At 39.7% G+C, this 234,550-nt stretch overlaps 8 protein-coding genes and 1 non-coding gene across 13 annotated transcripts; 8 read left to right on the top strand and 1 right to left on the bottom strand.

Annotated features, from left to right (window-relative positions):
- The first annotated feature begins 11,392 nt into the window (after positions 1–11,392).
- Positions 11,393–30,277, top strand: IPPK (inositol-pentakisphosphate 2-kinase). 3 transcript variants are annotated; one of them, XM_072347428.1, is made up of 13 exons: positions 11,393–11,580; positions 18,011–18,058; positions 20,095–20,190; positions 20,753–20,819; positions 21,161–21,282; positions 21,696–21,785; positions 22,411–22,469; positions 22,808–22,880; positions 23,912–24,191; positions 24,813–24,963; positions 26,070–26,172; positions 26,661–26,740; positions 27,202–30,277. In XM_072347428.1, the coding sequence occupies exons 1-13, from the start codon at positions 11,500–11,502 to the stop codon at positions 27,425–27,427; spliced, it is 1,476 nt and encodes a 491-aa protein (XP_072203529.1). In that variant the 5' UTR covers positions 11,393–11,499; the 3' UTR covers positions 27,428–30,277. The 3 variants fall into 3 exon arrangements, with proteins under 3 accessions (XP_072203529.1, XP_072203530.1, XP_072203531.1); XM_072347429.1 differs by lacking the exon at positions 11,393–11,580 and adding an exon at positions 11,661–12,149; XM_072347430.1 differs by lacking the exon at positions 11,393–11,580 and adding an exon at positions 11,673–12,247.
- A 216-nt stretch (positions 30,278–30,493) lies between these two features.
- On the bottom strand, positions 30,494–119,447 carry CENPP (centromere protein P). Its single transcript, XM_072347431.1, has 9 exons — positions 119,279–119,447; positions 118,126–118,270; positions 117,883–118,040; positions 117,424–117,512; positions 115,018–115,106; positions 109,466–109,562; positions 31,684–31,763; positions 30,975–31,066; positions 30,494–30,646 (listed from the first exon to the last, which is right to left on the bottom strand). The coding sequence occupies exons 2-9, from the start codon at positions 118,260–118,262 to the stop codon at positions 30,525–30,527; spliced, it is 864 nt and encodes a 287-aa protein (XP_072203532.1). The 5' UTR covers positions 118,263–118,270; positions 119,279–119,447; the 3' UTR covers positions 30,494–30,524.
- ECM2 (extracellular matrix protein 2) lies at positions 43,509–59,549 on the top strand. 2 transcript variants are annotated; one of them, XM_072347264.1, is made up of 11 exons: positions 43,509–43,747; positions 44,593–44,672; positions 47,648–47,961; positions 51,888–52,076; positions 52,413–52,964; positions 53,286–53,401; positions 53,735–53,870; positions 55,042–55,199; positions 55,781–55,920; positions 56,765–57,091; positions 57,830–59,549. In XM_072347264.1, the coding sequence occupies exons 3-11, from the start codon at positions 47,673–47,675 to the stop codon at positions 58,035–58,037; spliced, it is 2,115 nt and encodes a 704-aa protein (XP_072203365.1). In that variant the 5' UTR covers positions 43,509–43,747; positions 44,593–44,672; positions 47,648–47,672; the 3' UTR covers positions 58,038–59,549. The 2 variants fall into 2 exon arrangements, with proteins under 2 accessions (XP_072203365.1, XP_072203364.1); XM_072347263.1 differs by lacking the exon at positions 43,509–43,747 and adding an exon at positions 43,779–43,864 and having other exon boundaries at positions 57,830–58,227.
- On the top strand, positions 69,576–80,007 carry ASPN (asporin). The gene is made up of 8 exons (XM_072347403.1): positions 69,576–69,791; positions 73,945–74,217; positions 75,273–75,385; positions 77,095–77,308; positions 77,645–77,755; positions 78,647–78,740; positions 78,914–79,052; positions 79,515–80,007. The coding sequence occupies exons 2-8, from the start codon at positions 73,971–73,973 to the stop codon at positions 79,710–79,712; spliced, it is 1,116 nt and encodes a 371-aa protein (XP_072203504.1). The 5' UTR covers positions 69,576–69,791; positions 73,945–73,970; the 3' UTR covers positions 79,713–80,007.
- OMD (osteomodulin) lies at positions 90,562–93,337 on the top strand. Its single transcript, XM_072347472.1, has 3 exons — positions 90,562–90,697; positions 91,077–92,037; positions 92,875–93,337. The coding sequence occupies exons 2-3, from the start codon at positions 91,098–91,100 to the stop codon at positions 93,195–93,197; spliced, it is 1,263 nt and encodes a 420-aa protein (XP_072203573.1). The 5' UTR covers positions 90,562–90,697; positions 91,077–91,097; the 3' UTR covers positions 93,198–93,337.
- Positions 97,852–107,044, top strand: OGN (osteoglycin). The gene is made up of 7 exons (XM_072347768.1): positions 97,852–98,039; positions 98,670–98,922; positions 102,006–102,090; positions 102,518–102,676; positions 103,265–103,467; positions 103,962–104,057; positions 104,604–107,044. The coding sequence occupies exons 2-7, from the start codon at positions 98,755–98,757 to the stop codon at positions 104,772–104,774; spliced, it is 882 nt and encodes a 293-aa protein (XP_072203869.1). The 5' UTR covers positions 97,852–98,039; positions 98,670–98,754; the 3' UTR covers positions 104,775–107,044.
- Positions 119,448–119,665: 218 nt separating the features above from the next.
- On the top strand, positions 119,666–131,281 carry NOL8 (nucleolar protein 8). 2 transcript variants are annotated; one of them, XM_072347469.1, is made up of 17 exons: positions 119,666–119,741; positions 120,487–120,657; positions 120,828–120,890; positions 122,022–122,100; positions 122,394–122,541; positions 122,789–122,857; positions 123,144–125,057; positions 125,340–125,456; positions 126,189–126,308; positions 126,659–126,743; positions 126,974–127,118; positions 127,676–127,759; positions 128,396–128,673; positions 129,036–129,162; positions 129,575–129,645; positions 130,251–130,333; positions 130,653–131,281. In XM_072347469.1, exons 2-17 carry the CDS (start codon positions 120,519–120,521, stop codon positions 130,710–130,712), a joined length of 3,582 nt encoding a protein of 1,193 aa, XP_072203570.1. In that variant the 5' UTR covers positions 119,666–119,741; positions 120,487–120,518; the 3' UTR covers positions 130,713–131,281. The 2 variants fall into 2 exon arrangements, with proteins under 2 accessions (XP_072203570.1, XP_072203572.1); XM_072347471.1 differs by lacking the exon at positions 119,666–119,741 and adding an exon at positions 119,884–119,973.
- Positions 131,282–154,675: 23,394 nt separating this feature from the next.
- On the top strand, positions 154,676–230,206 carry IARS1 (isoleucyl-tRNA synthetase 1). Its single transcript, XM_072347088.1, has 35 exons — positions 154,676–154,799; positions 156,154–156,247; positions 157,816–157,935; positions 158,458–158,614; positions 159,067–159,186; positions 159,749–159,831; positions 163,719–163,836; positions 166,432–166,579; positions 168,457–168,544; positions 171,975–172,035; positions 173,491–173,586; positions 177,998–178,120; positions 179,496–179,587; positions 182,960–183,058; positions 191,160–191,286; positions 194,161–194,234; positions 194,521–194,715; positions 195,649–195,735; positions 196,333–196,416; positions 200,175–200,322; positions 202,607–202,727; positions 204,641–204,732; positions 205,095–205,172; positions 205,618–205,739; positions 208,596–208,698; positions 208,918–209,001; positions 214,633–214,807; positions 215,510–215,622; positions 215,881–215,976; positions 217,337–217,513; positions 219,142–219,253; positions 220,054–220,179; positions 223,161–223,304; positions 224,259–224,411; positions 227,786–230,206. Exons 3-35 carry the CDS (start codon positions 157,817–157,819, stop codon positions 227,866–227,868), a joined length of 3,798 nt encoding a protein of 1,265 aa, XP_072203189.1. The 5' UTR covers positions 154,676–154,799; positions 156,154–156,247; position 157,816; the 3' UTR covers positions 227,869–230,206.
- Positions 157,159–157,293, top strand: LOC140258005 (small nucleolar RNA SNORA84). The gene has a single exon (XR_011905161.1). It is a non-coding gene; the product is annotated as a small nucleolar RNA SNORA84 (small nucleolar RNA).
- Positions 230,207–234,550: the final 4,344 nt, after the last annotated feature.

Raw genomic sequence — 234,550 nt, 5'->3', positions numbered from 1 at the left:
GGGTGTCATTTACCCGTCCCTGGTTTACTGGGAGGTAAGGAACTGCCATTCCTGGTGGCAGCACTTACAACAACAAAAGCGTGTTTCTGGTTTGTGTGATGACTTGATAGTCCAGTGAAGGATCCCATTCTACAGCTGAGCCGTGGTTTGTAAGGTAGCAGTGGCAGACTGCACTTCTGGCAGCCTGCTGTCTGAGCAGAGCTGGTACTTGATGAAAGGGAGCTTTGTCTCATGTTCATCTGTCAGCAAAAAACAACTTGTGCTATGTCAATAACGTGGTAAAGCATACAGTGAGGGGGCAAGTCTGGGCAGACTGGGAAGGGTAGAATGCCAGCTTGCATAAAGAGGTTTTCTCTTTGCATTAGTGAAAGCTGTGGCTTATTGGCTGCTGTTTGCCTCAATTGCTGCTTGCCATGTTGCTTTGGAGGCAGGCTTGGCTTGTAGGCTCCGTTTAATCTGAACAAAATGCATAGCACCATGTTCTTACTAAGTAAAACTTCATGAGGATCAATTTTGTTCCTAGCCTGTCACTCCAAGAAATGAGATTCTGGGTTATTTTAACTAAGAAATGAATGTTTAAGGTCTTGCAGCAAACTGCCTTAAGTAATAGGATATTGAAGAATCATGTCTTATAACATTGTTTGATTTTCTTACTAACCTTCACCTTTGTCTCTGATAGATTTGCCTGCACTGAATATTTATTTCCTCAGGACCCCTAGGGGTCAAATTTGATGCATTTGTTGCTAATTGAACAGAGTAACTTTAAGTCTAGCATGGAGAGCTGCCCTCTGTGGGTGTCATTTGGAGGACAACGCTCTGTGCTCCCCACTCAGTCAACAGCGGCTGTTACATAGCAGGAAGTGTTTAAGGCAGTTGTCAGAGGTGAACTGGGAGCTGGGTATGGTTTGCATGTGCTGGACATGGCTGGGTAGCCACAAAGTAGGATACAGAAGCTTTTTTGGATGCTCTTTTCTTTCCAGCTGTGTAAGACTAATCCAGCCATGTGCATTCTGTTGCTTTGCGTTTGTTAATCCTACTATGTTCTGTGGGATATTTCACACATCCTGAGTATATCTTGTCTCTGGTGTCCCTGCACTTGAACCTGCTCTGCAGGTTTGGTGCTAGTCATTAAAAAAGACATTTTTGTCAACGTAATTCAAGTTCAGTTGCATAAACTTCACCTGCTCTGTAGTCCATTGGGTGGAAGGGACTGGGAGGTTCAGAGCAAACACACCAAAGCAAGAGCTGCAAGTAAATACGTTGTAAAGAGCTTGTGACATCTAGAACTACATTCCACTGCTTTAAAATCACGTCAGAGAGCTCCCAGCAGTACAAACAAAGGCTTTCCTGGTGGAATGGAGCTCTTGTTAGAAAGCTGAAGGGGCTGCTTGGATGAACAGAGTAACCTCAAACTGTGCAGCTTCCTTAGAAAGTGAGAGGTTTGGCTTGTTGCAAGAGCACAAAACAAAATACTTAATATGGTAACAGTTCTTGCACAAGGCTGACCACATCTGCTCAGATGTGGTTTAGAACAGAAAGTTTTGGGCTGAGTAGGAAAAATTAATGTATGCCAGCCTTCTTGGAGCAGTAGATGTGTATGGAGAGTCATATCTGTTGTCAAGCCTGCTTGTAGGAGGATGAGTTACCTGTTGGGTAAGTAAAGCTTAAGGAAGGAACATTTACACATGACCAAGGATGCATTTGCCTGTTTCTCCAAAAGATTGCCTTGCTGCAAATATAGTTAAATAATCTTTGTCCTTGTGAACTACACTGCAAAACTCAGACAGAAGGTCCTGTTAGATGATGTCACCTTACCACTCGCTTGCCGTAGGCCTGATACACCACATGTCTGGCTCCCCATCTGCAGCACAGGAACAGCAGTGCAGAGCTGTGAGCTGGAGAGGCTGAGCAATAAGTGTCTCTTTGCTTTCTGCAAGCTCCTTCATTTTTCCATATGTGCATAAGCGCTGTCCCAAGAACCGGATGCCGTGGATCTGGATCCCACTGCTCCCCCCATCCTCTGCCACTCCATCAGCACTGACCGCACTGTGGTTTTTCACTTCACTGAGAACAAAAACTGATTTATTCGGACGCAGTGCTGATATCGTCACTAACTACGACATCTTCTGCTTAACCCAGCTGAATTCACACAGTGTGTTCTTCGCTGTGCGTCTTTGTTTGGCTTGGATTGCTGTTTGTTCGGTGGAGCGCCTTAGAGAGCCTCAGCAGCACATCCTGATGTGGTCACACAACACAGAACGGAATCTGAACAGGAATAGCTCTTTTGTAAAACACTGCTCACTGCTATTGATGACGCTGCTTTACTCCTAATAAAGATCTGTATCATGAAGTGAATTGGTACTGCATGAAACCAACCCAACTCTCCTGCAATTACTAGTTACTGTTTTCTTGTATCTGAGGACACCTACTCATGCGAAATTACCTGGTTATCCCAAAACTCATCAGGAATTTCCATCAGGGTCCCACTGCTCTCCTACATTCAGTGTTTGTCTGGTTCTCGTGGTTGTGTTTTTCCTCACCAAATTCTGAACATTATCTCAGTATTACTTGCTTTGTAATCCTGGAAGCATCTCGTCATCCCCGCATAGCAGGAAGTTACCTGCGTCATCAAATACAGATAGGCAATATTTATTTGCCTCATTTCAATGACCTTACTCTCCTTATCTCAGCACTGGAATTATTTTAGTTGATGGCATACATTGAGAGGTCATTGCTTTTTGCACAGCTATTTATTCTCCCTTATTTTAACACTGGATTTCTCCTGCCATGCTACTGGCTCTCTTCAGGTTTTGTTACTTGAGAACCCATGTCTGCTGGCATCATGTTTCACACCTTCTATTGGCGTAATTGCTTCTTACATTATTTTCTCTTGTTTCACCAGAACTGTTCTTGATAGCCTTGATGCTGTATCAGGCCCATCTATTTTCCCTGTGGTCTTGCTGGGGGTTTAATTTATCCCAGTAATAACCGCTGCTATTTTGCTTTCTAGTACATAGCTATGACAAGCCTTCACTGAGAAAGAAGCAAACTGCCAATACGAGCTTGTAAATTTGATAGCTTCTTGGGAGAGCAATATTTCATATTCACATGGAGATTTTTATATATTTGTGTATGTAAATGTCTTACGACCGTATCTGTAGCTCCATCTACTTGCAGGTGTGGCTTGGCACCGTGGCTAACCCTGTTTGCGGTCAGTATGACTGCATAGCCTTCTGAAGGCAGCCAGCCCGCATTGCTCTGAGTTCCAGCTGGCTGGAGAGTGATGTGGGGAAGCGTGCCTGTTGTGTCCTCAAACAGCTGAATATCATTGCTCACTGTGTGCCAGCATGGGCTACTCGCTGGGCTCTGGGGAAAGGGACTTGCCTGTTACTGTGCATAGATACAGTGCATAGTCGGTGCATGGAGGGCACGGGTAGAAATGGACTGGGAGAGCATCATCTTGTCCTTTTTGCCCCAGAACAGGATGGGCTGATACTGAAACAGAAAGCATTGAATGCTGCCACGTCAGTTGTGAGCTATTTGTTCAAGAGGTTGAAGCATACAAGGAAAAGCCTCGGTCAATAGTAATTAAACATGTTCAACAATAATTAAATGCACACTTGAACTTAGTAGCAGTGCTGAACATTTGATGGGGAATGAAGTATTTTGATGGATGGAGGTTTTGCTAAACCCTGGGCTTTGGGGATATTCTTCTGGACTTTTATTTCCCAGCCAGGTTGGGGAGCATGGCTCCATAACTCCGTGTTGCTTTTGTGTTCTCTTCTTAATTGCACTTGTACTGTTAAATGACCTGGAAGTTGCACTTAGAAGCAGAGCGATCTGTTCCATCTGTTCCACTATCCTTTCACAAGGATTCCTGCTTGAGAACACTGAGCTCTGCATCAGCTTTGTCAAATTAGTGGGGAGAAACAGTCATGGATTTTGAAGGAAGCTCCGTGATGCACTTGGTTACTGTGTCTGCTGCTGAGGAGCTTCAGGATACTTGATTTTATTGATGTATTTGGAGTAGATATCATGGTTTTGTAACACAGACCTGGTGCGGTCTGCTGCCTAAATGAATTGCTCAATGCACAGTTCATCACAGCCACGTGTTACTCGCACTGCTTCACACCTCAACGAATTAAAGGTGGGATTCCCTTCCCACCAACAGCAACTAAGCATCATGCCTACATCTGCAGCAATACTTCCCTGCAGCCTCCAGTGAACGAATGGCCCCCAAATACATTTGCTGATCTTTTTCTCCATCTGAAAAATGTTTTAACGTAATTGACTTCTGTGTTGAGCTTTGTGCTCAATTTCCCATTGTTTTACTCTTGACAGAAGTATGTGCTTAGGTTGCTAACTGCCTTTAACCTGACAGACTTGCTTTAATTTCTCCAACCTGAATCCAGGTGCTGTTTTCATGTTGGAATTCAGCTGGCTGTAAGCAGAATGGGGTTTCGTGGTATTTCCTTCCTGTCTGTGTCACATCAGTGATGGCTTTTGCCTTGTCCCACTGACATTTTTCATCAACCGCTGTCTGTTTTCCTGTGGTCTGTCATTTGGAGAGGTTACCTGTTACCCAGAATGTGGCAGTTCCCATTTGCAGGCTGCAGTTATTTGTTCTGACAAACACCTTTAACTATTAACTGCTGGAGAAATGCTCTGTTCAACCTTGGTGCTTTGCTGTTGTCTGCATATACTTTTTGGAAGAGGGTCCAAAAGGGTAATCCTGTGATATTTGCATGTAATCCAAGCAGTGCCTTTGTGGACACCTCCATATAGCAGAATAAAGCAGTATGTGAGCGTTCTTTCCCTTGCATAATTACACAGTATTCCCCTTCAGCTAAGAGGGGCCCAATGTATTTGTTTTTACTGAAGGATCTATCAGTAATGCTGCTATGATAGGCATTGTGCCAGAAATGATTGCTTTGGGAAAGCAGCAGACAGGGCGCTGTTACCAAAGTAAATACTTGTCAGGATCAAAGATTCTCCTTCTGCATCTGCACTGGTGCTGAAATGTCTGTGAAATCAAACAGGTGTTGCACATTGGCAGTAACACGGGAGTGTGACTGATAGGCTGAGAGCAAGAAAGGGGGATTCCATTCTAGCATACACTGAGGCCTGAAAGAGCAGAACAGAGCTTGCAGTGCTTGCTGGCACTTAGCTCCCTGCTGACACACCTGTGGATGTGCCCATCTTTGGGAAGCACTGTGAATACCTTGGATATGGATCAGCTTACGGATATGGGTCTGTCTGTAGGAATGGCCATTGAACAACCTTTTTTTTCCCCTTCAGTTCCATTTCTGGTTCCGATTTCTGCATTGTGTTAGACTGGTCCATGCTGAATTGTGAAGAAAATGCTCAGTGGAATAAGTGAGTGGCAGAAGTGACCGAGGGAAGGGTGGATGCTGCCACAGAACTCTTCATTCTCACTCAGAGCAAAGTGTCACTTTGCCATGCACACAGTTTACTGTAACTTATTTGCATTGTTACTTATGAAATGTGTGCAGATTCATATATATACATACAGGAAGCATAACAAAAACATAACAAAAACCCTCACTGTCTTTGTCCAAACCAATATAGCAAGTAGAGTACACCAGCAGAAAGCTGTTAGATCTCACTAATGTCAGATAAGACATCTTTGAGTACGAACCAAAGACTCATATCAAAAATCCATTGTTAGGTTTGTTCAGTTCCTGCTAAGCCTTTATGGACGTTGGGTTTGTTTGTTGGTTTGTTTTTCTGTTGTTCTTTTTCTTTCTTTCTAATAGCTCTCTGTCACTGTGTTCAATGGTCCCTTGTTTCTGGAAATAACAACGGACAAGCAGAATGACTTGGCCTGCAGACTGCTGGTGTCAATCCGGCAAAGGACGCCCCACAGGAAGAGCCAAGGAGGCAAAATGGGTGGGGGGAATGAAATCAACCAGGACATTCAGACCTCTCAAAGCTCAGCAGAGCCCTTGGGAAGTGGTCAGGAACTGCAGGGAGTAAATGGAGTTTCTTCCTGAAAGTGCACTTCTCCCATCAGATCAGCATGAACCTCATGTCCTAGAAATCCTCCTGTAAAGCTTCCTTGCACAGCTGTGTTCAGTAGTGCAGTGTTTGTGATGAAGCAGCACGATTTTCACACCATTATAAATGGAGGGGTTGTTAAATAGGACTGACCTCCAAAGTGCAACTTGTGTGTGAAAATAAGAGCTCGGTGTCGTAGCGTTTGATGTTTTGCACATTCCTCCTTCTCTTTTATTTGCTTCTATTTCCCCTTCTTGTGCTTTATGCGTCTCTTTATAACTGCCGTCTGCTTGCTCATTTCTATCGAAGTTTCAGTTTGTTTCCATCTACTTTTAGCCTCTTCTTGCACATCTCTAAATCCGAGCTCTCCCATCTGAGCATGGCCACTGAAATAGCACAGCCTGACGTCTGGAAGTGAGTGCAGAGCCTTCTGTTTCACGTGGGAACTGGAAGCCATCAGTCCTCTGAAAGTCAGATCAGTCCTATTTAAAGGAAGTGTGCAGTTATGAAGCTGGGGGGGGGCGGGGGAGGGAGGGATGTAAATAACATTTTGTGACTCCTGCTTTGTAAAATGTTTTCTGCAATCAAGATGATGAACTAATGACAGTCATTAAGGCCTTAACTGGCAAAATGAAATGATTCATTTGGAAATTCTGTTAGCTTTGGACCAGCATGCAGAAGGAATGTGCTCCTGCACAGCATCCCGCAGCCCTGGGAAGTGAGCACACCTGTGCATGGGCACGTCCTGGCAATAAGGGTGGGCAGGAGCTGCTTGCAAAGGCAGAAGAAAAACAGTCTGCAGGAGGGGAAATGCAGTGGGTTTATGGACATGCCCCAGCAGGAGCTTAGATCTCAATGTAATTGAGGCAGAAAAGGCAGCAAAAGATATGTGAGTAGCTTTGTGGTGACCTGACGTCCCATTCTGTTTTCCACTCTTCTGTGATTGTTTCAATACACAGACAAAATGGCACTTCTTAATAAAAAGTCCTACCTTTAATGAGATAAGGCAGCCTAGTTTTCTGTTTTTATTTCTTCTTTGTTTTTGAAAACAAACTTAACAAAACAGCAGCAAAGATCTCTCTGTCAAATACTTTGGCAGCTGCTATATTGTACAGCACAGCAGCAAAGAAGAAAGGTGGTTTTCCTTTGGGGTGCTGGAGGATTACTGAGCTGTGTGGGCACCTGGCTGTGTCTCCTCAATCCAGCAGGTGAGGCTGTTTCCCATCACATCTACTTTACAACGCTGTACAACACCGGGAAAGATGGACAAAATATCAGCATTAATGGAGAGGTTTTTAGAGAAGAGCAGTTTAATACTGCTATTTTTGTCAGTGCTGCTTTGCTTTTCATTCATCCAAGAAGTAATGTAGGTAAAGCAGATATGTGATATATTGGGCTTTCACTTCCTTTCTGCAGAGGTAGAAAAGGGAAATACAGCAGATACAGGAGCTTGCTTTGTTTCTCAGATAGTCACCTTGCAATCGATAGCCTTGAGATCTGTCAGTTTCTCTGACAATGACGGATTTACTTTGTAAAATCACTTCTTTCCAGGTGATCATTTCTAGCTGAGGAGCAACTATCTGAATTATTTTGGTTCTCTACTGTTTTTTGGTTGTTTCTTTTTTGCTTTTTGTTTTTCGTGGTTTTTTTTTGGAGCTTTTCCCAATTTACTTTCCAGTACCTGTCAGTGTGCCTTTATCACTCTTCTCCCTTCTCCCTACCTTCAGCATTAGCCCACCTTCAAATACAATTTTGTAAATGCCTTCTCTGCACTCGTAGTGGCTCATTCATAATGAAATAGGTTCAAGAACAACCAGGAATTAGGATGTCAAGATATATTTTTGGGATCTGTACATCCACTCCACATTGCTGTGTATCTCCCCACATGCCAAGCCTTGCATGAGGAGAGGCATCACTGTTCTTGGGCCCATTTCTGTTTAACAGGTGTAGGACTTGCTCAGCAATCCATGCTTGCCTTCATTCCTCAAAGGTCTTCACAGGTGAGATTTGGAACATCATTCAGTACTGTGGTGTACTTGTTTTCCTGTTGCTGTTAGCAATAGTTCTTCTCTAAGCAATTTGGGTTTCTTCTTCTTCTAGAAACAGAAGATGCGAGTTGCAAATCACTATTCACGTAAATACTTTTCTTCCAAATGAAATATTTTCATTAAAAAAAAAGAAAGAAAAAGCGGTGGATATTGCTTTACACTTGCCTTTGCCAGGCATTCCATCAGAAGCATCTCACAGCCACTCAATAAATATTCACCTCGTTGCACTTTAAAAGAACCGTGGATTGTAGCCTTTGAAATGGCTGCGTTAAATCAATAAAGCAATTGAGTAGATTGTGTTATCGCTGACATCCTGATAGTGCGGATCATGAACTCAGACAGACCTGGCACTGCAGCGATGGCAGAAAGCTAACTTGTTGTTTCTTCAAGGGAAAAGAGAAACCACGGTCTGCCCGATGAAGGGTACGGTTTGTTCTTCTGAGATGTTTCTTTCCTTCACGTGCTCTCTGCTGGTTTTCAGAGCACACCCAGAAACATTCAGTCCTTCTTTTAGCTCTTCCTCAGGAGGGCCTCCCACCTTCACCTTGCTGCTCATGCAGTGCTGCTGGAAGTTCCATTTCCCATCCAGCTCCCCCAGCTCTGCAGCTGAGCTGCAGCAAAGTGCCTGATGCTGCACTCCCCTCTGCTTTTGGTGGTGCTCCCATTACTGTACCAACAGCTGGAGAGCTGACATGGCTCTGCAATGCCGTGCTGCTGTGCTGAGCTACCTAATGAGTAATTATTAGAAACAAAATGAAAGAAAATCTAAGGAAACCTGGCCGTTAATTGATAAGTTGCTGCAGCTTGCCACATGGGCTAAGAGCAATGCAAAGAGGGGGCAGGAGCACTGGGAGGTTTGGAAAGAAGAACCTTTTGAGATTAGCACAGTGTTTCTTAGCTGCTGTGCTGAAACCGCATTATATTTCTGTTTGCATATCAGAGATAACAGAAACTGAGTTATAAAGTGCGGAGAAGATCTCTCTTGACATTACAGCTTCTAGTTATTGATTTCAATCATAGCAGGTCCAGTAACTGTGCCCTTAAAAGGAGTTGGTTTGGGAAGGATGAAAAAAGCTCTCATCTTACATGCCACGCTTTGAATACAGCCGATACTCCACTACAGCCAATAAAAATGTGATATCTGTGAACTTGAGGCATTTTATCTGTTCAGGTATTTCACAGCTGTGTCGGGAATCGTCACGTTTATCAGTAAGCACACAAATGTAACTGCTCTGCAGTCCTGCTGTGCCATCTCCTGATATTGCTCCACAGTTTGCTGTGCAGGGGTACGGGCTGAAACATGACGTGTGATGGGCTTACGTCAGTTTGTCATCAGTGTTCCACAGTTTGTGCTCAGTGAGCTCCACGTCTTAACTGAGAAGGTCCCAAGGACTTGTGCAGTGTGGCATTACAGTCCCCTCCTTTAACCATTAACAGGTCCAAGGGCTGCACACAGATGAGGCTGTGCTCGAGGTATGGACAACCCAAGGGCAAGTGTGTTGCAAGAGAGTGTTTGGTCACAGCTGACGGTAGAACAGGAACACAAAGTAGCTGCTGTGAGAAGTGGTGCTCTGTTGCAAAAGCAGCAAAACTACCACTGATGTGACTTCAGGCTGCAAACTCTGCTTGGGTGGTTGGCTTTCCCCACTGCCTGTAAAGAGCATTTGTTTCCCAGCTGCTGGTGTGTCACTTAATACAAAGCAAGACTAAAAGCTCCTTATCCCTTCATCTCTCCTTCCTCACCTGCAGGATTAAATGCTATAAGAACAGACTTTAGGGAGGTGCTTAGCTGGGATCGGTCCTTTTCCATTCCGTTTTAATATTGTACCACAGGGTTTCACCTCAGTGCTCTGCTTTAAGGACCTCCTGCAGTTCCTGAGATCTCTTTTTCCATCCCAAGAATTCACCACGATGTGCCCCCAGCTAATTTGCCCCCTCCCCACCCGCTCATTGAGCATTCAGGATTCCTATCCACACAATCCATGGTGTTTAATGATCTCACTTCTGTATAAAAATACTCCATCTCGACAAGTTGTTGGTGTTTTACCTATTATACGGAGAAGTTATTTATGCCCTGAGTCTTCTTTTCCTCCCTTGTCAGCCCAAGTAGCAATTAAACCTCCTAGCAGCTATAAAGTCTGTCCATTGGCACCTGCTGTTCCTGATGACTGGGTGTGATTGTGGGAGCTCTTCTGGTTAACAAGTATGCTGCTTTACCTTTGTTCACCTTATGCAACCTTTTTCTTTCTACTGTCTTACTGCCATTGACTTAGCTACTAAATTATTTTACTATGGTTTCAAGTACCATGTACAGCTTCTAAATGAGCTATCAAACAATAGATCACAGTCACACTGCATTGTTTTTTCCAGCACCGTTCTGTTTGAGAGAGGGTGCAATGATCACTGAAGCGTGCGGCTCCCTGCATCTCTGCTGCATGCATGAAATTACATAGAGAAACAGAGGATCTGAGGGAAAAAAAGCAAGGCATGGAAACTGTACAGCACTGGAATCCTGATAACACTGAAATCCTGATAACAGAGGAATGGCAAAGCTTTAAGATCACGATGAGGTGTGAGTTACGTAAGTTTGCTCCATTTCTGATGGCTTGAGAGTAGCAGAAAAACTGTTGTGCGATCTGAACTGAACATAATGGCACCTTTTGAAAGCTCAGAACAGCGCGGGAGCTTAAAGCAAGAAGAATTGCTGTGATTGTATCACGGCTTTGTTTTGGTCTTATCGTATCCATTCGATATTCTTGGCCTCGTTGGCTGGAACGTTTGATTTTTAAACGTGATTTCTGCAGGCAGATGCCAGGAAAGGATCTTCTGTGTCTTCTTTGTTCTATGTCACCAATAACAAACCCTTTATTTTATTATTTACTTTTACAGAAGCCTTTCATTGCAGTGACCTGGAAAGCTCCGATGTGACCATTACTGCAAGGCACTTCATCTCGCACTGAGGCTCTCCGCACAGTGAAGTGCAGCGTAGCACCGCTTTAAAGGCTATAGATACACATAGTGGGGTTTGTCCGCTCTTGTTTTTCATCCCAGAACGGGATTTGTGACACAGAGCCCCACATAACCACCCGGCCGCAGCTCTAGGGCCCAGACAAGTGGAGATGCATCTTAGACTGCTGTCCTGCGGCCTTCAGACTGCATCCCAAATCCTGCGCTCCAACGGATGGAAGGCCGCCCACTCAAAGATGGCAGCGGGGAGCGCTGCCCGGCACAAAGATGGAGACAGGGGAGCGCTGCCCGGCACAAAGATGGTGGCTGGCGGCGCGCGGCGCGGCGGGCTCGGCCCGGCCCCCGGCGGAAGGCGGGACTTCCTGGGGCGGAGAGGCGGCGCGGGGCCGCGATGGTGGCGGCGTGAGCGCGGCGGGCCGGCGGCAGGCACCGTCCCCGCACGGAGCGGCGGGAGCCCGGGCCGGGCATGGAAGTGGAGAAGATGGACGAGAACGAATGGAAGTACCACGGGGAAGGCAACCAGAGCCTCGTCGTTTCCCACCGCCAGGTGAGGCGGGTAATGGCCGGCGCCGCGCGGGCGCCCCTCCCCCCAGCCGGGCCCCGCGTGAGGGGGCGTCGCCTCGGGGCGGTGGGGGGGGCGGAGAGCGGCTCCTCTGCGGGGTCCGTGCGGGGAGAGCGGCCTGGGGCCGAGCCGCGCTTTGCTACGATAGCCTGATGGTTGTGTAAGGGATGGCCGATCGCGGCGCGTTCCTTACCGGTATCTTGTCTGATCGCCGCCGTGAGCGGGCACCGGCTGTGGGAAAATGCTGGAAACTGGCTGGGCTCCGTCACGGCGCTCCCGTGGCTCTCCTTCCCTCCATCAAATGTCATTAAACGCTCATTATTCCCACAAGAACGCAACGCTTCATTTTTCTTGTTTCTCGCCTAAGCGTTGGCTCTGGAAAAAAGCAACTTAAAAACACAGACAGCGAACAATAAGAGTCGGCGTGTGCGTCACGGGCGGCCGGCGGTGCGGAGTGATGGGAGGCAGGAGGCTGGCAGGGACGCGGGGCAGGGCCGGCGCTTCTCCTTTCAACCACAGCCTGGAAGTTCGGGACGAGCAGGAGGAAACCAGCTGTGAGTGTTCCTGCGTTCTGACCCAGCACGGCTCGCCTCTCGCTGTGAGCTGTGCCTGCTGGCCGTGAGCCCCTGTCAGCTGGGAGCTGAGATGGAGGGTAGGGTACAAGTGTTGGTGTGCTTGTCATTTCTGTGTTCTCCCTTCTCGTGCACAGTTGTATTGTGGAATGTGGGAAAGAAAGCAGTCCCTGCCTGTCTGGATCTGAACCTCCGAGTTCTGGAATGACAACAGGAGCAAATTAAAACATCCCCCGTCCTTCTGGAGAAGAGGGCTCAAGCTTCTTCGCCCCTTGTGAATACTGATCCAAGGAGCTTTGCTTCAGCTTTGATACTGTGGCTGTCTGACTGCTTGAGGTGCTCAGGGCAGGTTGGATGGGGCCCTGACAGCCTGAGCTGGTGCCTGATTTAGTGGGTGGCAAACCTGCTTGCAGCAGGGAATTGGGACTGGGGAACATCTGTGAAGTCCCTCCCAGCCCAACCACTGCGTGATTCTATGAGCTCCTGCCCTCCTTTGAAGCCCTCAGTGTTCAGGTTGGGGGAGAAGGCAGCCTGGATGTGCGGCTCTCATTACAGGTTGCATGGAGTGCAGGTGAAGGCTAAGAATGAGGCGTGCTCCAGTTCATGCTGCTCTGCTGTCTTTAAGCCTTTGTTTGTTTATTGGGCTTCTCCCATTTGCTGCATCTTTAAGACGTGAATGTAACGCACTGTTAATCCGGGGTTACTGCAGTGCCAAAATTAAACACTGGCAATCTAACGCTTCCTTTTAAAATAAGTTTGTGTTTCAGGGGGACTACATGGAGGTGCTACAGGAGAAGGATTTTTCCCAGTGTGGTTTTGATTCAGTAGGATAGTCCAGAGGAACCTTGATGTGCATTTACAAATTGTTGTGGTGTGTGTCTTCAGGTGCCTTGATTATTAATACCCGTCTCCTTCTGGTCTTGGAGTGCTCGCAGCTCTAACAGACAGAGAGTACACGAGCTATCTGCACAGCACATGTGAGCTTACTAGATAGACAGAGGAGATGGCAGATGGAGAAGGTACATGAAGCAGAGCTGAGGAGGCAGAGGGAGGCAGTCAGACCTGCAGAAGATTCCTATAGTTGGTGACTGTCAAAGGTGGATGATATCTGGCTCATCTTTGAGATTCTTAAATGTTGTGGGTTTCTTAAAGCCTTCAAGGTATGTGGATAAGAATGAAGTATCAATGTTGCACTGCTCTCAGTGCTTCTGTCACAGATGTCCTTCCCAGCCCCTTGCTCAGCTTCACAGCTACCCTGCACTTCGGTGCCGGTCTTTGGTGTCCCTCACAGTGTCCTAGCAGCTGCATTATGATGCCTGCACAGTGTGTGCAGGAAGACGCTTCCTGCATACAGGGGATTGATTTGGTTTTGCTCCCCATAAAATAAGATTTATTCTGTGTCTGAGGCAGTGTTTGCATCAGAGGTTGCGTAGCTGTTCCTGGAGCTGCTTCTTGTGTATCAAGTAGTCTTTGTGATTTGTGGTCGTTGGTTGGTTGGTGTTAAAGGATAATGAAAAGAAGCCATCTTACTGAAACATTTTGTTGCAGTAAAGTTACTTGGAGGGAGCCATTAACAAGGCTGTGTGTTTAGACTCAGAGGTTTTGGCTGCAAGAGTGAAAACTTCATGGGCAGAATCAGCAACTAGCTGCAGCTTTCCTGCTTGCACCTCTGGCAAAGGGAGAAGAGATGCTGATTGTTCATGGCCATTTCATTGAGCAAATCACCAAAACTACGGAATGCAGCGTAGGGAAGTTTTGTATCTGGCTCTGTCGGGTTTTCTGAGGAAAGCAGGACTTTGATGTCAGTGAGTTGGAACAGGATTCCAGTGTGAACTTCCAGCAGTAAAACAGGTTGATGACTAAACGTGATAGACTGCTTTGATTTTAGCTTCCTAGTTGTAATTACTTTTATCTTATTTATTGTGAGTAGAGGAGCTTCTCTTGGAGTCTGCTGAAGCAAGCAGCTCTGTGAAATCCAGTTGGAGAACCATGGATGGGATCAAGGTGTGGCACCAGCGAAGACAGGAAGAGATGCAGGCCTTGCTGTAAACACCAATTAGGTTTTTGGGAATAGGAGGCAATGACTAGCTTGATTGGAATTCAGGATCCATTGTACAACTGTAGCCTCTATGAAACCGTACATTTCCCTGTGTTAGCTTTGGTTAGCTAATGTTTAAATAGACGTCAATAATCAGTGCAAAAAAGGCAGATATTTTTGTACTTGTGCTTGATTCCTTGGCTAAATAGGTATGCAGCTGTGACTGTCAGTGCTGTAACTGATTGGACCAGCTCTGCTGGAGTGCAGCCTACAGAACTGACATAATGGATGAATCAAAATTCGGAAGCACTTCCAATTGTGGGGATTACCTGCAAAGCTTTTATTTTTGTCCCAGAGCAGCCACTCGAGTCAATGTCTGTATAGCATTTTGATGTCGTGTTGTAGTTAGATTTAATTTTTCTTTGACAGGTTTCTGTGCTGAAGGGGTGCGCTGACCACAGTGCAGTTCAGTGGTAGCTTTCCTAAAGCAAAAGGGAAGGTGATGCCAGGTAGGAGAAGTCAATGAAGACAGAAGAAAGAACATGATGTCTGTTCTGTTTGCTGCTTCAGCTCTGTCCTCCCCTCCAGCCTCTCTGTGCAGTGTTTTCTTTGTGCCAACGTATGATTTTGGAGGTGCTCAGTAACCACGTTCACACCTCGTGGGTCTGCTCAGGAAGGAACTGAGACACTGCGTGCGATTGAAGGGTTGCTCAAGGCTTGTTTAGACTTCTTGTAGCCGAGGTACGGAGGTGTCAGGATGCTTGTGGCATCCTAGTTTGTGGCAGTCAGGTGTCAAGGATGTTAGTGCCTTAGCAGAGTACAGCAGTGTGATGAGCTGGGCTCCTGGTGGGCTTGTGCCATTCACTCCCAGTGCGAGTTTCCAGTGGGTAGATCACTTGATAGCACTTCAGGTACTGTGATGAGGTGGAGTAGCTGAAGGGCAAATATTTCCTTCTCACTCATGGCTAGCACCAATCCATGGAATTCTTGAGGAATCGGTGCCATCTGCTTATTGCCAGACTATGGAAAGCTCAGTTATGCAGTGAAACCTGAGTTGGTGCTTCTCTGTAGTGGGAATCTGGATCTTAACCAAAAGGAAACAAAAGAATAATGAGTACCTGAAGCCCGGTGCAACTTGTGAGCCCTGTGCTGCAGGCAGCACGTATCATGGCTGGTTTGTTTCCAAATAATGGCTTGAAATACTGAATGGTCAAGCCAAGTGCTATGCCAGAGATTCTGTGTTCGTATAAAGAAATCATGGGATTGTTCTTAAAGAGCTCCTGTGCCAAATAGAACAGTATTGTTGGGTTTCTAAATGCTTCCTTGCACTTTGTGTAAGCAGTTGCTAAACTTCCTCCATACTGGCAGGAAATGGAGCTTTCCTCACTTTGTTCTGTGTCAGCTTATCCACGTTCTTACACAGAACGAAACTGAGTTGGGAAATGTCATGTTTTGTACAATGTCACCACGTGTTCTGCATTCCAAAGCTGGGGAATTTCCCAGTGTTGAGTTGGCCTTCATCTCCCATGACTCCCATTGCTCAGCCTGTTGGCACCTTGGGTGCAGGAGCTTGGTCTTATGAGAATGAACTAAGTCCTATAGCTTGGGTCTCACACCACTGTGGCCTGTTACAGTGCTCTTGTACTGCGTGGGCTCCGGGCTGCCTCTGCAGACACAGCTTTCTGTGTCTGTGCTGTTACTGCTTGTTCTGAGTTTCCTATCACAACTGGACACGGTTTTTGTTGTAGTCTGGTTAAGCAGTGTTGAGGGCTTACAGGAATGCATAAAGGGAATGGAATGCATGGAGCTGTAGGGTTTGGCTGCTGTGACCCTGCTAAGGAGTAGTGACAAGCTCCTAAGAAACCTGTTCTCTTCTGCATTTGGCCATTCATTTGCATGCAGAAAAGCACATTGGCTTTGATGTTCAATGTGTAAATATAAATCTAAAGCATTGAAGATAACAGACAAAAAGCCTCTCGACAACAGCCGCCCACTGTGTTTCCAGGAACTGGTTGACTGAATCAGCCATGCAGTAGCATAAGAAGCACGGGGTGGTGTTTTCAGTGGTCACAATTCTCACCCAGCTTCTGGTGTCTCCTGGACCGATCTGAGCACTGCCCTGCTGTGTTCGTGTGACCTTGCTGTAAGGAGTGTGCACGAAGGGATGGGTCTAGAGGGCAACTTGTGACAGTTTACCCAACAAAAAGATGATGATTTTTGTAGGTCTGGATCAGTTACTCAGGTGGCTTATAGCCTTACTAAGGGGCAGTGCAGGGTGAAATTGATGGTGACTGGTTACAATGGATCTGTGTATTATTGGAACTCTGTGCTGCCTCCTTTGACATCTACGCCCAGCCTTCAGGAAAGCAGCGTGTTCTTTTGCCATAAGTACCTTTTGCCCTAATGTGCATCTTCACAGAAGATTCCTTAATGAACAGGTGCCGTGTTGTTATAGAAGCTGAGATTTCCCGGAGCATTGGCTGCAGGAAGTTCCTTGGCTGGGAACTGATGAGTAAAGCAGTGCCTACAGCACCCTTGAAATACTCCGGGATCAAGTGACTGAATTGATTAAGAAGTGAAGATCAGATCTCTCCATCACTGATCCACTTGTTCATTAATATTTAAAGCAGGAGACCAAACCGGGTGATCCTGTTGAGCCATCACACTGTGAAAGCCATGCAGCAGCCCTGTGGGCACAGCAGCAGGTCCAGCTGATGGGCAGGGGTCTCAGTTGTCATTTCTGTTGGTGCAACAGCAGTTGAACTGCTTAGATCTTGCAGCACAAGGTCAATCAGAATGCAGAATACCTTCACCTGAGTGTGTTTTCTGACCTGGTCATTTGCTGGGGAAGAAGCTTAGATTCTAGAAACCCAAAGTGTAACTTGGACTTTCAGTCTGCAGGACTGTTGCTGGGTGATTTGTGTGTTATTACACCGCCCTTGTTGGTGTGTGGAGAAGTGCAAATGGAACGCTGAGAGGCTGAGCAGTAACTCAGAAAGCAGCTGTCACTCTTTACCTACTGTGGTGCCCAACTGGTTTTATCCACATCTTGTTTGAACAGGCATCAGTGCATCCCTGCAGGTAAATACTGGCAGGTCAGATGGTGATGCTGCCTCAACCAAGCTCTGTGTGACCAAGTCTGGGAGGGTCTCGGCCTCCTTAAAACTGTGTCAAAATTTGCTTTTCATACAAAAAGTGGCAGTATTTATTCAGTATAAATTCACCAAGACTTTGATGAAGGAAAGATGCTTTAGATGACTTGTCTAGTGCGATAGGCTTAAGGAAAAAGGCACTTAATACATCTCTAGAATATTTTCATCTGGACCCTTAACAACAAAAGCTGAGGGATTTGAGGAAGGGATTTTAATTGTTGTTGCAAAATCTGATTTACGGTGCCCCAAGTGAAGTTTTGTTTGTTTCATCAAGTCAAAACCTGCTGCATTTGTCCTAGTGTGGCATCTATTTGCTTGTTGGAAGTTGCTGCCAGCTGTTAGGGATCCCCTTGACGTCAGCACAGCGTTACAAAACATCACCAGCAGGGCTTGCTTAAGTGAGTTGTACAGCCCTGCCAAAGACAGCTGGAGTACAAAGGATAGTGTGGAATAGGAGCACAGACTGGGTGTTAGAGGCAGCTGCAGCAGAATGCTGTCCTGGTGCTGCTGGGGGCATGGAGTGGTGCCAGGGTAAGGCAGCAGGGGAGGAGAAGGCAGGTCTGGGAACAGAAGGTTACACTGGTGAGATGAAATTTGACATTGTGGTGTGCATAAATACTAATGAAATCTTATTGTTTTCCATCTCTCCTCAGCGCTGTGTGGTGCTGCGGTTTCTGAAGTCCCCCCCCAACCAGAACAAGGTAAGATTCAGGGAGTGCTGGTGATGAAAGCCCACAGATAAGCTGAGGAAAACCTGTCGGAGGAGAAATAGGAAACCCAAAGAAGAACTGTGACCGATGGCAGCAATAATAAGGGTTGCTTTGAAATGTCCCTGTGCCCTGTGAGCTTTGGCAGCAGGGGGAAATCTGAGATGATGTGACGTTTATCAGGGGATGTGACTGATGTGCCACAGCCTTTGTGTGGGGCAGACTGGAAGGCTGCAGCGCACAGAGAAGAGGTTGGGATTTCTGTGAGGAGAGTTGTGGTGGAGGAAGCGTTAGTGTTGTGCATCAACATATGTGAATGTATCATGGTACAGCTCTGCTGCTGCCTGCAGGGATGGTAGCTGAAAAGACACTGTACTATGGACAAAGATAGGAAATACTGAAAGAAAGGCCTCTGGTGAGGACTCCCCTGTCTCATCTGCTGCCGGCCATTTTTTGGGGCTGTGGCAAAACATTTCTTTGCTTGAGAAGGAACTGAAGAGACTTATCTTAGATTTGCTTTAAAAGGAATAAAAGCCGATCGGGAGACAAAGGTGGTGGGTAGAAATGAAGTGTCAGCGCTGTGTTCCCATGGTAAAAAAAGGAAAGCAAAGGAGGCAGGGGGTTCAACTTGTGCCATCTGCTGAAGCGGGTGAGTGCTCTTTAGGGCAGAGGAGGTGAGAGACAGAGAATGGCTTCAGTTCTGTGCTCTGTCCCTCTGCAGGAGAAGTATAAAAAGTGATATGGCTGTATTGAGAGGGAGGGGTTGTTTTAGGGGAAAAAAATAAAAGGAAGCAAGCAAAGTCAATGTATAGGGAGAATTTTGTTTTTGCATTAAATCAGAAAGATAGATGCAGAGTTTCCAGTTTAACAAGGGACAAAGAGAAGTTCTTGCAAGTGGAGGGGGCAAGTAGATATGTGAACATAGAGCTGCAAGCTGTAGATATGTGAACACAGAGATGCAAGCCATCTGCTTTCTGCTACTCTTTCACATGAAAGAAACTTTTAGTTAAAACTGAAGTGTGGCTAAAGGAAGCTTTTGATCTGCTTCTAGTAGCAGGATTTAAGTATACCTGCCCTGCAAAAAGCACCGAAAGCAAGGTATTTTCTAGTAAGAGATGTACTGAAATGCAGACGTGCATCTCATTCTTCTGCTCCCCTTCTCTGAGAGAAGTCCTTTCCAAAGAGTGCTTTGCGTTTCTACTGCTTGTTTGTGGGTCAGGGCTGAGGGATGTCAGTGTTGAAACAAGGCGACGTTATCGCAAACCGTGATGCTAATTTCACACTTAGCTGCTTTAACAAAAAGTCCTGATAATAAATAACGTGACTGTGGGTTACGTTCCAGTCAGAACTCATGGAACAAAAATAACAATAAAACGAATGAAAATGGTTAACCAAAAAAGATGGTATGTCAGCAAAGCAGGTGGGAGCAGCCTGTGAGCACCAGCGAGCTTCCCCTTATTGCAGGAGGTGCTTGTTCAGTTTGGAAAATGAGTCCTGCTAAAGGGAGCGTGCTGAGCTTGGTGTGTGCTCTCAGCAGACCTGGGTTTCAGTAATACAATAATCTTTCTTAATTTTGCAGTTTATGTACGTTTGTTGGGTAGTGCTGCCTGGGGGGAAAAAGAAATCTACCTATTGTAATGGTATTATGGAATAGAAGCTCCAGGTGCAGTGTTTGCAGCCCACTGAATCTCCTGCATGTGAGTGTTGGTGTGAGGGCACACTGCATCTAGTTTGACATACAGCTCTGGGAGCTGCTTCAGAACAACAACAGAGTTTGAGCAACCCCCACTTCCACTTTTTTTTTTTTTTTTTTTCATTATTTCTGTCCTTTTTTCCTCAGAAAAGATGCAAAATCATTTGTTTTGTTTCCATGATCACCTTGAACTGCTGCAAGGAAACGGCAGTTGTGTGCCCATTTATTTCTAGCACCTACTGACCATCGCTTTGCTAGATGAACAACTAGTGTATGTTTGTACTGAGCAATGGTGACCATCATTTCATAACTTAATTAATGCATTTCTTTCTTCCAGACTTCAGAGGAAATCCTGCACCATCTGCAAAACATCGTAGACTTTGGAAAACATGTTATGAAGCAGTTCTTTGGGGAGAATTACGTTCACCATGGGGTAAGCATTTCCTTCTTCAAATAAATGGCTGTTGCATTGTGAACTTCCAGGTCTTGGGGAATGCTGAATGCCATTGGAAACAACAGATAGGGTTTGCAGATGATCCTTAGTGAGCTGCACACACAAGAACAAAGCACAAAGAGCCCCCTGTGCTGATGAGCTGACGGGATCCTGCTCTGTGCCTTGATCTGTTTCAAGCTGCTAATGAAAAAAGTGATCATGTCTTTGCGTAGGGTGAGATATAAGAGAGAATTGAGACTGGTTTTACAAAACAAGGAGAGGAATCTGGTTTATGCGAACTGCAGAGACTTCTGTGCAGTCAGTTCTTCCTTGCCACGAACTGTTCCTCAGGGTGGGTTATGCATTGTGTGTGAGTTCAGGTACAGGCATCCGCACAGGTTAACGTGAGGGGAGAAGCAGCTCCTTGTATAGGTTGGCCTGCTGGTGGTTGTGAACACCCACTGACCTTTGGTATTCTGTTTTAGGACTCCCAAACTGGGCTGTAATCTTTGTGCTGAAATATACATATTTACCTTTCTTCTTTCTTTTTTTTCTTAATTAGGAAATTATCCAGCTGCCTTTAGACTTCGTAAGACAGCTCTGTTTAAAGATTCAGCCAGAGAGGCCAGGTAAGCGCTGATGACAGAGTTGAAACGGGGGCCTTTCAAGCTATGACACATCGTGCCTTACTAGGAAGTTTAAAAAAGGATGGTGCCTTAGAACACAGCTCTTGAAGTACTCCTTATACTGTGACGCTTTGAGGAAACAGAAAACGTGCGTTGCTTGTGGGAAGGGCAAATTTAAGCAAGTGTGTAATTGACTAAATCCTGCTCAACTGTGTCCTGCCTTTCTAAGCTTTTGCTTTCTTTTCTTTCTTCCCCCAGCTGGAGAACAACACAACTGCGGAGTAAAATAAATATCTGCACATTGAATTTTCTTGTGTTTTTCTTCTTTCTTCCCCTCTCTGCAGAGTCTCGCTGTGATAAAGATATGGACACACTTAGTGGTTATGCAATGTGCCTTCCTAATCTTACCAGGCTGCAGACCTATCGCTTTGTGGAACCTCGGCCAATCCTCTGCATAGAGATTAAGGTATCAAATAGGAGAAAACACTTCTGTTTTCTTTCCCTTTGCATTCTTTAAGCTTGCACTGACCAGAGTGGTTTCAAAGAAGTGCAGCAGTGGGATATGGCAGAGATCAGACCCGTGGGATGAAGTATTTCTTCTCCCTCCCAAATCACCCATCTTTCAAAGCTTAGAAAATTCCCAGATCTTAGTAGGTATCATTTGCGGGCAACAGCAATTTTGTGTCTCCTTAATTCTTGAATGAAGACTTGAAAAGAATCAGGAATAGCGTACAGTGACACATACAGAGCTTTTAAGGGTTGGATGGTGACTGATAGATTATTTCTATGTCCTTATGCTTGAAAGACTGTCACGCTGAGTGCCTTTTATAAAAATGAATCCATTTGTATTTCTGACCTCTTTTTTTGTTTTCCTTTTAGCCAAAGTGTGGCTTCATTCCTTTCTCCAGCCATGTTTCACAGGAGATAAAGCACAAGGTGTGCCGTTACTGTATGCATCAGCATCTCAAGGTAATTTCTTGTGCTTGTCATCCCGCTTTCCTTTGACTAAACCATGTTGCTTATTCACCGTTACAGTCTTGCTTTCATGCTGAAACTTGCATATTGTTGCTTAAGTCTCTGATATGACTAAAGATAGTGGGAGGATGCGCATCTGAGTTGCTGGGTTTGAATGTGTTTAGTGAGAGATGGAAGAAGTTCTGTGGGAAGCTGAAAGCAAACAGTCCCTGAGGACTATTAAAGCTGTTGATGAGGTAAACTCCTGTGTCAAATCTCCTTTCCAACACAACTCAGAACATACATGGTGACATGCCATAACTTAAAATGGCATGTAACACACATGGAATTTATTTGACCAATGACCTTTGTATGTATACAAAGTACATGTATGTATAACTGTGCCTTATTGAAATGTAACGTGAACTTTCTTCCTGCTTTCCATTTGTGAATGCACTTTGAGTGATTTGAGCTTTATATGAAGACAAAGACCCTTATCAGGCATGAGCTGTAACTTCGTAGGGGTTTAAATGTGATGGGACCTCTGAGGACAGCAAATTCATGCCATGTGCCTGACTTAAAATCACTGACAACAATTACTCCCAAAGGTGATTAACAGGGTGATGTTGGTTTTCAACAGGTAGCGAATGGAAAGTGGAAGCGACCAAGTAAATATTGCCCAGTGGATCTCTTCTCAGGGTAAGGACGTGTGTGCCTTGATTGTGCTTTTGCCAGGAAAACCTCTTGTAGATTTATTTCCCAGGTTACTGTTACTTTCCCTGTAGTACTAAGGATAATTAATGCCTGCTTGCCTGACTCATACATTGAATACCTGTGGTGCTGGACACCTCTTCACACCTTTTCCAGGAATCAGAGTTGCTTATTAATGTACCGGGATCTTCTGCTCCATAACGTGAAATCTCAGAAGTGTTTCCATTTACTCAGATCTGACGTAATTTCCAGCAGTCACTTCGTGGTGAATTTAGGATGAGTAAAGGTGGTGGTAAAACATGCTTGGATTTGTTTTTTCTTCCTAGAAATAAACAAAGAATGCACTTTGCTTTGAAGAGCTTATTGCAGGAGGCACAGAACAACTTGAAAATATTTAAGGTAACCAGTCCCATTTGTCTGCTGGATTGATTGTGGGTCTTTTAAAATCTTTAATGTTTTATGCCTTGGCTTTTAAACAAATTGATTTCAGCACTTGGACAGTCAAGATCCTGCTTCAATCTGCCTAATTGGCACCGTCAGTGTTGGACTGTGAAGTGGAAGAAAATGGGAAAATGGAAAAATTCTTAGTTAGATTTCAAGTTAGGGCAGGTAAGTAATAATTTCCCAGACCTAATTAGTGAATGAATCAGCAAGAAGCGACTAATAGAGAAAGGCTTTCACGTGATTTCAAACCGTGTGTTCTTCAAGAGGAAGAAAATAAGAGAACTTTGCATGTTGCTACAAATATTATTGGAGTAAGATCACAGCATTCCAACATTAAGACCAACGTGCAGCACACCTCACTGGGAAAGCAGACAGTCACTTTTTTCTATGTGGAAGTGAAGTAGGAAAGTATAAGGCAGTAACTGATGGATTCTGCAGATTTTCAGATTAATTCTAAATAATTAAATTATTTTCAGTTCATTCCATTATTAAACCAATTATTTCAATTACTTGAACTTGTGCTCATTGTCCCAGTGGTTCTATCAGTACAGGATGCTGCTGTGCTTTTTCTGTCCCATTTTATTACAGCCTGCCACTTTCCAGTGTGGCTTTAATGGGAGTTTGATGTGGCACTTTTTCACTTTGACGTTATTCAGAAAGGACAGATAGGGAAATTAGCTGGGGATCACTTTTGCTGTTTGAATTGCTTACAGTGGATTCAGTGCAGTGAGTAGCATGTGAGTTAAATGGGGTTTTTCTTTTTGGTCCTAATTCAAAGGTCATTACCTGGGATATCTGATTAAACAAACAGGGTAAATCTGTACGAGATTGGGAACGTGTGTGTTTGTATGCAGACTGTTAGATCAATTCACTTACTTCTGCACTACGTGTCATTTTAAGCTATGCAATCTGGTACTCTGGTTAACTGTGTACAAGTAACTGGATTTCATGATGTCTATCTTTTCATCTGTCTTTTTCTTTTGCAGAATGGGGAACTAATTTATGGCTGTAAGGATGATCAGGAGTGCTCCTCGGACTGGAATGAACTCGCTCGTCACTTAAAACCTTTCTTTTTTCCTTCAAATGGGTTGGTCAGTGGACCACACTGTACAAGGACAATAGTTAAAGAACTAATCCATGTTATAACTCTGACGCTACTAAGTAGTACTGATGCCTGCAGAGCAGGTGATATGAAGACAGTTCCCGTCTCACAAGGAAGAAGCTACTGTGAAGCAAGTGCTTTCAATAAGGAGCTGGTAAGAAATGGTAAGAAATAATTTCTCTGTTCATAACCGACCGTTATCACATAGTGATGTGGATCTTTCATTTGATCTTTACTGGCGTGAGAACTGAAACAGCAGAATTCTATCAATTAAAACAACAACAACAAACAACCACCAAGTTCTGAGCTGCAGTGCTGTTAGGTCATTGTTTTTAGTATGACCTTGTAGTGACACTTCTACCACCTCTATTTGCTGCTTGGGATAAAAATCAGTTCTGAAGGCAGCAGAGGATGAATTAAAGAAAACACCAGCTTGAGCTGACAACAATAACAGGTTATTTGAAATGACTGGGGCATTTCTATGCTGTGTGTGATGAGGTCTGGTTGCTTTTGTTGCTTAGTTACATAACATTCAGTTCTTGCCTTTCCCTGCCCTTTCTGACAGCCCTGGCCAGTTAGGCTATAGTTTGTTTTCTTTCCTACTCCACTTCTGGTAAAGAGGTGTGAATAGTGGAGGTGTGAGAATAGTGGAGGTGGTGGAGAATTGAAGTGTTTTTTTTTTCCTTTGATTGATCTGAAGCATATTTGGATTTGCTTTGTGAACAAGCATTGGCCATAACAAAGTGAAGCAAAACAAAGACATTCATGGCTGCTTTTTCTTCCAGGAAAACACAAATTGGAAAGCTCTGGCTTACCGAGGGGTTGCCTCCTTTATAAAACTCTTCAGGCTCAGATGCTTGACATGCTGGATATTGAAGGACTCTACCCTTTGTACAACAGAGTTGAGCAGTACTTAGAGGAGTTTCCTGAAGAGAGGTAAGACTCGACTTTTCAGTTCTGATCAAGTAGCTTTGCAGACAAGACTCTGTGCAGACACGGCTATTGTTAACTTTTACTGCTGTGTACAGCCTTCCTTAATAGACATTCAGAATACACAATGCTAACTTGAAATCCAAAATAGATGCGGTGAATTGCTTCAAGGTTTGATGTTACTCAATTAGATGTGAATTTTAAGGTAATAATTAAAGGAAGCTCACAGTGGAGTATGAAAGAAAATACCGTTCCTTTGAGGAAAGATACAGTAGAATGGATGGTAGCTTTCCCTGCCTTCAGAAGCTGCAGAACAATGTCTGCAGTAATAATGGCATTCTTACAGTCATTCTCAAGTCTATATTAGTCTACCTCCTACCCACACTTCAAAACCCTTAATTTCATATTCAGATGCAGTCCAAACTGCCTGCAGGTTCTTACAGAATAGATGAATGGATAATGGTTTATTATCTGTCCATCTGCTCTTGACCAGCCTGCCCTTTGTATGTAGGTTGCTCTGAAAGTAATGCCTCCCATTTATTCCCCTGGAAACTACAGCAAAGAGAACGTTGTGCAGGGATGTTATCTAACAGAACAAACTCTCAGCTACAAGGCACTATTTTTCAGCCATCCCACCAATGGAATCAAATAGGAAGCATTACTTTTGGAGCAATTCAGGAGGCTGCATTCATTCTGAAATAAAGCTTATTAGACTTAATTAGATTCTTCCTGCATTGCCTGTACTTCTGCCCGTGCTCACCAGAGGGCACTCTGGCTTCACTTGCAAGACATGGCTGCTTGTGCTCCTTCAGCTCTTCTGGCCTCTGTTGTTGCTGCTGAAGCCTTATCTTCTGGAGGGCTTCAAGTTCTGGTTAAATCACATCCACTGTGTGGCTTACCTATACATTATCTATACATTAGGCAAGTTACTTTAAAATGCATTTCATCCGTGTGGGGTTTTTATGCTGCAAACTCCATTTTTAGGGATTCAGATTTTCAGGGGTTCAGCTGTTCAACGTGGGAAGGAACATTGGGGCTGTTGAGCAGAGATCTCACTGGCAATCAGTGAATCATCTTGGCTGTTGGTAAATCTTCTTTTAACATTTATTTAGAAGTACATTACAGATAGATGGACCTTACAACGAAGCCTTTTATGAGAAGCTGCTTGATCTTTCAACAGAAGACGACGGGACAATAGCGTTTGCATTAACAAAGGTACTTTTCCTGTGTGCACTGTTAATTAGTCCGACAATTGTAATAAACCCCCACCAGAAATCAATGGATGGTGTTAGCATCATGGCTGTCTTGTTAGAGGTAAACGGTAACTTTGCCAGTATGCAAGCCTGTATGTTTATATAGCAGACGTACCTAAAACCAAACGTTTTTTAGCATCTATTCTAAAGGGATTGGGGGGAAGGAAAGTAGAGCTACTTATTTCCTTCCTAGGCTGAGGAGGCATTTATATGACCAGGTGCTTCTTTGGCCTTCAAGGACAGAATCTGCAGGAAATGAACGTGATTCTTACATAGGTTGCTGTAATACCACTTGCTTTTCTGCTAAACATCTGCTATATAGTTTTTAGCCCTTAAAATGATGGCTTACTAAAATACTGTGTATGCTTACTAAGCCTAAAGCAGTGTGCTTTGATATCTAGACAAATATGAACCCTAATGGCAAACTGAAGCTATTTCTTTATTGTGTAGGTGCAACAGTACAGAATAGCAATGACTGCTAAAGACTGCTCCATCATGATTGCCCTTTCTCCTTGTCTACAAGATGAGTGGTAAGAACAACTGAATTCTTAATACTGAACTTACTACTAAATTCTCTATCCTTCAGTATACCTGGACACCAGTTCTGATTCTAAACTGTGTTACCTTGAACTTAAATGGGAGCTGCAGTAATTGCTGCTGCTAGTTAGTAAGGGTTTTGCTTTGTATGCAGTATCCTTTAAAGATGGATTATATTTACTAACTATAAAGACAACAATTGTGAGTAATGTTTTAACATAAGCTGTGTGGAAGCCAAAAGGAAAACAAGTCTAGAAGTGCCAACAGATTTGCTTTAGAACTGTTAAGCTGGAGCTGTAGTTTCTAAATGCTACACTGAATGAAGTTTATTTTCCTTGGCTTTCGTGGAAGGTTTAAAAGAAACACGAGGGTCACTTTTGTGAGGGGACTTGAGATGTATGAATGAAAAATATCCATTTCAGTGACTCAAGTGCAATGTGGTTTTGTTTTCCAGCTCTGAGCAAAGACCTGCAGTAATAGCATCCAAAACAAGATTCACCTTTTCTGTTTCTGTCCTGGACCTTGATCTTAAACCCTATGAAAGCATTCCTCACCAGTACAAACTCGATGGCAAGATAGTAAACTATTATTTGAAGAACATACAGGCCAAAGATGACCCAGTTATGTCCGGTCTCTTCAAGGAGAACGAAGACTGCACATTAGTTCTCCACAAAGTGTAACTCTTTCCTTAAGGTTACTTTTATTAGAACACATTAGAAAGTGAGAGATCAATGGAATACAATTATGGTGATTTTTTTCTATTGTGTTCAGTGCATTCCTCAGCTGTGAATGTTTTTGCTTTAAGAAATGACTTCTAATTGGTATGCCTTTTAAAAGACATGGAGTAGCACTAGAACATGCATTGGCTATGTAACCTTACTGAATGTACTTAATATGACAGAGCAGATAACGTGCCAAACCTGGGAACTGGAGGACAGATCAATTTAATACAAAAAGTCCACTTTAGAATTGAGAGAGCACAGAAGTAAAGGTTTCCTGAAGTATTGCACTAACGTTGAAAACCTAATTACTAACAAGAGAATCGCCTTGGAGCTTGTGCTTTTGAGCCCCACTCATACCTCCTGTAGGGGAAAGGAATGCGCTAACAAAACCTAATAGAAATCTCCAGCATTAAATCCACTGAAAATAGAACTGCAGTGGCTTTCAAATGTTACTGATCTACGGGATTGCCATGTTATTGTGAACACTTAAGTACTAATGCATGAGGTTAAGAAAACCAGACTGCCTCCAGAAATGCTGTGATCACTTTGTGTCTACCTGAAGCTTCTAAAACAGAGTGAAAAGGGTTAAAGGTGAGCACATCTGAACGTTATGTGGTAGCTGAACTCGTCTGACATACTGGTCTTTTATTTTCTACGTTACGTGCTGCTATTGAAGGTGAAGCCACAGCTCGCTCTTTCCTACTATAAACTGAGCGATAGAAATGATGAATTCTACATTTTCCATATTACTTTAGGTCTTTCAGGTCCGGTCAGATGTTGGCATTATCTCAGACATCCCACGTCCTGCATTGCATGAGCAGCTGCTTTCAAGGCTCGTTCTTTTTTAAGTGACAGAAAAGAGGTGACAGTATCCAGTTTTCTTTTCTGAAGCTTAAGGGGTCACTTTCTCACGACGCGAAGTTTGTATCACTACTTCAGCAATTTAACGATGGCTTTACTTTGTAAACATGGGTACATACAGCTGGAAGCCTGTGCCGTCTGCAAAGAAGATCCTGATTTTAACTTGAGGTTAAACCCCAAATTGGGACGGTGTGATAAAATCCACAGACGTGGGGATTACAAGCCCTGAAACGCAGAGAGGTGCTATTGAAGCTACAGTGAGCTGCTGTTATCTGTGATCAATGCCTGCTTACTGTTTTTCAAGATAACGTAGGTTGATATTTAAAACCACACCCATATTTGCATTGAGATCTCAATGTGATGTTTGAACTGGTCCATGTTCCCTGAAATTCAAAAGGCAGAATCAAACGATGCTGTAAAGTTGCCTCAACTCGAGGAAGGAAGAGGATCTGCAGAGTTACCACCACACCGATAGCAGTAGGGCTCCATGTTAGCAATCTCTTACGTTCCACTTCCAGGTGACAGAATGCCTTTGTGGAGCATGGGCTGTTCTCACTTCAGTGTGATACTGAGTGCAGTGGGCTGGTAGGCAACAACAGTAACAACAGCTTCTTCTGTAAGACAGCCCAGGGGAAAAGAGATCCATTTTTAAAAGCAGAGAATCTCCAACTGTTAGACAAGTAGAGGAAGCACAACTGAAAGGTTTTCAAGTTGTTTTTATGCTGTAACTTCAGAGACATTTCATATGCAAACAGAAGTGTATGTGTTGGTAAAACAGCTTCATTTTCATGCCAGAAGAAGCTAAAGATGAAATAAAGATTGCACAAAACTAGCTAAGCCAGTAACACGTCAGTGGATAAAGGAGCAAGGAATTTTGCCTGTCTACTGGATTTCAAACTTGAAATTAGGCTGCCTTATATCTACCAAGATCTTTCATGGAGCTGCTGTTCATCAGAACATGGGCTCTGGCATTTCTCTGCTGGAGGTTCTGACACAAACCAAGCTGTTCTGTCAGTTCTTCCTGATCTTCCAGAACAGTGGGAGACTATTGCAGTGATTAAAACGAAGGTATTACACTGTTGCTTTGAAATCAGTAGGTTCAATTATTGGTTTCTTCACCTGTTTTTCCTATTGCTGTATAATACTTGGACATAAGTAACGTACAGAGCAGGCAGTTGTGCTGTTTCTGCATGGTTACAGCAGCTATGGACTTGAAAAGAAGGCCTCCTAATATTACTTGGGAGTCCACATCATTCTCATCTTTGGCCCTTGATTCCAGGAATAACTCCCTCTGTCTCACAATTACACGACTTCCCGTTGCACACGTTGGTTTGAACAGCACGGCTTGTAGTGACAGCAGCAGCAGGGCAGGAGCTCCTGAAAAATGCTGACAGCTCCCAAGTGAGGTAATGGTACATGGAATGGAAGGGGAAGAAGATTACAGAACGTCTGTCTCATCTGTTTGGTTTCTTCAGGGATGAAGGTATGAAATGTGGTGCTTTTATAATGTGTTACCTACTCCAAGTGTGAGAATTACCTGCTGTTCACAGCAAGCAGTGCTCAACTCACCCATTGGCTTTTACAGAAGCAGAATGGGCCTTTCTGGTTTAATTTAATGCCATCTCTGCCCAACACCGCTATGGAAAAGAGTCAGCAGTTCATATGGTGACATTAAGCATCGTGATTTTAAAAACCTTCCAATTATTTGCCTACTTCCAGCCTAGTGTAATAAGAAAGCTGTTCTACCCTTTGCTCTGGGAGCCTCCTGCTGTTCTGTAGTCATTGAAAATCACTGTACTTTTACAGAGCTGTGAAATGAAACCTCCACTTTGTATGGACTTGATTTGGACAGTGCATGGATCTTTTAACACTTTCCGGGCATCTAGAAAATGTTACAAAGATAAACCACTCTGGTACATGAATGATTCAGAAAAGAGAAATTTATAATGAAATCACTCTGTACATGTAACTATTTTATTTGGCATTTTTGTATTTAAATGGCTGTATTTATTTTCATGTCATGACAATTTATATATAACGTGCCATAATTGTACAGATAGCATGTTTTATGAGTATGGTTTCTAAATGGAAAATAACTTAATGTTTATATTCAATAAAATTATAGACTGCGTAACACAATACCTTAATTAAAACTACTTTTGAAATTGCTACCTGTTGTACGTTATGCTGGGTTTCATTTTTCCAAGCCAACCACGTGGATCAGGTTCTCAATAGCGGTTTCAATCCCAAACAGCAGCAACATGCTGCGGAAGCAGGTAGGTGCGTTGGCAATAACTGCCTTCTTCTGCCCCAAGGCTGCAAGAGAGATGCACAAAAGTGACGTGACTGATCTGTGTGGTTCTCAAAGCAGCTGCCAGCCAGTCCTGCATCTCAGGGTAGGACGGGTTGGTTACCTGCTGCCTAAAACAAGACCTAGTTGTTTTTGCAAGCACTGTGAAATAAAACACATTGGAGGTGAAGCTCAGCAGCTTGCTGCATTGCCATTTGTTTGCCTGGTTGGTGCAAGATGCCATTTCCATTATAGTTAAGGAGATTCTGGTTACAAAAATGGGGGGTGAGAAGGGAGGAGCAGAGGGGGTTCTACTTAAAGCTCAGAAATGGTCTCTGCAAAGAGGGACGTTACCTTGCTCCGGTACTTTGGGCAGGAGGTCCAGGACAGGCGTAGTTTTCCCTTCTTCATTGAAATGCATCTTCCAAACTATCATTAATTCCAACCTGCGCACAACCAGAGGAAGGTTAGTTGCTAATCAGGCAACCGGCTGCGTTTCCCCAAAGCAGGAAGTGTTGAAGGGCACACAGTTCACATCAGGTGATGCAGCTCTCAGAGCTTTGTATTTGGGAATCAGAAATACCCTGATTTTTGAACCAAGGAAAGCTGGTAATTTGCTGCTGAGATGTTACTCATTTCCAGGTACACACAACTTTTCGACACCAGGAGGATGTGAGATGTGGTTCACATCACTAAACTTGGGATTTAGATTCTTCGCTATAATATCAGCTTCCAAAACCTTATTTTTCTCTTAAAGGCAGCAGCAGGTACTCGAGGTGCCCTTGCAGTTTGCCTTACCTACCAGGGCCACCCAGAAACAGCATCTACAGATACACCTTACATTTTCCCCTCTGCCTCCAGTTGTTTTCAGTGTGCCATATTAACACTGAACTGTAACGGGCATCGTTTAATCTCTGTTTAGGGAAGTTATTGCAAAGCAAAGAGCAACCTAATACTGAAGCAGGACAATTGGAAATCATTACTGTGCATTAATCACCCCACTGTCATAAGTAAAATCTGTCCCTCTTGCTTAATACAAACAAAATCCCATTGACTGCCTTACCCGGGCAGCTGAGGGTTCCTTAGCATGATGTGATCTCCATCCTGTCCTTCGGGAAGGGTTACAATGTTGGGGTATTTGGCCTGTAAATAAACACAATGAAACAGGCATAAATTTGGTGACAGAAGAGCATTCAAGAAGTTACGTAGTTAGCCAGGTTCTGGTCATTCTCCTTAGTAATGCATCGTAATGCATCCTCATCTCACAAAGCAATCAACCCAACCTCTGTGAGTTAGTTAACTTCGCTTTGACACAGTTGATGCTCCTGTAGAGAAACAGGGTCAGCAACCTCCACATAGTGCTCTAGAAGCGTCATATGGCAAAGGCAATGAGATCTCAAAGTAGCTGCTTTTCCAAATACAATGGGCCAGTGGAAAGTGGAAAAAACATGAATGACAGCAGCCGTTCCAGCATCCTTTTGTTTCTACACTCAATATCTTTTTTGTCTTTAATAATACCTTGAATTACCCTGAATGTAACTTTGTCTGTAAGCATTCTTAAAGCACGTGAGAGAAGCAGACCAGCAGCTACGTGTGCGTTGTTTGGGTGGTAGGCAGGAAGATGAGTTTAGTCAGAGAGCAAGAGGAGATCCATGTGCATCCAAACACTGAGGAGGAGCACTAAATGACTGCATCCTGCAGGGACACACCATTGCAAAAGGAAAGAATCCAGACACAGCTTGTTATCTTGGAGACTTCAGCACGCTTACTTGCTTGTTCTGCCTTATCTCCCTGTTACCAACCTGCATCCCAAGCACTGCAGTTCGTATGAAGTGTGAACAAACTGCCAGCCTAAGTCGTTCTGCAGAGCTCATAGGGCAAGTGTTATGTCTTAGGAAAAGGAGCAGGAGAGCTCATCTCTGAAAGGCACTGGAGAAAATGAGTTTGGTTTTATAGGATTATGCCTCATCTGGCAAACTGAAATTGCTACCAGATGTGACCTTGCTCTGGTTTAGGAATTTATGACAAACTGAAGGGGTTTGTGCAGAACGCCAAATGACATAAAACACGTGGAATTCGCCAGTTGAAGCTTTTAGATTATCCAGTGCTGTATTTATAATGTGGATAAAGGCCACAGTCTGGAAACAAAGATGTATAAAGGGAAACAAAGCGCATAGCGGCTATAGTACAGAAACGTGCCTGCCCCAAGGACACGAGCCCAGCAGCACAGTGATATTTTCAGCTTGTGGAACTGTGCTCATCTGATGCCAGAGATCGGTCAGAATTTCTTTCTCAATAACGAATACCAAGGAGGTGGTTGTACCCATGGCTCATTTCTCAATGAGTACCTCTGTAGCCACCATAATCGATCCTTTTACTTCTAGCTTGTGGCTGGTATTTTATCATATCATCATGAAATCACAAAGTTGTCCTGTCATAACAGACCCTGCTAAAAAGTCCGTCCCCTTCCTTCTTACAGCCCCTTCAGACAGTGAAATGTCTCCCTGCAGCCTCCCCTTCTCCATGCTGCACAGCCCAGCTCTCAGCCTGTCCTTGCAGGGAGGTGCTCCATCCCTGGGGTCATTTCTGTGGTCCCCCAGACACGCTCCACCAGCTCCACATCTCTCCTATGCTGAGGACTCCCATCTGGACGCAGCACTCCAGCTGGTGTCACAGCACAGAGCAGAGGGACCATTTGATGTTGTACAGAAACCAGAGCACAAAGAATATAATTTTCTGTTGTGTAACAGCTTCCTGGTACATGGGAAAGACTGCTTCGGTGAGTTCTGCACACAGGAAGCAGTTATTTTGTGCCCTTGGCAACCAGTCTGAATGCTGTGAGAATCTGATCTTGTGTGAAGCTCACAGGAGTCAGGATAAGATCCAGCTTCTTAGCAGGATAAATCGTATTTTACCAGTCCTCCAAAGACACAAAAAAAGCCCAGACAGAAACATCCACTTCTGTTTTTAGTCATGTTACATTCTGAACCTGAAGTGACAGCAGACTTTGGAGCAGCGCTTGGCAGCACCTCAGCAGGGCTGTGCAAGGCTGGGTTCCTCTGCTGGGATGGCTGCTCTGGATGACAACGGGCAGAAGTGGGAACTTGAAATGCTCAAATTAAGTGAGCAGCTTTAAACACTGATGGTGTAGGAGACAGGAAACAGCAACACCATCTACTTTTCATATGCCACGTATAAAATGCAGTGCCTGTATCACCCAGATAGAACACTTACCTGGCACGTAAGCGGAGGCATTAGGCATGTAGTATGAAAAGGCTGCGAGTCCTTAAGTCAGTACAGTTCAGAACACACTCTGTAGGTACTGGATTATCAGCTTACACACCCTGCTGTGCAGCTGCCACTTCTCCAGCTGTTCCCCTGGGGACAAGAGGCGAGCAGTGGGCAATGCTGCAGAATAACCCCATCTGCTCACAGGTCTCCTGGGAACGTCACCCCTACATCAGCAGGGAGATGTCACTTCAAGCGATACCAGATGGGAAAGATCAGCTACAACTGCATTAAACGAAGCCTGACTTCAATCAAGAAGCATCTTTCCTCAGATGACTTTTAAATGTCAGTTCATGATCAAAAATAAAAGCCCGTGCTATTATTACACTTCTGAGCAGAAATGGCTTTCCCAGACCCTCCAGGATTCCAGGCAGGGAATCCTATGGGAACTTTGTGTCTAAAACAGAAACAGCCTCTAATCATGAAGGCACGGCCATTCTGATTGAACGCACCATCTCCCCTTTCTCACAAGACAGATGTTACGTGCACACACACATACTCAGAGCCAGCTGGGCAAATAAACTTGTAGTCTGTGTCCTTAAAATATGTTGAAAACTACAATGAAAACTCTTCTAAGAAAACTACTGCAAAGAGTTCAGGTCAGTTTTCATGGCGTCCTTAGGAAGATCGCAGCATGCTTTTTGGATAAGCTTAAATACCATTTTGTAGCAATCAGAATATGTAGCAAATTACAGCTATGAAAGAGAGTTATGACCACTGCTAGAAAAAAACTTGGGCAAAATCTGTTCTTGAAACAGCAAAAAAGGAAAGAGTACCGGAGTCAAGGAGCAAAGTCCAGAGATTGGGAAGTTGAAAGCACAACAGATCTTAAAGTTGTGTTTCATTTTGTGCAATTAAGGGAACTGAAACCCAGAAAAGGCAACACACTCTTCCCCTACAATCAAATTACCCAGCCAGTAAAGTTGCAAATTGCAAATGGACTGGCTAAACTTCACCACTTGCCTTTATGTCTGGGGATAAACACAGCTGCCACCTAATTAAGCATTTCCCATGAGTAAAACAGCCCTGCTGGGTCCTTCCTGTGTGTGACACAGAACCTGCCGCCTGCTCAGAGCAAAGGAACGGCTTCACAGAAATGCACACAAGAGTTCTGTGTAACCACGGCTCAGCAATCCATTTGCCTTCTGTCTGACTAAGCCACCAGTGATACCACTAACATGCACGTTTCCTTTATAGCAGAGGGAAGCAGGGAAAGGGCAATTTGGGGGGAAGGTCAGAGAACAGCATTATGGATTGCACTGCTGACAGGGAAAATCTTTGCAGAAGTTTACCAAGATGTCTGCACAGCAGCACACAGATGCACAGCTCACTGCTTTGAATGGGAACTGCTCTGTGTCCAGTAGTTTCAGAGCTGTATTTTTCCAGCAGGCCGGAGCTGGAGCTGCAGATCCTTGGCTAAGGCTCGCTGTCCGAGCACACAACAACCTTCTGACGTTAGGTCAGTGCTTCAGAATAGTGCCAAACGCCCTGTGCCTGGGAGGAGGTCTCTCTCAACAGCAGCCTTAAGCTTGTGTAGCAACAGCAAATGGACAGGGATGTTTCCTTGCTTTGTTTTTACCCTTCAGTTGATGACAGATTCACTTGTTGGCTGCCACTCCATTTCTGTTGCCATTTATTTTCCTTCTGCCCATTTCCATAACGTTATTTTACATACTTGATTCCACCATGATTTCTGCAGTCAGTGACTCAGTTTGTCACTGTCCTCCTCAAATGAAAAGCAGTTTCCCTTCCAATAATTGTACCATTCCTGTATAATTTTACGTGCACTTCTGTGCTGCTGTTAGCCAGAAGTCTGAGTAACTGAAGTCAGCTGAACTCTTCTGCTTCCTGCCTGCCCAAGAACCACAGAGGCTGGTACATGGTACATGCATAACATGCAGGTCTAAGGTGTCCTGTTGAAATAAAGCTCAGAGAAGGGCTGTTTTGAAAGAGCCCTAAGAGCTGTTCCCTGCTTTGTGGGCAAGTGTTTGTCTCAGCAAGTAAAAAGGTTTCTGTCCCATTTGAAACACCTAAAAGACCATTCTCCATTCCTCTGAGAGGGATATAAACTGCTTAAGAGGGCAATCTCTCATCGCTTATGGCAAAGCTTCCAATAACAGAGAGGATCTGGATCAACTACTAGCCACCACCTCCATTTCTTAAGGTACCTTACGCAGTAGCTGTACTGTATTCTCTCCTGGACAACAGCAATAAAGGTGTATCTGCATTTCCACAAATACTAACAAGAACTTCTTGTGCGATAGCTACTTGAACCAAAACGTGCTCATTGTTCAGTTCCACACAGATGATATCAGTGTCCACAGCATTCCCTAATGTACGGAGAGCAATAGCCCTCATTTGTCCAGCTGTCATAAGGACCAGGTCAGTGCTTAAACACACACAGATATGTAGGGCAAATCTATTCTCATGTAACACTTTACACACTGAATTCTGAATACTCAGCAACTCCGTGGCACTCCATAGACGAAGCCCCTCAGAACAAGGATGATTTGGAGTTAAATATTTTCTATTGTCAACTGCAGAAGAATTTTTTGGGCAGTGATGCTAATTCCTTACCATGCCCACTGCAAGAAAGCACTTGCAGTTGCCAGGCAAAACCGTACCCTTATGCTGCACCTTATTTGGTTTTTCAGTGCCAAAGCTGCAGTCAGCAGGAATGCTCCTTGATGTGTGTGTGTAAATATTTGCACTATTGCTAGGCACTGCTGCAGAACAAAGCAGAGATAGTAACACCAGTACGAGCTGCTGGCGTAACTCATTCACTGTCAGTGCAGCTCTGAGGCAGTTTTATGTGAATATAAACAGCTGGCATTGCAGAAATATTTCAAACAACTGTCCGCAATGATAGAAGCGAAGCAGCCTCCAGCATTTTTATACAACTCATCCATTTTTGACAAAGTAAAAAATAATGCTTTTGCATCCCATAATCATCACACAGCTTGGAACTAACTGATTACAGGGGTCGTGGCTAGGTTGAATGCACACAGGAAAACTGAAAAGCTCTCAAGTCAGTCATGGCTCACAATGTGCATTCAGTAGCAGCGGCCTGATGTCTCTTGGAGCCCATAGCAGAGGATGCTGCACCAGTGGCACAGCATTCAAGGAAAGAAGTGAAGGTAAAGATAATAAAATAGAACTGCTGATTCATTAGAAGCTCCTTAAGAGCACCTCAGATGATTCAAACTGTGGGAGAAGATACCTCACTTCTTGGTTAGGGCCAGCAGAAGTAGCTCGTCTCAGCTGGTGGAACAGATAATTCTCTGTCAGGTTATTTCTGTTTTTCTGTTTTGAAATCCAGTTTCATAAGACAACTATCCAGGGCCACCTAAGCCGGGCCTGTCCTTCCTGCCCCCATTTTCCTTCCAGCAGCTACTGACAGCCCCACATCTGCCAGCAGAGTTGCTTGGGCAGCTGCAGTGTATCTGATCAGAAAGGAGAAGGCATGGAAAAAAGGGATTGTTTCCTCACTGTGACTAATGGCCCAGCCACAAAACCAGTAGCAGCAAAACAGTCTGCAGACAGTGCATCACAGCACTGAAGCAAGAATGAATAATGTTGCCACCAAAGATTTCATCTCTTGACACTGACTATTTCGGGCAAACAGCTGCTGTTAAGCGAGCAAGCGGGATGGAAGAACAGTTGGAGTGCTGCTCAGAGCACTGCAGCATTGGAGCTGGCTAGTGGCAAGTACTATTAGGTCAAAAACTGCGCAGCTTCCGTAGCAAAGTGCTTCCTAACCCACGGTGCCAGAAAATAAAGCACCTTGATGAAGAAATAGCCTGGTATCTAAGGGAGTTAGGAGACAAGTTTTTGGCTAAGACTTCAACAAAACTGCCAAGGTTCCTGCTATTGCAATAAACTGTGTCTCAGTTCCGAAATCACTGGCTGATGAGGTTGCCATTTTCCAAAAGAGGAAACCACTGGTTTTGAACCCAAAAGCCATGAGCTGTGCAAGCACTGACCCAGAGGGTACAGCGAGACCTGCAGCCTTTACAAGAGGGGATGCACTGCCATAAGTGATCGTCTGCTGCAGGGAGAGCATCCCATCAGCCACAAGCTTCTGCCGCTTACCTTATGGCATGGGAAGACATTTCAGAGACAGATTCAGCAGGTATCTCAAAAATAACTGCTTCAGCCATTTCACCAGTCTTCCAGATAACAAAGGAAAGAGAATGCAAAGAGCAGGCAGAAATTACAATAAAACAGGTGAACTGGAAAAGTCTGTCTGAGCTTTGAAAAAGGTCCAACACTAAAGTTCTGCTTCAACAAGGCAAGTTGCTACACAACACAAACATATTCTTCCACAACAGCATATTCTGTAGAAATTGGTGATTCTTTTTAAAATTATCATTATTTTTTTAGCAATTCCCTGACCAACCAGTGCTGTCAGAGAACACGAGGGGAACACTGCTGGAGTTCCAGGAAATAGCAGCTCCCAGTCTGCACAAATGGGGCCATGACTGCTGCTCACATCATAAAGCAAACACAAGTAATTACTTCACAAGGTGTTTTCAGCTTACACTCAGTCCTGAATTATGTTTGTTGTGAAGTTACGGATCTCCAGGAATGCCGCAATCATTACAAAAATCAACGCTATATTAAAAACTAAATTAAAAATGAGCTCTGCACGCACACACAAACATTTATATGCGCTTCCCATTCTTCCCCTCAAACTCTCACTGGTAGCTCGCCACAGAATTGCTGCACAAGTAATTTTTGCCATTTTCCGCTTAATTAACCCAAACAAATCTCTTGGTTTCACTATTTGTAATGGGGAAAACATGAATCAACAGGCAACGACGACTTTTTACATTTAAAAGGAAACCGCAAGCAAACTTCATTATTTTCCTCGGTGTTTTCTGGTACCAGCTGCCAACAAACCCTTTTAACTACAAAGCATCAAAATACTTGTCTCCTCAGTTTACCTCTCCTTGCTGAGGCAGTCACGCAGTGGTGAAGCATCTGTTATTATTTCCTAGTTAATATTCAACCCCACAGATGTGAAAATGCCTCAGGTGACAGACGAGCAGTGCAAGAAGCCAGCAGCAGAAACCCCACTGTCTGTCCATCAGGTGAACGCTGTTTATCTGTAATATGCATATATATGTTTATATATATTTGATGTTATTCCACATTGATACGATTTAAGGTGGCAATAATTCACAAAAGAAGCTTATTAAAGAAATGTGTTACCTTTCAGAATGTTTCTTTTCGGTGTTATCAGCACTTCTCTTGCCATTCTGCCTATACATGGCAAGAGCAACCAAGCTTGATCAAGTAAATGGAAAGTAAATCATTGCAAACAAATAGGGAAAGGTCATTACAATAATTATGTATTCACATTTTTAGTGAATTCTAAGCAATCTATTTAGAGTATTTACACACAGATAAAGTTTCTAATATTCTATATTTGAAAGTCAGACTTCTATATTTTCATTTTAGTACAATCTTTGATTAAGTGGCACAAAAGAAATTCTGGGTAAGATATGGATGGCTGCTGAAAAAAAAAATAAGGGACTGCATTGAAGAAGCAATGGCAGGACATGAATGAAAGCCCCAAAGGCTTATGTCTGTCTGCCAGAAATGTAATGACCATTTCAACTGTTGTGACCTTTCAAATCCTATTTTGAACCCTTCTGAATTCTCCATTCTCAGCTTCCAGTAGAAAAGGAGGCCAACTATTTTATGAAAGAAACAAACAGAAGAGAATCTTTTAAACACAAAGTATTTCTGAGCAACCAGAACTGAAAAGAGAACTTCAGATATATCAGAATTGCACTGACAACGTCATGAAAAAAATGCGACATGCACCTCATATTGCACATTTAGGTTTGTTCCCACCTAACTGCATTTTGTAATGTAGTATTTTTAAATAAGTAAGAAAAATCTGTTCTTAATTTCCCCTAATGTTTCCCAGCGACATTTTTTCCTTCTCTGATGCTTTTTTCCTTAACAATATTGGTCTCCACTGATTATAAAAAGGAATGCAGTAACTACTATAGGTTTTAGAAATGTTGTGTGCTGCCAATCCCAAATTCTCCTTCTCATGTTTTATGCTGACTTTAGCAGTTACCAGTTTGTTTTTTCCCACCGCTTTTCTTTCCAACTATAAAATCATGTGTTTTATTCTAAAAAACCTAAACCAATGCGCTGGTTAAGTCCACAGTTTAGGATTCCATCTTTGTCTCTGACCAAAGAATCCCAACTGCAAAGAACCTTCATGACAACCAAGAGCGAAACAACTTCAAAAATTCATTGTGTTCTTTTATTGAGAGCTTTATAAGCTGCAGTGATTGTCAGTGCTGACTTTGAATTCTTGAACAAAGCAAAAATAGAGTTAAGTTCCCGCATGTGGATGTGTTACGTGACTCACAGGGATAACATTCAAAGCAATGCTTTTGGAATCAATTCAATAATGGATCCTATTTGAACCGAACCCTTCTCTAAATAGTGCAGATCAACAGGAGGCACAATGAAACATTTATTAGCAACAAGAGAGAAAACTACCCAGCACTGAGCAGATGCTTTTGCTTGCAAGACCACTCTGAAGACAGATATATAATACCGAGGCAGTCATAACAATCTTGATTGGACACCTAAAGCTTGGCCAGTGACACAAAGGAGATTCCTCACTGCCCTGGTTGGGACAGCTTACTAAGAATACACAGCAAGATAAACCAGCACTTAACCTACTGCAGGTACTCAATGTCATATGTGCCATATCACTCAGTAGGTTAATAAACAGCCAGAACGTGACTGATGGATGCCTTCTGTAAAAGCACTGAAACCTAGAAAATTTAAAAAAAAAGCATGGATGTAAAAAGAAACACGGAACAGCAAAGCATCCTATAACTTAAGGGGAAAAAATGGAGCTGAAGTGATGGACGGACCCTATCACAACATGACATAGACCTTAGCAAGGAAAAAAAAACAAACAAACAAAAACTCAGCCTCTTTGTAATTTTAGGTATTTTTAAGGAAAAAAAAATAGAATTCTTTCTGATATTGGTTGTCATGTAGAAGATGAATGAACCTTCCAACATTTGTATGCAATATTTCTTACAATAAGTTTATCACTGTAGAACAAAGAAAAATTCTGAACTTGATGTTTTCCAGGAAATGTTACATCATTCATTTCATAATGTTCAACAGAACATCAGTACCTAGAATAAGATCCATTGCTACCTAAACATAATTAAGCATCTCAACACAGACGTAACAACACAGCCCCGGCACTGGGGGCTTTTTGGTACAGATTACAGAAAGCGTTAACAACTTTCTTATTTGTAAAGTTGCAGTGCTATTCACTCACACAGTCTCTATCAATATGGTCATAATTTTCCCTGTGTTTACTCCAACCCTAGAAACAACAAAGCTTGTACTCCATGGCTGCTGTATACATTGTCTGCCTGGTTTTACCTTGGCAACCCCTCACCGGCCAGAGTCTGCACTGTGAGCAATCCTGATGGAGACCTTGTTAAGGAGAGCTCAGAGCCAGCTGCACTCAGACAGCCAACAATGCTGGCATGCAAACATGCTGCCTTTTCTTTAATCTTGTTTAGAATACGTGGAATAAGAGAAACAAGTTACATACATCAGGAAAATGGATCAGATTGAAGCAGACTTTTTTTGTTGTTGTTTTTTGAGAAGCTTATTTTAATGTTGTTTCCAATGACATTTCATAACCAAGAATGTTATATCCCCTCCTGAACCTCTTCCAAATTCCTTGGGGTTTGCTAACTATTAATAGAAAAAAGATGCTGGTTCAGTCTGGAGAAAAGGCAGCTCAGACAATTCCTAAAAGCTGCCCTGTTGTATCTGAGAGAACACAAAGCACAGCTCATCAGGGAGGTGAACATCAGAAGTGTGAGAGACAAACTCACTGGGATGAGAACTGGCAGCCAAGAGAAGCTGGGTAAACTCTGCAAATGCCTTTTGAGACCAGCAGGACAAAAAGCTGGTCTGATCTCCTGAGGTCCCCTCAGACATGAATTGCTCCATAACTTTATGATTTCTACCACATCCAGATGTATGCTCATACAGAAAGTTAATTTAAGCAATATCATGAATTATAGGCAGTTACCTAAAATAAATCATTCTTCCCCTTACTATGGTAAGCTAGGTTACAGCTAGCATTAAATCAGCTCACTGAAGGGTGTTCATTGGGTGGCATTCAAAGGGTGTATTTCCTCTGGCTGTCACACCATACTGAAACCACCGATACATAAAGAATCCAACTTTTGGGTATATAAGCTGTGGTTCTAATTCTTTACCAAATTTCCTTTTAATGAGTTAACAGACTAAAAACCTCACATAATTAAAATTCAGAAAATACTTTATACAAGTACAGTGGTTCAGAAATGTAGCTGCTTTAACTCGTGGGATCCATTATACTCATAGAAGTGGGACCAGTGTTTGAAAAGAATGTCTTCTGAGGCAGAAATAGAAAACAGCCACTTACTTCAACTGTATCAAATATCTTAAAAGCCTACTTCCAGTACTGCTTGTCATCCAATAGGTAATAGAGATGTTATGAAAACCTGCCGTAACCACTATAAACAAGCCTGATGCCAACCTAAGTTCCAACCCTTCTGTTTCACTGATGCTTCCCTTGAAGAATTTCCACTGGCTTGTTTCAGCAAAGGGAGAGGAAAAGCCGTGTTCCCCTACAGATGACAAGCTCTGAGGACAAGGGTCAGCCTACATTTCATGAAGAATCCACACCACAGGCTCCAGACTTCCACAGTCATCTCGTGTATTTTATGGTGTAAGAGCGGAGGCAGTTTGCCATAAGATAGAAGAGTTAATTTACTCATTACTGCTTAATGTTTATCTCTTCACTTTTCAAAGGAGATAAATCTGCATTATAACGTCTTAATGGACAATAGCATGCACGTTGCACAGCTCACTCACATCATGAGTAGCAGTGCATTTGCAGCGGATAGGCAGAACTGTACTTAGAGATGAAGCAGAATGAATAATTCACACAAAGACAGTAAATATTAGATCCCTCAGGATACTACTTTTGAAAGAGAAAAGACTAATTAGCTGCACATGTCTGAAATTTACAGGACCACTGTAGCCAAAAATACATTGGTGACATAACTCTAAAAGCCCAGCTTGGAGGATTTACTGGATAGAAATCAGCCACATCCAAAGCAGATGCATTAAACCAGTTTTGCATGAGCAAAAGTTGGCCAGATCCCCCATACTGGCCACCAGCAGGCAACCTTGTGTCCCAGATCAGCAGGCTTTCAGGAGATGCCTGAGCTCACTATCAGCAGGTGATCCTGAGCCAGTGTTCAGAAGCATAAATAGTAGCATTTAAACATATAAGGAAATGAATGCCACCACTTTGTCATTTGCAAGTACACTGTCATTCATACACATAAAGTCTTTTACCTGGTGCACACAACCTTTTCTGTCATCTGCCGTTCCTCTACTGCTTGACCTGCTCTATATACATATCTATGTTTTTAACACAGGAACTGAGCCCAGCTACCTCATTACAGATTCTAGTCCCATTTGTTAAATATAACCATCTCCATTCTTCTTAAGCAGCTGCAGCTAAACCACCAAAGTTTGTTATTTCTACTTTTGACTTAGCAGAGCAAAGCACAGAGGACACCGAGTAACTACTCCAAGAGACAATGCCTTATCCCAGCATCTTTCCTCCACATGCAGGCTAACAATTATGGTTAACGCAATGGCTGCACCATCCTGTCACTATCTGTCTGAGCATTCCTCAGAGTGTGAATTCAAGCAAGCAACAAATTGTTAACGTCAGAAGGATTCAGACGCCTAACTTCATCCAGCAGGTACGTTTGTCATTGCTGCAGCTAAGCAGATTCATCATCTCCTTGAAGGATGGCACACTGCATCAGCTCTGCCTGAGGATGAAGGAAAGGGCTCTGCTGGCACACAAAGGACGTGTGGTAACGTACCGTTTTCCCCTCCCTTCCCCCACGCTCAGCTCTCATATTTGGATTACTTCTGGATTGCTGTGCCTCAGTATCATGTTTCAGGATGTAATTACCCTCACAAAAAACGAAGGGAAAATGCTTAAGCGACTCTATTTTCCATGCGTAAGCTATAACTTATGGTGAAATCATTGCTGTAAATGGACAAAAGAAAACATCTCCATGCTAAGACTTCAATATAATGCTTCGGTTCTGATAGATTATAGGCTATACATTGCAGGAGAGGATTAAGAAAAAAAGAATTTAGGAAAAACGCCTTAATTTTAATAAACGTGTCTGCATTAAGTTTATGCTTGCCAAAATATATGTTATCTCTGCAAAACGGTAAGTTTGCATTAAAATGGCACCACCTGGAAACTATTTTTCTAAGCACATAAAACAGAACCGAACGCACATTTTTCAGGTCTTTCGAAAACACTCAATTTTCTTGTTCCTTATGCAACTGTAAGTACTAGGAGAGAGTTTCCAGCTGTGCCTTGTCAGCCTACGGACCGAAGACATTGTGCTGCTTTTCATTTTGCTTAACGGAGGTTTTTAGTTCCCCAAGTAACAGTTCTAGCCGATTCTCTGCACACAGAACAGAGCAGCACTTTGTCCCCAGGGACTGAAGCGATTTCAGACTTAACACAGGAATCATCTAACATGTTTCAACAACCCCTACTGTTTCTCTGTTTGTTTTAAAGATATCAGTGTGACTTTATTCCATTTGCAACGGGAGACTAAATGACACCAAGCAGATTCTGCTGTTAGGTTAGATTACAAGGTAAAATGTTTTACATTTTAAATTACTGCTTAAAGCGTGGCGTTGAATGGCTTAAACTACTTGCTAACTTTGCAAATATGTATGAAATATTATTAGCTATATTTGGTAATACTGAACATGAATGCTTTTCTAGATAAACTATGCAATACCCGTTGATCTGCTTTTTGTTTGGTGTGAATGTGTGCCATAGGTTTGGAGCTTAAACTAACTGAAAGTGCAATTAGTTCTGCTGGTACAGCTAAATGTAACTCATTTCTATGCAATCAATTTAAAGAGGAGAGTGTGAAAAGCCTCAGTAAACCAGTTTAACTCCTGTTTATTGTGAGAAACGACCAGGACAAATGAGAAAGGCATTTGAATATAGACTGAGTAGATAAAGGAAGATTATTGAATAAATCCTGATATTCTGGTACTCCTGAAGGATTGCTGCTTCAAAAATTAACTCTTTCCATTACCATGGCAGCAAAATAATGCTACTGGACTTACTGAAGATAAACACTTTGAAAGTTACAAACTATGGAATGTGTTACATGACAAAGGTTTTAAGAATGCTTACACACAGTGTGCATGAACCAAATATTCATGGGTAAAATCAGAAAGGTGTACTCACACTGAGTGTGTCTGGCAACAAAATCACATAGCAAGTTCAATTTATTATCCATCTATGATTCTATTTTGAAGCCTAATCTTTTTATTGTAAAATCCTTATAAATTGAATAGGTGGAATTTCCCCCAACTTAGAAGTTGTCTGGTGCTCAACTAAATGCAGCTTCCTAAAATCTGAGCATTCTACTCCTGGGTGTACAAAGCCCAGCACACTGAAGGCCTTTTTCTTGTATGACATTGAAAATTTGGGCCTGAAAATGTCAGATACCACTTATCAAATAAGTCAGTGTGAGAAACAAAGACGTATTTCAGTATTCTGTGTGTGAGAAAAACCATTTGGCCTTAAGGAGTAGCACTGAGTGCTCAGTATGGAGCAGTTGCTGTGAAAATACAGCATATGGACTCACGTGAACAGGGCTGGCCTGAAAGACATCCCTTGGGTAGAAGGGGGGGGGGAAAAGTATTTCAGTCTTGTTGCTGGTCACAAGAAGAAATGGTTAAACATTAAAACGCACAAATATCATGTATCAGCATTGCAACTATGTAGCTATGTGTTATTATAAAGCGTACTATAAAATGTAACCATAATTGAGATGTCACTAACTCAAGGGAATGAATACAGATGTTCAAGTCTTTGTGTATTCAGTTTTCTCTGAGGGCTCTTTCTGCTTTCTGCTCAAAGACACAGAAGTTTACTGTGTAATTTTATAGTCTGTTATTACCATGCAAGAAAGTCACAAACCAAAGCCATTAGACCATTTGTCCTGCAATACTAGGTGCAAAGAGGCAAGCATTTTCTGAAAAGGAACAGACACCACCAGTGCATCCTGCAGGCTTCTGCACCTGTTTGAAATATTAGCTAACAGTAATTTCTTTAAAGAAAAAGTTGGGATAGAGCCTATCTAGCATTTTGGAATAAAGGACTTCTGATGGGCAGAAAGATCTGAGTAATACACAGCCTGGGTTGTTCCCATTGCAGGGCACATTACAGGAAGTTGTGTGAGACACCACCACACATTTCTCTTAATATGGGAGTATTGGCTTAGCTTAATAGAGAGATGTAAATAAATATATACTTGCTGTAATATTTTAGAGTTAAAATAGTTGAACATAAATCTGTGACACTGGGAAAGAGTAAAACTATGCTGTTTATAAACTTATCTACTGCCAACTTCCCATTTAAAAACAGAATATGAGAGTTATGTAATGGAAAGCATCAAAAGCACAAAATCCCAGTACGCCTTATGTCACAGAAAAAATTAGGAGACTTGTCCCAGGACCTCAACCCAGTCTATAAAGCAGAAAATATCAAAGTGCATAAAAACATGCAACAAAAATAATTCTTATTCAGGCAGAAACCCATTTTCTGCTTGCATTTCTATCTAGCATTTATGCAATATGGGCAACTCCAAGGTGAAAAGCTCCACGTAAAACTAGGCTGAGAAACATTAAGAACAAGCCATTTTGAATCCCCTTTAGACTACCTTAGACTAAAACCATGGACATATGGCAAGCTGTGTCTGAGACTCAATGTCCAGGTGCTCCAAATCTCCAATATCTCATCAGCAGTCGCTAACTCAGCATTACAAGAACACCCATGTCTTTAGTCTCGGTTAAATAGTTCACAGGACAAGAGTTTCCTTCCTGAAAGAATAATGCCATCGTTATGAACTTTGGGCATGCACAGACCAGCTACTGCAGTGCTACAGCCATGCTTCATAGCGTTCCATGCACACTGCTGGGCCCTGACCGCTCTGCCACCTATTGGTGACAGTACGTGGAACGTAAGTAATGCAGTAAGGCTCCGGATATACAGTCACGCTCAATTGCTTAGGAAGTAAATGCAGAACATAACCCCGTAGAGATCATCATTTTTAGACTGCATGCACTTAAGAAAAGCTTTCAGAAGATACAACAACATGGAGGAAATATTAGCAACCAAAACAAAGCAGAAACTTTATAGCTCTCAGGAACTCTCTTGCTGGAAGCTGCAACAATTGTTAAACTAGAAACACCTTCTGGTTCTGCACATCTGAAGTACCTGTACAAATGCCACCCCCAAATGCAAAGCTAATGATTAATTTTGGTGAAAAAGATACACTTTCATGCTCAGTTGGAGCCATTCATCAGTCAGCTGATAAAATATCACTCTGTCCAATTACATGGTTGAATTTGACTGTTGTGCACCTTTGTGTTCAACACAAGGGTTAAACTGCTTAAATGAGGCCTCAGGACAATTTGCTTTCAAGAAGAAACTTGGTTTTAGATGTACCATATGTTGGTTCTCTTGCTTTAAGTAGTCTACCATTTGCCTGACATCTTAATAAAGCTCTCCAGATATCTAACCGTCTACTTTATTCCCATTCCAGGACACTTTCCAAACCATACAAAAACATGCAGGCTTCATCATTCATCTATTATTTCCTGCTTCTTTCACTGTGTATTGATTTGTCTCAAAATGAAACAAGTGCAGCCCTTAGGAGGCAAAGGAGAAGAATGAGACACAGAGGGCTGAGGAAGAGCTCCCACGCAGGGCGACGGGTTCTCAGACAGCCAAGGATGAAGCTTTCATCTCCTGCAACGCACAGCATACCTCTCATAAATATTGATGATGGTGTTATGGGAGTATTTGACTCTCTCATAGGTCTGGGTGGACACGAATCTAGTTACAGTGTCTTACCAGGTAAGAATTATACCTCTACTACTTGGAGTGGGCAATTTTTTCTCTTGTTTTCAGATGAAATGTTTAAACTCCTTAAAGCTTTACTTCAGCTCTATCTGCAACACACAGTGAATTAAGACCTGGTTACCTTGTCTAACTTAATTTTACTGCCAATTATCATAATTTTGTGTTTAGTATATGAAACTTTTTAATCCCCTATGCTTAATCTTTATAGACAATCCCACAAAACAGTAATATTTTCTGCACTCTTGCTCCATCTAAAACCTACCTCAGTAATTGTAGCGTGACATTCTACAGCCTCCTCAAAGAATGCAGGACTAGCCAAGTGTTTGAAAATGGAGAGTTGTTAAATATCTTTTAGATCCTTGATGCAGTAAAAGGAGAACTCTTGCTCTACAATGTTTGAGGCTTCAATGTCCCAAATGGGAAATCAGGATCAACAAAACAGGAAATTAAGATTCAACAAAGGTCTAAAAATCAGATGTATTCTGAAGAAATGAATACTACGTTTCCGTGTTGAAAACCCAGTTTTTAACCAATTGAAAAATCGTGCAGATATTACAGTGTCTCACTTCTTTCCATAGCAAAAAGTTTAACACCAGTACAGGGCCATGTCCATTCAACAGCTCATGAATAATATGAAGGCATAAAAACTTCTATTCCAGCACTGAAAGATCACATATTAAATAAAAATATCACATGCAATTTTATGAACAAAACAAGAAAGCCCCGGTTACTTCTTTTCTCCATTAAATAATAACCTATTTCTATAAGCAAAATGCTTTTTAGTGCAACACAAGAGGCACGAGCTCTAGGTCAATCACAGAACTGTAGAGGTTGGATGGGATCTCTGGAGATCATCCAGTCCAACCCCTCTGCTAAAGCAGAAGCCCTAGAGGAGGTTCCCGTTTCAAACAGAATAGTTTTTAGTAAGAAGTTTTAATTGGGAAACTAGAAAAATCTCTCGACTGTAATAATTCTAATGCATTCTAAAATACCACTCATATAAACTGTTTAATTAAAAATATATTTTAAAATTAAGCAGAGGAAAATACCACATAAATAGCATACTCTTTATGTAAGCTATTCCAGTCTATCAGAGACCATCAGTCATGCTGAAATAATGCATGGTCCCTCCCCCGCCACCTCCTCGTTTGTTTCCCTCTATGTGGACTCCCATCCAAAAGCTGAGCTAAAACCACTGAACTCATTTTATTTGGAACCTCATGCTGGATTTACACCATATTTCCAAAGGTTAAAAGTCTTGTGCTTACACGCCAAAGACTTCAACCACAAGGTATTTTTCAGTCTAGCTTTTAAAGTTCAAAATTTTTGCAAGTTAATGTCAGATTTGGAAAAAACAGAACCTATTAAATAATAGAGCACCACTATTAATCATGTGTCAAAACAGAAAAAAAATGCAATCCATAACTCAGAACCAAATTTTCTCTTTTAGCTACTTAGTCTACTGTTGGTAGCCTGGAAAAAGAAACAATTTACAAATACAGTTTTTGCAGGCTGAAAATTAACAGCTTAAATAGAGGTTTCATGGGAAATGGACAACTCCCTATAAAAATCACACAAACTCAAATCAAACAGTTCACCACAACATAAAATAATTTACAGTTGTTTGCCCCCCATAGACTATGGTTTCCCAATTAAGCAGAGCAGAATCCAAAGGTACACTGTGGCATTATTCCTAACATCTCACAAATCTCACTTCTCCCTATGCATGCTACCATGTTGAAGCTAGTCGATGGATAGGAAGTTTAAGGGGAATCTCAGCCCAGTCTTTACTCCCTCCCATATGTGAATTCCAAAAGCATATGTTTCCTTTGCAGATTATTTCAAACAAAAATAGTGGCTTCTTGGCAAGCACATAAAAAACAGAAGACAGGATGCAGCAGTGACAGGGACTTACAGCCAAGTAACATCTGCCCTGGGCTAACTCATATCCTCCTCCTTCAGTTAACATGGCTTGAGTTATTGAGAGTACAACTTTATGCAGCAGAAACCATATATACACAACTTGGACTAAAAGGCCCTTTGAAAATCATAATATACAAATGTTTAATTTCTCCCCCTTTTTACCAGCCAATCACAGAATTAATCTGATCACTTTTATCCTAGAAGACAAGTTGATATCCAACACAAATGCCTTTGTTATGAAGTTGAGACTTGAAATGCCTTGAAGGATTTCACAAAATGATAGATTCTGAGTTAAATATTAACACCAGAGATATTTCAAGCTTTTATTTGAATCAAATCTATAAGGATCTTTCCAGGATAGTCACAGACTTTCCTGAATGCCCTCCCTTTACAACTGAGCAATGAAACATGGACCTGGGCAGATAGTGGGTAAACTAATCCTGCACACAATCCTTACGGAGACACTGTCCATGTCAAAGGAAAGCCTCCTGCATGACAACTCAGTTGAGATAATTTTTTTCCACTGTATTAGACAATATTTATACTGACTGAAGGAGAAAGTCAAACCATCCCTAGATAAAAATTTTCTCTTTGTACACAGGAAAGTGCAAAGAAACTTCAGCATGAAATGAACCCCTCAGCAATACATTATTTCATTAATTAGGCAGAGAAAAGGCAGACGCGTTAAGTAAAGCTTCTCACTAAGTTCAGAAGCATGCTTGCTAATAGGAAAAGAACTGCATGGGATAAAGAATCTGTCTTGGCCTTTCTTCACTTACAAGGAAAAAAATCCCACAACAAAAACGTCATGCTAAAGCACAATGTTTATCCTGGAGTCTGATGACAGCTGCCTAGGGAAATATTTGCTGAGGTAGATTCCACCACTGGAAGGAAAGAGAGAGACTTGGACTAGTTTCCTTCCTAAGTCTTCACGCTCCCTGAACAATTTGCCTACTGGATATATGAGCGTAGATTGCAGTGCAATCCTTATACATTTTTTTCTGGAGTATCCAAATGGTACCCCAAGGAAATCTCTTTTTCATTAGATACACATTCGGAATCTTTGGAGAAAGTACTTGTTAGTACAAGAAGTTGCACAAACCTGGCTACTTTCTAAGCAAAGGGGTGGGTGCTTTTATTTTTCACACATAGAAAGGTACAAGGAGAGACTATGCTTGCTGTCTTACCAGCTGTCACAGAACAGACTTCACATTAAGGCTGTGAACAGTCACTATACAGTGAATACTGACATCCTCCTGGTTCCACAGAGCCTTAACAAAGCTTTCTCAATCATCAGACAAGACATCAGTAGATATGTCAATCGCACAGGAGAGAAACAAAAGGGGATCTGGAAAAAGATATTCTCAAGATCTTCATGATTCATTTTAATATCACTGAGATGAAGAAAACTTTTGCTTCTTTCTCCACTCAATCTATGCACAGCTTTCACTGAGGTCTGTGATTACTGCTTTCCATTTCTAAGGATGGGAAGGAAAGAGGAGCTGCCATGCACAAGACTCTCAGACATTCACCATTTAGATCTAATTTTCCTATTTTAAGAGTATCTCTGAAGTTGAATTCTAAAGCTTTCCCAGAAGACAAAGCTGGTAGGGGTCTTCAGCTGGGCTAGGAAGAGAAGGAAGTGAACGATTACAGCAACTGCCTGAAAGAGCTGATAGAGGGACAGAAAGCCTGCACTCTGCTGACAGGAAGCTGTAAGCAGGTAACAGCTACACACGTTAATTGTGTTTCTCTCTCTTGGCTGCCTTCACAGCTGAATGGCCAAGAATCAAGGAGAGATTACAGAATACTAATGAGCCAAAGACAGTACAGTCAAGAAAACCAAGGGATACAGTTAAGGTTCTTAGAATAGCGTGTATTTCATGTGTTTTCAAGAAGTGAACAGAATAGCAGTGGTTTTCTGCAAAGTTCTAAATACTGTTATTTTTAATTATGTTTAAGCTATTTAACTCCAGTTTTCTGTCTCTCTTTCTCAGGAAAGAAGGGGCAGTGCACAGCTAATGGGATGATAATGTTCGATAAAGCTGTCTGGTCTCCCAAGCCCTGCATTACGTGTCTCTGTTCAAAAGGAGAAGTGATCTGTGATACAACCATGTGCCACCCCCTGAAATGTCCCCAAACCATCATACCTGCAGGAGAATGCTGCCCAGTTTGTTCTGACACTGGTACAGTACATCATAATATTCTTACTATTTTAAAACTACCTCAAGCAAAACCTTACATAAAATACACACTTAATAACATCAAGGATTACCTGGTACACATAATACTTCTGTAGAGAAAAGAAGCCCATTTTGCATAGCTGACTTAGTTATTCATGACAGACTGACTCCTCTGTCGAGCATTAATATAAGGACATATTTTCATTCTTTCTGAGTCATTATCTGAGGAGAATACAACAGTTCTACAGCTACCATCTTTTCACTTTATGAAAGGAGTAATTACTAAAACATTAACAGTTTGTTTTGTTGTTGTTTTCTAAATTCTCATTACCTGGTCAGCCTCCTCCCTGGATTCAAATACTGTTTCACTGGGTGACATAACTGAATTGTCTGGTGATTCGCCAGAACCCAACGACCTCGGCAACAACCCCAATGTGCTGTCATCAGAACGAACTCACACTGAAAAGGATGAGCTGCTTAGAACAGAAGTGGTAGAGATTGAAGAGAAAGAGGCTCATAAGAAGGGTGAAAAGAGGAGAAAAAAGAAAGGCAAAAAAAATCAACAGAAGCATAAGGCCTATCAGAAAGAAGAGAAGCCCGATGGAAAGGAGGATGAAGAAAGAAGGAGATTATTTGAAGAGGAAGAGCTGCAACTTGAAAAAGACCTAATAAAGAAGAGGCAAGGAGTAAGAACAAGAGAGAGAGATGCAGAGGAACAGTACGAAAGTGATGAAGATGATGATACTTTCCCCATTCCCGTGCCACCAATAGAAGCTCCTCCTTTGCCAGCCGCATGCTCCACCTCCGAATCCACAGTAAGCTGTATTAATGCCAAACTTACACAAATACCTCCTATTTCAGATCCAGATCTAACAAGTCTAGACCTTACAGGTAATTAGTGGGTCTAATTTACATTATTTGTTCTCTTGAATTAATAGTACCTATTTCAAATTCAGTCAGCACTACTAATAATAATTTCCTATCATATAAATGTATTAATTACTTCACAGTTGGGGTTCTTAAAATGGTAAAATATAAATGCCAAGATATGCTAATTTTCTTGCACTAGAATTTAAATACTAATATGAATATACATATATCCACAAATATTGTATGTAATAAAATGGTGTTATATTTTATATGCACATCACTACACAACTCAATACATCCTGTAATTCATAGCCCAAACTACATTCTTGAATTCTTTCCTAGGAAACATTATTACCACCATCTCCAATGAGGCATTCAATGGGATACCTAATTTGGAATGGATTGATTTAAGTAAAAATAATATTTCCTCCTCTGGCATTGGTCCACACGCATTCAAAGTAAGAAAGCCCAACTTTTCTGTTATCCGATGGCTGAATAATACCTGAAGTTTTTCCAGTTTTAATTCTCTGCATCTAAAACATGTAACCATTGTATATTTACAACACAGTTAAAACTTGGCTATTTCAAGGAATTTCTCTTGCAGTCAGGAAGAGATTTTTAAATGAGGTAAACCAAGCATTAAATGTTAAACAGCCATAAGTGAGAAACACTACATATTACTGCACTGCTGCTTAAGAGTTTTCAAATGGTAACTGTGATCATAACATATGTTTACTCGTGTAATTTACACCTTGATGACCTGCATTCTCTTACTCGTCCTTTTAATTGAGACCCTGAAAAAGCTGAAGCGTTTGTATTTGGATGGAAACACGCTGGTACATATTCCTTCTGAACTGCCATCAACTTTGGAAGAAATAAAAATAAATGACAACCAACTCCATGCCATTGATGAAGATGCCTTGAAAGGTATTTAGGAAAATAACACCGATTATACAAAAACATGAAAATACATTTGGAAAGCAAACTATTCAAAATAAACTCATCTGATCAGACATAATAAGTGCCGCATTTCCATCAGGCAAAAACAAACCAACAACCAAACCAAAACCAACCAACCAAAAAGGCTAAAAGCTTTGCAAGTTTTTAAATATTGCATTTCCCCTTCTTATGGAACCACTACCCTCACAACAAAGTGACATTTAAGGTTACAAAGTAGAGGTTTATTTTGAGTATGTTGAAGATACCTCTGCTCCTGAACCATAATCTGACTACTCTGTGTCTCATAACATAATCAGAGCAACTCACAACCAATTTAAGCAAAGCAAAATGTGGGCTGATCCAGGCCATAACTTTAGCTGAACTTTCTGATCCCTTTTCTCTTCTGCCAAAAGGGTCCCCATGGAAACTTGAATAGTTTGGTGACAGAGCTCTCTGTGGAGCAATATAGATACTGGAGCTGAGAAAGGAAACTAGGACAAGGGGCTATGAGAGCCTTTAAGTTTAAAATGATCAAAGCCTCTGTAAAAAAAACAAACAAAACCAAAGACAGCAGTAGGTTTATTTGTGAATGAGGAACTTCTTATGAAATAGTACGTCTCGTTAATATACACCAATCAGAGCTTTCTTCTGTGGCCTGCATTTGCATGTCTGAGATCTACATGATCTGTTCCTTTAGAAGGAACCCTGTAAAGGGTTCTCAACACTTGGTACAGCAAGTGGTTGAAGGGCATCCAGCAGGGAGGGGAAGGTATGAGTAAGCAAGGGTGATGTACCCACTGTCACATAAGTGAGTGGAGACCAAGGGGATCATTGGGCAACTAATTGCACAAAGGTCAGCATCAAGACAGCAATGCAAGCATCTGGTGCATTAAGTAATGAGGCCTAAAGGGTAGCACTACCCAATAGCTCTTGCAGCTACTTCATTTTGCACAAAGCAGCCTCGATTACATTTCAATAATTCCACAAACTAATTAAAAATATAATTCTATGACAATGAGATAATGAATTTAAACCCTTTCAGGAAGGCATTAAGATTTTTCATTACTGTGATTGTTGTAATGCTTAAGATGGGTAAATTTTAAACTTAACTAGATTGAGATGGCAGTCACTAACAGAGCTTCAAACCTTTTCTCCTCAGGTTTAAGGAACCTGGTCACCTTGGAACTGGAAGGAAATAAACTCAGTGAATCAAACGTCAGTCCTTTGGCCTTCCACACCTTGAAAAGTCTCTCTTATTTGCGACTAGGAAGAAATAAGTTTAGAATTATCCCCCAAGGTCTTCCCACCACACTTGAGGTAAAGCAAAAAAGACAAACAAAACAAGCTTTACTTTTTCAGCTATTTTCAGTAACTGTTATTCCTCTCGCTACTTAACTATCATCATACAAATTCAATCCAAATTTTATGATTTTGTTTTGAGATGTACTAAGTCTTATCATAGAAACATTTTTATGCACCAACTCCTCGGTGTCTCTCGGGTCTGAATTTCTCTGGTATACCCTCATAAAATACCATGGCTACAAGAACATCTAAGAAAACCATCAATTCTGCCTCTTCAGTCATGCAACACTCACAACCTGATACAGATTGTTCTTGTGAAAAAACATTCACAAGATAGCAGCAAGAATAACCACCGAACTAGAAAAACCTGTTTCATAGTGAAAAACTGAAGGAAAACCAACTCCTTTGAAAATTACTGCTTACCAAAAGTGATGCTACGTCTACACCCCCTGGTTCAGATTATTTGTTTATTTATCCACAAATTAAAAGATTTACTGTGTAATACCAAGGAACTATAACAACCACATTTTTACTTGGCAATGGGAAATAAGAGCATATTTTGCTTTCACAAATTTTCTTTCCAAATGTACTTGTAGGAGCTTTATCTTGAAAATAATCAAATTGAAGAAGTGTCAGAAATTTGCTTTAACCATACAAGAAAAATAAACGTCATTGTGCTAAAGCATAACAAATTAGAAGAACACAGAATAGCACCTCTGGCTTGGATAAACCAAGAGTGAGTATAAAACATTTAAAATACTTTACGTTTCTCTGTTACCAGCGAGTCAGGTAATGCAATCAATATTTATATGCTGTAACTTCTAACTTTAAATTATCTTTCAATTTGCTAATTGTCTGTTTTTTTTTCTTAATTTCCTTTCCTCAATTTGTATAATCTAGGAAATATTTTGGCAGCTTTAAAACAAAAATTATCTTAACATCGCAAATCTGTACCATATTAACATATAAGTATATACTTATTTCTGATTATTCAATCAAAAATGAATAAGTAGGTCAAATAGCAGAAACAGTGGGATGACTTTGGAGTTCAAAAGAACGACTCTCACCAAAATAAGACTGCAGTCCTAATCACTCCTCTGTCACATAGAAGTTATTAATATTTACAGTTTCACTACTTAAAGTACATGGAACATGCATGCAGTTTCCATGGGAAATTACTTGCTCAGTCACATAGCATACCTTGCCCTGCCCTATAAGCCAGAGTTTATTTCTGGTTTCACACACCACTTCATCTGAAAAGAACCATGCCTTTACCAACAGCTTCTGGAATGATGCTGAAGCAGCCACTCACAAAGCACTATGGTTTCAGATGGGCTTTAGAATAAAATCCAAAAATCCAGGCCAATGAGATGAATGGTAAAATCCCAAGCTTGCTATGGATGTCCTGGTATAATTTGTTATTGCAATTCTCAGTGCTTATAAATCACAAACCAGTTCCTCAGTTTCCTCTGTTCAAGCTGTCTCTACTCATTCCTGTATGTTATTTTGTACAGAATGTAGCATTAACAATGCAGCACATTATGATGTTTCCGTCCCATTTTATTTCTCCTTTCATTCAGGAACCTGGAATCAATTGATCTCTCATACAATAAGCTGTATCATGTTCCCTCCTACCTGCCAAAATCTTTACTCCACCTGATACTTATAGGAAATCAGATTGAAAGGATTCCAGGATATGTCTTTGGTCATATGAAGCCAGGTTTGGAGTATCTCTACCTGTCCTTCAACAAACTTACTGATGATGGAATAGATCCAGTATCATTTTTTGGAGCATACCACTCTCTGAGAGAGTTGTTTTTGGATCACAACGATTTAAAGTCTGTACCATTTGGAATTGAAGAAATGAGGAAATTACGTTTTCTACGACTAAACAACAATAAAATAAGGTAAATGCAAGCTTAACGTCATTAAAATGTTACAAGACATGCTTTCTTTCCAGAGCTTTTCACATTTAGTAAATAATTTCTCTTGTATATTTTGAAGGAGGAGCTAAATCCTGAGTCTTCCACTGCAGAATTTCTTCTGCACATAATGGGAGAAAACTGCAGCTTCACCCTTTATCCTATTTTTGAAAATGCTCGCAGATGCTGAGCAGCAGCTCTCTCCAGAAAAGCAATCTGTAATGTTGCTTGGGCCGCATTCCCACCAAGGCAGCCACAACAGGATGCATGCAGTGAAGTAAAATCTCTTTCTGCTCTTGAATCACAGACCAGTTTACAAATAAAATAAAATAAAATAATCCAGGAACAGCAAGAACTGAAGAGAATCTTCAGCTGAAAAAGTCTTTTGAACATTTTTCAGTCAGTCCCAGCTGTGAAATCAGGCCTTTTCTTAACTTCCTTTCTACTTTCCTTTCACAACAAAGTAATAAGGGGTTTATGTATGTAACGCAGAAAGTTTCACACTTTCATGCAACGTGGCAATACTTCTCTCAGAAAAAGCACATGATGTAACTGAGAAAATCTAAGGAAGAATGACTTCCAAAAGTCTTAAATTACTATTTAAAAAAAAATAATTTATTGACAATCACATTCAAATATTAATACTTTGCATCTCTAAAAATAAGTTAGGAATTATGAGTTGTCTTTAATCAATAAAATACCACTCCTCCCACAATGTCACAGGACGGTCCCTCCAGAACGCATCTGCAGGACTCACCTCCATGATGATGATGTTCATTACAACAGTGAAGAGGATGAGAGTGAAGATTCACGTTTGGAACACGTTCATCTTGAAAACAACTACATCAACACAAGACAGTTATCACCACATTCGTTTTCATGCATAAGGTCCTACTGCAGTGTTGTTCTTAAGCCACAGAAGACCAAATAAATACCCAATTGCAGAAGCATCTTCCTAGAAAAACAGGTTTATTTATTCTCTGCTACTAACAGGCCTGCTTATTTCTATCTAACCCTTCTTACTACTATACATAAGATAGAAGACATTATTTACTGAAGGCAGTATTGTATTTCTTAATATTGTTTCATTATACAAATATTAAATGTAAAAATAGAAGCTCAAGCCTGTCAAATTTTTCTTTCTGCTGACAAGCCTTTTTCTTAAATACAATACACAGAACTATGACCTCAGACACAGCCCCACAACACCAAAGTTCAGAAGAGAAAAGAGCCAAGCAGCCAGCTTGGTCCAGTCTAATCTGATTAATTGAATTTAAACCATTTTTAATGGTATCATTAGTTTTAAAAATGATACCAGTGAAAGACCTTGACCTACGAACATTCTGTATTAAAAATCACATTTCTTAATACTCACATGGTACCAGAGAAAACTGTAGAGTCAATACTAATGAAGCCATGTCAATTTTATATTTGATATTGATGTTTACTTAGGTATACAAGTACTAAGTCAGATGTTTCCCCATAAGTGGGTTCATTCTCTCAAACATTTAAAAAGAGACAAAAATAATATTCTGCTCCAATTTTAATGTTACATTCTTTCTCTAACGTGGTCTAAACTTGTGATAGAAAATAGTTAATATTTTTCTTTTAAAGAATATATTCCACGAAAATTGGAAGTATTTCCAACAGCTTCCATATTCATCACATTCTACAGTATTTCCTTGAAAGAGTAGGCTGCTGACAATAAACAATTAGACATGACTGACAGGCCAGTATTTTTCATGCAATTACTTTCCACTTTCTCTTGGGCTGTTCTGCAAGAAATAACAAAATTCGCTCTTTTTTCCCCAGTACTATATAGGTTTGCTGTCTAATTATATCTTCTTCAGAACGGATGGGAACAAAGGATGAAATGGCTTAACGCTGACATTTTGACCATTTTGAAAGGCACATAAAAGCTGTAAGCAACTGCATACCATAAAAACCCCCTGGGGATACATACCAACTACTGAACTGCAATTTTTTCCCTCACTCTGAAAATGGTTTCATGATGCACTTCCCAAACATCTCAATCTACTGCCAGCAAACACACTGTGTAATCAGCATAAGAATTGTTCATGGCCACTTAACAGCAAAGCCCTCAAAAGAGACATTTCAGCACATTATGGATATTATACAGAAACACCTGAATTCTGTTTTTTCTGAAGCTATACAGTAACCATAAAAACAAAATCACGTGTTCAAAGTCAAAGTTCTCTCATCCAAGTAAATTGTCACCTGCAAGATTCAATGTTACTTCACTGTGCAGGGAGTCAAAACATAATCTCTATGTAAGTAACATTCCTAAGGCACGTGGAGTTTTGTAAACAATTGCTTTGGATATTTTGTTTAGTAAAGTATGCTCAGAAGTCATATTGTAATGATTTGTATCTCCAATATGTGCTTTTTCACTTTTAAGATTTCATAAAAGTGAATTTTATGCAAATCTTTTGTTTAATTTTTTTTCCTCTGGTCACTTAATACAATGCATATCAAGCATATTTAACATCATGCTACCATAAGTTCCTCATACAAGAAGCACTTGATAACAAAACATGATTTTAAAGTTACCATGCTAAGAGTACTGAAACAGAGAGACTAAAGGAAAACAGTTTTGGAGTCAGAACAGAACGGTAGCAGAGGCAAAAGACCAGGAAGGGGAAAGAAGTCAAGGGATAGAAGTTATGCAACAAATGGATGGATACTCACTTAAGAAATACACAGGCAATTAAATTTGGATAACATTTCCATATGTCAAACATAAGCAGTTTTAGTCTGTTCATTCTTCAAAATTAGAAACTAAAGTTAAAGTGAAATAGGCTTTATTATAAAATGAATAAATCTTACTATTTTTCAACAGGGAATCTCGAAGGATTATATAAACAAAGCAAACAGGACAATAGCCATTGCATGTCTTGTGATAGTACGACAGAAGCGACCTGATTATTCTTGGTCAAGAAAAATATGGGAACAAATTCAGAATCTTTTGACCACCAGCACGATAAATACCTGCAAAGGCAGCGAAAAATACAGAAAAACCCAACAACCCCACAGTTACTGTCTATTCCCTACAATATATTTGAGTAAATCGTTTTTGCAGATTTGCATTGTAAGTGAATATACTCCAGAAGACATTTACATTAAGGCTAGAATGTAGTTATGTGGAAATATTATCAGTCTCAGAAGCCATTTATAAAGATACTATGGATTAAACCCTGTCCTACTTTAAAACTACTTTTAAAGCTTTTTCTCCATGCAGGTGACATGTAAAGATTTGGCAGACCAGAACCAGCAGTCAGCTGTGTACCCTGGCCTCATTTGGAGGACAGGCTGCACAACAGCCTTAGTGTCTTCTTGAAAAGTAACAGAACTATAAGCAGCAATCCAAAAAAACTAGTTCATAATAATACGTTTGACTCATTCAAAAGACATACTTCTCTATTTCCTAATGAACAAAGAGAGATCCCTGCTGCTATTCCTTATTTAGTAACATTACCCTTCTATTATAGCTAGTTACCATCAAATCCCAAACTCTCTATTTCAAGGGAAAAGGCTTTAATTTTATTTCCTTTGGTATATTGAAAAGCATTTTAAATGGGGGGAAAAACAGCAGACGTGAAATAAGAGCTCTGGTTTAATGATGTCAACAATTTCTGAACAGTTGCAAGGCTCAAAGTATTGTGGAAAAACGCTGGAACAAATTTTCCATCTAAAAGTAGGAAAGACGTCAAATACCAAACTCTAAGATGTATTAAACAGATCTGCTTTTCCACACAAAGAAGCAATCGTGTAATCAACATGTATTTAGTTGCTGTTATCCTAGAAAATGATCACAGTGCTTTAAAGTTCTACACTGATCCAAGAATCAAGAAGTCGCACTCAAACACTACTCAGAACAATTTTGTTAGAACTCCTATGGTGATTCAATGGGAACACGTTCCCCTGGTGTTACCCATATGCAAACTATAAAGTACAGTAACACATTCTTCATTAACAGACACCCTACCCCACTTTAGGGCAAAACCCATAAATTTTAAAGGGAAAAAAAATGTTTTTCCCTTTTGCTTGAAGAAGCAATGATACAGAAGAAGTAAAAATACCAAAGAGGACATCTCAAAAACTTGTTATAGCTCATAGGAGACGAACAAGTTGTAACAAATGTTACTTCACTAAATTGCCCTTGTGAAAACATTTATATACTGCTGTATGAAAGAACTTACATAGTCAGTACTGTGTGAAACAGTTTTGGTCACACCATAAAACGATCCATGATAAATTAACATTCATTTTATTATACTGAAATACTCCAGTTAGTAAAGGAAGACTAAACTGACATGCCAGCATTACGGCGTCAACTTTTTCACGCAATAAATGAGCAGCCTTCAAGGGTAAGGCATAAAAAAGTCAAATTATCTCAGGATGAATCTCAAAACTGTACAGAAGAGCTGACATAAAAACACAGCTTCACTTTAGGGAAACTAAAAGCAAAGGAACGTAATAAACTGCAGCATCTCTTGTCTGTGAACCATTTTTGGCTATTGCCAAAGACAGGAGAGTGGACTAAATGAGCTCTGATCCAGTACAGCTGTTCTTATGCACTTTGTACAGAGCCTTGTCAAATTGCTGCTGAATAAAACTTCCAGCCTGTGAACAGAGCTTATAAAGTTTCCCAATACACAATCTGGGCACCACAGTGAAGTTTCTTGCAGCAATATTCTACTGCCTCTTCTCTCCATACTAAAAATTCCCCAGCAATGAGTCACGTTTCCAATGACACTACATGATACAAACAAAGGGGAATCTCATTTGAACAAGGAGGTGGGCTAGAGAGCTGTTGACAGCTTTACCTCTCATTACCACCTGGGAACTGTGCTGCCGTAGGTGAGTCCTCACAGCATGCATGAATCCTGCTTCAGTCACATGCCAAATCCCAAAGCACAGGTCCATCTTCCATCAATACCCATTTCTCAGCCTACAGAAGGGTACCCCTAAAACTCTATCCTTGTAGCTAGAAGTAACTTTACTTATTTTCATAGTTTGTGAGGTTTTATGGGTAAATGAGGTTTACTTTGGGCATTGGCTTCAGAAATCTTTATGTTCAGTAATGGCCTTTTTTTTAGCATGTGGCAATGACTGTTGTATGAATGTTTGTCTGGTGTTTGGGATTTGCAGAGCTTTAACTATCTTCTTTTCCTATGAATGCCAAAAGGTAATCATTCTCCAGCCTCCTTTGTCACATCGAGTCCTACAAGCATGCCAACCACAGCGGACACACAATCTGTGTCTTGTCTACAAGAGGAGAACAAACTCCCCAAAGCAATATTCTGGTCTGCTTGAGCCATCCCGACTCCATTCATTAAATGGATTTTTTTTTTCCAAGGATTTATCAATTAAAGTAACTTAAAGCACAAACACTGCCTTCATTTAAAATGCTCATCTTTACAAACACCACATGCCTTCTTTAACCTGCCATTACGCAAGCAGTCTCCTACTGCCACTAGTAAAGGATTACTGTGGTTTGGAAGAACTTTCATTTCATTTTTGTTTATTCTTTGTACAGGATCTGGATCTCTGTATAGTTATTGAAGGTAAATATTTTGGTAATGTGCAGCTTCTGACTTAGATGGCTCTTTGTATTAGCACAGTGCAGACAAACAGATCAGCTAATGGACCATTTTTTATCAAGTATTTTGAGGCAGTTGTGTTAATTCAGAATAAAAGATTGTTCCAAGTGTAGCATTAGGAGTATTTACACAGAAAAACGCCAGGCTTTGCATGGAGTATTAGCAAAATATAACCATGTTTCTCTGTGGGAAATTTTCATATGATAGCCATGCCTAGGGAAAATATATAAAAGTTGACCTATTTTTTTCCACAAGACAGAAATTTTTCTCAAAGGAATAATACTGAACACAGCTGTGGAAATATTAGATATTCAACAACACTATCAAAGACGACAAAAATCTTCTAAGTGATTATGTAATGATATTTTTAAAGGATGAAAACTGTAAAGAAAAGGATTAAAATTGACTTCATTTTTTTTCACAGCAATTTCTCCAAAATCCTGAAGGTCTGTTGTGCCATGAAATTATATACTCCAGCCTAAGGCTTTCCATTCCTTAAGTCTTCTCAGCTAGAGCTTGACTGCCCTTGTGAATATCTCTCTCATGGTTCATATCCACGTTTCAATGAATATTCTTTGTTTAAAACATACACACACATAAATATGGCTTGTTTTCTTCTAACAGAAGGCAGTTCTGAACTTCTTCAATAAAACCCAACTCAATACCGGCCTCCCAGGGAGAACTCTTTTTTATTTCCAGTTTTTTTACCAAAGTTTGGCTCTAATAATGGAGAATTCTGGAAGCAAGATGTTTTCTTTTTCAATTAGACCACTTACATTTTGGGTATAAATAAAACAGTGAAACCTAATACACTTTCTTGCATGTTTCCATAGCTGACCTGTACATGTTGTATGAAGTATTTCTGAGTCTGTCACCCACTCATTTCTTTTGTGCTATCCCATGTGACTTTTATTTTTTATACTTGTACTGGAAAAGGCAAAATTATTACTCTCTTTCTTTTTTGATGACACATGGATTCAAACAGATCTGTGTTATATATGTTTATTTACTTTGAAGATTATTTGGATAGACTCTATTAATGCTATGAATGAAAGAAACACTGACTAACTCTCCATTTTAGCTGAATTAAATCTCACTCCATTCTTCTGAGCAAAGAACAATCCAAAGTTCAAGTGAGGATATGTACACGTTTCGCCTCAACTGTAAGACATCTTATACAGAAATTATAACAAAACCAACAAACAATGGTATACTTGTAGTTCAAATCATATGCAGACAAATTACGTTAGTGACTGGTTTTGGTGTTTTTTTGTATACTAGTAAGTAAGCTTACTTTCCAAAGTCAAAGTTATTTAGTACTGCTGCCAGCAAACCAATGGAAATTACAATTCTGTGTAATATAAGTGTTCATGAAAACAAAAATCATAGCCTCTACTTTACAAATTGTTCTACAAGAAGATCTCATTTTCCACACCACAAATCTATATAAGCGATTACGAGATACTATTTTCTTTCAACTTACATAAGTATTTCCACCAAGTGGTAAAAGTAAGTTCTATCATCAGTGAATTTCTATCTACTTTAAAAAGCAGTGTAAAACCATCCAGGCAACCATCCATCTTTACTGGTACATTCCTGCATTTTCAAGAAAATACCTTTAAAATGAATACATTGGGTTATATGTCAGACAATTCCAATTTCTCTGCAAATTTCTATATGGCCTTTTAGCTTAGCTGTCAAGTTTTTTGTCTGCCTTCTCACCAAATCTGCACACCTATGCCTCATTTTCAGCAGGGATGAGACTGTTTTCTTCAGAGTACCTGGTATGATGTTCCCTACCATATCACGTTTCTACATGTGCAATGGTAAGACTGAGCTTGCACAGATGTGCAACCACCTCATACTGCATAGTTAGCACACCAGCTACAGTATAGCAAATACTGCAAGGTCCCTCTCATTTACACTTAGTTTCTATAATTGTGCCCTTTCTTCTTACCCTTACTTGTGGTTTTCCCCTACAGGTGAAAAAGGAAAAGAGCAAAATGTACGCTAAAATTCAGCAAAACATTGCATGACACACGTATGAATAAATAAAAGCAATGTGAACTCTGTTTTTTAAGTGCCAATTCTAAAAAAAAACAACCCTACAGATTGCTTAATAGTTACAATTTCATAATTACATGATAAAATAATATTAAAACCATAAGAGCTGCAGTTAACTACAATTGAAGAGCAGTCTTTCAGAAGTTTCCCAAAGCATTTAGTGTTAGACCCAGCCCTGCAGAACAGCTATACTGCTACTGTGCCAATGAGACACTCCTACAGAATTCCCAGGAGCAAAACATGCATCTGAGAACAGAGGCGAGATGAAGTAATATGGTAAGGCAACAATTTCTTTAGTGAGATAATAGCCTTATTTTATTAAGAATGTTTCTGAAAGTCTTCAACTATTCCACAGTAACAAAATGCGTTTCAAAACTTGCAAACGAATGGACTTTGGACATCTTCCTAGAAATATGTTACTTTTTTCCAGCTACAGAACAATATATGCTGGAAGAACATGCAATCAATTTACAGAGTAATGTACTTCATTAAACCTAAAGTGCAAACTGTACACAGTAACTATAAATGTCACACATTGTTTCTGCTTTTAATACTTTCTGTCATAAACCGACCACTCACCTTCTTTTAGATCCTTGAATTTCCAGTGCAATTTAAATTGCTTTTGTTGATAAGCAAAGCTTGAAATAAGCACAATACCATATTAAATTATCTTAGCAGGCTGACAAACATACTCAGAACGTTTTATGTTCTTCTGGAATACAAAGAATGAGGTCAGCATGGCTCCTTTTTACCTTTAAGCAACTAAAACTTAATGGAAGCTGATGATAGTTACTAATTTAGATGCGTCTTACATTCTGAACAACATGAATCTAACAAAAGGTTCTAAGAAAACTATCATTTAGACTTTTATATTACACTGTTAGCAAACAAAACAAAACAAAAAAACAAAAATAAAAAACAAAAAACCAGAAAAAAGGAAAAACAGGATGTCTTTACTTTGCAGGTCACCAGTGTTTTGCTTTTACTCAATTGTTAAATGTTCGCAGTGTAAACACTTGGTATTCTATGAGGAAATGTAGTGTTCAGAAACAGAACTTTTTCCCTATTATCTGAGTGATTCAGTAGTTTGGCACTGGTTGCAGAACTTTTCATTTTAACTACTGTTTGATTTTCCATGAAACAATGTCTGCTGTTCCCAATGTCTATAAGCAAGATCAGAATTTGTATTCCATAAAAATGCCATACAATGCTATCAAAACTCAAAAGCTTTTGCAAAAAACTCCAAAGTGATACAAATAATTGACATGTACTGAAACCAAAGCTATTTCAAGACCTTCATTCATCAAGCAAACTATTTCCCAGGTAGAGAAGATTCCCCACCCAGTTCAGTTCTAAATATTTTACAGGATCAAGGAGATGAGAACCAAGATGGGAAGAAGGCAGCGTGGGATTACTTCAGCAGAAATCCCCACATGGAGATGTTTATACCTGTTGCCTAAGCTAGAACCAAGTTAACTTACTCAGCTAAGGCAATACAATCTGCAAGGGTGAAGAACTAGATCTGCCTCTGGGTCACAATTTCCCCTCTCCAGTCAGTCATGATTGCTACGTCAGTGAATGCATGAAACACTAAAAATACAGGGCAAACTCTTAGCAGATGCTGCTGACAATCAATCACTGATAAGTCTGACAATCACATATGTATGTGTAGAATTGGATTCCCAGCTCTTTTAACACCACAAGCCATGACTTATTTCTCAATATATATATATGTATATATATTGCTAATAAAGACCAGACTGCAAAAATGAAACACAGTTATTGCAGTTTCAAAGTTGGCTGTCAAAAATATGCAAAAAATATATACTAACAAGTAAAAACTGATGCACTGCAATAAATAGCAATGATTCCTAAATATGTATTGAAATGTAATTACTGAAGAGTCATGACAAACCAAAAAGTTGAAGAGTGCAGTTTTTCTGCTTTCAGATGGCTTGAATGCCATAGCTCAACTTGAGAAGAGCCAAAAAATAGTTAAAATGTGCAACTGCTCTCAACATGGGCTGGTTCTGAGCATGAAAAGAATAAGTCATGTTATTAAAATGTGATGGGCAGTCTCCAAGACAGATTTTTGCAGTTGATGTTAGATTCATCACTTTATGTAAACCACATTTATAAACAGTGCTAGTAAATGAAAAAGTATTTATTTTTCCTTACAATAACAAACATATACAAGATCAGCCTAAAAAGAAAAAAAAAAGACTGCAGTGTAAGTGTAATCCACATATGGCAGCATATGCTTGACAGCTCAAGCATACCAAGCAATAAAAATATGGTTTTCTTCTGTTAACAAAACTGAGATAACATTTTAAGAATAGAAATCTAGTTTTCTTTCAGTTCTTTCATTGCTGGAAGTAGAAATCACTGTAAACATCTGAACAGTTCTGTCTTCAATAGACTTGCACTTGTTAAACATACAGTATAGAAGAGAATGTACATACTGTTGCTTGCTACAGACTACTTCCTATTTAAGAGCATCTCTTTTCAGTAAAACCCCAATATCCCAGACTACATGACCGTCACGCATCTTTTTTACCAGGCTATTTAAAACCCAAACCTGATATTCATAAGAGAGCAGAAACAGTAGGGTCAATTTTTATAGTATCTTCAAATGTATCACTGCAAATCAATTCCTTTACAACAGACCCAAGATAGCAGCAGTTGATTCTAACCTCAGTAGACTGCAGCTAAACTTTTTGTATGACTGCTACACATTCTGCAGAAGCACACTGCAGACTTACCCTATAAAGTGAGACAAAGAGTACATCAAGTACCTAGCATCAAATCTCTCAGTTGCACACTCCAGCTCTCATTCAAAACTCAGCAACTGCCCTGCTGTGCTGGCTCATGCAGTGCCACTGGGTCCAAAACTTCAAGTAAATTGGAAACAGTGATCTGAGAGGAGTTCTGAAAGAGTAGTTAGTTTTTGTAAATTGGAAGTATGCTTCAAGTGTCTAATAGACACATAAATTAGAATAGGAACCACTGGCTTATTTTAATGCTCAGTACTGCTATTAACAGACAACATCTAAATACCACAATTTTGTACTCTTGTGACCTTGAAGGGTGATTTTTGAGTATTTTGTTTTAGAATGCAACTATATTTGTAATAAAAATACTAAACTTGTGTTTTGAGATACTGAATAGTTTCATGAAAAGAACATAAGCATGTCAATGAGACCAATAGTTACTCCTGTCAAAATTGATATCTATTCTAAGACAGGATGGTGACATCTCTTCCAGATACTACTCTACTTGCCAGAGAAATTGAAAAAAAGAAAGAGAATTTTATCTAAAAGCATCAATCAGAAGGGAGCTGTTGCTAAGCACTGGGAACATGGACGGTTTCAGCTAAGCTACGATCAGCCAAAACTGTCGATTCAGCATTTTTCTGCTGAAAGAAGCAAAAAAGAAGAAACCATTGCATTCATATCACAACCCTCAGAGCACCCTCTCTTCCATTAAAGAGCAAAAAAAACTTCAGAGGTTTAAATAGCAATTTAATACAAATTTGCTCAAGTAAGTGCATCCAAACCAACGTCTTCAAATCACAAGAGTATTCGGTTAGGAAGCTTTGGTTTCTAAATGCAGGCAAGAGTGCAGATACATGCAATTTGAGATTTCAATAGACTTAAAGATCATCTCAGATTTTTGTGTGGGAATGGGATCGCTCTTTAAACTGTAATTTCATTCTTTGGGAACAACGATAGGGAGAAAGTTTATCATCATTCATCTATTCTACTGGAACTGAAAAACAATGCAGAAAGTAACACAACTCTTACCCTGTCTGATAAGATCACATCCATGTTTTAAGCTTTGGTATAGTATCTGTTTCTTCCTAAAGAAACTAATTGTAGACAAATTAACTAGTATGTGACTTAAACTGCCATTTTGCAAACACTAACACATTACACTTAGGTTAAAATCAAAAGCCAAGTTGTACTTCTGTAGCTAGACCAGACTTAGCACAGAAAGATGTCAATTAAAGAAACAGCTGAAGTCAGATGCATGCGGGTGCACGGAACTGGATGCTATGAACTGTACGTTCAAAGACACCAACTGCAAAACTTCTGCTCCTGGTAAACTTTGTCACGCAGTTCTGATGCACACATAAGGCAGTCTACTGAAGGCAAACAGGGAACAACTCTTTTTCTAAGCATTGTGATGTGCGTGGCAGCACAAACAACATAGCTCAGACTCTCAGAGGATTGGTTTAAAGCAGCTCACAGCTTCAATCCTTGTCACGGAGTACTGCAAATACTGCCTCTGTTTTAAAGATAAGCTTAATTTCTTATATTTAGTAGAAATAGATACATTAACTAAAACAATCTGATCTACATTTTGCATACTTGAAACCGTCTCCCCTAGACAGATCATATAGTACTGAAAGCATGAGTAGTACTGATATCTAAGTGCACAACAAAGTACCTTCAGAAGGCTTTGGCAACACATGTATCACCACAGGCTACTGTTTTACTCTGCCACTGGTTAAAATTTCATACTGTTATTAGTGGCACACTTCTAGAGGGAGGACAATGAATGTAACCATAAATAAGTGCAATTCCATAGCAGGAATGACCTGAAATGGACCTCACTGTACTTCCAGTGGCCTGATGTCAACTATTATTAAACTACAGGTTTTACACAGTCGTCCACTAGACGTCTAGAGTTAAGCCAGAAGTTTTGGCTCTAATACAAGCAGTGATGAAAAACATATGAGTGGTAACAAGTCGTCTTAATATCATTCTTCAGTACTAAGATGGGCTAATCTGAAGCAGCAGTTTACTCGGGTGTCACCCAGGGTGCCAGGAGGATCAAGAAGTTCGCAAGGGGAATATTTCTTTATACCTACTTTGCACTTCACAGCTCTCAGTCTAACTTCCTTTCCCTCTCTTTTTTTATAAATGAAATAACTGGACAAAAAGATCTCAGGTGGATTATCAGAGTGCTTCTGGAAGAACTATCAGACTTACAAGGTATGTCCAGTTTGAATACCTATTATATTTGCATAGCAATAAGGAATTGAGCAACAGAGTACTAGCCATTATGTGCAAATTAACACCATTTAATTTAGAATAAGTACCACTTCTTTATGAAACATACGAAAATCTACTTTGCAGCTGCAGTAATCACAGCATTATTTCATCTGAGCTGCAAAGCCAAAAAGAAAAAAAAAAAAAAAATACAGACCTATTTAACTATTAAAGACTATTTAACTATTAAGGACTTCTAACTTTTAACAACTGTTATTAAGCATTTTTCTCCAGTTATTATGATGTCGGAAACTCTATCCCATGTTTATAATAGTTGTAATGTTTACAAGTTACTGTTAACTATCTGAATTCAGGTATTTGAGGAGGGCTGCTGTTTTTTAAGTAAAAAAATCAGAAAAGTGAATGAAATGACATATTAAAGTGATAAGCTTCTCCAAATGAAAATAACTTAAAAACACTCTTAGATAATGTTCAATAACATGAGAGAAGCAGCATTTTCTGTGGGAAGTAAATACTCACCAAATACAACTTACATTCTAATCAAGCTGTTCATTATTGTAAAACAGTTTCAAGACTTGACTATCTCAAGAAAATCATTTTTGCATTAATCTCACTGGCAAAATATTGCCTCCTATCTTTCTAAAGTAAATTACTCAGCAGTGAGTAGACAAAGAGTTAAACAGAAACCCATTTATTTGTGGAATGGGACAATGACTAATAGAACCAGAACTATTTTTAAATAGAGCTTTCAAAACAGCGACGGTCTTGCCTTTCTTTGGACAAAGTCTGTGTGCAGTGCACTGATGTGTGTTATTAATGAACACCGGGATTTCTCCCTGACTCTGTCAAGACCACCAGCGTGCCACTTCAACATTTCCTTTTCAGAAACAGAGCCATAGGAAATGTGCCTTCCTACACTGCTAACAGAAGGGCTATGTAAACAGACTACTTAGAGTTTCATAATATTAAAACCTTACCTATTAACAACTGCAGGGCTGTAAGGGGTAAGGCAGCAGAGGCAACATGTTGCAGTAGTACCAAGGAGCCCAGCCATCTCACATTAACAGCCTTACATCTGTCCCCACAAAAAACTTTTCCTCCCGTTACTCATGTTTACAATTCTCATGTCACAGAATTGTTGCATGCTTATATGGGGATTCCCAGGCAGTCTGTAAATGGTTTTAATCCCATCTGATACTATGACATCACCCGCATTTAATTTGGTATAAATAAACATTATGTTAAATTAACAGTAGAAATGGTTTATAGCTTCCATGTGCTATTTGACAATCTGTGCTGAGCTTTGATCACCAGATTAGTGAGGACAAGTATGTCACAAGCTGTATCACAGTGATTTAAGTTGTTAAATAAAGTCAGTCTTACAGCATCTCTGCATGCCCTACATGTAAACTGTACTCTTTGCATTCCTTTACCTCACTGGGAGGTGGCCATTGTTCCAGTTAAAGGAACAGAAAGCAGGGCTGCTATATAAATATGTAAAGAAGCAGTTGAGCCCACCCTGAATTCACTGCATTCTTGAACTCATCTACAATTCCCCCCTCAGTAAAACTGAGAATGGAGAAGGGCAGACTTTGGCTAAACAACAGTGAGTGTTCAATAGAACACCCGAGCCCACCTAGTAGCTGGCACATGTCAAAAATGTTCAGCTCACTCTTCTTCCCTGTCTCTCTGTTTAACACTCCTTGCCCCTAATCCTGCTGTTCCCATCCATTTCTTTGTGCTGACTTTGACACCTGGACCAATCCCGTTTGTTCATCTGGAAAGAGTGTGTTGGATTTTACTTTTTAAATGACATGAATTTCCTGCTGGTTTAGTGAGCTCAGTCAGCACAGTGAGCAGCCTGAGCATAAGAACTGGTAAGAGAAAACAGCATTTGCCTGAAAGCAGAACAAACCTGAAGTGGCAGCAATATGCCATTAGGAAAGCTGTGTTCATGAACTGCTTTCTGTAAAAAAGATTAAATGTTTCATAAGTTTATTAGAGTAAAATAATTTTTAAGATTTAAAGAAAGATCATTACAGATGTGTATCTCAGGCTTTAGCTTTATTCATTCTCTTACTCTTTAAGCATGCAGAAAGTCTGTACAAGTGCTTTGCAATGTGCATTCCTGCACAGACCTAACAACAGCTACTTACTGGGGAACTCAAAAGCACAGCCAAGGGAAAAAAAACCAACAACACAAAAAAACACATAAAACCTCCATAAAATCCCATGCAGTTCTTCAGCCAGTACTACCCTGCAGTCAAACTTGGTTGCTTCTGCTAGCTACTAAGTCAGAAAGCAATAAGAATCTCCTAATGACAAACTGGGAAGATCACATCAGACAAAAGCCTTTCCTCTTTCCTTAAAAAAATGGATCATGTCACAGGATTTGTTCTGCAAAGGGACTTGTCTTCAAGAGATGCAACTCACAGAACTAATATATTTTGCCAGTGGCATAGTACAACATTACTTTTGTAGGAGTGTTTGTGACTGACAGCTATTTTTCAAGAGCTGAAGAGGGATGTAACTCCACTCACAATCCTCAACCTCTTCATAATTTGAAATCATGGTTTTTTAGTATCTGAAAGGAAAACTGCAATCTGTTTCCTAGAGGTACAAGCACAGAAATTGATTTTTACGTAGTCTCACAGGTTAGCCAGATCCAGATGCCAGATCCAGAGCAGCATGTCACAACAGGCATGAAAGATTAATATTTGAGTTCAATAAATTTATATATACAGTGCCTGTCAGAATTAGAAGTTAACAAAGACCTAGAAAGTAGGTGTCCCAAGATACAATAAACACTCTGAAGCTTGGCATCCTACACACACAGGCTGCACTGAGCACAGCACAGAGACCAGTCACTCAGTACCTGAGCAGCCAGAGGGAGACCAGATTAACTGCCTGTTTTAGAGAACCCAGCCATTAAGGCACTCAGCCAAGAATAAGAACAACTCAGTAGCCTGGAAGACTTGAATCTCCTTCTCTCTTCATCATTTTGTATGACAACAGTATGGAACTTTTGACTGTTTTGATGCAGCAGAAGACTAATAGGACCAGAGAGCCCAAAGGTGCACACCAAAGAAGAACAAAGTTTTCTCCAAACAAAAAAATGCAGGTTCCACATCTTGATCTCCACTCTATTTACATTCAGAGATTCCTTCAAGAGAACAAATTGCACAGGGTTGCAAGTATAACTATAGAATTCTGAGAGCGCTGAAACAGAAGAAAACAAAAAAGAAAATATGGGAAATATATCTATGTGAACCATCTTTTAAGAAGCAGTTAAATGAGTAAAATACACAGTACTCAAATGAGCGCTCCACCACTGTGGTACATTGTACCATAACACAGTCAAATTCTGAAATCATACTGACAACCAAATTCCCATGTACCATTTCTAAGTAGGGTAAAGAAATTATGGAAAAGGAGAATATGACACTCAGATTCCCACCTACGTCATTAGGATTTGCAGTGGAAAGACAGAATTTAAACTGCATTGCTTTCAGCCTCAGTATATTTTTGCAGAAGTGTTGAGAAGCTTATTGTAGATGATCTTCCCTGTAGCACTGGTTGTTCTGCTTGCAATACTTCAGTTTCTTGCTTGTGGAATGTATACAAATTCTATAATTACTGTATTTTCTCTGAAAGTCACAAAACATTCTGTGGCAAAACCTCTCCTTCACAGGTCAATTTGGTCAATAAAATCGTTCTTAGAATAAAAATAGAGCATGCAGAAAACATTCAAAGGCTTTGAACTATGGATTGCCATCATTAGTAACAATATTACGTAGTTAAGGACTGGATAATTGAGACTCCTGCCTTTCTCAGTCAGGTACAGCTAAAAGAAAGCTGGTAAAAATACATCTCAAGAGAAGCAGAAAGAAACTGAACGAGCAACTGGAATCGCAAAACATTTTTCCATATTTTCCTAAAGATAAAATCTGCTTTGAAATCCTCAGTAGCCTGCGCATTCTACTCAAGAACATCAGACTAAAAGTAATTATAGGTATCTGACATGGAGTTTTCTGCTTTGGAGGTGCCTTAAATGACCCAACACCTTCCTATTTTTGTGCCTCAGAGAGTATTTATTCTTGGAATCTGGGATTTTTCTTTTTTTCTTTTCTATTAGAGATCATCTATACTGGTTAAGACAACATGAAAGAATACACACTGCTCCTCTTCTTGGCATTGTGCTCTGCTAAACCTCTCATTGGTCCTTCATATTTTACACTAAAAAATATGATGCTCCAAGATATGGAAGAAGACGATGAAGATGATGATGATGACAATTCTTTGTTTCCAACCACTGAACCAATTATTCCTCTAATGCCTTTTGATCTATTCCCAACGTGTCCCTTTGGATGCCAGTGCTACGTGAGAGTCGTCCATTGCTCTGATCTAGGTAAGAATTAACTTGTGTTCCTGCTGTTCTCCTTTGCTAAAGGAGAATCTTTGGCTAAAGATCTACTCCATTCAAAGCTACAAAGGAAAAGCTCAAACACCAAGAAATGACAGCAAAGGGAAAAGCAAACATAACCCACAGCTAAGTTATAATGCAAATGTATAAGTAGGATACAAATTATTCGCTTAGCTTAACTCCAACTGCATTTCTCTGCTAATAAGATTTTAAACGAAGGCCAATCTGTCACTGTTAATGTTACAGATACATACTCATCCCTAATGATCAAAATTCCTAAGTATGAATTCATTGTTAATTGCTCCAATTGGAATTAGTGCTCACTGAAATTTTCTGCTGATTGGGGTAGTCAAAGGATCAGGACTCCAAACTTAATCCCAGACTCTTCCCATCTTAGAAACATTGAGTCCAACTTCTGTGTTGTTATTTTGTTTGTCTGCATGCTCTTAAATCTGCCACTATTAAGAACACAAATAAGCAAGTTGCTATCCCTTTGCTGGTCTCTTCTGCTGCGTCAGGACCTTGGATGGTATGAACTGGAGCAGTTTTGTAATCCAACTGGACTGGGGAATTTATGTAAGTGATAACTAAGTACTGGAAGCTGAAACACTGTATCTTTGTGGGTTACGCCAAGAACACATTGCTCAGCCCTGACATTAATGCATGGCAACGTGAGCATATGGGCTGCTCCAGCAGATACCAAGGGCAGATGCAGAACAACAGACAGAAGTGGAGCAGGTATCTCGCCAAGCCACAGGAACAACTTTGTTCCTAAATACAAAACAGCCATTGCTTGTCTGAGAACAAACCGCTCTGGGAGCATGTATTGAGCAGCCAACCTCAGCTTTTCATCAACACGAGAATAAATTATTCTGCTCATTTTTGACATCCATCCTTACATAATCAGTTCCAAACATTATCAAAGTGTTCTCCTCTGTCTTGTGCTTTATGGCTGATTTTTCTTTCCCATTTAACAGTTCATTTCCTTGGACATGCACAAAGGCATGCAATGTTTCTGTTTGTCTCACACCCTGATATAGGTTTGACATCAATACCTCGCAACATCCCACCAGATACTCGCATGATTGACCTTCAGAACAACAAAATAAGAGAGGTCAAGGAAAACGATCTCCAAGGACTTGCATTCCTTTATGTAAGTTTGTTATTTTCCAATTTTGAAATGTCATTTAGCAATCTCAAAAATCTTTATACTTATAAAATGTAAGTGGTATCTCTCTTCTCCAACAGCATTCAGAAAAACGCAGCCTAATGTCTGCACAGTTGGCAGCTCAGGCATAGTAAGAAGCAAATTTCTTTGAGCTATAAGTGATACATTTATGTCATAGTTTTGTATGGTTTTGTCCAGTAAGTGCACTATGTATGTATCACCAAAACGATCCTCAGGACTCACCTATTTCTAAGCACATACATGAACACTTTGTACATTTTAAAGGCTGCTTAGCAGTAAAGCAGTAGGAAGAACTCTCTCATGGGAGAACGCAATCTTCGTTTCTGAGTGTAACTCCAAAAGCACACAGCGTACAACCAGTACACAGAGCACTAAAACTGAGGTCACATACCCAATTTTCCTGAACTGAAAATAAAGCAGCACTGAATTACCAGGAAAGTTACATGCTTTTCTACACTTTTAAAAACATGCTCAAATTACGTGCAAGAAAAGATTCAAAAATGAGTAGCAGGAGCAACTGATAAATCAGGAAAGCTACAGTAGGCAATAGAAAGAATAAAACAGGCCCTAAGACACAAAGATGGGTTAAATCTGTTCTGGAGTACAACCACCACAAGATGTCGCTGTACATCCAGCACCAAGGAACACTGACAATGTCATTTCATCGTAAAAATGAAAAATCTGTCCCACAAGACACACCATGAAGATCTATTCCACATGAGAAAGACATGAAGTACACATTAATAACAATTTAAATACCAAATTAATCATTTTTAGTCATATTTGTGTTGAGCAAGAACAGAAAATGGGCTGGGTGTAAGCTTTATCCATGAGCTTTCTAATTGTTAGGAAACCAAAAGTGAGAATCACAGCTGATTCGCTGTTTGGAACAATGAGCTTCTAATCTACCTTAAGAGTATGATGTTTCAATACAGAATGGTCGTACACTTATAACTGGGGTTTATAAAAGCTCTAACAGAAACAAAACTTCCAGTGACAGAGAAAAGCGCTGGAATACATCAGGAATCATCACATTATATATTAGAGTCACCACTTAATTATGTGATAACCAAAAACTCTGAGTTGCTTTGATTTTTTTCTACTGTTAATTTGTGATTACATGGCAAGACCAAAAGCAATTTTTAGCTAAAGCAAAGTTTATTTTGTACTAAATATCTGAGCATTAGTCTCCTTAGCAAAGCACAGATGGCAACACAGATTAGGAAGGAAGCATTTCCTGTTTATTTCCTTCAGCTATTCCCATTTTTGCTGGAAAAAAGATTAATTCTGTTTTGCTCCAGGTTTTTTTTTTCCACAACACCAGAGAGAAGATGAATTCCTAACAGCACAAAGACATGAAAAAAGAAAACCAAACAAAACCAAACAAAAAGAAAAGCCAAACAACTCTCTCCTCCCCTCTCCCCAAGAAAAAAATCCAAACAAAAACCACTCCTGTAGAAATAGAAGCATAGAGATGTGATCTGACATGCAAAATAATTATCAGATGACTTGCCACTCTCTGGCTGTATTATCTCATTACAAGTTCTGGTACAAGTTTGGTATTTTAGAAAACTAAAACATCTCATTGTTAAAATACACATCAGATTTAAGACTTGATCATTGTAACATACCGCTATAAATTTTCTTTGTGTTGCTCTTCCCATGTGTTGTAGGCACTTGCTTTGAACAACAATAAGATAACCAAGATCCATCCAAAAGCCTTTCAGCCAACCAAGAAGTTGCGACGACTGTATTTATCTCATAACCAGCTAACTGAGATCCCAACAAACTTACCAAAAACTTTAGCAGAGCTCAGAATTCATGCTAATAAGGTTAAGAAAATCCCTAAGGATGCGTTTAAAGGAATGAAGTCTTTACATGTTCTGGGTAAGTCTGAGCAGAAAGATAAAGCCTTCATGAAGAAATTACTATATTGTATACAACTTTCATTCAAATATTTCCTTAGTGTGGAAATTAATCTTAAAGAAATATTCACGATCATCTATTTAAATGGATTGTCATCATTTAAATTCTATATGAGGTTGCTACAAGGGTTATGTTCCTGGTAACCCTGCAAGCCAAGTTAGACAGTCTTTATTCATTGAAAAGTTTGCACTGCCAGCCATTAATCAAAGTTAACAACTAGTAGATTTTTAAAGCATTAGCATTCATTAATAAAATGAAATCATGCCATAAGCATTTTCTCTTCCCCTCCTTGGACAGAAATGAGCGCAAATCCTCTCAACAATGATGGAATAGAGCCAGGTGCTTTTGAAGGAGTAAATATCTACCACATAAGAATTGCAGAAGCTAAATTAACTTCAATTCCTAAAGGTATGCTTCGTTTTACCTTACCTACTTTGCCTTTACCAGCATAATTTTAAATACAGTGTCCTCACAGTGATATAATTATTAAAAATTCCATACATTGAGATACATCCTATCTTTCTCGCTTCTCTTGTACTTGGTGTACAGAAATACCCACTGGTACATCCCCAATGCAGCCACATGCAGGCACACACAGAGCAAACCCTTGCTCCAGCAGACAGTCCCTTCCTGCTACTGCCATTTGTCAAAGGAAGCAATGACAAACAATGAAATTGCAGCAGCCACGTCAGGGCTTTCATCACCTTTTCATCAGAGAAGGTATTTCCAGGATCAGAAACTACCTGAGTGCAGCACTATCCCAGCACACAAGACATTTTTCTAGTATTATCATAATACCATTTCTTGTCACTTATCAGATCAAAACATGTATGTAAAATGATTCAGATTCTCTTTGTTATGGAGAAATATCCTATAAGAAAATACAGCATGAGTTGCAGTTCGTGGGCTAGAATAAACAGGGATTTGTCACTAGGGTGTTCTTTACACGTGGAAACTAAGTTTGTTGACAGGCAGCTCTAAACTGTGGCTATTTCATTTCATATGAGAAATCACTCTAAGTACCAGGATGGGAAAGAAGATCCATTTTACTCAGAGCATTCCAAAAGCTTTCCTCACAGACCATTTGCTAAGAGCTACATCACTATTTTAAACCAAACAATGCTGACAAGTCTTGCTATTTGCATCTAACTCTCCTTTGTTTGACATGATCTCATCCAAGACTTCACCCAACCCCACACAAAGGAAACAAGTTATTACAAACATAATAACTACTCCAACAAATACCTGTTAAATCATTTGCTTAATTTTTCTCATGCTGAGCATTTGTTTTTCCATCAGATTTACCCTCCAGTTTACTAGAGCTTCACTTAGATGACAACAAGATCACAGCAGTTGAACTTGAAGACTTTAACCGGTATAAAGATCTTCAAAGGTAAAATTCCCAAGCAGAAAGCTTTCATCTGAGAAGAGGTCAGATCTGATAGGGCCTCCCCTCTTCTTTTTCCTATGCATACTTCTGCAAATTTTAGTCTTTAAAAAAAGCATGTCTTTGATTGCTGTTGTAAATCTCTGTCTTCAATTAAATGTTCCTTATACTGTTTCTAGGCTTGGCCTTGGGAACAATAAAATCAAAGATGTGGAAAATGGAAGTTTTGCCAACATACCAAGCATACGTGAAATCCATCTTGAAAAAAATAAGCTCAAGAAAGTTCCTCCTGGATTACCTGATCTGAAATACCTGCAGGTCATATACTAAGCTTAACAAAAGTCTTTGGGAGTTATGATTTGCTTGATACAAAGCAGTATAGATGGGGACATAATTAAAAACTTAATTATCATAGAGATAATTTGACATGACTCTTATTACAAAAATAAATTCAACTAAAATAAAAGGAAGAATAAGCAGTAAAAAAAGGAAAACACTACATACAGAAAAGATATTTGCCAAAAGTTTCTTACAGTTTCCATGCATGCACTGATGACTGAACATAGGAGCTATTCAGTAAAACATTTTACCTATGAGCATCACTTTTCTACCTCTCATTTCGCTTCAAGTAAATATAGGAATATTTTCTTATTCGTTTGTGCATATAAATATAGATATCTAACATTTGTTTGTATTTTAAATGTAGTTATAACAGAAAAGAATTCTTTAGTCAATGTACAATATTTTCTTCAATTCAGAAGTTTTTTTTTCCTGCTGTAGGTGGTCTTCCTTCATTCGAATCACATTGCAAAACTGGGAGTGAACGATTTCTGCCCAACAGGAAGAAGAAAGAAGAAAGCTTTATACAGCGGCATAAGCCTCTTCAATAACCCTGTGAAGTACTGGGAGGTGCAGCCTTCAACCTTCCGTTGCATTTTAGCCAGAAACAGCGTGCAGCTTGGAAATTTCCTCAAGTGATACCAAAGTCGGCCTTTTCAAAAAGCAACCCGTCCAAACCATTTCTACACTACTTGAAATTTCCTGAAAACGCCTATTTTACAACATTTAACCAGTTTATGAAGTAATTACTATTTCAGAGAAAATTAATCGGAAACAATATTTCAGCAGGCTTTGCTGCCTTATTTGACAATGTTCAAGCCACATTTGAATTACTGAAGCAGCCATATTTATATCTCATGGAAGGACTCTTGGAATTGAAACTGGAAACTGCGCTTGGTGTTTCCTGTAATAGGTGTTGGATTCTTTAATCACATATTTTGCCATATTCTTTCTTCAAAATAAATTCTAAAACTAAAGTAGGAATTACTTATTCCACAGTAAGAACCTTTTCTATACAAAATAGTTTTGTTAAAAAGGATGTAAAAAACCTACCAGACATTGACAAATTCTTGTGCTGTTTCTGATAACCAGTAAACAGGCAAATATGCAAGAAGGTGATACAGCATTTTCATTGCGAGGTCTTTCATCTCTAAACTAGAATATATTTTAGTTTGGGAGATAGAAATTGGTTTTCATATCAAGAATTAGCACAAAGGAGCACTAACAAGTTTGTGGTATTTATTCTTGCAACTTGAACAAGGAAATGTCCGATGTTTTCTATCAATATAATTTGATGCACTCTGAATGATAGAGAGATGACTTATCATATGCTTTAAGCTTGATAGGAATGTTTACTAAACTCCTTAGGCCAGCACAATCATCTTCTCTTATCTATAATAGTTGTAATCATGTTTTTCATTTAATTTTTTTCCTTTATATTCTGACAGCACACGGGTTAAGAATCCCTCATTAATTTTACTAAGTATCCTTAAACTGCAGAACGCAAGCAAATAGCTGGAACTCAACTACCCTGACTTCTTTACACAGGTCAGCACATAGAATTCTCAGTCCCGACAGTACTGTATAAAATGGATATTTTATATATCTATTTAGTGTATATTTGCTATTGGGATTCAAAATAAATTAAATAACTTTAAATAATATTTGCCTTTTTATACTTTATTATGATACGTCACAGCAAAACATTCAGAGATTAGATCCAAGCACCTTTCTTAGCTTCATCTTGTTTTTATCTAATATTCTGCTAGTATCACTATGCTGTTTCAGAACGTTGTCTTCAAATCAGTGTCCACTGAAGTGAGCTATGATGGCAAAAGCCTGTAGGATCAAGCAGCCTAATTACTAAAATCTTTTACACATTCTTCACCCAGCACACTTGAAACCTGTGAGGATCACAATCTGTACTGGAGGAGGAGGGAGAATAGGCCAGGGGAAGCTCTTCTTGAACAGACAGCTTTTGTTTTACAGAATTTCTGTTTGCCCTTCCAAGCAGAACAACAAACAAACACCCAAGATACAACTAAGCCCCATGCCTCCAGAGCACCAAGCAAGAGATTCCTGGCCTTGAAGAGGTTTCTATTATTATTATTCTTCCATCTAGGCTTCCCAAATTCTAATGCATTTCCCTCTTCTGAAAGCCCATCAGGCCCTTAGAAGACTGTTAACAGATTTCACCAGAGGGTGGCAGCCGACTGTTACCAAATGATGGAAAAGTAGTTCTAAAGATAAAATAATGAAGATCAATACTGCATGAAAACAAAGTAGCAAACTTCACAAATAACGATTAAGCTGAATAGTCTATTTAAGTACCGAAGTACTGTTTGAGTACATTTGAAGGCTGAATTCTGTGCCCCGCTCTATCAGTAACTTGTCCAATAATGAAATGTATTCATCTCCATATATATTCCTCCTGCCTCTTTCCCCAGTATCAGCCTACTTTACACTGCAGCGATACAAAGAATAAAACAGAAATTAAAAATTAACAGAAAAGAACACAAAATTTAATAAGACACCAAAATTTCACAAAATACAAGCTATCATCAAATCACAATCCTAATTTGCACCATTAGCTATGGCAAGCACATGCCATGTAAATCACAACTTCCATGTAACAAAACATGACCTCTTTGACATTAAGGTTTGAAAGCTAAACAAGAATGCAAGCAAAATCTACTAGTTTTGAAGCTCCAAATGACAGTTCAGCAGTGAACCCCAGGGGTCAGCATTGAGTCCAATCCTATCCAACATTCTAACCAACGATCAGAATTATGGGGCAGAGTGTATCCTTAGCAAATTCACTGAAGACACAAAACTGGGAGGAGTGGCTGTTAGACCTGAGGGCTGTGCTGCCATCCAGAAGGATGTGGACTGGCTGAGAAAGGAGGAATGGGCTGACAAAAACCTCCTGAAGAAGAAACTTCTCCCTGAAGAGGGAGAATTGCAAAGCTCTGCACTGAGGGAGAAATAACATGAGACACAAATAAACGCTGGGCCAGCTAGAAAGTAACTTTGCAGAAAAGAACCTGGTGGAAAACAAGCTGAATGTGAGCCAGCAATGTGCCCTTACAGCAAAACATGCTAACAGAATCCTTGGCATCACTGGCAGGACAATTTCTTTATTCCCAGTGTTGCTGCCTCTGACTACACGAACAAGGAAGCTACAGAAGCCTGGGTTCCTATGAACTTGAGTCTTACAACCCACAAGGTTCTTCCAGCTTGTTTCCACCTCACTCCAATACCTCAGCATGTTCTCATACAGCTCCGTTCCACAGCTGCCACCTGTTTGGCTGCCAAATGACAGAGCTAAAAGTATGCCAGGGCTTAGTCAACACGTCTGCCATCTGGCTGCTTACTCCAAGAATTTACAACTGTCTTTTTCTCTGCTGAAGGACCTATTTGGAGCACTTTCTGCTACCCAGCTCTTTTTTCAGTGTATATTATATTTTTCAGTATATGTTTGCCTTTATCCTATGTTAGATTTAGTTATAACCAGTGATGAGATCAGAAGTTACAGGTTAACAGGGAAACCCAAGATATAAATCTTGACCTCCAATGGAAAGTAAGAAGCAAAAGTTTGGCTATTGCAATTACACTGAATGCTCCCAAAGTTTCATATTGGCAAGCAAAGCAAATGGTAGAAATTCCTGAACCAGCATTTACCAAAAGCAAGACAGATGCCCAAGACCGGAGCATATATGCAAGCTTTAACCACTCATATGCCTTCACTACAAGCGTTGACATCTCAGCTATATGCAGGTCATGTTTATGGAATCCAATACAAATTAACTATTAAAAAATCTTGAAATGTTTAGCAATTTCCAAAAGCAATTATGTGTGTTCTGAGAAGCAGTTTAAGCTGTCTTTCTGCAGTTAGCAGCATTAAGCCATATACCACAACTGTTCAACTGCAGATGGCCATTTACTAACATGACAATTCTTTACAATTTTAAGTTAAACCTGGGTAATGAAATCATTCAAAGCCTAAGATTTTAGATAATAATTTGATTATTTCCTACTAAAAATGCTACAAATAGTTGGACTGACTCAGTGGAATCAATTGAAGCAACCTCAATTTTCATTAAAAGATTGCCTAGTAAAGCTGAACAAATCCAAGAAGTTTCAACTGAACAAGTCTCAGTTATGTCAATTTGTTCTCCATTCCTCAGAGTTTACAGATATTTTCCTACATAACCCTGATTAGAAAAAGAAACAAGAACTACTTCACTCATTTTCTTAAATGACAAATTAGTAAGAAGTAGAAAATTAGTAACATAAGCATTCATTTTCAGTGAAGATCATGGAAAAGATGAAAATTCAGATGAAAATATTAAGAATGTCCCCAGTCATCACTGCTTCTTACTTTGCAGCCTCAAGAGAAAACTTCTGGTTAAACTATGGCACTGCTGATCCAGAAAAACAAACAGCCACCACAGAAGGCAAACGAAACAATTTTCTCCATCCTATTTTCATTTAATGCAAATATAATGATAAAGTCAGAATCTGAAGCCTGTGTTTTGGAGGGTATTTTTTTCCTCCTTATGTACGTTGAGAACTGAAGATTGTCTCATTTTTTTTCCTTCATTCTGGGAAGACTGGAGGTTTGAGAACAAAGCTGCTAATAGGAAACATGCGGAAAAGCCCTGGAGTAAATGAAAATCTGACTCAAGCTCCAGATGCCACGTATCACATATCAGTGTCCAAAATTATCTGGTGAGATATGCATAAGAATTACTGTACATACTCAGTGGATCACCTGAAATGGAAGACAGTGTGAGGTACAAACAGAAAGGCTTTCTGCTATTAAAGTCATTTCCAAAAGAAATTAATACTTTGAAGCAAGAAGTGAGGATGTTTCTGACAGCTTCCCTTAGCCATCAGAGAGTTAGCTCAACAGAATACGCTGCCAGCAGACAGACTTCTTGCAGTCCTTCACATAAAATATGAACAGTTCTACTTAGCAACACAACACTGAATTTAACCATTACACCGCAGTGACTGAAGAGGGAATAGCATACAACCAGGTTTTTCTGCCCACACACTTTTTCTGTCTTAAAATCATATTCAGGAAAAATTTGAAGACTGCGATACTCCTAGAAGAACAGTGTTGTGGATACAGTTTTGATGAGAATCCCACACAGCAAATTCTTGCTATAACATCCCTGTGCATGAGCTGTACAGCTAACAAGCCAGGACACAATAGGCTAGCTGCATATATACAGATCACTTATGCAGCTTGTGCAATACATCTCATTAGCCAGGTTAATTATGCCTTTATTACTCAGCGCCTTCACAAAGTATGGTGTCAAGGGAAGAAATGGTGAAATGAGCAAGTTCTCTTCACAGTTACATTTGGAGTATCAGTTAAATCATTACATTCCCTCATTATTTTCTGAAGACAGTTAGCAGGAAAAGAAATCTCTAATTGACTGAAAATTCTCTGAGGTGCAGAGAGAACAAGTGACCAGCACAAGCAGGAACTTGCCTCTCAACTATTCAGCCTGTGTTATTTTCAACTTCCAAGTGTGTTTTAGATATGAAGACCAAAGTAAACATTTTCCTTCCAGATACACTCTTCAGAGAATATCTTAACTCCCCTCTTTCCTCCTGGAAAAGGAAAGTGGCCTGCCATTATGAAATATACTGCTGTGTCTACATTTATTTAGGGCCACCAAGAACATTCAGACATCACACTAGCCACCTTCTTACAGTTCTGTTCAAACCTCATCTTTCTATTCTTTAGAATGAAACAAGAAACTCCTGGGTCAGAAACAGGACTAACTTTTCAGCATGAAGAACTGAAGAAATAATTTATGTATTACGTTGGCCAAGAGATGCTCAGATTCAAGAAGAAGTATAATAATCAACTATTCCGCAGGAATAATGTAAGCAATGTCTACTCACTTCTCCACCAGAAATGCTGCCATGCAGTGTTATTACTTGCTCAAAAAAATAAGTTTCATAGCCAGAAATCAGTACTTCCACAAAATCTTTCTTTTATTTTCCAATTACATAATTTTCATTTATATTTGACATTAATAAATACAGTCTCCATTTAGATGTTAACCTCCTGTAAATTATGCTTTCAAACATTTTTATTACCTCAAATACTAAATCTGATTTTGTGAAGAACTTGTTTCTGTTTATAAGACAACATAGAATAGGAAAGATAAACAACAATCAGAAATACAGTAGTGTTAAGTCCATGCCAGTACAGCATAACACCCTGCCCTCAAACTCACTAAATGCATAATACTGTACTTTAAGAAAAGCCAGTGGAATCTTCTCATAACACCAACAATTCTGAGATGAAAGAATACTTACAGAAGCTACACTGCATGCAGACATCTACCTCTACCAGTAAAGGTAATAGTTTTATGTTTCACTTGGCAAACTACGTTTCTACATAGGGGCCTGTAGGACTGGCACTGAACTGAAGACAAAAATCTATTGTGATGCCATGCAGAAGGAAACATGCTTCCAACCTCCGTCAACCACTATCACAGACAGAGCCCACCAAGTATTTTCTTAAACACAGTAAGAGATACCTTATTCATCATAAAACCATCAAGGTTAACTACAAGCACTTACATATACTTTAGAGCAATATACTTTTTAGAATATAAAAGAGTAAGCTAGTAGGTCAATAGGCCACTCTCTCTTTTCCTTGAAACCACTGTCAAGGTAAAATCTGCAGGAAATAATGCAATTAATACAGTAGTTACTGTGCATTTTGCTTCTACTGAAAAATAATTCTTGATGATTATGTCTTTCTATAGCAATTAGAGTTCCTGTTCAAAGCTCAATAAAGTGCATTCAGAATGAATTTCAAGTCAAAATCACAACATTTCTGAACAGCTGAAACCAAGCCTGATTCTTCAGCATTCTGCATTCTTCTTACTGCTTATAGCCAAAGGAGGGAAGAAAAAACCTCACTATTCCTTATTAAAACCTTATATGATTATTTTAGATAAAGCCATTAAAACACTGCATATTAAAAGAAGGTTTCTTACCACACTACCTAAAAATCGTCTAGATGTTTTCCACATGCACATTGCTCCGGAGCAAACAGACATAAAGAAATATTTCATTACTCCTGTTGCCAGGAATGTTTTGCTGTAGCAGTAGCTATGTATTATAGATGCACATTGCTGCTTCTTGTGCTTTGTGCTGAGAACAGAAAGGGTAACAAGTTTCGTGTTAACAGTTCCCTCCCAAAGGCAGAGTGCATAGGAACCTGAGAAGATGAGAGTATGCGATTATGGAAAATACATCTGTTAGAAGTGCAATTGCTTCACGAAGTAACTTTTCTCCCTTTCCGAAGAGTACCCTTCCACTTACACATTCTAAAGGGGGTCAAGTCCATTATCCAGTTCACCCACTTGCAGTTCTAAACAATTAGACAACTCATGTCCCCATGACTGCTTTCACAGCACACAGATTTATAAGTTTCACCAACAAGCCCAGTGCTTGGCAAAGATGCGATGGGAGTTTTGGACAGGTGCTGGAAGCATAACAGTAACAAGAACACTTGGTTTCCATAGAAGATCTGTAACTAACGCCTAAATCACCACATCCTCCCTAATGAAATGGTGGCTACCATGAATATTTCTTTATCTGTTCCAAACAAATAGGTTGCTTTTTTTTCAAGCAGCTGACTGTAAGAATGTGTGAGCTATATTTAAGTCTCACCAGAAGTAGCCAGAAGTCCTCACAAGAATCTCAGAGCGGCTAATGATAGAAGAAAAAGAAGACTTCCTAGCACAGAGTGATGGGATAAAGCAACTATGAGACACTGCCCCAGCTCTGCCAAGAGGAGGCCATCTCTCACAACTTATACAGGTAAAGCAGAATAACGCTCCAGGTTGCTTACTTGCCATAAATAAAACGACAAATGTATTTTCACGTCTGGTCAAACATAGCTGTATGGAAAAGTATCTTCCTTAAAACAGAGCATTAACTGGTTGGAAGGAAGAGTACAGAGATCATATTTTTCCTTATAAGTGAAGATGCCAGGGACATGCACAGATGAATGACAACATGTAATAATACTCAGTGTTTCTATGGAAGTTTCCAAGTCACAGTTTCTGGCTGCAGAGAAAATGTACTGCAGAAACATTACTTGTCACATTCTCATATTCTTTCTTGCAGCTTCTCTGTCAGTCACTATTGAAATCTGGATACAGGTCTACGTACATTAAATCCTATCCAATGCAAGATTCTGTTCTGTCATAGCATACTCATACACCAGCATTACAAGTTCTTGTGCTACACAAGTAGATTTATTCAACAGTTATGGTAAAAAAAATAATTAAAAAATGACCTTGTCATTGAACAAACTCAAAATAACAGAGTAAAGGGGTCTAGTAAACCTTAGGAATTATTTTTTGAGTTCTACTTTTTCTATATCAAACTGTTCTTACTTTCTCAACGCATCCTTCTTTGTAGCTCCTAGAAAGCAGAACAATGTGTGTAAAACAGACTGCAGTAGATTGAGTATCAGTTCTGAAAGACTGTTTAAATAATTCAATGACCCCCTTTTTCTGTAATCTTTATAAATGCATATTTACACAGGGACATGCTCACAGGATGACTTTCCACCAAACAGCATGAAGTCTATAAGGGCTGATATTACCTGGTACTCTGGGTAGGCTCTGGCTGGGCTGAAGGCCCTGCAAGATGGAGCAAGTATCTGATTTTCTAACTAGCTGAGAGCTTTATGCTTCAGTACCCACATTTTCCATCCAGCTCTGGCAGAGGATAGATAGGCTTTTTCTATCCTCTGTTGACAGTCTGTTACTATTGCTGATAGCAAGCACAAACAAGAAGTGCCTTTGCAGATCATATACAACAGTCACACAGGCTGCTAGTGGTCTGCTGACAGCATTTGTGGATAACGAGTTAAGACCAAGGAATTAGGATGCTAAGAGTTTTATATCTATATTTTCTTTCTGTGCCTACAATCTAGCTTTGAAGTGCAGCCCAATGTGGGTAATTCATGTCTGAGGTTGTTTCTTTCTTCAGAAACCCACAGGCTTTACAGGGAACCAAATTACAGCATTCAGATTTCCTCATTGTATTTAATCATGTATCCTCTTTTCTTCTGCACAGACTTTGAAAGCAACAAATGAACATCATCAATTCTTATCTAAGCAGATTGCCTTCAAATCACTAAATAAACATCTTGGGCTTTTGAGCTTGAGGCTTTTCTTCAGAAGTCTGACAGCGGGGCCAGAACTTGGCTGAAGAAATTCCTGGTTCCAGCAAGTTCATGATTCCAGAGAGTTCTCAGTGACACTAAGCTGCATAAGTTTGTGCTACTGGACTTCCTCTGAACTTCTGTGAACAACGTGCAGATCTTTCTGTCCTTCTCTAGTCTTCATATCACTAAATACTAGAACAGTCTTCTTTCTCATGCCTTCAGTACAGAATTGAAGTTGAAAACACTAACAATTTGCATTAATTGAATGAGTTAATAATCACAGTAAAACTTCAGACTTGTTATTAAAAAACATTCATGCAAGAGAAATTACTTAAAAGATTTCCTGTAGCCTTTGAACCAAGATGCCTTATGAGTATGATGTTAAGTTTAATCCTCTCATTATCCTCCTTGTAAGGAAATTCCCACCACAATTCAAACCAAAGCTAGAAGATGATCCAACCACACAGACTTGACCAAGATGACAAAGTGGACTTGTTTACATTCAAGACAGCTCATGCAAGGGAAAAAAAAAAAGAGTCTTAATAGGTACCATGGCTGGCCCTGCACCATCTTCTGCAACTATATATGCTGTCAAGGAAGAGCTTTGCTACAGTTCTCAGATGGACAGGCTCTTTTACTCTGTCATCATGGATTTTTAAATGCACAATGAGACTTAAAGTCTTCTAATAACTACCAAGGATTGAGGACACAACCATAAGTTGAAAACTATAGAAAACTATCAGGTATGAAATTCAAATTTGGTCAAATTTTATTTTTAGAGAAAATAGTTTCAATTCTTACAAATGCTTTACTTTGAACTGCTTATATAACAGATCTTTCAAAGCTGTGCTTTATATTCCTTGACTTCCACTTTAAGAAACAATCCAGTATAAAACCAACTAATTCTGTAGCAGTCAGGAACACTTCACTGGCTGCTGTTCTAAGTTTCTTTTTCTGGTTCATTATTATGAATGCGTTCTAATTTCTTTTAAAACAAAAATCAGTGACATGTTGTTTTGTATTACTTAGGTTTAATTATACCACGGTAGCTATTTAACTTCTTACTATACAGTTCATAAGGTTAATTCCATGTTGCCCGCTCCTACAACATTACCGTTGCTCATGACTTCTGATGCTTTTGTTTATATTCCAAATGTTAAAACCATGCATGATTTTGGTTCCTTAATAATGTTCCAGTCCACAATGCTACAGAAAAAAGCTTGGAAAGGTCAAATAGATCATCAACATCTGGGAGCTCAAAGCCAAAATAAAATTTACTACTGCATTTTTTTCTTTTCTTGACAAAGAATTTTCCTTGTCAATAGCGCTGGAAATAAATTCTTTTAGCAATCCAAAAGTAAAACAAAATGCTTCCCTACAGTTTTCTGATGAATCATACAACTAATCCAGAACAGCATCTCTACTTTAACAACAAACTTGCTCTCTTTCTCCATTTTTGCATATATTTCTTAAGCACTATAAACCGGCAAAATAAGACAATTTCTTATTTATCCCCTTGAAAAGCTAGGAAAAATATACCCATTCATTCCACAAAGCTGGTTTATATCTCATGTCATACTTGTCTTGTTTCATACCAAAGCTCACATTCTTTGTACCCAAGCTGCCACAAACACGATAGAGAATTAATATGAATTTTAAAACACTGCATATTAAGACCACCATATAGGCTGAGTGTTCCGCAGGAAGCAAACAGGAAACAGAGATAGTGAAGTGAAAACAACAGCAAACATTTGAAGATATTCATCAGGACCCTTCCTATAGCACATGCTTTCCCTCCGTTTTTACAAGGGTAGGTTTTTGGCTGCTTGGTGGTGGTTGTTTCTTTTCTTGTTTTACTGTTTCTTAACCTCCTCCTCCCTCTAGAGAACAAACCCTTTGGATAACGGAATGAGTGTAACAGAAACCACTAACTGAACTCATGACCTCTGAAATATTTTTGAAGCCTTACGCTTGCAAGTTTTGTGTTTTTTTTTAAAGTGAACTGATAACACACTGAAAAAGGACTTCACATTTTTTGAAGTGATTTTAACAAAAAAAAAAAATAATGAATCTCTTTGCAGACTTGTGACACTGCATCAACAATAGCTGATGATGTGGCACAACACGTTTTTTTTTTTTTGCTGGCAAATCAGAAGAGGGACTAAGGCTATTATTTTGCTTTGCCTTCCCACAAGGCTCCTCACCACAAACTATGGTTTAGAGACATCTTTTGTCCCTCCAGCTGTGTTAGGCTATTGCTCAGATGATTTCACCAGCACACCAAGCTGCTCCCCTCTACAACTTGAGCTTCCCAGACTTCCAAGGAGTAACTTTAATTGCTAAGCAGGAATAAAAAGAACCAGTTGTGTTATCTTTGCAGTGAGGAGTAACTCATGCATCTTATGTAAGTACCCGATTTCAGCTGGTACACTGCTTACAATACTGTTAGTAAGCTCCTAGTTTTTGGGTTGTCTCTTTTTTTTTCCTTTTTTAAGAGAACCACGCTTGCTTGATTTTTATTTTCTTTCAACTCTCTAAGTACGCAGTGCTCATATTGTGTGCATCTGACTTGCTCCCCTCATTACCAAGCATCAGCTGACATCGTTCTTTGTTTTAAAAGATAGTAGGTTCTTAGACATACTTCACAAAGCAGCACTAGTATCTCAGTGCTTTGAGACATGAACTGCTTATTTACAACAGTTTTATACTGTTTCTTCTTAAAACTGAGAGATCTCTGTGATTTAACTTATGACTACCTGGTAAACTTTCTTTCTCATCAACAGGGTAAAGGTACAAATTTAAATATGGGGATCCTGATTCAGCTATCAGTCATTTCCCTCCTCTGGACCACTACAGTATTTTGCCAATATGAAGACTACGATTTTGGGGACGAATATGATGAGCCAGATCATCAGCATCCATATTATTTTAACTCTAATCCAAGCACACAAGCTGAAGCTCCTCACTTTCCTTTTCCAGTTGAGTGTGCCAGAGAATGCTTTTGTCCACCAGAATTTCCACTATCAATGTATTGTGACCATCGTAAGCTTAAAACAATACCAAACATCCCTGCTCATGTTCAACAACTCTATCTGCAAAACAATGATATTGAAGCTGTACCTGCAGGACCATTCACTAACGTTACCTTTTTAAGAGAAATTAATCTGAGCTACAACAAAATTAAATTTCATCTGATCGATCACGGTGTTTTTGCCAAATTGTCAAACTTAGTGCAGCTTCATTTACAGCATAATGAATTAGATGAATTTCCATTCCCACTTCCCAGCTCTCTGGAGAGACTCCTCCTTGGTTTCAATAAGATTTCTCAGTTACCTGGAATGGCATTGGATGGATTACCAAACATAACCATGCTTGACCTTTGCAATAATTTTCTTGATGATTCAGTACTCAAAGGAAATCACTTTTCGGTCATGAACAACTTAATGCAGCTGAACCTATGCAACAACAAACTACAGACTATGCCTCCTAACCTGCCATCGTCACTTATGTATCTCTCTCTCGAAAACAACTCAATTTCTTATATTCCAGAAAACTACTTCAGCAAACTCCCCAAAATCATCGCCTTAAGAATGTCTCACAATAACCTGCAGAACATTCCACGCAACACCTTTATTAATCTACCAAACCTTCTGGAACTTAACCTTGGACATAACAAATTGAAACAAGTATTCTATATTCCAAGAAGTCTGCAGCATTTGTATATTGAAGACAATGACATTGAAAGTATGTTGATACCTCTTAACTCTTGAAAAGCAGAAAAATATAGAAGTGGAATTTGGAGTTGGTTGTAAGAAGTGAAGGATGGGATGAGCCTACTTGACTATCTAGAGTTGACCACTTAGACTGAATCAAAAACTATCAGAAACACTTACTTTATCACTGATTATGAAGATCTGTCACCTAACAGCTGACAGGTTGTGTAGAATCTAAGCTTAGAACCCAGGAGTCATCCAGATTTACATGCTGTTCAGGAAGCATATATGATCTTTGCAGGCATATGAGATTGAGCTATTAATGTTCTGAACCAACCAGTTAACATGGCATTGACCCAAGTTCATACACAACATATCTCTCAGGAATAAGGGTACCATTCCATCTTGAAGAAGATGGAATGTAAACATATCCATGGTTAGTTGAGAAGAAACAAAGGTAGAAAGGATTTTATTTTCCTACTTTCCCATAGTTTCCAAGTGGATGTTTTGTAAATATTCTGCAACTTTTTTCATGTAACAGCTAAAATCACTTGGAAACTTTCTTCTGATGAAACAATCGATAAAGATCACATGAAGAATTGAAAAATATTCTATTCATATAAATGAGTAATTAAGATTGTAGTTGCAGCCACATGTATATATACATTTGACCCCACAATCTTATATTTTGCAAATTTTACAACTGTTATAATTGTCATTTATGAAACTGATTTAAAACAGAAGAAAGGCAATTTGATGTATCACAAAAAATATACTCCATTTTAAATTCCAAAATTTGTTTCGATTATGAAATACTTAAATATAACTTCATTTTCTGTATTTTAATTAATATTTTTCTCTCTTGCAGTGATAAATGTTACTTTGATGTGTCCCTCAATTGATCCAATGAACATCAACCAGTTAACCTACATACGGGTGGACCAAAACAAGCTAACAGCTCCAATGAGCACATATGCCTTCTTTTGCTTCCCTCTCATTAGAACCATTTACTATGGTGAACAAAACAGTAATGCCAGCAAGTCAACACAAATCAGAACACCGGTGTTACGACGACTTTTGACACCAGAAGAGTATGATGATGAAATAGAAGATGATCATGAAACACATGATCGAGAAACTGAAGAAGAGCACGAAGCAGAAAACAATTATTTTTATCCTCACTTTTGGTGAAATAATCATTGTTAATGAGTATATATAGAAATTTTTCCTTGCCTGTGGAGTATACATGCCCATTTTATTTTAGAACAGTTAACTATTTTGGGATCTTTTCAGTTATAATCTATAAATTGGAGATAGAATTTTAGTATACATAAAAGTGTACTATATCATAGGCAATTTGCAGTCTCGCAAATTTCAGAATCTACCTTTCTTGGTTAAAAAACAAAATCAAATAACATTTATCAACCTCAAGAACCCTCTGGCTTCAAATAGGAACATATAAATATATTCATTATAGTTAAATACTCTTTAAAATTTTATTAGATATTATATATGCAAATATAAATATTAGCATCTGTAACTTTTATAGTTTTATTAACATAAGCCTAGTATATTAACTGTAGATCTTCATCTCTTTCAGTTCTTAAGTGAAGAGTGCACAGTCAAAATTAAGACACTTTTTTGAAGACTTTCAGCCTTAAAAAGAACACTATTCAATTATAGTAGGTGTATTATATACATACACACATATATAAACTATCTGCTTTGCTTTATTTTTCAAAGTTGCATTAAAGACAAAGTTTTAGCAATTAGTTGCATTCTTTTCTTGAAGCTTTAAAGACAAACCAATAAATTAAGGTGAAGCACTAGGAGTGGATCTATACACAAAATACCTGTGATGAGGCCACGAAACCCACCCTGTTTTTGATGGATAGGATGCTTATTCCAGACTAGCCCTAGCAACTAATTAAATCCATTATTAGTACAGCCCATCCGGTACATCCCCAAGTATGCACATCTTTTGGTTTGTCACATCCAAATAGAACTAAGTACTTTTAAGAGATCTGTGATACAAATCAAAATACATTGACTTGGCCTTATCAGAAGATTCACTTGAAAAAATGTATTCCTGATCCTAATTAAAATACCACAGAAACATGACCAGAAAACACAGTAACTGATGTGCATAGAATTTCAACTTTGGACTAACTGTTCAGAAGAACTGTGCTTTCCAAGTCTTATCCACGTAAACAAGGATGGAACTTTCTTGAAATCTAAGCTAAGTACTACTCACAGTCCACAGTAATTAGCAAGGCTTTATCAGAGTGCTGCAGATACCTGCTGAAGATTTTGATACCCACGTAAACCTATAGAGAAAATCTCATGAATTTTTGGAAAACATTCAGTTACAACTTAGCTTTTGATTACAGAACCAAAGCTCTCAGAACTACATGTCTGTCAAACTTTTTTTCCTACTGTCTACACTGTAAAATACAGTTATAATGAAAAAAGCACAATAAAGTAACAACAGTTTCAACCCAACTGTCCACATTTCTTCCCTTAGTCTCAGAACAGCAGGAACTTGCTTTTCCTTTTTCTGTTCTCAATTGTTGAGTTTTAATACTTATGAAGATTACTTTTTAAGATATTTACTTCAGTATTCTAATAATAAATTAGATGGATTAGGACAGAAACTCCTTTATAGACAACAGATGGTTTACATTTCGAGCATTCTGACTTCTTATAAAGTATTCAATTTCCACTCCTATAGCATGAACCAATTTCCTTCTTTGTTTCCTGACTTGATCACTGCAAGCAATAAACATAGGAATTTCCTATATGAAATAAAAGATATACTATTTCTTAAATGAAAAACTTAAGTACCAAAAAAAAAAATTAAGGATTTCATAATCATTTTCCAATACTTTTGCAGTTGTATAAACTTCTCAGAATTACCCAATCAATGCATATAAGACCTGAAGTCATAAAACTCAGCAGATCTACACATTTATCATATGATGCTTTAAATTTTGTCCCAAATTTACATTACCAACAATTTTAGCCCTTTAAAAGAACACTGAATAACTTAATCTTGTAATTCATGTCATAAAAGTAACACCAACAGAAAAAACAACTTAACAATCCTTCCTCTATTAGAATGCACAAGATCACAAAACAGACAAATATGATGATACACTTAAAGCTCAGTAACTGATACAAGGAGTCTGCTTCTTTTCCAGAAGTGCAAAGAATAAATGTAATGTCTTCAGCTTTAAAAAATTCTGATTATAAATCAGAAACATATGGAAGGATGCTCATACAATCACTAGGTCATTTTCCAGCTGTCTGTTTTGCAGCTGGTTGCTCCAACCGTGACCTTAACTTATTCTAAATAACTCAGCCTTGGAAACAGTTGTAACTTTTCATAAAAACAGCGAAGGTATTTATGCATAAATTCTACTTTATCTCCAGTTCTTCAGTCATACTGAATCTCAACTACTCTAAGCCTTCTTTTTAGATGAGATGGCTGTTTATCTTAGATTTAATACCAGTTCAAAACCTTCCCCATCCCCCAAGGATGCTGAATTGGAACATACTTTGATTAACACGTTGTGTACAGCAATTCTAACGTAGTATCAACTTGAAACCGATTTCTGTGCACTGCTCAAGAAGAAACCAGGAGGCTGCTTCCCCCCTTTTAGATGCTCCAGCTTTTTGTTCCCAGAATGAATGCAAACCCAGCATAAGCATGGGTATTACACTGCCTTACAACTAATTGTACACTCCTTCCATTGTGTGATTTCCAGTGTTTGCAAGGAAGCTAAGCATTAAATCCTAATTCATTCCTCTAAGAACATTTAAAACCAATGAAAAATTGAACGTTACAAAACCTGCCAACATTGTCCTTTAGAGACCATAACAGTTGATGAAGGCCAAGGTCTTCAAGCAGCTGTAAAAATGCATCTTCTTCTCTGAAACGTAGAGCTAGTTTAAGTGTTCAAATAGAAAATCAGCTTCCTCATTTCATAAGGAATATCTTGGCATCATCTATAACACATTCTTCCTACTGCTGCCTTATAGCCACCTCTATTAACCCATGCACCTCTGAGATAAGGTCCCTACTTTGTTTCCATTTTAATCCTGACTCTTCCCACCCTCTGTTTGGGGTCTGGTATCTACACAGTGATAGTCTCTGCTGCAGGCAATCTGAAGAAATCATTTATAACCAACAGGTTCAAAGGAATGAAGACTTTTTCCCCTGGAAGCCCAGTCCTGCTTAGCTCAGTCCTTGTGGAGGTTTACAAGCAACAAAACAAGTGTCTCACAGAGAATTATCAGCACCCAGACCTTACTTTCATCTCAGTGAAGGAAGTGGATAGCAAAGCTCTCAGAATTGAATAAAAAAAAATACTAAAATTTTGCTTAAACCCACAGAAAAAGGAGAGAACTGCCATACCATTGCAACTGGCATATTTTCTTTGCCAACATACACTGGATGAGAGCTGTTCATAGCAGCCTCTGCAGAATGCCCTTGAAATTTTTGGTTTTTTAAGGGAAGTTTCATTTATTTATTTTATCTGCCTTCAGGGAAGGGCAAGAGCAGAAGTAAGCAGGTCAGCCTGAAGCTCTGAGCAGGTCTTAAGAGATGACACTTCAAACACAAGATTGAGCTGAAAATCAGCCAGATCAAACATTCCACAAAACCTGCCCTCATTTCTGCCTGCAAAACAAAAGTCTATTTTCAGTTCCTCTGGATTATTTTCAGCTTTATATTTTACTTTACCTGCTTTTGACACCAAACACTCCTAATTGCTGGATTTCTTCCCAGATGGTGAAGAACCTCACTCAGAATCTCATTTCCCCCATTACTGAGATTCTGCCCTTTAGCAAAACCATTATACTAGAGAAAACTCCAAGTCCTAACTGTAACGCTGCTTGCATTTACACGTATACTACCAACATCTGGTTTCTAAACGAGTCAAGACTTACATGAAAATCTAAACATGATCACTGCTTATCTCCAATGTTATTCTAGTTGTCAGCGCTATCATATTAAAAAAGCCCACAAAGGTGAGAGAAAAATTGATCTGAATACATTCTCAATAGGTTTTATTGCCACATACTTCATAAAGATCCAAAAAAATCTATTCTGTAAACTTTCAAGTCTTCATCTGGCTCCCATTTATAGCAATTGCCAGAAGTACATAATAGGGAAAAGGATGGGGGAGGAAGAAATGCACTGAAAATCTAGAAAACCGATGCTTTTAGTTTATATGAATAAATATTGCCCAGGTGTAGAATTTTAAGTAATTTATAAAAGAGAAATAGAACAAAAATACTTATTACAAAACCCAGTTTCTAAACAAATTGTGTAACAACTCATTCAATAAAACATTTAGATGAGAACTACTTGGCTGAAAAAATCTTGAGTAAACTCACTCAAGTCCCGCCCATCAAATTCTAAAAACTAATTTTTGTTTCCAGAATCTTCAGACTGAAAAGCTTTTACTTCTTTCTTAAGTGAAGCTTCTCTAAGCATGTACAAGTTGTAGTGAAACGTTTAACCACTCATAGAAACGTGACTAATATAGTAGATGTATGCTTTGGCTCTGCCTCTGTCTCAGTCAGCAAGCAGCTGCTTTGTTTCTCAGCTAAACCATTAAACAAAATGGATAACACATGCCTTGTTACAGACTTTTAGCCTGCACAATTAATACTCAATTCAGAGAAAAAGCCATAGCAATTAGAAAGGGTAAATCACCACACAGCAGAAAACTGCCACTTTCACCAAGCAGGATGAACCAGACTGGATAACATTTGTAAAGGTTAAAGCTAAGTACAGCCCCCTGCTCCAGGATATTACCTCTTACTCTAGGGACAGAATGCTGGCAAAGCATTTTTTACCCCATGGAAAGCACTTTTAAGACTGTCAATCTTGGAAAACTTATTCATTGCAGCAACCTGGATGTAATTCATAACTTCACTCTTTTATCAGTCTACACTGGTTTAACACATGCATAAGAACTTCTGGTTTTAGCACAGCCACAGAAGGACCTGGACCCTGCTAAAACGGTAGGTGGACTTTTTTTCTGAAAGTACCTTCACCTACAGCACATGAACCTAAAGCTTAAATAAAGCACATAACTACAGCAAGCAGAACAAAACGCTGTGTAAAGGTCGATTGTAAGAAATACTGTGCATGTATTTAAAATGCTTTTAAGCTCTGCTTGTAGCCTCCATCCCAACACCAACTGTGGGCAACCTATAAATATTACTGGGAGGGGGGAAAGAAGGGAGGGAAAATTACCTTCTGCTGTTTGCTTTGAAACAAAGACAAAGGCAGTGAGAGAATGATTTTCAAGCCCGAATGCTTATAGCAACAGGGAAAAATCTCTCATTTTAACTAGATAAGATATATGCCAAATGTTTCATAAAATGCTTTATAAAGTCATCCTGCTATTGGCAGAAATAGCACTCTGGCAAACAGGCAGACAGATAATATTTTCTTTACAAGTTGGAAAAGGCCGTTTATTATTTTCTAGTTTCATTTCCCATCAATAGCATCTTTTAATAAAACTTCAGCCTAATTAAAGAATACCAAGAGTTAAAAGTTGTTCCATGTTCCTTATGCGTTAGAAACTTCTGCCAACTACTTCTCTAGGCTTTAAATATTGTTTTGACGGATTGCATTTTCATCTCCAGTCACAAAGAAAGTGTTCTCCACAGTCAACACACGAGCAGACCTCCATCAGCTCAGTGCAAGCCAAGGACGTTGCTCTGTGAGAAAATGAAGACTTTGCAAGCTACTTTTTTCCTGGTTGCATTTGTACCTTTAGTGAAGCCAGCACCTCCTATACAGCAAGATTCACCCAAGTTTTATGAGTATGATACAGATATTGCCACGGGAAACCTAATTCAGCAGGATTATGAAATGCTGCCCAACGATGCAATAAAGGTACTCTATTTATACAATCGATTTCATATTTTAACTGCTAAGCATTATAGACATGAATAGGATGGTACATGTATATATACAAGTTTTATTGAGAAGCCTTTTAATAATGGCAAAACATAGAATAGATCCAGAAATAAGAAAGCCACTCAAATTAAAACCACAAAACCACTACTCTTGCTATAGCCTGAGAAAGCCAAAAAGGACATGTTTTGCAACTCAGACTAAAGCATTGCTTTTAACTCTGCTGTAGCCATATGCCTACTGCTTTAGGAGTTTTGAGAGGTAACTACTAGCATACTGGGCTAGACAGTTTGAGTAATGCTGTATTAACAAACTAAGTGTGAGCTCAGATTAAGGACAGTGATTTTATTCTGTTGATTTTTTTTTTTTTTACTATTATTTGCCAAAGAAATACTTGAAGCTGTAATTTTATCATTAGCAACCTGTCATTATAAGCCACAGCTTTTCTTTTGACTCAAGATATTGTGTTTGTTGTTTTTTTTTTTACCTTCTTTTTTCCCCAGGGCTTTCTTTGTATTGTTTTTGCAATTCTGAGGTACTGCAAAATGCCCAGTCCCGTGGGTGTCACCTACTGGTGTTAACGCTTTGAGACGCTTAAACGTAGCAATAAAAACACATTGTGGCACTCACCAGCACCCCCAAATGGTCAAACGGACAACTCGGAACCGTTTTATGCTGCTATGCATAGGAGCCTGTTAAATTAAACACTTAAACAGGAGATACAAAAAGGAGTTAAATTAAGTGCAACTGGGCATCCTTAAATCTGACATATGCCAGAGTGATGGAGCATCACTAGCTTCTGAACAAGGCCACTTAAAATGACTTGACTAAAAAGTGATCATCCAATCCATGAGTAAGGTTTTTTAAATTGCCATGTATTTTAACTTTAATGAGCAAAGCTCAGCATCAAATTGCATTCCCTACTAACATTGTTCTAATAAGAGTACACCACTACTCACAGTAGGAATATACCTACAAGGAAGTAATGCCAGCAGATATACCATAGACTAAGCTATGTCTGTGCTGGCAGCACTATAAACTAGAGGTCTACTGAAGGCCAGCAGTTCTGCTCATGATAATCCCAGGAATGCAATCGGTCATTATTTCCACCAGGTCAGTTCTCCAATTACGTGTTTTCATTGCAAAATAATAAAATTAGTTCCATATGTGCAACAAATAGATCTTTACAAATTCCAGTGTCCCCAACTTCAGTCATTGGATACACAGGCAAGTATTCTATTCAACTAAAATACAAATCCCAGATTCCAGAATATTTCAGCTGTAAAAAAGTTAATATTAAAAAAAAAAAATAAATCCTAATCCCAACATTAGAAATCCATCTCCCTATATTTGTGGTAGTGATCAACTACAATGCTTTTATTCAAAACCAGAGCCGCTTGAGTCTAATTGGACACCATCACATGTATGGACTAATTCATTTCATTGAATATAAATGCTCAACTTTATAACACACACTAGTTAGATACCAGGAAGAATCAGTTACTTTGCAGAAGTTCTAAAGATGTTTCAAGCATTCAGATGTCAGTGGAGTAAGGTACAAGTGACAAATTGAACTTAAGTGTGAAAATACATAAATATTCTCTCCAAAGAGCTTGCATATTCATTCTTGGATCACATCTCAAGCAGGACACCATTTTAGAAACCTATACCTGGTACAGATATGCTACATCAGCAAATATTCTTCATTCAAGCGTATTAAAAGTTTCCCTTGTCAGTTGTAAGTCTTTACAGGCTTGGATACCCATCAGGATCAACATTTCACATGCCTAATCAACATAGCTAAGCAAGCTGAAAAGTCTTCAGAAACCTGTAAGACTTGCTGCTTGTTTGAATCTTTTATCTTTTCATCTTACACTCCAGCTTCCCTACACCAAATACTGAAAGTATCTCTCTCTACATAGAAGTTCCATGCAACAACTGCTGGACTGTCACCAGCACTCTGATTTATGTAGAGAAGTCCAACGGTAACGTCACAAAAACAACTCACAAGAAAGATCTACAGCCTGGAAATGGACACAGGACAAGCCAAGTGATGGATGATTCCATGCCAAAAGGGTCACAATGGCAGAGGCTGGCCAAGATATCCGTTTCTTAAGCTCTATGCTTTTACATTCCAAAACACAAAAATTCCCACTAGTAAATGAGACCAAGCTGGTACCCACAGTAAACTGACAGTGTTCTCCCACGTTTCCAATACCAAGCAGACTACAATGCACGCTTCACCCTCTTCTACAACTTCACTCCCATCAAAAAAGACAATAAATGATGCTAGACAGTTGCTACAATCAGTCTAACACCTCCCCCCAAACACTGAAATATGCAAACCACTGTATGATCCACTCCACGTATACTCTAACTCTAGAAATAACATGTAATTCTCTAAAATTTCTGTTTATTGTGAAAATCTATCATTTCAACATCACCCAAGGCTGTGTTTGTTAGCTGCCCAGGTTTTAATATAGACATAGATGCAGTTTAATGAAATTGTATAGCTAAATTTCAGCCAATACCTGAAGGGATCAGTTTTATAAACAACGTCTTCAAGCAATTTAAAAGATATAATTACTATCTCTACAGGTAATTTCAAATACCTTCAAATGCAAGGAGATGTAAAGATAGATATATTTTCAATTCAACCTAACTTACATTCACAAGAATTCTCTCAAATCTTGCATGTTTTCTACAAAATCTTCTACCTTCTGAAGTGTAAGTCTTTGTAGACATTCACTGCTTACATATCCTTTCATCATATCACATGGTGATCTACTCTTTTTCATCATCTACTCCTTTTTCTTTATGGCTACTGGTCTTAGCCAAAGAAGATTAGCAGTTCATTTTCCCTTCTTACCTTCCAAAATGAAGAGCTCACATAGAGAAGGAATAAAATATCATATTAGTCAACCAGCATATAAGAGTAACTTAAAAATTAAACGTCACAAAAAGATAAGATGTAGGAAGTTCATTTTAAAAGATATGCTATTTTAGACCCTCAGAATACTCTGTTCATTGCTTTTTAAAATAACGTTTGTTCTTACACAAAGGATGGCACAAATGTTTCTCTTGACACCGGCCTGAGTCTGCAAGCAGATGACAGCGAGCTGAGTGCCAGACCCACAAAGGATACAAGTAAGTTAACAATGGAGAAATGGATACCGCTCTAGTCAGATCACTAGAGCATAATGCAGGGGATTATACAGAATAGTAGCTAAGAGTAAAACAGAGTCGACTTGACCCTGCCAGAAATGCTCCAGAGCAATAAAAGCATTAACTGCAGGCCCTTCCAGATGTTTCTCCAGCATGGAGTTGCAGTCAAATTCAAACCACTCCAAGCCAACTAGAGAATAAAATACAATTAACCTTAATAGTATTTCAAGACAAGTCCAGATAAAAACAGAGTATATGCATGGCATGAAAATAGAGTACAAAAAAGATTTAAATGCTGCTAGTAGAACAATTAAAATCAGAAGATACAAGAAATAACTGGTTTGAATATTGAAGTTGATGTTAGCCGATGAACTTTTAACTGCTCACTCATGAAATACTTTGCTTTCAGATTTGCCTACTTGTCTGCTCTGTGTGTGTTTAAGCGGATCAGTGTACTGTGAGGAAATAGATATTGAAGCTGTACCCCCACTGCCAAAGGAAACAGCATATCTTTATGCACGGTTTAATAAAATCAAGAGGATAGCTGTCTCAGATTTTGCTGACATTAGTAAGTAACATCCCGATTTTACTTTGTTAACCTGACGGCACATTTTCTGTTACCCTTTTACGCTATGCCAAAGCTACCAAAATAATTATAAATGCAAACTAGCAAAATATAAGTATACATGATGTGCATTACTTATTTACGTCAATGCTTGTATTAGAAATAGAACTCTGAAGGCAATATGGAAGCCCATTTGGCCCACATATCCCTTTTAATATTTCCAAACCATCAAGGAACAGATTGCTAGAAATGAAATTTAATTGTATGCCAGCCAGTCTTACACCATCATGTGTATTTCTTTCAAATGCTCCAGACAGCCTGCCTGCTTGCTTCACTCTACAACATGACAAATTCTACCAATATCTAAAATTATGTTGCCTCCATGCAAACAGGCAATCTCATACATGCATATAATTCATTTACTTCATCAAATTTATGTATGTAAATAAAATTCTTAGTTTGCAATGTACAAATCTAAGTACAAGTAGATGTTACAATGACAACAGCTGTACCATCCTTACGTAAAACCATGTTTTTCATGTTACACAGTTCTAGATTCAATATTTAAATTTTCACTTCTTTTGTGTTAAGCTACTTTGAGAAGAATTGATTTTAGTGGGAATATGATAGAAGAAATAGAAGATGGAGCCTTTTCAAAGCTTTTGTTATTGGAAGAACTTTCTCTTGCTGAAAACCGACTTGTGAAACTGCCGGTTCTACCTCCCAAACTAACAACATTTAATGCAAACCAAAACAGGATCAAGAGCAGGGGAATCAAAAACAATGCTTTCAAGGTAAGTAAGAGAGCATAACCAAGGCAAGCAAGGTAAATAAAACGAGTAACCATAATGTCCAATATAGTCACTTGTTCTGTATTTCTGCAATCCAAGAAATAGAGGTGGAAGAAGCAGCGCTTCAGGTTCTGTTGTGAAGGCACTCTGCAGTAACAGCCCTTTGTGCACTCGCTAAGATGCAATCTTACCTACTTCCTTTCTCTCACACACAGAGAGCTGGTAGCTTCAAAAAGAGGTTTGTGGAACTGCTAACAACGACATCTTTGGAGCGGAGACAAGTTTTATAACCAGTACACTGACATGGAAACTTCCAGAACATAAAGGCATGCACTATGAGTTTCTTGATGAAAAAGAATTCAACATGCAGAACGAAAGAATGTTTCCTGTCAGAGACCCTTAAGGGCTTTATCTAAGATCAGGAAAAAATGCAGATATATAATAACAGATACGAGAGTAAGTAATATCAGCACTGATTCTCTCTTTTGTTCCACTAGAAACTGACAAATCTGGCCTACCTCTACTTAGGACATAACGCACTGGAATCTGTTCCCCTTAATCTACCAGAAAGTCTGCGCATTCTGCACCTTCAGGTACTTTTGAAGCATTGTTGCTTAACATTAGATTATGGAAAGATGGAATAATTGCACAAACCTAGCTTTACTTCCTTCCAAAGCATTTTACACTGCAGTTGTGCTATCACTGTCTAGTGCTCCTCTAAACAAAACAGCTCACTTCTAACCTGTATGGTCACAACCATTCAGGGTTCAAACTGTGTATCTTTATTAACCATACAGGACGAAAAAGCAGCTAAGTAAAATTAAATTATCCTTGCTGTCAGAAGTTGTTGCCTAACTACCACGCAGGAATTCCTCAAATTTTGGTACACAGAGTTTAAAAAATGAAAAAAACAGTAATGACAATAAATTTCAAATATCAGTAACAACCTCAACTGGTTCATTGATAGGTAAGAATCAAGCCTTTCAAACCAATCTGTAACACAAACAAATGCCAGCTTCAATAAATTAAGGGAGTAAGAAGAAGGAAGTTAAGCTTAACAATTCTCAACTTGTAGGTGTGTGAATGCATTCATTTATTTATAAAAAAAATAAAAAAATCCCACTTTGTTTTTCTTGCAGCACAACAATATCACTACAATCACCGATGACACTTTCTGCAAGTCCAATAACACACGGTACATCCGCACGCGTATGGATGAGATAAGGATGGAAGGAAATCCAATCCTCCTGGCGAAGCACGTCAATGCTTTCTCCTGCTTGAGAACACTGCCTGTAGGAACATACTACTAGCTACTACTTACATAATTACATGTACCAAAACTCAAGCATGGTAACAAAAGATCATTCTTATTACTGTTTACATGTTTATATCTTCTCCCCACTAAAGCAATTTTCCCTGTATACCCAGAACCTTTACTAGGCTGAAATGGGATTCTCCTCTGAAATAATTATTTCACAGCAGCCATCCTATTTAGGAGTTACAATGCCACCCAAACTTTCCGAATCTTTTATTATTCAAGGTATAAAATGTACACATTCATATACGTCCAACTTTTAATTAAACAATTACTCATTACACACAGGTGAAATCCTGCAACTGTTATTTCACATTCTTTACCAGTTTCCAGAATAATCGATATAATTAACTCTGATAAAACAAAACATTTCTTGAGGAAGCTAAATTTTAACTCCAGTCAAAATGGCTTTGGCCTAAAATGAATTTTTTTCAGTTAAAATGTGAAGAATTTTTATCAGGCTTAGTGTACCAAGCAACAAAGTAGATGGAACTTTTCAAGTATGTGTCAAATCTTCTTTTAACATTTTTCTTTCAAAATAATCTAAATGCCATTATATATTAAAACTGAATGTATGCATATAAACACATTCAACTGTATATGTTACATAACTATTTTTACATGTTATATTTTTGATTCAAATATATAATATATATATAGACATTTTGTTCAGCTGTGCTCATAGGAGTCATTCTTGACACATCCATTTTAATACAACAGTCAGTATGCAGTAGGGTATGACTCAAGCACTTTTTTTTCTTTATTATGACATGACATAGACTGAGCCTTTTTCCACTGCTTTCTCTTGACAGGAAACACGACAATGAAGTTAACAACAAATTCAGTTAATGCTCTTACCTGTAAAAGAGCAGATGTTCAACTAGAGCCAGTTGAAATACCTTTATACCCAATACTTACACAGTATACAGAAACATATCATTATATCTTTAAAATTACAATTCTAACATAACACTGTTCTGAGTGTTAACCTCAAACAAGTTAAACAAGTATTATTTCATTCAACTCCTTTAAACCACATGGTCTGTTGAAAAGAGTGTGTGCAGACATCAAAGCACATTCATAATTTATTACAGAACACAGTATTTCCAATTACTTCACTACACACTTCTCCTGCCTTGTCAGTTTATCTACTCAAATACCAACCACAAGCTTAAACTCTTCTAACAGACAAATGTGCCAAAAAGTGCTAATTACCACGACTAAGAACATCATACTAACCTTGAAGCTAGTGTAGATTTCTGATTTGTAGAAATAGTTAAGCACAAATGCATGTGTCACTGCCATCAAAACAAATACTGATTTTAGTAGATATTTTGTATTATGTCTATCTTATTTAGCTGCACCTCCATTTGTTAGTCCTTGTGCGCTAGAGAATTATTACTAAATTTAACATACTGATGCTCTGCCATTATGAGTGCCGAGATCTAGGCGACTTTGTCAAGCACCAACTATGGGTTTGTCTTTCTTGATAGAGGATACAATTATGAAAATAAAGACAAAATATTTTCACCCTGAACCTGTTAGTCAAGAAAGGCATAGCAGTCCCCATCTTTTCCATTTAATTGCTTTCGTATAACAAGTAAGAGATTCCACTATTCTCATATATCTGAAAACAAAACCAAGTCCTATGGTGAGAATAATATTTGATGTTCATTTTCACATTTGAATCTTGAAACTTTTATGTCTCCAGGCAATTAGGGAAAGATAAAGCACTGCAGAGCATATCAAAACACATTCTGAATCCAATCCAAATTTATATCAGGAAAGAAATGAAAGCCACAAATTGTCTCATCTCCATGTGGTAAGTAAAACACAGAAAACATAGAGGTACAATAACATTACAGAAATAGTGGTCTCAAATCTGATTCTCATAAGAAATCATTGCTACTGCACAATGCCCTTCCCAATACTAATGGGATCAGTAAATACCAAAAGTGTCCCTATTATTTCCCTTTGAAAATAATCATGCACATAGACAAAGTGTATACACATCTGTAATGCACACGTGCATGCCAGCACACTAAGATCCAACCACTACCACATCACACATTTTATAGCAAGTTGTTGTATATATTTTTGAAAAAGTACTAAATATCAACAGTAATTTAATGCTTTTAATGTTTTGCAAGCAAAACACAAATAGACAACTGATGTATTTTGTAAGCTGCATGCAGGCAATAAATTCTCATGTGTTTTAGTTTCCTTTCCTCATTCACAGCACATTAACTCATTAAAACATTAAGTGAAAGAGCTTCAGTATGTTTTTTTCCACTCTATTTTTGTGATCTTTATTAACGACAAGCTGAATATACACCATTCTGTTTTTTTCCCCCTCTATCATCCATTTCTATTCTGTATTTTCAATAAAACTTGAATTTCTTTCTTGTTAATCAATAGCAGCTTCCTTCATCTGTTCTTCCAACAATGCCCACATACTTCAGGGGCAGCTTCGCAGCAGATTAAGTGTGTGTCCAGACCAGAAAATTATTCATAGACGTAAACCCATTTTACAAATTGAATATTTATTGCTGAAATGCAGCAAGTCCTACAACCCAAATAACCTCAGGTAACCACCACACAAAAGAAAGCAAAAAACCCATGAGCTAGGATTTGTGGGATATTTCACTCATTCCTTCAAAAGCCATTTAAAGCCTTATCTTGGAGGTTTATTCCATGGGAAGAGAGGACTACCAGCAGAAGGTAGCAGCACTATACTGAATTCCTGAGTTGGTGTATGAAGCATGCATGCGGTATCCCAGCTTGTGTCAGGAAAAAGTCACAACTGCTAAAGCATGATGTTAGGGAATATATGATGCAGAGCACATAATGTCTCTAACAGAGTATTGCTCTACTCACACCTACTTAAACTGCTCCTGTGCACAGGAAAGCCAGCTGCCAAATGTAAGTTGCTTTTCTGCTTATTTACAGTTATCCATTCCGTGATTATTTTCTTTAAAGTGCAGAAATTCACTACAAAACTGCAATTTCTGATCATCAGCTTGGTTTCAAACTTGCAATTATCTTCTATCTGAAAAGGCCATTATTACTTCAAGAATCCAAATGGTTATTACAACCATTAGCTGTCTGATCCAAATGCTAAAAGCAACTTCTAGCCACTTTCACAGGTGTTGATATAGGATACAAAGTCTCAACTGTTACTAGGGTTGCAAATACACATACTCTCCTTAGTAAACTAGCTTTGAATACATTTTAAATTGTTAGATTTGATCAGTTGTCCATTTCTGAATTTTCTGATCTCAGGAAGTCTTCTAGTTCGAAATAAAAGAATTAAGAAAGCTGGCAGAAAAAAGAAGGCCTTAAAGAAAACTGTTCCCGGGCCTATAATGAAATTGGATAATTTTGCTCCCACGCTCATCTGCGTCTCAACAGTATCTCTGCCAACAGAAGTAGCTTTAAAATGATACTGTAATATTGACAAAAGCCTACAGTATACAATGACTTCAGTGAACATACCATCACAGATACATTGTGTATGGAATACCTGTCATGGATTTTTCCATCACTATGATGACGCAGAATACCAATGAAAAGCCATAGAGCCACGACAATGTCACTATTGGTTTACACTCAGCCTGGTCAACTTCAAAAACTGTTTCCTTAAGATACACATGACAACTTCAAAGTCATCTCCACACCTACCTCCTGTCTAATGTCTTGCCATTTCTTTTAAATGGAAAATAGTTTCAATTGTTCACTAAACTGCTCTGCCTGGAACAACAGTGGCTACTAGCACAAGCCTAATCTAAGGATTGGTAAAGTTAGGAAAAAGTTTTTAATACATTATCAAAATGAACCAACCAGATGAAAATACATACCTAGCAGAGAGCTTATGAGAGCCTACAAGACACAAGGAGAAAAGTAGGAATCCAAGCAGTTCACACTTCACAGTACAGCCGAAAAGCAATGATTATGCTGAGATTAATTACACTAAATGCTCTAGCTAAATAAAATCGAGCTATAAGACTGAAAAACAATTCAGCAGCTAATCATCCTCCCACAACATCAACCATTCATCATATAAGATGTTCAGTGTTAGCAACACTGCAGTATTATTATTATTTTTTACATTGTGGGAGAGTTTCTTATCATAAAACCAGTCCAGAGGCAAAGTAAACATGCCAAATAATGGTAACTTAAAATTTTCCCAGTTCAGAGGGAGGAACAGTTTATCTCCTGTTCAAGTAAAACATTTCAGAACTGGAAGTGCTGTAGCCCAAACACACTGTCACGCTTTCAAAAGAGACAGATGTAGTCCTTTAGAACTAACACTTAAATGCCAAAGACCACAAGTGTTACTTAAATTTTTCCTTTTGGCATTTTTTTTCTGTTGTTGCTGATCTTCAAAATGAAATGTAATAGTAATAAACAGCTGTCTTGCTCCCCTCCACAGAAAAGGCACTGATATTCCGACTTTCCTCCATGTATAAGGAACCCAACAAGAGCATGGTAAAAACAACGTGAATACCAATCCAGGGCACCGCCCTTTCAACACAAACATCTTGAGCTAATATTCTCTTCTATTAAATGCACAAAATTAAGATTTCTGGACCAAACTGAAGAACGCAACACTCACCTGCATTGCTCTCTTTTAATTAACCACTTAAGAACCAGAGTATTCATATAGAAAGGTTTGACAAACAGTACCTTGAAATGTAAGAAGGTGCATCTACGATGTTCACACCATTCAGCATAAGTTGAAAGGTTTCTGAAAAACATCAGAAGATTTCCATGTTCTTCAGCGCTGCAAAAGAAAAATATATTGTTTATCCCAAACAGCACAAGAGATCTCAATTCTATAGCCTAAAATTTGCACTTTTACCTTAAAAAAAAAAACATATTTAGAAGAAGGAAAAAAAATAAATAAATTTTGAAAAGAAGAGCCAAGCATTTCAAGCTTCTCCGAAATGCAAACAGCAACAGAATTAGGCCTAAATGGAAAACGTGAAAAAAATAGCAAAGCACTTCTCCTGTAAAATCTTAACTTGACTTTAGGCTTGTTCATCAATACTCTTATTCCTGAATAAACTCTCAAGTGCTACATAGTAAAACAGTTATCTGCAAAACTGGTAAAATGAACCAAATTACATTTCAAGGTACTGAATAATCTTCTGACTTTTGTCCTGCTGTAAGGTGGAATGAAACAAAGATGGTAACAGATATTCAAAAGGTTATTTATGAGGAAACACTCACCAGTATGGATGCCTTTGCTGGGAAATGCTGAGACAATCTCCACCAGGGAGCAATCTCTAAGAGATGCTGCCTTAGCGGTGGTCAGCCCTTAAATGAGGTCTAGAGGAGGTGGAGTCCAGCTCCATCCCTTCCAAGAGCACAGCTGAATTACTCTCACCTGTGCTCCCACAGCTGACCAACACTTGCCTCAGCTGATTAATCAGAAGTTCAGCCTGTGATTACCAATATCCCATACACCCGCCCAACCAAATCTTTGAAATCTATTATGTGTCTGCGTATGTGCCAACTAATCTTTTCACAATCAACCTTGAAACTACAGCAAGAAAGTATTCTCATTAGACAATGCCTGGCAAATGTGATCTAAAAAATAACTTTTAAAATACATTTTAATCTTCGTTCATTTCATTAAGAAAAATGGTGATGATCTCAGTAATCAGTAGAATAGGGCTGGAATAGGAAAAAGCGATGCAAACGAATTCACAGCAGAGAAATGGGCTGTGGAGATATTAGCGCCAGGCCCGTCCTATGCAGAAACTAATAACCCAGGATAGAGCTAAACTGATCCTTGGAGGTCTCTCCTCAGTACTCCATAGCTTTGGACTCTCACATGATTTAGCAGTTCATCTACGTATGGATACAATACAGTTTCATTCATTTGAACAATCCTAGACTTGCACTAAATAATTCTCTCAGAACCTAGTGTTCTACAAAGACACCTTTCCTCAGCTTGCACATAGCCAGAATGATCTCTGTTGTGCTTACAGTTAACATCATAAGACCGAAATGTAAATGTTATTTTGGCAAGGAAATATTTCAACAGCAATACACTATAGGAAATATAATTGGCTTTCACCAACAACACCACTGAAAAGAGAGGGGTCAGCAGTGGTCACTTCAAGGCAAGCCTGAGGGATTTTCAGTACAAAAGACAAAATGGAAGACAGTTGAGGAAAAGCTCCTATCATTTGGCTTTGCTATTTTCAGAGTTACTGAACAACGCCAACTGCAAATACTTAAGTCCAATGATTCCACACTCAATATGAGATTTTTCCATTTCTGCTGGCTGCAGCTAAGAAACAGAAGCAGCTTTTCTACTTCAGTGACTGGCACTAAAGTTACTTTTGTTATACACTTACTGCTATGTCCTCCAGCAGAACTACATCAGTTTGTATGGCAACTAAGATGTACACAAGCAAAACATTTTTAGTAAGACACCGTTGCATTCCCTCTGAAATGGTCTGTGAAGGCAGGCAATTGAAGAGCACCAGTCTCAAGGCTAACTCCCACAGGATACTACTCATCACCAGCATCCACCTGGACACAGCCACTGACAGCAACTCTAGATGCAGCCATCCAGCCCATTCCTTATCCAGCAAATAATTCACCCTTCAAATCCCTCTCTATCTAATATATAAGAAAAAGATGTGTAGGACCATATCAAAGGCCTTGCAGAAATCCAGACTTCTAATACTTTGAAAACATTAGTATCTTTCCTATTCGAGATAAGCTATTCTTTTTTGGACTTTCAGGAAAGATGAGAGCCAAACTTTACACCCTTAGCAGGACGGCTGCAAGAGTATTACTGACTCACTTCAGCAGTTCAAGGAAGAACTTTGCCTCAGGTCCAGCTTTACTTAATGTATATGAACAGCAACACATTACACAAACTGGAAAAAAAAATAAATGGGACATTCATTCAGATTCCGAAAATGTAAAAGAAAAGCCAAACAAGTTTTATCCCAGCCTGGAAAGTACAACATCATTAAAGGAAATTACCCAAGTAGTCACTACTGCCAGCAAAACCAGGCCAAGGCAAAAAAAAACCTGCTGGCAGCACAGGCTAAATTGAATCCCTGGAAGAAAGTAGACACGAATTTACAATAACCATCTCTGTGTCCTGGACAGGACTTTTGATTTTTAACCACAACTTCATCATTTATATAAAGGTCTGCGCACAGTATAGTAAAATTCTAGACCTAAATGACTGCCCAAATCTCACTATCCAGCAAATGTGATTCTACACATACAACAACGTGCCTTTTAAGCCTGCATACCTGGAAGGAAGGGATACAAACATTTGTAACAATTTACATACTTTAATTCTGTTTTAAAAAGTGATGAGTAACCAATTTTATGCAACTTAAAAGCCTGCCACTAACCTTATGACATTGTTTCTACCTCATGTAATTTGATATTTTAGGCAAAGCAGTAGATGAAAGTTCTCAAGACTGACACTGTGCAGAAAAAAAACTGCACCCACTGACATTCATCAGTGCTTGCCAGACATTTATGGAGACCAAACAGTGGATGTGAGCTCAGCAAGGCAGTGGATATTTCATGTCAGCAGTGGTGACAGTGGGTCACCTCTGCAGGCGCAAATTTTGACAACCATAGCATGTTCTTGCTCAGTAGTGCTGAAGAAAACACAGAGCTAATGGTGGAGATTGTATTGAAAACTGAGCCCTACTGAGACTTTGCTCTATCAAATAGTGTTGTTGTGCTCTTCATATCTATTACAGATTGTATGGGAATAGGAGCAACCTACATATAACAAGGTAGTAAGATGTTAAAGTTTGAGCCTCTTTTTGGAAAGAAATAAGCAATACAAACTGTCACTAAAAAAAAGTTAGCTATGAACAGAAAACTTCAGTCTCTAAAGCCAACATCACGTAAGAGAGAAGCTATCCAAAAACAGCAAATAGCATTTGCAGGCCTAGTGTTAACTATGCATCAGGTTAAAATCACATGCCCTTTGTCCAATCACCATTTCCTTTTACCATATAACATCAACAAAATACAAAAGCATCTAAGAAGTTCTAAATTTGTAACACTATTTAAGGGTTCAGTACACAAAACTTCTTGCACTGGGATATAAAACCAAGGAATTTCTCTTGTAGCTGTAGGAATAATTTACGCTTCACCTCACTTCCAAGATAGCAAGTCCATGCAGTGCTTGACATAATGCAGACCTTGTACAAATCCTTCACAATGACTGTTAAATTCTATTAATCACTAAAACATACCAGCAGTTTCCCAACTGTCTGTAAACTTCTCCTAAGCAGTCTATGCAACCATTTGTTTCCCATTACCTGTTAGATTAGTTAAGTAATAAAACGAAGAAATGGGTAAGAGGATTTTTCATGGATATTGTAGTCCTCAGTACTACAATAAAGTTTAACATGGGTTATAACTCTTGTAAGGGCACTTGGGCAAAACTCACAAATAGAAGTGTTGTGATTCTATCTGTAGACATTTTAGTGTTACAGCATGTATAAGGAAGAGCACACCTTTCAAAATAAGTGTTGTATTCCAACACTACCTAGTTGAAAATCAACTTCAGTTTTCCTTCTTTTAAAAACACATTGCTCAAGTGCTTCATTATTCTTGTTTTCTTCCAAAGCAGGATGGGCTTGGGAATTAGGACTGACTGCCAAGTTTTTAACTCCAGTGCTATTAAAGATTATGCATTATGACAAATGTAACAAAAAAAAAAATTAGAATGATGAAGAGGAAAAAATTCAGACCACCAGAGAAAATGCATTTGGCAAGGCTGGGCCATGGAAGTGAAAGAAAAATGAAGAAAGAGATGAGGAGACTGAAAAGAACAATACCAGATTCAGGTGGACAGGAAATGGAGGGAGAGGGAGGGAAGGAAGATTTAGGAATCAAGATTTTAAGAGTAACTGGGACACTGAAGAATACTATCTGGGGAAATAAAGTCTGAAATTAGGCATGAAAAGAAGGGATTGGGAATTGGTCAGAACCTAGAAAGGGGACTGAGAAAACAAACCCTAAGGAAACATCCACATAATCAGATTAAGCCAGTACAATGATGCATTGCTATCTAAACAGACATTGCCAATATGAACTCCACTCTGGCAACTTATTTCCTGCCTTAAATGAGTAATAAATGTAACTTATAAAAGAAGTTATACATTACAATTTCTCTTTCAGCCAGTTGAGTATATTGGCATAACTTACTTTGTAGCATAATTTATACACTGGCATAACTTATATTTACTATGAATACGTGTGTAATGTGGAAAAGGACAAGGATAGTGAAAAAACAGGCAAAACAGAAGTGCTCAAGTCAGGATGAAATGAAGTCTGAAGCTATTATTTCAATACATTAGTTTCTGGTATAACCATCAAATCCCACGACAACTATACTGTCAGAAAATACACATGAAAAAATAGTAATTTCCTTTTCTAAATCCAGCTTCTTGAGAGAATTCAACCACTACTCCTCCTCCTACCGCTAGCTGTAGTAGATGTGAATGGAAATTCCAGTCTTCTAAACAAAACATTCAGCTGTGTCTATGAACTAATTAAGCCTGAGGTAATTTAATGGACCTTTCTTCTTTCTCAACCACTTGCCTTCCCTCTCCATGCTCAAGTCTAAGAAGTAACACATTAAGGGACAGGATTAAGTTAGCTACCCAGTAATAATTATTAATTTAATTATAACAGGGAGACAGTGGGATCGAGTGTGCCCTCAGCAAGTTTAAAGCTGATGCTTCAGAGGGAAATAATATCATTCAGAAAATCCTTAGCAAGCATCTTGGAAGGTGGGTCCATGCAAATCTCATGAAGTTCAATAGGGCCAAGAGCAAGGTGTCAGAGCAATCTCAAATATCATCCTGTGTACCAAAAGCTGGCAAGTACACAATTATATAAATGAAAATACAATATCTGAGTTTATCTTGTTGGCTATTTCTCTAAACCAAACAGTTCCAAACATCTAAAGCATTTTACAACTCCAACATGTTCCTGTCTGACATGAATTCATTTAAGCCCTTTAAGGTCCTTTCAGGCCTTATGAACGATGTCCACTCTATCTTGTCTCCACAAGTATATGGAGTCATGATAGGAAGCATTACAGTTGGGCTACCAGTACATTACCTCCCAAACAAATTGCCAGCAGCTTTCATCAGAACCCCATATTGCTTCAGCATTGGATAGCCTATACAATAGCTTTTCTTAAACAAAAAAAACCTCAACGTTACCTGGACACAAACTTGCTTAATTCTGAACACTGTCCAGATTCCACTACAATGCTGAGACCAGTAATAGCAGCAGACACGTTCTCCTTGTTCTAGATTGGAGAAACAACAACACAATATTTTAGAAGTTGCTCTAGAAACAAATATAGAAACACATATATAAAATACACCAAAATCTATGCAAATACTGCTACACATAAAAACCTATTGTAGTATTTCTAAGCTATGTCTTAATTGCATGAAAATTTTGTTGCATTTCAATATATCAGCATTATCCAGGCAATAAAGACATTGGAGTAACATTTAAGCTACTCTGCACAGAGAACAGACATTCGTAAAAGAAGATTACAAGAAGTTCATCTGCTCCCTTCCATGTCGCTGATACTGCTGATTCCTCTCAGTTTTCAACACTACTCCTCCATCACATAAACCAGAAATCTCAAGTTTAATATCCCTTTTGGAAAACATCCTAATGCTAAAATCCTAAAATTTGGATGTCCTTTTCCTGCTTGCATTCCTTCCAGTTTACAACCTATTGTTTTGACTCAAATTCCTGTCTCGTTTTACAATAACACACTACTCATAACAAAACATTCCCAAATTAAAATACCTAACAAACTAAGAGAACATCGAGAAAGGACGATCGTTCAGTAGAAATGAAGCCATAGAATAATTTAAATCTTTGTTCTATTAATTCTTGAGCACCCCCAAGGAATACATCAGATTAACAGTGAATGAATAATACCTTGAAGACCATAGCAAATATTTCACTTCAACATGGAGACTTTGTACTTTTTCTTATTCTCAGCACTACAAGGAAATTCTCACTACAACTAAATTCTCTCAAGACCTATTTAAATGGTTCTAACAAAATGATAATATAAAACATAATAATAGTAAAACAACGGACCATATTTTACAGCTGTATCCAAGCCATTATGTTTGAATTCGTACATCTACAAGAAAATACAAAGCCTTTAAAACCATTCAGGTTCATATATAACCACAAAAATTGTGCAAAGGAACAAAAATAACTATTTGCAGCCATACACTCTTGACCTGCGTGGGTAACACCATAAATAAAAGCCTAAACATATGTGTGGTGGCAAAAAAATAGTGCTCTCCAATTGTGTCTGCTTGATCTGTTTATGGTTTTCCTGAATACATCCACAACTCAAAGACTTGAAAAAGCACAAAACGGTGGTGGTACAAATTTGACTCAGTTAAGCTACAGTAATATCTAGCCTGTATTGTATTTTAAATTGTAACCTACAGGTTAAATTCTGTATTTCCATTAACTAAAGGCTTGTTTGTTTGTTTTCTTAATACAAACACACTTAGTTTTCTGTGTATAACATACCTGCAAAGTAATTCTGTCAGCCCCAGTTTTAGATGCTAAATAGGCAAGTGCTGTCATCTAGTGGTAAAATGTATTTAAGCACTCAGCAGTCAGATTTATCATCTGAGCCCCATTAACATCAAATACCACAGAACACAAAGAATTTATCATTCCAAAGGACCACACATAAAACATAATCAAGTCCCTCGATGGATGCAGGTTACTTCCATACCTTAAAGCTAAGTGCAATTTTACACGTCAATGCTACAACAGTGCTACAAGAACTTTAAGTTCTAAGCCATACTTTGCAAAATAACTTCATTCAACTCTTGAAATTCCATATCACACAATCCACAGATGAGTAAGTAAATACTCAGTCCCTCAGTTCATAATGGCTTCTGTTAAGCTTAAGAAGAGAAGCCAATTTTTTCACAAAACAAATCAGTTTTCAATACCATCAGGTCCAAGCGCTATTTAAAGCCACCTTCAAAGTTGAGCTGAAAATCAAGTTTTCCTGAGAAGGAAACTTTCCAGTGTCAAAGAAAGAGTTATTACAAACCAGGGTAACAGCTCCTTCCCACTGCTTACCATCCTGAATTCTGTACTAATAGATTCAAACAAGAGCTTTCTTGCAAAAAGTGCCATAATTGGTGTAACTTTTGTGCAATCCCCGTGATGTAATGGCAATTTACACCAATGAAATGAACAGGAATAGAACCAAAGTAAAAAAGAAACTGTTCTTGCTTTTAATTCTTTAGCTTTTCCTCTGCTCCCTCAAGAGATGTGGGGCTTGGAATTTTCCATTCTGCAGTTCAAGGTACCAGATTATAGGAGAGCATGGTAAGAATTTAATGACTGGATGTAGAACTGGAACTTCAGAATTATTTTACTTGGATGCACTTGGAATTCAAAAGCTGGGTCCATCTGTCATGGAGAGATTTACATCAAGGAAACTCAGCCGTAATGATAAAACACCAGTTAAAAGTTTTCAGCTGACAAATCAAGTATTAATTTCTGTTCCTTGGAAGTTTTGCTTGTTTATTTTATTTTAAATATACAGTCATTGTTACCTGCACTTCAAGAAGCTGGAATTCCAAACAAAAAGGCAAGGACCGGCAATTTCCTGATAGCCTGTGCTTCTGAACTGTTCGATTTGCAGCTGTTATTTTGAAAGTTTAAAAAAAGAAAGTTAGCAAAATACTTTGTAATACCCCTATTCAACTATTACTGTATTTCTGCCACTGGTCACGTTTAAAGTACCAAACAACACTGTCAGTCACAGAAATCATGAAAGTAAGTGAAACATACTAAGAAAAAAACTACTAACTTCATAGCAAATTTCTGCTTTTCCACCCAGTAAAATACAGTCCTTGCTCAGAAGCTACTTTCTCAATAAATGCAATTAATTTGAAATACAATGGAATTTTCTTTCTGTTATCATTTAAAGTGGAATTACAATGTGCATCCACAAACATAATCAACTGGAATGTGTTCAGTATAGCACCACTAACAGCCACAAAAATACTTACTTCTTTCTAATGCTTTCTTAGAATGACTTGTGATCTGAATACCGGTAAACTTCACCAAAAAGGAGAGATCTCTCTCTAGATTTTCAAGTTCAGCTTTCAGGTCCACTGGAGGTTCATATCCCTTATGATCTCCCAGAAATTCTCTTTGGAATAGTTTCCTAGAATTAAAAATCCAAAATGGAAATAAGAATATATAACAAATCAACAAACAAAATACTCAAGAAATAGGAGCAGAAGACATACGCCGACTTCAGTACTTCTTCATCAGAATAAAAGGTGGATTCCTGTTGGATATCTTCATATCTTTCAGTCAACAGTTTAATTTCTTCTTCCAGCAACTGAATTTCATCTTCATAAACTTGATAAACGCTGTTGTCCATTTCTCCCACTAGGCAAAACAAACGAGCATATTAGGTCCCACCTCCCCCCAAAACAAATCACTATTCACAATGTATTTTTTTTTTTTCCAAATAATTAATTTAAAAATGTAAATATGGCATTAGGCAACATTTCTCCTGCCATCGTGTGAAACAATCCAATTGTATCTTATGTCTTCTGGAAATTAAAGAATTGATAATTACCATGTTAAATTATCTTGAGTAGCTGACGTGATTTTGTTGCATTAATTCCTTGAAAATCGAATTCCTGGAGTCTAAACGTAAATTTTAAACCAATTGCAAAACATAAATCACTGCGACTGTGCTGGAAGGATTGAGTCACAGCCGGATCCACTGATTGAACACCTGAGGAAAGGAGCTGGTCAGCCCTTGGAGCACAGCTGAAAGCAAATCAGCTGAGACAAGAATGGGAGGAGTTTGACTGCACTGAAGGGACGACTGCCACTGGGGAAGGATCTCTGGTTGGAGATCCCTCCCTTGCAATGAATTACTGATATAATAGCAAAAAGGCAAGCAGCATAGAAGGATTGCTTTGAGGGCGGTGAGGTGTGATTTTACCTCAGGAAGCAGCTGGCAGAAGCAGAGCACCGTGCACTGCCAGCACTGCTCCTAATGCAGCGCCTGATGGAGCACAGCTGCTCTTACCGAACACAAGTGCATTAACGAGCAAAAAGCAGCGGAGAGACACAAGGAATAGTCACCTTTCACAAATAAATCGAAAAGCAAGTAAGGTTTTTAATTTAAATGGCTAGAATGTTAAGCTTAGACGCAGCCCGTGAAAAGTTGCTGTGCAACGTTGATACATTGTCAGGAAAGAAACGTACTTCGTGCTGGGACAAGAAACAGAAGCGAAAGGAAGTTAAAAAGTGGATTTTAGCACATCTTAATGTAGAGGCTTCGTTTGCTCGTTAAAAACTAGGACGCACTGAGGATTGCCACGGCTGAACCCGACAGAACCTCGGGAAAAAGGAAACAGTTGCCACGGCCGGAATCTTTACCTGAATTCGTCAGCTGCTTCCAGCAAAGAGCTGCTTCAATCAGCAGCACCGTCAGCTCACGTTGCAGGCGGTAAGGGATGCTGACAGCCCGGAGCGGCCGCGTACCGCTCACACGGACCGCCCGCTGCTGCCGGTCCGAGCTTTCGAAGTGCGCGCCCAGCCTGCGCCCCGGGCGCTACCACAGCCGCCATTTCTTGCGGGGGGCACCACTCAGCCCCGCTGCTCTGAGGAACCAGTGAGCCGCACTAAGGGCACATCCCAAGGCCGGTATTAGAATTAGATCATAAAAGCGTTATTAATGTAGCTATTTGCGTTTGTGTGTGTTTATTTTCTTTTACGTTTTGTGGAAAATCCCCCTTTCTTTCTTCCTGGTTGGTTGTGCCCAAAGCTCCCGCCATTCCCCGGGGCCGGAGCTGCGTGCTGCTCTCAAACCCGCCCGGCCGCCAACACGATCCCGGCAGCGGTGAGTGAAGCGCTTGGGCCCGGTGAGAGCCCGTGTGCCGGGACGGCGGTGGGGAGGGGGCAGAGCGGGGCGGCCGTGGGACGCTGAGGTGCCCGAGGTGTCGGCTGAGGGCGGTGGGGCCGTTGGGAGCGGTGTGTGGAGCCTCGTGCCTCCTTCCACACTGCGCTGCTGCGGGCGCGTGAATCCCTCGTGGCGTTTCCTTCATAAGGAAGGGCTGGGAGCCCTGCGCCTGGTCAGCGTGGAGGAGAGGAGGCTGAATGGGGATCCTATTAATGCTTATGGCCTAGTGCTGTCAGCTGGGTCTCTCCTTCCCGAGGAAAGCCTCCTTTACTCATGTTTCTTTTTTCAATATCTGAAGAATGAGCGATTGCCGGGTGGTTGCTGCAGAGTGAGAGGCCCGAGCTTGTGCTTTGGCCTTCTCTGTATTTGCTGCTATCGCCACTTGAGAACTTGTTAATCGAGGAGGGGATGTGTTGAGTGTGGGAGAGCTGCAGCTACTTTCACTGCTCCTGAGGCAGCAGCACAGCTCACTGCACGGCCTCGCAGTTGCTCACCTTCTGCTTCTGTGTTTAACTGCTTCATAGGTTTCCTCATATCGTGGTAGTCCCAGACCAAAGCATTCTTCTCTCAGGTTCTTTGTGGAGAACTTTTGATAGAATTACTTTTTTTTTCATAATCAGATATTGTATTTGACGTAATCCCTGACATTTAAGTACTAGTGAGCTGCTGTTATATCTTCTTACAGAAAAACAGATGTGACTGCTTGGCTCTTTCAATATGGAGAAGAAACAAGTGTCAAAACGGCTGTATGTCGGAGGGCTCGGCCATACGGTTTCGAAGGCTGAACTGCAAGAAAGATTTGGGAAGTTTGGACGTGTTTTGGATGTAGAGATTATCACCAGGAAAGATGAGCAGGGTAACAGTTTTGCATCATCCTTTCAAACGGAATTGTTTTTCAAGTCATAGTGTGAAATAAGCTTTTTTGCTTCAGAGGCACTTTATTTTTTCAGGAAATAACACGATTTTCAGCTTTAAGGGAAACACTGAAAGTATATAGAAATTAATTAAATGTTTATCATTGAGCAGGGAACCCTACGAAAACTTTTGCTTACATCACTGTCAGCAGCTCTGAGGCTGATCTTAGAAAATGTAAGTATATATACATACCTATATATATTTAATAAATCATGTTGCTGAAGCAAGTTACATTATTCATGATACATCTAATGTTGTCTAGGCTGGACATGCTAAAGGTAGACCTGGATTGATTTTGTTGTCATATACATTTTGTTTGCTTTAAGCTGCAGTTTGAATGAAAGATGCTTTGCCAGAGTTTTCAGTACGTGGATATAAGCAGACTGAAAAAAATTACCTTGAAAATGAAGTGGTGATTTATGAGTTTATTCTTGCTCTTCCTTCAAAAAGTGTGGGAAATGGTTCACAGAATCACCAAGGTTGGAAAAGACCTAAAATATCATCCAGTCCAGCCATTCATCTATTACCAATAGCTCCCACTAAACTGTGTCCCTCAACACAACATCCAGTTGTTCCTTGAATACCCCCAGGGTCAGTGTCTCCACCACCTCCCTGGGCAGTCCATTCCATTCAACTCCTTCCTTCAGAACCATAAAACATTGGAAGGGACTTCCCATGAGAGGAAACCCAGAAGGAGAGTTCATGTAAATGTTCTTGTGTTATGACAGTTCTACAGATTCCAGAATAGTTGAATTGCAAAATTATTTGCAGTTATGAAATTGCATATTGTATATGTAGCAGTAAAATATTAGATGGAGATAACCAGACTTGAAAAAAAGGGATTGGAAATTTGATGTTTTATTTCAGAAGCCATTAGAAATAGGAAATTTCTTTGAGATTAGTTAAAAGGTTTGAGGGCTGACTGCCACTGGGGAGGGATTTCTTCCTTGGTGAAGCTTTCTCCCGCAAACCTGGAATCTTCTGATATGGGTGAGTGATCTTCTTGCTTTCCTTTATAGCACCTTTCTGTCATGCTGGTCCTTTTGTCAATGCAGCTTTGTTGTATCAGGAAGATAATTACCAGAGAGTTTACCTTCAAAATATGTATGCTTGGATTTTTACCTGTTTTTGAACTGACCCATACAGATCCAAATAGAACTATTCAAGTCAGAACCTTAATTCTGAATGTAGATGTTGTTTAAGTGTAGGATTTTAGACTCTCCGTGTATAAAAGGTGACACTGTTAAGTTCAGTGTGCATCTTTTAATATAGAATATATTAATTTCCAATCTTGTTCTTTTACAGGCATATCTATTTTAAATAAAACCAAATGGGGAGGGAGGACGCTGCAGATTGAATTTGCCAAAGAAAGTTTTTTACACAGGTAAAAATCAACAAATACCCTTTTTAAGTGATGGTGCCCTTTTTCTGTTTAACTTGTAATATTATGGCAGTGCTTTAGGCGTCTGCTATGCTCCTCATCTTTCTAATCTTTATTGATGTTTCTTGGCTGGTGACACATATTTGATAGCACAATCTTTTTGCCACTATTACTCCCTTAAAGCTCAGGTATAATCAGAATTATGTTAATTCCTTCTGTGTTGCTGGTTGCTGCCAGTTATGAACTATCACACAGGCAAATCTTTTTTTTCACATATGGTGTACTTTTTGATACAGGCTTGCCATGGAGAGGGAGGAAGCGAAGCTGCAGAAAGAAAAGCCACGGAGAAATGATGAAACAGTTCTTCTGGAATCACTGAAAAAGGCTGGAGTTGTAGACTTTCACATGAGAGCAGTGCCAGGTACAGAGGTGCCAGACCATAAGGTATGCTGGGGGAGCTGTATAGAGAATTAAAACAAAAATTAGAATTGGGCACAAACTTGTTCCATTCATATCTATGTTAAATGTTTATGCAGTATATAAGGAAACTTGTATTAAATGTGGTCATCTAGCTTTTAATAAGTAGTCTGGGGAAATACCTTACATGTTCTGTCATTTTTGTAATGAATCTTTTATTTGGTGTTATTTTCTTACCTTTTTTTCATGCTAATTTATTTTTCTTTTCTTTTAGAATTGGATTGTGGGTAAATTTGGCAGAGTCCTCCCAATCCTTCACCTTAGGAATCAACAGAAAAATAAAATATCCTTTTTGGTTGGACATAGATACAATTCACTTCTTTCTTCCATCCTAACGATAAATATGTTTGCTAAGTGGCCTTCATATTGACTACTATGGCACGTTTAAGTAAATGTAATAAGCTTTTTTGTGTTCTGAATAACTTACTTAGACTGCAAGTCTTTTGTTTAAAGGCATGCTGTCCTAGCATTAAGAGAACTCTTCCTTTCTCTTAGAATTTAGTTTGCAGAGATTAGAATTCTGCTTGCTGAAAGAATCATGTTGGTTTTATTCCTTAATTCCTACGAACATTGTGAAGTATGACCCATCAAAATATTGCCACAACCTTAGAAAGCTGGAGGAAGACTTGACAGATGTAGTTCCTGTATCCAAGCTTACTTGGCATTTGGAAGAGAAAGATGACAGCATAAGCAAGAAGCGACAAGGAGAGTTCCCTGTGACTAAGGAGCAACCTAAAAAAACAAAGCAACTGGGCAGCAGGGATCTGAATGGAGTGGAAGTGCTCCCTTCTGCGTGTCAGTCACATTTGAGAAACATAAGCTCATTGCAGCTAAATCAGAGATCGAAAACCAAATCCAGTGATAAGTCTAAATTGCCTCCATCAAGCAGTCTTAGTAGTATTTCAGGGCGAAGCTTGCTATCAGATAAAAACAGCATTTCTAGAGTTATGTCTCCAAATAACAGAATGCATGCTTCTGACAGTGACGTTGATTCTGAAGAGGAAATCAGAGCAATGATGAAGAAGAAGATGGAGAGAGAGCAAACTGAAAATGCTGAGACTGAAAGTGACCACCTGGAAATTGTTGGAGATAATTTTGAGTTAAAATACAATACTCACTGGTCATTAGGCAACGGAGACACCATGAAGAAAGGAAACAGTAAAGAGGAAGAGACTATGGAATGGGACAATGGTTATGACTCAGCGGATACAGATGAGATTATTGCTGAGAGTAAAGCCCCAGGTCAGAGTAGCATGAAAACTGCAGTTTTAGAAAACTCTAAGCAGGTGAATGTACAAAATAAACAAATGTTATCTAGTAAGAAGTGTGATTTGGTAAATAACTTCTCACCAAAAACTCACAGTTTAAAAGAAGAGCATGTTGAAAGCAAAGGGAAAATGAGGAAGCCTAGCGTTTCTGCCTTGTTGGGTACAGCAGGTAACGGTACAGCAAAAGCAAGTCATAGTGAAAGCTCTTATTCACAGTCTGAGGAAGAGGAGTCTGAAACCAGTTCTGATTATGAATCCATGATGCAAAACTGTTACCGTCTAGACCTTACGTTAGATGACCTAAAAGCACTGGCTACTGAAAAATCTGAGACATCAGTGGAAGAACTGGATAGTACACAGAGTTCTAGTCAGTGCAGCATTAAAGGAAGTGCTGAAGGCAACGTCGTATGTAAGCCAAAATGTTCCAAAATTCCTCCTGCAGTTAATAAAAAGTGCATCTGTCCTGAAGATATACTTGCTGCCATTTTAGATGGGGAGGAGAATGTTGATGAGGAAAGCTCCAAGGGACGAAATAATTCATGTTTGAAGATCCAGCCCTTCAGAGGAATGGGAGCCCTTTGTGACAAGGCAACTAAGGAAAGCACTGACTTTAAAAAGAGATCTGTAGAAAGTTTAGGTTTTGAAGCTTCTCCTCCATTTTGTGCGGTGAAGTCATCTGAAGGGCAACATGAGAATCGTCCATTTTATTCTCTTGAAGTTGGCACTAAAAAGAAACAAAATGTACATTGTGAACAGCACAAAGAGTTGTCAGGTTCTTCTTTCTTAGCAGATAATGTTTGCAGGCCACATTTACAAGGAAGGAACACAAAAACAAATTCTCAGCAAGGTGACCAGAATTCAGAGTATGGAGATACTGTTCTTTGCACTGATGAAAGTGAAGGTGAGAGCAGTGACTTGGATAGCAGTGCTGCCATGTCACAGACACATGTGAAACGACAACTGAAAAGCCCGAAACTGCTTTCAAAAAAAATGAAGACAGATGTAAGCAACACAAGTTCAGAATGTGGAGTTAAGAAATGTGCAGATAGGAAGATGAGTCTCCTGGATAGTAAAGAACTTCAAGGTACCGCTTCAAAGGAATCTGATACAAAAAAACAATTGCAGGATAACCAGAAGAGGCTGGCAGCTCTGGAAGAGAGACAGAAAGAGAGGCAATTGCAGAAGAAGCTCATTCAAGGAGCTCTTTCAAACTTGGTAATTAAACTCATATCTGGTCTGAATAGCAGGCAGTAAAACAAAAGGGGAAAATTATTTACAATTTAAGATATTTTGCAAGCTTGTGGATTTCTTGATTATATTTCAGTTTGTGTTTTCAGAGTATGTATATAATGTTGCATGCCTAATTCCTGGGATATCTTTGGAATTGCAAAAGGAGTGCTGAGTTCTTCCTTTACTGTCATAGAAATGTGTCCGAGATGGTTCTGTGTGACTGTGCTGAGTGTTTACTGTTAACCTGTCCATTCTATTCTTATGTAGGATAGCCAGCCAACAAACAAGCATAAACACATCATATTCAATTCAGATGTGGAAAGTGAAGCTGAAGTGGATGAAACACTGGAGAAAGATGAGAGTCTGGAAGATACGCATGAAACAGTAGGTGTTGCTAGGAGGAATTCTAGTATTCTTTGGGGCAATTCTATATCGATGGGACAAACTATTATATTGAATACTATTTTTCATAGCTTAGTGAAAGGAAAATTTAAACAATATTTCAATTAATTTGAGTGCTTCTGTTTTGGCTAATGTGATTCTAACAAAGAGTATGTCATCTAACTGCAGAAGCTGGAAATGCTGGAGAATTGGTAGAGAGACAGTGATCTGTATCCAATACGGTGGACAAAGAATCCTTATTAATGCAGAGTCTTGTTTTATAAAGTGATGTTTGAGTCCAAAGAAGTTGTGTTTTAAAGCTGTGGTGTGCTTACCTTTTCTGCAGTTCATATTTATCAACTGACTTAAACGATGTTCTGCAGTTGATACCATGACTGAGACTTGTTCAGAAGGGTTTTTAGACATTGTTATTTTAAAGTTGATCTCCCTTTGTATAATCAGGAAGTTGGATTCGTACGGCTAGTTCAAATTGTAATACCTGAGTTAGTTTTTATGTGGATATTTTGCCTCTACTTAAATTTAATGATCATTGACTGTAAAAATCTTAAAAGGTGTGTATATGGCATAAGATGTGAAATGAGTGGGTCAGTAAATTGGTCATTCTAGAAATGCATTTTCTCAGGTATGCTGCAAAGCACATGAAGGAAGTTAATGCTGAATTATTTTCTCAAGCTTCTCAAAATGGTTCCCTTCCTGTATTTTTCTTTAACAAAGAAGGAACACGATCCTAAATCTTCTAGAAGACTCTTTGAAAGCAGCGAAGATGATCAAGATGAAACAGATGACGAGAGATTCAAAATTAAACCACAGTTTGAAGGCAAAGCTGGTGAAAAAGTGAGTGAAGTTATTAATGACTTTCTTGTCAGTCACTGTAATGTCGCTTTGGCAGTGTGGGATACGTAGTCTTATGTGTGTGTGCACTATGATTTTGATAAACTTAACCATGGAATTATCTCCTACAGAGAGACCTGTAGCCATGAAGGAAGTAACGAATGCTGGGGAGGTGTGAGGAGAGTTCTCTGGCATTGTCATTTTTTGAAGTTTCTCAATATTCAAAAAAGGCATCGAGCTAAGGATTGTTAGTGTGTCGTAATAGTTAAAGGGTTGGAAATAAGAAGTTACTATATTTCTTATATATAATTTCTTTTTTTATATATAAAATTTATATATTTCTTTTTATTTAGCTCTTAAAATTGCAATCACGCTTTGGCACGGATGAAAGATTTCGCATGGATGCTCGATTCCTTGAAAGTGAGAGTGAAGAAGAAGGTAAGCTTGTTCTTGTTTCCTAGGTAGTAACAGTAATAGAGCTATATAATATCTATATTCACAGACTAGCTGCATAACAAGGAGGAAAGCTTCTAATTAATTAGCTTTATAATGAGGAAAGTGGCTTGTCTATTTGCATGAGCTCTGCTGTTGTAGTAGTATTACACATTAAATATTTCAGGCTTACTCTGATCATAATGGGGGAACACTGATATTTGTTTATTATTTAGGAGAAACCAATACAATGGAGGCAGATGAGGAAGAAGAGTTTGCTGCAGAGAAAAAGAAAAATCTACAGATACTGGGAAGTCTATTGAATATTGATCCAGAACAATCAAAAACAACTAAAATGGCCACAAATGCTAAGAAATTCAAGTACGTACTTAAGGTTCTTCCGGTATATTCTGTATGATTGGATTGCTGGGATTGAGTTGGTATCTTAATTAGTCCTTGCCTGTTCTCTACAGGGACAAACGTAAACAAGCTAGACAAAGAACACGTGAGCTAGGCAGTAAGCCAGAAAATTAGATTGTTGTTCACTTAAGAGTTAATAAAGTTATTGTTTTCTCTGGACTGCATGTGAGAAATAAGGCAAGTATCCTTTTTTTTTTTTTTTTTTTTTCAAGGTATTAACATAAAATTTCCAGTGGAGATTTTTTTTCTTCATTTGATTAGGCATTCCTTGCACATAGCCGTGGACTGACATGGTAGAAGTTAACAGTGTTAAGTATAGTGATGTGCAACTAGTAACCTTTTACAGATGGTTATTACTGGAGTTATTTGACTAAAGCCAATTGTGTCTACAATTTTTCTTGATCTTCCCTGAGCTTTTCTGCTGAAGAAATAAATTTTAAAGTTTTATGGTAACTTTGAGTTGGATATTTGTAAAGTCCCATGGGTTGTTTTATGGTGTTTTCATTCTGTCTTTATAGGGATATTAATGCCCTCCGCTATGATCCCACGAGGCAAGATCATGCAGTTTTTGAGAAGAAACCAAAAGCTGTAGAAGAAGAGAGGTATTATTATAGTTTGGTAACTGCTGTGATGTTTCTTTCCCTTGAAGGCTGGCTTTTAAAAACAGCAATGCTGATTTTTTTGGTTACTATGCAGACAGCTTTGTTATTTTTTTTTTTTAAGTTCTCCCTGGTATTGCTGAGATAAGGATTATGACCAGTAGAAACTCAAAGTAATATCTTGTCTTTCTTGTCTATCTTTTCTTTATGTGCTGTTTTCTGTCATCCTTTCTCACCTTCAGGTTTCAAATTCTGGGCTTTGAGATTTGCAAACCTGTGAACAGAAAGCATTAGCTCCTAACAGTTATTTTCAGGAATAGAACTTATGTCCTGAATATTGTTATATTTAGATTAGGAACTGTCATGTATTGAAAGGAGAGTCAGAGTGCCATTTGTTACAAAGTAGAATTGCTGCTGTCTTTTCATGGATATAAACCTGAGGCGCTTCCCCAGTGCTTACCTTCAAAGGGTGGGCAAATTGTGTGAGGTGAAAAGAAATGGATTAGAGACCTGAATCTGCAGCATGCCTGTCATGTCCTGTAGACCCTAGAATATTCTATTGCCAGAAACTGGAATTGCTAAGAAAGAGGAGAAATACTGTGGTGGTTATTCATCTTTTTTTAAACATTCTGATTTCAGTAAGGCTAAAAGAAAGAAGAAGAGAGAAGAGAGTGAGAAGCTGCCTGAAGTGTCTAAAGAAATATATTGTGACATTGCTGTTGATTTAAAAGAGTTTTTTGGATCTTCGAAGAACAAACCAAAAGAAAAAGGAGAAATACCCGGGGACAAAGATGAAGCAGAGGAATCATCTCCACGTGACCATCTGGGACCTGATGCTGAGAGTAACGAGGCTCAGGATTCTAGTGATTTCAAATTTTCCTTCTTTGATGACAAGGATCAGTCTGATGTAAAAGAAGGTAACGGAATAACATATGTAGAATGTACGTAGGAATAGAATATTTTAATTTCAGAAACCAGGGAGTTTTCAGAAGATAATTCAGTAACTAAGCAAAATGATTATGGTCATCTCTTAGTAAGATCCCTGTAGTTTAATTGAAGTTAATCATATTTGCATCCCTGGAGTTTTGTATGGGCTGTTGTCGAGATAACCTTGTGAGAAGGAACTGTTCTGTAGTTATTCTTTGAACAGTAATGGAAAAAAAATCTTGGAGTTTTTATACTGCTCAAGTATTTTATTTTCCAATATAACTATTTTACTCTTGAGTAGAAATCTACTAGCAAGAAAAAGAGTTATCTGCTTCTTGTGCTATTATTACAGAGCCCTACGTATTTGAAGCAATAAAACCTATAAAAATCAAATGGCAAGAAGATCCACGTTTCCAAGACAGCAGCTCTGAGGATGATGATGAGCCAGAGGCAACAGAAAGTGAAAGAGATAAAGAAATGCAAGTTCTCTTTGTGTTCATTGTCTTCTTGGTAGTAGTTGATGCTAGGTGAATTTTAATAGCAGCAATATGCACCTTTAACCAAGAGAAGTCTTTTTTCTTTTTTTTTTCTTTTTTTTTTTTTTTTTAAAGAAACCACTCCTTACTGCATAGAACATAATATTAAAAAATGTTGCTATCAGACTTGATTTGAAGTTAAAATTGCATGAGTACTGAACTGGGTACTGGTTTTGGCCAAAAGTCAAATACCTGTCAAGTGTTCTTAAACATTTCTGTACAGAAGGCTATATTTGGCTACTATGGGGCACTGTCCTACAATACTGCTATCTCTCTGAAGGACTGCAGCTTTGATATATGCTAATGGAACTTGAGACTAAATTCTATGGCGGTGACATTTCTCTGTGTTTTCTAGGTCTCTCCCTTTACCACAATCAGGAAGTTCTAGGTTTTTCTTCTTCTCCAAAGATGATGAACGATTAAGAGGTGAAACAGTTTATTCATCTTTTCTCTCCCCTCCAATCTCTTTACTGCAACTGAAGAGGAACAAATATTGCCTAGTTAATTAATAATGGTTTCTAGCTTAAATACGGCCAAGATGTTAAGAGGAAAAAAAATTGGCAACTTTCATTCACTTCCTGAGGTATGGATTGTGGTAGTGCATCCCAACAGAAACTATGGAGTCCAAATGCTGAGCTGTTATCTGGCACTCTTAGGTCATTGCCTAATTTTGTGCTGGTCTTTTAGAGCGTACAGACATCACTTGATAAATTAGCGAGGTGTTTGGTTCCTTTTAGGCATATATATGATGTTCTTTTTTTCCTTGCTTCAGTTCTTACTAGGAATGTAAGGACTGCTGGTTTGCTGCAACTTATCTTTCAGTGTAGTAAGGAAAGCTACAGCTGCTCTTCATTTTTCCTGCCATGAAAGGCTGCAATTAGTAAAATCTGTTTCAGTCAGCTATGCTTTGGGGTCATGGGTGGAATATGCAGAAGATAACAGACCTGATTTTAACTGTCACTATTTTGCATGAGTCTTATGAAGTATACCATATTCCAATGGCTGTAACCATATTGATTTGTTCTGTGCAGAGGGTCCCAAGTTATTTTGTAGAGCAGTTAACCTCAATGAAGAGAAAGATAGCTGGGAAGACAGACGTAGATTATTGCTTGAGGTGAGTATTTAAACAACTATTATTTGAAAACAGTAGCTGAAATCTCAGCATGTGAACAGAACTGGGCTGTTTATTTACCATGTGCAGTAAAAATGAATTTGGGAACATCAGAAGAACATGAAACTTCATCATATCAGGAAAGTAATAATTTTTTAATCTGTTTGTTTGTAACTTCATTTTGTTGTGTCTAGTTGGGTAAATTACTGAAAGCCTGCATTGCACAGGACGGGTTACTTAACTGCATGGAAAAAACAAGTGTGAGACAAATGGGCAAACTGACAACTTCTGATAATGCTGTGTTAAAATTGAAATGTTTCAGGAATGCCGGAAGAAACATAAGGATGCAAAAAGGAAAATGAGAACAAAACAAAAGTCTTGATGTTTCGTATTTCTTCTTTGAAAGAGACATTTTTTTTTTCTACAACTTCTTCGAAGTTCTGGTAATTCAAAGATCTTAACGGGAAACAATACTGTAAAGACTCTTACATATCATCTCTCAATAGCTACATATTTATTATGTCAATGTAGTAAGTTCATTTGGGTTTGGTTGTTTTGGATTTTTTTCTATATGGTTTAAATGTGACTTGCTTCTTTGTGGATTTACTAAGAAGTGGATCATTAAAAAAAGAAACAGTGGATTATTTTGCTGTGTTCTTGGGCCCCTGTGCTGCGTGGGGTTAATGAAGAACAGACAGATCCATACTTACATAACCCATATTCAGCTGAATGTAACAGATCCTATTGGAAGTTCCTTTTCAAGTTATGTCCTGCTTTCAGAGTAAATGTTTATGAAAGTGTACTGGTACTATGAAAGTACCAGAAGTTAATGAAAATATGTATATAAGTGGGAAAACCTGTGAAATTAGTAGGTTTGTATTTCTTCACAAAGATAATTTTTCTACTTTTTAACTGTGTTTATACATTAATAAATAATAAGGATGTATGCTGCTGGTGTTGTATGCTTGTTGAAAGGTATTTTCACATGTGAGGTTGTGTTCTCATACCCACTCAGCATATATGCTGCAGAGTCATGGCAGCATTAGAATACAGAGTATTATGAAGGTATTGGCACTTGGCAGAAGCATGCTTTCTTACAATAGTAAGTCAGAACAAAAGCTGTAAGAGAGCTCTAACCAGTGCACTAAGAGAGCTTTTGTGAGAGAGGTAGTAGTGCTTCCAGCTGAGGAAACCATGTATGCATAGTCTTCTTCATAGAGTACTTCTTCCCCCAGCCTGTATAAATACCTGGGATTCTCCTGGCCCAAGTGCAGCACCTTGCATTTGGCCTTGGCCTTGTTGAACCTCATTTGGTTCATGTGGGCCCAATTATCCAGCCTGTCCTTACTTACAGTCGTATATAGTTTTAATTCACACTTCTCTTTCTGTGTCACTTGTTAGGCATAAAGAAATAGACACAGCAAGGCCCTGCAAGGGATCTGCAAAGGGATGAAAGTATTAGGCATCTGCCCTCAGTGCATCAGAGGTGCTAGGGTTTGTACAGCCATACATTTCAACCTACATAGTTTGTCATGCAGGACAGCTGGAGGTTGAAGGAGCATGAAGTTCAGTTCACTTTGAGTTTTACAATACCAAAGAGTGTCTGCTTTGTTTGTTCCAAGTAGCTGGGAGAGGCTACGTTATGCATTAGAACAACTAGAAAATCTTTCTTGTGAAGCTGCATTGATGTGTGCATCAGCACTGATGCTTACACAAAATGGCTGACTTGATTCCCTCACTATTACTGCTGTCCTGAAATCTTAATCAGATGGCTTGGGTCCTTGGAATGTTTTAGGAATGAAGACTGCTGTATTAAAGCACTAAAATATCTGTTTAAAAAGACAGTTTAATGCTTTTGAAAAAGGATTTGTGCATGTCTATGAAATGAAGGTAACACATTTTTAATTTTAAGATGTTAATAGTTTTCCTAATGATTTGTCTTATTTATATGGCATATTTGACAGTATCTCAAATGGGCATCCTTAGTAGCTTTGTGTAGTCTTCAGTTTCATCTTCTTTGTCTTCTGCTACATCTTTTTTCTTCCAGTTGTGTGGTTTCCCACGTGGTGTTTAAAAGTCACCTGTTTCAATATAATATCTAGGTATGCCACTGGCATGGTATATTGAAAATATGCAATGTTTCAGTGAACACATCTGGTCTGTTAACGGTAGCAACATATCGTTCCTGTACGCTGTAAGTTGCCAACATATTTACATTACAATAGCTGTCACTGAGTGGTATACCGGATTCTGCCAGACGATGGCATCAGTTGTACAACTTTGCATTGCAGTTGTAGTGTTGCAGACGGAAAGCAGATGGCAAAGCAGTAGCATCCAGACTAGTGCACAGTTCCAGGATTGAAGATGGGTGGGGGAAAATGAAGAAACTGCAAAGGCAATATTATACACAGCACAGCCCGTTAGGTCCTCCATTGCTATGAGGTTGGGTTTTGTGTTTTGTTGTTGTTACTCTTTTTTGACAGAGCTGTTTATTGATCTTCTAGCAGCTGCTTAGCCCTGTGTTGTCTGCTCTGATGTGTAGAGGTTTCTTCTTCTGCTGGTTTTGCTGCATGTATCTAAGGGTAGTTTAAATTCTGTTCTGTTGCAGACAGCTCATACTGTTTTATGTGTAAAGCAGCATGTCTGTCTTTTTAGCCAGCTGTATGTAGTAGATCTGTGCACATACACGCTGATGAACTAGTGTTGTTTGGATTGACAGTTTTATTTTTCTGTGCTTGAGTTAATATATATCTGCTGTTGGATCCTAAAGGATGCCCCTAACTTCTGCCATGCTATTCATTGCGCTGTTAAACTGACAGCATGTTCTGTATGCTTTCAGTCCCTGTAATGCAGTGAGAGAGCACAGAAAACTAATAAAGCAGGGAGGAAAAATGAGAGACCAATTGCTTCCTGAAGCAAAAAAAAAAAAACCAAACAGCAGTTATGTAATCATTCACTGTTTTCTTCTCCTCCCCCACCTAATGTCACTCTTCCCTGTGCATGCTTTCTTGTTCTTATTTCAAGACAGCTTTATGTGTGAAGCACCTTTGAAATATGATTTGAGCAGCACAACACTTTAGGAACGAGTGTGGAAGATGTCACTAAGCATCTCTTTGCTGAAGACAGGTGACGTTTTAAACCAGCTTTTTGCTGCTGCAGGTACATTGTCATCCATTTTGTATATCACAAAAATAGCTTGCTTGGCTGGAGTGTGTGGACATTCTTCCTAAAGGTCCTAGGAGCCTAAGGGTATGGCGCTGCTATGTTCAGAAGGCATATCACTAGTTAGCTGCAATCCAGCTGGACCAAGCACAACAGTACTCAAATAGCAACGCAGTGAGCTAGCTGGCCAAACAAGGGCTGTGGGTTCTCAACAGGCTTCTGAAACTTGAAGCTCTAAAAACTGGCCCTTGTCTGGCTGCTGTAGTCGCTTGACTGCCATGAAGCATAGTAGTATAAATTTAAGACATGACTATGGAGTGAGAATATTGCTCAGATCATGAGGACATAAATTCTTCAAGGCTTGGTCATGCTACTAAGCTATTTAAATTTGTGTATATTCATGTATTCAGCACAGCGGCTGAATGAAACAGCAAGTAAATTTATTTCCCTGGAAACAGAAAAGTAAAATGCATTAGTGTAAGATCCCAGTGAAAAATGGGTTTTTAGCCTTCGTTTGTTGCTGACTAATGGCCTGCTTGCTGATGGTTAATACAGAGCAGCTGTTAGGTAGCTGGGTCTTAATTGTAGTGATGTTGTTCTATGCACAGCCTTGAAACAACAAAAATATTATCCAATAGCTTCTGATGACATGGAATAAATCTTAACCATCAGAGAGGTTTAAAGCAGTTCATTCTATATTGTAACATCACTTCCTATGATTCTGCTGAAAATACACAGTAATTCTGTGTAATTTTTCTTTTGCCATCCAAGCCAAGTAAGCGTTAACTCTTAAATGCTTTATAAAACAAAACAAAAACACTTCAGTACCTCGTGCCTCTTCCCCACACCTCCCAGTATAACAGAAGTATTTCTCACTGTGCTGGATTGGTCTGCTCCCCACAAAAACTGTGCTGCAGCAGTCATTGATATTAGAGGTGCTGTATGTTCATATCTTTCTTCAGATACTACTTAAAATGATTTGCTTTTGCATTAATATATTTGGACTCCATCCATTTGCCCTGGAGAGATGCAATCTCTGACTCAAATATAGCACGGCTTGATAGAAATTTCTATAAATTCCTTCCAGGAGGCTTTGACTTTTTTACTTGAAATCAAGGCTTTTCTGGATGCAAAGATGCTTAACGTCTCAGTGTAGATAACTGCTGTGTAGAAGGTCCATGATTTAAACACATAAGTGTGGAACTGGCACACTCAACTACTGCAATGTTAATATAATAATGGCTAATTTGTTTTACAATATTTGATTCGATCTGATTTTCTTTTTAAATTATTTTTTGTATTGAGGGAAAAGGTAGGAAATCAGAAACTAAAGCATTAAGGGTAAGAGCACTGTGTAGTGTTAAGTGCTTTGGGGAGCTGTGGAGCAAGAGAGGAGCTCTTTGTGGTCCGGGCTGGCAGTTACGCAAGGGGCAGGTATGTCCTGTTTTGCACAAGTTTTCTAATCTGCTTGCCAACTACAAGTCAGGCAGAGGCAAAGATCCAGCTCCCTAGTTGGTCCTTTTTCCCTCCTCCCATTTGCTCGTAGTACCACCAAGGAACTAAGCACAAAATGGGCTCTGAAAGGAACAATGCTTTGCCATTTCCTCAAAAAAGAAAGAAGTAAACCAACAGTGCGACTGCGTGAACTGCTGCTTAGTGATAGTGTTTATGTTTCCCTGGATTTCCTTCCTCTTTCCTTGGCCAGACTGGCCGAGGTCCCAGCTGCAGTGTGCCCCTGAGGCTGTAGATGGGGCCTCCGCTGCCCCCCCAGCCCCAGGATTTCTCAGGGAAGAGAAGCGGTGATGTTAACACTGGGTCTGTGGGGGTGTCAGGCTGAGTGCAGTTGTGCAGAGCTTAGTTGGGCTGGCACAGTCACAAGTACAGCATGCTGGCGAGTAGATTGCATGAAATGATTTACAGCTGAGGGAAGAAGCCAAAGGATTTTCAACCAACCAATGATGCCTTCAAAGGACTCGCTGTTCCTGGCATGGAAAGTTTTCTAACTCCCCAGCCATACTACGTGCATCCTTCTTCTATATACTTGCAGCTTGTGTTTTCTTTTAGCAGTTACAATCCAATGCAACCAGAGCAGGAAAAAAACAAACCTTTAATATATGACTTACATCTCTATAAAACGTGGAGCTGATGCTTTAACTTTTTCAGTATTCCCCAATATCTTTCCCCTTAAAGCTTAACCTTTCTTTCCCAGGTTTTTAAAGGCAGTATTTAGTGTTTGAAGCAGCTCTACTGATAATTACAACTCTTTCAACATCAGCTTTCTTCGAGTGTGATTGGGGTGTTCCTGCTTTTCTGCTCCTGAGTGGCCATTTTAGTTGAATACGTTTGGACTTGGCTTTGTCAGAGTGTGTTCTTTAATAAAACTTGGACACATCTTAATCTTTCTACCTTCAAGACATGCCATATTTGGCTTCCAGGCTATAGAAGAAATTCCGGTCTGACTTCTGTTCTCTATTTCCATTCTATGCTTTGCTGCCTTAAATATAGATGCCATATTGTTAACTGAGTGATACAGCTGCTATCCTCAGTGCTGTCCCACAGAGTTCATCTTCCACAGAAAATAATCTGTTCTCTCATTGTATAAAACATCCTGAACATGATAAAATGGTGATCATTTACAAAGGAAGAAAGACAGGCTGATCCCTTACAAACGTTCTTAAAATGTTTTGCCGGTTAAAAAAGCAAAGACATCCTTTGGGTGGTTCTCTTTAAAGAAGGAAGAACAAAGAAAGGTGTCACACAGTTGAAAATGTTTTTATGTCTCAAAAAGTAAAGATAGTTAACATGACCTGCGCAATTTGGTTGCTGAGAAGATGAAAAGGGGACTTCTTATTAGAATGCATGTCTGGAGCTTGGCTTTCTGTGATCAGATCTTTGGCTTTTTGACCCTGAGAATCATGCTGTGGAACAAAAAAACATCTGTTGCTCTGATTGTTTTTAGTTCTGTTTATATATAAATTGAAAATACATTTTCCCTTAGAAGTACTTACTGGTTTCTTAGAGATGGCACTGGAAGGTAAGATGTGGTGTAAACAATTGCAATTACCTTAAAATCTGTATTTTCAGTGCAGGTGTTAATGGAGGTTGGCAGGATATTGCTTTCAACTGGGCTACTTGGTAGCTGGCGAAGGCAGTTCAGAACACAGGTAAGTCTTTCTTAAAACTGAAGTTAGTGGTTAGTTTGGTAGCCTGTTTGTGTGGCTTGCAGTTTGTACTAACAAGTTATAAAGCAGTTCTATGACAGTGTTAGCTCTATGGAGCTCCAGTCTGAGGCAATCTTTGCTTTAGAAATCGTGAAGGACCTCAGCAAGCAGTTGCATAGCAATCCTTCTGCAGAAAGCAGCTGTTATGAGCTGCTGCTGTACTAACTGCCTAGACAGCAAATGAAGGGATGGATGTACCCCGTGCCAAAATACACTTCTCTGGGCAGAAGCAGGCAAAAGCTCATGAGTACTTTTTCAAACTGTAAAAAACTTGAGGGTTTTTTGTTTGGTTTGGGTTTTTTTTTGGGGGGGGTGGGTGTTGGTTTTTGTTTGTTAGGGAACTGCGGGTTAATTTTGAGATGTGAAGTTGAGCTCACCTTCCGTGGAGGAGCTAAGCCTGCCTTTTCACAGTGCGTCCTTGATCCCAGCCACAGGGCTATTGGCACAGCCTAAGTGAGAGGGTGACGCTACTGATACTTATGTGCTGATACGGACATGAAAACAATTGGCTTCATTCATGGTGCTGCTTCCACAGATACGGGGCTAAGGCAATACAGCCCAAATTGCAAAGAACACTGGGAAAATAATTCTTCTGTATAAAATACTTATATTACTTATACTTCTGTATAATATAATATTATATTATACAGCATATATAATATTACTTCTGTATAAAATCTTCATCCAAAGCTGAAAAAAATGTGAAGAAATACTAACTTCTTTAAGAAAGGTAATCTTACGTTATTGGTGAAAAAAGGTATTGCTGGCCTCTGTTCTTCGTTTTCATGTTTATAACTGGACTCTCTTCAGAAACACAGTTTCCTGTTTCTTACAGGAGCTGCTGCAGTGTCTGCCTGGGCAGAAGTGGCCGCTCAAGTGCAGTGGAGCAGCTGGGGCATGTGCCAGCATTCCTTCCTATTGCGTGTCCTGTGGGTGCAGTAAGGAAACAGCAGGGTTACAGCGGAGAGCCTCGCTGATTGGCTGTTTGCCTGTATCACCAGCAGCTGATCTTTCTAGCATTGGTGGAGTTCAAATCACTCTTTATATTCAAACACAATAATTTGCATTAGGCAGAAAAAACAGAATTTAGCCTACTGGAAGGGTGTGTTTGCACATGCAATAATTCATTCTGTGACTCCAATGTGTCGCAAAAGCCAAAAAGTGCACGCCTCACTTTTTCTGCACGCAATTCACTCTGGTGACAAAGGACTCGTAACTTTTTGTCCCATTGCTTTTGGTTACTGGAGGAGAGTTTTCCCATTTGCCACAAACGAGGAGTGCTTTAAGGTTGGATTTTTAAGCCCCCCTTTACTGCTGAAGTCTGCATGGGCGGTTTCACATTAATGCTGGTTTTGAAGATGGCACCTGAGGTTGTCTCAATTACACTGCTGATAGATGTGAATTATTCAGACATCCTTATTAATTTATTCTTTTTAATTCCTCCTGGATGATTTTCTCAGTAGTTTGTCCCCATGTCCTAGGATCATTTACTTAAATGTAATTTTTTCGTTTAATAAATAAGAATAGTACTGAACCCCATAGTCTGCTTGGGACGTGCTCAGGCAAATCAGTTCTTTGAACACTGAAGTTGTTCATTTTACTAAATGCTGCTTTTTTGTCTTGTTTTTCCTTTAAATTCAGCATTGGTTTGTGTCAGAGAAGGAGCAGAGGACATGGTACGTTGGCTTATCCATTTCACTGCATAGGCACCAGGTGTTTTTCCATTGCTTTTTCCTGGGCTAAGGCATGCCATTGGTGACAAGAGGGACTGCTGGGAGGGGTGAGACTTTCAGACCCTCAGCCTTGTCAGCACTGATCTTAATAGACAAAAGGTGAAGATGTTGGGTGGTTTAATACAAAAAGGCAAACAAACTTGAGCGGTGTTTGAATTGTGAGCCCTCTGTTGGTTTTGTTTGGGTTGTTTTGATTTTATTGGTTTTCTTGCTTGTTTTGAATTGAGGAGGGGGGTTAATTTGCTTCCAGATCTCATACGGTGCCTTTTGAAATTGCTTCTCTTTGTTCTCTCTGCTTTTCTTCCTACAGTGGTCACACTGTTGTAAAAGATTTTGATCAGAAAATGCACCAGCAGGGATTGGAACCACATTGTTCTGTTGCTTTGGAAACAACTAAGAAGAGAAGTTTTCATGGCTTCACATGAAACTCCCACAGACAAAGGTTTTCTGCCCATACGCTGAGCTTAATTTCAGTGAGTTGTACATTCTTAGGCAAACTTATTGCTTGTCCTCTTAGCCTGAGGGGAGACGGCCATTGGGTGCTGAAATTCAGTGCAGTTTCATACTGCTGCGTTGGCAGGGTATGTCTGCAGCAGCCTGCTGTAACAGAGGAGGGCTTATTGTGTGTAGCTGGAGCAGGCAGAGTTTGTGTAGCAACAGCTCTGCAGCCAATCGCCAGAGGTGTTAGATAAAGTGGAAGCATTTGTAGCACTTCCTCTGCCTTTAGTTTTAAGATACGCAGTATTCTTTCCTGAAGCCCCTCCTCTGCTGCAAGCATCAGATGGCATCCTGAAGCTTTTGCTCTGTTCTGTGCAATAGGATTTGGATACTGGAAACAACTGCAAGTTGAACCTAGCAGGTTTTGTCTGATCTGTTCGTTTTGAGCCATGTTTGCCACGAGAAGGTTCTGTGTTTTGTTTCGCTCTGCCTTTCTTGGCGAGTCCTTCGCAGTGCAGGCTGGGCTGTTCAGCTGAGTAAAATGTATGAATTGGTGTGTAGGCATTTCTTAGAGAAGACTTAGTGGGGGAAAAAAAAATGAACGCCAAACCAACAAACCTAACTGGCCTTTAGTCTAGTTTCTCAATGTGTGTTTTGATTAACGAGATTACAGCAGAGGGAGTTCTGGAAGCTCCTGCATGCAGCAGAACGTGGCTCACCATATCAGAGGGCTGACTCATAAATGGTTCTCTCTGCTATTAGCGAGTTTCCTTTAATGAGGCAGAGGGGACTGGATAGCAAATGCAGATGATGCTGGCAAGTAGCCCTGCACTGAGAGATGGGAGAGGTTAAGAATTAATGCAAGTCAGAAAAGCTAGTACTGAGGAACTGAACTGTCTTCCCACCTTTCAGCTATTTAAGACAGCTGAATGCACCGGATAATAGGAATACAGAAGAAAATGATCCCTGAAGCTCCTCAGTCCACTGCTCTGTGTTTCGGAACAGGGAAAAATCAGTCTTTTACTTAAATAAGCTGAGTTTTCTTCTGCTGAGCAAACATCTCCAGCCCAATGATCGGGGCTGTTTGAAAGTCCAACCTGTATTAACAGCAGCTGAGTTTTGGGGAAGATACACATCACATCCCCTGTTGTTACATGCAGAGGCCTTGTGTTCTGCAGATTAATGTGTAGGTGCCGGGAACCAGTCCCCATTCTGTTAATTAAAAGTGACACTGGCATGAAATGGTTGTCACTTTGGGGTGCCAAGGAACAACCCTGTACATGATGAAATTAGCTAAATTTGCTGTGGTGTATTTTGAATAATGCACTGTGAAACTGGCCTCTAAAACAAGCTTTCATCCCGGCGTCAGGAAAGCAAGCTGTAGTACTGCAGCATTCTTTAACTGTCGTGTTTTCCCTTTTGGTTGATGTGACATTTTAAAAATTCCTTGTTGTAGGTTGGCTTTTGTCCCTGCTGTGAATGCAGGTGACAAATGGTGGTAGTGGTGGGGAGAACACGAAGGTAGCAGAGCAGCTGCTGATCAGTGTCTTTCTCAGGTGAGGTTGTTTCCTCTTTGAAAGATGCATGTCCGTGGGCTTGGTTCTGTGCTGGGTTATCTTTAGAAAATGAAAAAAGAAAAGGCAAAAATTGGAGGAAAAAAAACCCCAAAATCTGCAGTCTTTCCAAGAAGGATTTTTCTAAGTGTAAGCACAGCTGAATTTGCCATGCTGTACTTGCTTGAAGGCAGCTGTGGGTTTGATTTTTCTTTTTACTGCCTTAACAACGTGTCTGTTTTTCAGTGTGGATTCCTCCAGATTTTCTCTAGATATCTTCTGCAGACAGTCCTCTGGGGTGTGATTTGTAATGCCCACTGATGAACTGCAGTCCACTTATGGCTCAGTGTAGATAGCTGAGGATGCTTGGATGCTAACATACTCTGCTCACATATCCTGCACTGTAAGTGGGAAGATAGTCGAATTATTATTATTTTTTCTAGCAGTTTGATTCCCCCTGCCCCAAGTTCTTACTCTTGGTAAATAACAGTTAATTGTATGTTGGAAAGTTATTAATACTTACAGTTCTTAGCACGTTTCAGAAGCTCTCTGTGGCAGACAGGCGTGAGCCTGGGGTTCTTCTGTTCTAAGATGAAAGTCTTACTGCGTGACAGTGGGAAATAAACAATTGTTCAGGGGCTCATTTTAGGTTTCATAGCTGCACCAGGCACCAGTTTCTGCTTCTGATTTATTTAATGTTTTTGCTTAATAACGTTTTTCAAGGGAAGAACTGTCAAATGTGTATGTTGGGCTCAGAAGTCTTTCAGGTACAGAGTGTTACACTGGGTAAGATCTGTCTGCTTTGGGGATGGCCATGTTATTATGTTTTGTATTCATTCAGAGTTAGTTGCTATTAGTGACTTGCTTTTTATTTTTTTGGCAGTAGTAAAGCGGTGCCTCTCCCCTTTGTGTGCTGGATCTTGCAGTAATGTCTCTGATTTACAGTGCCTATAAGTAGTGTCTGCAAATCAACGTTACAGCTTTGGCGGTAGGAGTCATTTGTAAGGATACATGGGGGAATGATGTGTCTAACTCCTGCAGGTTATCAGTGGACTTTGTACTTATCTGTCCGTCCTGATTGCTTTGCTTTTTATTCTTTCTTTTCTTCCTTTCTTGCTTCTGATCTTTTCTATTAAGCAAAATAAATAACTTTAGAAAGTCATAATAGCATTTTGTGTTGTTGTAGAAAATAATACTTGGGTTATCGCATCCCATCCTCTGCAGTTGTAGACCCACGACTTCTTGTGCAGCTTTCCTTTTAATATCAGATAATACAAGCAGAGAAATCCCCAGCCTGGACCTCCTGAAAGGCAGCTTGAGGTTCACTGCTTCATTCAGTTATCATGGGTACAAGGAAACTATTTCATACCGGACCTCTCTCCATTTAAGTTTGGCTTGGTTTGAGTTGCTAAGAGAAATAAGACTCAAAGGCAATTTTCTGATTGCCCTCCTATCCTAAATCAGGATGCAAACCACTGCTTTTAGCCCCAGTGACTGACAGCAAGTAGCTGAGAATTATAAATGATGTTTTTTGTATGAGAAATCTCTTCTGTCAGGCCTTTTATTGAAGCAGCAATCTGAAACAAGAAAGGTTATTCCATTATCTCACAAACGAGTTGAACTAATTTCTGATCAGATGAACCTGATCAGAATTAAAGCAGCATGTAAGAGGCAGTGACATTTAGAACTCATCAAAAATATTTACGGAGGGTAATCTCTCCTATGCGGATATTTATGAATACTCTGATAGCACCTTGCAGAGCCTGAGTTCTCTTCTGCAGTATGTGAAAGCTTTAAAATGTCCTCTAAAGCCTTCAGCTGAAATGGTCGTTAGGCACTTATTCCAGGTGCTTTTAGGGATTCCTTGGAGTACCGATAGTTCTGTGTGGCTCTCTGAACTAAGCTAACAACTATCGCTCCCTTGAGATTTTGGCTAAAGCTGTATTTCAGTCAAATACAGGATTTGTTGAAATGCTGACTTTATTTTTCTTTTTTTTTTTGCTGCTCATAAAAGATATGACATGAAAATTACATGTACGACAGATGCTGGAGATGTCTCATCTCAGCTGAATCGGGTTACTATGTAAATCTTCATTCACATCCTCCTCTGCTCTGCATCTTTCTTTTTCTCTTGGTTGCATATAAAAGGCAGAATTGAACTGTGCTGGGAACTTGCTGATGACAACAGGAGTGTGTGCTCCTTTTGTGCCTGGCATTCATCTGCCCACATGATCAGCAAGCCAGTCCTAATCTCTTAATCCAGCAGCAGAAGTGCTTTCAGTTAATTTTCTTTCTGGTTACGGTTGATTTGGGTCATGGTGTGGTCGGGTACCAGAGCCATCTTGAGATGCAGGGGGAGCACATGGCTGTGAAAGTGGAGATTAGGGCAGAAGTGGGAAAGAGGAGAAATATAAAACACTCTTGAGGTTTTTAACATGTGACAGATTGCTTCCAGGTACTTAACAGTGGGGTTTTTTTTTGCTGTTCTTTGCTGTATGTTACTCCATGTATACTGTACAAGTAGAAAGGCTGTGTGGAACTGAGTGCTGCTCTGGCATCTTGCCTGCTTCCTGCCTGAGTGCCCCTACTGCAGGATGTGAGTTGATTTGCTTTGTCATGTTCCATGGAGGGTACTAAGCAGCCGCTTCTGCTTGCTTAGAGACAACTTCTTGCACAGAAGAGATGGATGGTGTTATCACTAAGTACTGAGAGATCCATTTTTGATGTTTCTTACTCAGAATAGAGCTCGTGTAACTAGAAATTGATGGAAGTGCTGTGGTTAGGAAGTCTTACCCCTGATATTACTGAACGTTCTTAGCAGAGATAGTATTCTGATTCATGGTTTGCCATGACCAGGTATGACTGCGATGCTGAAATTCCAGACTGTGGAGGAACACGGGCAGTACATGTGCTGTGTGACACAACCCGTCGTGGTGTGTCTCATGGCCTCTGTGTGTCTGCACTGTGGGTTCCAAGGCAGCTGCTCTCCCTGGAGCAAGAAGACCTGAGCAGTGCAGCACGGGCAGCCCAGATGGACTTTGAGGGGTCAGGTCACCTCCAGCTTGCAAAATGCATTGGTTTCTCTGAGGCAATTCACTGGTACTTTCTTATTATTCCTGTCAGTTGAAGAATGAGCTCTTTCTTATGTGGAGATGCTTGAACACATCAAGTCAAATTTATCTTTGTTTCCTACCACAGAAACAAGTAAATATTTACCAAATGACACACAAAAAAATGTTGCATGTTAATCTACTTCAGCTCTTTGTCATTTACGGCCTATCAAAATTTTGTTAAACTAGGCTGATAAATAGGCTTCAATTAACACTTTGTGCTTCTTTTTTGATTAAATTAAGCCTTAACTCTGTAAACCAGAGTGTCTGAGTGACGGTGGTGCTACTCAAATGAAACCTTCATTAGATCCATGCAGCTGCCGTGAGATGTTTGTTTCCCATGACTTGCAGATTCTCCTAATCCTCTCCTGGTGACTGCAGCCCTCTGTGCAGCATGCAGGTGGCTGGTAACCGTGTCCTGTTACCTGCTCCAGGCAAAGGGGCCAGATAAGATTATAGTTCTTTAAATCAGTGGCCTGAGCTAACTTGTCTGGATTAGCAGACTGCTTCGTGTGAGTGCTAACTCTGCAGAGGAGGTGGTGGTATCGTAGCATAGAGGCAGGTGGCGAGTTCAGGTGGTTAAAATCATCTTCAAGTCTTTGCATTGAATAGAATTGATGATGCTGGTAATATTTGGAAAACATAGAGCTAATCTCTACTGATGTAATTTCACAGTCCCAGAGAATGATAAGTCCGGTTCAGTTTTGTAACACTAAATAACCCTGTCTGTGTTTGTGGAAAGCAAAATGTGGCAAGTGACCTTGGGCGCTGGTAGTAATCACTTCTGCTCTCATTCAAATGTTCAAACAGCTCTTTCAAAGCTGACGTCTTCCAACTGGAAAAGTAAATAACTTTGTGATAAGGCGAAGTCAATGGAGGCATTGTGAGCAGTCTGTGCCTGTGAGCTGAGGAGCTTGTCTTAAATGTACAGTAGTAACATGAAGGGTGCAGAATGCAATGGAGTTGTTAAAGCACTGGTTCTAGCTTTATTTCACATTAATGGCTCCTTCCTGTGAATATTTTGAGTGGAACACCTGGGTGGCAAATGGGCAGTCAGTGCAAAACCTTGTCTGGTGGGAGCTTCCTACCTTTGAAGCACACCATGTGAACAGCTGTAGTCAGTCTGACTGTCTGCAGGATGGACTTTCTGCAGCTACTGGGAGAAATCTGTTGTGCTGGAGATCCCCCCAAAATGGGCTTTGATCTCACTTCATGAAATGAGGCTGATATCGACGGTGCTGCAGATTCTTAAGAGCTGGGTAAATGAGTTACGTTTCCATTTGGATGGAAGCCACGAAGACAAAATAGATACATACCAAGTACTCTGTCATTACTAGCTATGTTTGTATGTGGAATAATTTAGCAGAGTGCTGAACTCTTTTATTCTCCAAATATTTAAAAGATTGTAGCGGTATCATTCAGTGTAGTAAAGTTGTATTAATCCTTCCTGTCAAGTTGCTATCCAAAGAAATTGCTTTGTACTCATTGGCCATGGGAGGCCTTGTCCCAACTCTGCAAGATGGAAATAAATTGGAAACATAGCCTTGAGAATTGCAGTCACCTACTTGTATTTGGGAAGTGGAGGTCTGAGGAGCTGCATCTTTTCTACAGAGAATTCCTATATTTTCTGTATTGAGTGGAGGTTATGAAGCTGTTCTTAATCCCACCATTAACATATTAGCTTACAGGAACCATTCCACTTAAGTGAGCAAACACAGGAGAGTGTTTATGTAACTGAAGATCTGCAACTGCCAATAGAATTAATTAGGAGAAGAATAATTAGGCAAATAGTAGTGTCCAAATGGTCCCAGTAGAAAAATGTATTGCAATCCCAATAGAAATCTCATTAACGTTGTTGTTTGTGTTGAGCTGCGCCTTTTGTCATACCACAGAGGAAGGCAAACGTGGAAAGAACTCAGTGGGGCGTCAGTTTGGGTACAAAGCAGAAACAGTATCAAGGTTTTAAACTGTCTACACTCATTATTGTCACTTAGTCCTGGCTGCAACTCTAATATCTGCTTAAAAGCCTTTCTTGACTGAATGAGCCACTTGTGGCCAAATAGGTACAAAGGAAAAATTCAGCTTAGGACTTGTTACAGAATTGTTGCTTTGTATATCAGGAACAGGTTGTCCTTTATGCCAAGCAGGTAACCAAATAAAAAATGAGACAATGCTTATTTCAGTCATTTTTTTGCTCAAATTCAACAGCCTGCTTATTGAAAGCATTTAATCTAGACCTTTCTTTGTTACATCAGATTGAAATACAAGGAAGCTCATCCTGACATCTTGTTCCAGTTACAAAACTGGAATTGGATAGGAGTATACTTTCGTATGAGAACCATGGGATAGTTGGCTTTTTAATCTGCATTATGAAAAGACTTTGATGCGTGTTACTAAGAAAGCCCTCATGTTTTTTGGATCTGTAAGGGACGAAGAACTTTGGAGAGAACACAGTCTCAGCAGCATCCACTTTCTTGACCAAAGTATTTTGGGACCTGGGACTATGTGGACATTCCTCCACAAATCCAAGGTTAATGAGCATCATGCTGTATTTATAGTGGTCTCTTTGGTTTGTTTAAGGAACACAAATGTTATCTGCAGCAATACTAGCAATACAGATTGTCCTGAACAGCTTCACTTTCCAACAGCATTAGAACAGTGGCCTTCATTCTACCAGTGAGCTACATCACCTTTTGGGTTTGAACTGCTAACAGGATTTTGTTCTGGCTTTTTTTTTGGTAGGAAAGAACAAGCTGGAAGCTGAGTAATGTGTGACGTAGTGAGTGTGCTTTATTTTTAGTGAACGGTGAATGAACCCACGTTAAGATATTGTAGAATGACAGCTTTGGAAACCAAATGCCTCTTTTTGTCATAGCGAAACTTTACCATAACTGTTGTCTGCATTTTGTAATTACCTGCTCTCCCCCATTGGAGGTAGTTGCTGTTGTTCCTAATTAGCTTAGTTTCCTGTTGCAGCAACAGCTGTGGATAAATACCAGTCAAGCCAGCCTCTTTCTTATATGAATTGTTTAAAATGTGTCTATAAAATATTCACCAGCTCTGAATTCCTGGAGCCATATTCAGGCACACAGATTGCTTGTTTAGGGAAGGGAAACCGACATCCAAGTGAGATTGCTGCAACTCTTCCTGAAGGCAGTTGGTATGAAAGCAGAGTGCAGAGAAGAAATGGAAGTAGTTGCCTAACCATGAGTCTTGGAACGTCGTCTAAATACTTGCCTATGAGTGCTGAGTTTGTTGCAATTTATCAGCTAAGCAATGAATGTAGTATTAATGGCAAAGCCTTTCTTTTGCTGCTTTCTAAACACAGCCTCTTTGGAGCCTTCTCTAGAACTTCTGGGAGGAGAAGTGTACAAGAGGTCTGTGCAATGAACGAGCAGCAAGGCTGGTGCCTCAAAAGGGACCTGGCTGTGATATACATCCCAGAGATATACTTAAGCACCTGCAGCATTTGCTGCAGTTAAATCCAATATGTCTGGGGAGCGTTGAACACCTACATTAGAGATACAGCAACTGTGACAGATGTGCACCAGCTCTGATGCATATCCAGATCACCAGTTGCTGTGCAAGCACTGTACAGTTTAGACAACGGCTGCTTCTCTCTGTAACATTCTTGAACAAATGGCATGAATGCATCGCACAGCACAAGCATGAGTAAGGCCAGTGCTTTCAGGACTTGGCAAGATTTACTGGCATGAAGGATCTCTTTGCAGCTAACATATGCTGAACACAGACTTTGCCTCTCATGTGTACGGAAATAGGGTATTTCTAGTGTTCGTGGTCAGAACTGCACTGCAGTACGTAGCCCTGTTTCCACACCTGAACTTCTTCCAATTCATGTCTTTAACAGCCAAATGCTGATGCTCTGCTCCTTGGGGAGGTGCTGTACTGAAGGGGCTATCAGAAAATATCATGTCTTGCTAAGTGAATTCATAGGAGCCTGGCTTCATTAAGGTCAGGGCTGCTGCATAGTATTTGTCTCCCTTGTCTGCCTCTTACAGCGTGAGGCAATTTAGGTGAGTCAAATTAATAACCGAAGATGTAAGGACTTAAAAACGTAACTCTGCCTGAGGTAGCGGTGTAGTGCTGGCTCATTGTTTCTACCCTGGACGTAAAAAGAAGGGTATGGCCTGATAAAGATAGGGCTGGGGAGCTGCTCTGGAGGCTGGTTGGGGTGGGATCCAGGCAGCCAGGCCAGGATAGGAAGCTGATGCTATGGCTTTTATTAAGTTCAGATTCAAAAATAGCTGAAACCCCCCTCCTAGTTCTGATTAGAAGGGTTTTTTTTGTTGTTGTTTTCAATGGGGACTTAACTGTTTCTTGCTCTTATTTAACCAGGTTACATTGAATTTGACTTTTAGCGTAGCTGATGTTTTTTATTCTCCTTTCTACTACTTTTTCCCCAGTAATAAAAGTTTGAGGATGTCAGTCAACATGGGGACTGAGCTGCAGGAGAAGCAAACTGCCCAGGAAGAAAGTGTGGGGTGGATTGTATACACTGGCTCAAAAAGTGCCATGATTCAAACAGGACTTTGAGCTCTGATGGAGCTGTGGGTGTCCCTGCTTGTTGCAGGGGATTGGACCAGATGGCCTTTAGGGGTCCCCTCCAACTCAGATGATTCTATGATTCTGTAAGTCGTTAGTGAGTCAGATCAATGCTGTCTGTTCACAGTCTTTTCTAATGAAATAATTTTGGAGATGTTGCATAAGCCTTACAGAAGCCAGCATGTGCACTTCATCAATACACTTTAGGTCTGTGAAGCTTATTTCCCAAAGGATCTTTACGCGTGAGAGAGTGAAGAGATCTGTACAATAGAAATGCACTGAGGACTGCTGAAGATGTAGGGAGCCACATCTGACTGGGAAGGTTCCTTGCAAGGAAAGTAGTTACCATCTAAAAGAGCACTTGGGGAAATAATGGTATCCTTCCCCTAAACTTCTTGAGAGTTGCTTTTCTGTATTGTTTATCCAGTTGCTGTTCCATTAGCATGTCAAGCAGTTTGCATTCTTCATGCAGGTGATCTCTCCCCTGCTCCATCCATGTCTGTATTAACATGGAAACAAATTACATCCACCCAAGTCAAATAGTTGTTTAACTGATGTTTCTCAAAGTGTGGACACGTTACTCTATAAATGGCACAAGAAGTATTCAGATATGGCATGGAAGCAGGTCTGGATTTGGAAGCAGCATAGCTTTGTCAGTATGGTGCTGTTTTTTGGGGTAATTAGGGACAGAAATTGAATTACGGAGCTCATTTGTGGAGAGAAAAAGGGGGTGAACAGGATAATTAGGAAATGCTGGTCCAGGCGTTTCTCAGTGATATTAACAGAGGAAAAACTGTGTGCCGTTGACTTGGCAGCAGATAGCACTGCTGCGCTGACTCATTTGGTAAGGAAAGATGAGCATTACATTTTTTACCACTGACTTGACTCTTGCAAGAACCCCTGAAATAGCAAAATGGGTGTTATTACCATGGCATGCTGGGGCTTCCTACTGCTGAAACAAGACTCCTTGACTCAGTTTCCAGTTGGACCGGGCTCATAAGTGCAGTGTGTGGGGCTGATGGGGGTCAGTGCCTCTGTGGTGCTTTGCTGACTGAAGCACACTGCAGTTCCTAACCTGAACGAGATGCTTGGGCATGCCAGGAGGAGGCTTTCTGTTCTTCTTTTTCCTTCCCTTGGCAGACGTTGCTGGCTTATGTTTAAAAGGGCTGTTGTGGAGCTTGGAATTTTAATTATTTTTGAATCAACTTTTGGATGATTGTTGCTATTAAACAAAGGGATCATCTTCTGGAAAGGACTGTTAGTAAATCAGATAGCAAATAACAGTGTGATAATGTTTAACAAATTAATTCCACATGATGGATTAACTCTAACATCAACTTCCTTAAAGGCCTTGACTTATTGCCCTGACACTCAGCTGGCTTCTTGGGATGGATGCCTGTATGGAGGTTTACAAGGAGCTCTCTGAATGATGTGCAATCCTTGGGAGCCACCAGCTCCTCTGTAAGAGAAATGTGCCAAGGAAGATCCCTCCAGTCTCACCATTTGCACTTCACAGTTTGCATAATGTACGTACTGCTGGGTGGACGTGGTCATTCTCAGCACTAACGTGCTTTCCAACTGATAATACTTCTCTGCCTTCCCTTCTACAGATGTCAGTGTTTGGTGCTTCACTGTAAGATGGTCTGAAAGATCACCGTGCCAGTCAGATCAGTCTTATCAAAGTATTGCAGAGTAAGCAATTAGGATTCACAATCTATAATAAATTCAGCCCGATAACAGCACTGATCCACTTAAGAACTATACCTGTAGTTTATTGATCAGCTTTAGTACCTGTGTGTATGAACTGGATTTGAGTCAGCAGCACAAGAAATAGAAGCAGATGATGCATGTGTAAAACGTGTCATTGGGAAGCTTGTGAAGATGATGGAGTTTGTTGGCCGCTGGGTTGACGATTGATCTTCTGAAGTAAGAGCTTTTGGTTTATTTCCCAGCTTTGATGTTGACCATTTTTGTTATATGTTGAATTTCAGCTTTGTTAAATGCTTTCAAACCTAGCATTAAGGTGTTATTTGTCGTTGCATCCATTACAAGGCAGGTATTGCCAAATGCTTAATAAATACATTTCGTAAACTAAAATGATAACGGAAGGAAACATCAGTAAAATGATAAACAAGACATACCTAAGTAATATAAGTAACACAAGAGAAAAAGGTCTTGAAACTAAGAGGATTAAGTATTGCTGACAAGTGTAACTATGTAAGGTGCAGTAAGAAAGTGAGTGTGTGAGCATGGCGATAAAGGGCAATACCTGAGAACCCCTCACTGAACATGTTTTGCTTGGTGTGTGGTGAAATACATGCATGTTCTAGCTCTGTATGGACTCAAAGGAGAAAGGGAGAATCCCATTCATCTTCTCTCTTTCCCTCTGCTCTCCATGAAATCCTACCATGAGATGAGCAGACCCGAGCAGTGTGTGACTGCACTTGTGCAGGGCAGTGCAGTCTGAGTTGGTGCTGGATGGTGCAAGAAGGCAATGGGAGAGATGCTCTGGGCAGGAGGGTGCACTCATGTACCTCTGTGGCTTGAACAGGAACGGCAAATTCATCTGTCTGGTGGTGAGAACATAGGGCTTGCTTTGAAAATCTAAGCTATGTCTGTAATTCTGCCTGGCAGCACAGGGCCTGTAATTATTTCCCTGTGCTATTCTGTTAATTTACACTTCTGTTTTACTTTGTGTTCAAGCAGATCCATGTTATAATGGAAATACACCAGCAGCACTACAGAATGAAGGCCAAGTTTCAAGTGTTCCAGAGTGGGTTTTGTCCTACAGCACAACAAAAACGTGCATTCAAGATGTGAAATGAGCGTGTTAGTGCAGATTCATCAATAACATACAAGCATCCTGAAGTCCAAATCTTTGCAGTTGGTGTAGATGCAAACTGGTTCTGCTCAGCTGTGTGAGGTTTTCCCCTCACCTCCTTCCCAGCAGGGCTTACCATGGAGCAAAGCTCCCAGTGTAGGCATGACTGGCACAGACCTGTTGTTCCCAGTAAGAGTGATATTTACTATGTAAGACATTGCCTGAAGTTTACCTGGGTGGGCCTATAAAAATAGCCATCTAATAGCTGGCTTTTTCCAGATTAAATACTCATATCATTAATATAATGTGTTGCAGCTTCCTTTCCTAGGAAAGCAGTGCCTTTGGGTGATGTTTTTCACAGGACCATAACAGAAAAATATCAAATCTCCTGGATTTTGCTTGAAAATATGGTTGTAAGGACGAGGATTAACTTCTGTCTGTGTGTTATCACAAAGGGCACCGTGTGCAGATCAGCCAGCGTTTGGACTCATGGGGGTTCTGACATCCAGCTCTGGTTTCATGGCTGTGCTCTAAAGGAGGGGCAGCAAATTCTCCCGGCTCAGCAGCCTGCATTCATCAGCCCTTTATGTGGTGGGAAAAACAAGGCATGCTGCAGTCCTCCGGGAGCTGAAGGGAAAACGGATTCGGAAACCAAGCTGGTATTTTGCAGCTCTGAGGGTCCTATAGCTGCGCTGTGGTTGGGGTTTGAGTAAGGACGGCCCTGCGGGCTGAGGGCCGGGGCTCTCCTGGCTCTGGCAGAGCTGCGGAGCACGAGCAGCCGCTTCCATGCTCTGCTCCGTTCTTACTGCTCTCTCACGTCTAACGGCGCGTCCCGTTTCGGCTCCGGGCTGCTGCACGGCACGGCTAAGAGCCAACGGCCCGCCTGCTTCAGCCCTGCTGATCCCATTCGCCGCTCTCTGCTCCTGTGGCAACAAGTTTCAGGAATGTTACCTGTTGCGTAACCCACCGCTGTTAACTGTTTCAGGTCGGTCTCCTTGTACTGATGCCTCCCGGCTCTATTCTTGCCTGGTTTACGTGATCTGCTACCTTTATAGTAGGTAAAACCCACGCCCCTTAACCCTGACGCCTTACCTATCCCCGCGGAGCTCTGCTCTGGGGCCGGGCAGTGCTGTTTAGGTGCTCGGAGGCTTTTAAAGACATTTCCTTCTTTCTAGCCATTTCTGGCTCTGCTAAGGTTGGTAAAACTGCAGCGTTTCCCAGCTCGTGCACCAAGTGCCGCTCCGCTGCCGTTCCTTAGGAGGGAGGGATCCCCAACGCGTTGCAGGATCGGTGGCTCCGCTGTTTATGGCCGCACGGAGCCCCCTCTGCTTTCTCTTCTGCCGCTCGCTGCTGGGGGCTCTGGCGGAGCGGTTTCCCCGGCCGAGGCGGGGCTGTGTTGTGTGCCGGGACTGCGCTGCTCCGTCCGCCCTCTCCCCCCAGCCCCCCCACCCCAGCGTTCACTCCCCGGGGGCGGCTCTCAGCCGGCAGCCCCCGCTGTTCCCCCCTCTCCCCCCTCCCCCCCAATTCGTCCCCAAGCAAAGCGCACTCAGCTCCCGGCTGACCTGCAGAAAAGGGTTTTATTATTATTATTCTTTATTTACAAGAGAGCCGTGGTGGCTCCCGCTGTCCGTCCGTCCACACGCGCGGTACTAAAAGCGGCCGCTGCCTCCTGCCAAAAACGCGGAGAAGCGACCGAGGAATAAATAAGTCGCTCGTTCACGGCCCCGCCGGGCTCAGGAGATCCGGCTGCAGAACTCGAGGAAGTCCCTCTCCATGAAGAGCTCGCTCTCCAGCACATCGTCCTCGGAAGGGAAGTAGGGCTGGCTCTCCTCCTGCGCGAGGAGAGGGGCGGCCGGGGGGGGCTCGGCCGTGGGGGGCGGCGCGTCCTCGGCGGGGCCCGTCAGCGCCCCGCGGGCGTTTTCCAGCACCCCCAGGTACGAGTCCATGTCCAGCGGGTCCATCTCGCAGTCCGACCCGCCGCTCTCGGTGCCCACCGAGTCCGAGCGCAGGTGCATCAGCCGGTACTTCTCCCTCATCAGGAACTGGTTGGTGTTGCGGGGCGCCCGCATGCCCGGCGCCCGCCGGCCCAGCAAGTTGACGGGCCGCAGGGAGAGCGGCACCCGCGGCCGGTAGGGACGGTGGCAGCGGCGGACGGCGCGGCAGCGCTGCTGCAGCTGCAGGGAGTGCTGCAGGTGGCTGTGCGTGCGGCTGCCCAGCAGCTTCCGCCACACGCCGTGCTGCCCGCCCCGCCGCCCGGGAGGCCACCGCGAGCGGCTGCCGCCCCGCCGCGCCTCGCCCTTCAGCAGCGAACAGCCGGCGCCCGGCAGCCCCTCTCCGCGGTCGGGCGCCCAGCGGGGCCGCCTCGCTCCGCTCCACGCCGCCGACTCCGCGCGTCGCAGCATCGCGGCCGTTCTCTCACATGCTCCCGTCCGCCGCCGGGACGGTCCGACTCCGACGCCGCCCCTTCGCGTGGCTCCGCTCAGCGCCGGGCTCGGCTGTCGCTCCCCGGAGCCGTACCGCGGTTCCGTACTGCAGCTCCGTATCGCGGTTCCGTACCGCCGCTCCGTGCCGCCTCCCCGCTGCCGGGGTCTCTCCGGGCTCCTCTACCTTTTCACGATCCGCTCCGTTTTTTTCTTGAGCGGAGCCCTCCTGCAGCGCATAGCCTGGCCGAAGGGCTGCGGGCCGCGGGGCAGCTTGACCAGCGCTGAGCCGCCGCGGACAGACGCTCGGCCCGCTCCCACGCTGTCAGCGCTGCGCTGGGGGACAAGGAGCCGCGGCCGGGCCCGACAGGAGCGCCCAGAACGCCGCGCACCGCACCGACCGCCGCCGCCCCACGCCGACTGGCGGAGCGCACCCGCACACCCCTACTTATACCCTCCGGCGCAGCCCATGTCCCGCCACCGCGGGGGTGCGCGGAGGGGAGCGCGGCCCTCCCGGTCCAGCCCGTCCTCCCACCGCTCGCCCTCCGTGCCCGGTGGTCGCTCACCGCTCCGTACCGCGTATCTCCGTGCCGGCCGCTGCCTCCGCCGTGCGGTCCGGGACCTGCCGCCCCCGCGGCCTGTTGGTTTGGCTCAGCGCTCGGAGAGCGTTATTTTGCTCACTCGCTATTCACGAACCCCTTTTGCGCTCAGTTTTTTTTTTGCGTAGCCGCCCTTTCCGCTGCAGCAGTGCTGGTACGCAAACTGCGTTAGCCGCCCCTCAGCGCCGGGTTGGGTGGCTGTCGTGGTTCCGCGGGGAGGCGCTGCCCGGATCTCGGGGTTCCAAGTTCAAATGGAGCTTGGAACTTCAAACGGAACTTGGAACCTTATTCTTGTCTTTCGATGTAGCCATCACACTCCTAAATACGCCTTCCCCATTCTGCCCGTCTTTGCGGTCATTTTGTTATGACAAATGAGCTCAGTTTCGTGTCCCAAGTGAGCTCCCCTCAGTTATCCCGTCTGGAAGCGCCCCTTCTGGAGCCTTCCTACCTCACGTGCTAATAAACGTCCAGGTTGCTCCGCGAGGGGTGCAAACCCGTTTTGTTTCTTAAGTAACGTTCCAATTCAACCAACACAAGCCTCTGTTAAACGAAATGCTTCCCGAACGTAACATCCACCTGTCTGTGCAGCAAAGGAATCTTATGAACTCCCTTTTCGGTATTTCTCTCCTCAGAACGCCCCACGGTTCCAGGCCGGACCGCCCCCCCCCCCAGCTCCTTCCCCCTCCTGCTGTTTCTAGGCGACGGGCACCGCCAATGCCGAGCCGCTTTGCTGCGCCGTGCGCGTGCCGCTCGCTGATTGGCCGGCTGTGCGGCGTGCGCCTGCTGCCGCTTCCTGTCATGCCTGCGCGCGGGGTTGCATCAGCGCGGGTTGTGCTGTGTGGAGCTGAGGTGAGCGGGGAGGCGAGGTGTTGGTTGTCCGTGACCCCGCAGCGTGTAACGGGGCCGGAACGGGGCCGGGATGGAGCCGGGTTGGGCCGGGACCTCGAGAGCGCTTCGTGCAAACGGGGCGGCCTCGTGGGTTGTGCGGCGGCTGCTGGGCCGGCGCTGTTCTGTGAGGCCGCTGTTGGGTCCGTCTGTTGGCGGGCCCTGAGGCGCTGGAGCTGTGCGGGTTCTGTGTGCGCTGTGCGGGTTCTGTGTGCTCGTGAGGCGGCTTGGCTTTCTTTGGCGTTCAGCGGGTATTTAGGCACTTAGTAAGGGCTAACCGCTTCCCTTCCTGCAGAACGTTTATCAGGGCTTAACTTAGCCGAACGAAGCACGCAAGCAGCCTCGCAGCGTGTTTGTACCGGCAGTGTTTGCTACTAAAGCTGTCAGCTTTGGGTTTCGATCAGTGCTTCAAAGCTCTATCACAATTATAGGGGTTTGGTGCTGTTTTCTTCCAGCAGCAGCAGACTTCTATCAGTGAAGGAATGAGTATTTGTCACTTCCCAGTTTCCTGTTTGCTGTTCTCCTCACTTTAGGACATAGTAAGAAAGGTCTGGAATTTTCTGTTAGCATCAAATAGGAAGCCGCTGTGATAGCGGTCCTGTCCTGTGTTCTTTTCTGATGTAATTTCTCTCAGGAGTTGCAGGAGAAATTGGGGAGATGAATGAAGGAAGGTGGCCAATAGGGTGGTAACCTCGTCCTTCTGGTTGCTCAAAATACAACTCCATTCTTGCATCTCCAACCAGGTGTTGGTTTGCAGCAGGCGCTACTTAGAACAGAACAATATTATTCACTTTAAAAAGAGCTTTTTAAAGGTTGCTGCCCATGATAATCTTTTCTTACCTGCTCTGAGGTCTTTGGTTGGCCTTGCAGCTTTATTCCCCATTATAGGTGCTAGTGTGAAGTTCTCAGAAGAATGCTTGTAGCTGAGTGTTCTGTGCCCACCTGTCCTTCTCATTTTAAATGTTCTTTCCATCCTTTCCAGAAGTGAACGCTCTTAATTATCAGACGATAATTTAAACGATTGTTGCCCCAGAAATTGCCTTACCTCAAAGCTCATTACGTAAAAAGGCAGGCAGTGTGAGAGCCTGGCTCTGTGTGATTACAAAGTGTTAAGTTGGGAAGGGTGTGTATAGATGAGGGAAGGAAGGTCCTGCATAGGTCTTATAGGATAGCTTGTGGGACACTGTGGTTGGAACAAGGATAAGAAGGTGATCATAAAACCATTGAAGCTGGGAGAGCTCTGTTTTAGAATATGTTTAAAATATGCCATCCCAGCTGACTTTTGTGGTTTTCATGCTTGTGTGATCTTTTCTTCTAGGAAAGAAGAAGCTCACCTTAAGTTTGAGGCTGCTGTAATACAGGCTGTGGACTTGGATGCCTTTTCTGTTGAATGTTACTGTCTTTTAGAAAAAGTAAGTGTTCTTTTAGGGAAAATAAGACCTTCCCTGGTGCACTGTCCTAAACTGTCTTGTTTTTTGTGTGTGTGTGATCAGATGAAAGTGAACAAAGAAACAAGAACACAAAACTAAAACCAACAAAACAACTGGTGTTTTTTTGTTAATCTGTGTGTAAATTTGAAGTCTTGCCTGAAAGTGCTCTGTTATTGAGCACCTCTCCTGTGAGGACAGGCAGCATTTCAGTGCCTGAAGGGGACCTACAGGCAAGATGGGGAGGGACTCTTCATCCGAGTTAGGCATAGTGTAAGGAGGGATGGCTTTAATTGAAAAGAGGGTGTAGGTTTAGATGAGGCCTTAGGAAGAAGTTATTTACTCAGGGGATGGTGAGGTGCTGGTGAGAGCTGTGGTTGTCCCATCACTGGAGGTATTTGTGATCAGATTGGAGGGGCTCTGAGCAGCGTGACCTGATGGGGGGCAACCCAAATGGGCTTGAAGGTTCCTTCCAACCCCAATCCACTCTATCTTTAGATACATTTGTATAATCATTTTAGTGACGTTAGTTATCATGTTTTCTCTCAGTCTGTATTCAAAGTGATGAGATTCCTTTGATTTTTCTTGATATTAGAATACTTACATTGTTTACAGTCGTGAACTTCTTTCTTTTTTTCTTGGAGCATGCTGCATTATTCATGCATCAGTGTGTAAACTTGTCCTGCTTTTGCTGAACACAGACATCTTGATTCAACTTTTTGCTCAGTCAAGGTTGATGCATGCATGGGTTTTAAACCAGATTTGTCTCTCCTACCTGGAAAAAATGACTGGCAGCGACTAACTTTTGTATAGTAACTACCATCAGGAATTGTTTTTTTTTCTCCAGTTCTGAATAATGAACTTTACTTGTACTGTTGGAAAGAGTGTGACCTTGTGGCCTGTGGTTACTGGACACTGATTTGTGCGTGCAGTGCTTCAGTTGGAAGAAATGGCCCAAAAGTGATACTGTGATTTACGCATGGAGTCTGTGATACGTGAGCAGCTTCCATAGCCCGGTCACAGTTACAGACCAAACCCTGAATATGTATTTAACTTGCTGGAGTAGCTGAGCCTGTTGTAAAAACCTTTGTATAAAACATCACTGAATTAGGTGGTGCTGAAGTGAATTGACTGCTAGGAAATGAACTGTTAGACTGAATTCTTTTATCATCTCCATTGTCTCTTATGCTCTGAGTCTTCTGGAACAGAATGTCTAATGGTGTTGCAAGTTCTCTGTGTTGAGAAGAAGGCATCTGTAAATTTGCTTGCAGTGATTTTGGTCAGAACTGAAGAATGGCTTTGGGCTCTGCTGCCCCCAAATATAAGACTGTCAAGACAGCCAGCAAGAAGTATCTGCTTCAGCCTTATTTCTATTATAATTGTGAAATGTAGTGTTTGCTTCCATGTTGATGCTGAAATAGGCTGTTTGCATATGCTAAGATGTGGTTCATTGATATGAATTTGTTCAAGAGTCAGTTGTTTTTGTGAAGTCACTTTTTTCCTCTCACTGCTGTTAAATACTTGTTTTCTTTGTTTGGTCCTTGCTGGGAAAGAATGGTTCAACAAGTTCCAGAAAATATAAGCTTTCCAAATGAGGAAGAGAAGATACTGGAGCTCTGGAAGAAGCTTAATTGTTTCCAGGAATGCCTGAAGCAGTCAAAGAATAGACCAAGGTAAGAATTGGCTAAAAGCTGGAGCACTGTGTGTGGCAATGCAAGGTTGGCTTAGCTGGATTGATCGTTTTTGGCCTCAGTTCTGTTAAGAAAGCCACTCCCTTTGGAGATAGCAGTTGTGGCTGATGTTGTCCTGTCAGTTACCAGGTGTGTTTCAGTTTATGGAGAGTCAACAGTGTGCAGGCAGTAATAAAATGACAGTTTCCTGCTTGGTGGGTTTATAAAACAAATCCACAGGTAAGGAAGGACAGTTCCTAACTGTGTCTGCCAGCTGTGGAGCAGCTTTCTGGCATTTTCAGTAATAATTGTGGTAGAACTGGCAGTCAGGAATGGAGTTGAATGTATTTCCACTGCCAGCAAGATACTTGTGCTGACTAATAGCAGACGAAGAAATTGATGTTGTCCTATTAAGACATATGTTACTTCCTATTAGGGAAGCATTGGTACAAAGGTGTAGTTATCCTCTTTGTACATTTGATGCTTAGTTTTTGATTTAATTAATAATGTTTTTTTGTGTCATAGGTTTAACTTCTATGACGGCCCTCCATTTGCTACCGGGCTTCCACACTATGGCCATATTCTTGCAGGAACCATTAAAGACATAGTTACCAGATTTGCTCATCAGAGTGGGTTTCATGTTGACAGAAGATTTGGATGGGATTGCCATGGCTTACCTGTGGTACGTGCAATAAGTCTACCCACAGATATGTCTGTTGGTTTCTATTCCCCAGTATTACCAGCTCATCAATCACGTTTAGGTTGCTCTTATGCTGGATTTGTTGTGAAAGGAGCAATGTGAGCTCACTGGCCAGTGTGTTGCTCTGGCCTTAGCTTGTGTAGAGCTTTCCTGTGCGTCCTACTGGTCAGCCAGCCTTCTTTTTGTTCATTACTCTATCTGGTGTTTTGGAGAACTTTTTTTTTCCCTTAAGATATTAAAGACACAATCTCACCTGGGATATCCTTCAGAGCATCTACTTATCTCACCTGCAATGCTCAGAAAAACTCAGAAGGATAAGGAAGGCCCTTTAGCCCCATTGTAATGCACAGAACATAAAAAAGCTGTTTGGACAAATTCCGAAAGCTTTGGATGTAGTATGATGGTTTTGTTTTGGTTGTTCTCAATGTTTCCAGGAATATGAGATTGACAAGACGTTAGGCATCAAAGGGCCAGAGGATGTGGCAAAGATGGGGATTGCAGAATACAACAACCAGTGCAGAGGAATTGTAATGAGGTACTCAAAGGAATGGGAGGTAAGTGAAGGCTCAGTGTGCAGTCCATTCTGTGTTCCTTAATAATGTGTCTATTTATGGAGATGCTGAGGGAGCTAGGGCTGTTTAGTCTGGGGAAGAGGAAGCTGAGGGGAGACCTCATTTCTCTCTTTCAATACCTAAAAGGTGATTACAGTGAGAGTGGGGTTGGTTTCTTATCACTGGTGACAGGATGAGGGGAAATGGCCTCAAGTTGTGCCAGGGTAAGTTTAGGAAATCAGGAAACTTTTCTTTACAGAAGGGGTGTTAAGCACTGGAACAGGCTCCGCAGGGAGGTGGTTGAGTCACCGCCCCTGAATGTGTTTAAAAACCCTTTGGATGTGGTGCTCAGGCATGATTTAGTGGGGTATTGTTAGTTAGGGTAGTATGGTTAGGTCATGGTTGGACTCAATGATCTTTGAGGTCTCTTCCAACCTGAGCAATTCTTTGATTCTATATCTCTAATCCACCACTTCATGGTTGATTATTCTTTGGTCTTGATTCTAAACAACTATGTCAGTGGCTTCAATCTTTGCTCATCTGTGTGCCTGTGTTTTCTTAACAGTTCAATGTTACCAGATTAGGACGCTGGATTGATTTTGAAAATGACTATAAAACACTTTATCCTGAATTCATGGAGTCTGTGTGGTAAGTTGACTTGTACACCTTGCATATATGCTACATGAGTTTGAAACATTAACAATGACTTCAGTTATGGTAAGCTTGCATTGATCCATATGTCTCTGAAATTGTCTTCAGACATTCCCAATTCAAATAAACAGTGGGGAACATATAGAAGAGGATGTGAAATCACTCCATGCCTAATTGAGGAAATTAATCAAATTAATGATTTATTCAGAATAGTAGGATATTCTAGGTAGTGTCAAGCATGAACAACGCTACTCTTACTCAGCCTTGAATCTTATTGCTTTGTGTTGGTACAAAATAGTTCTGAAGATTTACTAACATGTTCCTTGGCCTGTTTAAGTTGTCTCTACCTTCATGTTCTTCATATGACTAACTTGAAACTCAGCTTAGGTCTATTTAAACCTCTTCAAGCTTGAATTTAGAGGATATGAATCTGCTGTTGTGTTCTTGGCAGTGTGATTTGACAGCTTTCTGGGGCTCCTGGTACAGAGCTAACTTCTAAGAATTTTGGCAGCATTTTCAGAGTGCCTGTTGGAGACAAGATGACCTTAGAGGTTAAGGGTAAACCATATGGAATTAGTACTTGGGGAACTGGCAATGTTGAGTCCTTCATGTTGTTAGAATTACGAAGTGACTTACAATGAAAGGTTTAGCAGAGTATGTGCTGTCTAAAATTGAGAAGCAGGTTATATGCATAGTGAAGTATTACTGATATTCTTTAATGTTAATTTTACTAATAACCTTTAATTATACAGCTGTGTAGTTGGTCTTATATGTAATTAAATACATCAAGGTATGATAAAGGACTGAGAAAACATCCAGATGTCTCTTGGAGCCACTAGTGCTACTGAGTTCTTGATGAACTATTAAAAGGATGAGTGGTGGGAAGGAAGCAGATATGTAACTAATTCAGTTGAAGGAACCATGCCTAATGATAAAGGAAAGACTGACAAGAAACCTGTCTGTTGTCAAATTACTGAGTGGCACCGAAATCCTGTTTAACTGGTGTCTTCTGAGGACCATTTAAAAACAAGCTTGACGTGTATTGGGTGCAGGGTCTCTTTCAACATCCCAACCTATTTTCGGTGGTGGTGTTTATTCTTCTCTATTGTTTTCCTCTTTAGAAAGAAACTCCTTCACCTAACTCTAAAGGTTTCCTGCTGTGAGGTCAGAGCCCAGCTGTGTTTCCAAGCCTGTTGGTTTGGGATGGTTTTTTTCCCAGTGCACGTGGAATTAGACAGCTTTATATCGCCGTCTGGTGGCTGAAATTGCCAGTTGCAGTTTGAACTTAATTCAGTTTTTAAAACAATTGAAAGCTTTGTTTGCTTGTGCAGTGCAAAGCCACACAGTCCTTGTGTAACACTGGTGACAGGAACCTTTTCTAGCTGCTACTGCGCTCTAAGAAGTCATTCTTAGTGGTTATGGTGAGAGTTACTCACAGTCTTTGATACTAACCAGGTTGAACCAGTTGTCATCCTCTCATGGCACTTAAGGAACAAGAAATGGGTGTTTTCAGTTGGTGTCATGCTCTTTAGAAGCTAGATTTCTTTCACCTTTAGAGAGTGGGATCTGTGATAACAAGTGACTGAAATAAGCATCTTCTGTTCACCATTCCCTAAACCTCATTTTTCTTCTGTAAAGGGATGTGAGTGTCCCACAGCCAGGAGGATGCAATTAAATTTGCACTGTTTGAGGAGAAACGTGCCAAAATTAAGGAACAGCATTTGGTTTATAACCATTTGAAATTAATTTTGTGGTTTTGTTTATTATTTTCAGAAGGATGTCTGTTTCAGTTTTGGCTTAAAAGTGTAGAGCCTCTTGCTTGCAACTTGGCAGTGATTTTTCAAGTGTAGGGGGCTCAGTTTTGGGTAGGCTATTGGAAGTCTCATGTGTTGAATTGTTAAGCAAGATGATGCCCACCTGTGAACAGTTTAGTGACTCTTGCTGTTAGAACCAGGTTAATCTTTTGTTGTGGTTGGGCAGTGCTGCTGGCAGAAAGCCCTTTGGCAGTTATCTTGTGTGCACTTGTGACACAGGAGCTGATCTCAGAGTTTTTTCTGTTGAAGAAACAAATGATGTGAGATAATAGAATGCTGTTGTTTTGTTAGCAGAGTGATAGTGAGGGCTGTTCCATCAAGTGGCTGTCTTGACTTCATAATTCCCAGTCTTTGTTGTCTGAAAGGAGTGATTGTTCAGTAAGCTACCTGTGTGTGATGGTTATGACATGGTTTGAAGAACGATCCTTTTGAGCTCTCATCGTTTTGATCCGACTTTGGAAAATTGGAGCGCAATTGGATTGCAGTAAGAGAGAACTGCCACCAGAGGGAGGTGCTGCCTTGGGTTTTTCATTTGGCAGCTCCATCTAGTGTTCACATGTGCTGGAGATAGGGTTATATTTACAGCTGAATTGAATATTCAGTTTCGCTAAGTAGTTTTCGTCTATGCTGTTAGTAGGCAGTGTTCTTCAGAAAGTGAAGCTGTTTTTCGATGGGTGTTTTAGTTAATTTTGGAAAGCAAGTAGAACACCTTCGGTATAAATGCTATCACTTGTCACAGTCTGCATTAATTATCCTCTGAGGTGATAATCATGCATTTAATCTTTTAAAAACTTGCATGGGAACTTCTGCAATTAACCAGCTGAAACGTATACACAAAATAGGTGAAACTGTATTCACAAATCTCTTATTTTGTTTGAGGTGCTTAAATATAAATTATTACAATCTCAGCTGTGAAACAGATGCACACACAGGTATGCTTTGAGCTTGGGTTAGGGGTCAGACAGCCACAGCTTGCCTGGGGATGACATCTGTTACTTTTGTAAGGTTACTTTTGAGGTGTGAGTGGAAGGAAGTTCAGCCACCTCTGGAGTGCACAGCTCTGCGTTTGGCTCTTCCATGGCAGAACTTGATGCTGCTGAGGGTTTCTTAGATTTTATCAACTTTATGAGTTGGATGATGTGATTTCTTGTGTTTGTGATCACTCATAGGAAGGGCTGGACTTTTAGTAGAGGCCCTTGGATAAGTCTGGTTGAATTGCATGTGTCTTTGAGAGTGTCATGTCTTCCATGACAACAGGCTGATGTGTGTGTCTTGTTACTCTTCTTTGATACTGTAGCTAGAAATCAATGCAATAGTCTGCTTTCATTTTATCTTGAAGATCTTACATTCAAACTTAGAAGGCACTGATTTAACAGAGGCCTGGATTCTCAAGCACAAAGTGGCAGCCTGCAGGGAAAGTGCTGCTTGTCAACTGGGATTGGTTGCTTAGCAATGGGCTGTAGATCTGGAAAGGAACACAAAAAAAGTGATCAGGAGGCTTTGAAAACATAGTTCAAGCAGAAGAGCTTTTAAAGTCATCAGTCTTTGGTCACCTCTAACTGTTCACAGATGGAATTTGACTCTGAGGAAAAGCAGATATTGAATTTATAGTGATATTTAGGGCAGAATTAGTCAGAATTTGTCAGAAAAGTGATATACTTTTGTTTTTTTTAGCATTGGCTGTGAAGGTGATATGTGAACAGCCACGTTATTGTGTGTCTCTTTTAATTATGTCTGATTTCAGCCATTTTTAATCATTGAGATTTCAGGTTGTCTTTGTATTCAGAAGATACAAGAGAGATTGTTCATCTGTACTGATTTGTGTTCTGTCTGAATATTGCTCTGTGCTGTGCAGTCAGTGCACAGAAACCCAAACTGTTAAAATCAGCTAAAACTAAAAATTGAGCCAGTCACACAGTCAATTTCTCTTTCTTTTTGACATAGAAACATGGTCTTTAGTGGATGATTGATTGCTTAGAAATGTCTTTCAGCACATCACTCTATGCTTTGCTCTTGTTCTATTAAACATGACATACAAGGTGTTATTCTATGTTCTTTGTTTACTTCCAGGTGGGTTTTCAAGCAACTTTATGACAAGGGACTGGTATATAGAGGTGTTAAAGTCATGCCTTTTTCTACTGCTTGCAATACTCCATTGTCAAATTTTGAGTCCCATCAAAATTACAAGGTAAGTCAGTATATGTGCATGTAGTGTGTTGCAATCGAATTTCTGCTACTCTCAACTTAGATTTGGAGGTTGTTGAGGTTTTTTATTTTCTTTTGCTTGGTCCGTAAGCATGTTGTTGCACTCCAAGTTGACAGCAAGAAAATGAAGTAAATAGACTAAGTTCTATTATGATTAGCTTTGTTTGGATGATTTGATCTCTGTCTTCTTCCCTGTTCTTAGTTAGCGCTTATGTGAGGCATGTACTTTGCTCTAGTCTGCTAAGTTACTTTCATTTCCTCTTCTGGCTCTTAGGATGAGTATTGCACTTACGCTGGGTTTTCATTGTAAATACTAAGAAGGGAGCTGCAGCTGTTCCTGGCTGTGTAGATCTGAAAAGAGGAGGGTCATTGGCAAAGTTGAAATCTGCTGTTGGTGTGTTAGTAAGAATCATCCAAAGACCACGTTTGGTTATAGCATGTAGGAGTCATTAATTTAAAATGATCAACTCCAGTATAAAACAAAGTGTACTAAGCATTATATGACAGTCTCTTAAAACGAATTACTAGATGCAGCTTTTATTTGGAACAAATTCATGATTGCATACATGAAGGCAGCAGTTATGTCCTAATCTTTCAAATTTAGAGGTTTTGTGTCCTTTCCAATCCCCTCCCAGGTCTCTGTATCCTTATAGTATAAATCTGATGTTGTTACAGCAGAATGCTAGTACAAATTGTACATCTGGTCTTTTTTACTTCTTGCCTAATGAAGTCCAATTTGCTGGCCAAAAATAGTGTTTTTGAAACAACTGCTTAAATACACTTGTACAATGCAGCCCACAAATACTAATGCTTTTTGAATTTCAGAGTTTCAGTTGACCGTGCTGAAGAATAAAGGGTTGTGTGATCTGAAATAGTGGCACCTACAAAGATATCCCGATGTTTCTGCTTGTGAAAGCTGAAATAGTCAATTGCTTCACTTATATTCATTAACGTTTCATATACGCTGAGATTAATGAGCTTTCTTTAGAACAAAAACTGTTTTTGTGTGCTCCTTTTATGCGAAACAAAGCTCTCTTCTCCTCAGAATCTTAACAAAATACTTAGATGCCATTTCTTGCTCTATAACTGGTACAGTGTAGGCTTATGTGTGCTGCTGTGCTCCTGCATGCAAAAAGCATCTTTGTCTGTTCGAGGTGGTATTTTGGAGATAGGAGTGTTGAGGGTCTGTGAGCTGCTAAGATTTATTCTTAGCAGGATCTGTCGTTTCTGGGAATAAGGCAGCTGTTATCTTCCTTGATGTGAAAAGCAGTCTTTGGTTTCTCCTTATTGATCCTGTGAGAAATAGGACACAGGAAGTATGTTTAGAAATGAAGTAACTGATGTCAGTATCTGGTATTACATAAGAACTGAAGAATTTTTCTCTTCAGCTTAAAGCAGGTTTAATTTTGTGAGCATCACTTTGAAAGCCTTGATGTAATTATTGTTATTTTCATGGCTTTTGTTTTTTATCTACCTGGTCAACTTGGTGTTTCAGAAAACCAAACGAATAACTACAGTGTTGTTTCTCAATTGTTAAGAGACAGAGCTGCAGTGATAGCTCAATCTTTGCTTGGTGCTGAGTGCAGTTCAAGAGTTATGTAATATTTATGTTTTACTGTTGACTGCACCAGATGTTCACAGAAAATTCCCTCTGGAACAGCCCTTAGCTCAGACATAAATAGCTGCCTGTCCTGCAATGCAATTAACTGTTCCATGATGCTGGATGGAACCCAGAGTGCCTTGCGCTAGAAGTGATGAGGGGTAGGACCTATTTGTATCATTAGGGCCTGTGCATGAGACATCTATTTCTAATTTATTTGGCAGTTAAAATTAAGAGTGAACATTTCATGTGTGCAAGATTAGACTTGTTTAATCTATTCTCCCAAATACAGGAAATGACAAAGTGTCCAAATAGGATAATAATTAGCTGAAAGAAAAACTTGTTTTCAGGGGGTTCTTTTGGATCTTTTGGAGGCTGAGTTTCATGGAGCTGATAACAAAAGCTGTCTCTTCCCTGTGATTTTTACTCTTTGTCTATTGGTTTACTCTATTCGTTTTTCTTTAGGTACCCCAAATTTTTATTTTTTCCTTTCTAACAATAGTTTCTTAATGAGATACTGCCTCTTCTCAAGTGATGGCTGTTCTTTCTGTTCTTTCATTCTACAGGAAAATATGGGAAAAAGCTCTTTGTAGCCGTAGCTGCTGATAGCCTTGACAGTTGAGATTAATTACAGACTTAGAGAAAGGGATTAGGAGAGGTACCTGAGGGAACTGGCACTCAGCTCTCTGGTGTTTTGGCAGCTAATTCTCCAAATCTCACTGCTAACCCCAGTGTTGAACTCTATGGCCTTGTCAGACTGATAGTATACACTGGTATAATGAAGGGATGCTGTGACTGGTTTTCTTTTCAGACTCTTTTCTTATGCTGCCTCTTTGCATTCTGCCACTACAGAGATAAACTAGGCAAGCTGCAAGGCAGTGCATGGCACCAGTAGTAACTACTTGATTTGTATTTTTTCACTAGCACATGTAGTAAATGTGTATTGTTCTTTCTTTTCACTTTATCTCGCCTGTTAAGGATGTTCAAGACCCTTCAGTGATTGTGAGTTTCCCACTGGTTGAAGATGCAAGTGTCTCCCTTGTTGCTTGGACCACCACACCTTGGACTTTACCTAGCAATCTGGCCCTTTGTGTTAACCCAGAACTACAATATGTAAAATTGAGAGGCAAGTGTTAAATTAAGGTGATATATTTAATAAGCACGTCTTTCTTCAGTGTCTTTGAGTGTGTACTTGCTTGTTGTCTGATAGCCTGTTGTTTATGCTAGATTTACAGCGCTTTGTTTGGACTGGATCAGTGTTCTAGAAGATGAGATACATTTCTTATGTGGCCGATGGCTTCTAACTGTTTTGCCTTTTTTGTCAGTTATGTGCATTCTGAGGCCTGTTCCCTAATATGTATTGATAGCTGAAATGATAAGCAAGAAGAGTGTTTTATTTGGCCTCTTAGAGTCGCGCTATGTTTGAAAGACAGGGAAGTGTGCCTGGGTGCCCCTGGCTTCTTTCCCCCTGTTCTTAGAGCTCTGACTCTGACCAGTGTATCAAAAGTTGTAGTAACTGAACATCTTTGTGTTTTTTAGCACAAGTGTAAGGTGAGGTGCATACTGTGATTTTTCTATTTTATTTTATTTTTATATTTTTATTTTTTCCATTGTAAGGGTGTACTTTATCAAGTGTTACAGCTTACTCATAGATGAGTTACTTATCACTGGCTAAATGACTTGGGCTACAAGGCAATCTGTTGAAAGAACGCTCTGGAGAGTTGTATGCAGCAGCCTATATAGGCTGCCTGAGCAATATGAGCTGTCTCTTTGTCTTAATGTTTCAAATAGTTTTCCAATTGCAGTTCCAGGTTTGTTAGTTGGCAACAGAGTATTTGTTTGAGCCTTGGATTGCAGTCCTCTTTATTTTTCAATCTTTTAGAAAAAGAGAAAATTAAAGTAAGCAAGGTTTTTGGACACAAATAAGCTTGCATTGCTGTTCTCAGGTTCTTCCAAACTTCTGACCTCTTCTGACTTCTCGGTGTATGTAAACAAAAATGGAGATTCAAGTTAACAGTGGCATTTAATCTGGATTTAGAAAGTGCCAAAGGTATCATTTCCCATTCCAACACAAACACGTGAATCTAATTATTGCCTAAGGTGGCAGATATGAAGAGTTCTTTACAATAAACTCCAGGTGTTTGGGGTTTTCTTTGTGTTTTGGAAGTGCTGTATTTATTCTGGCGTTCTGAAATTTTGACATACATTTGGTCAGCTCGAAAGAGTTACTGACAGCTTTCAGGAATAACGCTTACATCTGCATGGAAAGCTGCTTGTTTCAGAACTCCTTACGTCTTGTCTTCAGCAAATATATTTATAGGGAGACATAAGGACATGACAGCTTTATGGCTGACTAGAGGTCTGTGATAATGAACAAATGCTAAATGTGCCCATAAAAATACTGAAATCCCTTGAGAAACCTGAGTGATATCTGTGGGCAAACTTCAGAGATTGGGCTTTTTGAGGGGTAGGAAATGGCTTTTTTTTTCCACACTTTTATTTATTTCCTTTATCCAAGCATAAAATGAGTTGGAATAATAAATTTCAGAAAGACAGCAAAAAGGAGTACAGTCATTACTAGAAATGTCAGGTCAGTCATATTTATTTAGTAATTGTCCAACTTACCGGAATGCTTCTCATCGTTTTGGTCTGGTTCAGTTATGTATGCTGAAACTTTTCAGTTCTTTCTTTGACACAGTGGCAGTAGATAAGTTAGGGTATTACTGCCTCTTTAACAACAAGAAGGCAATAAAGAGGCTGAAAATCATTGTACTGGTTTTTTTCCTGTGGTATCTCTTTAAGCTTAGCTTCTGAAAAAGATATATATAAAGTGTCTGTATGGGGAAGAAATAAATGGAAAGTAGCAGTTGATCAGCAGGAGTGTTCTGGACATTTTTGTAGCTCATTTGATACCATATTGCATAAACAGAAGTTTTTAAAACGGTGCAAATGAGGGTATTAAACTGAGATATATATAACTTGTTGCTTTGCTTTATGTTCTAGATAAGGCTACAGGAAAGATTTATGTCTTGATGGAATCCAGGCTGATAGCACTATACAAATCTGACAGTGAATACGAGATACTGGACAGGCAAGTACAGAAATTATGGCACACTTGTTAACTTACAGTATTTTTATAGCTCAGAAGTTAAATGCTTTAAGAAGTTGGATTTTGCAGGTAGCTGGATGTGAATTTCCCAGTATGGTGATACTATGTATGTATATCTTAAAGAAAATCTGTGGAGGAGTTTGGAAGTTGTTAGGATGAACTGATCTTGAGTATGAGTTTGATTGGTTTACTGTTTCATAGTAAAGCCCCAAATACTCTTTAATCTGTCCTTCAATTTGTTATGATCTTATGAAGAATGTTATTAATTTATGTAATTTCTGTTTTATGAGACTTACAGATGTGGAAAACATCTTAAAAGTCATGGCAATACTTGAAGGGAAATGGACAAGAGTAAAACCATTCCCTTCAGCAAACAGATACTTTCTGTAGAGTCATCTACCCAAGTTATGTAGTTGGTGGCTCTTTCTGGAAAGTGCTTGTTCATCTTGTTTGAATCGAAAAATAGGGATGTTTGAATTGATGCTCATTTTATTCAGTATTTGGCAGTAGTTTAAAAAAACCAAAATGCTTGAATGATGAGCCTTATTCTCTGGCAATAGTTTTTATCACTTCTTATCTCAAGCAGTTCAAAGTTTTACAACACCATTTTCTCAAATTAGAATAATAAATACAATGTACACGTATGCAGATTTAAAAAGAGGCCACCTCTATTTAACTAAGCAATTACATATTGAATAATGGGAATATAGAGCTGGAACACTTGCTAAAGATGTTTTCTACTCTGTTATCCTTTGCTATGACAGTTGAGTAATTTCTACTACGTATTTTTTTTTCCCTTCCTCCTCCTCCCCATCCCCAGCTTAGTTGTTTTAATCTGTCACTTACTCTGCGGCCATTTGAGGCATTGCTCAGTCTTTGAAAATTGTTTTCACTGCTCCCATCCTTCCATGCGGATAGAACTCCTCATCTCCAGATTTGTCTCCTTCCTGTTTTTTCTTTCTCCCTTCAGTTGTCAGTGAAAGCATTGAATAGCATCAACATGATGGAGATCTTCTTTCAGCCTAATACCGAATCAAAAATAACTGTTTTTTTCCTTGAATTTATTCTGCATCCACGTAAGCGTGCTGTCACTTGGTTAGAACGTTTTTGTGTTCTAGGTGGAGCAGAATGACATGGGGAAGTGTCAAAAGCCTTGCTGTCATTATGTCCTGGATCTATCTACTTGATTGCTATTTAGGCTACTCGGTTTGCCTAACAAAGGAAGTAATTTGGTTTGATGTGACTTACACTTGACAAATTCATGTTGATTGTTCTTTACCACTTCACTTTTTTAAAGACTAAATATAATGAAGTTGTTATGCTGGTCTGACTGGAGTTTTGGTCTGTCAGTGCTCCAAAAATATCTGTGTTTTGTTCTACCAGAAATACTGTTGTTTTCTTTAATATTTTGGAATGCATTTCTTTTAGACTTCGAAAATAAACAGTGTAGGTGCACTGAGCTTTTTGGTCTCTTAGGTTGTCACACTAATTTGTTCTTTTATTGGAATTCTGCAAATGTAGGTTCAGTTTGTTGCCATCGTTAATTTCCTTCATCAAGAAACGAACTAAACATGTAAACCTTTTTATAGTGTTATTTCTCCTTATCAAAATGGTGGAGTGAAAGTTTTGTACTTCCTTTTTAAGACAGCTGTATGTAGGATTGCTGTAGGTGCTTTCATACCTGGCTAATTGTAATTTCTGTCTGTTTTTCTCATCTCTTGCTTCTCTGTACCCGTGCACAAGGGTGCTGGCAAGTTGTATTCTCCTTGCAGAGTGGTATATTTTTTCTTCTTTCTATATTGGTGCTATAGTCTTCTCAAGCTGACTGCTTTTGTTTCCTTTTTTCGAGTCAGATGCAGACAGTGGTTCTTTGTGTGAGAGAAAATTGGAATACTTCTTTGTTTCACTAGTCAGGTGGCTGCTGTCTTCATCAGAATAATCTCTGCTACTTGGCACAGATGGATCTGTCTTGATGTATTACCCCATTTTTGACCATTTAGTAGTGATGAACATGAAATGGTTGATGATTGTTTTCCTCCCTTTCTGTTACATTTCAGTCTGCTTGCATGTTAAACACTTAAGTTCTTTATGCTATTTTCCAGCACGTCAGTTTTGTCTCCTTTTCAATTCTAAATTTCTGATCCCTTGGAATTGAAGGGTTACTATGGTGATGTTAAGGTTGTCTCCTTAGTAGTATAACTTAGGTCACAAGAAGGTGGCAGTGTATAAACTTCCAGCTTCAAGTTCAGGACTTAGATAACAAAATATCTGAGAAATCAAAAGGAAAATATCAGGAATGTGATACAGAACCCTTTCACCCCTTTTACTTGACTGTGGGTGGTTCTAGTACTTGATGTTCTGTGTCTGAATACTCTCACATCTGTATGGCCAAACACCAGGATGTTGTTTTCTCATCTGATCCTGATTAAGCACCTCAAACATTCCGAATGCTGTTTGTATTGTAAAATACTTAAGCCATCCACGAAGCTGTGCCTTAAAATAGAAGCATCCCCCTTTCCTGGCAGGTATTGTGTATGCCAAGCTGAGGAGACGTGCTCTTTAACTTGGCATTAAATATTGAGTTTCTTTTTGTACAGTGGAACAGCTTTCAAGCAGTTTTTCACTTTCAAGTAGTCAAATGTTGCATGGTTTGACCATTGGTTTTGGAAGATGTGGATGTAAGTCAGGAAGAATATAGGGAAAGACCACAGCTGTGGCATGTCTAGAGAGATAACTCATCTTCTCAATGGGGTTGTGGTTGAGCCAGACTTCTTCCTGAAATGGAAAATCCAAGCTTTTTTAGGAGAGCTGTGAGCAACCCAGTCATTGTCCTTGCCATCTGTAGCTGGAAGCCTGAAGAGAGCCAAATCTACAGGCTGTATCTCTTCTTGGTTGGCTTGGTTCCTCAGCGTGTTCTGTATGTATCGGATCTTCTGAGATACCCTTGGGAAGTGTAGGTGCCTAATTATAGAGCGAGGATAAGGTATCTAGGATTTAAGTGTTGTAATTCTCAGAAGCACCATCTTTTGTACATACAGCTTCTGGATATTTTGGAACAGTGCTTATTTATTTTTGTTGAGCACGCTGAGCTTACAGTGCTTTGTTATTGTGTTATATCCAGAGCCTCCTTACCCAGAGCTTTACGAGAAATAAACTCTTCCTAATGCTTTCTTCCTATGTCAGTTTACAATGATTGCTTCATTGGAAGGCCATTGGTTAGAAGTTTCTCTGATGATGGATTAAGACATGTCGTTTTCATCTAAGTTGTCAAAGAGGTGTAGAAATGGAAAGTTTATGCAGTCAGATTCTGTTACATATGGGGGAAATAAGGGAAAGCCCTCCCTACTAGTGGACCAAACAATTTCAAGTTGTTCATTTGTGTTTTTCACTATTTTTTTTCCCCTCTCTTCAGGTTTCCTGGCATTGTTCTAAAAGGCAAGAAGTATAAACCACTCTTTGAGTATTTTATTCAGGTAAGATGAAGTTGGGTGTTTGTCATAGCACGCAATGACAAAAGGCAAAATGTTTCACAGCATTACTTGCTTGTATTATAAAAACCTTGTGTCCTCATCAGAAAACTCAGGGTTTATTCAAGTAGTTCATAATGCTGGTGAAAGGTTGAAAAACAGAAGGCTGTTAAATTTTTTTCCTTAAGTTATAAATACATCCAGAGTAAGAATTGAGTGGTGAATAGTATTATGAGTTCAGATTACTGCTAGACTTTCAGTAAGTGCTACTGAATAAGTATTTTCTCTGCCTTGCACCTGGTGAGCTTGTGTCTTTTGCCTTTAAATTCCACAGACTTCATATTTATGAGATGGATTGACTGTGCAGCATTTAAGTGCTGTGTAAGTCTCCTGTAGATTGTGTTGCTATGGTATATAGTAATATATGTAGTAATAAGAGACAGGGTAGAGGACTATGTATTAGAAATACAAAAATGATGCTTACTAAAAATTGGTTCAATTCATCAAAGAGTTGAAAGGGATTGCAGTACTGCAGGACAAGCAGGTTGTTAACTCAGGCAAGAGATTCAGTCGTTCGTGTCTGCATTCTGTGCTGAAGCATGTGCTGAAGTCAGCAAAGCTGCGGAAACCTCTGTAGGCAGCAGGACCTGTTATTTGTAGAGAAAGGTCAGAAGCTAAGCTGAATCTGATAAACTGGACTGCAGGTATAAAGGATCAGAAAGGATTAACGGTTCTGAGTCCTGCTGTATTTCCTAAGGAACAGATGGACATAGACCAGTTTTTCTTAGAATCCCAAAATATTCCTCTTCAGGACATGCCAGGTATTTTGTAGCATATCTCATATCTGATTGAGCTGTAACAGTTTGCAGTCTTTTTTTTTTAACCACTTGTACATCAAGGAGTAGAAACTAGTATGTGGATAACAACAAATAACAATGTGATCACACTGCAAATTTTCTTGAATTTTTTTATGCTTCCCACTTCATTATTTCTCTGGAGAAAATAAAGAGAATCCCTTATTATATATTAAAAAAAAATAAAAAAATAAAAAAAAATCTTAAAAAAATATATATTAAGAAGGTGCAGTTTCCAGTACCTTCCAGTGTAAAAATGCAAGGAAACTTCTGCAAAGTGAATGCCTGTAGCTGCCTTGAATGTATTCTCATTGACACAAGAATGCTCATTTGTATTCTGTTAAACACAGAACTTTGTGAAGAGGTGTGACCTGAAGATGAATAGACTCTACAGCCTTATGGAGAGATCTTAGCTTTAATCAAAGTTGATGCTGCTTAAATGAAGTGTCCAAGTGTCTTAACAGTGAGAAATAAATACATGATTTTAGGAGTGTCATGTTTTAATGTGTCATTTATTTCTGATGCTGTTATGACTACCAGTAGCTTTCCTGCATTCTTAAGAATTCTGTTTTGCTGTATATGTGAAAAGCATATTTTTGTGTTACAGTGCAAAGATAATGGTGCCTTTACTGTGTTAGTAGACAGTTATGTGAAGGAGGAAGAAGGCACAGGTGTTGTTCATCAAGCCCCCTATTTTGGTGCTGTGAGTATGATTTACTTGTCTTTTATGTTCATTTCTTTCTCATAACACGTGGCTTGGCTTTCCAGCTACTATGAACTGACAATGGAGTGTTGCTTGATTACATAACCAATATGCTACTCAGAAATGTAGGTAGCATTGTGTTCTAGGGAGCTCTTACATACACTTGTGCCTCTTGTGTGTTAGAGTGGAGATTTCTGACGTCTCTGGTTTTAGTTACTGTTGTGGTAGGTGAGGTGCATTCACTACTGTATCTTCCAATTGTCATTGAACTTAGCTGTTCCGAGTCTAGGTTTACAGCTTCAGGAATAAATGATCTGCTAACGTGGATAGGAAAACTTGCTTAAAGTGATCATTTTGGATGGTAGCTGTAGTTCTGCTCAGTACGCTGCCTCTCTTCAATCTGTCAATTTTGTCACTCGTGTATTTGGAATACCTGAAAAAATGTTTTAGGTGCTTTTTTCTTTCTTGAGGCTTTATCCTTTATTGAACTCCATTCTTTTTTCTGTCCACTGAGCAACTTTATTTTTTTTTCCCTCAGTCTATTCTTGAAAAGGTTAAGAGGGATTTTTTTCATGAATTTCATCAGTTTTTAGACCTAGGAATTAGCAGCACTAGTTTAGATCCATTGTCTTTTTTGTATAGTGTCTTGTTTTCAACCATTAAATCCAAAGATGCCCTCAGAAAACCTGTTATAACTGCCAATGTCCAGCAATTAGCGGTCCCTGTACTGCAAGCTGTATTATAGTTTCCAGAAACCATTGGCATTAATAATAGGCCTCTTTGTATTCATGTGAAATATCTCATCTTTCTCTGTCCTTTTTTGCTGGATTTTTTTGAGGGATGCATCTGCTGTGGTGTTCTGTTTCCCTTGGCAAAATGAACGTTGATCTGAAAAGATGTTCTACCTTAATGCAGCTGTAACTTAAAATCAGACTGGGCAGTATATATAGAGAAATTCACAGTGACTGGTAAAGTGCCTTACAGAATCTAAAGCATATTGCACTACCTGAGCCTCAGATGTTACCCTATAGCTAAATCCTGCAAGGTCTCAACTGAGGGATGAGAGACCAGTCTTGGTTTTGAGGCAAGAACTCTTGCTGTGGGACATGGAGTAATGGAAGAGGGAAGGCTGCTAATAGCAGGGCAGCCCTGGAAGAAGTGTTCCATTGGCAGCTGTGTTGCTTTGTTGTGTATTTCCACAGCACTTTCTGGTTACTGGAAACAGCTTGTTGGAAAGCTTAGCTGGCCAGTTAGTCCAAGGATTATCTGCCATCTTCTGTTTGGTTCAGTTACAAACCCACAAAGACTTGTATAAACACAGAACTGGGGGGATGGGTGGAAATGTTCCATCTCTCCTGAGAAGTCAGCAATTACCTTTTTAAAATCAGGAGTTTGGAAAGCACGGCAGTATAGTATGTGTGTTACAAAGGAAGGAAAGATGCACAGAATAATTATGTAAGTAAGAGGTACACCAAGATCATAAAATTAGCAATTGATCCATATGGGGCATTTATACTCCATAATGTGTGGTATGGGCCTGAGTCAGCTGAGATGCTATCTTTAGAATGAGATCATGTAGAATATGTTGTATGAGATGTTGCTGCTTTTTTCTTGTGGGGTACATAGAGTTCTGTTTTTGATGGTCTGGTCATTGTTCTCATTCAGAAAGACTCACAGAGGCTCTAGTTTAGGTTCAGGAATTCATCACAGTAGGCACGATACAAAATACTAAATATTACATAGTGTTGACTTACATATTTCCATTTTTAAACAGGCAATCTTAGATGAGAAAGAGAACTGCTGATTATAGGTAGGACTGTCTAATTGGCTTCTCTGCAACTTGCTTCAGTGTTGTGTGTTAAAAGAGAACAGGGAAGAAGAAAGAGAGTAAGTGGAGCAGGAGATAAAGCTCAGAGGAGAAAAAGAACACGGTTCTTTACAAGAAGTGTTGTCTCCTGTCTGTCCCTTCCCCCCAGTATAAGGAGGTTGTTTTAATAAACAGGGAAAGCAGGGTTATTTATTCTTCTTTCTGGTAGACATTGTGATGATAGCTTAGATGCTCCTTCTCCAGTAGTAAAAATTCACCTTTGTTTAGCTCCGGGGTATGTAGTTTTGTTGTCTTGTCTGATGTTTTTGCCACAGAGAAGCTGCAGTGCAGTATGAGATCACATTTTTTTTTTTCTTGGTTCAAGAGAAATGGATGTTTCTTAGTTTCATTCCTGTTATGCTTTACTTTGCAGTGTATTGAAAAGACGCTTAATTTTTAAGTGGTGCTACAGGTAAACCTTTTGTCAGTTGTTTTTCTGTTGCCTTTTCAAGTTTTTAATAGCTTCCGTTTCACTCATTTTCAGTATGACATTGACTTCTCTTTGTCATCTTCTACGGGATATAAATTATCACAGGCATTTAAAAAAAGAAAAAAAAGCGCCCAGCAGTGTGACTTCAATCCTGGAAATAATTGAAGTTTACTTTAGTTTTCCAGTGAAGCTTAGCACTTGTGGTTTTCTGCATGTGCCTGAATGTGTTCTTGGATTGTGATTACTGAAACAAGTCCCCATTAAATCAAATAGAAGGTTGGTTTGTAGAGCTTTTACATTCAAGTCCAAGCTTTTGAAAAGAAAGGAAAATCTTGATATATCACCGACTGCTTTGGTGATGGAAACCAAACTGAACCACCTCTGACCTGAGTCCTGCAAAGTGGAAGGTTCGTTATTATGTTTTAGCTAGGTTGTCAGTGTGCCAGGCTTTGATGTACTCTTTGCTGGCTGCTTCTTCAAAGCCTTTTACAGTTCACTGCCAAATCAGGGTTGACGTTAGTTCTGTCATCTGGCCTACGAGTTAATGCTGCAGTCTGCTTGCTGTATCTCAGCAGTAATAGCTGGTGAAAGATCAACTAAGAACAGGCTCGTCTTAAGGCATCTATTGACTGTAGTAGCTGGTTGACCAAATGGAGGCTGAAGAATTGTGATGGTTGTCCACAGTAACTGAAAAGTGGACAGAAACTGTCATCTGTAGAGTAATTGGCTGATATAACAGAGGTGGGGTTCCATTTCTGCACATGATGCATTGGTACTTGAGGCAGTTAACTTCTCTATTGCTGTGGATGAGTTTCAGCATGTTCTATGAAATGCGATGTGGATCCACTTGGCAACATTTAGCAGACCTGGCTTGAGGGAGCTGGTGGGTAGTGCTGAAGATGCAGGAAGAAGACTGCAGAGAGGGTATGGAAACCCTGCTTTGTCCCACCCGGAGTTGGCTTGCCAGTATTAGTTGCCTCTATGAAGGGACAATTCAGCTAGCTGCTTGCTTATTTAGCACTTATTTGAGCACTTTATTCAGATAAGATCTCCTTGATCAAGGTGGACAGCTTACTTTAGAGTGCAGCTCCTATGAAGCGGCTGTTGTGTGAGTGTTTCATCTAAGGTAAATGAGCTCTAAGCAAGTAGGAATCTAAAAGTTCAACCACAGCCAGTTTAGATAGGCAGAGTCACTGTAGGTACCATTTCACACCACAACAAAACCCTACAATTTCTGTCTCTGCATTCAGTGGTTGGCTCCCCATTTGGTCAGGGCCGAGGTACAGGAACCTGTAAGACTCACAACCTGCCTTATGCAGGCTTAGGCAGGATCTTGCTCTTTGAGGAAAGAAAATTATGTGATTCTGCAAATGTATTGAGAGATTTTAATCTGCAGTCTCATCGTTCTCCCTTCCCTTCCAATCCCTAATAATATAATCTCAACTTTAGGCTAAGAAGGTGGATAATCTGGAATAGTAATTGGTTAAGATGTGTTTACTTTCACTTCAAGCTTGAAATTGGAGTCTGAACTTTCCTAGCCCCCTTATGCTTTTGTTCTGATCTTTCCTTTTGAAGGTACCATTGGTTCTTAGTTACGTTTCTGAAAAGCTTTTTTTTTTTCCCTTTTTTGCTCCTTACTGCTACAGGAAATTAAAAAAATTAAATGAGCTGGCCAGGAAAACAGTCAGTGATGTTGTCCATGTGTGGTGCTTGGTCAGTATTGCTGCGTACGGGCCCAAAGTATTGAGAAATACAGATTTAAAGACTTCAGGTCATTGACACACTCAAAAGTAGGGATTTCTTATGTGTAATTTCAGAATAAGATTGATTTATACAACCTCTCATCTCCATACAGAAACGTGTGTATATTTATATATATAGTTTCAACAGAAGAAAGTGCATATACGCTGAAGAAATCCTAATTCTTGTAATGAATAAAACTATGATTGTGTAAAATAACATTTTTTAAGCATATATTTGGTAAAGTGAGGGCTGAGTATTTCACTATTCTCACCCAGTCATCATGTTTCTTAGTCAATATTAATTTTTGGGGGGAATAGATACTGTAACTGTTATTTTGGTCTTCTATAACTTGGCACTTGTATCTTTTGTAGGATGATTACAGAGTCTGTATGGATTTTAATGTTATTCAGAAAGATTCTGTCCCAGTTTGTCCTGTTGATGCATCAGGATGCTTCACAGCTGAAGTGACTGACTTTGCTGGACAGTATGTGAAGGTCAGTGAGTCTGGAGATAGTAAATTACTCCTTTAGTCACGTTAGAGTTTGTGTGCTTTAGAAGGGTTCTTATCTTTGCCTTAATGCGTCTGTCTTCAATGTGCCTCTTGAGAAATCAAAATGTCTATTAACAAGTGCAACAATGGCAGATTTGCTTATTAAAATACTTGAAGAAAAACCAGACTTGAAACATAGGTAGTATTGTGTATCTTGTAATGAAAGGGAAGAGTTGTATTTATTTACATCAGTGGCAGCAAAGTTGCTCTTTTTGCTAGTTTCCTACTGAAATGGTACGTATGCAGTCTCTAGATAAGTGTGCCTGCCTTGCCTTTGGATGCTGACTGAATGTCATAATTAAGTTTATGCCAACCGGATCGGTTAATACAGCTTCTTAATAGAGAGAAATCCAGTCATTTTTCCCACTTGTGGGACATGTTGCAACACAAATTGACTTGCTAATTGATGAAGGAGAGTCCATGTGAAAGGAGACCCAGAGGGACTCTAGATTATTACAAGCAAATCTGTAAAAATGAATGCCTGTACACTTGGTAAATAAATTGTTTTTCAGTCATGGTTTCCCACTGTTACAATTTGATGGCCTGTTCCAATTGAACAGGCTTAAAGTCTTGTATTTGAAGTCAAACAGCTATCCTTGCTGCTTGTATATTGAAGCAAAATAAGGGGGTAGTGGGAACTGCATTTTTAGCTTCTTGTTGATAGAAATCTGAACTTGAAGAACGTTCTTATAATGGTGAATTCTTTTTTAGATTGTAAATAATGCAATATAAAAAAATCTTTGTATACTTTTAATTTCTTTTTCCTTTCTTAGTCTCATGTTGACACTGGCTGTCTTTAACTCTTATTGTACAGCTTTCAGTCCCAACTTAAACTGTAAATCCTGTCAGGTGTTACAGAAGATGCTGTAGCTTTTGTAACTGTAATCACATTTTAGAGCAACATGTTACAGTGATTTCTGAACATCAGATAAAGGGCACTGTGTGGATTTCTACTGGAAAATCAGAAGACTTAATCAAAGATTTAATGTTGCGAGTTCTGGTGTGTTGCAGTGCTACAGAAAAAATTAAGCTCTACACAGTTCAGTGTATGTGAGGGGAAAAAAGCCAAGGGGAAAACAGGCTGATCTATATAAGGATTTGGAGAGTAAATAACATTTCAAATGTAATATTTCACAGTGCCTCTACAGTAAATGTATGAATTATGTGCAATTTTGGGGATTTTGTGTGTGTAGATATTGAATTACTTGCAGGTTATTTTTTTGGATAGATATTGGAGATGAATCTCGTCATAGCTTACTGAAATGGTGAGATTTGTTATCCAAGGAAAACTTCTTTCCTCCTTTCCTCTTTTGTTTCAGGATGCAGATAAGAACATCATTAAATTACTGAAGGAGAAAGGCAGGCTGGTTCACAGCAGTAATTACAAACACAGCTATCCGTTCTGCTGGAGGTAAGGAGAGAAGTGCCTGTGGCTTTAAAACTGAGGGTTATAACTGAGGAACTTCTTGAGGTTTGCCTCCTTTCCCCCCCTCACTTTACTTCTTGGTTTTACTTTTAAAAGTAAAAGGAATCACGTTTACTGAATTAGAGTGGCTACAATTTTGGTTTGGTCCTTCAAGTCTTACCAGCTTTTAAAGTGCAGCCAAAACCAAGCAGTGCTTTTATTTTCTTTGTAGCAACTCGAATACACAGTCATGGCCTTCTGAAATAAACTAGTTACATAGAAATGTAGGTGCTGTAGAACATACTTAATCCTGCCACCCTGTTGACATTCTTGTTGATTGATGATAAGTTGCAGGCAGTACCTAGCAGCAAATTATCTGGTGGGAAGTGCAGAATAATGGAATCTACTTTTAATATCTCATTTCACTTCCATCAGAAATCAAACCATAATCGGAATATACTAAAAGTAGAAGAGTAGTTCTTGACTTCAAACATAGTTATAAGTTATTTTGATTAATGTAAGAAAACTTTGGAATCAGGTTTTCCTGCTTTTATTGTACTATTTTTTATGCTTTTCTCTGGAACCAGTGAGTTGTTGGATCCCAAATATATTATTTTCTCTTTTTGCATGTCATCAAAGGATCCTTCTTTTAATTGCCTTGTTGTAATGTTATGCAGTCATTTTCTGTTAACTAACCTAAGTGAGGACACAGTAGAGAATTTCTAGCCAGAACTCTCCTTTATTGGAACTGCTGAAAAAGAAAATGATTAGCCAAAACTGCTCCACGTACTTGTGAGATCTTGCTAAGCTGAATGCTTGTATAGTCCAGGTAGTGGTATAAGAGCTCTGGAAGGAAGTGATTCAGCAGCTGTGGAAAGTAACAAAGGTAACAAGCTTACAGCCAGATGTCCGCGGTAGCTACTGTGTGTCATCCTATTAAGAATTAACGCACAGGGTTTTGCTTTTTTAAGCCATTGATAGCAAAGAGCAAGAAGCATTCTTTAAGGGCACACGGTTAGTAATCTGTCATTTACTATCTTCTGAAATTAAAAGAAAATAGAGGATCACAATAAATTGTTCTAAATCACTGTGCAGTCCAGAGTGAAAAAAAGTAATGATTGGAGCATATATACAGTGCACGAAGAATGTTATTTCTGATCTTTTCATGTACAAAGGTTATGTTTCAGAGGGAGCTGGTTTTGTATCACTGCTAAGGAACAGGCTGTTTGCTCAGGTGCTTCTCTACCTCTGATAAAGTTCTAAAGGACACACATCTAAGGAAACATGCTGCCACTGGTGTTCCCCTAAGGATGTGCTGGTCCTGACTAATCAGAATTCATCTCTGTATGTGATAGGATGATGCTGTGAGACTGAATAGGTGGCTGTTAGGCTTTAGCATGTGCTGTGAAGTTTTCTTTTACCCTTGCAGAAGAGCAAATTTTCTTAAATTGTTAAAACAGGTTATTTGTGTTAATTTTTTTTTCTGCTTTTAGTGGTTGTGCCCTCAGTGTGATGCTTTCTGCTCTTCATCATCCTGATAATTTGAGCTATTTTCATTTAAATGCTTAGTCCTTGAAAATCAGTTTTACCCTGAATGTAAGTACTCTGAAGACTCCAGGAATGCTGGGTTGAGAAACTGCTTTAAGAAATGCAGATGTTAGCTACAGAAGAAAGGCCAGTCCTCTTGTGCTCAGGGATAGCAGGTTTTATTGCAGTGTGGTTGTCTTTTAATTCTGAGTAACACTGTTGTGTTGAGAAGTGGAAGGTAACATCAGCATCAATAGAAATGATGCGGATATTATTAGCCAATAGGAAAGCCAAACAATCATTGGTTTGTATTTCTTCCCTCTTCTGTTGGTTTGGTAGGCGTACCATTAGAAAGTACTTCCATAGTATCAATTTGAATTGTCATTATACTATGAGTAGGTTGTGCATTTGAAAAGAATCCAGCATAAAATAAAAGTAATATTTCAGGAAACATTTTGTGTCATGAGTTGATATTATGGAAATAAAAGTTTCTTGTCCCAGAGTTGTTGCAGTTGCTCTATACCAGCAGACAGCTTCCTTAACCTAGGGTACAGTCATCCTTCTTTAATTTGGAATAATGAGATGGATGTGAAGTACTGGTGTTGTCTGAACTCTCTTATAATGAACTTAACACACAAATTATTGGATCCTTAAGAAGGCCACGTGTTACTAAGCAATCTCTCAAGAACAAAAGCTGTTGTGTTATGGAACTAACCAATAAGAGATTCAGCTCAAGTCTGCAGTGCAGCCAGATGCTTAAAGATTCTGATTTTACTAGATAATTTAGGCAATTTATCGGTCTATAAAGTCTGCCCTACAGCATTCCCATTTCTATGCAATCCCAAGTTCCAAATCTGCTCCCATCCTATAGTGGAAATGCTAAGTAACAGCTCAAAACAGTGGTGGAGAACCTGGTGGGAAGGCAGGGCCAACCCAGGGGAGTTCAGGTGCATGCAATATACCTGAGTGATGGAAGGGGTGGAGTCAGGATCCACCCCTTCCCAGACCTTGCTTAAGGGTTGACAGTGGAGGCAAAGGTATCTCACTGGAGACCCCTGCCTTCCTGAGGCCTTCTGAAGATAAGCAGCTTCTTTCATTTGTTTCTGTGCCCACAGCTGTTGTATTTGAGCAAGTCCTCACTTGCTGCACCCTAGGACTTATTACCCTGCCATCACTGCTCTGCTCTCCATCGTGTTACAGCATTATGTACCCCATGTGGTTTTTGTATGATTGCCTGAAATGTTGAAGTAAAGAAAGAATGTGTGAGGATGCCTTCATTGTGTGCTGCTTTTATGTGTTTATCTGAATCTCTCCTTCTCCTCGTGGTGTAGGACATGCATCTTGTCAATCTTGGGTGCTGTTACTCCATCTAAATGACTTACTCTTTTAAATAGAAATTGTAATAATGTTTTCTGGCTTGTCAGGTTGGAGATGTGCATGTTAAAAAAAGAAAGCAAAACAAAACCACAACAGAATGATGTCGCCTTGAAGACTTAAATAACTCATTTAAATACTGGATGAAGTTCTTATTTTTGTACTACATAGCAACATAAATGTAAAATTCAAGTGTAGTTCGTTCTCGTGATTTCTTGTGCTATAAAAACTTGTTTAGTTGTTGCATGAAGGATTTTTCTTAGGAGTGCTAAAATGGTAGCTCATGTAAGAGTAACAATGTGTTATTAAAAACAAAACACCCTTTGTTTTTGTGATAATGTTTCAGGAAGTGTACAATGAGATCAAGAATGTGTACAATGAGATCTGTCATGTACAGAACTGCTTTCATTTTAAATATACTTGATAAATAACATGGCTTTTTCTTTTTGCCCCTTCCCCATCACCTTCTTGTTACAGGTCAGATACTCCGTTGATATACAAAGCTGTGCCAAGCTGGTTCGTAAGAGTAGAGCACATGGTGGAGAAGCTACTGGAGAATAATGCCCAGTGCTACTGGTAAGGTCTCCTACATATATTTTGTTCCTTTGCAAGGAAGGACCTTTACAGAGATCTTTGTCACCATTTCTGTTGGTAATTTCCATCATCCTTCCATTCTGTCTTTAAGCCAGTGCTGTTGAAGCATGGCTGGTAACTGGTTTTAAATAACACTTTATCTTAGGTTTCATGAATGGATCTCAAATGGATAAAGCAATCCTGGCATGAACAGATAACCTGCTTCATTGCTCATCAGCCCTGTGCGTGAATATGTTTGACTGTTCTTCCTTTCTCACTTTTCAGAAGTTATTCTTTGTTTGTATAGAATTCAGTAAGAAATATATTTTAGAGTGTAATTGTGGTTGAGTACAGTAGAACAGTGAAGTTAAAGCCTAAGTTGATGGTGAACTGGGGTACAAGATCATTAAAAGTATCCTCAGGTTGTTTGACACGATGCTAAGAAGTGAGGCATGAGAAATGTTTTATTAAAAAAAAAAAGTATCAGAATGTATTTTCAGAATGTGATTTCCTTAGTAGTAGTCTGAAAATGTGATGGCATCTCTTACATAGAGATGGCTTTCGAAATCCAGCTTTTAAATGAAAAATGCATTACTTTAGAGGATTTATTTGTATGTTCTTGAAATACATCCCAACCACAATTGATAGAACTTCTTAAGTTGACACTGAGAATTTCATACTCTTCAATATTCATCATATTGGGGAGTCCATCCTTCCCCAAGCCTATTTTCATGCTTTTGGAGAGACCTGATCTACTGAAGTGTCACAGAAATAATACCTTGCTTTAAAATAAATAAATAAATTATTTTTGGACTCTCTGGGGCTTCAATGTGTCCTGGAAAATGAGAAAATTGGGATAAATGCTTTTCAGACTATATTAACCTTTGCAGAATGAATTTGACTGCACTGCTTTTTTTGTTCCTGTAAATGACTGATAGGTATATTGTCCCTCAAGAATAGCTGCACTTTTTATAGATACCCTTTATGATGAAGTAGATTAAACAGAGTTGGACAAACTTTCCAACTTGATTGATTTTTTTAATTAGTTTTTTAATGAATTAACCTACTGATAAAGCCATAGTCGCTCAAAATTTATTAAAGGCAACAGCTGTATCTCCATTCTTCAAACTCAACTGTAGCTTACAAGAAAGATCACAGTGTGCCGGCACCTTTTTTTTAGACTTTATTTTATTATGCTTTTTAATACATAATAAACCAAATAAAAACCCTTTCTTTCTCCCAGCCTTACCCTTGTCAGAGTGGAAGTTCCTTGGGCAGGAAATGCTGAAAGCATGGCGCTGTAGCAGCAATTAGGAGACCGAGTTTCAGTCCATAGTCTGAAATCCCTTCTTGAATTTTCCCCCCACAGAATTTGCCGAAGAGATTATTAAAGCAGGAAATAATAAAAATGGAATTTTATATTCAAGCAGCTTACTACAGTGATACTTGAGCTGTAGCAGGGTAAATCCATCTTGTCCAGGGCTGTCAGGCCTTAGTTTCATGTGATGTTGATGTGGAGCATTAGGTGCAGAACTGAAGCTGGGTCCCTGGTGTATGAGGATTGGATTTAGCCTTATAACTCTAATGATTTGTTGAAAGAGCATTTGCTGCATCACTGCTGTCAGGAAACTAAACCATGCCACCTTAGGTTCTGTTGTGTAATGTAGGACTAATTCCTGCTGTCACCATTCAAATTTGGTACAAGTTACCAATGTATAACTTAGTATAAAGAAAGAATTAACGTAGCATATGTTTCTGAACTAATGCAGTTCACACTTCTGGTACTTTGTGTAGCATCTTCTTATAGATGGTAGGAAAGGTTCTAAATATTTTGGGCTCGTATTTAAATTTCAGCTGTGAAATTTAAAAAAACAAACAAGTGGAAAAACACAACAAGAAAACCCACCTCCAAGTGAGGAGCTGATTTCCTGAAGTAACTGAAGTGTGTTACTTCCAACTGTTGGCTGGTGTTCAGTGTTAGAGACCATTGCACAGTTCTGACATTGTTTACCCAAGATTTACAGCACTCCATATAGTGGAAAAATGAGCATCACTGGAAGGAAAGCAGATGTGACAGACTTCAAAGTAGCCAAGCCCTTTGTTCTTGCCTTTTCTTGGCACTGAAAATTTCAAACACTAATAAAGGATGTGATGTATTGGTTCTAAGAGAGATTCTTTCTTGATTTTTAAGAGCTAACAATTTAAGTGATTAATGAAAATACTATAAGGAGTGCATGCAATGGGCTTTCTTGCCAGAAGTTAACATCCGTTTCTAAAAGTGTGGATTTTCCATGCTCCATGCTGTTCCTGTATGAGCACCCCAAGAACGAGTATCTTCACGTCCATCACTCAGACACATTCTTCTTCTGAGAGGCTTTGGTTTGAACTTTCCAGGCTTTAGTCAACAGACAGTCTCCCACCTTTCAAAAGGTGCCATCTCATCACAATTTATGCCTGTGTTGTGTGATCAGCCCTAGCTGGTCGGTGGTGCAGAGTGTAGGGCCACCTCAGCAATGGGATGTTGATGTTTCTTCAGCCACGCTTGTGTGTCTTTGTGCTGGTGAGAATTCTGACACTGAAGCAGGAGTGAAAGAACTTAAATTATGACACAGTTGTAGGATGATGTTGGAAGATGAGTTGTTTTCTATGTTTAATAGGGTATTTTCTATGCTAGCTTAGTATAAATGAGTGCTGAACAGTTTTAAATGCATGTCTTCTGTGTACCAGTTTTTGTTTTTCTTTTCCTTTAACATGATCTTGTAATTTTCACTCTTCCTTTTGAATCATGGACTACATTTAGTTAGGAGCTGTGAGTAGTGATGGTCTCCATGGTGGTGTGAAGTGTACAGCAATTTACAGGCAGTAGATGGCAGCATTTCACGATGTAAAATGCACGGTGGCATCATTGCCTGCAGAAGGAGGTAAGGGAAAAATGACTGCAGGGTTTGCCTTGCGGTTGTCTGATTTAGGGCAGAGCAAGTCAGAAGGTTTCATTGCTGGCTGTTATCAGACACAGCTGAGGATTGGAAGTGAGCTTTAAGGCTTGTGTCAATTGGTCTTGATAGCTTGTGTTCTGCTGTGTCCTAATTTTGCTGTTTCCTCTCAAAGCCTCATGAGCAGAGATTGTTTTGTTGTAAATCCAGCAAGTATCTTTTTGGTCCCAGTGAGTGGTCATCAGAAGCATGTTGTTTATCAAATAAGGCTTTTCTTGAGCCAGAAACTCCAAATGTTGGTTCACCAGGCAGTTGTGCTTAGACAGCTGGTAAATCCATCCCCATGTGCAGCATGTTAAATATCTGACACCATTAAAAGGTTGCAAATATATGGCACAAAAACTTGTAAATATAAAAGTACTCGGTAACCATGAAGTCAGAATGTGCCATGGGAAACTGCAGCAAGAGCTACGGCAAAAGCTTCCTACCTCTCCAGCTTCAGAATACTGGGACTTTTATTTTTGCCTTTATAGGTAAGATTAAGAATTTTTATAGCAATTAGCATGTTGTCTGAGTCATACAAATAAGATAACAGGCTTTTTAAAATGTAAATGTATCACAGAACTGGAGGTTGTGGCTTCACTTAATCTTGACTTGTCAGGCAGCTGTGTGCTGCTGACAGTATGGTTATGATGCAGTCTGCAGCAGCATTGCAGTCTCACGCTAAAGTGTTTGTTGCTATGGGAACCATGATAAAAGACTGCAGAAAAACATTGGTATATCAAAATGATTGAGAACACTATTAATTTCAGCAAATGTAAGCTGCACATAGGCAGAAAATTATTTTATACTGATGGAAGCAACCCTACCTTGTCTGGGATGTGTGTCTGTGCACCACTATAATAAGATTTCATGAACTGGGGAGGAGAAACTGTCTGCTGCAGTGGGAACTGAGCTTTGCAGGCAGTTGACCTTTCCTCTTTGCTCCCCCTTCCTCCCTGTTTCCCCAACCCTGAACCCTGGAGTTTTAATTAGGTTTATGATATAGTATTGCTACTAATTAGTGTGTTAAAAGGGCACAAATAGTTGCTTTATTTTATCTCCTTGAAGTAGAAACCATTAAGAATCAACTTGAGGGCATGTTGAAGGATGCTTGTTATAAGAGCAGATTAGCATAATGGAATCAAAGACATTGAGCTTTCTAAGGATCAGTTAATAAAGAAAAGCAAAACCAGGTATTGTTATGGATTTAAAGATACTTGTACATATTTTTATGAAATGATATGAGGCAACTACTTAGCCAGCTTTGATTTTGCTGTTGCAACTTGGTTGCCTACTATCTTTCCTGCCAAATGAAAGGATAATTTGGGGGCCACCTTCTCAGAACCAAAGGCATCGAATGCTGGGTGCTGGTCTGTCAGAGGGTTTCCTAATTCTTGCTGTTTTTCTGTTTATCAGTCTGACTCTCTTGGGACTGTTTTTCAGATAATTTCAGATGTTCAAATCAAATCCATGCTCACTTGCTTGTGCACTCTGGATGCTCTGTAGGACATAGACTTTGGAGGGCAAGTAAAATGGTTTCTCTTGTGGTATGCTAGTAAATGCAGTTCGGGGTCTGAATTTTTATTGGTCTTTGTCTTTTTTTGTTTATCATTTAGGGTCTTGATTCAGCACTGAGAAAAAGAGTAGCTACTGAGAAGGGATGAGGGAGCTTACTGCATGGAAGTCTTAGCTGTGCATGAATTCAACAGAATCTCAGATCTGCTCCACAAATGAGAGAACAATCAGAAATGTACACTCATATCTAGAGCAGATGAATAATTTTTGTCATCTCTAATTTGTTAAGCTGGAGTTTTTATGTTAGAAGAGTAAGAGATTTACATCGAAACAAGTTGAAACTGATTACCTTCAGTCAATTTATTATTTGACAAATCACAACACATAGCAATAAGTACTGAAGTTCAGTTCTATGCACTTCTCAACTGCTGCTATGCCTGTGTCTTTAAGTTTATTTAGCACACTGACCTGGGTGCCAAGGAAGTAGAAATAGCCATTATCCCACACTATTCTGAAAGCATGAACTGAGAGTTTCACAGCCTGCTGAGGCAGCAGCCTCCTCAACCTTGCTAAATGTTGGAGAAGGAAGTACAAAATCTTGTCTATGTCATTTTGCAGAGAAATTTGAAGGTCAAAGCTAACAGGAATTGTAGGCCAGTTGAGGGGAAAAAAAAAAAAGAAACATTTCAAACAGTGATATTGGGGCTGCAGCAGGAATCCTTTAGATGTGAAATCTCTGCTTTGATTTCTGCTAAAACTTCTAGAACTGTTTGCTGCTGAAACTTGACCTTTTCTGAGGTCTGAATCTATTCAGTGCCATTAGCGGTGAGTTGCTCTGTATGCACTTGTCACTTTCCTTGTCATCCCAAACTGCAGATTCAGGTGAACTTTTCGGTCTAAACCTGAAAGTTTTGCATTTCAGCTGAAGGACATTAGTGGCAGATACCTGATAAACACAGAAAGCATGCACATTGGCATATGGCAAAGGGCTTTTTTGTATCTTTTTGTGCTGTAAAGTAGGACTGTTGGTGTGGGTGGCCTTCTGTCTATTTGTTTCTTTCCTTAAAGCTCCTAAGCATCCAAACTGTGAGGATTCCTTGTGCACAGAGCTCAGTGTCTGTACTTCTGCATTTGTGCAGCCATTTTCTTTCAGGGGACTACATTAGCTTTTGGGCTTAGGTAAGTGGTTTAACTTAGCCCAAATTTTCCTGAAATTGGAATCAGCATCAGTAATGATTTATGGTTTTATCTCAGCCTCAAAGTCACCATTCTGTTCTCAATGTACTTGGGAATTCAGATGGAGAAATGAGTCGGGGATTATAAGGAAGATTGTGTGCTGACAGATCTATTGCAGTGCAGAGCTGTCTCAGGATGAGGCCAAGTTTGTTCAGTTACAGCATTGGGAAGGAAGGGAGCAGAATTCACTGCAGGGCAGCCTCTGAGTGCCCTCGCTCTCCTTAGCCGAGTAAAATCTTACTGCAGAATGTAGATGGAAGAGTAAATAAAAGCTTCCTTTGGTAGTAACACATACCTGGCAAGATGTTATCTGTTAAAAATTAACAAGAAATTAAGAGAATAGCCATCCCCAAGCTCTTAAAGGGATGCTAGAGCTGCAGTAACGTAGTGATCAGGTGTTAGTAATAGCATTGCTGGGAATGCTGTTTTATCTTCCCAGCAGAGTAGAACATGTAAATGTGGGGTTTCCTCTGGTTAGGGTTATGCTTTTGTGACTGATTTATTTACTTTAAAGTGTTCTGTCTGTAAGTCAGGTTATGCTGAAATAGCTGTAGCTGAACACAGTAAGACTAAATGAAAGGAACAGGCTCTAGGATTGAGGAATGCATGACTGAAGGGGTTTGCTCTGGGTGGCTGTCTATTGAAGTCATTCTCTGTTGGCTGTATCTGCCATGCCATGTCTGGGTGGTGACTGTGTGGTGGTCAGAATAAATTGTTTTAAGTAACATTTTCTTTGAGTGTTGAGCTGAAGATGTATTTGAGATGCGGGCTCTTTTCCTTGTGTTTTATGGTTATGGTGGTGTTATTTCTGTACTGCACCTCGAAAGTGGTAACAAATCATGGTTTAAAATGTGGTTTGTAGTAGATGAAGTGGTTTGCGTTTTATGTTCTGCTAAAAATTGTCAGCAGGGTCAGGCAATTTTACCAGAAGAGGTAAATTGTGGTTTTTGTAGCTCAGAGAAAGTGAGGGATAAGACCACGTGCCTTCTTGTGGTTAATGTCCACTTTGGGGATCAAATTAATTTTCCTTGTGTGTTTTGAGGAGGCAGAGCTGAAACTCCAAGTGTTTGAATGTCGCTGGGGGATTGTTTCTGCCTCTAGCTATGTTAAATGGGACTAATAATTTCAGCTAATCAGCGTCTAACAACTTCTGAAAAATGGAAACTAGTTTAGAAGTGATGTATAGGGAAGTTTTCCACATTAGTGAAATGTTAGGCAAATGCTAATGGTCTTCGTGCAGTTTCCACTGGTGCTGGGGGAGAGGGTCTCTTAAGGTCACTACAGAGAAGTTCATAAAAATGAGCCCTACTCTAAGAAATTCTGCAAACCTGAATGTCTTTCTGAATTTCAAGGCTGTGTATGGACGCTGTGAAATGCTAATTGCTGAGTTTAAAAGCATTTCTGTAATATATTTTTCTTTTAGAAGCGTTTAGAAGGTAACTGCACTCAAAATGAGACTTAGAAATAACTACTGGAGCTGTGGAACCTTCAGAATGATATTTAATGAATTCTGTATGACTAGTTTTTATCTACCATAGACATTGTTGGCATCAAGAAGTCTTCAGATCTCCACATGGCATCACCATGGGTGAAACTTGATAGAGCAGCTTGCGTTGATGTCAGTAGATTCTTCCAAGTGATGCTCACATTTTTCTCATGACTCTCCTGGTGCTGGGAGAAAAGGTTGAAGAGGCCTCAAAAAGACTGCTTTCCCTTATCTGTTATATGTATATATTTTTGTTTGCAGAAATCAGTCAATTACTCACCAAACCATGAGGGCAATTAGCACATCAGAGAAGCTTGGTAGACATCAGATTCTCACGTTAACCTTTGAGCTTCCATAGGATGATTAGCTTTTAACACGTCACAGAACCTGGCAGTGCCCAGAATAGGCTGCCCACGTGTAAAGCAGGATGTATTTTAATGTCATTACTCAAGACTTCTCAAACCTCCACAGAGCAGTCAACAACTAGCATGTTTTTCTGCAGGTAAAATTAAGCAGGAGGATTGTTATCCACCTTCAGCCATGATTTTTCCAGTGTTGGACTATCCTGAGAGTTTTTGGACATTGTATATATTTGCAGGGTCCATTGTTACTCACATCTTCATTGACACATTGTAGAATAAAATGAATGTCATGTCTTTCACATCGATAGCTTGTTTCAAGATCAAAGAAGGGCAGAAGTAATGTTATTCCTGCTTGAGCAGTGAATTCATAAGCCTTGCAATAGCCACTACGCTATCTTGTATGTGCTCCCATTTCTGCAGTGTTCTGAAATGAATTGTTTTGTGGATGAAACTAAACACTCATGTTCTTATTAGTTTTCTTGTTAATTGAATATAATGGTAAACTAGTATTTCTCTTGTTTTTGGATTAGGGTTCCGGATTTTGTGAGAGAGAAGCGTTTTGGCAACTGGCTGAAAGATGCACGAGATTGGGCTATATCTAGAAACCGGTACTGGGGAACACCCATCCCGCTGTGGGTCAGTGATGATTTTGAAGAGGTAGGAAAACAAAAGCTCCCATTCAGAAGAAAATGCTCTTCGTATTATGTATTTCTTGCTAATTTTGAAAGACTGCAGCAGCCACAGTCTGAAGTCTTACTGTATCTTAATGGAACGTGTATCTATAATGGGTGGTAAATATATGCTTATGTACTTGTGCATGCATTTGTATGTTTCCATTCCTTTTGATTGAAAACGGTAAGCAATCTTTCTTACCTCTTTTTTTTTTCTCTCCAAATGTTAAAATTCATCTTATCTTTCCTGGAAGAATTTTCTTTGATGAGAAAGCTGATGGAATAGGAATGCATTGAGAAAATGGCAAAGAAGAGGTTTTTTTTTCTAGTCAGTCTTCTCAGTGCATTTTGGAAATTCTGATACTCTGTTACTTGAAGCCAAACGTTACTTGAAGGTGTAAAAGCAAGTCCAGCACTGCAGAGATATGAAGATACGTATCGGTGCTGCTGCAAGTGTGAGTGTAGCAGGAAGTAAAAAAGGCGAATCAAGAGGAATGATGAAAGCAAGTAACAGTAATGCTAGGAATGGATGTTCACTGCTCAAGTGAATACTTGGAAGATGGTTGTGGTAATAGCATTTCCTTAGTGTTAAGATAGCAAGTTTAAAAAAAAACAGTTTCTCAGTGCAAAAAGTATTTCTTTTTTCCCCTCATTTTTTCCACATGGACTAGTTGCATTAGACCCATATAATGAATGTTCCTCATGTCTTGGCAGCCTAGTGCCATGTGAGATTGCTGAAGCTTCTCTTCATGTATTGCTCTCAAAAGAACACTTAGTCACATGCAATTATGCTGTGCATATTAAATCTTGGAGAAGTAGTAACAGTTTCTTATTTAATGCACAGTAAGGTGAATTCATTGGTACTAAAGTGAATTTTATTACAAATCAATACCTGGTTTCCCACAGTTTTATTTTAGCTTGTATTTTATTTTTTATTTTAGCATAATTATCAGGTAGGTGCATAATGGAATTTAATTTCTAAAGCTTTTGACTGTTACCATATTTTTGCAGTTTAATGTTTTAAGCTCTCAAATCTTAATGCTTTTCTCAGTGTAGGATAATGGGTAATTTTATTTTTCAGTGAAGCAATAAGCTTATAAAGTGGACATTGTCTACTTGTATAGGACTTGAACACAAATCATAATGTTAAATACTTTGTGATATAACAGGAATTCTTGTGGGTTATTTTATTGCTTGTCACTCACTTCACCTGTGAGGCATCTTCTACTTTGGGCACTGCAGTCCTGTGTTACAGATTTGGAACAAAAGGGTTCCATCTGTGCTCTGCTGAAGTGGGAGGGAATTCTTTCAGAGCTGTTTCCAATCTGCTTGGAGGCTGCTTTAGCAACATGGCTTTCAGCTGACCTCAGCAGTCATTTCTTTTCAATGATTGGTATTTAGAAGGCTAAAAATCCCAGACTGTCTTGGTGGAGCAGCAATACACTTCACGGGCTTATTTCTTTCTGTGAACAGTTACCATTCTTGGATTGTTATTGGTACTTAATGGAGCTGAAATAGGGAACACTTATTAAAGACTGCTACAAGATGGTTTTATTCTTCTGATTTACATGGATAGGCCTAATTTACATGGGTAAAGTGCTAATGAATGTCTTGTAAGTATTTAACCTTGACCTCTGATTTCATATTAGGTTTCAGTGATGCTGAAACATGGTTGAGCAGCCCCAAATCCTACTCTGCTTGCTTCATGCTTTGCTGACCTCTGAGTGTTTATTCAGCCTGATGCTGAAAATCTTATTTGAGTACTGTCAGGATTGGTGAAAACAACAAGTAGTGGGCAGCTTTTTTACCCAGAATGTGCTTTGTAAATGCTGTATTCTCAGGTACCGGGGTTTGCAAGATGAAGCATTTGTGGTGTCAAGGCTATTTTTTTTTACCTATGCTGCAGTTAATAAATAATTAATAATTTTAAAATCCCACAACCATTTTTCTGCTAGCAGGACTGAACTAGGCACCTGCTGCCCTCTGACTTGTACTGATGTTTATGGGGCCACGTGGTGAATGACAAACTAATCAAGATTAACAAATAGTTGGTTGGTAAAGGGATGTTTCCAGCTAGGATCAATTGCCCTGCGTGGGTTGCTGTATGAACTGCAGACTTGATTATTGTAATCATTGGGATATTTACTTCCTATGGAGAAATAAAACAGGTAAATAACAGAAAATCTATAGTTCAAAAATAATGTGAGAAGACTGATTAGTAATGCAGATCAGCAGTTGAATCAGATTGGGAAAATCATGGCTTAAGAACCAAATCAAACTGCTTTTTATCATCTCTGCAATTCATGACAGCTCTGTGGAATTAAGTAAACGAAAACCTTTTGGATACTCATGATTTCACTATGTATATATATACATATATTTATGACTAGCTGTAGAAATTGAGCTTGCTGACTGCTTCTATCCAAGAACAATCTTGCAAGTTACTTAATGTGAAAAAATTCCAGCCTACTTACAGCTTCATTTTGTTGGTGTATTGAACTCCTCCTTGTCAGATCTGTGTGTAAAAAAATTTAGTTCTTTCTGCGGCACTTCTAAATTCCACTGATTAGAGCTATAAAATCCATACCAAGATGGCGGCATGCAAGTCAATTAGAGGAGGTCATAAGTGCTTGGAAGAGCAAATGATTTAAGCTTGCAGCAAGAAGGAAAAAATTCCTCCTTCTCTTCCTAATTTTTCAGAATCGTTTCTTTCATCATCGTTTCATGGTGTTGATGTAAATCCATTGTTGAAACTTTTTGCTGGTTTCTTTACATTAACTCCTTCGTTTGCTCCAGGAGGAAAAAAACAAAAAGGTGCTACCAAGTGCAAGTTACAGACTGATTGTTTTGTCTCTTACAGGTAGTTTGTATTGGCTCAATGGCGGAACTGGAAGAGCTGTCAGGAGTGAAAGTCACCGATCTCCATCGGGAAAGGTCAGTCATGGACTGTTCACTGGTTGTGAAAAGAGGGTTGTGACTAAGTGATCTTTAAGGTCCCCTCCAACATATAAGCCTTTCTGTGTGATTCTTTCTTCTGTCCTAGACTCCGTTAATACAAAATCTCTTAAATACTTTTAAGTTACAGAAGATGTCAAAGGATGTGCCTGTAGAAAAATCGCTAAAATTAAAGCCTCCTGTCATGTCTAACATGCAACCATAATATTAACTTTTTGTACCCATTCTTGATATTGTTTAGACTTAGTCTTTTTCTTTCCCATAGTATTGATCATCTAACCATCCCTTCACGCTGTGGCAAAGGCGCTTTGCACCGGGTCCCTGAAGTTTTTGATTGCTGGTTTGAGAGTGGAAGCATGCCTTATGCACAAGTGCATTATCCATTTGAAAACAAAAAACAACTTGAAGATGCTTTTCCTGCTGACTTCATTGCTGAAGGCATTGACCAAACCCGAGGATGGTAAGTCTGTGTCACAGTTTTTGCAATGTTGCCCTGTATCCAGCAAATTATTGTATCCAGATGATCCTTTAGTGTCACATAGCTAAGTTATGGTATTTTTTCTTAGTAAAATACAAGATATTCTGAAGCTTGATGCTGAAAATGTTGCTGAAAGGTGACATGCTAGCAAACAATCTTGGTTTGCTCTTGTCAAAAATGTTGTGTAGGGCAGATGATTGGAATGATCATGAAGAAACTGTGCGGATTTCTGAAGGCAAGCAGTGTTGAAGTCTCTTCTATTGGTTCTACTTTGTTCTTTTTAATTGAAAGTACATCTGCGGTAGTGATGAGAATTTGTGCCTGTTTTGCAGAAGTTGATGGGAATTGGCCAGTGAAGTGCTTTTAGATAATGAAGCATCACTATGGTTTTAATGAACTGTCAGCTTTGTAGGCTGAGAGGTATTATTGATCGTCAGCCTAAATGTTTAGGTATTTGTGTTCAGGGGTTTTCTTCAGAAGGCTGAAAATGAAGGGAGACGGTGCTTTTGTGTGCAGGTGGAGAAGCATTTGTTGAATTTCATGCAATTACAGTGCAGTTTAACAGGGAGAATTTGTATCCTGCAGCATGAATGGTGGTAATTTTGAGAGTTAAAAGCCTGTCTGAGGGATAAGCATCTCAGCTGTCATGTAAGCTGTGTGTGCAGTAATGCACCCAGCAACCTCTGCAGAGCTGCAGACCAACAGATGCCAGCTTTTCCAATTGCATGTAACATTTTTTGATGAAACTATTTTGGAATGTGCAGACCAACTTCTTCCATTTAAGTATGTTCCACGTATGTAATTTTCAAGTTTGACAGGGTACACAGCAGTGTGATGAGAATTTCAGTCATAATGAATGGTGCACAAATTTTAGCTGAGAGTATTTAAAGTCTCGCTTACGTTGTCTCATTTCAGGTTCTACACTTTGCTGGTGCTGTCCACTGCTCTTTTTGGAAGGCCTCCTTTCAAGAATGTAATTGTAAATGGCCTAGTTCTTGCCAGGTGGGTATAAGTTCTTTCCCAAGCTGATCTGTGTTCAAAGAATACTTCATTTAAGTCCCTGAGAATTGTAAATTATACCTGACGTGAACTCAAGAGCATGTGGTTTATACATCTTAGCTGTGTGCTGCACATGATGCTTTCCAGTAGGATTTGTCTTTCCTAGAGAGAGAAAAAGTAGCAAGTCAGGATAGGAAGGGATGGGAAACAAGCAGTATGATTGCAGAGCAAATGAGATTAGAAGTGTAGTTGTAGATGGAAAAGAAAAGGGAATCAAATGTAGCTTTTATTTAAAATTGCATCTTATTTTGCTGCTGGGTGGCAGAATGTGACTCAAAACTAGTGGGCTTCCCCCCATTTCTCCAGGGGAAGATGGATTTACTGGTTGAATGTGTAACTTGAGGTCCTTCAGATATTTCTTCTGATGCTTGCATTTGTTCAACAGTCACAAGTGAAGTGGTGTGTGCTGCTGTATTACATCTTTGTTATCAAGGATGTAGTAGGACAGGAAAAAAACAAGCTGCATTTGAAGGAATTCTTTACTTGCTTATTTATTATGTGACTTCTGTGGATTTATTTCTGCATTCTGATATTTTCCAGTGATGGCCAAAAAATGAGCAAAAGGAAGAAGAATTATCCTGATCCAATGGCAATTGTAAATAGTTATGGAGCTGATGCACTAAGGTAGGATTTCTTCAAAATTAGTGTTAAATCTCTTGTAGTTTACTGTTTATATGTGTACCAGTAGGGCTGCTCATAGGCATTTGACACCTAGGAGTAGGAAGACAGTTGGTTTTGGAAAACTCCAGACCTGACAAGCTGAGCAGGTGACCTAAAGAACTTGGCAGTAGTTAGTGCCTGCTCTTTTATATCTTCCTTCCAGGCTGGTACAGACTGAAGGTGTTGTGTTGAATGGAGACTTTTTGCCTGAAAATGTCTCCAGTTGTTTGTATGAGATGATACTACTCAGGCTGGCATGCCTGCTACTGCAGCTAATCATTCGAGTTGACCCAGTGAGTGCTGAATGGTATCTGTATGGATAAGTCCTATTAATTTTCTGTTAAGTAGTTATGGAACACTTGCTGCATAGCACCCAGATCTGTTTGCTGCTTATATTATCATTTTTGAAGCAGTTTTCTTTTTCTGTTGGTAGAAGTACACAGTATATACTTGTAGTAGTAAAACCAGAAGTGGAGCAGCTTCCTGTGCGTATATAAATTGTCCTATCAGAGATTAAGCACACAGCTGAAGTGTTTCATTAAAATCATACAAATGTATAAATGTAATTATGCAGTTGCCTGGTACTTAGTCTAGATACTCTAACTAGGTGTGTGAAGTAGTACCTTGAGATAAAGGTGCAATAAAGACATGTTAATAACTGAGTATACTACTTATGCATTTCTCAAGAGCCACGTAATCCTATTTATATATAAGAAAACAGGCTGTCACACACTTCATTATATTCTACAATTGAAGGAGGCAAGGATTAGTCCGAATAAAAGCTTCGTGTGCTGGGGGTTTTTATTTGTGTAAGACACTTATTGCTGTATTGTAGATGATTTAAAAACAAAAATGGATGCGAAGCTCTTTATTTTTTTCAAGCATTAGCATTTTAAAAACCTAGTAAATGATCTTTGTGTATGTGCTCACAGCAGAGTGTCGGATAGATTTCTCAAATTCGATCAAATTGTTCTTCAAAAATAGTCAAGGTCTGTTTAGCAGAATGTCAGCAAATCTGTGGCTGGAACAATGACTGAAAAGACTTTGAGTTATTCATAGCAGAGATTTTAAATCACAAGTGATGTTTCAGCTGAAGCAATCTGCCTTTTTTGGTTTTAAATCTGAAACACCAGAAGTTACACTTCCATTATTCATGTTTTTTGCTTTCTGAAAAGCTAATTCATTTTTCTGCCTGTATACTCATTCTTTAATGTCACATTTATTTATACCTACACCCACATGGAGAGTAAAAAGCATTGCAGACCAGGCTCATTTATGGAAGGAGCTCTGTGATTCAGTTGTCTGTGCTTATTCACTGAAGCACTTGATGTGTTCTGTTTATAGAAAAAGCTACAATTGAGTTTTTCCTTGGCACTGTTTCCCTGCAGAGTTTCTTTAGCTTTTGCATAACGTGTGTGTGTGTGTATGCACACACGCATATAAATAGAGAATATTTATACACTTTAACTATAGTTCTCAAGTATTTCTAGCAGTAACTTAATAAACAGATGAACAGAAAATATTCATGTAAGCTACTTAAGTGAATATAGAATGGAATGGGTAAATAAAATAAGGAGCTTGATGGCTCAGTGAATTTAACAGTCCAATTTAATGTTTCCTGAAGCTTGTGTGCTATGTGAAATCTGTAAGAATTGACAAAAACTGGTTTAATATTTCCAGGGTTGGATAGGTGTTAATTATGTTGGAAAAATATTGTTCTTGCCATAATCCTTACTGTCCCTTTGCTTTCCTGTGTTTTGAGGTATACATCGCTGTTTTACACTCTGTCCTTAAAATGCAGAACAAATAACGAAGGCTGCTGCTTTAGAGAGATGAAAAGAAGGTTACTGTGTTACTTCTTGTGTGTTGTTCCATTAGCTCCTTATACTGGTGTGATCTGAAGAAGGTTTTGCTTTCTGCTCAGTGCCCGATATCACTAGATCTAATTAAATTGTTACAAGTCCTCCATCATCAGGTGTCTCGTTTCTCTTTCCCGTATGGTAGTTGCTATCTTGGCAGGAATGTTGTGACTTCTGAAAGTCATGTTCTACAGAGGGTGATGTTGAGGTGGGTGCAAAGGTGCAGCTTAATGGATACATCAGAGTTGGCATTAGTTTTACATCACTGCCTCCTGTGATGGAAAATGGAGGCAGTTTGTGATGCTCTTTGTTCCTAATTTCCTTAACAGCCAGCAAGTCTGGGTTTGGATTTTGCTCAAGTGCCAGAGTAGCTCTCAGATTAGGATGGAAGTTATGTTTGTCTTCTAAAACAAACAAGTGATAAGCACATATACAAATAGTGGTGATAGGAGGTTTGGTTAAATGCATGCTTATAAATTCTGATTTCATGTAAGGGCTTACTAGTCTGTTATCATGGCTAATTGTTCTCTGCTTCTCTAAATCCATTATCTGAATTCAGCTATCATGTTTAAAAATACTTTTTTTGGAATATGTTTCTGAAAATGCCATTTCTATTCTGCTGATCTTCCTGCATTACAGTCTGTTTGCTCTCTTTTTGTGTACTTATTTTCATGCAGGGAGCCCTCTCTAAAGGAATTTATGGTCTGGTATTCTTGAATACGCTGTGTCAGACCACATTAAGTTTTTAAAACCTCCTAAAAGAAGTGTCTGTGAAGATAGATTAGTTTAGAATCACCATTTTTAACGTTGAGAAAACATGAGGAAATGAGTTAATAAATTCATTTTTATTGAGAAATGCAACGTCTCCTAGAATTGTTCTATTTATTTATTTTGAAGTTGGAAAGTTAAGTGAAATATATTTAAATCAAGTTCTTATTGAAGTTTTATGATAACTGAGTAAGATTTGGTTTCTTCAGTTATATTGATAGACATCAATTTGTGTCAGGGAATAAAATGGATGGTCTGTGAAGGTGTTGTGTGGTTTGGTTTTGGTCTGGTGGGCTTTTTTATTCTTTTGTGAATTCAGCAAGGAAGTCAGGAATGTGTCCTGAAGAGCTGCTGGCTTAAATGAGACTGATGTTAGGAGGATCTTTCTGGGCAGGGCAGACTTCATGTGTAGGTGAGCATCCTTGGCTAAAGGTGCTCTGGGTATAAAAGGGGCTGCTTGTGGTAGGGTCAGGGTCATCTGAATCCTCTGCTTTGCTCTTTCAGAGCTACTTTTGGAGCTTGGACACATTTGCACTTGCAAGAGGCAAATTCTTGTTTGTCTTTTCGGACTAGTTTTCTTGGTGACGTTGATTTCTGCTGTTCTACTGATCTGTCCGTTCTGCCTTGTTCCTTAGCGCTCTGTTTGCAATGGGCCTGAAGCTTTTACTAATTGGCAAAATTATCTGGGCTGAGTAAAAAGCACTGTCATTGTCAAGGAAATAAAATGTCAGAATATCAAGTGGCCTTCTAAAGATGAACACCGATCCTTTATATTCACTGCTTATCTTTATACTGTGATAGCTTCAGATTACCTGTTGGCACTCCAATTAACTTTTAGAATATCAAATAAAATTTAAATTCTGATTAAGAATCAGCATGCAGGATTATAAAAGAGTAATCCTGTAGCACTAGGAAGTAAATTACCTTATGTTCTGAATGTAACTTGCTTACAGTATTGTCCTTTTTAGGGTTCTTAGTGTGAGACTGCTTCTTTGAGTATCTTTCTCTTGCTCTGTGGCTCTTAGAATTCACCGTATGCTTACACATTTTTGTTACTTTATGCAGTCTTAAGCTTTTAAATACTCTTGTTTTCAGGTTGTACCTTATCAATTCTCCTGTGGTAAGAGCAGAAAACTTGAGATTTAAGGAGGAAGGAGTAAGGGACATACTGAAGGACGTCTTCCTGCCCTGGTACAATGCATATCGCTTTCTAGTTCAGAACGTTCACATCCTGCAGCATAAGGTATGGATGTCTCAAGCATGGTAATGCCAGCTGGAAGGGTTTTGTGCATTTCCCCCTTTTACTGTGGATCAGTATCGCAGAGATTTAGGTTTGCAGAGAGTTCTTTGTAGATCACCTGGTCTTGAGCCTCTTACTCAAAGCAGGGCTGACTTCCAAGGTAGTTCAGATTGCCTGTACTCACACTGCAAGTTCCTCTGCACTGAGAACATTGCTTAATAGCATACAGGTTGAAAACAAATAGAACTGCAAGTAAGTAAAGAAAGGAAAGGCATTTTCAGCAGCAGCTGCTGTGACAATTTCTTGAACTAACTCATGTTCTGTAACTTTAATTATGAATCTGCATAAAAGTATTTAACTAGGGAATACTTTGACACAGTACATAAGCCACAGCAATATGTTTGCCTTCTGTAATGTGACAGTTAATTATTTTTAAAAATTAAATGTAACTTAAAAAGAAATGGAAAGGTAAATCATTTGCAATAATGCTTTGGACTTGTAGATTAAATTTGAAGTAAAAATGCTGGGTAGGTTACATGAGTTTCTATGCTTTTAGAATGAAAGGAAGATGAATGTTTCCTATAGTAGTATTTCTTCTGAATTGAAGACTTTGGATGCATGTTGTATAGGTTTTGTTGAAGCCATTTTTATTTTTTCAGCTAATATTAGTGATAAAGGTTCCAGTTTGCTTGTGCAGATTTGCATGGGAGTAAGGAAAAAAGTCACAACCTTGTAGTACACACGAGATTACAGTGGCAGTTTAATCACTTTGGAGAGCTGCCATTTGAAGCCATAAAGGCGGCTGACTTCAATAAATAATACAGTAAATGGCTGACTTAAATAAATGACTTTATCTTTTTAACAGCCCCTTTTGGGAAGGAAGTCTGGTAGCTTCAGAGCCTAATATTTAATGAATCTTTTCTCAAGATCCCTAGGCAGCATTTATCAGGCAACCTTGTGCATTGCCCACAGATGGATTTCAGCTTTTGTTTAACCTTTGTATTATCTAATGTGTGCTTTGCTGTGTTTTGCTGTGATCCCATTAAATCTTGCAAGAGCAGCCAACTAGGGGATGGAAGACCCCAGTGGAAAGTCCAGGTGCTTAAGCAAATAGCTTTGGTGATTCAACAGATTTAAGCTTTCTTTATATGCAGCAAAACCATTCCTTTGCACCATATGAGGCAAAACAATGAGCCATTGGATGTGATACTACTGAAATTGGATTTCATGCTCAGGTTTTAACAACTTTTTTTCATTGTATTTTACCTCCTGTAAGAAACTACAATCTCATTGTTCTGGGTGAAGTCTAATAATAGTTCCCTCCTTACTGTAATTACCTCCATAATTGAAGTTGGTTTAACGATTGCTGACCTAGCTCTGGGATTGCTGCACTTCTGGGTGCACAGATACGTTTTTATTCTAAGAATCTTTTCCTTTATACTGCGTAAGTGCATAATGATTGGGTTAAATAATCCAAGCAGAGTTTTTACCTGGATTCTGAGGGAACGCCAAGTACAAAGACTTATAAAACCCAACAGGAACTACAGTTTAAAAACAGCAAACCTCCCTGCCCCATCTTCACCTGGTCATAACATACCGCTGGAGGTGAGGCCGTTTGTGCACTGGATGCTGTTCTTTCTTATGGCCTTGCTTACAGTATCTTTCAGAATCAGTGAAATGTTATGAAATTTCTCAGGTGGGTGCAAACGTTGCTGTTCTGGTAAGCAACCGAGTGCACTGTTTACATTGGGATGCCTGAAATCCTGCCAGTGTTGTTTGGTTTTCTCAGTGGGGATTGTTACTTTCTTCTGTTTTTTCACCCTGCTGAAATTGTCATGTGATCTTAAAAATTATATCCTTTAAATGTCATTCCACCAGATACAATTTATCCTGGTCATTATATTCTTTGTAAATATTTCAGAGCTCTAGATAAGAGTTATGTAAATTTGAGAGCCCTACCCTGTGTCTGGGAGCTGTGATTTACACTGCGAGCAGGAAGAAACCACTGCATACTGTTGCGTGCTGTGCTACATTTTGTCTGCTTAACAGATGCAAATAACAGGCCTCCTTTGCAGCTGGAAGTGTTGAGTGGTGAGATCAGGAGCAGTGGAAGTCTTCATTTTCATTGGTTATTTCTTATGTCTTTCTGGAAGTTAATTTTCTCTCTTAGGAAACTGTATAATACAGCAGAGGTGACAATGGGGACTTATAGGTGGTTTGATACAAAGATTTGAATATAAACTCTTATGACTTGAAAATGTGTTTTGTGTTTTTATGCTGCTGATAGGATGAAGGAAGAGAATTCCTTTACAATGAGAACACGGTTAAGGAGAGCAATAACATCATGGATAAATGGATCCTTTCTTTCACCCAATCGCTCATTCGGTTCTTCAAAGCTGAAATGGCAGGTATGCATGTGTTTGGTGGGGTGTGTGTATGCAAGTTGAATTCTTGATCAGAGAACAAGCCTTTTTAATATTCTAGTCACTATTTATGAGCAAACCAACACCTCCCCCCATTCCGATGATCTGAAGTTGCCCTCAGAAGAATTTTTAGAAGCCTTCCACAGGTGTTCTTGGGTCTGGGGAAGGAAGGCATTAACGGGGTGATAGATAAAGCTGGGGTTAAGGATACAGGGCAATCCTCTTCCGTATCAATCCTCTCTTGTGTTCCCTGTCTTAGCCTGGCACGTTCACTCTCACCAAGTACTTAAATGTGATTATCTTGCTGCAGTAAATCAAGCTTGTTATTTTAGTAATAAAGCTTTAGGTGAGGTCGTCTAAAAATATCCCATTGAAGGAAAAGTATCCTCGAGCTACAAAGGACAGAATTTTGTCTGTCGGAAATGTGAGCTCTTCCTAAGAGCCCCCTTACCAAATGACAGTGGTGTGTGTTGAGTTTCATGTGTAACCCAACAGCCGATTCAAGTTTTCATGCAACTTTTTGAGGGAAAGTATGTGTGTACCTGATATCTTGGATTAGTATGGAGATGGGACAGAAATAGTATTTGTAGGAAGATGATTGCAGCTAGAAGCTAGAGATCTGTTCTGAGTTTCCTGGGGGGAGATGAGGCTGATGAAAAGGGGTATTTCCACACCAACTTGAATCTCTTGTTAAATCTGTACTGTTTCTTCCTGCTTTCCTAACCAGTCTCCTAACTCCATAAATCATAGTTAGAAAAGAGCTGGGTGTTTGCCCAGAGAGGTGTGAATGCCCCATCCCTGAAGGTGCCCAAGGCCAGGCTGGAGGGGGCCCTGATGGCCAGCAGCCAGTCCATGGCAGGGATTGGAACTGGGTGAGGTGTAAGGGCCCTTCCAAGCTAAGTCATTCTGTGACTTAGCACACATTTTCCTATAAATAATTTCTTCCCTATCGCAGCATGACTCTCCTGAGGGCTTCTTTTTTAGGTTTAAATACCAGCACTCTGCCTTAAACACATTTCTATTTAGAAAATGCGATGACAAGTGTAACAAAGCTCTTAAAGATCCATTTTATTCAGTAGTTGGTTTGATTAATGAAACTGATTCAAAATTGAGGTGAATAAACTTCTTTTTTCAAGAAGTCACACACAAGTTTAACTTAGAAAAGTAATACTTAAGCTTTCGAAGTTGGAAAGGAAAATCACTCTTGTTCACAACTGAAGGATTTTCTCATTGCAGTGTGGTGCTCTTGATGAGCTGCTTTCTAGTTTTTTTTTGACTGGTGATTCTCCATGCTTTCATGTTGCACTGAACTTGAAAATACATTTATGTTTATCTTCCTATCTTGTCAGGCTCGCTGTTACTTTATGGTCTTCTTTTCTACTGTGTTTCTTAGGAAAACAATTTTAAAAGTACAAATAATTATTCCCGAATTAATTGAAATAGGTCTCTCATTTTGAATCTGGTCAACAAAAAGATGCTGGCAGTAACTGATAATAAAACTTCATCGTATGATTCTACAGTAATTTCCGTTGAACTCGTGGTGACTCGCCGGTATTTATAGCATGTACAAATCTAGGATTTGTCAAATCCTTCACGATTAATGGTCTCTTATCCACTATCCTCTTTGCAAGTCAAATAAAAGCATAAGGCTTCCATAATGCATGTTTGTGTAGGATTAGGGAAGTAATTTGGTGGCAGATACTTGTCCTGAAGCATGAAACAATGATGTGGCCTCAACTTAATAGTATGTTTAATCACATTTTTAACCTTACTAACAAAAGTGTTTCTGATAAAGCTTGATGTTATCACCAGAGCTGTTAATGATAAAGTATTTATTTAAGTGAGAAGCTTGATGGAGGGGAGGCAGTGTTACCTACAGTAAAGTTTTTCCCCTCTAGCTTACAGGCTGTACACCGTAGTCCCTCGGTTAGTGAAGTTTGTAGACATTCTGACCAACTGGTACGTGAGAATGAATCGCAGAAGACTGAAGGTATGCATCTACTCCTGTGTCTTGTACTGTAAGCAAAGTCCAGGTCCGTGATACACAAAAATCTTACAAACAGCAGAAAGTATCATCATTTTGTTTCTGACAGTGGAAATGAGAAATTAATGGGTCTTTTTTCCTCATGGCTTTGAGGAAAACCAACCAAGCAACCAAAATGGGTGATAACTCGGTTTCTCTTGCCGGATGGGGTTGAACAAAATGAATACAGTTTGGAAAATCACTTTATTGCATTAATATAGGAAATCCTAGGAATTAAGTGAAATGCATGTAGTGATCCTGTCATGGGGATTGGTTAATTTTTTTTCCCCATTCTTTTTTTTATTAATTTTGACAAATGCTTTGAATAGGGCGAGAATGGGACCGAGGACTGCATTATGGCCCTGGAAACCTTGTTCAGTGTTTTGTTTTCCATGTGCAGACTTATGGTAAGATGATTACAGCCAACTATTACTAACTGACTTTTAAAAATGTAATTGATCTAGAAGCGTGCATCTTTTGAGTCATTCATAGAAAATCAAGGTATAGAGTTCTCTCCTTGCATGAGGAGAGGTGTATTGCTGCCAGCTTGCTTGTTTCCCACCTTCTCCTTTTCTTGGCTTGTCTGGCCAATGGTGCTTTAAAGAGTGCAAATTTCACCTGGCTTAGAGACATTCAGAGTTCTTATCTGGTAAGCAGGCACCTGAAGCTCAGGAAGAAGGTTGATATTAGTACCATTTATTTCACTCTGCTTTTTAAGTAACTTCATAGTTCTGTGCTAGAGATGCTGAGCATTCTGTTTTTGGTGAGCTGTCCTTATGCAGTTCATGAGCATTACTGATTTATAATGTACAAACAATAAAGAAATAATAATGAATGAATGCAACATTACAGGCTCCATATACTCCATTTATCACTGAACTGATGTACCAGAATCTGAAGACGCTTATTGATCCAGCCTCAGTTCAGGAGAGGAATACTGAAAGCATCCACTACCTCATGCTTCCTGCAGTGAGGTAAGAGGTTTCTATTGTGGGGTAAAGTGGGTTTTTGTTCTTTTTTTCTGTTTTTTATTATTCCAGTTAAGTCTGTTTAAAACTGCTGTGATTAGAAGGAAAATGCTGCTTTGATAACATGAATGGCTCCTTTGTGTCAGGAAGAGTTTTAAGATGGTAGTGCGGACCTTTTTTTTCCTAGAAGCAAAGAATGTTCAAGTTTGATTAAGCTCTGGTTGTTAGCCCCTTTTCCATAGGAGGACATGTCTTTAGCAATACACTTCCCAGCTTTGACAGTGAATGTGAATTTTCTCTCTGCATTTAGGCAGTGGAATTCTTGGTTTAAAGGGTTGTAGAGATAAGACGGAAAGCATTTAGGAGGAATGCACACTTCCCACTCAGTGTTCTCTGCATATGGACGAGGAATATCATTTTTATTCTTCAAAAAGTACTGACGAAAAGCTAAAATGCCTACCAATGAGGAGCCCAAAAGGATTATAAAACTTCCTTGCATGCCCTACCATTGCAAGAATGCTGGAGTTGCTTCATCTTTCAGCCTTTCTGAGCAAATGCTGATGCCAAATCCCATGTGGATTAGAATTATTGTTTTGTGTGGACCACATATGGAGCCAGTAGAGCGAGTTCTCCTGGCTTCAGATCAGGAATTTGGACCATTGTCCGGAGATTTCCACTTCCTTGTGAGAGAATGCATGATATGGGAGAGCTTTCCGGATGGATCATTTGTTTGAATGTTAATGGGTCAGTGTTTTTTGTGTTTGTTTTGTCTCACACGTCTCAGAAAGGTTTAGCTCCATGAGGGTTATATTGGACATATGCTCTGGATTATCAACTTGATCCAGTTAGAATTTGATTCCTAAAGAATGGGGTGAGGTTTTTTTGTCCAGCCGAAAGAGAATCACGGACTCATTAGTGCTTTGGTGTTACATTTGTTCATTAAGTGGGTGCCTGCACTTCAGTCTGCTATTAGTTGCTGGGTACGAGAGGGCCACACTTCTTTTCATTTTGAATTGCAGCTCAGTTCAAAAACCCTTAAGGATAAAGGAGATGACCTTGATCTTTTACATGCTAGTTTAAGAATTCAAACCTTGTAGGAATGTTGTTTCTTTTATGGATGCTGTATAACCTTTGATGAAGGCTTATGTTCTTTCTGCTTGCTTTAGTAGTGAGGGCTCTTGCAGCAAGGAGTCTGAGATTCTTGTAATGATGGAGCTGATTTTCTGTTCTCTGGCAAAGTGCTATAAAGAATGTGAAATTGAATGTGAAGCTTGTGAGTTATCAGAAATGCTTTTGAGTTCCTGGAGCATAGAAGGATGGGGAGCTGATTTGTAGGAGCTCAGATCAGGCATATACTTAGCATGAGTGTTTAGAAGTGGCTTAGTAGCCTCTCTTATTCCTGTGCTGCACTATGCAAACGTATGCATTTGAGTGGCTTCACAGCTTTCCCTTTTCCTGTATTTACTTCGATTTGTCTGCTAGAAGAATTTACTGGGCCCCCTGCATATCAATTTTTCCCTTTGCCCGATTAAAAGATACGTTTTCAGAGCTAAATTATTGTTGAGGATTTAGTTTCACCTCAAGTTTCTAAGCACATTGTTGTGTTATTCCTCTGGGAACGTTTTTCTGATGGCTGCGTGAGGAAAATACTGTTAGCCAAGAAAGAGGTGTGAGAAACTTCCTGGCATAGCTTTAGAAAATGTTTCTTTAGCCTCTGACAATATGATGGCTATGCACTGAAAAAGCTGATGGACTTGGCTGCTTTCACAACTGACCTTGAATGAATAAGTGTGTTATGAAGCCCATGGAAGTATTGCTTGGTTGCATTTATGGGCATTCATACAAACCACCAAAGCTATTCTCGTGTTGTTGCTCTACAGTGCTGTCAAATAACAGCAAGTAAGATTGAAATACTGCTACGTTGTACTATTCAAACCTTTGTGGGGATTAAATCTTACATTGTGCAATCCACGTATTTCCAAGATTTGTGCAGGCTGACATAGGTACTAGTTCTTGGAAAAACAGAAGCTTCAGAATAGGTACTGATATTTTAATTGATGCCCTAATGCAGAACATGTGGCTGTCTGGAATTACTCTTGCTTTAGCAGATTTTTTATACTGTACAGTCATTATCAAATCTGTGGTTTTCATTCCAATACAGCTAGCAACTTTGTTATATTCACAGCTGTCCTTGTTCACAACAGTACCTTTGATACAACACCTGGGCAGTTTTAAAGATGTTGTTCAAATTATTCAGCTTCTCAAGAAATCAGGAAAATCTTGTTCTCAGATCTGTTGGATGTTAGTACATTTGGAACAAGATGTGTGTCTGCTTACTAAAGGAAAAGAAAAGGAGAGGGAGGGGAGCTGCCTCAGAATAGAAGGGTGTTAAAATGATAAAGCCAGAAAAGATGACAGGACTGTCTAAAACATCAAGCTGTAGTACATAGAATTCCTGGAAAAGATAAATTGAGATCCAGCGAGTTGGTTCCATTATTTCATTGTCATTAGAAGTATTCTATTTATAATACCTTTTTACATCTTCTTGTAATATTAAGAATGCTAATCTTACTTTTTATTGAGTACTAATAAAACGGGTAATGACTCAGTTCATCATCTGTTTTGTGAGAGGTGCTAATAAAGCAGAGTTTAAAAACAGCTTCTGTATTTTGTCTTAGTGTGAGTTATTTCTCCATTTTATCCACAAAGAGAGAAATGTGTTTGTTCATTTTCCATGTAGTCTCAAGCAGGACGTTATGGGTCACTTGTAGGAAATTTCAGGGAATTAGGTGAAAGATTTTAAATCTGCTCAAACAAATGCAGATATGATGAAGCATTATAACGTTTCCTTTTTTAATTTAGGGAGGATCTGATCGACAGAAAAATTGAAAGTGCTGTTTCTTGTTTGCAGTCTGTTATTGAGCTTGGACGAGTAATCAGAGACAGAAAAACCATTCCAGTAAAGGTTAGAATTCTTAATGCTTCTTACCAGTACCTTGTGAGTATGTGATGGCTTTTTAATTTTGGAATAAGCTTGGGGAAACCGGATAATTAAGGTTGGACTAGCAGACAGAATTCAACAGTGAATTACATCAAATGATTATGAAATTACATTTGAGTTTTGTTATTTTCATTAGGAAGGATAAAAGTTTTTTGTTTATTTTTTGTTTGTTCCTCTCCACAGTATCCCTTGAAAGAAGTAGTTGTTATCCATCAAGACCCAGAGGCTCTGGAAAACATCAGGTCTCTAGAGAAGTACATACTTGAGGTAAGAACGTCGTGACAGTAACACTGAAATGGATTGTGTATGTTAGTCAGTTATCTTAAAGATCAAGGCCATAATTTCCCATGCTGTCTGTGGTAATTACTAAGTAGGTAAAATTAGTTTGTAATGTAATGAAAGGAGATATCAGTGGGAATGATGTGCAGAAGTGAAGGTAGATGGGCAGTGATCTGTAGGCAGTCAGTTGTAGTACTGAGACGTACTTCCTCTCTCAAACTGTGTGGAACTTCATTAATGAGTAATAAAGAGACCATTGGAATTGTTATTTCTCTTCATCAGTGAAGGGAAAAACATTTTCTGAATAAAAATAAGGTAAGGTTCAACTATGTGTCATCAAAGAGATGAGTTCTGAAGTCTGTGCTCTCCGGTTAAAGGACATTTGATGGTTAAGTTGGTTAGCTGAGAGAGAGAAGCTCAGTGTAAGGGAGAATAATAGTCCAGACAAGATTGTCACAAGACATTTCTTAGGAGATAAAAATACAACAAGGTCTTAGTCTGTACAGTTGGTTGGACTTACCTGCTCCTGGATGCCACTGCAATGCTCTTTTAATATGTGACCATTAGAGAAATGCAGCCTCTGCCCTACTTCTAAATCTTGATTTGGATAAAAGCCTTGTTACTCAAAAATAAAGGAAACCCTGTTTTTGAGCTTAACTTGCTGAATCTGGCTGGACTTTCTGCTTTTGGTCAGTCATTTTACAATCCATAGTATTTTTAAGAAGTGAAATGTAAAAAGTTTTTTTGTGAATAAACTTCATTTATTTGGATGTTTATAGTATAAAATAAATATTTTAAAATTCAATACTGCATTTTAGCAGCTGTTTCTGAAGGCACAAAGCCTATTAAATTTTGATTGCTTAAGAGATTGTATGTAGAGAATGCTTTTTTTGGGCTTTATGTTCAATTAAATTTCATTACAAATAGACTTTATATGCACTTTTATGTCAGTGATGTATGAGGAATCAAACAGTAAGGGGGAATAGTGAGATGTTTTTCAGCTGCAGTGATGAATTTAGATAAACAGTGATGCCAAGTTTGCCTTGGAATTTGTAAGGCATCAGCATCTAGAAGAAAACAACTTGCAAAACAATGGTATTAAGTTCTTAATTAAATTTAAGTATTATCTTAAATTTATCATGATGGTGCATTTGATATAGTGAGCTATGATGCTTGAAATTTTTCACAACTAGCAGCCTAGGGGCTTTGTAATTGCATCACTGTCCAGGAAGTACAATAAGTAAAAAATCTCCATTATAAGATTGGAGGCTTTTCAGAACCACTTCAAGGCAGTGAGGAAAGAAGGAGAACTTATTAAGCAATAATGGTCTTGCTGAGCAGTCTTAATTTTTTCTCACTGTAGTAGACATCTGTTTGGTTAGATGGTTACTTGTCACCCAGGTCTTATACTGTGTTGTCTGTGGTTTGGATTTGATCATGACAGCATCAGTTCCAGTGGCTGTACTAATTCATGCAGTAGCTCATGAAACATAAAGTTATGGTGGTCTAGCCTTAATGGATTTGTTTTCTTTCTTAAGCTTATGTAACCTCTTGTGTTGTCTCAGGGAAACATGTCGTGGAAGATGTGAGTTACAAATACTATTTCAATTATAATAACCACTGGGAGTAGGGCATATAGAGATTTCTTTCCTCATCTTGAAACGGTATGGCCCTTACTGAATGCCTGCCCTTGGATTCTTTCTTCCTTCTAATGAGACTGTCTTGAGAAGGCTCTGGAATAGAACATCTGGTCACGTGCTTAAAATCTGATAGAACATTTTTTAGTTTGAATTGGCATTGTCAAGATAAACTACTTTGCCCTGACAAAGAAAACAAAAATCTGTGTTGACGTGAGCAAGATAAGCGCAAATTGCTTGTCTTGGTGACAGCAGCTGTGCCAGCTGATGACAGAAAATTCAATAGATGACTGAAGCAGAGGAGGACCTTTTAAACTCCCAATTACGTATTACTCCAACAGCACCATTGTTCCCAAAGCCTACGTATTCATCTGCACCAAGTATCTAAGACTTCTTTTTGGAGAACGCTGGGTAAGGAAGGAAGTCATGGCTTGATGCACAAGACATGTTTAGATTGATGTTAGCGTCTTCCATGTTTGCTTCATCTGAAAACTGGAATTAAGGGATTGTTCAGAAATGAATTTTGAAGAAGGTGAACTTTGCTTACTCAAATTGCTTTGACTTTAGGTGACGAGACTTACTGCCAACTTTTACATCTGCTGAAAGGTGACAAAGAAACCCAGCAGTTTGATAAACTACTGCATAATTGGGTGAACGTACAGAAGCATGTTGTACTTTCTTTGAAATAACAAATTAATTTTGAAAGGTTTTTTTGGTGGGTGAGTTGCAACAAACTCAAGTTCTTTTATCAAAATACAAATGCATAATAAAAGTAATGCAAAATATTTTCTGTCTTAAAATTCAGCATGCTGAAGCATAATGTTTTTTTGATTGTTTTGCAATGTAGTTGTTTACCAGGGCAATTCAGGGCAATTAAATAAATGGAATTCAGTATTAGAACTGCCCAGAGCATGGACTTTTCATGCAAAAATAGCCAAACTCACAAAATGAAACGAATCCAGGAAGATTTTAGCAACTGTTGAATGTGATTGTGTTTGATAGATTTGTAGATGGAGCCTTTCACAGCCTTTTAGCTGAGGGCTGCTGCTTTACTTCTAGCTTCTTAGACTTAAGCTTCTATTTGAGTAAATCTTTCTCTGCATGCAGTCAGTCTTGTCTGCTGTTCACCCTTCACCTCCTCTATATAGCTATAATCAAGCAAGAATAATTGTTTTCCCTTTCATTAAGTGCAAGGTCTACCAGCATTTCATGTGATAGTGTCCCAGTAATGTAGTAGACTTCATCTATGAATGGGCTGAATTAACTGGTACATGAGCTGTGGCAGTGTGTGTGGTTCTTCCACATTGTGTTTATTACAGTATTACATAATCAATAATATTTCCCTCTTAAGAAGAGGGCACAGCCCAGCTGAAGCATAGCACTGGCATTTCTTTCTCTGTTCTGAGAATTGGATGCAGTTGGTAGGTGGGTTACAGGTCAGTCTGATCATGCCTGGCTCACGGGGTATTAACATAAACTAAAGGCCCTTGTACAGCACTGAGAAGTTATGAAATATGTTGCTCTTGCTGTTTTGAATATGAAGGACCATTTTTGCCCCACTTTGTGTGAGTGAAATGTAACAGGTGTGATTGGTTTTGATTTTCTAGAAAAAGAGTGAGTGCTGCTTTAAATCAAAGCACTGCAGTGAGGAAAGAATAAACAAATCCAAGGTACAAAGTTGCTTTTTTCTTTTGGAGAGTTGTTCTAGTTTTACAATTAATAATGTATACAGAGGAATGATTTCCTAATCTAATTAGCATAGGAAAATTGTCCTAACGGACTTGGCTTGTATGTAATTTATCTAATCAGGCCGAAAATCATCTTTAAATTTGTGCTATTTTTTGGATTGCTATTTTTTCCCCACGAGGTCGTCATTTACCACTTGTGGGTTCATTCCAATTAAAACTGAATATCTGAAGTACATAATTTTCATTAGATTTCCTAAAAGATGTATTAAATAAAATTGGATTCAGTTGGATTCTTGGCTCCTCGTGTCAGTAGGACTTCCTGGGGAATTAGACTTTGAGCTCAGAGATTGTGATTAAGCATTACTTCTGAGTCTGTTTGGCTTCATGCTACTCCTTTCATGCTGATGCCACCATTTACTTTGTTTTCTACAAGACTTGGATTAGCTTGCTTGCCAAATGCACTTGATGATTGTATGTCTTATTTTTGTGAACTCTTAACAACCTTCTGGAGGAGATTTAAGCACAACATGCTGTAAGTATTGGGCAATCTGACAGTCAAAATCTATGGAACTATAGTGCTTCAGAGATGTATGTGAGATCCGTAACTGTAGAAGAGCAGCATGTTGGCAATTCAGACCTTTCAGGTTCTGTCCCTAGTATGCTATAAGGACAAAGAGTGAGACTACGTGAGATCGGGAATTTTGGTATCAAGTTCTGCCAAGTATTTGTTTGTTTTGTAGCTTTACAAGGCAGGGGAAAAACAGGGCTATCCTAAAGACCTGAAATGACATTGGGATATAGGATATAGTGCTCTTGGTTCTATGGGAGGCATGCCAAGACATTATTTAATGATGCAATTAATAATCTATGTAATGCAGCTGTTTCTTGGATGGAATTAAGTTTAGAACAGAGAGGTTTGCTCTATGTTTTTGAATTTCACATTGTACACTGGCCAGGCTGTGCAATTACGATATATTTTTAATGGTAATTTTAGTATGGTTATACACTGAGGAAAATACTTGTAGTCAAGAACATAAAGAATGGCTTACTTGCTTGGAATAATAGCTCATCTGGCATTGTATGCAGTCTCCTGCAATAGCAGAGTCTGTTCCGAGAGAGCATAAGTGTTGGGTTACTTCTCGCAGTAGACTCATTTCCCTGTCAGCCATTTGCAGCTGTTGTATTAAAGATGCTTGACTCATCCCAACCCCTTCCTTTTACTGTCTTCTCACCTGCCTTTTATCAAGCACTTAATTCCTTTCTGAATTTGCTGATACCTTCTTGCCTTCCCTCCCCTCTTGTGGCATCAAGTTCCAGGAGTCAACTCCCCAATGTAAATTGTTTTAAGCCCATCTCCTACAACTTCCGCTGTGTGCTCCCTAACTTGAGGGATTATTTGAGCTTTGGGTAGATAACATTTTTTTTTATTCACCGCTTTGTTAACTTTCTAAACCTCAGTCATATTCCCCCCCCCCTTAATGTTCATTTCTCTGGAGAGCTCCAGTCCTTTGGTTTCTCCTCACATGGAAGCAACACTGTCCGCTCAGTCAGTTCTTCTGTAAAACTCTAACACAGTTATGTTACTGTTCAAAAATGGCTAAAAAAACTACAGAAATGTTAGTCACAATAGGGACCCTCTCGAGTTTCTCTGTAGTGGAAAGCTGATACTCCTGGCCTTGAATCCCTCCTGAATTTGGCAGAGGTGTTCTGGGTGTCCCTACACACTGATCTTTGGAGCTCCTATGCTGCAGAGCATGTGTGGTGGTTTTTCTGTACAGGAAGGACATAGAATAAACAGGTAAGAGTCAAAAAGAAGCAGTAGCAGTTGTGCAACTTAAAGCATAAAGTTGCTGATGATAGTTTTCTGGCTAAAAGCATTCTGAAAGGCATGTTTTAGTCACGTATGTCTTCCTCAGTTTTGCCAGGCCATTTTCTAACACCGCTGCACACAGAGATAATAGTTTTAACTCTCCAGGGTAGTTGTAGCAGTAAAATAAGAGAGGCTGTTGAAATCTGATTTGAGTTGAGTGCTGTCTGGTGTGTCTGGTTGTGTTATTACAATGTCTGCCTAAAGGCTCAAGACAAGAGTAGGATCTTCTGTGTTGGTTGGGTTTACTTGCTGTTAGTGTTAGCAAATTACTTGGCTCAGAGAGGCAACCATTCAGAAAAACCTGCAGCATAGGAATTTTGCCTTTCCTAGTGCTGTGGTCCATCCTTTTGTACCATCTGTTCTAGCAGTTGTCAGAAATGACTGTTCTTCAGCTTCATTTTTGTCTCCCGGTGTATTTATATAGGAGCTTAATGTACGTCAGGTGACGTTGTCCACAAATAAAGATAAATATGGAGTCCGGCTGAGAGCAGAACCGGATCACATGGTGCTTGGGAAGCGTCTGAAAGGTGCATTTAAGTCTGTCATGGCTGCAATCAAAGAGCTGAAGAGCGAGCAGCTGGAGGAATTCCAAGAGACGGGTATGTGGTGGTCCCAGTCACAAAGCTGACAAAACAAACGGGCATTTTGCATCTGTAAGGACAAACTAAAGGAATTGCATGTGGACTGTATGTGTTACGGACAGGAACAAATATGAAAGTCTCCTTCTGTGGACTTCAGGAAGCTTAAAGTTTATCTTACAGCTGTCATCGCTATTACATTTTATGTTAATTAAGAAATCTTGTTCTGTTTTCCTTTTATTTTCTTGACTGTAGAACAAAAGTGTTTTGCATACACCGATCTTACTCTATTCGCTTCTTCAAGGTCCACTGTATGTCCAAATTGGAGTTAGGAGTAAGCTGTTCTGTAGGACTGAGTCAAACACAGCTTTACAAGTGGCTGTGAACCTTCCAGTCATCTGTTTGGTTAACTGCTTGAGCGTGAATTATTCATTTAGTTGAAAATGTAGGTTATTTTTAAGTTTTAGTACGTTTCATTCAAAATATGCACCAAGAGCTGCTGAAATGTCTACTTTTCAGCAGAATTCTTCTGCCTGCAGAAGTGTTAGTAAGAAAATCCTGAATGTGGGATAGTTCTGTGTGTCTTAAACGTTTAATTGCTGTTTAACTTCATGGTTAATGTTGTGCATTTCATGGATTTAAGTCTGAAATTTGAAGTGTTCTGAACTTGCAATAATTTTTCTTACTTCAAATTTAAGTGGGACTCCTCTGTCAATTCTGTAGGCACCATTGTGGTTGAAGGACACAAGCTTCATGGAGAGGATCTTCGTCTCATGTACACTTTTGATCAGGTTGCAGGAGGGTCTGCCCAGTTTGAGGCACATTCTGATGCTCAGGTATCCTTAGCTTAAATAACCAATAAGATAACGTTCCTCTAAAAATAAAATGGAGGTGAAAAGTTGGGATTTTGTTTATTCAGTTGGGCTTCTGGGATTTGGTGAACATTCCTACTAGTTTTAGAGATGCTGAAGTACATCTTTCAATGTGATATTTTGCAAGGAGCTCTGTGAAAACATAACTGTGCTTCTGAGCAAGCTGTAATGGCTTGTTTCCAGTGTGTCACCTGTTCAGCTGTCTCCTTTGCATTATCTTAGGTTTTAGTTCTGCTGGATGTTACCCCAGACCAGTCTATGGTGGATGAAGGAGTGGCCCGGGAGGTGATCAACCGCATTCAGAAGCTTCGCAAAAAGGTTGGGAGGCAGTGAAACACAACAGTTTACTTCTGAGCTATCTTTGTACAACATGTAGCAGAAACTGACCTTTTAAGTACTGAGCCTTATATCATTTACTCCTAATCTGTCAACTTTCTGAAATAAATGGTTAGAAATATATGTAATTATTAAGCTTCTGTATTTGTAAGTTGCTAGAGTTGAACCTTAAGCTGTGACTATACATTGCTGGAAGCAAATAAACCTTTTTAACCAAGCCCCTGTTGCTTCAGCCACATAGCTGAAGGGAGAGTTAACCAGCTCTTAGGCCTGCCCTCCTCCTGCCAAGTGTTGCTGTGCATTGCTTCAGCTGGGCTGGTGAGAACCAAGGCATTTGAGCCTGGGACTGTAAAAGGGGAATGAGCTTGTGCCTTAGCAAGTTGCAGGAGGCGCACCAATTGGTATTAATGGTTCTTCTCTAAATTGTTCTCATCATGCATACAAGTGATGCTGCCTGACCTTTGTGTTGAAGCACTTCGAACCAGCATGACTTCTACAATGCAAACTGGAAAAGAACTGGTACTTCCAATTTGTGCTTGGAAAGCCAGGTTGCCAGCAGGGTGATCACAAGATAAGCAAGTCTTTAAAGTGAACAAAACATGCGTGTTCCTTTCTGGAGGAAAAAAAAATTAGAAACTTCATAACCTGCAATTCTGTCTTTTGTTCCGTTGTTCTCTCATTCCCACTCCTGTTACCAAAGCATACAAATGATAAAAACAACCAAGTTCTGATCTACAGTAACTATTGCTTGGATGGCGTCAGGACTCTTTTTCCCCTTGAAACTGTTTTCTTACTGAAGCAGAGTTGTGCTGCTACTCAGTATCAAAGTGTACCATTCCAGTTAAGGGCTGTTTTTCTGAAGTGTCAGTATGTGAGATGTGATAGAACTGATGTTCAAGAAGTCAGGTTGCCACATTCAAAAACAACACCGAAATGTTTTGGAGACTGCTGTGTGTTTTAAAAGAAAAAATATCATTGAGATAGAAGAGCAGTGCTTTAGGCTACCAGGATGTGAGTGCTATTAAATTTCCCATACATCAAGAGCAGCTTTTCTTTGGTACATGTGGTAGGTTTTCAGATTAAACAAGAGGAATGGTGAATGAATTTGAAAGTGAGGCATTTGGAGGAAAGTGTGCTTTTTGTTCATTAGCTTCAGAAGAATGAATCAGTGTGTTTCATGCCTCTTTCATCTGACTAAATAGTTGCTTTATTCTAATATTTCAGTGAAAATCTTTAACGAGTGTCTGGTAAATATCTAATACGTTTCTTAGTTTAAAAGCATCCTTCTCTTAGTCTGTATACACCTTGCTGTGGTTAATTGTGTATTTGGTCTCTCCTGCAGCGAAATCTGGTTCCCACAGATGAGATTACAGTGTATTACAGATCACATCCAGAAGGTGATTACTTGGATACTGTCATTAAGGAACATACAGATTTCATTTTTGCAACAATAAAGGCTGCCCTGAAGCCTTACCCAGTTCCTACCTCAAAAGAAGTTCTCATCCAGGAGACCACCCAGGTGAGAAGAAAACATCATTGGCTGCATAGGCTTATTGGGTCATCTGCTTTTAAATGAGCGAATTGTTTTGATGGCAGATATTTTTATATCGATATATGTGACTTATAGGGGGTGTTGTTTCATATCTGTGAGTGTCCATGTTTCTTTCTTGGGGTTTAATAAGGTAACAGGTGAGGTTGGTTACTTTTGTATAATAGCATGAAAACAAGTCGGCTTGGGCTCCATGCTAAGTATGTTAGGTAGAAATTTGTGTATACTTGAAGCACTTAACAAAGTTATTTGTATTTCCAATAGTTCATAGCTTAGACAGCAAAAATATTGTTGGGGGTGGATAAGCAGCGTGGGCACAGATGAGTTACAGTGCACTTCCAGGTCTAAAAGCAACTGCAAGGTGAAAGAGCCACGTGTGCAGTGCTGCACGTGAGTCAGAGCAGCTCTGCAGCATCACTGCAGCAGATCTCTGGAAGCTATTAAAAGGAGGAAGGATGTCTGCATGATAGTGAATATGCATGAAGCCTGGGACAAAAATGAAACACAGTCTGTTTTTGTTTTTTTTTTTCTTGGAAGTGTTTGATTACATTCAGGGTTAATATTTCTGTGAAGATATTTTGGATCAGTTTTTAATAACAGGTCTTAATTATGAACAACACGCCCGAAGACTCTCTGAGATGCAACCCAAATGAGCTGTTTTTGAGAAAATATTGGGAAGGAAAAGCAGCTGCTTGAAAAAGTTGTTAGTAATTGTTAGCAGAAGTGGGTAAACACGAGACAAGGTTTACTGCTCCTTCAGTGCCTTCCTTTAGGTTGTTAGAGGCGCTCAGTGATGGCATTTCCATGGTTGTGCTCCTGCTAAAGACCTTCTTCAAAAGTGCTTTAAAATGTCCATATAGTATCAGTGTTTCTGAATGACATTTGTTTTGTGCCAAATGTAAATTAGGTTGTCTTCTAGAATGTCATGAAAATCTGTGTTAGTGCAGGAAATATCAAACTGTATTTAGTTGGGGTGGGGAGGGAAAGATTGTGTTTAATCTTAACAAAGCCATGATTTAAGACATCTAAAAAAGGCATTTGTTCATGTAGTGTTGCTACATGTCAAGTCTCTTCATCCCGTGTCTCATTTGGAAAGGAATATGCATATTATGTTTCTTGTTGCAATGCACTGATTGCTAACGGGGAGGTATTCACAATGACCTACTCAGTATCAGGAGAGCTTCTACCCTGGCTGCTCTCTGTAGACAGAGAAGAAAGGGAAGGCTGATCAGCAGACATCCTAAATGCAGCATCCTGTCTTCCCGAACTTCTCTGAGCTATCTCTGGAGTTGTCTTCATTCAAGTGCATTAATTTTTGGACTATATTTTGGGAGACCGTCATCACAGCTCAGCAGCACTGACTAAAAATTAGGCTGTTTATTTCACTCTATTTTTTTCTTGTGTTGGATATTCATCTTCAACTTGTATTAAAAGTAAAATTATATTTGGAGCACTGTCTCTGAAGGAATACGTGGCAAAATCTTCTGTTTTTCTAAAATAACAGTGATGTTTAGCATGGTGGGACAACATTCTTAATGCAGCTTAAGGAAATGCTTTTCAATAAAACAAGATGCAGATAATCTCATTTCCTTTTTCAGCTGAAGGGATCAGAGCTAGAAATCACACTTGTCAGAGGTGGTTTGTGTGAGCGTGTTGGTCCAGCCTGTTCCTACGTCAACCTCAAAGTCTGTGTTAATGGGACAGAGCAAGGTAGGAATGTACCTGCTTCCTTTTGTCATGTGTTGCGATAAGACTGTGGAGAAAAGAAAGTGAAGAATGTTGGAGTCAAGAACTTGAATCTATATAGAGACATATGAGAATTAAATTTGTGTGTGTGTATTCACCCACACGCAGGCTGTGTACCTGCAGCACCCTATGTAGGTTGATGCCATTCTGTGGATAAGGTATTATTTCTGAGAAAATTAGTGCCTAAGTACGGAACTGAAAATTTAAATTAGAGAACACAATGATTGTGTTTTGGACTGTCAGTGTACTCTCCATAAGTGAGTACAGTGATGCTATTAGAAGTATTACAAGGTTGAGTTACATATTAAAATGAGAGCAAGCTAAGAGCTTTCTTTCACCTCTACATGCGTTTATAATTTGTGTGTCAAAGCAAGTATGCTTTGTTACATGTTTGGGAAATGGATGCACGAAACTGCTTAGTAAGAATAGATGTGAGTAACAAAGCTGGTGAGCATCTTGGCATACAGCCTGCTACTTTCTAGGCAGCATAGTGCTGGATTGTAATTCAGCAACAATAATTAGACTGCTTTGTTAATGGAAGCAAATATGACTTCCATACTCTCAATCTGAGATACACTTGAGACTGTTTTCCTGTTTGTTTTTCTCTTTTCCTTATTGCAGAATTCTTTAGGAATATGTTGTGATGCAGGTTTTAAAGCAGCTTAGAAACTTGCAGGAACTCATTAGGAAAAACTCATCAGAAAATCATGAAATCCAGATGTTTCTTCCAAACCTGTACCCTAATTTTGTAATTTTGGTTCTAGATGGTGTGTTGCTGCTGGAAAATCCAAAAGGAGACAATACCTTGAACCTCACTGGACTTGTCGATGCAGTCTCCTGCATTTTTGGACTTAAAAATTCAAAACTGACAGTTTTTAATGGAAAAACAGGTAAATGGACTATGACAGCGGAAACTGAGAGTCTTTTTAGCGGCAGCTAGGAGTTATTTACTTTATAATTCTCCTATGTGTACCAAATGGCAGGAAAAAGCACAAGCAAATATTCTGTTTTATAGTACTTAGCTTAAGAGATTGTGCTTATAGTCACATCAGAATGTTTCCAAAAGCTGCTGACAAAATGTCCTTTGACTCATTTTCCACATTGCAATGATATACTTTATAGCAGTGTGAAATGTGCACACAGAGGTGGATGTGTAAGAATAGTATGGTACAGTCACAGGCACTGAGAGATGACCTGCAGAAGGCAAGAAGAGTTGAGGTTATAAGCAGTCCAGATGCTTATTTGGCTTCTTTTCTGCTACTAAGAGGACTAAAAAAAAAAAGAGGACATGCAGTATCTGTATGTCTACTAATGCTGAATTCCTAAAGAGAGAGTGGTAGAAAGTATGCAAATATTCCCCTGTCTCTGAGGGTCCTTTTCAGCTGTAGTGGCAGAGGCTTCGTTTCCTTCTTTCCACATCAGTTTTGCTGATCTTGGCGTGCTGCTTTGAATCCTTCACTCTGTGTAAGCAGTCAGGGCAGAGAGGGTGTTTTTCCCTGCCCACTTAATAATGACATGGAAATTCCCTCAGAAGGCTCTGATTATCAAATTCACTTTTGGCAGAGGTTTGGAACAAGTATCGATCGGTAAGAGATAGGGCTCCCTGAGGAGGCAGGGTTGAGTGCAAGCATGTGAACAGAAAATGGCTCTTATGGATGCTGGAGAACAGAATTGGAACTCCCAATGTTCAGTTCAATTTGGATGCAGTCCCTGTGCTTTACCTCCCCAGCCTTTGCTCAGCTAGCATTAACTGAGCTCTGTTGGTGGCCCTGGGTCTCTTTAGGTAGGACTGCTGCTCTCAGCTGCTCCCCGAGAGGAATTGCAAAGAAGAGGTCGTGCACTCCGAACAAATGGTTGCTGAATTGTTCCCACATGCGTTAATAAAATTGTGACCCAGTAAAATTGTATTTCTGGCTCCTTGTTTTCTTCCCCGTGATTTCTAGGCCTGTCCACTTTACTTGCAATACTTTATCATCTTGTTTTCTAATAGTAACAAAGATATACTTAAGGTTGCATAATGACATAAAATCAGGCTGTTCTTGCAGGCTAAAATATGTCATGTTCCTCTTTCTCAGTAGAACATTGAAATAATGGGATAAACATTTCCTCCCCAGCAGTGAATTGATGCATTTTGAGTAACTGCAAAACCACTGAGCAGGATTCTGGGATTTTGTACTGAACTCCAGGAGGAGCAAAAAGAAATGGTGTCTCTTTACTTGAAATGACCAAAGAAGTAAAATGAGTGGGTTCAAATCAGATTGTAGAAAGAGTTTTCTGATCTTTATTTCTCATGTATTTATTTTGTTCTAGGTAGCTGACAGTGTTACATGCTTCTTGTTGTGAGTGCTTTGGCTTGTGCTCAGCTTTCCGGGAAGTAGCCCATATAGAAAAGGACCTATTTGAAATGAATCTGCTTCTTTCTTAGACTGCAAGAAGCTGCAAATCATTGAAGGCTTTTAGAGAACGGAGGGGAGCCAAGGCAAAAATAAATAAATAAAAATTGCCCCCGATACTCCTTAGGCTGTGCCTTATTTTATCGATATGATTTTTCATGAGCCTTATTATTGAAATCCTATTCTTAGCGTTGTATTTTTGAGCATGAGGACAAAACAGTGTGTTTCTCTTGAATTTTTAGAAGGCTGTGAGCACCCTTAAGATAGCATTAGCACTTAAATCTCAGCTGCAAGGAGAACTGACTTGGAAAGTGATTTCAGTATTGATGAGCACTTCCAATATCTGCTTGTTATCAAGTCTAGTGTTCTATATGGAAAAAAAAAATGACGTGCCTGACTGCTTATTACTGTTATTAGAGGGTTATACGAGCAGTCTAATGATAGCACTGTACACGAGAACTTCTTTGTGAAAATGTCAGTGGTCCTGTAATGTGAAATGCTCGGCTCATTAAATGTGCAAATGGCAGTTTCTGGAGCTGGTGCCCTGTTGACCTGCACAGATTACTGCAACTGTGTAAGGCCGAGCTGTGAGTTACTTGGGCTTTGGCTCTTGCAGTGTCGAGCAGCCCACTCTGCAGTGCGGTCTCCTACCTATTATCTAGTAATTGCATGTAAATGGCAAGCAGCACTGCTTTAGAATTATGCTAGGAAAAACCCGCTGCTGGCTCCTTTCCCAGGTCAAATCTTGTTGGTTTTTTATTTTTAAATTCACCACATTATTTTTTTTTATTTCTTGCTCTCCTGCAACTCAAACCAAAAGCAAAGCCCCTCCTGTGCGTGGGTTGGTTTTCAAAGACGAGGGATTTGGTGTTGTTTTATATAAAATACCAGAGGTTTATTTACAGTATATTTCTTGTTATGTAGATACTGCAAAACCCGGGAAAATGTGTTGTTGTTTTGTTTGCTTTAAAAGCTCGGTTGCTCCTTAGATGCAGTAGGAGGGTAGAAATGGGAAACCTTCATTACTTCCTTTTCCAGGGCAGTCCCACGTTTCTGCACTGGATATATAGGCAAAAAAAACCAAACAACCAACAACTAAATTTATTAATTCTTCCTAGATTTGATCATCAGTCGTAATTTAATGAGATAGAAGTGGTTGGCTTAAGTAAATAATTTCTTGCTTATTTTAAGTTTATTGCGTTAAATAGTCATGTCACGTATTTATGTGCATAAGAAGTGGGATGTAGCAACTAATTTCCATAGCAGATTTCATACTCTGCATTATTAATAAATACCTATTTCTCTATAAATTCTGTTTGTCAGACTGGAGAAGTTCTTTCTTGAACAAGTAATTGCAAAGAGGAAAAGGATTCTATGCCAGAGTCAGGAGTTAGAAAAACTTACTGTCTGCTAATGAAGTGAAAGCTGGACCTTGGCTTCCCTTGTAATAACCTGACTGGTCTCATTTTCTTTTTCAGAACTGATAAACAAAACTGACTTGCTTAGTCTCAGTGGAAAGACTCTGCATGTGACAACAGGGTCAGCACCTGCTCACATCAACTCTCCTGATGCTCTTCTCTGCCAGTATATCAACTTGCAGTTAGTAAATGCAAAACCACAAGGTATGATGGATACCAGTCTCTTCTCACATATGGGTTGAGACTTTTGTGATAGGTCTGTGCATCATCTCTTAGTGATGAAGATGTGTGTGTACATGTTCATTTCTATGCAGTGGTTTTGCTTTTAGCATGTATTTTCTAATAAAAAGTGTCTATACTGAGCTTATCTCTCTAGTTTTATGAAAGAGAGATGAGAGCTGGCTTCAGATAAGGATTGGTGTTTAAAGTTGAGCCCTTCTGCATTGCTTTCCTACTTCTGACAATCAGCTGTACAGCTTATTTTAAAAGGCTGAGTCTAAAGTCGAACAGAAATGAACAGGGAGGTGAAGAAGGAGCCAGCTCTTCATGTAGACGTTGTAACGGCTTGTAAAGCATCTCTAATTGTTAGTTAAAAGCCAGAAGAATTGTATTATCAGCCTGCTCTGGGAGCATAGATATGTGCTTGGAATTGTTTCCCAGCTGCTAATCTAGGCTGCTTCCATTTTGAAATCTCTCATTGGAAAAACTGCGTACTTGAAAACCCACTCAACATCAGCTCTTAAATGAGTCCTTTCTGGGCTGTCTGTCTATGTGGATTCCTACAGATGTGACTGGGAATCTGCTTGGGACAAAATGTGTTTTTTAACTGGAGTTTTGTTCATCAGGATGTGCTTTCTGAGTTTCTGTATTTGTTAGTGGTTTGTCTGCATTGTTTGAAATACTTCTTGTTATCCAGTGGACTGTGGTAGGGAATTTTGTAAGGTTTTGTTTTGTCAAACTGTCAGTAATGTTTATGCATCTGATTCTGTAATTTGTGAGGTTACTTAGTGAATATCTGTAGGTAAGCTTCTATGGTTACTTACCCGGGACTACAAAGAGAGTAGAAATGTAAGAACAAGTCCTGAATTTCTGTTTACCAAGATAAAGGAAGTAATATCATTCCCCATCAGTAATTATTGAACTTCTTATCTTGTTTAGAGTGTCAGAAAGGAACAGTGGGAACTCTTCTCATGGAAAACCCCGTAGGTCAGAATGGATTAACATACCACGGTCTTCTGCATGAAACAGCAAAAGTGTTTGGGCTCAGAAGCAGGAGGCTAAAATTGTTCCTGGATGAAGCAGAGACTCAGGGTAAGCACAAACTTTTACTTTCCTTGTGCAAAGGGTACTTGGAAATTTTTGCTGAGAAGCAATGAATGTGACCTCCCAACCAAGATCTAATGTAGTCACTGAATGCCTCCTGTTTGTACATTAGTTTTTAATTTAGCTAAGTAATGCCCTCATCTATTTAATAAAATCCTCCAAGCACATGTATTTTTACTTGTTTAGAGTTCTAATTTATCCCCCTTCCAAAACGGCCAAGAGCTGGCTGTAGGAAGTGTCTTACTTTTGAAACAGAATGGTCAGTCAGCAATGGAAGTGGTATTTACGTGCTGCTGTGACTCAGTGGATCTTATTCTAGAACTGAGCAAATCTAAAGAGCATTTTAAGAACCTTCTCAAACTGTCCTGTAACACTCATGTCACTATAGATGCTTTTTTGAAACTTCCATTAGGAAAAAGGGGATTTTGGGAGGGAAGAACATCATAGAGTTGTTTCTATTTCATTGCAGTTCATGTAGTTCAGAGTAGAATTTCACTCAGTTCAAGCAAAGTGTGTTTTGTTGTTGGTTTTTGTCGTTTTACTAGTGAGTGGATCTCAAATGTTGATAAAACTTTCTAGTGATAGTTTGAGCTCATGTGAGGTAAAATGTGCTGAATGAGGTAACAAACAAGAGTGGCGTAGTTAGGAACAGCACAAGGTGTAAAAAGTCGAGTATATAAATGATGCTTCAGTTGCATAAACAAAAATTGTATTTATTTGTACAACCTGGCAGAGCAGGAATGTCGCTGGTTGCATTTGATTCATGATTCATTCTTGATTTGATGATGTTGCATTTAATTCTTGATTTTTCTATCATTGTTAGAAGGCAAGTGAGTTCACAGCAGCATTTGATTTAGTTAAGGTGTTAAAATAACCGTTGTATAAAAGCTTCTAGCTTTTAAAGAGTGAAGTAACAGACGGAATGGGAAAATAAATAGCCTTTAAGTATCCACTAAGGATTTTTAAAATACCTTTGCCAAAAAGGGAAATGAGTGGAGTCGCTGTCACAATTTGTAGTCTCGATTCTGCAGAACTATTTAAGCTTTAAATGTTGTGTAAACTGATAATTCATGCTGATTAAAAAAAAAGATCTTTCAAAAGTCTTCAAGGGCTAAAATAACTCATCTGATCATTTTGAAGCTCTGTGGATAGAGAGCTTGTTCTGGAGGCTTATTTTTGTAGTAACGCATGCAATATGGTTATGCTTCTGTTACCTTAGGTGTAATTTTCACAGTACAGCTTTTTTTGTAACTTTTTAATGATATGAGTACTGAAATGGTCATAGTTTATCTTGAGGGCCAAGATGATCAAAGAGCTGGAGCCCTTCTTCCATGACGAAAGGCTGAGGGAGTTGGGAGTGTGCAACATGAAGAGAAGGCCTCATTGTGGCCTTCCAGTGTTAAGAAGTTAAAGGTAGCTCTTAAGCAATATGCGATGTCGGGGGCAGTGCTTTCTAGTGCAGAGCCTACCATTAGAGGGATTAGCGCAGGAAAAAAGGATGCCATTATGTCATCCTGATGAATCAAATTTCCAATTTCTAACAGTAATTATTGTCTTAAATAATGTTGAAAGTAGGAGCCTCGTGTAACATTTCACTTCTCAGGTTCTGTGGATTTCGGTTTGTTTTTCACTTCTACCATGCATGTTGGCAATCATGCTCTGATTTAAACAACAACAAAATAAAACAACATTGAGACCAAGTTCATAGTTTGCTTCTTCAGACCAAAGTAACTTTTTCTTCATACCGCTGTAAAAGTTTCATGAGGAGAGTGATGTCAGTGAGGGAATAAAGCCCTAATTTCTGCATTGGGTTTTACCCCTCATCTCTGTAGATGTGCAATGGGCTGCTAAGCAAAGCACTGCACTCAAGGAGAGCTCCTTTAAATGGTACCATCAGCATCCATGTGGACTTTTCAATTATTTAATTGATAGCATTTGAAGTTTGTTGCAGGCTGTATCTGCTCAGTCTATGATACGCTTTTCAAGAAAAGATGGGGACCTTAATGCTAGAAGAAATATTAATACTGCTATATGGAAACAGAGCTTTGAGAAGCAATTTCCAGCTGGATGCTGTGTTACTGGAAATCAAACTGCTTTTGCATTATCTCCATAGATGCACGTCATAGATTTGCCTCCCCCCACCATGCACACTGCCTTGGTCTTTGTCAGCTGGAGGTGAGCCCAAACTAGAGCAGGATGAATATCAGACATCAGTGACACAGTGCAGTACGCTGCAGAATTGTTTCCACTGAAAACACCCAAATATTCTGTATGTTATTAATCTGCCACTTGTGCTAGCACCAGTGCCAAAACATAAAATTATCTTTTATTTGCTTATGTTGTCTGTAGTGATTCTAATGTGCAGGGCTGCACAGTAACCCCCTGTATTTCTTTTGCTTTGGTTTCAGTATTTGTGGTTACCACTTTGAAGTTTCTTAGTGAAGAGATCTCTGGTATATTTGTTACTCGGGTTGTTTTGAATACTGGGAGGTACAGCTTTGGAACAAAAGCAAGCTGCTCTGTTATTGGTGTAGTTTGCTGCAGCTGGTGGGTGTTGGGAATACTGAGCGAGCATCTCATGTCTTGGAAAAAAATGCTCTCTGTGTGGTGACAATTAATTTCCAGTTCTCATCAGCTTTTTAGTTGTAAGGCATCGTTTCTGTAGCGGCACAACAGTATTATGATTTGCGTTTCCTAAGTGATCACAGTAGAAATGCACTACATCTGCAGAAGAGGTTTATGGTTGAGTCCTAGTCCTATTATTATTCTAAAGTATATGAAATGACTTAAATTGACCTGGTATGGTATAAAACTCTTCAGGCATATTTGACAACATAGCAAAACAAGTTCATTGCAGTCCTCACTTTACGTTAGAAGTCAAGTTAATGTATGCATCTCCTTGTACTCCTTCATAAACATGTTGGGATGGATTGCTAGAGGAGAGGGATCTGTGATCTGTCCTATACTGGCCATTATAATGTTTGTAAGGGACTGTGGTTTCCAGTGCCTTGTGCTGTGCTGTTGACATTTTATTACTGCCTTACAAAACAGTTTTCTGGGTTGATGCAGTTCTGTGGGAGATCGAAGCTGGGAGCTGTGGGCTGATATGCTTTCAGAAACAATTCTTTGTAGCCTGGAACGACACCTTGAGCTCCTACAGCAGTCTGACATGTGGCAACTCTTCCTTTAATGCACGGTGTTACAACAGGAGGGAATTGGAGCTGAGCAGTTTCTCTCCATGTTCTACTTTGACTGAACCAGTAGGACTTCAAGTAAGGAAGAAATGCACTGATGGTTTTACCTGTAAGAAAGAGCACTAACTGTCTTTTGTATCTCTTTTTTTTTTCTTCTTTTTGGTTCAGAGATCACAAAGGACGTCTCCATGAAGAACCTGAACATGAAGACTGTGTATGTCAGTGTTATACCCACCACAGCTGAATGTTGAGAATTCCATTTTTATGAATAAGACCGTGTGGACTTTTTTCCACACAAATGAAGTCAAATGAAATTAGTATGCTTTTAGATTAACATCCGAGTTGTGTATGGTACTTCTAGCATCTCAGATCACACACAGGATGTTTCTACCAGTGCATGTCTAATATGCTGCTCTTTGGTTTCAAATACAATGTATTTTCATTGTTATCTTACAATATTGTAAAAGCTGTTTGTAAACATGTCCAGCTCCTTAACCCTAGATATCTATGCAGTAATTTGCCTGACAGAAATGGGACTAGTACCTCAGTGATGCTGTTCTCTGCCTGCCCTTCTGCAGAGGGCATCTTTGATTTTCTAAACCTACAAGGCTCTGTGATGCATATTCCTGTGACAGTAGCTTTGAACTTAAAGGGTTGCCTGGATTTGTTCCTTCATACTAGCTGGATTTTCATGAAATGTGTGGTTGTTGATTTAAAATACTCTCTGAACTCAACAGTTCAACCAATAAATTCGCTTCACCTGCAAACTTGTTTCCCTATGTTCAGAGTATTTTACTTTCCTACATTTCATAGAGAAGATAATGCATAGCACTTCCTATGGATCAACCTGAAAATGTCCATACTGAACGCTCCTGACTGGGTTGTGGTATTATCAGGTTATGGAGAGTTTATTTAGTTGTTTTTTGGCTGCTTTTAGCTTCAGTTTCAGATTTAAAGTAGGTTTTACGTAACGTTTTTGTTGGTACAGTTTGCCAGATATACTTTTGTTAACCTGTATGTCTATCAGTGAGTGACACAACAGGCAACCCCTTTATGGTTTGAGGTTGATTTGGGCTGGTTTTGGATGACTGAAGCCGCATCTAAGTTTCACTGCCTTTCAGCCATTGTTCACCAGTGTTGAAACTCAGTTCTGTGCAGAATACTGAACTCCCTCACTGCTGTGTCTTTGTTATCTTCCTAAGAACAAGATTACATAAACTGCAAACGAGAGTATTGACAGAGAGTAATGCTTTTTAAGAACAACCAAGTCTTACTTAGCATGTTTTTCCGTTGCTTTGTTTTTCAGCTTTCCTCTAACTATGAACGTAAACCGAGCCATTTTTTGATAAAGCCTGTATTAGTAGAAATATTTATAAATGGATGTTCCTTGTAGCTACTGTGCTTTACTGAACCATATCAAAAGCCTGAGAGTATTCATGGAAGTAAATCAAGTCTCTGGCATTCAGCTTACATGAAATTATTTTTATCAGTATACAAAATGTCAGTGCCTGACCCCACTGCATCATTGGCCTGTTCAGTTTAATGAGTATTGGACGTTGTCCTCTACTTTTCCTTTTAAGTCAGCTTGTTTGTCTTTTTGCCGTTGAAATCAAATGGGGCTTCGATTTATATTGGCTTCTTTTGTTTTTAATCACATAAAAATGTTCAGCTCATTTCTTCTGTGAAGGTAAGATTGCTGTTCACAAGCTGAATGACTTTGCTTTTCTGTTTATGGCGGATAAACAAAAACGGCAAGTGACTGCAGTCTAACTTCATTCTCAGTGAGACAATCTACTTGCCTTTTATTTATGGAGTTATTCAAGATTTATGTCTTTGTGTGTGTGTCATTTTTTTCCTAAGGATGTTGGCTGCCTAAGACCTGTGTGAGGACTGGATTGGATTATATGTGCTTTCCAGTGAACATAAAGCCCAGCCAAGATTTATGAATTTGCTCTGAGCTGCAAACAGATAAAATCTTCAGCAATACTTTCTTTTTGCACTATATTTCTAGCTGCTTAATTGCAGAAAATAATCTTCCCTGAAGAGTAGCAACTTTATGACCTTAGTCTGATAATCTCATGCTTCTCATAAGGCATAGCTGAGTGTTTATCATGTTAGTAGATTTTTATACTATACTCTGTAGAGTAACATGAAAAACAAGACGGAGTCAAAAGCCATTGTTTGGAGACAAGGAGGGCTGAGTACAAGTTAAATGTGAAGCATAGTGATTTCACATCTTGTTTCACTGTAACTTCGTGTGCGCTGGGAGTGTGAAAAAGTGCTTTCCTGTGTGCTTGTAATCTCACAAAATTAAACAAAATTTAGCAAAAAGAATAACAGAACATTGAACTGCTTTTACAGGGTTTCTGCAGCGTAGGCACAGGCAGCACCTGTAGCCACAGCACTTGGACTTAGGCACTGCCTCAATAGAAGGACACTGCATACCCCAGGCTCTCAGAGTTGAACAGATACTAATGTCTCTATATTTGTCTCAATGTTATCCAGCTGTATTTCTTTCAGGTTAGTACAATGCGTGGCGTGTATTCATGCTTTGTGACCTGGAAGTAAATAGTACCAGAGTAAGAAAGTACTTCCACTTGTGTTCTTTTTTCTGCCTTACTTTCTCAGCTGTGGTTTTCTGTCTACACTCAAATACTCCTCACATTGCAAATGACTGTAACAGAAAGATCTACCCTTGTGTTCTTCAGTCTGATCACACCACAAGGATGGAAGTGCCTATAAATGCTATTTCTGGCTTTGGTAGGGGGCAGTAAGGTTGGCAGAGGGGAGGAGTGTATTTGCTTAGGACAGGTAATGGAAGAATGAGGCTGAAGTTTTATCAGAGGTCTCTACTGAAAATGCTTCTAAACATTCTTTACATCAACTTTTTACAGAAGTAGCATATAATTAAAGGAAAAGAAGGCAGAATTACAGTTTAATTCTGTTTTCAGCTGCTGCTCTGTTGGCAATGGTCTCATCTCTAAAAGGTACTGACAGAATTTTAAGAACAAGCCATTGACCATTTCAGTGGATTTGTGGTTTTTTTTTTCTGCCTTTTCCACATCCATTTTTATTACTTTAAATGTTAGATATTATCTAATAATTTCCTGACAATTTGTCTTGTGCATTCTTGTAGTTGGGAAGTTTTTAAATGATTTTTGAATGCACTTCTGTAGCTTGGTCTTGGTTGGGCTCAATCTGATACTCTTCAGAATTTGTATACTTAATTAACTTCTCTCTTAAATAGCTCACAACATAAACGAGGCCCTGGACCATGGCTGCCTCTCTCTACGTGGAGAAAAATGCTGCCTCAGCGCTCACTGAACTGCTGCACCACTTATCATGCTCTGCAGGCGTTTGTATCCTTGAATCCTGATGCAGTCTGCTGTAACCTGCTGCTGCCTTTACCTGATAGCCATCTCTGTTTCTGTCTCACTGAGATGTGCACAGCATCTGGTGATCTGCAGCAGCTGGACTCTGCTGACCCAGCTCTTTGCTGTGGGGGAGCTGGAGGTGCTGGTACAGAATAGATCTGTTAATGTAGCTGCATCCAGCTGTGGTTTGCAAAAGGAAAATAGGGATGTCTTTTTTTCCTCACGCATTGCTTTTCCCTCACCCTGCCCACTCAGTCTCAAACAGCTGGATCTCTGGTTTGAGATCAGAGTGATTCCATACCCTTTCTATTCCTACCAGCTAGGAACTGATGCCCTGGCTTGTTGCAGCTGGCACCCCTTATAAGTGCGAGAAGGCCCTAACAGCAGGCTTATATCCTTGTCACACTTTGCTCAGAGACACCATCTCAGTGGTGTGTGCAGGACAGCAATGGGGCTGCACCTTCCCTGTCATCTGATTTCCACCTTTCTGCAGAATACATCAGCCCAGCTCAGCACAGTCATTTTATTCTGTTCTTCAGGTGAGTGTGTGCAGCAGGCAAAGAACTTGCATTTCTGTTTTGCTTTTAGGCAGTAAAAAAAAAAAAAAAAAAAAAGTAGTGAATGTTGGAATTGTTTTCTATGTAAACTCCAGAGAGTAAAACTGGCTTTAGGGGGAAAAAAAAACAGTTTAGCAACATGTTGCAAATTGAATAGTGGCTGATCAGCTGTGCAGTTCTTCTATAGCTCAGAGTGTGTTCAGTTTCTCAGAAGAAATGAAGTCAAAGTATCCTTGTTGTTGCTACGTTTAGCACAGAGAAACTGCTCAGTGTCTTTATCTGATATAATGTATGTAACTGTGTAAAAAATGTGAACTTCAGAACAGTCTCTGTTTTCTTTCTGTGAGAGACGGAATGAGAGCGCAGTATCATCCACATGCAGAAGCAGCTTTACAGTGTGAACAATTTGAGTTAATTTCACTCTTGCTGTACGAGGACTGGTGGTAAACTGGTGCTGGGAGAGGGTATCTTCAATTATCCAGTGTTTTCCCTGGTCAAAATGTTTATGTAACCAATATAATTATTGCTTTTATGTAATTGTAGAAAGAAGGGTTCCTATTTCAGTATGTCTGGGATATTTCAGTTAATTTCTAGTTGCTGGACAGAGTTCTCAGTCAAGGGTCACAAAGCTCCTCAGAAGACTTCAACAATTCCTTGCAGATACCATCAGGATAAAATTGCCCTGTAATAAACTTAGATTTTCTTGGATCAGACATGAGGCAATTCTTTGTGCATTATCCTAATTTTGGTCATTGTTCCCAGCTCTGTTTAGTATTCTAACAGTGCTGCTAAAATCTCCCCAAGAAGTAAAAATGCAGCCTGGCAGTTGCTGTTTGCTCTGTTTGATCGAGAATGACAGCTAGACATCTGTGCACAAGGTAGTTCCAAGGAATATCACTTGCAGTGTACCTGAAGGACAAATTTCTTTTACTTTTCCAGTCATTATTTTCCCAGATGTGAAGGCAACCAAAGTCTCAAGGTAGAGCACATGTTGGGTGATTAAGAGCACAAACACCATCACAGGATCTTTGTGTACAGGCGCAGCAAATGGGAGGGGAAAAGGGGAAGAAACATGGCAAATTTAGGGTAAGAGATCTTATACTGCAAATCCTGCTTATGGACGTGCTACTCTCTAAACAAGGATGAAGGATCCTCAACGTTACTGAAGATCAGTGAATTTTTGTCGTCTGGAAGAAGCTTACCAGTACAAATATTGTTCAGGTGAGACCTGCATTTGAATATACATAGAGAGCGATTCTCAGTGCAGTGTATCAGATGTTTACATGCACAAGTGAGATTTTGGTGGCTCTATTTGAGTACCTTCAGGAATCTGTCATTCACCTGATGTTCAGTGACTGGTGTCTAACTTAAACCAGCGGCTTTGCCAAGAGGATGAAAGTAATTGAGTTGAAGGCATAGAAAGAGGATAAACAAATGATCCAAAACAAGCAGAAAACAAACATAAATAAGAAGCAGATTGTTATTTTTCCATGTGCACGATGGCTGTGTGTTCCAATGAACAGATAAGAGAAGAAACTCAAACAAATCTGAATGTTTAGCTTCTGCTGCAAAGCACTCGGATATCGTCCTCGTTGTCGGTGTTTGGGAAGAGCTTGCTTCTGATCTTAATGTGCCAAGTGAGGTAGCAAGGAAAACACTTAGCAGTTCACCTTTTTTAGGTCTCTTAAAAACCTCAGCAGTTTCTGCTTTCCCATCCTGAAATAAAATGTATGAAAAATCAGTACATTTGAAGGAAAAAAAAAAAAAAAAAAAAAAGCCTCTTCTGATATAAATGATTAACTATGTGAGGATGTAATCCCTAGTGAAAGAATAGTATCAGGACATCTGTATTTGTGCTCTTTCAAGTATGTCAAGGGGGTCAGTAGTGCAGGATTAGTATTATTCCTACACTGTCTACTACTCGACTTTCTTCCTTTTAAATTGTGTAGTTCTGAATCATCTCCAAGGAGAATGGCAATAACCAGTAACGTTAATCTTCCCTGTTATAAAAAGGAGAAAAAAATCTACAGAAAGGCAGCACAGACCTGGACTTAATGATCTGCCCAAATGGCATTTTTATGGCAGTAATATCTAGTACAAAATATGAATACAAAATGCATCTTGAAGAATGATAGCGATCTTGCCAACACTGAGTTGGACAGGACTGTCAAATATTTAGCGCTGTTCTCTATTATTTGGATAGATATTTTCTGCTGGCTTCTTGGATGCACAGGCCTACGATAAAGGTAGGTTTGTTAGGAGATGTACAGCAAAACACTGATCTGAAACCATTGCCTCCCTTTTCCCTGTTTCATGCTTGGAAATTCTTAAGGATGAGATGTTGCTGTTTGCTGAATGGCATTTTGCAGCTGACGGTTCAGTAACATGCATTTATATTTTTAAATATTAAGAGTCCCTTTGAAGCCTTGTTGCTCGGCCCGTTCAGAGTTAATGTCCACTTCTGAATTGTTTTTGTGATGTGCATAAGTTTTAAAAATGAGGCTGTGGCTTTTCTCGTTAGTTTCATCATGATGTGTGAAATGAACAGAGCTGGTGGTGGGGTGAGGAAGAAATGGGCTGATTATTTTGTAGGTCTGTGTTTCTGCTTAGCTCAGTGGTAAAGCATCAGCTCTGCCTTATTCCTCCCAAAGCTGCCATTCGTAGTGTGAACATTTGTTATGTCAAAGCAAAAATAGAGAAACTGATCAGGGAGTCATTACACTGGCAGTGTGTTAATTCTTTATTAGTTTATATTGTAACAGGAGGAAGAAGAAAGGAAAGAAGCTGGAATGAAGTGAAAGACTTTGCATGCAAATGTATATGATGAAGAAAATGAATACAAGAGAAAGTGTGTGTATAGTCTTTATTGTAAGACTTGTGTCCTTAAGTAAATGGTTTTAGGGTGTTAAGAGTGGCAAGAAGCCAAAGTAATTCACATGGGGCAGTTATAAAATATGTAAGATGTTTTAATATCCCTATGTAGTAACATGCCTAAAATATTC

The sequence above is a fragment of the Excalfactoria chinensis genome, chromosome 12 (genome assembly GCF_039878825.1).
Source record: "Excalfactoria chinensis isolate bCotChi1 chromosome 12, bCotChi1.hap2, whole genome shotgun sequence".
NCBI classification, from domain to species: domain Eukaryota; kingdom Metazoa; phylum Chordata; class Aves; order Galliformes; family Phasianidae; genus Excalfactoria; species Excalfactoria chinensis.
The sequence above is the reverse complement of the archived record's forward strand: the minus strand, read 5'-3'. Positions and strand labels throughout refer to the sequence as shown.

What these genes read in the sequence shown, in the direction of transcription:
- IPPK (XM_072347428.1), top strand. Translation starts at nt 11,500, where the DNA reads ATGGAAGTGGAGAAGATGGACGAGAACGAATGGAAGTACCACGGGGAA. An exon ending in GATTCAGCCAGAGAGGCCAG is followed by an intron (nt 20,820 to 21,160) that starts GTAAGCGCTGAT and finishes CCCTCTCTGCAG; the next exon opens with AGTCTCGCTGTGATAAAGAT. An exon ending in TAGCGTTTGCATTAACAAAG is followed by an intron (nt 26,173 to 26,660) that starts GTACTTTTCCTG and finishes TTTATTGTGTAG; the next exon opens with GTGCAACAGTACAGAATAGC.
- ECM2 (XM_072347264.1), top strand. Translation starts at nt 47,673, where the DNA reads ATGCAGGCTTCATCATTCATCTATTATTTCCTGCTTCTTTCACTGTGT. An exon ending in CCCAGTTTGTTCTGACACTG is followed by an intron (nt 52,077 to 52,412) that starts GTACAGTACATC and finishes TTACCTGGTCAG; the next exon opens with CCTCCTCCCTGGATTCAAAT. An exon ending in TTGGTCCACACGCATTCAAA is followed by an intron (nt 53,402 to 53,734) that starts GTAAGAAAGCCC and finishes CTTTTAATTGAG; the next exon opens with ACCCTGAAAAAGCTGAAGCG.
- ASPN (XM_072347403.1), top strand. Translation starts at nt 73,971, where the DNA reads ATGAAAGAATACACACTGCTCCTCTTCTTGGCATTGTGCTCTGCTAAA. An exon ending in ATTAACTTCAATTCCTAAAG is followed by an intron (nt 77,756 to 78,646) that starts GTATGCTTCGTT and finishes TTTTTCCATCAG; the next exon opens with ATTTACCCTCCAGTTTACTA. An exon ending in CTGATCTGAAATACCTGCAG is followed by an intron (nt 79,053 to 79,514) that starts GTCATATACTAA and finishes TTCCTGCTGTAG; the next exon opens with GTGGTCTTCCTTCATTCGAA.
- OMD (XM_072347472.1), top strand. Translation starts at nt 91,098, where the DNA reads ATGGGGATCCTGATTCAGCTATCAGTCATTTCCCTCCTCTGGACCACT. An exon ending in TGAAGACAATGACATTGAAA is followed by an intron (nt 92,038 to 92,874) that starts GTATGTTGATAC and finishes TCTCTCTTGCAG; the next exon opens with TGATAAATGTTACTTTGATG.
- OGN (XM_072347768.1), top strand. Translation starts at nt 98,755, where the DNA reads ATGAAGACTTTGCAAGCTACTTTTTTCCTGGTTGCATTTGTACCTTTA. An exon ending in CAGACCCACAAAGGATACAA is followed by an intron (nt 102,091 to 102,517) that starts GTAAGTTAACAA and finishes CTTTGCTTTCAG; the next exon opens with ATTTGCCTACTTGTCTGCTC. An exon ending in TGCGCATTCTGCACCTTCAG is followed by an intron (nt 104,058 to 104,603) that starts GTACTTTTGAAG and finishes TTTTTCTTGCAG; the next exon opens with CACAACAATATCACTACAAT.
- CENPP (XM_072347431.1), bottom strand. Translation starts at nt 118,262, where the DNA reads ATGGACAACAGCGTTTATCAAGTTTATGAAGATGAAATTCAGTTGCTG. An exon ending in AGGAACCCTCAGCTGCCCGG is followed by an intron (nt 31,067 to 31,683) that starts GTAAGGCAGTCA and finishes GGTTGTGCGCAG; the next exon opens with GTTGGAATTAATGATAGTTT. An exon ending in GCCCAAAGTACCGGAGCAAG is followed by an intron (nt 30,647 to 30,974) that starts GTAACGTCCCTC and finishes TCTCTCTTGCAG; the next exon opens with CCTTGGGGCAGAAGAAGGCA.
- NOL8 (XM_072347469.1), top strand. Translation starts at nt 120,519, where the DNA reads ATGGAGAAGAAACAAGTGTCAAAACGGCTGTATGTCGGAGGGCTCGGC. An exon ending in AAAGAAAGTTTTTTACACAG is followed by an intron (nt 122,101 to 122,393) that starts GTAAAAATCAAC and finishes TTTTTGATACAG; the next exon opens with GCTTGCCATGGAGAGGGAGG. An exon ending in TGGAAGATACGCATGAAACA is followed by an intron (nt 125,457 to 126,188) that starts GTAGGTGTTGCT and finishes TCTTTAACAAAG; the next exon opens with AAGGAACACGATCCTAAATC.
- IARS1 (XM_072347088.1), top strand. Translation starts at nt 157,817, where the DNA reads ATGGTTCAACAAGTTCCAGAAAATATAAGCTTTCCAAATGAGGAAGAG. An exon ending in AATAATGCCCAGTGCTACTG is followed by an intron (nt 183,059 to 191,159) that starts GTAAGGTCTCCT and finishes TTTTTGGATTAG; the next exon opens with GGTTCCGGATTTTGTGAGAG. An exon ending in TTCAGAAGCTTCGCAAAAAG is followed by an intron (nt 215,977 to 217,336) that starts GTTGGGAGGCAG and finishes TCTCTCCTGCAG; the next exon opens with CGAAATCTGGTTCCCACAGA.